Below are 263,526 nucleotides of genomic sequence, written 5' to 3' on the forward strand. Positions count from 1 at the left end.
TTTCTGGGGATGGCACCCTGCTTATCCCTTCTTCCCCAGAGAAGGACCTAGCTAGGTGGAGAAGGGGGAAGCTTGGACCAGGGGGCTCCTCCACTTGGCTACTGATTACCCTGTATCTACCCCAGCGCTTAGAACAGTGCTCTGCACATAGTAAGCACTTAAATACCAACATTATTATTACTATGTGACCTTACTTAAATACCAACATTATTATTACTATGTGACCTTAAGGCAACTCACTTAACTTCTCCGTTCCTAATTCATCTGTAAAATGGGGGTTAAGATTGTGAGCTCCATGTGGGACATGAACTCTGTCCAGCCTCATTAGCTCATTTAATCATTTATCGAGTGCTTACTGTGTGCAAAATGCTGTACAGACGCTTGGGAGAGTACAATACAACAATAAACGGTCGCAGTCCCTGCCCGCAGTGGGCTTACGGTCTCGGGGAGGCAGACATTAATACAGATAAATAAAATTACAGATAAGTTCATAAGTGCCGTGGGGAAGAGCAAAGGGGGCAAGTCAGGCTGACAGTCTATCTCAGTGCTTAGAAAAGTGCCTAGCACATAGTAAGCACTTCAAAAATACCATTAAAAAAAACCCCAAAACACTGGAAGATGGGGATTAAAGACTGGGACAGGGACTGTCCAATTCAGTGATCTTGCACCTATCCCAGCACTTAGTACGGTGTTTGGCACATAGTAAGGGCTTAAATAATACCACAATTATTAATTCCTCTAGTCTGCTGCCAGCAAGCAGTACTGAACTTTTAAATACAAAAGGATCCGATGCCCAGAGCTGCAAATTCAAGTGAAATCCTTATAAACTGCAAGTGTGCAGTGTAGATGGCAAAGGTAAGAGATATCACTTCCCCGTCCTAGGGAAAAGCGGGGAGGAGAGGAACATCTTGGCAAGCAGGAGAGTGAGGTAACTGGTCCTCGTGGGTTCTCTTGCCCTCCGTCACAATTATTTTGTCGTTTTCTTCGGTTTGAAGACGTATGGGTAGCCGATTGGGAGCTGCTTGTGGGCTGGCACTATATAGGTTTCATTGCTCTGGCGCTGGGAGACAAGTCAAAAATGTCCACCAAAATGCACCGAAGTCGTGATGGAGAAAACAGTAGAGGTGGTCAAGGGCTGGAAGTTGGAGGAGGTTTAGAGTCCTCCTTGTCCTCAAGGGCAGAGCCAGGGGAGCGAGGTTGTGTGGCTTAGGGGAAAGAGCTCGGGTCTGGGAGCCAGAGGACCTGGGTTCTAATCCCAGGTCCTCCACTTGTCTGCTGTGTGGCCTAGGCTTAACTTCTTTAGGCCTCTGTCATGAGATGTTTATCCCCTTGATTCTATTTATTGCTATTGTTTTTGTCTGTCTCCCCCGATTAGACTGTGCGCCCGTCAATGGGCGGGGACTGTCGCTATCTGTTGCCCAATTGTACATTCCAAGCGCTTAGTACAGTGCTCTGCACATAGTAAGCGCTCAATAAATACTATTGAATGAAAATACTATTGAATGAATCTATGGGGGTTTAGACCGTGAACCCCATGTGGGACATGGACTGGCCAACCTTGTACTTATCCAGTACTTAATGGTAGTCATAACAACAGTTTTAAGCGCTTACTATGTGCCAGGCACTGTTCTAAGAACCGGGATGGGTCCAAGCAAATCGGGTTGGACTCGGTCCCTGTCCCACGTGGGGCTTGTAGTCTCAATCCCTGTTTTCCAGAGGAGGTCACTGAGGCCCATTCATTCAACAGTATTTATTGAGCGCTTACTATGTGCAGAGCACTGGACTAAGCACTTGGAATGTACAGTTGGGCAACAGATACAGTCCCTGCCCATTGACGGGCGCACAGTCTAATCGGGGTAGACAGACGAAAACAATAGCAATGAATAGAATCAAGGGGATGAACATCTCATTATGAGAGGCCTAAAAAAGTTAAGCCTAGGCCACACAGCAGACAAGTGGCAGACCTGACCCAGAGAAGTGTCTTGCCCAGAGAAGCAGCATGGCTTAGTGGAAAGAGCCCGGGCTTTGGAGTCCGAGGTAACGAGTTCGAATCCCTACTCTGCTACTTGTCAGCTGTGTGACTGTGGGCAAGTCACTTAACTTCCCCGGTGCCTCAGTTCCCTCATTTGCAAAATGGGGATTAAGGCTGCGAACCCAGGTGGGACATGGACTGTGTCCAACTTTGGCATGGGTTCGAATCTTGCTCTGCCACTTGTCAGCTGTGTGACTGTGGGCAAGACACTTTACTTCTCTGTGCCTCAGTTACCTCAACTGTAAAATGGGGATGAAGACTGTGAGCCTCATGTGGGACAACCTGATTATCTCCCCCAGTGCTTAGAACAGTGCTCTGCACGTAGTAAGCGCTTATCAAATACCAACATTAACATTATTATCTGACGAGTGGCAGGGTGAAGATTAGAACCCACGCCCTCTGACTCCCAAGCCCGGGCTCTTTCCATTATGTGACGACCTCTTCTACTTTCTCAAGCTTGGAACAGTGCTCGGCACATAATAATAATAATGTTGGTATTTGTTAAGCGCTTACTATGTGCAGAGCACTGTTCTGAGCACTGGGGTAAACACAGGGGAATCATGTTGTCCCACGTGGGGCTCACAGTCTTAATCCCCATTTTACAGATGAGGAAACTGAGGCACAGAGAAGTTAAGTGACTTGCCCACAGTCACACAGCTGACAAGTGGCAGAGCTGGGATTCGAACTCATGAGCCCTGACTCCAAAGCATACATAGTAAGCGCTTAACAAATACCAACATGAATTAACATGAATTAAGCTTTTAGCGCAGTGCTCTGCACACAGTAAGTGCCCAGGAAGGAAGCCATGACCTGCAGGGGGCGGGGCTTCGGGTGGAGGGCTGCCAATCAAATGTTCTCACCTGCCTTTAGCGGGGCGGTCCTGCTGGTGCGCATGCGCGTGAGCACTTCCACCCCCCTCCTGGGGGGCGGCGAGGGGGACGCATGCGCGCGAGCGCAACCCCGTGCAGGGAGGCGGCGGAGTGCGCACGCGCGTATCAAACGGGCGGCGAGCGGGGGCTTCAGGCGCACGCGCACACCGCCGGGCGGCGAGGCGGACGCATGCGCACATCCGCCGGGCCGCGGCTGGAGGGGGGGGGAAGGTCTGGGCACGTCGGCGTTATGACGTCACGCGGCGTCGCCGCCGCACGTGGGGCCTACTTTGGTTCGCCCAGAAGCCCAACCGTCGTCTTGAGCAGCAGTAACATCTTTTCCCGCGCCATAATAATGGCTTTTAAGACTCTTCCTAATAATGGCGATATTTGGTAAGCTATAACTATGCGCCTACCACTGTGCCAAGCGCTGGGGTGGAGAGACAGCCCTGGCTCGGTGGACAGAGGTCAGAGGTCATGGGTTCAAATCCCCACCCAGCCACCTAGCAGCAGTGTCACTTTGGGCCTCAGTGACCCCCATCTGTCAAATGGGGATGAAGCCTGGGAGCCCCACGTGGCCTCATCACCTGGCAGCCTCCCAACGCTTAGAGCAGTGCTGGGCACCTAGGCAGCACTTAAATGCCATCTGTATGGGGCAGAGCACTGTACTAAGCGCTTGGGAGAGTGCAGTGTGACAGGTAATAATAATGTTGGTATTTGTTAAGCGCTTCCTATGTGCAAAGCACTGTTCCAAGCGCTGGGGGAGATCCAGGGTCATCAGGTCGGCCCACGTGGGGCTGACATTTTTTAATCCCCGTTTTTACAGAAGAGGTCACTGAGGCACAGAGAAGTGACTTAATAAATAATCATGTCGGTGTTGGTTAAGCGCTGGCTATGTGCAGAGCACTGTTCTGAGCGCTAGGGGAGAGACAGGGTCATCAGGTGGCCCCACGTGAGGCTCCCAGGCTTCATCCCCATTTTACAGATGAGGGAGCTGAGGCCAGGAGAAGTGACTTGCCCAGGGTCACCCAGCAGACCCGTGGCAGAGCCGGAATTAGAACCCAGGTCCTTCTGAGTCCCAGGCCCACGCTCCTTCCACTAGGCCACACGGCTTCAGGTAAACTTAATGAGGTTATGTGCTGAAAAATGTGCAGCAATCAAAGCTGACCATAATCCAGTGGTCACATTAATATCTGGAAAGTTATAATTTAAATTAAGTGAATTGACTTTTTGATTATTTCAGTCATTTAAAGCTGTCAGCCTATAGGCACCTGATGGAGTCTGAATCCCCCTTGTAATTAATCGATATCTAGAAGGTTGTAATAAGGTTTACTTTAAGTGAATCGACTCTATACTATATTACTGTATAATATATAATATGAAGCAGCGTGGCTCGGTGGAGAGAGCACGGGCTTTGGAGTCAGAGGTCATGGGTTCAAATCCCGGCTCGGCCACTTGTCAGATGTGTGACTTTGGGCAAGTCACTTCACTTCTCGGTGCCTCAGTGACCTCATCTGTAAAATGGGGATGAAGACTGGGAGCCCCACGTGGGACAACCCGATTCCCCTGTGTCTACCCCAGCGTTTAGAATAGTGCTTGGCACATAGTAAGTGCTTAACAAATAGCAACGTTATTATTATTACTATATACTATATTACTATGTAGTAATATATAGTATACTATACTACTATATATAATATTATATTACTATTCATTACTATTATATTGGTATTACACTATACTACTATATATTACTGTATATATTACTATAGTACTATACTATATATAGTATTACTACATATAATATACTATATTACTATATATATAGTACTATATTTATTTCAGTCATTTAAAAGTGTCAGTCTAAAGAAACCTGACAGAATCTGAATCCACCACGTAATTAGCCGATATCCGGAAAGTTACAGTCAGGTTTACATTAAGTGAGTTGACTCTCTGGGTGCTCTGGTCATTTCTGTCATTTAAAAGTGTCAGTCTAAAGAAACCCGGCTGAATGATGTTCAGAGAAGTGGCGTGGCTCAGTGGAAAAAGCCCGGGCTTGGGAGTCAGAGGTCTTGGGTTCGAATCCCGGCCCCCGCCACCTATCAGCTGTGTGACTTTGGACAAGTCGCTTCACTTCTCTGGGCCTCAGTGACCTCATTTGTCAAATGGTGATTAAGACTGTGAGCCTCACGAGGGACAACCTGATTACCCCGTATCTACCCCAGCGCTTAGAACAGTGCTCTGCACATAGTAAGCGCTTAAGAAATACCAACGTTATTGTTCTTATTCCCTTTTAAATTTGTTATGTTTGCAATCTGGGAGAGAATCTTGTCTCCCTAATGGGTCTAGCGATCACTTGGAGAGCAAGCATGGATGACAAGTCTGTGAAGAAAGACTCCAGCCGTGGGTTTAAATTGTCAGCGCTCAACAAATACCGTAAAAAAAAATAAATTATTGGGTCGGTACTAGAGTACATTGCAGTAGTATCTATTGCTTTTAACTTTTTTTCTTGGACTGCCTAGAGGTAGTGTTTGCATACCATTTCTTCTGACTGTTCTCCGGGGGGCGACTTTCAACATGTTCCCTTTTCAGGGAATCGGAAACCACCCTCAAAACGACGCTCCACGAGATGGTGCTCCAGGCGGCCGTACCGCATTCAGACCGGACAGCCGTCTGTTTCGACCAGTGCGACGATCGTCTTCCCGTGTATTTCACCTACAAGACCGTCGTCGAAATGGCCGCGGAACTGACCAGGTTTCTGCAGACGCACTGTGACCCTCAAGAGACGCGTGAAATCGGCCTCTGTTGCTACCCTGGAATAAGGCTGCCTTCTTGGATTTTGGGGTGGGTCGTGTAAACCGGGATTTTTACACGTAGCCTCTCCGGGAGACGCGTGTGCTTTCTCCTCTGAGGAGTCTCAACTGGGAGGCGAAGAACGGGTCACAAATGAGTACCTCTCCTGAAACTCTCAACCCGGGATTGCTTAATCCGTCCTGGGAAGGGGGAGGGAAAGCACATTATCCCTAACGAAACCTCTTTAATCTCTTGGGCAAAATTCCAACCCGAATTTACACGTATTTGCTTTCAGTGTGCTAGAAATCGTGGATGTTCAATCCGTCATATTTATTGAGCGCTTACCGTGTGCAGAGCTAAGCCTTTCTGGGTGGCATTGGCCTAGTAGAAAAGACCTTGGTCAAGTCACTTCACTTCTCTGAACTTCAGTTCCCTCATCTGTAAAATGGGGATTAAGACTGTGAGCCCCCCGTGGGACAGGGACTGTGTCCAACTGGATGAATTTATATCTCCCCGAGCACTTAGTACAGTGTCTGGCACATACTAATCGGTCACTGATATTTATTGAGTGCTTACTATGTGCAGAGCGTTGGCCTAAGCCCTCAGGAGAGTGCAAAATTAGCAGAAATCCTCCAAGTCCATAACGAGTTTACAGTCTAGAGGGGGAGGCAGACATTAATTTGAATATATAATGAATTTATAATATTTAAAGGTAGGTACATAATTTAAAGATAGTAAGTGCTTAACAAATACCATAAAAGAAATAAGCTCCATCCTGAAGATATCAATTTCTACTTCGGTTAGTTTGGTCCAGCCAAATCATATAGTTGGATGAGTAAAAAAAAGAACCCTCAAGAAAATTAAGAATTTTCTTACCATTAAGCCACCAGTGGGAACCAAGGCGTAAGGCCCTTCCTTGCACCAGATTTCTTAGCTAGGATTTCGTCTGTAAATTAAAGAGAATAATTCTTGCCCCCTTCTCCTTGACACAGGAGGAGAAAGCGTATCAAAACTGAAAGTAGGAACCTGGGGGGGGAAAAATTCCTGTTCTAAGGATTGTCATAGTAACAATAATATTGACTAGGGTACAGTGGTGCTTAGCCCAGATCAGGTGCTTAAAAATGCAGACCGCGGTGGCTACATTTGTGCAAGGTGAGATTACACAATATCTTCTAGGTTTTCCCTCAATCCAATGTAGTGCAGTTTCTCTAACCAGTTTCACCCGCTCTGTGGGTACGGGAAAGATAAATTATGGCAAGTGTGTGTCAAGCTAGGAAATCTGGGGGCGACGGGAAATGTATATCGTTCAGAACTAATGATGACTGTGCTTACTAAGTGCCAGGTACTGTAGTAAGCGCTGGTCAGTATCCTTTATAATAAGAACTCAGTGTCTTAGGCTTCATTGTGCCCTTTAAAAACAACCCCCCCCCCCCAATTGAAATTGGTAGCGAAGAAAACTATCCCCTGAAAGTCCTGATAATTTATAAATGTAGTCTGGGTAGAGTATTGAAGCCTCTTTTTTCTTTAATGGTATTTGTTAAACACTTATTACGGGCTAGGCCCTGTACTAAGCTCTGGGGTGGATACAAGCTAATTGGGTTGGACAGCATCCATGTCCCACATTTTTACAGATGAGGTTACTGAGGCACAGAGAAGTGAAGTGTCTTCTCCAAGGTCACACAGCAACAAGGGGAAGAATGGAGATTAGGACCCAGGTCCTTCCGGCTCCCAGGCCCGTGCTCTATCCAGTAGGCCAAGCAGCTTCTCTTTAAAATGTTTTTAAAATAAGTATATATTGCTTTTAAAAAAAACAAGCAGGGAGTCCTGAATTGACCCACATTTTTGTCTCCCTAGAATTCTCCAAGTCCCCGCTGCTTACTGTCCGATTGACCCGGATGCCCCAACAGTGTATTCTGCCTATTTTATGAGGAAATGTAACCTGAAGTACGTCCTCGTGGAAGCCAGTCAAGTGGATGTAAGTGCGGATCCCGGACGTTGTTGTCTTTTGCACATTTGACCGCGTGTTCTCGGTTCAAAGGGCTTTTCATCAGAAACCAGAATTCACCCAATTGTCTTTGTTTGCCAAGAGCTTCCGGCGCTTTAAGTCATTGGGAAGTTGTAGTAAAGGTGCGGTTTCCTCTTCCTCCCCCTTCCGAGTGCCCAGGGTCATGCACAGGTGACGGAGCCGGCATTCGAACCCAGGTCCTTCTGGCTCCCAGGCCCGTGCCATATCCATTAGGCCATGCCGATTGCCTGTCTCCCCCGCTACGCTGTAAACGCTTTGAGGGCAGGGCTCACAGTCTGCCAACTCTTTTGTACTGTATTCTCCCAAAGTGCTTAATACAGTGCTCTGCGCCCAGCAAGCGCTCCATAAATAATAATGATGGCGTTTGTTAAACGCTTACTATTTGCCCAGCACTGTTCTAGGTGCTGGGGGTGGGGGATGCAGGGTGATCAGGTTGTCCCACATGGAGCTCACAATCTTAATCCCCACTTTACCGATGAGGGATCTGAAGCCCAGAGAAGTGAAGCGACTTGCCCGAAGTCACACAGCAGCGACGTGGCGGAGCCCGGGATTAGAACCCGCGACCTCTGACTCCCAAGCCCGTGATCTTTCCACTGAGCCCCGCTGCTTCTCTGAATCCCACCGGCCGACTGACTGTCGAACCCGGCCCCGGGTACGGGCCGTGGTGGCCGCCTTACAGAGGACTGGGTGGACGGTCATGTCGCCCTCACTTTGGCCTGAGGTTTCCGGGCGCCTGGTTTCCGTCTGTTCACAGAAGTTCCAGTCCTCCTACGCATCCCAGTGGAGCCAACATTCGATACCGGGGAGCCACCTCGGCCTGACGCTCTTCAAACTCCACTGGAATGGCGTCGACGGGCACCTCCCGGCCAGAGAGGGCAAAGAGGAATGCGCGGAGGAGAAAACGAGGGACGCGGGGAGTTTTCCGAACGGGTCCGGAGGAGATCCGGGAGCAAGCGTGGATGCCGGGGCGCCTGGCCGCCTGGCTTACGTTCTGCATACATCCGGGACGACGGGGGTCCCCAAGATAGTCCGAGTGCCCCACCGCTGCATAACGCCGAACATCCAGCACTTCCGGTGAGCGGGTTATCCCACGGCCCTGTGGAAAGCGGCGTCCAACTCTTTTTCGGGCGGACGGGAGGTGGAGTTTGGGTTGGGGCATCTGTTAAGCGCTTACTATGTTCTGAGTACTGGGATAGGGACAGGACAGTTCAATCGGTCGGCAGTCCCTATCCCACCTGAGGCTCACAGGCTGAATCCCCGTTTTACAGATGTGGAAAACTGAGGCGCAGAGAAGTTCGCCGACTTTCCCGAGGTCACCCAGTAGGCAGGTGGTAGAGCCGGGCTGAGGACTCGGGTCCCCTGCCTCCCGGCCCTGTGCTTTTCCCACCCGGCCCCATCGCTCCTCCAAGTGACCTCCTTCCCTGTGCTCGGCAGGCCTCCTTTAACCGGTGCATCAAACAGAAATTCGTCCAGCCGTATTTATTGAGTGCTTACTGTGTGCAGAGCACCATTCTAAGCGTGTGGGAGAGTCCAGCAGAGCAGTAAGCAGACACATTCCCTGCCCACAATGAGCTTACGGTCTAGCGGACAGAAATCCCTAACCGTCAGCTTTAAGGCGTCCGGTCAGCTCTCCCCGCCCCTGCCGCACCCGTCTGATCTCTCACCCCGAGCCAGCCCGCACACTTCACTCCTCTAATGCCAGCCTTCTCCCCGGATCTCCATCTCTTCTTTCTCACCCCCAAACCCACGGGCCTGGATGTCCCCCCGTCCTTCCCCCCGTCCTTCGTATCCTGCAGTCTGCCTCTTCCCCCACCTTCAAAACCCTCCTAAAATCCCATCTCCTCCAAAAAGTCTTCCCTAGCTAAACCCTCCTCCCCCCCGTCCGCCCTCTCCTCCGACTCTGCGTGTGGCCGTGCGTCTCTTAAGTACTTTGACCCTCACCTCAGCCTCGCAACGCTTATGTCCTCATACTCTATTCCCTCCATCCGTACTCTCCTTTAGTTTCTTTCTCATAGACCGTAAGCTCCTTGTGGGCAGGGACTGCGTCTAAGAGCTCTACTCTCCCAAGAACCTCCATACGGTGCTCTGCACACAGTAAGCGCGCAATCCGTCCCCTTGATCGGAAGGGGTGGTGTGCCCATTGGGAAGAGCAACCTCTATTTGAGGCTTGGGCAGGGAACGTGCCCACTAATTCTTTCGGGTGGAACTCTCCTCAGTGCTCGGGACCACGCTCTGCACATAGTAAGCACTCGATAAACACCACTGATTTATTGATCGCCAGCCAGCATGCTGGTTGGATCACCCACCGACTGCCTAATAACAACAAGAAAAATAAAAATTATAATGATTGTGGTATTTGTTAAGCACTCGCTGTGCTGGGGTCGATACGAGGTAATTAGGTTGGACACAGTGTCTCTCCTACACAGGGCTCACGGACTTAATCCCCATTTTACAGATGAGGGAATTGAGGCACAGAGAAGTGAAGTGACTTTCCCAGGGTCACCCAGCCAACACGTGGCAGAGGGAGGATTAAAACTCAGGTCCTCCTGACTGCCAGGCCCATGCTCTATCCATTAGGCCACGCTGCCCCGGTCTAGTCCCGCGCCGGGGAGCTCTGGAGAACGAGGGCTGTTAATCTGGGGTACTCTTGGGGAGGGGTCCGCGTCCCGACCGAGATCTCACGGTCAGCTGTGTGACGTTGGGTAGGTCACTTCACTTCTCTGGGCCTCAGTTCCCTCATCTGTCAAATGGGGATGAAGACTGTGAGCCCCACGTGGGTCAACCTGATCACCTTGCACCTCCCCCAGCGCTTAGGAGAGTGCTTTGCACATAGCACTTAACAAATACCATCATTATTATTATTATTCAGTGCTGTAAGGCCTTGGCATTCCCGGCATACTGTCCGAAACATGTCTGTCGAAGCGTCGGCTCTTTTTTGGGTGTGTTTTTTTTCCCGACGGTATTTGATAAACACTTACTGTGTGCCAAGCACTGTCCTAAGAGCTGGGATGGCCACCGGCCAGTCGTGTTGGACACAATCCCTAACTCCCCTCGGCCTCACAGAACGAATCCCCATTTTACAGCTGAGTTTACTGAGCTACCGAGAAGCGAAGTGACTTGCCCAGGGTCACACGGCAGGTACGTGGAGGAGCCGGGATTGGAACCCAGGTCCTCTGGTTCCCAGGCCCGTGCTCTTTCCACTGTGCCGTGCTGCTTTTCTTGTCAGCCAAGAATCTCGTTTCAATCGGGTTGGCTCTTTCCCGTCTTTTAAAGTAGTGGTTCTGACCCCTTTGAAGTCGCGAACGCCCCTCGGATCTTTATGAGACTCCTGGGAGCCTTCCATTCATTCATTCAAATATATTATTGAGCCCTTACTGTGTGCGGAGCACTGTGGTAAGCTCTTGGGAGAGGACAATATAATAATAGACACGTTCCTTGCCCACAGCGAGCCTACGGTCCATTCCTTTTACACTAAATATCACAATTATCATCAGGATTATAATTATTACAGCCTGCATCTTCAGCCCGTAGAATTAGCCGCCCCGATCAGGTCAATCTAAGGACCGTTTGGCCCCCTTTCACCGCCCACATTTCCGTCGGATCTGCCGCTTCTTAGCCGAGGCGGGGTGGATTCTCACGGTGGTGCGACGTTCTCCCCCAGAGCCATTTTCCGAGTGAGGCCGGACGACGTTCTGTTCATGGCGTCTCCCCTGACCTTTGACCCGTCGGTCGTGGATCTCTTCGTCGCCCTGACCAGCGGCGCGTCCCTGCTGATGGTCCCCGACGCCGTGAAAATGGTCCCGTCCCAGCTGGCCGCCGCCCTCTTTCATCGACACGGGGTCACGGTCCTCCAGGTATCAGTCATTCAGTCAGCGGTATTTATTGGGTGCTGGCCACGCGCAGAGCACTGGGCGACGCGCTTGGGAGGGTACAACAGGACGGAGTTGGTAGGCACGCCCCCGGTCCACAACGACCTTCTAGAGGGAGAAAGATAGAATCCCAAAAGTTGGCAGCTTGGATGTAGAATAAAAATGATTTCAGGATTTGTTAAGTGCTTATTATGTGCCTGGCACTGTTCTAATAATAGTAATTACGGTATTTGATATACGCTTACTATGTACTAGGCACTGTTCTTAGCACCGGGGTGGAAACAAGCCAGTCGGGTGGGACACGGTCCCCGTCCCACGTGGAGTTCGCAGTCGCGATCCCCATTTTACAGATAAGGGAACTGAGGCTCAGAGAAGTGAAGTGACTTGCCCAAGGTCAGGCAGCCGACAAGTGGCGGGGCCGGGATTAGAACCCATGACCTTCTGATTCCCAGGCCCGTACCCTAGCCACCAAGCCATGCTGCTTCTCAGCCGATGGTTGATCGTTGAAAGCCCGCCCCTTTCAAGAATGAAACATTCTCCATCATCAGTGGTGTTTATTGAGCGCTTATTGTGCGCAGAGCACTGGGCTCGAGAGTTGGTAGAGACATTCCCTGCCTGCAGCGAGCTTCCAGTCCGGAAGGCATGGCTCGGAAATCTGGCTTAGCAGCAGACCGGTGCGATAGGCATGTTAAGCAGCGTGGCTCAGTGGAAAGAGCCCGGGTTTGGGAGTCAGCGATCATGGGTTCGAATCCCGGCTCCGCCGCTTGCCAGCTGTGTGACTTCGGGCAAGTCACTTAACCTCTCTGTGCCTCAGTTCCCTCATCTGTCAAATGAGGATTAAAACTGCGAGCCCCACGTGGGCCAACCTGATCACCTTGTATCCCCCAGCCCTTAGAAGAGTGCTTTGCACTTAGTAAGCGCTTAACAAATAGCACCGTTATCATTATTATTATTATGTTTTCCCCGGCACCCGTTTTTGAGCTTTCAGAGAGAAGCCTGGGATGGCTTCCCAGGCTCTGTTGGTGTCCTTCTCTCTGGACCGTTGCCCTTCCGGCTGCTTTCCGCCCCCACTCAGGATAAGAACTCAGAGCCTGCCGTAATGGATGTCTTTAGGAAGGGAGCAAGAGGGCCCGTGGCCGATAATCCTGGCGCGCGCGCGCGTGGGTGTGTTCGTGGGCGTGCAGGCCACCCCAACGTTGCTGAGGAGATTCGGGGCTCGGCTTCTGAAATCGACGGCGCTTTCGGCTGGCAGTCCCCTCCGGGTCCTGGCCCTGGGCGGAGAACCCTTCCCCGCCCTGGCCACCTTCCGGTCCTGGCGAGCCGAGGGCAACGGGACACAAGTGTTCAATGTCTACGGCGTCACCGAAGTGTCCAGCTGGGCCACGTGCTACAGGATCCCGGCGGCCGACCTGGACCCCTCTTCGAGGTGAGGGACGCGGCGTTCTCCTGCCTCCGGAGGGGACGCCGGGGCCTGAGAGACGCACTCGGGTCCCAGTGATCCTTCGACACCCCCGTTTGACTTCCCGGTGACGTAGAGACCGAGCGGGAGGGGTTGGGGAGAGGCCCGCCGCGTGGCCTGGCTTGTCATCCCGGCTCCGCCGCTTGCAAGTCTCTTGACTTCTTGGGGTCTCGGTTCCTTCATCTGCAAAATGGGGATTCAACTCCCTCTTCTCCCTACTTGGGCTGGGATAATCAAGTCCTCCAATCAATCATATTTATTGAGGGCTTACCGTGTGCAGAGCACTGTATTAAGGGCTTGGGAGAGTACACTACAACAGACACCTTCTCTGCCCACAAGGAACGTACAGATTATCCTGCGTCTACTCCAGCGCTTAGTATGGTGCTTGGTACATAGTAAGCACTCAACAGCCATAATCATTATTATTTTTGCATTATTACGTCTTAGATCGTTTTCCTCCTTGACCCCGTTGGGCCCATTAAGGGAATGACGGGAACATGCTAATAATAATAATAATAGAAGCCCTCCTGTTGAAGATACCCATTTGATGCGCGGGTCACGTGTTCCGTGGTGGGTCTTGGGTGTCTTCCGCACAGCTCGGAGAGTCCCGTGCCCCTTGGAGCCCCGCTGCTTGGGACGATCGTCGAAGTCAGGGACCCAGACGGATGTCGAATCGAAGATGGCGACGGCCAAGTCTTTATAGGTCTGTTTTTGGCGGGGGCACGGCCGCCCCCCTAGCCGCTCCTCGGGTCCGACTCCTCGGGCCTTGCTACGGTGGAAGGGTTCGGATCGCCGTCCCGGTTGGGGTTTTTTTTTTCTTTTTAGATGGTATTTATTATGCCAGGCGCTGTACTAAGCGCCGGGGTAGATATAACCGGATTGGACACAGTCCCTCTGGGGCTAACCGTCCTAATCCCCGTTTTAGAGATGAGGTAACTGAGTCCCAGAGAAGTTAAAGTGACTTGCCCAGGGTCACGTAGCAGTCGAGCGGCGGAGCCGAAATTCGACCCCAGGTCCTTCTGACTGCAAGGCCCGGGCTCTCTCCCCTAGGCCACGCTTCTTCTCGTTGACCGTCAAAGGTTTTGAGAGGATCGCTCAGGCGGGCAGCCGAAGGCCGACCAGCTTCTTTGGAGGGCTAGAGGAGGGGGGCGGCAGGCGGGGCGGTGCCTCTCTTGTCCAGGATCCCCGACCGGGGGTGGCCAGCGTGTGTGTCTGGACCGTGGCGGAGGCCTGCCCCACAGTCGTCCTCCACGGCATAGGTTGGCTCGCGCCCAGGCCTGCATTTCTGGCCTCTGGGACAGAGGCGTTCTTTGTGCCGTCCGCTTGCCCGACTGACACGAGTCTGAAAGCCGCCTTCGCTGGCTGGAGGATCATTCACACTCCGCTAAAGTGGGAGATTTGATGGCCCTCCTGCACATCTCTTCCCAATGCAGTTAGTGCCTTCGGGACACCCCCAGTCTGGTGCTCAGAGAGCAGGCCCCATGGGTCCCCTTTCTTTCCTCCACAACCCAACCCACACCCACCTCCTTCCCTCGGGTGGCCATCGAGACGGCAGGGATGGGGCAGGGGGCGTCCTGCCACGGCCTGCCCACCCCAGGTTCAGAGGAAGCCCATCCTCTCCCCTCTCGACTGGCAGAAGTCGGACGACCCCGAGCCGACGGGACACTGGGCCTCCGGGCCCTCGCGGGACGTCGGGCTGTCGGACGGGGGCCGCGGCCTGAGGGGAGGTCTGGGATGCTTTGTGGGAGTGGGCGGCGCTGCCCGTCGGGTGTCCAGAGCCCTGGAGGAAGGAACCGGAGGCCCGCTGTCCATTCCTCTATGGGGCCACAACGAGGGGACCCCAGGAGCAGGGTGCTGGGGGCGGGGCGGTGGCCCCACCTCGACCCGTGGACAGCGTGACCTGGTGGATAGGGCGCGGGCCTGGGAGTCAGAAGAAGCTGGATTCTGATCCCGGCTCCTCCACTCGTCTGCTGTGTGACCTTAGGCGAGTCACTTCACTTCTCTGGGCCTCAGTTCCTTCATCTATAGAATGGGGACTGCGACTGGGAGCCCCACGGGGGCTGGGGAATGTGGCCAACCTGATAGGCTCACATCTACCCCAGGGCTTCGAACGGGGCTTGACACATAGTGACCGTTTAAGGCGCACCGTCGTCGTCATTATTAGGTGGTGAAGAGCGGGTGTGCTTCCTCGACGACGAAACCACAGTGCCCTCGGGCACCATGCGAGCCACGGGGGACCTCGTGACCGTGAAGGGGGAGGACTTGTTTTTCTTGGGCCGGAAGGACGGTCAGATTAAACGTCACGGCAAGCGCCTCAACCTCGAGGGAGTGCAGCAGGTACCTTTTCTTTTTGTCCGTCGAGCATCTGGGGGTGAAAAGAGGCAGAGGCCATTGGCTTTCTTGTTTCGGGTGCTCGTCGGGGTGGTGGTCTTTGTCAAGCGCCTGCTCTGTGCGGAGCACTGTATTAAGCGCTGGGAAAGAGTACACCGGCGGGAATTAGACACGGTTCCCGTCCTTAGGGGGGCTCACGGTCTAAGAGGGGGTGGGTGGATCAGCTGCCTGACTCTCCCACGCTGCTGTGAGGTGTCTGGACTCCGGGAGATGAGCGAAAACGGTTCTTTCCCGCCTTGTCAGCGCATACGCTACTGACCAATTGGGCCCCGGGAACTCGGCTATCTGCTAGGGTGGTGGCGTCATCTAAAGAATCCACACGTGCTACCCCTGCCCAAGAATAATAATCGTCATCGTAATAAGGCAGAGCGTATGTCTCCCAACTCTGATGTATCGGACTCTCCCGAGCGCTTAGTATAGTGCTCTGCACACAGCGAGCCCTCAGAAAATACGACCAGTCGATTATTAAGCGTTCACTTTGGGCCGAGAACAGTTCTGAACACGGAAGTACATACAAAATAATGGGTCCAGACACAATTCCCGTCCCCTGTGAGGCCTGCAGTCAAAGAGGGAGGGAGGGTTACCGATGAGGAAACTGAGGCACGGAAGGGAAGCGACGTGCCGAAGGTCACGCAACAGGCGGGGGCGGGCCAGGGACAAGAACCCAGGTACTAAAATAATTGTGATCTGTAAGTGCTTGCTAGGTGCCGAACACTGTACATAATGCGGGGTAGGAGCAAGTTAATTAGGTCGGGGCAGTCCTTGCCCTGTGTGGGACTCGTAGTCTCAGCGGTGGGGAGTACGGGTATTGACTCCCCATTTTACAGATGAGGAAAGTGAGGCCCCAAAGAAGCTAAGTGACCTGCCCCACGGCAGACAAGTGGCAAAGCCAGGATTAACACCCGGGTCTTCTGACTACCCGGTCCCACGCTCTTTCCGCTGCACGGGGTTTTTATTTCCTCCCATCCGTTCATTATTCTTATGTCCGTCTTCCTTGCTAGATTGTAAGTTCTTTGAGGACGGACTGGGTCTCTGGAGTACTTTTCCAACAGGGGATGGGGACGGGGGTGAGCACTCTGCGGCCCCACCTCCTAGCCTTGGTCCGGCCATCTGTCCGGCCCAGGCCATCCTCACCCGGCCCCGGTCTCAGAGCGGGTGTCGGTGCCGTGATCCGAAAGTCCCAAAGCCTGATCTCGGAGCGGCGGCTCCTGGTTTTAACGGCGAATTCCGAAAAGTCCGGTTTTCTTCCCGCTTTCTTCCCAGGGCTCCTCGGGAGGTTATTCCCCCGCTGACGTGCCGCCCCGTTGCGTTGCAGGCCGCCGAGCGCCTCTGTGGAGCGGAAGCCTGCGCGGTGACTTGGGGACCCCGAGAAGGGCTGCTTCTCTTCGTGGTGCCCTCGGGCCGTCTGGCCAAGGAGCAGCTCCTGGGGGAACTGGAGAGACGCCTTCCGAGGCACGCGCTCCCCGACGACCTGGTGTTCGTCGAGGCCCTGCCGTTCACCTCCCACGGTAACCGCCCCCGCTGCGGCCGCTCGGCCTGCCCGCGGGCATCCCGGAGGGCGGTCGGGCCCGGGACCACGGCCGTCTCCCCGCCGAGCGGCTCGCTTCTCTGCGTTGTGGGGTCCCCGGAGTCAGACGACACCAGTGTGATCTGTCGCTTCTCGCGCTCCTTGGTGGTCTGTGCCCGTGGGCGGTGCCCCGGCGGAGGACCCTGGTCCGTTACCTGTTCTGGCGAGGAGGTGGTGACACACGCATAACACTCTTCTCCCTCACACACTCCTCTCTTACACACTCTGCTTTCACACTTCTCTCGCACACACTTCTCTCCCACAGTCTTTTCTCACTCCTCACATACTCTTCTCTCTCCCATACTCTTCTTTCTCACACTTCTGTCACATAATCATCTCTCACGCATTTTTCTCTCGCACCCTTCGTTCACACACTCTTCCCTCCGCACACTCTGCGCGCATATTTTTCTCACACGTCTCGAACTGTCTTTCCTCAACTCTTCTCACAACATTCTTCTCTCACACGTACCCTTCTATTACATACGCAGTTGTCTCTGTCTTCTCGCACACTTCTCTCTCACAGTCTTTTCTCACTCTTTTCTCCCACACTCTGCTTTCACACATTTCTTTCACATACTCTTCTCTCTCACACTCTTCTCTCTCTCACTCCTCTCACACCCTTCGTTCACACGCTCTTCACTCACAATACTCTTCGCACATATTTTTCTCACACGTCTCGAGCCCTCTTTCCTCATTCTTCTCACACATTTTTCTATCACACATACCCTTCTATTACGTACGCAGTTGTCTCTGTCTTCTCGCACACTTTTCTTTCATACACTTCTCTCACACACTCAGTCACCCGCACTCTTCTAACACACTTCTGTCACACTTCTCCCACACTTCCTCCCGTGTCTACGTCACACATACTGCTCTCACAACACTCCTCCCACTCTTCTCACACACACTCGTGTCTCACACACACACTTCTATCTCTCACACATGCCCATTAGACACTGACCTGTCTTCATGTTGGCTCTCATCCTCCCTTGGCTTGGACTTCCTGTTGCTTCCTGAAGTTTCCAGGCACAGCCCGAGTAGCCGGAGTGACAGGGAGGAACCGGCGTTTGCGGGGGGATCATGGAGTGGGGGAGCAGTCTGGAGGATTGTGGCAGGAGGAGGAAAAGGAGGGAGGAGAAACCCTTTGAGCGAGTTGTGCCGGGGAAAGCAGCTCGAGTAGGCCGAGACAGCTTCTGGGGAGCTGCCGGAAGGCCAGGGAAGATTCCCGGTCCAAACTGGGGGAGATGTGATCCAGGAAGTGATCGGCTCCAACCCCGTTCCCCGCTGGGCCGGAAGGGATCGGAACCGGCATCTGGCTGCTCTTCCCGTCGTAACGGAACAAATGACGGCGTGTGTGCGCGCCTCTGAGGAGGTATGGGGGACCTGAAATTGAAGCTGGTCTTCTCCCATTTTGACGTTAAGGCAAAATCGACAGGCCCGCATTGACCAAGATGTACTGGAGCCACCGAAAACTGAATGGGGCCTGCAAGCTCCGGGGAGAAGAGCAACTCTGGGAACGATTGCAGGATATATGGACGGTAGTGGAATTTTTGCTTTTTAAGTTCTTTCATGTATTGCACTGCAAGGGGGTCATTATCCCCAGGGCAAGAATTAAGCTTTCTTAATGAAGCTGAACTGATCGTTATTCCCACGTGCATAATACAATAGTCTCCACACAGTAGGTGCTCAAAAAATGCCACTGATGATGACGATCACGGTATTTGATGAGCACTTACTGTGTGTCAAGCACTGTTCTAAGCGCTGGGGTAGATACAAGTTAAATAGGACACAGTCCATGCCCCTCATGAGGCCCACAGTCTGAGTAGGGGGAGAACAGGTATCCCCATTTTACAGTTGAGGAAACTGAGCGGCAGAGAAGTGAATTGCCCCAGGTCAAAAAGCAAGAAATTGGCAGAGCTGGGATTAGAACCCAGAACCCCTGACTCCCAGGCCTGGGATTTTTCCACTAGATCATGCTGCTTTTCTGATGCTTCGCAAGCACAATTGCTGCCCAGTCTTCCTGTCCCAGACCCCTCAGTCTGAATAAACCTAAACAATACTCTCTTGTGTCTCTTACACATGCTCATTAGACACTGACCAGGCTTCCTCATGGCTCTAATTCTCTCTTGGATTTGGTCTTCCTGGTGCTTCCTGAAGTTTCCAGGCACAGCCCGAGGAGCTGGAGCGACAGGGAGGAGCCAGTGGTAGCGGGGTGGGGATCATGGAGTTGGGGAGCAGTGTGGAGGATTGTGGCGGGAGGAGAAGGTGGAGGAAAAGGAAGTAGGAGAAACTCTCTAAGCAAGGTGTATTGTTGGTATTTGTTAAGTGCTCACTATGTGCCAGGCACTCTGCTAAGCACCGTGGCAGATAACCAGATGCTGGACTAGTCTGCTCTGTGACCTGGGGCAAGTCGCCTCACTTCTCTGGGCCTCAGTTCCCTCGTCTGTAAAATGGAGGGCACATGGGACGGGGACTGTTCCAACCCGATCTGCTTGTCTCCACCTCAGCACCTAGTATAGTTCTTGACACTTAAGCGCTTTACAAATGCCACCAGTATTATTATTAGCGGGAAGCAGGTGGAGGAGTGGGATTAGAACCCAGGTCCCCCTTTTTTGATTCATTGACCTACCCACCTTGCTGTTTGCTTTCTTCCTCCTAACTGTAAATCATTTCGCATCTAGCTCTCGGCTTAGAGCGGAAGCCCCTCGAGAGCAGGAACAGGTCTTTTTCCTCTAACGGGTTCTCCCCGGTGCTCGGGCAAGTGCTCCGCAGCCCCGGGTGCTCGGGAAAATCGCTGCTCGACTGATTGCGGCCCAAGGGGGCCCGTCCCCCCCATCACTCACCGGAGCCCACCCTCCCCTCTGTCCTCCTTGTGTCCCGCAGTCTGTCCTGAGACCTGGAGGAGACCCTCGAGGAGTTCCCAAGGACTCGCTGTTCCTCAGCAGCGGGGGAGACTCCCTCAAGTGTCTGCGGTTCCTGGAGGAGGTGGAAGGCCTGGTGGGCACGGCAGTTCCCGGACTGCTGGAAGTGATCCTCAGCCGCCCCATCTCGGAAATCCACAGCCACGTCCTCCGGGCGGCGTTCCCCAGTGACACGGCCACGAGGAAGCGCCGGCGAGGGGAACGCGTGGACCCGGAGCCCGGGAAGCCCGGCGGCGCCGACCCGGGGCCGGAGCCCGGGAGGCCCGGCGGCGCCGACCCGGGGCCGGAGCCCGGGGGGCCCGGCGGTACCGACCCGGAGCCGGCCACCTTCGTGGCCGTGAGCCGCGGGAGCCAGGTCTCGGAGCTCAGCGCGCCCAGCCGGGGACCCGCGGGCCGGCGGGCCGGGCCGGGGGCCCTGACGCTGCGGGTCCGGTGGCGGTCGGACACCGGGCGGTGCGTGGACGCCTCCCCGCTGGTGGCGGTGGGAACGGCCGCCGGGGATTCTTCGGCCACCGTGTACGTGGGCTCCCACTCGGGCCGGCTGCAGGCCCTCGACCTCCGTTCCGGCCGGCTTAAGTGGGAGCGGGTCCTCGGTGACCGGGTCGAGTCCTCCGCCTGCCTGTCCCGCTGCGGACGCCTCGTCGCTGTCGGTAAGCGGGGGCCGGGGCGGCGGGGGCGACCGGGGGAGGGGCCTGGGAGGCGGGGCGGGGGCCGGCGCAGGCCGGTGTCACCCCGAAAGGTGGGGACCCGGACGGCTCAGCCCGCAGGGCCCCGGCCGGGGTCCTCCTGCCCGACCAGGCTGCTACGACGGCTTCGTCTACGTGCTCCGGAGCGCCACTGGGGAAACGCACTGGCGGTTCGCCACGCGGGACGCCGTGAAGAGCTCTGCGGCTCTGGATCCTTCCACGGGGCTCCTCTACGTGGGCTCTCACGACCAGCACGTGTACGCGCTGGACGTCTACGTGAGCATTCTCTTATCGTATCTCCCCTCCCCGTCCCCCAGCCCGGCGGAGGAGCCGGTAGCCTACCGGGTTCCGTCTTTCAGGCGGAGGAAGAGGCCGACGAGGGGCGGCTGCCGATTTGCTTAGTAACTTGGCGGCTGCTCCCCCCAGCTTCGAGCCGCTTCACCGTGCGAGGCCGAGCAGGCCTGGTAGGGGGAGAGCGCCAGGAGTCTTTACTTGGGGTCTTACGGAGGCATCAGCCGCGTTTCAGTCGTATCACGCTGTCGTATTTATCGAGCGCTTACCGTGCGCCGGGCGCTCTACCGAGCACTTGGGAAAGTCCAATGTACCGATAGGACACATTCCCTGCCCACGACGAGCGTACGGTCTAGAGGTGTCGGCGACTCGGGGGCCACTCGGGGGGTTTGGTCTCGGCCGGGCAGGAGCGGAAGCGTGTCTGGGAGCTGCACTGCGGAGGAGGAGCCGTGTTTGCGTCCCCGTGCCTGAGCCTGGCTCCGCACCGCCTCTACGTCGCTACGCTGGGAGGACTCTTGGTGGCCGTCAATCCGGTAGGTGGCCGGCGGACGGGTGGGCAGACTGGCGGCCTCAGCTTTTCGCCCCCGTGGCCCGCTTGGCGGCCAAGGCCGCAGAGGGAGATTGGGATCGGGCCCTGGTCAAGAGGGGAGTCTGGGGGCACCTCTGGCTTAGGAAACGGGTGACAGGTGCCCTGTCAGAGGCTGCTGCGGTCCAATTCTTGTATTGATTTCACTCAGTAGTATTTATTGAGCGCTTACTGTGTGCAGAGCACTGTACTAAGCGCTTAGTACAATTCAGCAACAGAGAGAGACGATCCCTGCCCACAACGGGCTCAGAGTCTAGAAGGGGGCTCACGGCGTAAACGCTCCCGGAATAGGACAGCCCCGGCTGACAGAGGGGTCGGGCCCGGGCCTGACCTTCCCTAGCCTGGGAGTGCAGGGTCCCCACCCCGCCTCCCGACCCTTCCCGGGGCGGGAGGGAGAGGGGCCCGGCCCCACCGACCCAAGCTGGCTGGGGAGGCCGAGCCAGAGCCCGTCTCTGTGGGCCTCCCTCCGGTTTTTACAACCGGTGGCACCGCCGTCCCGGGGGCCGTGGTCTGCAGGCGGTCGGGGTGGGGCAGGGCCCGGGGCTGGACCTGGCGGACCGACGTTGAGCGGTTGCCCTGGCCATGACCAGGCGAGCGGGCATGGCGTTTGGAAGCACTCGTGCGGAAAGCCCCTCTTCTCTTCGCCCCGGTGCTGCCCGCCGGGGGTCTGCGTCGGCTGCGTGGACGGGAATCTCTACTGTTTCAACCACGCAGGAGAACAGGTGAACGGGCCCCCCGCCGGGCAGATCCGTCGCTCCTTTGTGGGGAGGGGCGGGCCGGCCACTCTTTCAACACGGCCCGATTTCCGGGCTCTTCGCTCCCCCCGTAGCCCCGGGTCAAGGTTCGTAGTTATCACCCCCACACCCCCCTTTTCTTTAATGGTATTTGTTGAGCGCTTACCATGTGCCAGGCACCGTTCTAAGCGCTGGGGTAGATAGAAGCTAATTAGGTCGGACACGGTCCTTGGCCCCTCGTGGGGCTCACAGGCTTGATCCTCGAGAGGGAACTGAGGCCCACGGGAAATGAAGTAATAATAATAATTGTGGTGTTTGTTTACGTGCCAAGTCCTGCCTTAATTGTGGGGGTAGATACAAGGTGATCTCGCCCAAGTGACTTGCCCAAGGCCACCCAGCAGACAGTCGGGAGAGCCAGGACTAGAACCCAGGTCTTTCTGACTCCCAGGCCCAGCCTCTATCCACTAGACCACAGTCTGCCACCCTGGGGACTTTGAAACAGCATTTCTGGGCACACCCGTGCACGCGCTCCCGATCGGTGTGTCCGGCGAGCACATCTTCGCCGTGGCCATCGACCGGTCAGTTGGCCCCGGGCCTTCGGCTGGACCCCACGGGCTTTGTTCTCACCCTTCCAGGTGTGGCAGCTGTCCACGGGCGGGCCCGTCTTCTCGTCCCCCTGCATCTGGGCAGCGGACGACCGGAACCTCTTCCTCGGCTCCCACGACGGCTGCGTCTACTGCTGCGACGCGGAAGGCCGTCAGCGGTGGAAGTTCGCAGCCTCGGCCCCGGTGTACGCCACCCCGTTCGCCTTCCGGAGCCCCCGCCCGGCCGGCGAGACCTTGGTGGCCGCGGCCTCCACGGATGGGCGGCTGTGGGTGCTGGACGCCGAGAGCGGACAGGCGCGGGCCACGGCGGAGCTGCCTGGGCAGGTCTTCTCTTCTCCCGTGGTCTGGGGTGCGCTGCTTGTCGTCGGCTGCAGGGACGACGGCGTGTACGGGCTCGAGCTGGCACCGGCCGCCCCCGCCCCTTGACCGGAACAGCCGCCGGAGCCGTCGGCCCGCCGCCTGGGCCCCGTCCGGTCAGCCTGCACGCCGAGGGAAGCTGGGAATCGGAGGTGCAGGTGAATCCCTTTTGTTCACCGTGTCGGGCCGTCTCGGGGAGACGTGGGTGGGGAGTCCAAGGCGACGGGGGCTTTTCAGGGTACGCCCTCTCCAGCCAGATGGGACGTGACCCAGAATCTCTGGGTCCGATAGAAATTCCCCGACTCCGTGTCCCTTTTCCTGGCGGGTCTCGTGAGCGTGTTCTGTTGGGGTCCGCGACACGGCAGGCCCCCTCCGCTCCGACGCCTCTCTCATCGGAGACGGCGAAATGCGCCCTGCCGTCAACTGCGGCCCCGGACGGGCTTCCCCTTGAGTGGCAGGTAGCGACAGTGCGATGAGAGTAGGCCCCGCCCGGGAAAAATCCACCCACCGTTACACCCAGGCCTCTAGGTTTGCACATAGCAATTGGGACAGACAGAGGGCTTGTCATCGGGGATTCACCTTGCCCGGAGGTGAGAACCCAGGGAGAGACAGAAAGTGAGAGTGTGAGAGAGAGAATTTGTTACGGTGAGCGACCCAAAAGACTGAGCCAGGCAATCATTGGATTTTCAAAGGTTTTTACTGTCTCGAATAAGTTAATCAGTAGCTCGTTTGCCATCATTCCAGCAGGGTGTTGGTTGGTCAGAAAAGACTGCAGCACAGCTCGAGACCAGTAACACTTCATTGGTATTTAGTGCAAATCTCGGAGGATGTTTGAACATGAATCATTTCGACGTGTACGCGTTAAAAACCGTTCCAAGCAAGTCAAGGGTGGGACACGGCCCCCCCGGCCCTCTCCAAAGGATGCAAACGGGGGAGCGACTCGGTTCCGAGCTCAGTTCTCGGGGCCCGGTGCCCCGCGGTCCCCAGCCTCGTCCACAGTTCCCTTCCCCCTCCCGGCCCAAGCGTCCCCCGGCCCCCATCTTCAGAGTCCACGCGTGACAGTCACCCCCAGGGCCGTCCAAAGCACCTACCAGCCGGGCTCGTCCAGTTGGCCGCTTCTCACCCCGTCGAAATCTCCGGCCGACGTCGCCAACCCTGCAAGGCCCCGGGAGCCCAGCCGGCCCCGGGACCCGCCGTGGACCTCGGGGCGACCTCGGCGCCGTCCGGGAGAAACCGGAGCTGAGCTCGTCGAGAGGTAAGGAGCCCTAGGGGAACACCCGTCTCCCTGGCTGCTAATATCCCGTGGCTCCTTCTTGGGTCGGCGCGTTTCAAGGGTGAGAGACGAGAACTCGGGGCGTTGGATGGGCTCTCCCGTTTCCCTCTTCAGTCCCGGCCCCGACTAAGGCGGGACTCCGGGTCCCAACCGGGTAGAGGGAGGGAGGGGGGCTGACCGAGACCCCCCCCCCAGCTTGGTGGTGGGAAGACGGGTGATTCCTTGAGAGTAGAGCTGACACTTTCAGCTGGTGGTGGGCAGGCGGAAGCCCCGTGGTGAGCAGCAGAGCTGACCCCTCCCCCGCCCCCCCAGGCGGGCGAAGCGGGTGGGAGGACTCGGCCGGCCTCTCGGGGGCGGCCGGTTGCTCGGGACCCGGAAAAACGGCGGGTTCCCGAATGGCGGCTCGTGGGCGCTTTGTGTTCCCAGGGGTTCTTACCAAGAGAAGCCCCGGGCGCCTCCGCTGAAGAGCACGGGCTGACCCGCGGCCGACGTCGCCCCGCGGTCTGCCCGCCCGGCCCGGGGCTCCGCGTGCGCCCGGAGGAGCTGCGAGGCGGCGGCGGGCCGGGCAACCACGCCGCGCCGGCCGACCGTTCTCTGGATCCAGTAGGACATGCTTCTTCCCCTTCCCTCCCCACCCGCCACCCCCTTTTCTTTACCTTATGGGAAAATGAGAAATAAATAACAAGGGTAGAGGGGGAATGTGTGTGTGTGTGTGTGTGTGTGTGTGTCCACTCGCCCAGGCGTCGGGAGGTGGTTCTACTTAATGATCTGGGGACAGTCGCTCCAGGCCTTGGCCTTCCTCTTGGCCAGGGCCAGCCAGGCTGGTTCGGTCGCCACGGGCGCCGCGTCCGGGGTGGAGAACCTCTTGGCGACCTCTTTGAGCAGCGGGGCCGGCGGAACGGAGTCCGAGATCTCCACTGGCGCAGGGGGAGAGAGGAGTGTTAGCGAGGTGGGCCGTCTCTGAGCCCTGTCCACCCGAGGGAGGGGAGGGGCCCACGGGACCCTGAGCGGCAGGGGTGGGGTGGGGATGAAACGAGGGTGCGGGAGGCCGGAAGGCCCCCGGGTCCCCCTCGGGGTGAGCGGTCCCAGTGCCCAGCAGAGGAAGCCCGGTCACCGTGACAGCCAGCAGAAGTGAAGCCCGGTCGCACCCCACGGCCCAGACCGGGGCTGCAGCAAGCATCCCGGGGGGCCGGTGATGCCCCCGGCTGATGCCCGCCAGGCTGGCAGGCAGCACCTGGCCCGGGTAATTCAGTGTCCTCCTTGGCCCCCCCCCCCCTCGTCCCTTAGTGTGGGGGAAGCAAGGTGGCCTAATGGGAAGAGCACAGACCTGGGCGTCAGAGGACCTGGGTCCTAATCCTGGCTCCGCCACTCACCTGCTGTGTGAGCATGGGCAAGTCACTTAACTTCTCTGGGCCTCAGTTCCCTCATCTGCAAAATGGGGATCGAATACTTGTTTCTCCCTCCTACTTAGCACGTGTGCCCCGTGAGAGGCCCGATGATCTCGGATCCACCCCGGCGCTCGGCCCAGCGCTCGGCACACGGTAAGCGCTTAACGGACACCACGATTATCACTGTCGAGTGTCCCCCCGCCCCCAGTGTGGAATGCGAGTTCTCTCCCCAGGCTGAGGGCCCACGGGGCTTCGGGGGTGAAGGCGGGGAGCCCCCGAGCTACTTGATCCTTGCTTTGCCGTTCAGGGGTAGCCACTGCTCGGGGGGGAGCTCCCCTTCGTTTGGGGGTCCCCCGCCCTACCTGTCAGAGAGGTGGGAAGCGTGTTGGACTTCTGCAGCAGCTCACGGCGTTGGAGCCCGGTCACCACCGTCTCGTCCGCTTTCCTCTTCTCCGGAGCTGTGGCTCGGTCCTGGGAACCGCCGGCGCTGCCGCCCTCGGGCTCCTCGCGGGCTCCGGCCTGGGCAGGAAAGCGGGGAGGGATGAGATTATAGGCCCCTGCCCCGATCCTGGCATCCCCCGCCTACCCGCCCCTGGTTGTAGCGTCGGCCTCCTGCTCTAGTCCTTGGCCCCAGGCCCGGGGTGGGGGGGGGTCTCCTCCTGGCTACTGGGCAGAGGAGGGGGCCACCCTGAGGGCCCACGATTGACCGCAACAGGGCGGTGGCTGGGCCCGGCCTGCTGCCCCGAGTCCAGCGGCGGGGTGGGTGAGGGGCGAGACCCAGAGGCAGCCCGGGCCGGGAGCGGGGGCCGGGGCACGGCTAGCCACCCGGACTTTCAGATAGCTGGGACACACTTTGGACCAGTGCGCAGTGAGGGCCCAGGCCGTAATTCGCACTAAACCCCACCGGTCAGGTGAGGACCAGGGAACACCTACCAGGCACGTCAGTCGGGCATTAGCCACGTTCTCTGGAGCCGGGCTGCTTGCTCGACGAATCTCTCCCAGCCCCTCCCGTTAGATGGGGTGGTGAGCCAGAGTGGCGTTGGATCCCAACCCTGCCTCTTGGGTCTTCCCTCCGCCACCCAGAGGCCCACCGGGGACAGCAGAGCCCAGTGTGGCCCTTCGGAGGGTCCCACGAGCCACGCCGGCGAGCCCTCCCTGCTCCGAGAGCCGCCCGCCGGGCCGAGGGCAACCCCGGGAGGCTTGCCTGCTGGCCGGGCCGCCTGCCGGGCTGTTTGGCCTCCCGAACTTGCTTCCTCCGCTCCTCCCGGGAGGCCTGCTGCTCCCGGAATCCCCTCTGCTTTTCGAGCGCCACGTTGATCCACGTCGGCAGGGCCGCGTGGCCCTCGTCCGTCCGTCCGGAGGCGTCCAGAGAGTGGCGAGTCTGAAGCCCCGGCTTCTCTGCGGGGAGAGCGGGGTCGGGGGAGAGGTGTCGGACCACGGCCTCGGACGGGTCCGGACGTCCCCGGCCCGCGTTAATCCGTCGGGGAACGCTTCCCCGGGCTCATCTGACGGTGTGTGCCTCCCCCGAGCGGCAGTGGGTTTGTTTCCTTAATGATCTGGGGGAGCGGGGAAGTGGCTCCAGGCTTTGGCCTTCCACTTGGCCAGGGCCAGCCACCCTGGTTTAGTTGCCCCAGGCACTGCATGCGGCCACTCTTCCCCTCAGCGGGAGTGGGAGGAGGCCAGGTCAAGGACTGCCCCCTCAGTCTAGGGAAGACAGAGGAGCCGTTAAGGCTGCTCTCCCCGGACGTCGGCCCCGGGTTGGAACTTGGCCCCCAACGTATTAACTGAGCGCTTACCGTGAGCAGACCATTGGATTAAGCGCCTGGGAGAGTATGATACGACAGCAGATGCTCCCTGCCCAGGACGAGCTCAGAGCCCGGTCACCTCGCCAACCCTCCCTTAGTGACCCGGATGGGCAGTGCGGCCAGGTGAGGAAGAGGAGGGCGCTTACCTTTCTTGATGGTCTCTGGCCCGAGGAGCGAGGCTTTCCCCGTCGCTCCTTCCTCTCCGGCCCCGGGCCGGTCGCGAGGGGACCGTGGGCCCCGGTCCTCAGACTCCGCTCCGGGGCGTGCCGCCCTCGGAGCCGGCGGCCCGGCCCAGAACGCCCCGCTCCCTCTGGACAGGGGGGACGGCGGCGGGGTCCGGTGGGCGGGTTTGGGGGCCAGGGCCGGCCTCTGGGGCGGAGGCCACCTGAGCCCCACGGGGGCGGGGAGGCGGCCCGACGGGTCCTTCCGTGGCCCCGCGGCGGCCGGGGCCGCCTCCGCGTCCGTCTCTCCGTCCGCGGGCACCGGGGGAGTCGGGGTCCCGCCGGAGCCGGCCCCGGGGCCGCTGCCGCTCAGCCGCTTCTTCTTCTTCTGTTCCGCCTGCTGATCGTATTGGAAGCGGAGCGAGTAGTTGGTGCGCCTCAGCTTGATGCCGAAAGGGGGGAGGCCGTCGTCCGCGCCCGGCGGGGGCGCCTCGGCCTCCCCGGTCCCGTCCGGGGGCGGCCCGCGGGGCGGAGACGGGGGGAGGCCGGGGACCAGGAACGACGGGAGGTCTTTGGCAAACTTACAGCCGTCGGCGTCGCCGGCCGGGCCTCCGGGCGGCCGGGCCGGTCCGTCCGCCGGGCCCGGCTTGGGTCCGGACCCCTCGACCCGGGCCTCCCGTCCGGTGTCGTCCGCGCCCCCGCCGGGCCTGGCCGGGTCTGGGAACTTCTGCCAGGCGGGCGTGATGGAGAACTTGGGGGCGACCGGCTGGGTCTTGTTGATGCTCCCCCGGGGTCCGCCCCAGACGGCCGGCGACCAGCCGGCCCAGTTGGCGTTCTTCAGGATCTTGGACCGGATGGACGCCCACTCGGCCAGCGCGGCCTCGTTCCGGGCCGACTCTGGGCCATCGCGGGCCTTCCCGTCGCCCGCCCGCCGGGCGGGGGCTTCCCGGGAGGCGGACCTCCTCTCTTCCGACCGCCCCAGCAGCGACCGGCAGGCGCTGTCCTTGATCTGGCTCAGGTCGACGGCCGGTCCGCAGAGCTGGGTGCCGGTGACCAGGATGGCCGTGTGCGGGATGCCCAGCGAGGCCGGCAGCGGGTGGGCGCCGGGGGGCTCGTGGCCGGAGGGAGGCGGCGGCGGCGGGGCCACGGGGCTCAGGTTGACCTTAGGAAAGAGGATCTGCCTCCCTCCCGACGACACTTGGAAGGTGTACGGTCGGGGCGTGCTCTGCCTCTCGTCCACTTCCCGCCACCTCAGCTCCTCCTCTTCTCCGCCGTGGTCCCGCTCCTGGGCCCCTGCCCCTTTCGGCTGAGGCGGGGCCGACTCTCCGGGCCGGCCTACGTCTCCTCCTCGTCCTCCCCGGCTCCCGGGGTCCCGCTCGCTCTCCCCGTCGCCCGGCGGCTCCAGTTTGGCCTGTCCTCTGAGGTTTTGGCCACCAGCGGCATCTCCTCCTTGCCTCTTCTTCCCTGGGCCTTCCTGAGGTGGATTCCCTTTGGTCCCCAAGCGTTTTCCATCTTCACCGTCCAGGGGTCGCCGACGCCCCTCTAGCCTCCACTCCGCTCCTCCCTCTTCCTCCTCCTGCTTCTCTGCCTCGGGCCTTTTGGGGGTCTCGGCGGGGGTCTCCTGTCTCTTCAGCTCCCGTAGAGGCTTGGCCACCTCTGCAGGAAGCTGCTGCCCTTCCAGCTCCAAGGAAGCTAATTCTTGGCGTTGCTCCTCCTCCAGCCTCCGTCTCTCTTCTTCCTCCAGTTTCCGTCTCTCTTCTTCCTGGCATCTCTGTTCCTCCTGTCTCTGTCTCTCCTCCTCCAGCCTCTGTCTCTCCTCATCCCGACGCCTCCGTCTCTCTTCTTCCTCCAGCCTCTGCCTCTCCTCATCCCGACGCCTCCGTCTCTCTTCTTCCTCCAGCCTCTGCCTCTCCTCATCCCGACGCCTCCGTCTCTCTTCTTCCTCCAGCCTCTGCCTCTCCTCATCCCGACGCCTCCGTCTCTCTTCTTCCTCCAGCCTCTGTCTCTCCTCATCCCGACGCCTCCGTCTCTCTTCTTCCTCCAGCCTCTGTCTCTCCTCATCCCGACGCCTCCGTCTCTCTTCTTCCTCCAGCCTCTGCCTCTCCTCATCCCGACGCCTCCGCCTCTCTTCTTCCTCCAGCCTCTGCCTCTCCTCATCCCGACGCCTCTGTCTCTCTTCTTCCTCCAGCTTCTGCCTCTCTTCTTCCTCCAGCCTCTGCCTCTCCTCATCCCGACGCCTCTGTCTCTCTTCTTCCTCCAGCTTCCGCCTCTCTTCTTCCTCCAGTCTCCGTCTCTCTTCCTCCAGTCGCTGTCCCTCCTCTTCCCGGTGTGTCTGCCCTTCCAATTTCTGTCTCTCTCCTTCCTGACACTCCTTCACCTCCAGCTCTGACCACTGCTCCTCCATTTCCTCCCCTCGGCCCCCTTCCGGGAGAGACTGTTTTCTCTTGTCCCCCAAGAGGCTCCTCCTGCTCGTCTCTTGCTGCTCTTCCTCCTCCATCTCCTCGCTCTGGCTGTCCAGTCTCCAGAGGCTTTGCTCTTCCAGACGTTTCTTTTCAGCCGCCTCCGCCTCGTGTCCCCGACCTTCAGCCTGGCTACGCTTCCCGTGCTCTTCTCCCTGCCTTTCCCGGACCTCCCCGGACCAGGTGGGCATCTCCCCGGCGCAGTGTCCGTTCTGTGTTTCCAGCTGCGTTTCCAGGCTTCCCCGTTGGCTCTGTGGGTCCTGAGATGGAGGAGGAAAACAGGATTAGGTCTCGGCCCAGTGGCTTTGCAGCTCGGAGCCCTGGTCTCTGGGAAGAGGGCTGCAGGGTGGTTATTCCCTCTCCCTTGGGGCGTGAGGGGGTGGCAGGCAGTTATGCCCCCCAAATCGCTACCTCGGCCTCCCCTCCTTGTTCCAATACTTTCCATCCGGCCGCGTACCCTGTCCCTGCCCCTGCGGAAACGGCCGGAATCCCATGTCCAGGAGCGACTGTCCCTCCCCTCCGCCCCCCCGCGTCCCGCTGCCGCCCAGGGCCAGCCCTGAAAGGTGAGAACTCCTCCCCCAGGCCGGAGCCAGGGCCGCGCCGGGCCTCCCGCCGGCCACTCACCCGCCCGAGCCTGTGGTGCTTCTTGGACACGCGCTGGTTCCGCGGCTTGACGGACAGCCTGTGCTTGGCGGCACTGTTGTCCAGGTGGGTGAGGGCCAGCGGGATGGCGTCCAGGTTGACGCTCTCGATGGTGCCCGCTGTGGAGAAGTGCCTTTTGGGCCGAGATGGCCGGACTGGAGGAACCTGACGGGTGAGAGCGAAGAGAGGCCGGGGTCAGGCCAGGGACTGGAAAAAAAACAAACCACGGCAGTGGTGCCAGGGGCCCTCCCTTTTGAGTGATGCCATGTCTGCCCTGGTCTTGTTGGTTTATTAAGGGTATTGGTTAAGCGCTGTATCACGACCCACCCCGCACACCTCGCTCCTCTAATGCCGACTTTTTCACCGGCCCTCTATCTCGCCTATCTTGTCACCAACCTTCGCCCACTTCCTGCCTCTGTCCTGGAACGCCTTCCCTCCTCAAATCCGACAGACCCTTGCCCACTTCAAAGCTTTATTGAGGGCGCGTCTCCTCCGAGAGGTCTTCCCAGACTAAGCCCCTCCTTTCCTCTTCTCTCACTCCCTTCTACGTCGCCCTGACTTGTTCCCTTTGTTCTTCCCCCTTTCCAGCTCCACACCACTTAGGTCCATATCTGTCATTTATTTATTTGCATCGATGTCTATCTCCCCTCCTCTGGACTGTAAACTCGTTGTGGGCAGGGAGCATTTACTAAGCGCTTAGTACAGTGCTCTGCACACAGTAAGTGCTCCATGAATATGATTGAATGAATGAAAGTGTCTGTTCACTATTGTATTCTCCCAAGTCCTGGGTACAGGGCTCTGCACACAGTAAGCGCTCAATAAATGCGATTGAATGAATGAATGCAAGTGTTTATCGTTGCACTGTACTCTCCCCAGCCCTTAGTCCAGTGCTCCGCACAGATTTAAGCACTCAGAAAAATGCGATTGAATGAATGGGACAGAGTAAGTGCTGAACAAATACCATGAGAAAGGGAGAGGGAGAGGGAGGGAGAGGAGAGGGTGGGTTATGGGAGTCCCGCAGTCCAGCTGCAGGGCCAGCCAGGTGGCCTGGGCGCGGTCTGGGGATCATTCATTCAATAGTATTTATTGAGCGCTTACTATGTGCACTGTACTAAGCTATTGGAATGTACAAATCGGCAACAGATAGAGACAATCCCTGCCCACTGACGGGCTCACAGTCAGTGAGTGCGAGCAGAGGGGGAGGGAGGGTCCTGTCCATACTCTGTCCCCAGCCACATTTCCTTCCCCAAAGGGCGGGCTGAAGTTGGGCAGATTGCCCGGCCCCTCATCCCCTCCCTGCGGGGCCGGCACAGACCCTCGAGAAAGACGATTAAAAGCTACCGTCCCGGTCCAAAGTGGGGAGGGGGGGTCCCTGTTGCCAGGGTAACAGCCTCCGGACCCGCCCATTTACCAGCCCTTCCCCTGTGCGGCCTTGAAGGGGGAGCAGCCCTGGAGCCTGCACAGAGGCGAGGCGATAATAATAATATTTGTTGAGCACTTGCTGTGTGTCAAGCACTGTTCTAAGCGCTGGGGTAGATACAGGCTAATCAGGTTGGACCCAGTCCCTGTCCCACATGGGGCTCACGGTCTTAATCCCCATTTTAGAGATGAGGGCACTGAGGCCCAGAGAAGCAAAGTGACTTGCCCAAGGTCACACAGCAGATAAGTGGCGGAGCCGGGGTTAGAACCCAGGCCTTCCTGACACCCACCCCGGGCTCTATCCGCTAGGCCACGTGCAGCGCCCGGCTCCTCAGGCCCAGAGAGAGAGAAGCCCCCACGGCCAGGGGCGGTTGGTACCTTGTCTTCCATGGTGCTGGCGGGGCCTGGTGCTGGGGTTGGGGGGTCAGGAACGTCACGGGACTGTGGAGAGACGACAGCCTATTAGACGACCCCGCTGCGAGAAGCCGGGTCCGGAATCTCACCCGCTGCTCCGCTGCCCACTGGGCTTGGGGTCGCTGACCTGCTCTGCCCAAGTCCCACACACACCCAGATCCTGGGGAACCTCCCGCCACCAGTGCCCCCCATCCTCTCCCCCAAAACAGAGGGCACGAAGCCCACCCGCAGCAGAATCCACAAGCTCCCACAACCCCTAAAGCCGCCCTCATGGGGAAGGAGGGGGCAAGGAAGCACACATCTGTCTGTGTGTGTATGCACACGTGTGGGCATGTGTGTGAGAGAGCCTCTGCTACAGACAGACCCGCACCTGTGCCCCCCAACCCCACCACCTGCATCCCACGTGTGTATGTTTCTTTGGATGCATCAGGCTCGGTTACAACCCCCGGTTGAGCCTCAATCCACACCAGTGCAGCCCCCCAGCCCCACACCTGCGCTCAATCTGTGCCCCACATGCGTGTAGATGCGTGCCCCAGAGTGGCAGAGCCCCGCCCCCGTGTCCCCCGATGCACACAGAGCCCCTCCGGCCCTAGGCCCCGTCCACGCACCCAGACCCCGGAGGAGAGAAAGAGCAGGCTCCGGCTGGCGTCCCAGGAGCAGGTCTCGGGGAGCGATCTCAGGTCCGGCTCCCACTCCCCCGCGGCCTCCGCTCTGCCTGGGAAGCTGCTCTCTTCGCCCAAAGCTGGGGAGCCAGGAGCACCCTCCTGGGGACAGAGACTGGGGCTCAGCTCTCCCCTTTTCACCCCGGGTGCCCTCCTCTCCACCCCGGGACCCCTCTGCACCCAGAGAGTGAGGGAAGGACCCCAGTCCCCACCCCCGCAGAGCCCACGCGTTCAGGTGACAGTGGGCAGAAGCTCCCGGGCAAGGGAAGGGCACGGGGCCCAGCGCGGGCCTTACTCGATCGTCGCGGTCCGGGAGCCCGAGGGTCGGCCCGGCCTCTGTCTCCTCGAGGCTGCCCCGAAGCCCTCCCGGTTCTCCTCCGGCCCCTGTGGTGGTCGACGGCGGGCACTGCCCGGGCACCAGGTCCTGCCCCGGCTGCTGCTGGAGGAGAGACAAAGCGGGGAGGTCAGGGGTGCGGGCGGAGAGGGGAATCGGATATGGCCGCGCCCCTGCTGGACCCAACTCGGGAGTGTGATGGGGCTGGGCTCTGGGGCCCGGCCCGGCCCTGTCAGTCAATCGTATTTATTGAGTGCTTACTGTGTGCAGAGCACCGTACTGAGCGCTTGGGCGAGTCCTTTAGAACACTAAGGCTGCAAGTGGGGGGAAAAACTAATACTAATAATTATGGTATTTATTAAGTGCTTATTTTGTACTAAGCATAAGGTAATCAGGTTGTCCCACGTGGTGCTCACAGTCTTAATCCCTATTTTACAGCTGAGGGAACTGAGGCACAGAGAAGTTAAGTGGCTTGCCCAAAGTCACCCAGCTGACAGGTGGCGGAACCGGGATTAGAACCCACATCCTCTAACCTCCAAACCCGGGCTCTTTCCACTGAGCCACTCTGCTTCTCTCGTCAGATGAGGAACCTGCCATCCGCTACTCGGTGCCACCTGGTCCTCCGGTTTCCCCCATCTCTTCCTTGACTTTCCTTGCCAGGGGTGACCGGACCAGCGGTCCCGGCGGGCCGTCCTCCCCGCAACCGACCGCCCCTGCCCGGCCCCCTCCTCACCGAGCCCCCCATCGCCCGGTGCCCGGTGCCAGCCCGACGGCCCGTTCGGGGGCGACATCGGTGGCCGGCTGCGGCACAGCTGAGGCCGCGATGGGCACGACGTGGGATGCCCGGCTGGCATCACATTAGGTGGTAGTCTTCCCTGTGGTGCCCCCACGGGATCCTGGCTTCCTGGGAGGGGGCCGCCTGTTTCGGGGGGGCACGGTTCCCCGCAGATGCCAGGAGGCTGCTTGCAACTTGCACGGCCTTTTCGATCGATCCATCCATCAACCAATGGAATTTACTGACTAATTCCCCGACTAATCCCTCTTTTCCTTTCCTTCAACTCCCTTCTGCGTCGCCCCGACTCGCTCCCTTTACTCATCCCCCTTCCGTCCCCGTGGCACTTGAGTCCTTATCTGCCAATTTACTTATTTAGATTAATGTCCATCTCCCCCTCTTTAAAGTTTAACCTCGTCGTGGGCAGGGAACGAGTCTGTTTATTGTTGTGCTGTACTCTCCCAAACGCTCAGTGCACACCGTAAACGCCCGATAAGTACGATTGAATGAGTAAATGCTGGCCGTGCCCCTCTTTATGCCCGAGCTGAAGTTCCCACGGGGCCAGCTGTCGTTACCTTCTCCCTAAGATGGCTTCACGCTGGGAGCCGAGCCCGGCCCGTGCCAGGGACTCCCCACAGATACCCCCCCCCCCGGCACCCCTCTACTGGACCCCGTGTCGGCCCCCGGCCCCCTCCGCTTACCTGGAGAGTTCCCGCTTGGCTCTCGGCTGGTCCCTCGGGGAGGAAAATGCTGTCGTGGGAGAAGGCCCGGCCTCCCATAGCAGAGCCGCAGGACCTGCGAGGCAAAGCCCGAGCTCCGTTAGGGTCCGGAGATGTGCCCGACCACCGGCCGCCCCCGCCCCCCCCGCCCCTCGTCCCACCCGAACTCGCAGCCCGGTGCTCAAGGCCCAGTGTTTCCGGTGAGACAGATCGACACGGCATCCTGAAGCCGAGAAGGGAGCAGCTCTTTTTGAGCAAAAGCTTCGTGAAAAAGGAGGCAAAAGAGTGCCGGGCGCTGCGAAAGTTCAGCCTGACGACACGACAAGGGACAGGCTTTTTGTGTACCCTACTCAAAAGGGGCTGTGGGTCCACGTTGATTTTTTTTCAGCCCCACATATCCAGAAGTGAGCTCCGCCCTCTGGAATCTCCAAGCATAAACAACAGCTATATATACACACAAACACACACACACACACACAATATTAATAATAATAGTGTTATCTGTTAAGCCGCTACTATGTGCCAAGCACTAAGGTAGATGCAAGATAATCAGGTCCCACATGGAGCTCACAGTCTAAGTAGGAGGGAGAACAGGTGTGGAATCCCTATTTTACAGATAAGGAAACTGACGCCGGGAGAAGCGAAGGTCACCCAGCAGACAAGCGGAGGAGCCGGGATGAGAACGCAGATCCTCCGACTCCCAGGCCCGGCCTCTTTCCACTAGGCCACACTGCTTCCCCTATAGCTCACATCCCCCCCGAGGACTGTATATATTTTCATTACCCTATTTATTTTGTTAATGAAATGTACATCGCCTTGACTCTATTTATTTGCTATTGTTTTAATGAGATGTTCATCCCCTCGATTCTATTTATTGCTATTGTTCTCGTCTGTCCGTCTCCCCCGTTTAGACCGTAAGCCCGTCAAAGGGCAGGGACTGTATCTGTTACCGCTTTGTACATTCCAAGTGCTTAGTACAGTGGTCTGCACATAGTAAGCGCTCAATAAATACTACTGAATGAACGAATGAATGAAAGGAGTGGCTCCTGGGCCGCTTCTGAGCTGAGCCCAGCCCAGGAACCGAGGGGCTACATATTCCCACCCGGTCAGACCTAAAAGACCCCTTCTCCGTCACCCCCTGAAAGGAGGTGATCCGCCTCATCCCCCTGCATCAGGGCGCAGCCAACGTCCCCAGTCTTGGGAAAGACACAAAGCAAGAAAGCCATCATCACCACGCCTGGCCCAAGCGACTCATTTCCCGATGGGGACGTGCGAACACGACTCCTGACTCCCTGTGAAGACCTCTGACCCCCCCCGAGCCCCACAGGCCCTTTGACCCCTGCAGCGTCAACGTCCCCAAATCCTGGCTCCGTGGGTCTACTCGGCCCCGGGGACCACCCCCCGCTGGGTAGCCACCGTCCCCAGCCCTTCTCTCCCAGCTCTCTTGCCGGCTCCAGCTCTGGGTTCAAGCTCAGACATTAGGGAAGCAGCGTGGCTCACTGGAAAGAGCACGGGCTTTGGAGTCAGAGGTCATGGGTTCGAACCCCGGCTCTGCCACTTGTCGGCTGTGTGACTTTGGGCGAGTCACTTCACTTCTCGGTGCCTCAGTTACCTCATCTGTAAAATGGGGATGAAGACTGTGAGCCCCACGTGGGACAACCTGATTCCCCTATGTCTACCCCAGCGCTTAGAACAGTGCTTGGCACATAGTAAGCGCTTAACAAATACCAACATTATTATTATTATTATTATTACATTTCCCTCCTCCACCCCAAAAAAAATCCAGCGCCTTGGTTCTGACACTTGCCTTATCCCAGCTAAACTAATTCCTCAGCCTCCTCGCTGACCTCCCTGCCTCCATCCTCTGCCCTTTCCATTCCAGAGTCCGGATCATTCCAGGGGATCCATGGGAACGGCCCATCGGAGGGGAGCCGGAGGATCCGGGGAGGACAGAGTTGGACCTAAGCTCCTTGTGGGCGGGGAACAGATGGAGTGGCTCGGTGGAAAGAGCACGGGCTTGGAAGTCAGAGGTCATGGGTTCGAGTCCTGGCTATGCCACTTGTCAGCTGTGTGACTGTGGGCAAGTCACTTAACTTCTCTGTGCCTCAGTTACCTTATATGGAAAATGGGGATTAAGCCCGTGAGCCTCACGTAGGGCAACCTGATGGCCCTGTATCTCCCCCAGCGCTTAGAACAGTGCTCTGCACATAGTAAGCGCTTAACAAATACCAACATTATTATTACCAACTCTTTCGTATCGTACTCTCCCAAGAGCTTATTACAGTGCTCTGCACACAGAGAATGCTCAGTGAATATCACTGATTGACTGTTTGACCATAGCGAGGGGGTGTAGAGGCCGGGCCTGGGAGTCAGAAGGACTTGGGTTCTAATCCCGGCTCTGCCACTTATCAGTCACATAAGTGACTGTGAGCAAGTCACTTCACTTCTCTGGGCCTCAGTTCCCTCATCTGTAAAATGGGGATTAAGACTGTGAGCCCCATGTGGGACAGGGACTGTGCCCAATGTGATCAGTTTGTATCTTTAGCATTTAGTACAGCGCCTGGCACCTAGTAAGCCCTTAGCAAATACCAAGGAAAAAAAAATGATGAATGCTCTCCTTCCCCCGTGGTTCTTGGTGAGGGGAGGACAGAGCCCCCAGAGGCCGAGTACAGTGTGAAGAGAGGGGTCCGCCAACCTCAACGCCCGTCTCTCGACTCCCACGGAAGGCTCAGGGTTAGGTGGGGCTGCACGCTGGGGCCTGCCCAGATCCACCCACGGTCCAGTCCCCCCCAGACAAGGGCCCGGCAATTTGGGGGCACTGGACTCTGGGCATTGGAAAATGCCAGTTCGTCTGCCTCTCCGCCGCCAAGCCACGCGACCTCGCCCACAAATCTCCTCCTCCCCACGCCGGGGGCACGGGCCCTGCCTCCACCTGTTCCTCTGGGGGAGGCTGGGCAGGCCGGGCCCTGAGGTTCTTGGAATGGCCAAGCCTGCCGGGGCAAAGGCCCGGCTCATAAAAACTGCCGGGCACCGCCCACCAGCGCCCGCCCACCAAGGACACCGCTGTTTTCGGATGACTCAGCGGTGGGGCTCCGGTTCGTGCCCCGAAAACCCCCCGCTCAGAGGGCAGACCCTCCCCCTTGCCCACCGGGGCCGGGGCGGCAGGAGGCCCAACTTCTCCCGGGCCCCAGGTGGGTGAGCCAGGGCTGCCCACCACCGCAGCAGGGATTCCCCCATCCTAGCGAGGACCACCTCCGCCATTCAGCCATTCATTCATTCAGTAGTATTTATTGAGCGTTTACTAGAGTGCAGAGCACTGGACTAAGCACTTGGAATGGACAATTCGGCAACAGATAGAGACAATCCCTGCCCAATGACGGGCTCTGTCGCCTCCTGCTCTCACAGGGATTTGGTTCCCATTCCACAGATGAGGAAGATGAGGCTCAGGGACGTCCAGGAAACCCGGCCCTGACCTCCCCAGGCCCCCACCCCCAGGCTCGGCCCCTGCGGCCGTCCCGGGCAGACCGGGCATGGGTTCTCACCTCAGGTGGTCTTGGAGGGTCTCCTCGTCCGACGAGACGACGCCATCGCAGCGTCTCCTGAAGGAGCGTCTCTTCCTCGGGGCGGACGCTCCCCGGGCCTGGGGGCTCTCCTTCTTCTCCCTCTTGCCGAACAGCCTCTGGAAGGGCCGGAACCTGCCGGCTCTCTTCTTGCCTGCGGATGCCACGACAGACGCGGGCACCGCGGGCTGGAGCGGCTCCTCCGCTGCACCCTCCGCTGCGCCCTTGGCCGCCCCGGCGAATCGCGGCCCAGCCCCGCGGGCGGAGCGAGGAGGGACCACGGGTCAAAGAGCGGCCACCGGCCTTGGCGGGGCCCGGCCCGGGACACAGGGCCGGGAACCGCCACCTCCGGCAGGGAACGGGCTTTTTTATTGTTCCACTAAATTCTCCCAAGCGCTTTCTACACTGCCCTGCACATAGTAAGCGCTCAATAGATACTGTCGACTGACTGGCAGCCACCCTTGCACCCCCAGGCCCCGGGGTAGGGGGGAGGCTGAGTGTTTTGTGACCTCACATTCCCAATCAATGGTACTTACTGAGCGCTTTCTATGTGCAGAGCACTTGGGAAAGTAGGATAGAGCGAGTAGACACGAGTGAGTAGTCTTCTGTATGCAGAGCACTGTACTGAGCATCTGGGAGAGACAACGCAGTCGCTAGATACGATCCCTGCCCACCAGGAGTGTCCAGTCTACTGTATGAAGAGCACTGAACTGAGCACCTAGGAGAGGACAACGCAGTCACTAGACACGATCCCTGCCCTCCAGGAGTTTCCAGGCCAGCGGTCACAGACAGCGGGGGCACGTTCCTTACACGGGCCTGCCCCGTTCTCACGAGCTGACTGGGAAAAGCTGGGGTTCGCCGCCAACCCCTCGCCCTCATCCTGCCTCTGGCCTGGAACGCCTTTCCTCTTCATATCCCACAATCTCTCCCCCCCACTTCAAAGCCTGATTGAAGGCCCATCTCCTCCAAGAGGCCTTCCATGACTAAAAACCCTCCTTCCCTCTCCCTTCTATGTCACCCTAACTTGCCCCCTTCATTCATCAACCCCTCCCAACCCCATAGTACTTATGTCCATATCTGTCATTTATTTCTCTTAATGTCAGTCTCCCCCTTTAGACTATAAGCTCGTTGTGGGCAGGGAACGTGTCAGTTTATTCTTACATTGTACTCTCCCAAGCGCTTAGTACAGTGCTCTGCACAGACTAAGCGCTCAATAAAGACGATCGACTGAGTCCCGACCCGGAGAGCCCCCCACCGGGATCACGGCCCCTCCCCGACGTTCGGGGTGAGATGTGTGGGACTCCCTAGATCCCCTGCCTGACTCTGGGCCAACCGGACAGCTGAAGATGCCAGCAGTTCTGGTGCTGAGCACGCCTCTCCTTCCCTGGGGAGGACAGGGAGGAAACAAGAGCCCGGCTCCGGGGGCAGACCAGGGGCCGGGGGCCTGGTTCAGGCCGAGGAAACGGGAGGCGGCGTGGCCTGATGGTGAGAGCACGGGGCGCTGGGAGGCGGGAGACCCCCCCCGTCTGGTCCCAGTTCTGCCCCCGGGCTGCTGGGTGACCTCGGGCAAAGGTGCACGGCCTCTCTGAACCTGCTTCCTCCTCCTCCTCAAAATCGGCGATAAGATACCTCTCCCTTTCTCTTTTAATCTCCGCGGGGCTGGGGCTATCCACCAGCTGACCCTTTTTTTTTATGGCATTTATAAAGCGCTTGTTGTGTGTGCGAGGCACTGTTCTAAGCACTGAGGTAGATACAAGCTAATCAGGTTGACACAGTTCTTTTCCCACATAGGGCTCACAGTCTTACTCCCCATTTTACAGCTTGAAGCCCAGAGAAATGAAGTGACTTGCCTAAGGTTAAACAGCAGAGAAGAGGCAGAGCCAGGGATTAGAACCCAGGTCCTTCTGAATCCCAGGCCCGTGTTCTATCCGCTAGGCCACGCTGGGTAGACCGACCTGGATTTACCTCAGGGCTTTGCATATATTAAGCGCTCACTAGATACCATGAGGAGGAGAAAAATCGGGCCTGACTTCAGGGGATGCAGAAGGGAGTGGGAAAACCGGAGAGGAGGGCTTAGTCAGGGAAGGCCTCTTGGAGGAGATGGACCTTCAATAAGGCTTTGAAGCGGGGAGACTAAGAGGAGGGAGGGTGTTGAAGGCCAGAGGAAAGATGTGGGCGAGAGGTCAGCGGCGAGATAGATGGGATTGAGGTAGAGTAGGTCGGCATTAGGGGAGCACAGTGTGCGGGCTGAGTTGTAGGAGCGCAGTGAGGCGAGGTAGGAGGGGGCAAGGTGATTGGGAGCTCTAGAGCCGGTACTGAGGACTCTCTGATGCAGAAGTGGATGGGCAACCACTGGAGATTCTTGAGGGGTGGGGAAAGGTGGCCTGTAGAAAACGTTTTTGCAGAAAAACGATCCGGAAAGCAGAGTAAAGTCTGGACTGGAGTGGGGAGAGACAGGAGGCTGATACAGCAATCAAGGAGAAATAGGATAAGTGGTTGGTTTTCCTCCCCGGCCCCGGCCCCAGGTGCCGGACGATGCGGGGCGGACTCTGGCCGCAGGGCTCTCTGAGGCCGAGCTGGGCCCAAAGACCCCCAGGGAGACTTCTCTCCTCATTACTGCACCCCCACTCTGTCCCCTCCCCTCCCCTCTGGAAGCCCACCTCTCCCCAGCTCCCTCCCTCCCCGCCGGGCTCATCCGCTTTTCTACCTTTCCCAGCCGTACCTCATGAGGAAATCTCCCGCCTGCTCAACCCTCTACTGGTTGTAGTTAGATCTGCCCTCCTGCCCATTTATCCTCTGGAATATAAACTCCTGGAGGGCAGCGACCATTAAACTTCTTTTCCTTCATCCATTCGATTGTATTTACTGAGGGCTTACTGTGTGCAAAGCACTGTACAAAGCCCTTGGAAGAGCGCTCCCCCGTTTAGACTGTGAGCCCGTTGTCGGGCAGGGACTGCCTCTAACTGTTGCCGAATTGTCCATTCCAAGCCCTTAGTACAGTGCTCTGCACACAGTAAGGGCTCAATCAATACAACTGAATGAATGACGAGAATAATAAAGCAATATAAGAGTTACATTCCTGGCCCGCAACGAGCTGACGGTCTAGGGGTGGGGGGAGACAGACATTAAATAGAAATAAATAAATGGCATAACGGGCATAAACGCTGTGGGGCTGGGAGAGGGGAAGAACAAAGGGAGCAAGTCGGGGAGTCGCAGAAAGGAGTGGGAGAAGAGGAGAGCGGGGGCTCAGTCAGGGAAGGACTCTTGGAGGAGATGGGCCTTCAATGAGGCTTTGAAAAGATTCTTCCTTAAGCACCCAATCCGGTTCCCTGCCCACGATAGGTGCCCAGCCCAGAGCCTTGCCCCCAAGGCCTTGCCCAGCTCCCCTAGACTGTAAACTCATCGTGGACTGGGCTGCGTCTGTTATATTGTCCTCTCCCAAGCGCTTAGTACAGTGCTCTGCACCCAGTAAGCGCTCAATAAATGCGATTGACTAACAGGCACTCCAACATCACCTTGCCCCTTACAGGTAGGTGCCTAACACAGCATCCCACCCACGGTAGGCGCCCAGCACGGCCCCCCGACCACTATTAGAGTTCAATAAATACTCCTGAACGAATGAGTGCTTTGTCTGCGTCTCCATATCTTTTCCCCGGCGCGGTGAGTCCCTGATGGAAATTGGACCCGACGTGGTAGAAATTAGATCTCCTGCCTAGAATGTCCTCTGAGGATTGTCCCCGGAAGCGGAATTTCATAAACCGAGCGGCTCTCGGAGGCCTCAACCCACAGCCGCCACCTCACGGGCGGAGGGCCGTGATGGCCGTTTTAGACAGAGCCGCAGTGATTCCTGGGAAGCGACCAATCGACGGAGGGGCCGCTGTGTGTAGAGTTCGAGTCCTGCTAAACCCTCGGTCAATTCCTGAGAATGAAGAGTGAGATGGGAGATAAAACATTTTCCCTGACTCTTTTCAGTAGCTGGAAGAAATTCTCTCCCCCTACCCTCTTTCTTTTCACCCCATCCCTGTCCTTCTTTTTCTCTTTCTTTTCCTTCCTTCCCTTCTTTCTCTCTCTCTCACACACACACTGTGTCCTTCACCTTGTTGCTAGCACCATGAGAGGACAGTGCTCTGCACATAGTAAGTGCTCCATAAATACTCTTGAACCAACAGGGGAGAGTTTCCACAATGTCGGTGGTTACAAGGCAAACAGAGAGGGCAGATTGTGTGAACTCCCACAGTCAGGGCAGCCCGAATCGAGGGTTTTGGTGTTCATGGCACCGTATACGGTAAACGGCGTGGCCTAGTGGAAAGATCCTGGGCCTGGAAGTCAGAAGGCCTGGGTTCTAATCCCGGGTCCGCCACTTGCTTGCTGGGCGACCTAGGGCAAGACGCTTCACTTCTCGGTACCTCAACGACCTCATCTGTAAAATAGGGATTCATTACCCGTTCTTCCTCCTCTTTAGACCGCGATGCCCTTGTGGAACAGGGACTGTGGCCAATGTGATTAACGTGTATCTACCCCGGCGCTTAGAACGGTGCTTGGCACATAGTAAGCACCGAACAAAAACCATTGTTCTGGCTGAGGGAAGTGATTTTATATTAATGTGGTAGCAGTTTGGGATGGAGCGGAAAGGGCAGATTTTAGCGACGTGAAGGTGGGACTGACAGGATTTAGTGATGGATTCAATAAGTGGGTTCAGTGACAGAGAGGAGTCAAGGATAATACCAAGGTTACGGGCTTATAATAATAATAATTATGGCATTTGTTAAGCACTTACTATGTGCAGAGCACTGTTCTCTGACGATGGTGGTGTTCCCTTGAGTCTGCCCAGGGGCTAGATGCCATACAAAACAAATAAAGGAGACACAGTCCCTGTCCTTCATTCGAATATTCACTCAGTCATATTTCTTGAGCTCTTACTGTGTGCAAAGCACTGTACTGAGCACTTGGGAGAGTTCAATTGAGCACAGGCCTGGGGGTCAGAAGGTCAGGGGTTCCAATCCCAACTCCACCGCTTGTCTGCTTTGCGACCTGTCCTCCCACTGACTTTCCCCTCACTGTAGACGGCACCACCATCCTTCCTGTCTCATGGACAGGCATTAAATAGAAATAAATAAATGGCATAATGGGCATATTTAGAGAAGCAGCATGGCTTAGGGGAAAGAGCAGGGGCTTGGGAGTCAGAGGTCGTGGATTCTAATCCCGGCTCCACCACTTGTCTGCTCTGTGACCTTGGGAAAGTCACTTAACTTCTCTTTGCCTCGGTTACCTCATCTGTAAAAATGGGGATGAAAAAATGTGAGCCCCACGTGGGACAATCTGATTACCCTGTATCTTCCCCAGCGCTTAGAACAGTGCTCTGCACATAGTAAGCGCTTAACAAATGCCATAATTATTATTATTATAAACCCATAACCTTGGTATTATCTTTGACTCCTCCCTGTCACTGAACCCACATATTGAATCCATCACTAAATCCTGTCAGTCCCACCTTCACGTCGCTAAAATCTGCCCTTTCTGCTCCATCCCAAACTGCTGCCACATTAATATAAAATCACTCGTCCTTTCCTGCCTGGATGACGGCATCGGCCTCCTCGCTGACCTCCCCACCTCCTGTCTCTCCCTACTCCAGTCCACATTTCACTCTGCTGCCTGGATCATTCTTCTCCGAAAACACTCAGGACGTATCATGCCGCTCCTCAAAAAACTCCAGCGGTTGCCCGGCCACCAGCGCGTCCATCAAAAACTCCTTACCGTTGGCTTTAAACACTTTGCCCTCTCCTGCCTCACCTGGTTTCTCTTCTTCTACAACCCAGCCCACACCCTTCGCTCCTCTATTGCCGTTAACCTTCACACGCGTCTCTATCTCGCCCGCCTCGCCGCTGACCTCCTGCCCACGCCCCGCCCCTGACCTGGAACACCCTCCCTCCTCAAATCTGACAGACAATTCATCTCCCCTGGCTTCAAAGCCTTATTGAAGGCCCACCTCCTCCAAGAGGCCTTCCCTGACTAAGGCCCACTTTTCCTCATCTCCCACTCCCTTCTGCGTCGCCCCGATTCGCTCCCTTTGCTCTTCCCCCTTCCCGGCCCCACCGCACTTATGTACGTATCTGTCATTTTATTTTATTTATTTGTATCGATGTCTGTCTCCTCCACACTAGACTGTAAGCTTGTTATAGGTGGGGAATGTCACTTATTGTTGTGATGTACTCTCCCAAGCGCTTAGCACAGTGCCCTGCGCACAGTAAGCACTCAATAAATACAACTGAGTGAATGAATGACCTAGGGCAAGTCACCTCACTTCTCTGTGCCTCAGTTACATCATCTGTAAAACAGGGATTGAGACTGTGAGCCCCACCTGGGACATGGACTATATCCAATCTGATTTGCTTGTATCCACCCCAGCACTTAGTACAGTATCTGGCACATAGTAAGAACTTAAATACCACTACTATTAGTAATAATAACGATGATCATAATAAGCAGATATATTCCCCGTCCACAGGGGTTTATCATTTCACCCCGATGGAAGTGATAACAAGTCCTGGATTTAACATCTCTGTCAGAGAGGTGATGGTGTTCTCCCCCAGAGTTGGGTTTCTCATTCCCAATTCTCCTCCCTGGAATTCCCCTTTCAAATCCCCAGCACTCCCCGTCTTCAAAGGCCTCCTCAAGCCCCACCTCCTCCAGGAGGCCTTCCGCGATAAACTCCCCATATTCCCCTCGCGTCAGCCCCGAACCCATCCCTAGCACCTATGAACTTTATTCCTCTCCTCGGCCCTCGCGGAGATAAGGATTCTGTTATCTCTCTGCTTCTCTGTACACCCCATGATTAGCGCAGCTGTTCGGACCCGAGGAGGTCGGGCCGCTGCTCGCTGCTTTAGTCCTGTTGGGAAAAACAGGTCTGTCTGCCTCCCCGTCTTACACCGTGGGTAGCAAGAGAGACAGACACACAGAGACAGAAAGAGAGACAGAGAGAGTGCGTGTGTTGCCTTCGGCACTCTTCCAAAGGCTGAGTAGAGTGCCTTGTCCTCTAGACTGTAAGTTCATTGTAGGCAGGGAACAACGTGCCCTGTTGTTGCACTGTACTCTCCCAAGCGCTCAGTGCTCTGCACACAGTAAGCACTTAATAAATACCATTGTTGGGATTGATTGATCCCCAAGAACTCAGAGGATCCCTTCAGAGCATCCCCTCATCTGCAGATCTGGGAGTCCCCCCTTCAGATCCTAGGAGCTCTTCTCCTTTAACGTTCCGTTACCAAGACCTGCCGGTTTCACCTCTACAATATCGCCAAGATCCGCCCTTTCCTCTCCACCCAAACGGCTACCTTACTATTACGGGCTCTCGTTATATCCCGGCTAGACTACCGTGTCGGCCTTCTCTCCGACCTCCCTTCCTCCTCTCTCGCCCCGCTCCGGTCTATTCTTCACTCCGCTGCCCGGCTCATCTTCCTGCAGAAACGATCCGGGCATGTCACTCCCCTTCTTAAACAACTCCAGTGGTTGCTTATCGACCTCCGCTCCAAACAAAAACTCCTCACTCTAGGCTTCAAGGCTCTCCATCACCTTGCCCCTTCCTACCTCTCCTCCCTTCTCTCTTTCTACCGCCCACCCCGCACGCTCCGCTCCTCCGCCGCCCACCTCCTCGCCGTCCCTCGGTCTCGCCTATCCCGCCGTCGACCCCCGGGTCACGTCCTCCCGCGGTCCCGGAACGCCCTCCCTCCTCACCTCCGCCAAACTGATTCTCTTTCCCTCTTCAAAACCTTACTTAAAAATCACCTCCTCCAAGAGGCCTTCCCAGACTGAGCTCCTCTTCCCCCTCTACTCCCTCTGCCATCCCCCCTTTACCTCTCCGCAGCTAAAGCCTCATTTTCCCCTTTTCCCTCTGCTCCTCCACCTCTCCCTTCCCATCCCCACGGCACCGTACTCGTCCGCTCGACTGTATATATTTTCGTTACCCTATTTATTTTGTTAATGAATTGTACATCGCCTTGATTCTATTTAGTCGCCATCGGTTTTTACGAGATGTTCTTCCCCTTGACGCTGTTTAGTGCCATCGTTCTTGTCTGTCCGTCTCCCCCGATTAGACTGTAAGCCCGTCAAACAGCAGGGACTGTCTCTATCTGTTGCCGACTTGTTCATCCCAAGCACTTAGTACAGTGCTCTGCACATAGTAAGCGCTCAATAAATACTATTGAATGAATGAATGAATACCAATCAGTGGGAGATATTGAGCGCTTACTCTGTGCAGAGCACTGTGCTACGGACCGTGCTGGAGGGCGACGGCCCTGCCCATCCGACTGTATTTACTGAGCACTTCCTGTGTGCGGAGCACTGTACTAAGCACTTGGGAAAGTACAACAATAAATGGACACATTCCCTGCCCACAACAAGCTTACAGTCTAGCGGCCCTGAGCTCAACAGAACTGAGCGCTTAGTGTTTGCAGAGCACTGTACTAAGTGGTTGAAAGAATCCCATAAAAATCAGTAGACATGATCCCTGCCCTAGAGGAGCATAGGATCTAGTGGGGGAGGCAGACACTAAAATAAACTTAAAATAAATGTAGAATTTATAGATTTATAAATCTATAAAGCAGCGTGGCTTAGTGGAAAGAGCACGGGCTTGGGAGTCCGAGGTCATGGCTCTGCCACTTGTCTGCCGTGTGATCTTGGGCAAGTCACTTCACTTCTCAGTTCCCTCATCTGTAAAATGGGGATTAAGACTGTGAGCCCCACAGGGGACAACCTGATTACCCTGTATCTACCCCAGCGCTTAGAACAGTGCTTGGCACATAGTAAGCGCTTAACAAATACCATCATTATTATTATTAAATGCAGGCTAGGGAAGCTACCTAGTAAAAAGTTCTGTTCCCTGGCTACAGAACTCCAGCTGAAGCCCTAGAAGGAAATAGAAGGCAGGATTTTACAGATAAAGAATGCTTAAGCCACCTTTGACGAACCCATTGAACTCTGCACACAGGAGGCGTTTAATACACACCACTGACTGAGAGCTGAGACCAGGCCTGTTATTCTTTCAGTCATTCATTCAATCGTATTTCCTGAGCACTTACCATGTGCAGAGCACTAGGCTAAGCACTTGGGAGAGTACAATACAATAAACAGACATATTCCCTGCCCCCCAGTGAGCTTAAGGACTAGAGGGGAGGAGACAGATATCAGTACAAATCAGGACACAGGACATCAGGACACAGACGCTGTGGGGCTGGGAGAAGAGCAAAGGGCGACGAAGAAGAGAGTGGGAGAAGAGGAAAGGGGATGCTTAAGAAAACCTGTGGAGTAGATAGAATAGATACCAGTGGAGAGTATAGCGTATTCAATCGTATTTGTTGAGCGCTTACTGTACTAAGTGCTTGGCAGAGCACCGTACTAAGCGCTTGGCAGAGTAAAATATAGTAATAAACACATTCCCTTCCCATAAAGAGCTTACAGCCTAGAGAAGGGGGAGAGAGACATCAACATAAATCATAAATTACAGGTATGTACATAAGCTCTGTGGGGCTCTGAGCAGGGAAGAACAAAGGGAGCAAGTCGGATGATGCCGAAGGGAGTGGGATCAGAGGAAAGGGGAGGCCTCCAGGAGGAGACGTGCCTTCAATAAGGCTTTGAAGGGACAGTAATTGTCTTTAACCCTAACTCTAACCCTCACTCGGTAGGAACCCAGAGATCTGACTGATGGAAATAAAGCTGGAACTGGAGTCTCCACCCTTCCTTGGCTGCCATTGCCGGATCCTTAGACCTCACGTTTGATTTCTCCTTTCCTTTGGCGCCTCACCTGCCATTAAATGGCTCCTCCGGTTTCCTCCCCAGACTGTCGGTGTTCTTCCTGGTGTATTGTTCTCCAGTTTGAGTGGGTATCCCCAAGCGAGGCTCTCCCTCACCCTTCTACTGCCTCCTCTAATTTCACCAGCCATATCCCCATTCAGCCTGCCACAAGTGGCCCTGACTTTCTTCCCCCGCCCTTTAAATCCTTTATCGAGCTCGGGCTTAAGCAAGCCTTACCCACCACCTGGTGGGTGACATCATGGCGTGACCTGGCTGCACCCTGGAAGCCGAAGGTGGTCGTCTCCTCTGCTAAAGTGTTTCCGTGTCTTCCCACTCTTCAAGAACCTCCAGTGGTTGCCCATGTACCTTCGCATCAAACAAAAACTCTTCACCATCGGCTTTAAAGCCCTCAATCCCTCTGCCCCCTCCTACCTCACCTCGCTACTCTCCAACTACAACCCAACCCGCATACTTGGCTCCCCTAATGCCAACCTACTCATTGAGCCTCGATGTCGTCTCTCTCGCCTCCGACCTCTCACCCACGGCCTGTCTCTGGCCTGGAATGCCCTCTCTCTTCACATCATCCAGACAATTCCTCTCCCAACTTTCAAAGCCTTATTGAAGGCCCATCTCCTCCAAGAGGTCTTCCCTGACCTCCTGACTTTCCCTCCTTTCCTCTTTTCCCACTCCCTTCTGTATTGCCCTGACTTACTCCCTTTACTCATCCCCCTTCCCAGTCCCACAGCACTTATGTACATACCTGTCATTTATTTATTTATATTGTCTGTCTCCCCCACCTCTGGGCTCTAAGCTTGTGGGCAGGGAATGTCTCTTTTTATTGTTATATTTTACTCTCCCAAGCACTTTGTGCAGTGCTCTGCACACAGTAAGCACTCAGTAAATATGATTGACTGACTGTCGGTTTCCCCCACTAGACTGCCAGCTCCTTGAAGGCTGAGATCGGGTTTATTAACTCTCCTGTACTCTCCCAAATGTTCAGTACAGTTCTCTGCACATGGCAGGTGCTCAGCAAATGCTACTTACTGATTGATTGATTGATTGAGGAGGGGAGGAAATGATGGGGGTGGTAGGTGACAAGCTCAGACTGTGGTGCTATTAATGGGCAGGGAAAGTGTCTGCTAATTCTGTAGTACCGTTTTTCCAAGCGCTTAGTACAGTGTTCCGCACACAGTGAAGGCTCAATAACGACCACTGATTGATTGATTTTCATTCAATCGTATTTATCGAGCACTTACTGTATGCAGAACACTATACTAAGCGCCTGGGAAGTGCAATTCAGTAACAAATAGAGACAATCCCTGCCCACAATGGGAAAACAACAAGGAAAAATGGAAATCTGTTCCACCAGGAAGCTTCACAGCTGGAAACGCCAGTGGGTCTCTGAGGGGTTTGGAGTGATCCAGAGATGAAGGGCAGGGGGAGGGGGGTCTGTGCTGGGCAAATCATAAAAAAGTCAGGGATGGCGAGGGGAGAGTCAGGGGTGTGGGATGGTCCGGGCTGGGTCACTGTGTGGGGAGAGTCAGGAATATTGAATGGTCAGTGCTGGGTCACTCTCCCTCCCCTTTCTTCTCAACAGGCTCCTGGGCTGGGGGGCTCTCACCCTCCCACAGCTGCAGACTCCAGCCCCCTGCTCACGCGATCTCACAAACAAACAAACGTTCACACAGGAATCTGTGAAGGGCAGAGCTCTCGATGCCAACACGAGGCACCGGGGCGAGGGGCCGGGGGGGTGGGGTTCCCTCCACACCCTGGCACACGACCCTCCAAGTTATTCTCGTCTCTCGAATAACTTTGCGGGCTGGCCCTGCACGCATACACACACACAGCAGCAGCAATAACAACAGCACCACACGGCAAACCACCAGCCGTCTTAAAGACACAGAACCATTTCGAGCCCCACCACCCCAGGCCACCCCCACCGTGGTAGCCCTTCGCCTTCGGACCTCGGGGCCTAAATAGGATTGTCGGAGGCCGGCGGAGAGTAGAAAGGACGGTCACGGAAATAGTGTGGTCTGGTGGATAGAGTAGGGGTCTGGGAGTCAGAAGGACCTGGGTTCTCATTCTGGCTCCGCCACTTGCCGGCCATGTGGCCTTGAGCAAGTCACTTCACTTCTTTGGGCCTGTTACCTCATCTGTAAAATGAGGATGAAGACTGTGAGCCTCATGTGGCACATGGACTGTGTCCAAACCAAGTGGACTTTCTCCAACGTGATTAGCTGGTATCTATCCCAGAGTTTAGACCAGTGTTTGACACATAGTAAGTGCTTAACAAATACTATCATCGTTATTATTATTACTGCTCCTACGGGGCAGGGAGCACATCTACCAACTCTGGTTTATTGTGCTGTCCCAAGCACTTAGTACAGTGCTCTGCACACAGTAAGCACTCAATAAATACCATTGATCGATTGACAGCAGAACCCGCGGGGAGGAGGAGAGTGCCGAGACACTGCTAGAAGCCCATGAGATCTCTCTTCCGCATGACCACCATCTCTCCCCCAAGCTCTCCCTGGTGATTAATGAAAACATCATTGCGAGAAGCAGCATGGCCTAATGGCTAGAGCCCAGGCCTGGAAGTCAGAGGATCTGGGTTCTAGTCCCAGCTCTGCCACTCGTCCATAGAATATGACCTTGGACAAATCACTTCATTTCTCTGTGCCTCAGTTCCCTCATCTGGAAAATGGGGATAAAGACTGTGAACCCCATGTGGGACAGGGACTGTGTCCAATCTGATTAGCGTGTATCTACCCCAGCACTTAGTACAGTGCCTGGTACATAGAAGGCGCTTAACAACTACCATTAAAAAAGCAAAAGTCACGGTGACAGACTGTTTTGAGTTAAAGAGGGCTGTTCCTGCCATGTCCACTGAAGAGTCAAAGAGAAAGAAGGGTCTGTAGTTCACTAGTTCCTGGAAGAGAGAAGCTACTTCTGTGCTTCCACTGCTCCAGAGGGGACGAGAAGCCATTTGCCAATAAGAGCAAAACGTTCTGCCCTTCTCTCTCTGCTCCCCCGGCCTCGGCCCCTCCAGATCCTAGACTGAGAACCACCAAACCAATCCTCTACATTGTAAACTCTTGGTGGGCAGGGAACGTGTCTGTTCTATTGTTAGACTGTCCTCCCCCAAGTGCTGAGCACAGTGCTCTGCACACAGTAAGCACTCGATTAATACAGTTGACCGATCGCGCTCGGCCTCCCACTCTTCCGAACAGAATACGGCCCAGTATCGCAAAACCGGGGAGTGGGTGGCTATGGCCTGGAAGTGGGGATGGGGACGAGGGGGGAGAAATGGCTTCCGTGTCTTTAAGCGGCCCCTCCAAGCAGCAATGCGGAGTTCGGTACCTTCAGGATCCGCACCCGGGACCTCAGCCTGAGCTGGCCGCGGGAGGTCCCGGTCTCTCCCCGGGGCGGCCGAGGCCATGGCCGGGCCCGACGCGACTGCAACGAGAAGGCGGGCGGGCGGAGCTGTGAGCGGGATGGCACGGGCAGCCCCTCGGAGACTTCACTCCGGGGCCCCCCGTGGGTCAGGGGACCGGCCTGGGGAGGGGAGCCAACAGGACCAGACCGGACAGGGTTTCCTGAAGTTGGGCATCGGAAGCCTGTCCGCTCACTGAAGGCCGCACGTGCCCCCTTTTAGACCGCCAGTCCCCGTCCAGGGTCGGGGGTGCCTGGAGAGAGAGATGTCCCTGTCCGCAATGAGCTAAATCTGCACGGAGGCAGTGTGGTCCGGTGGGTAGAGCTCCGGGCTCCTCCTGGCAGACGTCACCTCACCTCTCCAGACCTCTGTTTCCTCACCTGTACAGTGGGGAGACTAGTCTCTGCCTCTCCCTACCTCCCAGGGCTAGAAGGACGATACAATGAGAGGAGGAGTGTAAAAGCCCCCTGGAAAAATAAAAACGCTCGACAAATTCAAGGTGCTATTAGTTTCGGATAACCGATCAAAAGGGAGAGGTCATACCCTGATGGCAATGTCGTAGGCTTCCAAGCCGAGAGGCTTAGCTTGGCCTGAATCAAAGAAAAAAAAAAGACGGCCAGCGAGAGCGACACTGAGATTTAATGTCTGTCTCCCCCTCTAGACTGTACTCTACTCTCCCAAGCACTTAGTACAGTGCTCTTTACATAGTTAAACACTCAATAAAATATAATTGATTGATTGGTATTACTCAAACCAATAAATAAGCCTCACTTAAGAGGAAAGAATGCTACACCTCGTTGAAACATCCCTGAAGAAGGAACCTGCTGTCTCATAAAAAGCAGGCTGATGCCCTATGAATCACAGGCCAGGTCCCAAGGATCGTATATTATGTATCCCTACCGAAGATAGACTACTGTTATTAATACTTTGCATTCTATAGCTTGTAAGCTCATTATGGACAGGGATCGTGTCTGCCAACCCGACTGTACTGTGCTTTCCGAGGGTTTAATACAGTGTTCCGGACACATTAAGCGCTCCATAAGTACCACCGACTGACTGACTGATTTTAAGACCAGTGTTTTCTTGAAGGCAGCATTACAAGGCGATTTTCCTCCCTCTCGCTCTCCTGAGCAGTGGACTCTTTACTAGTAGGATTAATATTGACCAAGTGCCTATGGGATGCGTTGTAATCAATCAAACAATGGTAATTATGGAGCACTTACTGTGTGCAGAGCACTGGCCTCAGCATTTGGGAAACTACAAGAAAACAGAGTTGGTAGCCACACTCCCGGCCCTCAGGGAGCTGACGATTTAAATTTACAATCCCATTGCACCGATCTAGACCTGTGGAAAAGGGCCCCAGACACATCAGAACAGTGCTTCGCACATAGTAAGAGCTCAGAAAATACCAATAGTTGATTGATTGCAGGGCGCTTCCGCTGTACGGCACCAGCACGGTGTGGCGCGAAAGGAAGGCTCTGTCCCTCCTCTCTTACGGGCGACGTCTGAACCTGAGCCCCCAAAGCAGACCACCAGCCCCTCCCCACTCAATCCCAGCCTCCCCACAACTCCCAGCGGTCAGGCGGTCCGCGGCTGTCTTGGATCGCTGGCCAGGCCTCGGACGTTTGCTAGCCTTATCTTCTCCCGGTTGCCCGGATCACACCACCCTCCACCTCGGGGCTCGGATTTCAGCGCTCTCTGGTCAGGTGAGAAAGAAGCAGACTTTTCCGCCTCTCCGGAGGAGGAGGAGGCTGAGAGGGAGCATCTCCCACCAGGCCCGCTCCGACCCTCAGAGCGGAACATCCCTCCCCTCGGGGCAGCAGGCCTCAGGGGGCCGTGATACTGGACGTCACGGTCGGTGCCCTGTACCTCCCAGGGGCCCGGGCCGGGCCTGACCTGAAGGAACAAAACCCCAAGGCAGAACTCGATCCGCCGTTAATCCGGTCCGGGGCCGCTGCTGCCCCCTCCTTTTTCTCTCTTTTTCCAGTGGCATATGTGAAGTGCTGACTGTGTGCCAGGCACTGTACTAAGCACTGGTGTAGTTCTATCAATCAATCAATGGTATTTATTTATTTATCAAAGCACTTGCTTCTTCTTTCTCTGCCATCCTCACTGTTGGCTCGCCGATGGCTTCTTTCAAACATTCTATGTCTCCCCTAGCCTAACCACAGCTCCCTCAAGTTATTGCCCCATTTCCCGAGGTCTAGTGGGAAGGGCCAGAAGGTCCCAGGTTCTAATACTGACTCTGCCACTGGTCTTCTGTGTGACCTTGGACAAGTCACTTCTCTTCTCTGGGCCTTCAGTTACCTCATCTGTAAAAAGGGAATTAAGATGGCGAGTCCCGCATGGGACGGGGACTGTGTCCAACCTGATTACCATGTATCTACCCCAGTGCTTAGAACAGCGTCTGGCACATAGTAAGCGTTCAAAAGTTAGGGTGAGAGGAATCCGCAGCCCAGGGACCCATGTCCTCGGGGACCACCCTCCTGGAGTCCGTAGCCGGGCTGGGGGAGTCTCCCCGAGCGGGTCAGAGGTCAGGGATCTGGATCCATCGGGCGGAGGGCAGGGAGGAGGACCGCCAGGCTCTGGCCATCAGGGAAGAGGGGATGACAGAAAGTAGAAGGAGGGCAAGATGGAGAGGGAGGAGGGAGGCCCTAACCCCCAAATCCACCCAGTGTCTGGGCTCCTGGGAAGAAATAACTCCATCCTGCCCCCGTTTTCTAATTTTTCCTGCCAACATCCTCTCCCTGATCCACTTAGCCGGAGGGGGAGACGGGGATCCTATTTCCATTCTCCTTTCAGATGCATGAATTGGAGTGGGAGGGAGTAGAAGGAGGGAAGGGAAGCAAAGGGAGGGAGGGAGAGCGGGTGGGGAGTTGCGGGGGGTGAGGAGCGGGAGCGGGCCACCTCAGAACAAGACAATTGAGAAAAAATTTCCTCAGCCAGCATCATTTCTGATTCCACTAGGAAAGGTCAGGCTTTGTTTCTACGACTGCAATATAATCTTCGGTCAGGGCAGAGCCAAAATATCAATTACAAGTTCATCTGGATGATGGAATATATTGCGCAGAAAAGCATTAGAGCGTGAGCGAGGCGGGGAGCACCGAGTTGGGTGTGGGGTAAAGGGAAGAACAAAATGGGTCAGGAAGGTGAGAAGGCTGGCTTTTCGCCCTTTTGGGACCCAGAAGGCCAAGCTTCTCCGTTCTGAACGGTTCTTCCGACTATCTGAGAGCCGGGCAGCCTTCCGGGGTTGCTCCAGTCAGGAGCCGCTGTCGGCTCCTTGTTAAACAACCAGAAACCAGGAGGGTTGGCCCACCTCTGCATGGAGAGGGCAGGAGATGGCCCATTAAAAAAAAAAAGAAGCACATAATCATTCTGTCAATAAATCCTGCCAATTCTACTTTCCCAACATCATTAAAATTCACCCTTTCTTCTCCACCCAAGCTGCTGCCTTGCTGATCCAAGCTCATATCCTATCCTGCTTGATTACTGCATCAGCCTCCTTGCTAACCTCCCTGACTCCCACCTCTCCCCTCTCCAGGAGACACTTGTTATATTGTACGCTCCCAAGCACTTAGTAGAGAAAGCAGCGTGGCCTAGGGGATTGCATATGGGCCTGGGAGTCAGAAGGACCTGGGTTCTAATCCCAGCTCTGCCACTTATCTGCTGTGTGACCTTGGGCAAGTCGCCTCACTTCTCTGTGCCTCAGTTCCCTCACCTGCAAAATGAGGATTAAGGCTGTGAGCCTTAAATTTTAGGAACCGCACAGGGGGCTGGTAGGGGAGAGACCATTTGTCCATTTTTTATCAGCTGCAATAAAAGCCAGGGAGCTTCTCGGATAAGATGAAACGCAGTCATGGTCATTCGATTACTCATCGATATCAACCCGAGTCGCAATTCTGACAGATTTTGGTCTAAACAGGGTGTCCGGCCTTGGTTCCAGAGCCAAAATCTCCCATCCACTCTGACATTTCCATGGGAAAATCAGTTCTGACGGAAGGCAGTGGACTCAAGATGCCTTCTCGGGAACCAACCGGGACCGTCAATCGGAGAATAGCCCAGATCTTCCTCTCCCTCCCTTAACCAGTCGCTCTCTCACCTTGCTCACCCGTCTGTCAATCCCCTGCGGTCGGGCCCCTTGCTCAGAAGTGCTTTCTGGAAAGGTTGGCGCCTCAGTCTCGGGGTGAGGAGACGGGGCGATGGGTCACGAGGGGAGGTGCATGTCTGGGGCACCAGGAGATCACTGCTCCTCACCACCACTACCTAGGAGAGAAAGGACAGAGAGATCCCCCGCGTCATTTCCTCGGTCTCCCCTCGAGAGAGAGACCTTTTTGCCCTCCCCAAAAGGGCCTGAATATGACCTTTGCCCTTCGGGGCAGGGTGCCTGGGGGCCTTTACCCCTATGCTCTTCCCTGATGCCGATGGACAGGGATCAAACCTGACATGGGCCCTGTCCCATGTGGGGCTCACGGTCTAAGGGGGAGCAGTTACAGGTATTTAATCCCTATTTTACAGATGGTGGAACTGAGGCCTTGAGAAGTAAAGTTCATTCATTCGTTCATTCATTCCATCGTATTTATTGAGCGCTTACTGGGTGCGACGCACTGTACTAAGTCCTTAGGAGAGGACGATAGAACAATAAACAGGCACATTCCCTGCCCACAATGAGCTTACGGTCTAGAGGGGGAGACAGTCATTAATATAGATAAATTACAGATGATAATAACAACTATGGTATTTATGAAGCGCTTACTATTTGCTAAGCACTGTTAAAGGGCTGCGGTAAATACAAGGTAATCAGGTTCTCCCACGTGGGACTCACAGTCTTAATCCCCATTTTACAGGTGAGGTAACTGTGGCACAGAGAAGTGAAGTGGATGCCCAAAGCCACACAGCAGACAAGTGGCGGAGCCAGGATTAGAACCCACGCCCTCTGACTCCCAAGCCCGTGTTCTTTCCACTAAGCCACGCTGCTTCTTCTTATTAAATGTTTGTTGTAGTTTTTCTGCTTTCCAGGTTCATTCACTCTAGACTGTGAGCCCGTGGTAGTCAGGGATTGTCTCTCTTTATTACTGTATTGTACTTTCCAAGCACTTAGCACACTGTTCTGTGCACGGTAAGCGTTCGATAAATACTACTGAATGAATGAATTCAGTATATAAGCCCAATATAAGCACTGTGCTGAACCCTGGGCTAGACCCAAGATACAAAGCCGTCTCTTTTCGGGACTTTTCTGTTCTTTGGCTTTGCTGGACTCCAATGGTGTTAGCAATTTATCACCTGTGGTGTTCGCAATTTGTTAAAAGACTACAGACACAGCTAGAAATGCAAATGGAGTTTTGGGACCCTTGGGAGGGCAGCATCCCCTTCTGCTGATTGCCCACGTCCAGATGCTCGAGGAAAGAGAAGATATGCTCTTTCCCAGCCCCGGGGAATCTCAGGGACTAAATATGGACATTGATGCCGGAGCCAAAATGCAATTTTAGATGTCTCTGGGAGGACAGCGTCTGTCAGGAGATCCTGCTTGCACAAACATCTCCCGTTGAGGCCTTAGGACTTCAAAGGCGGAGACGCAGCAATCGAGGCTGAGAGGAGCAAGGAAAACATGCAGAGGTCCCCCCCACTCCACCTTTCGCACCTCACCAACCCTATCCTCTTAAGCTTTTTATTTTTTTTTTTAAAGTGTTTCATTCTTTCAATCCTATTTATTGAACGCTTACTGTGTGTGCAGACCACTGTACTAAGTGCTGAGGAGAGCACAACAATAAACAGACAGATTTTCCTGCCTACAACGAGCTGACAGTTTAGAGGGGGAGCTAGACGTCAGTAGAAATAAATCAATTACCAGCTGGGAGCGGGGAAGAACAAAGGAAGCAAGTCAGGATGATGTAAAAGGGCGTGGGCGAGAAGCAGCGTGGCTCAGTGGAAAGAGCATGGGCTTTGGAGGCAGAGGTCATGAGTTCGAATCCCAGCTCTGCCACCTGTCAGCTGTGTGACCATGGGCAAGTCACTTAACTTCTCTGTGCCTCAGTTACCTCATCTGTAAAATGGGGATTAAGACTGTGAGCCCCACGTGGGACATCCTGATTCCCCTGTGTCTACCCCAGCGCTTAGAACAGTGCTCGGCACATAGTAAGCGTTTAACAAATACCAACATTATTATTATTAAGAAAGAGGGGCTTAGTCAGGGCTAGGCGCTCAGTACGTGCCGGACACTGTTCTAAGCGCTGGGGTGGATGAAAGCTCAACAAGTTGGACACAGTCCTTGCCCCACGTGGGGCTCACAGTCTCATCTCCATTTTACAGATGAGGGACCTGGAGCCCAGGGAAGTGACTTGACCAAGGTCACGCAGCTAACGAGTGGCAGAGCTGGGATTAGAACCCAGGTCCTCTGACTCCCAGACCCGAGGTCTATCAGCTGCTTCTCAGGAGGGAGACCAGCACTGGGCCCTGAAGACAGCAAACACACCAGTGCGACAAAGAACCATCCTTGCGCGTGGACAGTGCGGTGGGGATTAAGACCGTGAGCCCCATGTGGGACCGGGACTGTGTCCAACCAATCAATCGTATTTACTGTGTGCAAAGCACTGCTAGCATCAGCGCTCGGGAGAGTTCAGGGCACTACTCAAACAGATACATTCCCTTCCCATGAGTTTACAGAGCAGCCTGATTTGTTTGTATCCATCCCCGGTGCTTAGTACAGTGCCTGGCACATAGTAAGCACTTAACAAATACTATCTTTATGACTATTATCACAGTCTAATGGGGGAGTGGGACAGAACATAGATGGCCAAATACGAGGTAAGAGGACCAGTAAAATGAAGCCACGCACAAATCAGCAATTCAACAGATGAGTAGAAAGAACACACGGGAGCTCATGGCCTCTAAAGGTGGGAACGGTGGGAGGTCTCCCTGAAGGCCCCCCGGAGGAGGTGACCACCAAGACCAGGGCAAGCCAGGTCTTAACCCTTAACCCTCCCCCGGCACAAGCACCCGAGGTCTGCAGGGCCCCGCGCCTTTTTCTGCCCCTGGAGATCGCAATCCCCTCTCAGCCGCCCCATTTCTGTCGGTTGCAACCGGCACCTGCTTTCTCCCACTGCGATCAGCCTCCAGTCCTTTCCTGGAGTCACCAAACCATTCATTCATTCATTCGACCATATTTATTGAGCACCTACTCTGTGCAGAGCATTGGACTCTACTAACCGAAGGGCCGAGGGGCATCTCCCCCATCCCAGATTCGGCCGGTGTTCATCCAAGGGAGCTCATTCCACAGTCCCTCCGGTCCCAGGCCGGGACCAGCCCCCTACTCTCATTCATTCAGGCCAATCGTATTTATTGAGCACTCACTGTGTGCAGAGCACTCTATTAAGCATTTAGAAGACTACATTTCAGTCAATCATATTTATTGAGAGCTTACTGTGCACACTGAGAGAGTACCATGCAACAATAAACATATTTCCTGCCCACGACGAGCTCACATTGGGAGGGGGATTGCTGGCAGCTGGACCCTCGCCGGACCCCAAGTCCACCCCTGAGGAGACCGGCCCCCCGAAACTCTGCTGTCTGGATGCCACCTGAGGTGCCCGGACCTAAGCCGGCCTCGCAGGGGTAGGGGGTCAGGGGTCACTCACTCATTCACTGGCCCAGTCCGGCTCCTCATCCCTCCCTCTCACCCACCAGGGCAGCCGCTGCGGAGGGGCCAGAGAACGAGGACACGGAGGGTAGCCGATGATGATGACGATAATGGTGTTTGTTATGCGCTTACTATGTGCCAGGCCCAGTACTAAGCGCTGGGGTGGATACGAGCAAATCAGATTAGACCTAGTCCCTGTCCCAGCTGGGGCTCACAGTCTTAATCCCCATTTTACAGATGAGGGAACTGAGGCACAGAGAAGTGAAGTGACTTACCCAAGGTCACAAACAAGTGGCAGAGCCAGGAATAGAACCCATGACCTTCTGCCTTCCAGGCCCTTGCTCTATCCACTAAGGAAAGCCTCCTTTGGCCTCATACTAGGCCTCCCAGTTTTTAGAACAGCGCTTGACACATGATAAGCGCTCAAGGAATACCACTGTCTCCATTTGGGGTTACTCAGCCTCTTGGTGCTTAGGATAAACAACTTGCTTACGAGCCTAAGGCATGGCAGAGTGGCAAATGGGCTGGGGTGTTTTCTGGAAAATGGAGTCCCCGGGGTTTGGATAGCAGTGGAGGCACCAGCAGCGGCCCCAGGAGCGGGAAACAAGTCAATATTAAGACACGAGCAATTCCACCGCGTGTCAGATGCTGAACTGAACTTTAATTACCGAGAAGCCGTATTTTGCCCCCGGTCTTTAAGAAGAATTTTAATTGTCAGCGATGCGCTGCGGTTTCACGCTTTTGGTTTTTAATAACTCGGCGCTAATCAACGCTCCCGTCGACTCTTGAGGTGTCAACAGACTAGCTTCCGGACGGCTTTCCCTGTCTGAACTCCCCCACTTTCTTCGGGATCTTTCCGGAGCTTAACTACCTGCCCAACCCCGGGGAGGGTTGCGAAGGAAGGAGGGGCCGCTCAGCTAACTCCGCCTGGGGAAGGGTCACACCTGGTCCCGGCATGGCCAGAGGGGCACGGTGGGGGAGTGGGCACAAGTGGCACAAGTGGGCACAAGTGGTACAACTCGGCTCTGCCCACGTCTTCAACCGCCGCGGGGACCACTCGATCCGGGCGATGTGGAGCCGCCGTCTTCCCAACTCGGGACGATCCCGCCTCCCTCTCCTGAAGGGGTTTGGGTTCCAGCCCCCAAACTGCCTTTAAACAATCAATCCTTGGGATTTATTGAGCATTTCCTATATGCACAGCACTGTGCTAAGTGCTAGGGAGAGCACATAATTATATCATCTGGTTTTTTGTATAGAGTGGCCTAGTAGAAAGAGCATGGGAGACTGCATAAGGCCGATTCTTGATCCAACACAACAATCTTCTCATTTAGACTGTGAGCCTCATGTGGGACATTGCCTCTGTCCAACCTGATTATCTTCAATCTACCCCAGCACTTAAAACAGTGCCTGGCACCTAATCAATCAAGGGTATTTACTGAGCGTTAACTGTATGCGGAGCAGTGTACTAAGTGCTTGAGAGAGTACAATACAGTTGATAGACCGTTCCCTGCCTTCCTGAAGGCACTTCTCCAAGAGGTCATCCCTAAGCCCTCATTTCCTCTTCTCCCACTCCCTTCTGCATCACACTTGCACTTGCTCCCTTTATTCCCGCTCCAGCCCCCCAGCACTTATGTAGATGTCCATAATTTATGTATATTGTTTATCTCCCCCCTCTAGATTCTAAGCTCGTGGTGGACAGGGAATGTTTCTACCGACTCTGTTACATTGTAATAATAATAATAATGTTGGTATTTGTTAAGCGCTTAGTATGTACCCTCCCAAGTTTTTAGTCCAATGCTCTGCACTCAGTTAAGAGCTAAATAAATATGACCGATTGCCAACGGGGAGCCTAAAGTCGACAGAGGGAGAGTAAGCACATAGTAAGCCCTTAATAAATACCGTTATAATAATGTTGGTATTTGGTAAGCGCTTACTATGGGCCGAGCACTGTTCTAAGCGCTGGAAAAAGGCCGCCTCCCCCCGACCCCCGCCGACTCAGACTGGGGGAGATGAGACCCCCTTGCCTACACTGGTTGACATTCGGGGGAAAAGCAGTAGGGAGGGTCAGGAAAACATGGGTGAGGGGAACCCTCATTGTTATTAATATTATTATTATTATTTAGGCTATCCATTGTATTTATTGAGTGCCAACTGTGGTCAGAGGAAAAAACATCTCTGAGCTGGAGAGACAGAGAGACAGACACAACAACAGTGTTTATAGCTTGACGAGGGGAGAGACGGAAGCCCGATTCAGCCAGCGATTGACATGAAGCTTTGGCTCGAGGAGGATGCCCCCCAAAATAATGGTGGCAGCACCTTGGTTTCAGAGTGCTAGCAATAATGGTATTTATTGAGAACACCCCAGGGGGCAGAACCCTGTACCAAATGCTTTGTAGGGTGCTTTTGGGTTTTCCAAAGCACTTTCCTTTGACATGTAAGGTCTTTGTTGGTAAGAAATGGGTTCTGTAAAATAGAGTTGGTAGTTCAGTGGCTCACGGTCTTAATTCCCATTTTACAGATGGGGGAACTGAGGTACAGAGAAGTGAAGGGACTTGCTCAAAGTCCATAGATAGATGGATTACCTTCTCCCTCCACGATCTCATTTTCTCTTCCTTTGAGGCAGGGATTATTGGCCCGTTTTACAGATGACAAAATGGAGGCCGGAGAGGTTAAGTGGCCTTCTACAGCCAGACCATTCAATTGTTCAATCGTTTTTAATCGAGCGCTTACTTTGTGCAGAGCGCTGTACTAAGTGCTTGGGAGAGTACAAGATAGAAATACAACTGAATGAATGGAATGAATAAACAGACACATTCCCTGCCCACAGTGAACTTAGAATCTAGAGGAGGAGCAGGACATGAATATAAATAAATTCCAGATATGGACATAAGTGCCTTGGGGCTGGGAGGGACCTCCCATTTATTCATTCAATCATACTTATTTAGCGCTTACTGTGTGCAGAGCACTGTACTAAGCGCTTGGGAAAGTACAATACGATAAACAGCCTTCCCACTACCAGACTTCCAGACTCTGCACTCTTTCCACGAGACCACCCTGTCCCTTACTTCTCTTCCTTTTGTGAGTCCTCCCACCACCCAAATGGGTTTCTCTTTCCTCCCTCCCACATCCTTCTCAAGACCTGCCCTCTCCCTAAGAGACCCTCCGCTCTAATAATAACAATAATAATAACGTTGGTATTTGTTAAGCGCTTACTATGTGCAGAGCACCGTTCTAAGCGCTGGGGTAGATATAGAGTCATCGGGTTGTCCCACGTGAAGCTCACAGTTTTCATCCCCATTTTACAGATGAGGTCACTGAGGCCCAGAGAAGTGAAGTGACTCGCTCACAGTCACACAGCTGACAAGTAGCGGAGCCGGAATTTGAACCCATGAACTCTGACTCCCAAGCCCAGGCTCTTTCCACTCTCCTCCAGTGCCCTCAGCTGCCCTTTGGGCTGGGCACCAAACCATTTCCTTTGTGTGGACTGCATCTCCCGGGTGGTCCTGGTCCCTCTCCCAGGTCAGAGGCCCAGAGAAGCAGCGTGGCTCAGTGGAAAGAGCCCGGGCTTGGGAGTCAGAGGTCATGGGTTCGAATCCCCGCTCTGCCACTGGTCAGCTGTGTGACTGTGGGCGAGTCACTCACTTCTCTGTGCCTCAGTTACCTCATCTGTAAAATGGGGATTAACTGTGAGCCTCACATGGGACAACCTGATGACCCTGTATCTACCCCAGTGCTTAGAACAGTGCTCTGCACATAGTAAGCGCTTAACAAATACCAACATTATTATTATTATTTGTTCCGTCTCCACGGACTTGGGGTGGCGGCAAAATCCTTGTGGGAAGGGAATGTGTCTTTCTTGTTATGATGTACTCTCCCGAGCGCCTAGTACAGTGCTCTGCACGCGGTAAGCGCTCAATAAATACGACAACGAATGAATCGGTGTCCAAGTCAACCCGGTGCCCACTGCTGTCCCCCTGCTCTGCCACTGCGACTGCCCCCCCTCCTCAAGAGGAAATGCCAATCATCTTCCAGGGTGGCGGGAGAGTAATTGTACTAAAGAGTCAAATCGATTTTAAAGCTGGCAAAGTTGCAGACCCGGTTCCGGGGCTAAGCGGCAGAGAAATTCTTCCTTTCATCATCCGTCTAAGAGCCATTTGGGGATCCGCTGCTTCTCCGCCACAGTCATACTAATTGTGGTGTCTGTTAAGCGCTTACTCCGTGCTAAGCGCTGGGGTGGATAGGAGATTGTCAGGTCGGACAGAGCCCCTGTCTCACGTGGGGCTCGCGGTCTACGTAGGAGGAAGAAGAGGGATTGAATCCCCATTTTACAGATGAGGAAACTGAGGCACGGAGGGTCAGGCGTGGAGCAGAGTGTCTACTGCGTGCAGGGAGAAGCAGTGCGGCCTAGTGGAAAGAGCGGCCCTGGGAGTCAGAGGACCTGGGTTCTAAACCCAACTCTGCCAATTGCTTGCTGGGTGACCTTGGGCAAGTCTCTTTTCGCTTCTCTGTGCCTCAGTTTCCTCAACTGTAAAATGGGGATTCAATACCTGTTCTCCCTCCTACTTAAGGCCGTGAGCCCCGTGTGGGACAGGGACTGTGTCCGACCTGACTCATACCTGACCCAGCGGTGTTTGACATGTAGTAAGCGCTTAACAAGTATCAAAAGACAAAGAACAAACAGGGCACTGTACTGGCCATCTAATTTCATTCATTCATTCAATTTTATTTATTGAGCGCTTACTGTGTGCAGCGCCCCATACTAAGCGCTTGGAAAGTACAATTCGGCAACAGATAGAGATAATCCCTACCCACCAATGGGCTCACAGTCTAGATGGGGGGAGACGGACAACAAAACCAAACAAATAGACATTAACAGCATCAAAATAAAGAGAATTATAGATATATACATTAATAAAATAAATAGAATAATAAATCGGTACAAATATACACAAGTGCTGTGGGGCGGGTACAGCAAAGGGAGAGAGTTGGGGCGATATAGGGGGAGGTGAGGAAAATGGGGGCTCAGTCTGGGAAGGCCTCCTGGAGGAGGTGAGCTCTCAGGAGGGCTTTGAGGAGGGGAAGAGAGTTAGTTTGGCGGAGGTGAGGAGGGAGGGCGTTCCGGGACAGCGGGAGGGCGTGGGCCGGGGGTCGACGGCGGGATAGGAAAGAACGGGGGACGGTGAGGAGGTGAGCGGCAGAGGAGCGGAGTGTGCGGGGTGGGCAGGAGAAAAAGAGAAGGGAGGTGAGGGAGGAGGGGGCAAGGTGATGGAGAGCTTTGAAGCCAAGAGCGAGGAGTTTTTGTTTCATGCAAAGGTTGATAGGCAACCACTGGAGGTTTTTGAAGAGGGGGATGACATGCCCAGAGCCTCTCTGTAGAAAGATAATCCAGGCAGCCGAGAGAAGTATAGACTGAAGCGGGGAGAGACAGGAAGCTGGGAGATCACAAAGGAGAGGGTGTCGGGGCCAGTCCAGCCGTGGCCCACACGAGACCCAATGTGGCTCAGTGGTTAGAGCCTGGGCTTGGGAGTCAGAAGGACCTGGGTTCTAATCCCAGCTCCTCCACGTCTCTGCTGTGCGACCTTAGGCAAATCACTTAGCCTCTCTGTGCCTCAGTCTCCTCGATTATAAAGAGGAGAGAAGAGTGTGAGCCCCACGTGGGACAGGGACTGTGTCCAACACGATTAACCTGTATCCACCCCAGCGCCTAGAATAGTGCCTGGTGCGGAGTAAGCGCTTAACAAGTACCATAATTATTATTATTATTATCTGCCATCAACATGGAGGGCACCTTTGGGACGGGCTGGAGCCATTTCCCCTGAGAAGCTCCAAGCAGAATTCCCTTCCCAGAAAGAAGGGCTTTTGGGAAAGCAGCTGGGATTTCTGCCTGAACTCACCCTGTCGGATGGCCCAACGCTGGCCCGGCCCGGGCCCGAGACCTCGGCCCTGGGGGCGTTGGGAGATTCCTCTCCACATTCCTGGGAATTGAGCCTCAGAGCCCGGCCCCAAACGCTAGTGTCCTGGGAAGGAATCTAAGAATACTAGTAGTTGTAATAATCACAATGGCACCTGTTAAGAACCTACAGAAGCAGCGTGATTTAGTGGAAAGAACCCGGGCTTGGGAGTCAGAGGTCGTGGGTTCTAATCCCGGCTCCGCCACTTGTCTGCTGTGTGACCTTGGGCAATTCACTTAGCTTCTCTGTGCCTCAGTTCCCTCAGCTGTAAAAATGGGGATTAAAAAATGTGAACCCCATGTGGGACAATCTGATGACCCTCTATCTACCCCAGCGCTTAGAACGGTGCTCTGCACATAGTAAGCGCTTAACAAATACCATTATTATTAATATGTGCCAAGTACCGTACTAAGCGGTGGAGAAGATACAAGAACATCAGGACAGACTCAATCCCTGTGTCACAGGGCTCACAATCTAAAGGGGAGGGAGATCTGGTATTTTATCTCCAGTTATCCCCATTTTATCACCTAACCCGCTCCTCTCTCACCTCCTTACTCTCCCACTCCAACCCAGCCCGCACACTTTGTTCCTCTAGTGCCAACCTTCTCACCGTCCCTCCGTCTCGTCTATCTCACCGCCGACCTCTCGCCCACATCCTGTCACTGGGACGCCCTCCCTCCTCATATCCGACAGAGAATTGCTCTCCCCCACTTCAAACCCTGATTGAAGGCCCATCTCCTCCAAGAAGCCTTCTCTGACTAAGCCCTCCTCTCCCCTTCTCCCACGTGCATCACCCTGAATTGCTCCCCTCCTTCAACCTCCCAGCCCCACAGCACGTAAGTTTAAATCTGTAATCTGTATCTAATGTGTGCAGAGCTCTGTCCTAGATGCCTACCATGTGCAGGGCACTGAACTGAGTGCCTACTGCGTGCATGGCGCTGTACCGGGCACTCACTGATGTGTACCAGGCCTGTACCGGGAGTCTATCGGGTGCATTTTACCGATGAGGAGCTGGGGTCCAACAGGTTAAGACTGGCACTTAGTACAGTGCCTGGTTCATAGTAAACACTTAAATACCATAATTATTATTATTACTATTCTTATTAAGAGTCTTGCCCCCACCCATCAGCTGGCACATGGCAGAGCCGGCTGAGACGAGAAGCGGCTCTCCTGACGCCCAGAGACTCACGCCCTTTCATTCATTCATTCAATCGCATTTATTGAGCGCTTACTGTGTGTAAAGCACTGAACTAAGCGCTTGCGATAGTGCAATATAACAATAGACATGTTCCCTTTCCTCTAGGAGACGTTAGCACGGCGACGAACTTTTCAAATGCTGCTCATGGCTCTCCCTTAAGAAGCGGTTAAAGCAATCCAGAAACCACATGCAATCCCCGGACAATCGGGACGACGGAACGAGGAGGCCGAAGCCGGGAAGGAGGGTTGGGAGGCTGTGAATCCTGGCCCCCCGGATGGCTGGCCGAGGCTCTGGGCGAAATCCCTCTAAGCTGGCAAAGCCCCATCACATGATTTAAATCCCAAAGATATCCTGACATCCCCCATTAGCGAGTGTAAGCTCCCTGTGGGAAGGGGACGTGTCCGATATCAATCCATCAATGGTGAAGCAGCTCGGCCACGTGGCCGGAGCAAGGGCCTGAGAGTCGGAAGGACCTGGGTTCTAATCCCGGCTCCGCCGCTTGTCTTCTGTGTGCCTCGGGGCTAGTCACTGTACTTCTCTGTGCCCGGGTACCTCAATCCGCCAAAAGGGGATGAGAACTGTGAGCCCCACATTGACTTGGGTTGTGACTAAACTGATCGGCTTTTATCTAGCCCAGTACTTAGTATAGTACCTGGCACATAGTAAGCGTTTGACAGATACCATTAAAAATTTAAATGGTACTTACTGAGTGCTTAGTGGGTGCAGGGAAAGTGCAATACAACAGAACCGGTTGACACGTTTCCTGCCCACGATAAGCTTACAGTCGAAAGGGTCCAAGGGCCTGGTAGAGTGTCCCATATCAAGTGGGTATTTTGTATGGGATGTGTCTATTTATATATTGTACTAACTCAAGCGCCCAGTACAGTGCCCTCTGCGCAGTAAGCGCTCAGTACATACGATCGAATAAATAAATTCTCCCGCTGCTCCTCTCCACTACCTTCAAGAGGGGTTTAAGTGGCACGGTGGAAAATTTCAAAACGAGTCAATCGATCTGTGACGTGTACTGAGCACCAGGCATTTTACTAAGCGGTCGGGAGAGTTCAGGAGGCGAGTACTCCACGGACCGGTGAACCGTTGGCTGGACGGCCTGATCTTTGAAAGCCCCGGCGGCTAAAAGCCGGTCGGAGGACCCTCCTCGGGCCAGGCGGCCCTAGGCAACGCCGCGGGAGGCGGGCGGTGAATTGGCAGATCCTGTGCCAAGAAACGCAGCCGTTGGTGAGTCACCCACCTACCTGGTGCCAGCGCCCAGCTGGGATTTGGGGAGGGTCCCTCCTCATACCCTCCTCCCGGGGGGCGGGGGAAGGTTCTGGACGCACTGGAGCCCAGGGTGACAAAAGGGGACACAAAACCAGGCCGCCCAGCGCTTATGAACATATCCGTAATTTATAGATTTCTCCTGTCTCCCCCTCTAGACTGTGAGCTCGCTGTGGGCAGGGAATGTGTCATCCAACTCTGTGGTATTGTACTCTCCCAAGCGCTTAGTACAGTGCTCAGTAAGCACACATTCAAAACCAATGATTGATCGATTGCCCAAAACACACCTATGCGCCCAAAGGAGAATCCAGGGGGGGCAGGTGGTTTGAATGCTGGTGGGCTGGGGTTTTGAAAAGCAGATGGCGAGGGAAGTATTCTCACGCCTGAGGCGTGGAGCTACTGGCAAGAGCCCGGGCCTGCGAGTCAGAAGGTCATGGGTTCTAATCTCAGCTCCATCACTTCTCTGTTGTGTGACCTGAGGCAAGTCACGTCAGTCAGTCCATCGTATTTATCGAGCGCTTACTGTGCGCGGAGCACTGTACTAAGTGCTTAGGAGAGTACAAGCCAACAAAGTAACAGACATTCCCTGCCCGCAACGTGCTTAGAGTCTAGACACCAGAAAGGGAAACCTGGGCTTCCAAGTTCCTCTGAGAGGTTTGGTTCACGGCCCCTTTTTAGAGCCCACCATGTTAGATTTCACTGAAGCTTCTCTGCTTTAAAACCCAACTTCTGGTGGGGGAGATCGGTTCTGTTGGCCATTTATTTTTCCTCGGTTTTTTTGTTTCCCTGCTCACTAGATTTGGGGATGGTCGCTTCTGAATTTCCAATAATTACTCCCTTGAGGAACTGATGTCATTTCCTATGAAGAAAGAGAAAAAAATTCTCACTTCTCTGGGCCTCGTTTAACTCATCTGTGAGACTGTGAGCCCCACAAGGGACTGTTTCCAACCTGGTTTGCTTGTAACCACCTCAGCACTTAGTACAGTGCCTGGCATGTAGTAAGTGCTTCAATACCACAATTATTACGATCATTTTATTATTCCTTGGGTAAGACAGACTGAGAGATGAGCCAAACTCTGCCGCTATGGAGGGAAGGTATATTTCACGACCACCTGGAGATAGACTTCATAATAATAATGACGGTATGTGTTAAGCACTTACTATGTGCCAAGCACTGTTCTGAGCGCTGATGGTCTCCAGACCCAAAGCGGGGGTGAGATGGGGGAGCAGGAGGAAGAGGGACGTGACAGGTAAGCTAGGGGAGGCTTTCCGTCTCTCCGGTTGGTTTCAGGCTACCCGCCACGCTACATTTCACAGAAACTGCCAGAGAGATCTGAACCTGAAAAAGGCCGAGGTTAATCAATCAATCAGTGGTATTTACTGAATGCCTACTAGGTGCAGAACACTGTACTACAGGTTTGGGAAGAGTACTACAGAACAAGCGGAGACATTCCCCGCCCATAACGAGCTCGGACGTTTCCTTCTCGAGAAGCAGCACGGCCAAGTAGAGAGAACACGGGCCTGGGAGCCGGGAGGTCATGGGTTCTAATCCCGGCTCGGCCACTTGTCTGCCGTGTGACCTTTGGAGAGTCGACCCACTTCTCTGGGGCTCAGTTCCCCCAGGTGGAAAATGAGGATGGAGACTGGGAGCTCCACGTGGGACAGGGATTGTATCCAACCCGATCTGCTTGTATCCACCCCGTGCTTAGAACAGCGCCTGGCACACAGTAAATGCTTTACAAATACCATTATTATTATTATTCTTGTCCTCTTAACACAGGCCACGCCTTAAAGGGTCTGCCGACTCCTAAAACCTTAAACTGGGTCAGTGTTTACTATGTGCAGAGCACTATACTCAGGGCATGGGAGACTACAACAGAAATACCTTTCAGAACAGAGCTTGGCACATAATGAGCGCTTAATACCGTCATTATTAGCATTAAATAGCGGACACACTCCCCGCCCACAATGAGCTCGGTCGTTCCCTTCTTTCCCTCTTAACACGGGCCATGTCTTAATGGGTCTCCCGACCCCTCAGCCTTTAACCTGGGGTGGGGAGGGGGCTTCCCTTTATTATAATAAAGGTAAAATTCCCCCAGCCTCCAAACGGAATAAACGCCCCCCCAGAATTAGGAAAAGGACGGATTTGGGGGGGACCGACCCCTCAAACCCTCAATCGGGGTGGGGGGCCTTCTCTTTATGAGGCTAAAGGTAAAATTCCTCCTGCGGCGCCCCCCCACCCCGCCCCCAAACCTCCCCCCATCATTAGGAAAAGGACCGGCTTGGGGAGGAGAGAGCCGATGGGCGCTCAGTAGACTGCTCTGCGCCCCGTAGGCGCTCAGCAAGTGCGCCTACCGGATCGACGGCCGGAATCTCCCACCCCCCACCCCCATCTTCGCCCAACGCGACGCGGCACAACGCGCCCCGACTTGGAGGGCCTTTTGGCCGTCGGCTTAACGCCGCTGCGGGCGTTGGGAGGCTGGGGTGGGAGGGCCTAGGGGGGGGGGGGGCTTTTTTCGGAGGGTCCCCAGCCGGGGGGGGGGGCTCGTGTCCGGGGCCGTCATTGTCCCCGGATTGAGGGGGACCCCCGGGTCTGGGGGGGATGGGGAAAGGATGGGGAGGGGGGCTCTGTCTCCGGCCCTGCTGGGTGGGCAGAGGGAACAAAGCCCCCCAGCCCATCTTGCAACAGGGAGGGGGGTCCTCCAGGCCCCCGCCCTCATCCTGCCCATCCCTGCAGGCCGGGCGGCGGGGGTGGCGCTTACCTGGGTCTCCCGGGGCGGAGGGCGGCCCGGTGGTGTCCAGTAGGGTCCGTCCGGGGATGTCCGGCGGGTCTGGGCTGGCCCCGGGCCGCTCTCCCCTCGGCCGCGGCCCGGCAGGGCGGCCGCTCAGCTCAGCCCCGGACCCCAACGTCACGTGCTCCCCAGCCCTGCCCCCGCCCCCCTCCCCCAACCCTCATCACGATCATGCGGCTATTTGTTAAACGCTCACTATGTGCCAAGCACCGTGCTAGAGAGCGGCTAACCAAGTGGTCCCACGTGGGGCTCGCCCTCAATCCCCATTTGACAGATGAGGGAACCGAGGCCCAGACAAGTTGATTGAGCCCCTCCCTGTCCGCCGAGCTGTGTACTGAGCACCCCCGGGAGGGGATGACCCCGCTACGATCAACAGACACATCTCCTGCCCTCCCTAAGCTTGCAGTCTGGAGCTCCTTCGCAGCGCTTAGGTCAGGGCCTGGCGCGTAGTAAGCGCTTAAGTACCATTAAAAAAAATCCAAAAGCTGGGATTTTTGGGAGATTGGAGCAGGTGGGATAAATTTAAAGGGAGGGGAAGGGGTGGGATGGGAGAGGAGCCACCTGATCAGCTGGTGGAATCACGGGGGGAGGAGAATTGCCACGTTTATTTTACTTCCAACCAAGGAAAGGCTGGAAAAGGGGCCCCGGGGGGAGACGCAGCTGGGTCTGGGCGTCAGACCTGGGTTCTAATCCTGCCTCGGCCACTTGTCTGCCCCGTGCCCTTGGGCAAATTCATTCAGTCGTATTTCTTGAGCCCTTACTGGGGGCAGAGCGCTGTTCTAAGTGCTTGGAAAGTACAGTTCGGCAACAGATGGAGACGGAAAAGGGGTCTGGAAGGGGGGAGGCAGACAACAAAAGAAGTAGACAGGCATCAAATGCCATCAAAATTGATCAAAAGAATTGCAGATATATACACATCATTAATAAATAGAGAAATAATATATACAAATACACACAAGTCTTGTGGGGTGGGGAAAGGGGTAGAGCACTTCCCTGCCCGACTGCGGGCTCACGGTCTAGAAGAGGGGAGGCAGACAACAACAGAAGGAGGTGGGCATCAATACCATCAAGATAAATAGAATTACAGACAAAATTAATAGAGTGATAAATTTGTACAAATATACACAAGTGCCATGGGGAGGGGAAGGGGGTAGAGCAGAGGGAGTACTTCGCTGTGCCTCAATTGGCTGGTGTAAAATGGAGATTGAACCCTCCTCTTTCTGACTTGGACGGTTAGTACAGTGCTCTGCACATAGTAAGCGCTCAATAAATACTATTGAATGAATGAAGCCCACATCCCAACCCAATTATCTTGTCTGTACCCCAGCTCTTAGTATCGTGCCGGGCACATGGTGAGCACTTAGTACCATTAAAAAATAAAGTTTATCGTGGATATGATATATGGAGAGAGAGAGTGGCCTACGGGAAGGAGCACGGGATGGAGAGTCGGGAGACCACGGTTCTAATCCTACCCTGCTCCTGCCTTGTGACCTTGGGCAGATCTCTCTGGGCTTCAGTTCCCTAATCGGCAAACTGGTGCGATGATCTCTGCCCTCCTTCTTAGTCTGCGAGCCCCCAGTTGGCCCAGGATTGGGCCCCATCTCATCAGCTGTACCTACTCTAGCCCGTGACCCACGGTAAGCGCTTAATAAATACCATAAAAAACCCACAGACGTTAATGTAGCTGTATCGCTCATCTATAATCAACGAGGGAGGTCACAATTCTGGATCATTTTGGTAAAAAAAAAAGGGTGTCTGGCTTCGATTCGGGAACCGATTCGTCATTTATACCATCGTTCCTATGGGGAAATGGGTTCCAACCGACCGCCTCGCTTGAGCCGAAGGAGCCGACCTCCCAGTCCGCTGACAACAAGGCCCCGACCAAATTTAATCTACACACAGGGTTTGTGCTGTTTGGCGGAAACCAGAAAGCTGGTCGGGTCTGCGCTGCCTGATTCCAGGTTCCCCATTACCTGAAAACCTGCCCGATCTGTCCTTTAAGATGAAGGATGCGTTTAAATCATGGTTGGAAGGACCTGGGTTCTAATGGTGGCTCCGCCACCTGTCTGCCATGTGACCTCGGGCAAGTCACTCCACTTCTCTGGGCCTCAGTTACCTCATCTGTAAAATGGGGATTGAGACCGGGAGCTCCTTTTGGGACAGGGACTGTGTCCGACCCGATTTGCCAGTATTCACCCTGGTGTTTAGAACAGTGGCCGACACATAGTAAGCGCTTAACAAATTCCGCAATTGTTATTCTTTATTATCATTTAAAATGTGGCAGGAATTGTACTTCTGTGAAGGTGAGGGTGCATTTTTTAAGCTTGTCGGGGCCAGTAGAAATTAAGACTCTTTAATGCTCCTCTTCTACTATGGTAATGAGCTCTCTGGAGACAAATCACAGCAAAAGGAGCTGGAGAAATCCGCCACTCCACAACCACACCGAGCGGTTTCTGCCACGGACTACAGATGAAAGAAACATCGAACGTCAGGCTTAAATAAAACACAAAAGGGAAAAGCTTAACCAACTGAAGACATTCGGGGAAAATAAAAAAAAGCATTTTCGTTTTCGAAGCCACAGACCGTACTTGGCAAATTGTCCTCCCCATGAGCTGAGGAGGAAGTTTACTGACTTGTTATTTTAAAGTGCTTTCCGCCAAGATCTCCATCACGACCATCGTCACCGGTGGCATTTACTGAGCGCTTACTATGTGCAGAGCACTGTACTAAGCACTTGAGAGAGTACAACAGAGTTAGCAGACGTAGTCAATGATCAAAAGTCTTCCCATTCATTTTCGAAAAATTTGCACTGAGAGAACAAAGGCTCATGGATTTTCAATGAGTGAAAATATTGAATATCTTTTACAGAGTGCTCTTACAGTACTCATCAGAAATATCAAAATAGTTGAAAATGCAAAAGACCACATACTCAAAAACCGTGGCTAATGTATAAGACTAGAATGAACAAATCTACCTGCCCCCCCCCGCCAATAAATAGTAAATTAGTGAAGACAATTGTTAATTTCACAGAGTTTATTTAGAAAAAAAAAATAAGGATGATGGCATAGCATCAAACTCAGCCATTCTTCACGAATGTGTTAAAGTTCTGGGTAATAAACACACGCATGTAAACTGGAAATGCACTTTAAAACAAAAGCATAGTGAGTATATTGTGGCTCAAAGAAATGTAGGTTAAGGTGAAATGGGATATTTGCTATCCTACATGTTCACAGTTTAAAAACAGAATTTGGAGAGCCATCGCCGATTAAGGGGACAGAGAAAACACCACACAGACGTTAATTGAACCTTTTCAAATCAGTTATTCTCACCTAGCACACATTCTGTTTAGAGCATTCATAGATATGAAACAACTTACACATGCATATACGAGTTTTGAAAAGTAAACAGCACACAGTCACTGATTTGAGGAAAACTTAGACAAGAGGTAGAATTCGTGTCAACCTTCATGATTTTCAGAAATAAGTACTTCCCAATCAGTTCATTCTTTGTCATATCAAAGATCCAGCTTCCCTGTTCCTTGAAGACCCCATCTCTGTGAGTGATAAAAGCATTGGAAAACACAATTATTCAATGGAGGTTTGGGCAGAGAATCAAAAGTCTGAATTTTCTGGGCTGTATCATACTTTTTCTCCTCCTCTGAGTGCCTCAAGAGCCTTTCCCTGGCCCTTATAGAAATGTGGGAGATAAGGGTTTGCTTTATTTTTAGGCTTAGAAAACAGCTAAGAAGTGCCTGGATGTGCTTTGGGGCCAAAGTGAGCCCCACGTGGGACAGGAACTGTATCCAACCTGATTAGCTTGTATCTACCCCAGTGTTTAGAAGAGTGCCTGACACATAATAAGCGCTTAACAAATACCATAATTACTTATTCTATTATTACTAAAGGCACACAGGTCCTTTGAGGGTGCCTTGGGACTCCGAGTAGGGGCCACTGCCAGCTCTCTGATTGGCAGGGGCCTGGTACACTGCATATACTTCACACGACCATAGCCAGAATGGTATTCATCATGGCTCAATTTACTTGAATATGGTTGTGTACACTGTGAACCCCTCCTGTGGTCTGGAAGCTCTTGGGGGGCAGGGATCACGCCTACCAACACTTTCATTCTTTCAAATGTATTTACTGAGCGCTTACTGTATGCAGAGCACTGCACTAAGCATTGGAAAGTACAAATTCAGCAGTAAAGAAAGAATCCCTGCCCACACCGGGCCTACAGCCTAGAAGACTTGCTGTAGTGTGCTTTCCCAGGTATTTAGGAGGGTGCCCTGCACTCAGGAAGTGCTCAACAAATACCACTGATTGACCGAGTACTTTGCCAGGGGACGCAATTATAAATTGGGTTCTTACTTTTTATTCGGAGGAATTTCCAAGCCGGGGCCACGGGTGAGGTAGTCAGACCCCAAGGGGATGATGTGGGTGTTTCACCACGGGATATCTCGAGGTGTGTTAAAAGGGGGTCAGGGAGGGACCCGCCTCTCCCTCCACCCTCACTGATGATGGGCGCTGGGCTCGACCTGAAATTTCCATTCAGCTTAATCAATCAATCCAACAACCATATTTATTGAGCTCTTACTGTGTGCAGAGCACTGTACTGAGCACTTGGGACCTTACGATATTACAGAGTGGGTAGCGACATTTCCTGCCCACAGTGAATTTAGGGTCTAGAGTGGAGAGACAGGTGTTAATATAAATAAGTTACAGTTGGGGCATAAGCGCTGTGAGTCTGAGGGAGGGATTAGAAAGAGGTTAGAATTGAAAGGATATGGTGGGGTTTCCCCAGTAAGAGATTTCTTAGAGAAGCAGCGTGGACTAGTGGATAGAGCCCCGGGCCTGGAAGTCAGAAGGTCAAGACTTCTAATCCCAGCTCTGCCATTTGCTTGCTCTGCGGCCTTGGGCAAATCATTTCACTTCCCTGTGCCTCAGTTCCCTCATTTGGAAAATGGGGATTAAGACCATGAGCCTTATGAGGGACAGGGACTAGACCTAACCCGATCTGCTTGGATACGGCCCAGCGCTTCTTACGGTGTCTGGTACATAATAAGCACTTAATAAATACCACAATTATTATTATTATTATTATACTGCACCCCCAGACTGGACCAGGGACCCCTCCCCTTCAGCCGGGGTGAGGACTCAAGGCCTGAAAACTCAAACCTCCTTAACAATTAACCATAATAAATAGGATAATGGTATTTGTTAAGCGCTTACTATGTGCCAAGCACTGTTCTAAGCGCTGGGGTAGATACAGGTTAATCAGGTCGGACACATCCCCCATCCCACAGGGAGCCCAGGATCTTAATCCCCGTTTTACAGATGAGGTCACTGAGGCGCTGAGGCCAGGCGTCCGATGGCTCTTAAGACCCGGCGGAGAGGGTTGTTAGACGGAACCCCCCAGGGGCTCCTGGATTCCCTCGGCGGGCCCGGGCGACGTCCTCGGACACCGTTAGAGGTCACGTACTTCTCGGCGGGAGATGCCGCTGGTCAAGACCGGCGTTCTGGAGACCTCGGGGTGGAGCTCAGAGGAGACGAGGAGCGCAGGGAAGACGTGGGGAGACCGTGCCGCCGCATCTCCTGGATTGCGCGTTCGCTGTCAAGATCGGAATATGGTGACCCTTGAGGAACTTGAGATTATATATATTTTCTTTTTGGCGTGCGCGAGCGTTCAAATTCTAGAGGAGCGGCGTGGCCTAGTGGAAAAAGCCCGGACTGGGGAGTCAGAGGACCTGGCTCTGCCACTTGCCTGCCTTGTGACCCTGGACAAGTCACTTCACTTCTCTGGCCCTCAGTTCCCTTATCTGCAAAATGGGGATTCAATCCCTGTTTTCCCTCCTACTTAAGACCGTGAGCCCCAGTTGGGACCTGATGCTCTTCTATCTCCCCCAACGCTCAGGAGGCCACTTGGTGCATGGTAAGTGCTTAACAAACACCACTGTTATTATTACAACATAACTACATGGCATAATTACATAATAATAATAATAATAGTATTTGCCTGTGGTGTTTGCCACTGGTCTGCTGTGTGACCTTAGGTGAGTCACTTCACTTCTCTGTGTCCCAATAACCTCACCTGAAAAATAGGATTAAGACTGTGAGCCCCATGTGGAAGCAGCGTGGCTCAGTGGAAAGAGCACGGGCTTTGGAGTCAGGGCTCATGAGTTCGAATCCCAGCTCTGCCACTTGTCGGCTGTGTGACTGTGGGCAAGTCACTTAACTTCTCTGTGCCTCAGTTCCCTCATCTGTAAAATGGGGATTAAGACTGTGAGCCCCACGTGGGACAACCCGATTCCCCTATGTCTACCCCAGCACTTAGAACAGTGCTCGGCACATAGTAAGCGCTTAACAAATACCAACATTATTATTATTATTAACACGGACTGTGTCCAACCTGATTAGCTTGTATCTAGTCCAGCGTTTAGTACAGTGCCTGGCACACGGTAGAGGCTTTAACAAATACCATTAAGAAAAAAACCCCTACATACATACATTTTTGAGGGGTTGACACATTAGCAGATACCAGTGTTAATTTATAAGCATTACAGTCTGGGGTTTTAATGCTCCCACCACAGCAATAGCTATGTTGTGGCATAACGTAAGGACCTGGGTTTTAATCCTGGTCCCATCACTTGTCTGCAGTGTGACCATAAGCAAGTCACTTCCCTTCTCTGTGCCTCAGTTCCCTCATCTGATAAATGGAGATTAAGGCTGTGAGCCCCATATGGGGCAACTACTCCAGAAATTAGAAAATTACTTAGAAAAGTACCTGGAGAATAGTAAGCACTTAATAAATAGAATGTGTCTCTTCGTTGTTGTACTGTACTCTCCCAAGCTCTGAGTACAGCGATTTGCACACAGTAAGGGCTCAATAAATACGATTGAATGAATGAATGAAATACCATTAAAAAAAGAGACGAAGCAGACTTCCTTACCGTTCAAACCTTTCAGTTGTCAGTTGCCTTTTCAAAACATCATAGTCAGTTTGCAGCTGGGCAACTTTAGTTCGGAGCATGGCGGTCTCTCGATTATGACTGGTTCTGAACACACACACACAGAGAAGTCGCGGAAAGCAGTGAAAAAGAGTCTTGGGAGAGTTGGCATTTTCAAGAGAGAGACACTTCTGGAAGGACACTGAAGAGCTGCGAAGCAGCATGGCCTCGTGGAAAGGGCATGGACCTGAGAGTCAGGAGAACTGGGCTCTTATCCAGTTCTGTCGCTTGCTTGCTGCCTGACTTTGGGCAAGTCTCTTAACTTCGCTGGGCCTCAGTTTCCTCATTCACAAAATAGGGATGAAACATCTGTGGCATTTCCCTCAGACTGTGATCTCCATGCAGGAGAGGGACTGTGTCTGATCTGCTTATATTTTATCTACACTGGCACTTAATGCAATGTTTGGCATCAAAACACACAAACCCCCAGTCCAGTTCTGGAACCAGAGAAAGAGGGGACACCTAGGGATTTTCTGGGTCCAAAATACAGAAAACATTTCCGTTTTACTAGGTGTCAAAGAGCACTGTCCGATGGATATCCCACACTCAATACTAGGAGACAAAGTGAATCCCTTTTCAGTTTCACTAGGTGTCAAAGAGCTCTGTCTGATGGATATCCCAGGCTAAATACTAGGAGACAAAGTGGATCCCTTTTCAGTTTTACTAGGTGTAAAAGAGCACTGTCCGATGGATATCCCTCGCTAAATACTAGGAGACAGAGTGGATCCCTTCAAAACGTTCTTAGGACCACGTGAACTTCCAATTCGAAGTCACCAGAATAAGAATGGTCCAGAATAAAGAATAATGGTCTAGACCAATGGCGATAATGAAGGAAAATGGACGAGCCTAAACTGATCTGGTGCAAGGTTAGTGGCTAGTTATCTGTAAAATGAAATAATGCCTATTTTCCCAGATTGCCAGTTAACCCGGCGCACATTATTTTATGTGGGCTTGGGCTCCTTTGGCGACATTTCCAATTTCAACTACACAGGTCCTTGGTCGGTGAAGGGCGCAGACCCTGGAAAGCTCAGTGTTTACCAGGGAGAGACACAACAGCCTTGAGATACAAATCTTCAAGAGAGACAGTTCCTTCTAGCTCCATGAGAACTCGGGCGGCAGTTCAGCGGCGCTCCGGACGCTGGCCCTGATCTGCCTGACATTTGAGTAGGTGGTCTGGCATTCTGTGGGCTGCCCCGAACCAAAAGACTGGCGTTCCTCGGAGAGTGTAGTCACCGAATGAGGGACCCCGCTCAGATGGGGGAAAAGAAAAAAAAAATCAGGAAGCAGCATGAAGACCTTAATTATTTTGAAACGTCTATTCCCAAATCATCCTAGCTAATGAAGGGAGTATTTCAATTTATTTCTATTAATGTCTGTCTTCCCCTCTAGACCGTAAGCTCCTTGAGGACAGGGAATGTGCTTACCAACTCTGTTCTACACTCTCCCAAGTGCTTAGGACAGTGCTCTGGACATAATAAGTGCTCAATAAATACAACTGATTGATTCAAAATGAGGACAATCGCCCCAGCCCCACCAGAATATAATAATAATGCTGGTATTTCATTCAATCACATTTACTGAGTGCTTACTGTGTGCAGAGCACTAAGAGCATGGGAGAGTACAATACAGCAATAAACAGACATACTGCTTGCCCGCAGTGAGAAGCACTTACTATGTGTCAAGCACTTATCTAAGCGCTAGGGTAAATACAAGCTAATCAGGTTGGACACAGTCCCTGTCCCGCATGGGGCTCGCGGTCTTCATCTCCATTTTACAGATGAGGGAAGTGAGGCCCAGAGAAGTGAAGTGATTCGCTCAAGGTCACCCAGCAGATGAGTGGCAGAGTCGGTATCGGAACCCAGGTCCTTCGAACTCGCAGGCCCAAGCTCTTTCCATTTCCATTTCGTGTGTACGAGACCAACAAGAGAAAGGCATTGGCCTCACACCCTACTATGAACGGGGGCGCTTTCAGAAACTCACAGTTTGCTCTCTGAAAGTGTCAACTTGTCTTTAAGAAGCTGAATTTCGGAATCCTTCTCATGGGAGGTTAAGTGGTTATGGAACTCTTTGTCTCTGTTGGTAGCTAACAAGGTTTCGAGGTTTTTAACCGAAAGCCTCTCGCTGGATAATTGCTTCTTCAGCAGCTCTGACTCCGTCCTCGCATCGTCTAGTTCTGCCAGGACCTATCGAGAAACAAAATAGGAACGACTTCGATGCGATGGTAGCCGGCTTTACAGCCGAGATCCATAAAGGGTTATAAAGTGTTGGCTGGATGCTAAGGATTTATCGCCTCCTTCAACAACGTTGCAAAGCCAAACGCCCCTTGAATTAAGGGGTGCAGTCACCAGGAGGAGGGTGTCAACCTAAAGGTGGGATGAGGAGGTCAGCGCTTTGGGCCGGGGGGTGGCCGAAATAGCAGTCAGACAGTCGGGCCCAAGGGATCAATCAATCAGTGGGATCTGTGGAACGCTTACAAGGCGCGGAGCATTCGGCCCTCGGGAGAATTCGACACAACAGCACGAACAAATTCATTCCCTGCCCACAGTGAGCTTACAGGCTATGGCGGGGGAAAGACATTACTATAAACGCAGAATTTATAACATACGATTTAAAGAGGTGCACATAAATGCTGTGGGGGTGAGGGTGGGCGAATATCAAATGCCCAAAGGTCATAGATGCAAGTGCCAATCCAAAGGATCTTAGGAAGGACGGGAGTGAGGGGGATGGGAAGAGGGTCAGAGGTGGGTGGCCCTAGAACTCTTTCCAGTCCCCTCTCCTCTTTCTCCACAAATTCTCCTGGTCCTCCTGGCTAATAATAATAGTAATAATAATAATAATCGGGGTATTTGTTAAGCGCTTACTGTACGACAAGCACTTTATTAAGCGCTGGGGTAGGTACAAGATAATCAGGTCCCACGTGGACCTCACAGTCTAAGTAGGAGGGAGACAGGTATTGAACCCCCATTTCGCAGATGAGGAAACTGAGGCACAGAGAAATTAAGTGTCTTGCCCTAGGTCACACAGCAGGAATGTGGCAGAGCCAGGTTTAGAATCCAGGGCCTCTGACTCTCAGGCCCATGCTCTTCCCCTAGGCCATGCTGATTCTCTACAGAAGGCTAACTGTGATTTTAATAACCAATATCTGATAACCAATGTTTTTTAAGGATATCTTTCAAATAGGACCAAAAAAAAAAAGACTTCACAAAGAGGTGTGCCAAGAGGCATTTCAAGACAATAAATCAAACGGCTGGCCAGTCATTTAAAACATGTAAAAAATTTTTTAAAATGTCACTTATGAAGTGGGCTAGATTTCTTGTAACAAGGACAATTGATCCAAATTAAGTAGCTATTTAAGTTCGAACTAAAGTTCTAGTATATGTCCCAGTATTGAATAAAACAATTCGCACACCATGAGAAAATTTGAAATCCATGTTCTATTGATAGACATAATTCCAAGGTTTTGGAAAACTTCAATTTGACAAGGCCCAGTGTAAAAATAAACGTAATGTTTTATACATATTTTTCCATTTGAAATGAATAACGATTTAGAACTAATTGTCAAGCTGTGGTCTGCTCAACACACATTCTGAGCCATTATTTGAGATGACTAGATTTCAGAAAACCCAGAAGCAGTGTGGTCTAGTGGACACAGCACAGGCCTGGGAACTACAGGACCTGAGTTCTAATCCCAGCTCTATCACTTGGTGGCTGTGTGAACCTGGGCAAGCCCCTTAACTTCTCTGTGCCTTTGGCATTTTCCCCAACCACAAGGAGCTTACGCTCTAACGGAGGAGGCAACATAAAACTATTTACAGGAGCCGTCCAAAGAAATCATCAAACGTACAATGGAATCAAACCCCTCGTCTACCTGCCGACCTCTCACCCACATCCTACTTCTGGCCTGGAACACCCTCCCTCCTCCTATCAGATAACTGCTCTTCCCCACTTCAAAGCCTTATCGAAGGCCCATCTCCTCCAAGAAGCCTTCCCTGACTAAACCCTCCACTCTCTTCTCCAACTCCCTTTTGTGTCGCTCTCACTTGCTCCTTCATTCATCCTCCCTCCCGTCCCCACAGGACATATATATACAAACAGGTATATATAGATACGAATAGACTAGATAAATTGCTATATATAAATCTGTAACCTATTTATTTATTTATATTAATGTCTGTCTCCCCCTCTAGACTGTGAGCTCGGTGTGGGCAGGAATGGATCTGTTTGTTGTTATACTGTCCTCTCCCAAGCACTCATCACTACAGCGCTTTGCACACAGTAAGCACTCGAGAAATATGAGCAAATGAACAAATGAAGAAATTCCGGCGCCCGAGGACAGCTGAATGGACTTTTGCATCTTACCCTTTCGAACTCGATGTTTTTGGAGGCGAACTGCCGCGCAACGACCTCTTTGCTGGAATCAAGTTTAATGCAGAGTTCTCGGACCGACGACAGGTCGGCCAGCGCGGACGACTTCTCGTCTTTCTCTCGCCGGAGTTCTTCCTCCAGCCTGGCTTTGGCTTTGGCCGCGGAGGAGATCTGAGACTCATACGCTTGATGAGCACTCATGTGCTGGCAAAGGGAAGACCGAGACGTGCCATCAGCCAAGGGGTTCTACTTCCACGTTCCATCAGTGGGGGTTCTTTCTCTCCCGTTAGAAATTCCCAAAGCCCTGGGGCGGGCGGGGGGACGAGACCCTGGCTGCGACTGAACGAGGTCGTACAATGGGGCTCCCCCAGGCTGGACCCAGGACACCCCTAGAAATGGCGGGCTTTCTCCTCGAGGGCAGGAATGGGATGCTCTCTCTCGCACCTTCCCAGGCGCCTCTTACAGTGCTCTGCACAGCGTAGGTGTTCTCTGCTGTGCCACTGATGGATCGCTTGATTGATCAGAGGCTCATAATCCGAACTTCTCCGCGGAAAAGACCTCTCGCCTCCGTACACTCCTGCCAATGGAAGCGGGGTAGCTTCAACCCCTCGGATCGGAACTCCTCCAAATGGGAGATGGAGCAGAAGTCTTCAGACCAATCATTTAAAAGCTTCCACGCCCGATGCTAAAATGGAGGTTTCTCCATTTACGGAGTCTATGATCTCTCTGCCCCCGCACCCCGTGGCAAGGAATGGCCCAAACTGGTGCAGGCCTGGGCCACCTTTAACCTCCTGTAAGAGTCAGTCAGTCAGTCAGTTGTTTTTATTGAGCACTTACTCTATGCAGAGCACTCAACTATGGGCTTGGGAAAGTCCAATATAACAATAAACAGACACATTCCCTGCCCACGACGAGTTTACAGTCTAGATGGGGAGGGTGGATCCACCGTGGGCTAGTAGGCAGAGCCTGCACCTGGGAGTCGAAAGGACCTTGGTTCTAACCCCGGCTCTGCCACTTGTCTGCTGTGTGACTTTGGGTAAGTCACTTCACTTCTCTGTGCCTCAGTTGCTTTGTCTGTAAAATGGGGATGAAGACTTTGAGCCCCATGTGGGACAGGGACTGTGTTCAACCTGATGAGCTTGTAACTACCCCAGTTTTTAGTATACTGCCTGGCACCTAATAAGTGCTTAACAAATACAATTTTATTTTTATTTTTAAAGGATTCACACAGTTTTGGGCCCCTAAAGACCTACTGGCTGGCTGGCTGGCTGGAGCATTACCTCACCTTGTTCAGACCTCTAAGGTGTGCTGACCCAGCCCCAGGATTCTCTTCTGAGCCCCAGGGTCCAGCAACTACCCCGTCAGTGATTCCCGGGCCCAAGATAAATCAAAAGAGAAATAGTGTGGCCTAGTGGAAAGAGCACAGGCCTGGGGGTCTCTGACCCTGGGTTCTAATTCTGGCTCTGTCAGTTGTCTTCTGGGTGACTTTGGACAAGTCACTTCAATTCTTGGCACCTCAGTTTCCTCATCTATAAAATGGGGATTTAAATCCTACCTAGACAAGGAGCTTCATGCGGATTAGGGAGTGTGTCCAACCCGACCACCCTGTCTCCCCCTCCCCCTTCACCTCCCCTCAGCTAAGCCCCCTTCACCTCTGTTCCCCCCCCCTTCCTTCCCCTCCCCTCAGCACTGCGCTCATTTGTATATATTTTTATTACCCTATTTATTTTGTTAATGAGATGTACATCCCCTTGATTCTATTTATCGTGATTATGTTGTCTTGATTCTGTCCGTCTGTCTCCCCGATTAGACTCTGAGCCCGTCATTGGGCAGGGATTGTCTCTATCTGTTGCCGAATTGTCCATTCCAAGAGCTTAGTATGGTGCTCGGCACATAGTAAGCGCTCAATAAATATTATTGAATGAATGAATGAACCCCAGTGCTGAGCATAGGGATGGCCACGTAGTAAGTGCTTAATGCCTTTTTTTTCTTAAAAAGGCGGGGAATGGCTATTTTTTAAGCCACCTTACTGGCCCTGGATCGACTTTAATAGAGGAAGTTAGCTGCTACCTCCTGAATCTCCTTCTCCAGGAACTCCACTCTCTCTCTCAGGTGCCTCCTATCCGTGTCGACGGAGAGGAGTTCAAGTCGGATTGAACTGCTTTCTCCCTCGGCGTGATGGGCCTTGACCTCCCAGTCTTCAGCTTGGCTGTGAAGCATCTGAAATTTATCTAGCAGGTCCCGGTTTTCTTGCTCCTAATTGAAAGCAAAATCACTTTGAAGATGACTCCGGTATGAAAAAGGAGGGAATGAGGTTGGCCACCCGAGACATAGGACCCGCTCCAAGCTGTCCCTTAGACGGCAATCTCCTCCAGGGCAGGAATGGGATTCTCTACCTCTATCGTACCCTCCCAGGTTCCTCTTACCGTGCTCTGCACACAATAGGCGTTCTCCATCAAGCCACTTATGGATCGCTTGATTGATCCGGAAGCCCGCAATCTGAATTTCTCCGCGGGGAAAAGGCCCCTCGTCTCCGTACTCTCAAACCAACGGAAGTGGGGAAACGCCAGCCTTTCGAAGGGGAACCGCTCAAAATGGAAGGTGGCGGAAGTCTTCAGACCGATCATTTAAAAGCTTCACGATCCGGTACTAAAAGAGTAAACGACTCCACCGGGGGTGGGGGGTGTCTATGATCTCTCTCTCTGCGTTGGGGCCAGGTTCCCACCTTTGGAAGGGAGCAGGAAGACTTCGGCATCCCCTTTAGTGCGGTCCTCAGCAGCAGTAAGCGATTGCGGAGGTGGGGGTGGGGGCAGACCCGGATTTTATTGTGGAAATCAACCGCACCTTGAAGGCCCAGTGACGTGACCCACTCCCCTCAACAAAAGCCCCCCAGAAGTCATCCTAAACAGCCCCGCCCGGGTCCAACCGAAAAGGGAATTTTCTCACCTTCGTAGCTATTAGGCTTTCGAATCTGGACACTTCCGTTATGTAATTATGAACTCTGCTTTTCATTTCTTCTTTTTCCCGCACTGCTGCTTCCAGTTCAGCTGTGATGGCCTGCAAAATGGCCACCAGTAAAGACAAAGTAATAAGATGACGGTACCACACTTAAGCGCCTTGCACATCGATGGATCTGTCTCCTGTTGACTGGGAATCTTGATTTAACCTCTGGTTAAGAGGTAATCAAATCCTGCATTTTAACAAATCTTCTGAGAGACTTAACTGGTGGAAGAATGTTGATAATCACAATAATAATAATAATAAAAAAGGTTTTTCTTAAGCACTTTTAAGTGCCAAGCACTGTACTGAGGGCTGGAGGAGATATAAGATACGTAGGGGGCTCACAATCTAAGTAGGGGGGAGAACAGGTATCGAATCCCCATTCAGCAGAAGAGGAAACTGAGGCACAGATAGGTTAAATGACCACCAAGATCACACAGCAGGTAAGTGGCAGAGATGGGATTAGAACCTAGACCCCCTGACTCCCGGGCCCATGTTTCTTCTCCGCTGATTCTCTATAACAATCACGGCAACGATGATGACATTTATTTAATAAATACCAAACAACGTTTTAGGCTCTGGAGTAGAGACAACAGACACAATCCCTTTGCCAGCCACAAAAAAGTTTCCGCTACTTTTTCAAATCTATCTTGGAACGCCATTCAGATTAAGCTCATAATTTAAGAGTTACTTTTTCCTCACAAATATAAAGGCTTTTGCCAACCACAAAAGGTAGCGGTCGAAGGTTAACGTCCAAAGAATAAGATCAGTCCTTCACTATGAGAGGCTCAGAAACATAAGTACACGTTGGGCGAAGCCGCTTCCACTCTGTGCTTAGCGAGTACTTAAAGGGCATAAAACACAGCGTTTAATAAATACCGTTAATATTGATATTTGTATTCCGCTGTTTGTCCATTATTTGTTCTGATTAGCCTATCTGTAAATATTTTCCTGTCTGCCTTCCCTGACACAATGTAAGAACCCCTGACTGCTTGATCGATTGTGGGCAGGGAATGTGTCTTGGGCTTCTGTTGTGCTTGGCAGACCATACTCAACCCCAAGAAGAACCGCACCCCCTTTTCCTCCCTCCCTCCTGAGGACGAAAGAAGCAGGGTGGTCTAGCGGCTAGAGCACAGGCCTGGGAGTAAGAAGGACCTGGATTCTAATCCCGGCTCTGCCGCTTGTCTGCTTTGTAACCTTGGGCATGTCACCCCTTCTCTGTGCCTCAGTTCTCTTACCTGTAAAATAGGGATTAATATTGTTAGACCCACCTGGGATAGGGATTGGGTCTAACCCGATTAATCTGTATCTATCTCAGTGCTCAGTTCGGTGCCGGTCACAGTAAGCGCTTAACAAATACCATGGCCGGGAGGAGAAAAAGTGGCCAGGTATCGTTCAGCCTCCTGCTTCGGGCTTCCGACTGGGTGTCGAACTCTGGCCAATTGGGTCAGTGTGTTACTCGACGCGTCTTTACCGAGATACCGCAACCGATCTGCGGGAAAGGAAGCCTCCCGATCACAACCCACAGGAGGCTTGCTTGGCTGGAAGTGACTTCCCCTTCTTTCCATACCTGGTTTTCTCTGGTCATGGTGGCCAGATCGTCCTGCAATCTCCTGATTTCCTTAACAGCCACCTCCTTGGATCGCTCTTGCTCTCCGAGCTCCAGGTGGACGGTGTCAAGCTGGCGGTGAAGGGAGGCCACTTCCCGGTCCCGGTTACTCAAGGTGTCCTTCAGGCGGCTGTCAAGGGGGCAGTTTGGAAAACCTTAATTAAAATTTCTTTTAAAACGCGACGTGCTGGAGGCTCGAAAGCTTTTAAATATTTACCAAATCAATAACGCACTAAATAATGGCTGCTATACGAGGAAATGGCCGCCCTGTCCGATAATGGCATTTTTAATGAGCTTATCACCTAGGGTTCTCAATTCCGAACAGAACCGAGCAAAGAAGTAAATAATCTGGGCAGATGCTGGTTGTTATGGGAGGAAATAATGGGTCCTGAATGGATCATTCCAAAACTGACAAGAAATTAAGGGATTCTCAGAAGATGTAAAAGAGAATGCCACTGTCTTCTGGACTGGGTCCAACCTGATTATCTCGTATCTGTCTCGGTGCTTAGAACACAGTGCTTGACAAATAATAATAGTGGTGGTACTTGTTAAGTACTTACTATGTGCCTAGCATGAACTACATTCTGGGGCGGACACAAGATAATTCTCAATTTGCTTATGAGGAAACTAAGGCCCAGAGAAGTGACTTGCCTAAGGTCACGCAAGTAGGTAAATGGCAGAGGCAGGATTAGAACCCAGGTCCTCTGATTCCCAGGCCTGTGCTTTTTCCACTGGACACAATCTACCTAGTTTAACCCACAGTCTGCAACTCTTTCTCAACAAATCCCCCTCCCCCACCAAAGTACATTCTGAGAGCGATTATTATCCTTGTTGCCTTTTAATAATAGTGATAATAATGGTATTTGTTAAGCGCTTACTATGTGTCAAGCACTGTTCTAAGCATTGGGGTAGATACAGGGTAATGAGGTTGTCCCACGTGGGGCTCTGGTCTTCATCCCCATTTTACAGATGAGGTAACTGAGGCCCAGAGAAGTTAAATGACTTGCCAAAAGTCACATAGCTGATAAGTGGCGAAGCTGGGATTAGAACCCACGACCTCTGACTCCCAAGCCCGGCCTCTTTCCACTATGCCACTTTTAGACTAAAGCGCCTCAGTCGGGGAGAACAACCCCAGGTGTTAAAGACGGGGCTTCTCTAGGTCCAGTTGTTGCTCAAGTACGGCCGTCACTGGAAATGCAGGCCTTCCCAAATGCTCCCTTTTCCCCACGCAACTTTTCCCTGAAGTATTTTAGTTTAGAATTTGGTTTGGAACCCGCTTCTGGCCATCTTCACGCTCTCCCAGTGCCCAAGAGCAATGAAGCCAAGGAGCAGGGCCCTCTAAGCCCCACCTCCAGCCTGGCAGACAGCCTGCCGTCCCCCGACCCTCCACGCTCGGTCTGACAAGGGGCTGCCAGGGCCGGTGGGATCCAGACTCCAGCCGGCGGGAGCTCTGATCCGCGCCATCTGTTTAAGCGGGAAACATCCACAGGCTGGTGCCTCTTCTTGAAAATGTACAACGTGGAAGCCAGAACGGGCCTGTTTCGATCATGACTTACTCTGCGGCCGACTCCAGCTCCGTCAGGGTCAGTTTGAGGTGGGCGATGGCTTTTTCCTAAGGAAATTACAAATATTTTAGCATAAAAAGCCCCATGACTCCATCGGGGAAACTGACACTTGAATATTGCCCGTGTAATCACATACCGGCACGCCCCCAGATTGGTTTTGAACACGTTCCTTGAAAATGGGCCAAATGATCCCGAGATTCACTTGAACATATTTATTGAGCGCCTACTGTATGCAGGGCACTGTACTAAGCGCTTGGGAGAGTTGCTGCCCGCTTGCTATTTTTATCAACCCGCTGCATTTATTGAGCACTCACTAAGCGCAGAGAACTGTACTAAGCGCTTGGGAGAGTACGATAAAACAATATAACAGAGTCGGTAGACACGTTTCCTTCCCACAATGAGCTTACACTCGAATTGGCCCGAGGGTGCTCGAGAGGACTGGAGCGTTTAAGGTCCCAGGCCCCTGAACCTCAATATAACCCCCCTTCTACCTGCAATCAATCAATGCAATAATGACATTTATTGAACGCTACATGCAGAGCGCTGTACTGAGCACTTGGGAGAGTACAATACAATAGAGTTGGTAGACACGATCCCTGCCCGCAAGGAGTTTTCAGTCTAGAGAAGAGCAACTGAGGGGGTGGAGGGATGGGACCAATGACTAGTCATCTCCCCTCCTATCTGGCAAGGTTCTCCCATTTTTCTGCCAAGAAAAAAAGACAGAAACACATAAGAGTCGATGGGGAGGAAGAGAGGATGTGATCGTCAGGGGAGGGAATCAGGGAGAGGGAGAAAGAGAGTGTGTTAGGGAGACAATGAGAAGTAGAAAAGACACACCCACCCGTGGGGAGACAGAAATAGAAGAGTAGTTGAAAAATGGAGAGAAGAAAAAAATTAAAAGGCCAGAAAAACGGCCGGAGAATGTAGCTTGCCCTGACTGAATTGAGCAAGTCCCATGAAAAGCTATTCTATAATCTGCCCGGAACCCAGTTCAAGGTCAAAAGAACGGGATTTGGGGGGACTCTTGCGGGGAGGAATGAGACTTTGGAGTTTTGGAGTCGGTGCAGATGACAATTAATGCAACTAGTTCCAAGTGTCGGTCACTGCTCAGGTTATGGTTTTAAAGGGGCTCTGTTTTTGTTTGGGTACAATATAGTAGCCCCGCCTTGTCCGTAGGGGTACATTCATGTCTCAGTGGCCGGGACCAACGGCTTCTCTCCTTCCCGCTCTCTGAATTGGACGGAGATGTGACATCCTGGGCCGCCCGCATACCTTGTTGGCTAAGTTATCATCTAAACACGCGAGCCTCTCGGTCTTCTCATCCACCGTCTCCTGCAGATGATCCTTTTCCCTGTCCAGGACACAGACGGCCCTCTTGAGCGTATTCACTTCCTCGTCTTGGCAGGTGATCTTTCGGTTGAACGTATCTAGATCCCGGGGGGAATCCGGAGAGGAGCGAGGGAGATGGTAAATGACCGTTTCGCCCGACCGCCCTCTGTTGCTGTACACGCGCACGCGCTCAGTACTCAGTAAGCGTTCAATAAATACGACTGAATGAATGAAATGAATGAAGGAATGAGCCCGCTCACCTATTCTGTCTTCCAGGGCGGCGATCTGGGCCTGGGCCGACTGGAGCTTGTCCCTCTTCACGGACAGGCGGTGCTGGAAGTCATCAAGGGAGCGCTGGAGCTGGTCATTGAGGAGCCTGCGGAGCCCGCCCCAAAATGACGGAAGGGCACGTTGAGGGCTGAGGTGGGGGCACCAGGCGACCTCTTTTATTCATCCTGCCCGCTTCAACTGGACAAGGCCCGGAGGCAATGGCCCTGTGATGCCCTCGGCTTCAAAGACTAGGGCTTCGTCATGCCCTCTTGAACACTGCTCCGCTTTACCCGGCATAACCAGGGTTACTTATTAAGAGCTGATGGTGGGGACCAAGGAAGGCAGTACAAGGGCAGTCCCCATCCCACGCAACCTGCCGATAAGTGTTCCCACCGTCAGCACGGCAGCGTGGCCTGGATGGAGCCCAGGCCTGGGAGTTAGCAGGACCTGGGTTCCAATGCCCTGTTACCTCATCTGCAAAATGGGGATTAAAACTGTGACCCACTGTGGGAGATGTGGAGTGTGTCCAACCTGATTACCTTGTATCTACCCCAACGCTTAGTATAGGGCATGACACGTAGTAAGCACTTAGCAAATACCACTACCAAAAAAAAAGGCCAGCCCAATGGTCAGTGTGCCGGCCCTTGCTTTTGGGTCCATCAGTGACCGTTAGGTGTGGGTTGGCCACTTGCCTCACCTGTCGTCTGTCAAGCCCTGAGTGAAGCTGGGAGTCCCAGTTCCACCCTACAAAGCCCGGAACTGACGTTATGTGGAGGGAGGGGATTCCCTCAAGCCGACCGTCTCCTCTGCGTTGTTCTTCTCATAGGGAAGACGGGGAGAGAAGAATATAAGCTTCCTGAGGGATGGGATCGGGTCTACCATCTCTACTGTACTCACCCAAGCGCTATTTTTTTTTTTGTAACGGTATCTGTTCTGAGCCTACAATGTCCCTGGAACTGAACTAAGCGCTCAAGTAGATACAAGCTAATCCAGTTAGATGCAGGCCCACATGGGGCTCATGGCCTTAATCTCCATTTTTACAGATGAGGTAACTGAGGCCCTGAGAAGTGACGTCACTTGTCCAAAGTCACAGAGCAGTAGACAAGTGGCGGAGTCGGGATTAGAGCCCAGGTTCTCGCACTCCCAGGCCCTTGCTCTATCCACTAGGTCATGGTGCTTCTCAAGCGCTTACAGGGACAGGGCTCTGCATACAGAAAACACTCAATAAATACTATCGACTGACTGGGCAGTTGGCAGTGAGGACTGTGGGAACACTGGGATTTGAGTGCAGAGAGTGGCACTGTCCCACTCCTTTGGTAAAGGGGTTTGGGGTTGAAACCCACTGAGGGTCTGGCTCGCCTTCTACAACCACGGGGGGGGGCGTCCCCCCCCAATCAGAAGGCTCGACTGACCTCGAACTCTGCCCAGTATCGAGGTAGGTGCTCAACTATCTTAACGTCAGAGCTTACCGAAGTGAGTTCAGCTCCGTCTGCTGTTGAGACGAGTCTTCGGAAGCTTGGGCGCGTTTCTGTGACTGGACCTTTAGTTCGCCTTCCAATGATGCTATCGTCTCTCTCATCTGGGAGACTTTAGACTTCAAATCAAACCTTTCCGTTTCAAGCTGGAGTTACAACAGGAGAAGAGTCTCTAATTAGGAAAGATGCATCTTCAACACAGACATTCGTTTTTCTTTCAACCGAAAAGCCATCGGGTAAAAGCCAAGTTTAATTTCACCTCATAATTGGTGTTTTTCAGCTCTTCAATCTTGTATTCCAATTCTGATTTCCCCAGAATGGTCAAGTCCTGTTGGTTCTGAGGTAAGACAACTTGAATGAAAAATCACAGGCGGTGCTGAAAACCTTTGAACTCACAGAAACTCCATATGAGCTCGGTTTACTCTCGGCTGGGAGTTCGTTGTGGGCAGGGTACGTGCCTACCGACTCTCTTATACTGTCCTCTCCCAAGCACTTAGTACAGTGCTCTGCACATAGTAAGCGCTCAATGAATACTATTGATCAACTAATTGACTGGTTGCCTTACCGAGAAAGACAGGTTAGGTCAAGGACATGGGTCCAAGTGTCACAAAACTAGCTGCTTGGGTCAAATCACACTCCTGCCTAGCTTCCATTTTAGCACTCTCCCTTCGAATTCAGCCCCAAGTAATAATAATAATAATGTTGGTATTTGTTAAGCGCTTACTATGTGCCGAGCACTGTTCAAAGTGCTGGGATAGACACAGGGGAATCAGGGGAATCCCACGTGGGGCTCACAGTCTTAATCCCTATTTTACAGATGAGGTAACTGAGGCACCGAGAAGTTAAGTGACTTGCCCAAAGTAACACAGCTGACAAGTGGCCGAGCCAGGATTTGAACCCATGACCTCTGACTCCAAAGCGCGTGCTCTTTCCACTGAGCCACGCTGCTTCTCACATTGCATTTAATTGCAAAGTAATTGCATTTGGCTCTCTCCATAGGTGCGATATGTTCAGTTATCCCCTATTATTTATTCATTTATTTTAATTTTCTATACCCAACTGTAATACAGATAACTAGGAGCCTGGAATAACCAATGTGCACATTAAAAAAAAAATAAACGCAAAACATTCACCTTTAACTTTTCTCTTAAACATTCCTTTTCCTTGATCAGTCTTCTTAAATCAGTTAATGCATTTTCCTTCTCCTCTTCCAGTCGGCAAAGGACATCTTGAGACACTGCATCCCTTCGGAGCACGCTTAATTCATCCTGTGCCTTAAAGAACGGAAAATTACAAATTAATTGTTGCAGTGTAAAATTTGTTACCATTTTAGAGGCCTGCCCTAATCACAGTTAATGAATGAAAGAATCAATAAATCGATGGTATTTACTAAACGTTTACTGTGTGTAGAACACTGTACTACGTGCTTGGGAAAGTACATTATAACAGAATTGGTAGGAGGAATTAATTCATTCCATCCTTAAAGGAAGCTGAAGAGAATTCTACATGCAGGATCTAAAGCAACATAACATCCTTTTCTTCAGGACAAATGAACAGCACACCACACTAACATTCTCAGTGGCAGCGAGACACAATGCAAGTTTCCAAAATTCAGATTCTACCTTCTATTTCAGGCCCAAGAAAGTCCCTAAATGTGAAAATTCAAAATACAAATGGATGCCAATTAGAAGGAAGGCACGGAGGCAAAAAAAAGAAAAGAAAAAAAGAGGTTTTTGGAAACATCTATATCAACTATTACGAAGATCTAACTGCTCTTTTCCACAACTATCTGCAATTGTATGCATCACAACTTGCATTTGTAGGCTTTAAAAAAAAAAGATGGCAAAATTTTTTCTCTTTCCTCAAAAGTGCCCTCAACCTCCATGAGAAAGTGCCTGAATGTGAAAATTCAAAATACAAATGGAGGCCAATTAGGAGGAAGAGGCAAAGGGAAAAAAAAAAGATTTTTTTGGAAATATCTCTATCAACTATTACTAAGATTTATCTGGTCTTTTCCACAACTATTTGCAATTGTATGCATCACAACCTGTATTGGGAAGCTTAAAAAAAAAAAGAGAAGACAAAATTTCTTCTCTTTCCTCAAAAGCGCTCTCCACCTCCACAAAGATGGAAGAATAAAGAAGAACATTAAGAAGTTTCTTTAGAACAGAATCTCATCTAAACCTGTCGGGGTTTTCTGCCCGCCAGTTCTTGGTTGCACCCATCTTTCCTCTCCGCCCCCACTGCTATCAGTGTTCTGGTCTTGCCTTGGCTAGGTCACTGCATCAGTCTCCTCACTGGTCCCCAGCCTCCAGCCTCTTCCCCCTCCAATCTACACTCCCGTTCATCCATTCATTTATTCAGTTGCATTTATTGAGCGCTTACTGCGTGCAAAGCACATTACTAAGCACTTGGGAGAGTACAATACAGGAAGACACATCCCCTGCCCCCTATGAGCTGTTTAGAGGGACAACCTCACGGTCTAGTCTAGCTATTACGGGGGTCATCTCCCCAAAGCGTCGCTCAGCCCACATCTCTCCTCTCCTCAACACCCTCCGCTGGCTCCCTGGGTCTCTTGGCATCAATTGCCTTCTTTGCCGTCAACTTCAAGGCTCTTCACGGTCAGGGCCCGCCTCACCTCTCAGCTCTTTCACCTGCTATCTCTCTCCACACAAGCTAACCATCTACCTGTAACTACTGGAAAGGGCCTGGGTCTGGGAGTCATTCTAATCCCAGCTCCGCCACCTGTCTGCTGCGTGACCTCAGGCAATTCACAACTTCTCCGGGCCTCAATTACCTCACCTGTACAATGGGGATTAAGACTGTGAGCCCTGTGTGGGACAGGGACTTTGTCCAACCTGATAAGCTTGTAACAACCCAAGGGTTCAGAACAGTGCTTGGCGCATAGTAAGCGCCTAACAAATACCATTAAAAAAAACTCCCCAGAAACTTTCTCAACTTTCACGCCTTCTTCCCCTACTCATGTTGTTTCCCCTGGTTTGGAATTCCCTTCCTCCCATCAAAAGGACCCCAGCTCTCCCCACATTCAAAGTTCTCCTACAATCCCGCTTTCGCCGATAATCCTGCCCTGATTAATTTCCCAGAACTCTAAGCCATATTGACCGTTCGGCCAGCTCTAGCACCGCTGGACTTATAATTGCACCCTCCCTAGCACTCCTATAAAATACAGGATGCTGTTTATGTATTCTGATAGCATTATAAATATTTTTATACTTATCTGCCCCGTTAGGGCAGCTCTTTGTGGGCAAGGTACCTGCCCCTTACTTATTCTGTAATTCTGAGCACAGTGAGTTGCACTAAAAAGCTCCTATTGTTCATTCATTCACATTTATTGAGCGCTTACTACGTGCAGAGCGCTGTACTAAGCGCTTGGAATGTACAATTCAGCAACAGATAGAGACAATCCCTGCCCAACAATGTGTGACTACTGGACACGTCTTTTTAGTGGAAATGGTCATTACGAACACATTTGTTCAATACGGTACTATCCCAGAAGAACCCTAAACAATTTCCAAGCTAAATAATATCATTTCCATCTATTATCTGCTTTTCTATAAAGGAATGTTTGGGTTTTGCTTTGCCAAGAGACAGATGAAGCTCAAGGTTGTTAAGTATTTCAGGAGAGAATTTCCAATTAGCTGAAAAGTCTGTTGGCTGGAGTCTGTGATGTTGATGAGCTGTGTTCCTGTCAAAAAAAGAGCTGATAGAGAATTTTGCATCTCCTCACTGACAGAAGAAGTCCTGCTCTGAAGTAATAATTAAAAAAAGGATCTCGGGAAACCCAGATCACATTCAGGTCTGCCCTAATGCAAATGTGCATTAAGCATCTTGGTTAGAATGCTGTCAGGGAGTTAGGAGGCAGTACTCCGATAACAAAAGTCTGTTTAGAAAATACAAAATCACGGTGTTGGCGAGTACAGTGTGAGTTATTCCTTAACACGAGAAGCTACAGTGGCTAGAGCATGGGCCCGGGAGTCAGAAGGACCTGGGTTCTAATCCCAGTTCTGTCACTTGTCTGACGGGTGACCATGGATAAGTCACTTTAACTTCTCAGGGCCTCAGTTGCCTCAATTGGACAAAGGGGATTAAGACTGTGAGCGCAAAGTGTGCCATGGTATCTACCCCAGTGCTTAGCAAAGTGCCTGGCACGTAGTAAGACCTTACATACAATTACAAAAAATAGAAAAAAAACCCAAAATGTGGTTTTTTGAAAAGACATAATTTTGTAAAAACGCCACCCTCGCCTCTTAGGAGAAGTGCGGCAGTCTGGCTCAGGGTCTCCAAGCCTTCTGTTTGGGGGCAGTCAGTCAGGCAGGCAATCGTATTTATTGAGCGCTTACTGTGTGCAGGGCACTGTACTGAGAGTTTGGGAGAGGACAATATAACAATATAACCGACACATTCTCTATCCACACCGAGCTTACAGTCTAGATACGAGGTGGGAAACCTTCCACAGGACGAGGTGAACGGCCAATAGGACCTTGGTGAGAGGGCTGGGGGTGGGGAGAGGAGGCAGAACGTGCCAAGGAGGACAAAGGTGAAGGAGCGGCTTCCTCCCACTTGCTTCCGGTTGACTACAACCAGAGCCCCGGTAGTGAGGCTCGTGTCTGCACCCCAGATATGGAGCATCGAAGCAGAGCTCGGCCACTCTGTAGGGAGCCCCAAAAAGCAGACTGCTGCAAACCCTGAAAACCTCCACCCCCGACACGTCCAGAAACTTAAACCTTTCTTCAGAATACTAAATGAATGAGTCAAAGATCTCAAGGATCCCAATAAAACTGTTGTTGCACTCTCATGATCTGCTTTTTATGGCTGTATCTCTCTCATCTTTTTTTAATGGTATTTGTTAAGCGCTTACTATGTGTCACACCCTACACTAAGTCCTGGGGTAGATACAAGATAATCAGGTTGGACACAGTCCAAGTCCTTCATGGGGCTCCCAGGATTAATCCCCATTTTAGAGATGAGGGAACTGAGGCACAGAGAACTGAAGTGATTTGACCAAGGCCACACACCGCAGCCAAGTGGAGGAAGTGGGATTAGAACCCAAGATGTTATCAAATATCATTTAGTTACATTAAAGTAGCTTCAACATGATATAACTTGGAGGTGCTCCACTTTTTTTTAATAGCTCTGCAGTCTATTTGTTCTTTCAAGTCACTCAGTTTCTTACTTGCTCATATAAATCATTCAGCTTGTCTCTCTCCGCTGTCAACAATTTGACGTTGGACTGAATTTCCACCACATGCTTTTCAAATCTGTCCATCATGGCCTGAAGTTCATCTCTTTCCCTTGTGACCAGCCTGAGTTCTGAGTTGTAATCACTCTGCAGGTTGAAAAACAGCATAGTTTATTTCAGTGTTTGTCCCTGAAGAGACCCACAATACACTCCAGTAAGTCAGTCAATCAATCAATCAATCAATCAGTGATATTTATTGAGCACTTACTATGTACAGAGCACTGGACTAAGTCCTCTAGACTGTAAGCTCGTCTGTAGGCAGGGAACATGTCTACCATGTTCTATACCTCTGCTGCATTGTCCTCTCCCAAGCGCTTTTAAATAAAGTGCACACAGTAAGCACTCAATAAATACCACTGATTGGTCAACTGACATTATAAGAGACTTGGTAGACACGTTCCCTGCACACGAGTTTATAGTCTAGAGTTACATACTCACACCCCCAAAGCCACATGTGCAATTTTAAATCGGGAGTGTGCCGAATGCCCTGCAAACACAGGCTGAGGAATTCCCTAACTCCAGACCACCTCCAGCTATAAAAGCAGCACAAAAAACCGTCTTTCAAATTATTTTCATAACAATCGGTGATATTTATTGAGCGCTTACTGCCGGCAGGGCACTGTACCTAAACACCTGGGAGAGGACAACGGACTTTCGGCTCGCTGGGGGCAAGGAAGGTGTCTTCCAACTCTGTTGGACTGTACTCTACCAAATGCTTAGTAGGTGTGCTTTGCACATAGTCTGCGCTCAATAAACAACACTGATGCTACCAACTGCTATACTGGACTCTCCCCAGCACTGAATACGATGCTCTCTGCACACAGTAAGTGCTCAATAAATACCCGACTGACCAAGGGGGAGACAGACACTGAAATTCATTCATTCATTCAATAGTATTTATTGAGCGCTTACTATGTGCAGAGCACTGTACTAAGCGTTTGGAATGTACAAATCGGTAACAGAGACAGTCCCTGCCCTTTGTCGGGCTTACAGTCTAATCGGGGGAGACAGGCAGACAAGAACAATGGCAATAAATAGAGTCGAGGGGAAGAACATCTCATAAGAACAATGGCAAATAAATAGAATCAGTGTGATGTACATCTGATTAAACAAAATAAATAGGGTGATGAAGATATATACAGTTGAGCGGACGAGTACAGTGCTGAGGGGGTGGGACGGGAGAGGGGGAGGAGGAGAGGGAAAGGGGGGAGAAGAGGGTTTAGCTGCGGAGAGGTGAAGGCGGGGGTAGAGGGAGCAGAGGGAAAAAGGGGGGAGCTCAGGCTGGGAAGGTCTCTTGGAGGAGGTGAGCTTTAAATGCAATAAGGGAAAGGGGAAATGGCGGGGTGTAAGACTACATTGGTAAGCGCTGCGGGGGTCTCATCTGGCCTCCCGACACACCGGTATCCTCGGGCGGAAAATCCAGGCAAGGCAGAGGGAGGTTGGTCATCCCCATCTTTGTCCCCACTGAAACCACGAGCAGGAGGTGGAGGGGAGGACAATCCCGTTCGTCTCCCAGACCCTCCTGTTCATCCAATCCCTTACCTTTTCTGGACTTTTTCGGAATGGGCTCCTCTCCCGAACGGCTCTCCGCCTGACGGTCTTCTGGAGGTGCTCTAGCTCCATTTTGTAATGATCCCGATCCTCTTCTAGACTCTTTACAAATGAATCCAAGCGCGACGGTGTCTTGTTGGCATGCAGGACACCATATTCCAGCCTCATTTTCTCTAATTCTAAGACGATTTCTCCTTCTGGGGGCAAGACACCAAAGAGAGTCACCCAATGACTACTTGAATGCTTAAGACTAGCGAGGGCCCGCCCCTTCAAAAATTTTGCCAAGAGCTTTCAAAGGAAAGGGGCCCTGTCTTCTGGGGATTTGGGACTGCACAGCTGCAAGTCGGAGTATTGAAAGATAATAACAGTAAAAACTAAAATTTAAAGGGGAACTTCTCCCGGGGGGTCTTGATTTCAGCTCTCATGGGTTCTATTTATACTTGGAAGTTACCATTCAGTACTCTTTTGTCACAAAGAATTAGCATGGCCTAGCGGATAGAGCACGGGCCTCGGAGCCGGAAGGAACTGGGTTCGAATCCCAGTTCCCCCACTTATCTGGGTGATCTTGGGAAAGTCACTTCTCCGGGGCCCTTTGGAGTCAAAGACTAAAGCACAGGACAGTGTCCAGAAAATAGCCCACCTGCAAAATCCGGAGCCCGAATTTGGGCACCAGGAGCTAGGCTGACTGTACTTATCATGAGGATCAAGGGAGAAGAAACCTTGGTAGTGATGACATTAGCCGATATAATCAGTTACCTCATCTGTAAAATGGGGATTAAGACTGTGAGGCCCAAATGGGACAGGGACCACGTCTAACACGATTTGCTTGTATTCACCCCAGCGCCCTGGACAGTGCCTGGCACCTGGTAAGAGTTTAACAGATCCCACGATTATTATTAGATCCCAGGTGCCAAATACACAATATGGAAATAATCCAAGAGGTTTATGGGCTCAATATTTCTTGTTTTAAAATTTCTCAGTTCGGTATGACCGGTCAGTTTAGAAAGGCCTTGCTATTGGAGGACATTTTATGCCAACATTAAATACCTTTCCAATCATATCTGCAGCATCTTTGGACAATGGCTAGCCAAACCTGCTAGCCAAATTTGAGATGCCCTCTCTCCCGTTTTACGAGCTGCTGGGCTCTGCCCTGCTACCTCATGAGAGTATTCAGGGGAAAAATAAAAAGAGGTCCTCTCCTCAAACTGAAATTAGCCAGTGACAATGAGCTATTAACAGACAGGGACAATAGAGACTAAAATTAGATTCTCTGCTGACCCTGTAAAAAAAAAAAATTCAAAATCATTTTGCCAATTTATCTTTCATGCCTTACCCGTAATCATCAGCTTTTCAACTTTTTCCGAAAGTCTGTGCTTTTCGTCTTCGATCTGATTGAGAACCGATTCGAGATTGGATTTCTCATCTGTTACGATGAGGAGCTCGTCAGCCAATCTCTCTTGCTCTCTCTGACACGAGCACAACTCCTGCGAAAGAGTGAAATGCAGTAGTTCAAATCCTGGAAGCAAGGCTGAGAGACAAGCATAAGAAAACAAATGGGTTCTCAATCATCCAAGACCGTCGGACTTCTTGGACTGTTTCCAAGAAGCTGTGTGGCCTCGTGAATAAAGCACAGACTGGCAGTCGGAAGGATCTGGGTTCTCATCCTGCCTCCACTACTTGTCTGCTGTGTGACCTTGGACAAGTCAGTTCTACTTCTCTGCACCTCAGTTCCCTCAACAGTAAAATCCCCAGTTCCCTCAATTGTAAAATGGGGATCAAACCTGTGAGCCCCATGTGGGACAAGGGCTGTGTCCAACTTGGATTTACCTCAGAGCTTAATACAGTACTGGGTAACATGATGAGTGCTTAACAAATATCATTAAAAAAAAAGAACCAAGAAAGAGTTTATTTCAGCACGGCATTTTCTAAGCCCAATGGAATCCTCTCCTGCACGTGGGCACGGATGTTAGCCCAACGAATTAGCTTTTGCGCTGAGCCTGGGCGGCTGAACTCTGCGCTCTCCATTTCACCGCTTACAAATAGGGGAGGAAATTTGCAAGGCCCGAAATCAGTCGCTGCAGAGCTCCACGGGGGCAAGGAGGGCGTATGAGGGCAGAGAACGGGCACGGACAGTGATTGGGACTGTACGATGTGGGGCGTGGCTGCTGCCTGGCTCACAGCCCTGAGAACTCTGACCAGGGATGAGCTTTGTGTGTAGGAGCGTGTGCGCGTGCGGCTTCTCAAACTGCAGGAGGCCGGATCTCTCGGGAATCGCTGTCGTCCACACCCAAATATGAGACTGCGGGCAACGTTATCACCTGAAAAGGCTGGTGGATGACCTAATCTCTTCCTCCCTGGGGGCCCAAAGGGACCGTCCCCAGGCTCATCCCCATTGTTGCACTTTAGATCTTCTTCCTGACGGTATGAGCGGGACGAGCCCTTCGCCCAGAAAGGTCACCTCCATGAGACCCTCGGGGGTCGGGCTCCGGGAGTCCCCCTCCCGCCGTCTGCCCCATTTGCAGATGCCTCGTTCCCACCCACCCCTCCGGCCCTACCCGGCCTCTCTGTGTTGGCCGATCTTCACTGACCCTCGATGGATTTCTCATCTGTTACGAGTGCTATGTTGGCCCCGGGTGGCCGTGGGCAAAGAAAAACCATTTCCCTGCCTAGTGACCCCCGCCCTAAAATGCCACGCGGGAGCGAAACGTCACAGACGTGCCTTCATCCCTAAGGGCCCTGCATGCACTTAAAAGTCATGTTAACTCACAGATTTAAGCCTTGCCACTGCTTCTTCAAGGTCTTGTATTTCACTGTGTTTTCTCTTAATCTCTTTCTAGGATTAAAAAAGAAATAAAACTGCTGTGAAAATACTGAAAGGCCAAATATTTTAAAACAGTTAAATGATAATAACCCATCATTTTCCTGAAAGTGTAAAACATGAATTCGACCTGTGGATTTTTATTAGATTCCCGCAAAGAATAATAATGATAATAATGGACTTGTTAAGCGCTTACTATGTGCCAGGCACTGTTCTAAATGCTGCAGGAGATACAAGTAAATCACATTGGACACAGACCCTGTCCCACAAAGGGCACACACTCTTAATCCCCCTTTCTCTGAGGCCCAGAGAAATGAAGTGGCTTAACCAAGGGCCCCCAGTAGACATGTAGCGGAGCCAGGATTAGAACCCAGGTCCTTCTGACTCCCTGGCCCCTGCTCTCTCCACTAGGCCATCCTGCTTCTCGATCGAGATTACCCTACTGCAGCTTGGCCCTTTAACAGGCCGCAATGGCTGGGAAGGCCCTTTAAGTCTTTAAAGCCAGTGGTCGAGAAGGTGAAAGCTCATTAGGTGGCTAAAAGGTGACCTGGGTTCTCTGAGGGCTGCCTAATTTTTGCCCTGTTGCCCATTACAGCGTGACCAATATTTATTTTTAAAAGCCTCTCTAGATGTGTTCTATCCAGGAGTCCCCTGGGTCTGATGCTGACACCTCTCAGGGAGAGATTTCTTGCTGGGTGTCGGTGTCGCCAAAGGCAAGAACCAAGAGACCACCTGAGCTCGAGATGGGAACTGTTACACGGGAAGAGTGGCGTAGGTTTGCAGGCTGCGGGCTGCAGACCACTCCCGAATGCCGGCCTCGACGTTTCCACCCGGATCTGCGGCAGCTACTCTGCGAGTCAGAAGGACCTGGGTTCTAAGCCCGGCTCTGCCACGTCTGCTGGGTGACCATGGGCAAGTCACTTCACTGGACCTCAGTTAACCTCATCTGTAAAATTCATTCAGTAGTATTTATTGAGTGCTTACTATGTGCAGAGCACTGTATTAAGCGCTTGGAATTACAATTCGGCAATAGATAGAGACCATCCCTGCCCAATGACAGGCTCACAGTCTGGGGATTGAGACTGCGAGTCCCATGTGGGACAGGGATTGTGTCCAACCTGATTTGCTTGTACCCACCCCAGCGCTTAGTACAGTGCCTTAATTATTATTACTTCTATGGGTCTCAGTTACTTCATCTGGAAAATGGGGATTGAGTGTGTGAGCCCCATGTGGGATAGGGACCATATCCAACCCGATTGACTTAGACCTACCCCAGGGCACAGAACAGTGCTTGGCAAATAGTAAGCACTTAACAAGTATCGTAATTATTATTCACTCGATGGGACCTCGGGCCTCAGGGGTTCGAACACTGTCAGGGTTGACTTCTGGACTCAGATTTTGATTTTCCAGTTGGAACCTGGCCCATTTCAGAGGGAGAACTGATGAATGTTAAACGGCTTTAAAAAAAAATCATCGAGCCTCTTCGTCACCTTGGCTTCCCCGAGTTCTTTATCGGCCGTTTCCAGGGCAATTTCTTTGTGCCTCTCCATCTGCTGGGCGAGGTGATCTATCTCGGACAACTCCTGGCAGAGCTCTTCATTTTTATTACTTAAACTGACCACTTCGTTAGTCACGGTATGCTTGGAGTCCAACAGGTCTTGGATACGATCCTCCAGGTCGCGGTTAGTTTGCTGAAGAAAGTCAACCTGAAAAGAGAGTTCATGAATGAGACGGAAGAGTAATTGCCAAATGTTCATTAAAGCAACATGGTAGCCGCCGCCTTCCCTCTCGCCACTGAGGGCCTCCGTTCCGGCTTGCTCCTGTGCCATCTCAGACTCTTCCGTCACGGCCGAGAGTTGAGCTTATTTGGTGTATTTGTGCTGTTTGAAGGTTTCTCCACTCCCGACGGGTCTGTTTCCAATCCTTCCTCCCCATTCAGATTGCGAGCGCCCCAAAGGACAGGAAGCAGCGTCGTCTAAAGCACGGGCCTGGGAATCCGAAGGACTTGGGTTCTAGTCAAGAACTGTGGCACAGTGAAGTGACTTACCCAAGGTCAAACAGCAGGCAGGTGGCGGAGCCAGGATTAGAACCCATGACCTTCGGACTCCCAAGCCCTTGCTCTATCCACTAGGCTACACTGCTTCTTAACTGAAGTGACTTGCCCAAAGTCACACAGCAGGCAAGGGGCAGAACCTCTGCCTCCTAAGCCTGGGCTCTTTCCACTGGGCCATGCTGTTTCCCCCTGCACCTTTGTGTCCTGAAATCTTATATGTCTAACTCCAGTGTAAACTATTAAACATTTTTAATCTCATAGATAGACCGTGTCTAAAACGTGGCAATCCGTTACTTGATGATTTAAGTGGGCGATGAGCTTCTCGTTGCTTTTATTCCTCGATTCCAGAGACAGCACATCATGGGAACGACCCCCATCCAAGGCCGTGGCCAGACGCTCTATCTCCCGCTCTCTCAGCTCGATCTGCAAGAGGGAAATGTTTCTGTTACTTTGAGGGTTTACTCCGCCACAGATAACAACGAACATTTGTAAATGACTTACTCAATCATTCAATGGCATTTATTGAGCGTTCACTATGTGCAAAGCACTATACTAAGTGCTTGGGAGAGGACAATATAACAACAGACACATTCCTGCCCACCACGAGGGGGAGACAGACATTAATATAAATAGATAAATAAATAGATGAAATACAGATCCATACATATGTGCTCTGTGGAGCAAGTCAGAGCGGCGCAGAAGGGAGTAGGAGAATAGGAGAGGTGGGCTTAGTCAGACTTGTTCCAGCGAGTGCCTGCTTTGGGATAGGCTGACCAAGGAATTGAGCCGTTGCTATTTGTCATTTGTTCATTCAATCATATTTATTGAGCACTTACTGTGTGCAGAACACTGAACTACGTGCTTGGAAAGTACGATTCAGCAACAAAGAGAGACAATCCCTGCCCACAATGGGCTTCACAGTGTAGAAAGGGGGAGACAGATATCAAAACCAGTCAACAGGCATCAACAGAATCAATATGAATAAATAGAATTAGAGATATGTACATATATACACAAGTGCTACAGGGCAGGGGGTGGGTAGAGCAAAGGGAGTCAGGGTGGTGCTGGGGGAGGGTGAGCTGAGGAAAAAGGGGGCTTAGTCTGGGAAGGCCTGACATGGAAGAAGGGAAGGCTCCTCTGGACCACATATCCCACCCGGAAAACCACGTTGACCCAACAGTTCCAAAAGCAGTTTCAAGCAAAGCACATTTCCCGGTAGTTTCAATCATCTTTTCTGGACAAATGGGGATTCTCATTCCAAGTGGATTTCAATCAATCAACCAATCCATCAATGGCACTTACTGAGCACTTACTAGGTGCACAGCACTGTACTAAGTGTTTGGGAGAGTATCATTTCTATTCATATTATTTATATTAATGTCTGTCTACTTCACTAGACTGTAACTTTGTTGTGGGCAGGGAATGTGTCTGTTATATTGTACTCTCCCAAGCACTTAGTACAGTGCTCTGCACACAGTAAGTGCTCAGTAAATACGACTGACTGACTACAGTACTACGGAATTAGCAGAAACGTTCCCTGCCCAAAGCAAGCTTAGAGTCTAGAGGGGGAGACAGTCATTAATGGGAATAAAAAAGTAATCTATAATATACAATTTAAAGATATGCACCTAAGTGCCTTAGGGTTGGGGCAAATGTCAAAGGGACCTATCCCGGGAGCCGTGGTGCAAATTGGAGGTGTAAAATAGTAGGAAACACTGTAGAGTCAAAGTGATGGATGAATCAGTCTCCGTATGAAAATGAAAATAGGGTTTTCAAAGTAAAGGATGCAGAGAGGAGTGAGAGTTCGGGGAGGAGATAGCCCCTGGGAGGTGATGACAGCTTTTATGATTTAATTCCTGACGAATGATGGGTCCCTAAATGCTTGGAGTTGTGGAGATGCTCCAGCGCAGATTTCTATTCCTTGCACCGTTCCCAACTACGTACCTGGTAAACCAACAGTTTCTCTAGACCTATAACTTTCTCTAGACCTATAATTTCTCTTCCAAAAAAAAGGAGATTCAAATGGAAATAGTAAGAAGTAGACATCTTATGCTTTAAAAGTATTTTCTATAGAAAAAGGAATGTATGAACTAATGATGATGATGATAATCAAAATTGTGGTATTTGTTAAGCACTTACTACGTGCCAGGCAAGCAAAATGGGTTGGAGAGAGTCCCTGTCCCACTTGGGGCTCATAGTCTTAATCCCCATTTTACAGGTGAGGTCACTGAGGCCTAGAGAAGTGAAGCGACTTGCCCAAGGCCACCCAGCAGACAAGTGGTGGAACTGGGATTAAAATGTAGGTCCTTGCGACTCCCAGGCCCTTGTTCAATCCACTAGGCCACACTGCGGAACAGAAACTTATCGAAGTTTTTACTTCATTGGCGTGGTTTACTGTTTCACTAGAACAGGATCATAAAACCCCGTGCAGATTTCTGAGAGATGTGGTCGAGCACCCATCACTGGATAATTTTGCAGATAAAATAAATAAATCCTTAAAAACTCCCAGGCCAGGGATGGTTTTTGTCCTTCACCTGTCCGGAGGCGGAGGGCTCTAGACAGCGACCTCTTTGTCCCCTTCTGGCTCCAGGATTTTACAGCTTGCCAGAAGGCTCGGGGTTATAAATTTTGTTATTGGTGACCACGCTGTCGGTGTTTCTTATTAATCCCGCCAAATACAAAAAAAGCACCCAGCAGGACTTCAACCGCTTAAAATAGATACATGCGCCCACAAATCACACTTAACGTCTACCTGTAGATGTAAAAACCACTTAGCTCAAAGGGATGCAATCATGAGGCTTAGGAGAGCAACCCTTTAATAATAGACGGGCAATTCTCCAAACGACCTTTGGCTGGAAATGGATGTAAACAGTTGTAACAACGAGATGAGCATTATAAGGCAATAATTACCAAAGGGCAGATTTTAGGCCAAGAGTGAAGCGTGCCAAGGCCCCCGTGAATGGGCTTGGCTTTGGACCTTTGCTTCCCTGGAAATGGTGTTTTATTTGTACCCATTCATTCAGTCAGTGGTATTTATTGAGCACTTACTGTGTGCACAGCACCATAATAAAAGCTTGGGAAAGTACAATTTAACAATAAACAGCCACATTCCCTGCCCAAGGAAAGCTTAGACTAGAGCTTATAGTCTTCAAAGTGCTTAGTACAGTACTCTGCACATAGTAAATGCTCAATAAATACCACCGATTGATTGACTGATTAGAACACCCGAAGTCCCCAGAGGAATCTGGGCGGGTCCCGGCCCAAAGCCGGGACCCAACTGCCGCAGACGGACCAGCCTGGCCTACGGCCCTGTTGGAGTCGAAACATCCTAAGAATGGTGGAGATGAGGAGGTAGAATAATAACAGCTGTCGCATTTGCTAAGCCCTTACTATGTGCCAAGCACCGTTCTAAGCACTGAGGTAGATACAAGTTAATCAGGTTGGACACAGTCCCTGTCCCACATGGGGCTCACAGTCTTAATCTCCATTTTACAGTTGAGGGAACTGAGGCCCAGAGAGCGAAGAGACTCGCCCAGGGTCACACGGACGGCAAGTGGCGGAACCGGGATTAGAACCCATGTCCTCGGGCTCCCAAGCTCGTGTTCTCGCCACTATGCCACACTGCTTCTCAGGAGCGAGAACGGCATCGTGCCCTGTAGATGGCAACACGCTGGTACAGCAAAGAACGATCTTTGCACGTGGACAATGAGGTCGGAATAATGGTCCCGCAATGGCTTGTCAGTCACCCACCCCGCCGCAGGTGATTCTTAACGTCACTCATGTCTCCTTTGAGGATGAAGGGAAGCTTTTCTATACACATGTAGGTGAAACTCTCGAAGAATAAAAAAACACCACAGAGAGAAGAGATGAGCAGTGATGTAAAACGAGAACCACTTCAGAATTTTAAAAGGTCTTTATGGTTCAGAACCTCACCATTCACCATCAAGAGTAACAGCTTTCAAAAAACTCTCAGCCCAAGAGAGATCTTTTGTCAACGGGAGATGTACCCCACTGATTCTTCGGTTCGGCTTGGGCATAGAGGAAATACTCAAAGAGGGGAAAATTCAAGCACTAAAATAATGCCGGGATCCCGGGTGGTAACCACTACCCCAGTAAACAACAACTCACAGTTAGACCATTTCGATCACTATTTAAAATACAGTCCTACCTGCTTTTCATAATGCTTGGCGCCATTTTCAGATGCAGCCAATTTTTCCTGCAATTGAGACACTTCCTGTTGAAGTTCATGAATTCTGAAACACATTTACAAATTGACCGTTGGATCAGTTTAGCTCAGGGTAGCAGAACGATGCAGTAAATTGCTCACGCCCTCTTCCGCCCTGTTCCCCCACCTCTTCCCCGGCCACTGGCTCATCGTCTAAATCCCCATTTTACAGACGAGGGAACTGAGGGACAGAGAAATGAAGTGACCTGTCCAAGTCATTTGCGCACACTCTTCTACCGTTAGGGTTTTTCAGCACTTCAACATTTCAGCTGGGAAGCAAAAATCGTGGGCATTTTCAAAGTCTCCCCTGGTGCAGAATAATAATGATGGTATTTGTTAAGCGCTTACTATGTGCAGAGCACTGTTCTAAGCGCTGGGGTAGACACAGGGGAATCAGGTTGTCCCACGTGGGGCTCACAGACTTCATCCCCATTTTACAGATGAGGTAACTGAGGCACAGAGAAGTGAAGCGACTTGCCTACAGTCACACAGCTGGCAAGTGGCAGAGCCGGGATTTGAACTCATGACCTCTGACTCCAAAGCCTTTCCACTGAGCCACGCTGCTTCTCTGACACTGACCCAGTGAAAGATACTCTCATTATGTTCCTTAGTCATAAATTCACTTAAAAGGCAACCAAACACCCATCATCACCGAAGAAATTCACACGATCCGTGTTAATTTTGCACCCAGTCCCGCCATGAGGAATACTCTTTGAGGAGAGATCAATAATCTTCTTCAAAGGAAGCTCACCAGCTGGGCAGGGACATTATTAGGGAAGCAGCATGGCCTAGTGGAGAGAACACGGGCCTGGGAGTCAGGAAGCTTCTAATCCCGGCTCTGCCACTTGTCTGCTGTGTGATCCTGGACAAGTCACTTCACTTCTCTGGGCCTCAGTTACCTCACCTCAAAAATGGGGATTAAGACTGTGAGCCCCGTCTGGGACAGGGACTGTGTCCCACCTGATTAGCTTGTATCTACCCCAGTACTTAGAAGAGTGCTTAACACAGAGTAAGCGCTTAACAGGTACCATTATTATAATTATTACTATTGTTGGGCAACCTAATTTGGCCTTATGGAATATCGGGGCACTCCCCCCGGGCCTAATCTCCTGTCAAAATGAAGTTTCCTCACACTAACTACTTCAGGCCTTAAAGACCGGTTCCTCGTTCCCTAATCTGTTCTGATAAAGGAATCTGCATCTCCGATTCTAAGAATGACGATTCTTCTAGCAACTGACGCCTCACTAGCGGAGAAGGAACTCCAAAGAAAACTGAGGATGGACACGTCGACTGAATCGGGAGCAGAGCCGTCCCCGAAGGTGCCTCCGATTAAGCTGGATGAGGGGAAAAAGAAAGGAGAACTTCTGAACGGGCCGAGAAAGACCTCTGTCTCGCTTGGCTGGGGCATCCCCGATTTCCTCAGAGTCACCTGTTGTCGGCCACTTGCAGGAGGTCCGCAACGTAAGGGTCGCTTGGCTGAGGGATGGGGTAAGCGCTGAGTCCCGAGGGAGGGACGGGCTGGTCGATGTGCATTCGCTGGCGCCGGAAAGCGATGGGTCTCTTCTTACCACCTAAAAAGGCAAAGGCCCATTACTCCAAGTTCGAGGGGAAACTGAGTCACCCGTTGCCATTTCCACGCCCTGGCTACCCCACACGTAATTACCGGAGGACTCTACCCCGTCCATGGATGGGGCAGCGATCGGCGTGGGCACAGTCGGACGTGGTAGGAGCTCTTCCCACACCCTTGGCAGGGGAGGCGGGCGGACACCGGAGGAGCACCGTAAAAAAGAACAAACCGTTGCCCCGGGCCACCGAGAGACAGAGTGAGAGGGAGGGAGGGAGGAGTGCTGGCTTTTTGGTTGAAAATCGTTAAGGTGGACCCTTTAAGGAAGTACCTGGCACTCAGGAGGAGATGAAAAGAGTCGCGCAGGGCCAGTCAAGGAAGAGGAGGGCACACAAAGTCGCTCCCACAGAGAGATGGGGGGCAGGGACAGAGAGGGGCAGGGAGAGGGAAGGGAACAGGGATATGGGGGGGACGGGGGAAGGAGGGGGGACTGGAGAGAGGGAGAGACAGAGAGAGAGAGGGGGCAATCCAGCACATAAGGCTCACTTATGTCTGTATCTGTCACTTATTAATATCTGTCTTCCACTCTAAGCTCACTGTGAGCAGGGAATGTGCCTGCTACATTACTCTCCCGAGCACTTAGTACGGTGCTCTGCACAAAGTAAGCGCTCAGTGATGATGAAAACATCACTATGGCAGAACTGTGAGGGCCGATCCCATCCAGACTGCGGCAGTTGAGAGGTCAAATTTCCATCAGGGGACTGCTTTCTCGGTTAAAGACTCTAGGCTGGGAATCTCCGGTCTCCAAGATTTCGCTCGGCCGTTCATTCAGTCGTATTTATTGAGCGCTTACTGAGTGCAGAGCAGTGTACTAAGTGCTTGGGAGAGTACAATGTAGCAGACACATTCCATGCTCACAGCAAGCTCAGATTAGGAGACAGACATTAATTGAGAGAAATAAATGACAGATATGGACATAATTGAGCCATATGTGCTATGTTGCCCCCCTTCCTCCCTCCCCAATCCCTCCCCTTTCTCCCTAATCCCCAAGGTCTCGATGAGACGTTTTTCTGCAACGGATGGGGAGACCTCCGCTGTCCCTCAGAGTCATGAGACACACTGAATCAAAGATCCTGTTTCCTCCTCACACCCGCCCAACCGCTCTTTTACAGACCCAAGGACTGACACGATCACCTCTCTTTCACACCTATCGTGGATTTTTCAAAGGGACCTGCCGAGGTTCCCGCTTAAGAGATAAAGGCAACCGTGGGGCTTCATGTGCCGGACGGAGACACGTTCCTACCTGGGGTTTGTACGACCGCATGCAGATTCTTTTCTTGGAGCTGCTGGATCTTTTCTGTCTTAGCTTTGCTGTCCTTCTCCAACTGCTTAACTTTGTGGATGTACTGGTTGTTCAGAAACTTCAAATCAGCCGTCTCATGCTCGATCTTCCTTAAGGTGATCTTCAGATCTTTAAGTCAAAAAGAAGGCAAAAGGGGTCCTTGTGGCGTATATTCTATTAGTTAAAATAGGTTGATGGTACATTGAAGACATCACTCTGCTGATTTTGTTAGTTTTAAAAAGTATTTGTGCTTACTCTATACCAGGCGCTGGGGTAGGTTTAAGCTAATCATGTGGGACAGAATTCATGTGCTACGAGGGGCTCACAGTCTCAATCCCCAATTTATAGAGAGGTAACTGAGGCACAGAGAAGTTAAGTTGACTTGCCCAGAGTCACCCAGCAGGCTGAGTCAGGATTAGAACTCAGGTCCTCTGACTCCCTGGCCCAGGGCTCTTTTCACTAGGCCACGTCGCTACTCTAGTTCTCTTGTTGTCTAGTCGTCTCATCTCGGGCCTCAGATGCTTGAAAAGACGAGGCTTTTCCCTTCCAATGCATCCGGGACTTTTCAACTGCAGTTACTAGGTCAAGAGGACAGGGATCAGGGAGGCCAGACTCTACTAGGAGCTTAGTACAGTACTCTCTGAGTACTAGAGTCGAAAAATACTCCTGTTTAGGATGATTAGGTTTCTCGGCATAGTCTCAAGAAGGGAGAAGGATGTTATGGGGCGTTTGGGGTTCAGGACCCTCGAGAAGGACAGGGGAGGGTACTCGCAAGCTCTAAAGTACTAGGATAGATACAGGGTAATCAGGTTGACATGGTCTATGTCTCACATGGGGCTCACGGACTTAACCCCCATTTTACAGATGAGGGAACGGAGGCCCGGAGAAGTGAAGTGACTTGCCTAAGGTCACAGCAGACAAGTGGCAGAGACGGGGTTAGAATCCAGGTCCTTCCGACTCCCAGGCCCGGGCTCTATCCACTGAACCATGCTGCTTCTCCCAAGTGGTTGGGACAGCACTGTATTAACAGCGTTGGTAGACATTTTCCCTGCCCACAAGGAGAATACAGTTTAGAGGATTCCCCATACCCTTAGATTTGAACCCTTCAAGCACTGGATATTCGGGCTTCCCTCAGACTCACAGCACTTCCGTATGCATCCGTAATTTATCCGTGTCTGTCTCCCCCCACTAGACAAGATCCATGTCTACCGACTCTACTGTTCTGTATTCTCCCAAGAGCTTAATACAGTGCTCTGCAGACAGTAAGCACTCAATAACAGCTACTGATTGACTAAAAAAAAAACAACAAGTGAGAAAGCTGATGCACTCTCCTCTCCCACTCCACCCCAGCTCACCTGTTTCGCTCCACTCAGGCCCCCTGGGCCCCATCCCTATCTCACCTGCCACGAACCTCTTACTCCTTTTACTCATGTATGAGTGAAGTTCATACATGAAAGACATCAAACTCTTACTTTGTCACTTACCTTTAACGTGTTGGTCTGATTTTTCTTTCAGTTTCAATAATTCCAAGTGTAGGTCATTATTTTCCCTGACGAGCCTAGCGTTTTCGGTCTTATATGGTTCCAAAATGAAATCACAATTGGCATTCTCTTTTTCTGCCTTGCTGGCAGACAATTTTGTGCTCCGCAGACTCTCGGTTGTATGGACAAGGTCGCTGAAATGAAAAGACATCAGAGGATGTGAATACAGATGAAAACCAACGCTAAATACTTATCTCTTCGGCATGTTGCCCCTAATCAAAGCTGGTTTTATATTTTTAAAAAAAAATCGATGATGACCCTCATTTCGTTAAAATCCAAATTTTTAATCTTGCTATGGGAAGGGATCGTGCCTGCTAATTCTGCTATATTCTACTCTCCCAAGTGCTTAGTACAGTGCTCTGAACTTAGCTAGTCATCAATAAATGCCATTGATTGATTAAACCAAGAGATATACGCAGAACGATTTTGATTAATGACAACAATTCCATGATACTTCCAGGTCTCGGTTTCCTCATCTGTAAAATGGGGATCCAATACCTGTTCTCACTATTATTTAGACAGCAAACCCCACGTGGGACAGACTGTGTCCAACCTATCTTCTATCTACCCTGGCAAAGAGTAAACACTTAACAAATACCACTAATGATTATGATTAGAATTTTGTTCACCTACAAGAGTAGTAAAAGATCTCACTCATAGATATTGCATTGATTTCCCTGCCTGTAAATATTCCTGTTTCAGTCTTTCCCATTAGGGTGTAGCTCACTGTGGCCAGCGAAGGTCCTTGTGTTTCTGTTGTACTTCCAAGGAGCTTAGTACTCAATGGTATTTATTGAGCGTATACTGTGTGCAAAGCACTGTACTAAGCGCTCAGGAGAGTACAATACGACAGATTTAGTAGTCACATTCCCTGCCCATAAGGCCCAGTGCAATGGTACTTGGTTCTCACTCAAGAGACAGCGCTATAAAATCATTACTTCTCTACAGAGAGAAGGATCAAAATTTGATACATCCAGAGCTCTGAACTACACACTCATCCCAAAAGTGGACTATGGATCCTATGGACTGCGGAAGCAGCGTGGCCTAATGGAAAAAGCACGGACCCAGAGTCAGAGGACCTGGGTTCTAATCCCAGTTCCGCTACTGTCTGCTGTGTGACCTTGGGCAAGTAACTTAACTTATCTGAGCCTGAGCTGCCTCACCTGTAAAATACTTGCTCTCCCTCCTACTTAGACTGTGAGCCCATGTGGGGCAGCGACTGTGTCTGACTTGAATGATTTGTATCTACCGCAGCGCTTGGAACGGTGCTTGACATATAGTAAGCGCCTAACGAATTCCATTTAAAAAATTACTGTTTTAATTCAAAAACACTACAAAATGAAATGCATCAACAAAAATGAGACCCACTTGACTCTATTTTCAGGGTTGATAGTCAACTTGAAGGCATCTTCTGCAGCCAAAGAATCAATAACTTTTATCTCTTCTAAAGTCACCATTGAGTCCTACCCTCTAAAAAACGGGTATTCCGGAAACATGGATCAAAAATAACAGAAACTACGGGGAGCACTCATCATGAAAAACAGGGAATCGCCTACACAGCTACTCTACAACGATGACGTCAACGGGAATATTATTTTTAAGGACCAAGATATTGCCTCTGACTGCAGTCAACAATACTATTTGTCCTAATGAAACAATAGCCATAAATGGAATTGGTCAAGGTGCTTTCCCCTTCTCGATTATAAGTTCGATGTGGTCAGGGAACATGCCTGCCGACTCAGTCGTGCTGTCCTCTCCCGAGTGTTTAGTACAGTGCTCTGTGCATATTAAGGGCTCAATAAATACCATTCACTGATTTCTATCACATGAGTTCTTCTTAACGTGGGGTTTGTCAATAACACCACCCTGGCGGAATAATAGAGGTGAGTGCGTTTCGTCTTTTGGGTTTTAACTGGTTGAAAAGATTTTCGCCCAGGTGATGCAATCCCCATGTGATCATTCCTCCATGCAAAAGGTTTCCTTAATTAGAGAATCATTCCTGCTGTCGTAAGACTTGGGAATTTGGGCACCAGATTGTCTGGTTCGTTTTTATTCAGCCAAGATGAGAAAAAGCAACTGAAGATAATTACTCAGGGCAGAAAATCATCAGAAACGAGAAAGCAGGGCTTATATTTCAACCTTGTGCAAGACATTTTCCTTTATTTAGATGATTCTTGGAAAAAGAAAATAAAGAACTTCTCTTGGGCTCTTTCTAGCTGAGCATAACCAATCAATCAATGGATTGACTAATCTGTGCAGAGCACTGTACTAAGCGTGTGGGAGAGTACAACATAGACACATTCCCTGCCCACAACAAGCTTACAGTCTAGAGGGGGAAACAGACATTAATGTAAATTATGGATATGTAATAAGTGCTGTGGGGGTGAATAAAGCAAGCAAATCAGGGCAATGCAGAAAGGAGTGGGAGAAAAGGAAATGAGGACTTAGCTAGGGAAGGCCTGTGGGAGATGTGCCTTCAATAAGGCTCTGAAGGTGGGAAGAATAATTTTCTGTTAAATCCGAAGAGGGAGGGCATTCCAGGCCAGAGGCAGGGTGTGGGCAAGAGGTCGGCGGTGAGATGGACAAGACGTACGTACAGTAAGTAGTTGGTATTAGAGGAGCGAAGTGTGCAGGTTGGGTTGGAGTAGGATGATCTTAGCGTTACCCTTGACTCCTCTCTCCCATTCAACCCACATACTCGATCTATCACTAAATCCTGTCGGTTCCACCTCCACAACATCGCTAAAATCCACCCTTTCCTCTCCAGCCGAACTACCACAGACTTGTGAATTACGCAAAATAAAAGACTGATATGACATAAATCAACTATAGACCAAAGCTCAGAGAGAAAGAAAAGATCACCGGACAATTAAGAGAACCAAATGGTGACAAGCTTCAAATGCCAACTGTGTCAAAACAACCTAAGAAATGGCGCGCCTTGGTTTTGCAGAAGTGTAAGCAAGCAGATATCAGCGCCGGGCGGCTCATAGCTGTCTGGTGATCTTTTTCTTCTCTCTGAGCCTGGGACTAAAGTTGGCTTTTATCATCTTAGTCTTTTATTTTGTATAATTCACAAGTTGTGGTTCATAACACCGAGCAATGCCAGTGCATAGAGATGATCACTTTTTTAAAGGTATTTGTTAAGCGCTTACTATGTCTCAGGCACTCTGCCTAGTAATGGGGTAGATACAAGGTAATCAGGTTGAATACAATGTCCCATACGGGGCTCACAGTCTGACGCCAGTTTTACAGATGAGATTGCAGAGTTACAGAGAAGTGAAGTGATTGGCTCCAAGTCAGGGGTCAGAAGGATCTGGGTACTAAATCCCGGCTCCGCCACTTATCTGATTTGTGACCTTGAGCAAGTCACTTCTCTTCTTTATGACTCAGTTACCTCATCTGTAAAATGGGGATTAAGACTGTGAGCCAGCAGGCGAGTGGCAAAGCTGAGATTAGAATCCGTGTCCTTCTGACTCCCAGCCCTTTGCTCTCTCCACTAGGCCACACTTTTTCTCCATCCGATCTTATCCCGTTTCGGAAAACAAGACTGATGGCAATTCCGGGTAGCCGCTGGACCGAATTAAAACCTGTGCTTTCCAACGCAACGCTCCTTTCCTTGGTACCTGAAAAGCTTTTCCACCAGAGGCAAACACTCCACGCTCAGGGGCTGCCGATACCCGAGTTGATCCAGTCGCTTCCGGATGTTAATGAACTTTCTCTCGGCAGCGGAACTCATCGTGTCTCTGGAAAGCGACTTCAATCGCACCCACGGTCCGGTGCCCTGCAAAACGGTAGAAAAGGATGACTCCATTTTGTTTCTGATACTCTGTGACAAACTGTGGTTTTGGAAGGTCTGGGTTGGGGCTCAGAGCCAAGTGCATCCTAACTCTCCAAGACCTGAGGGCTTCCAAGTGGGACTGAACAATGTTGAGAGTTTCCATGCCGCTTTCATGGCCCAGTGGAAAGCACTGACTCCTCCAAGTCTCCTCCAGGAGGCCTTCCCTGACTAAGCCCTCCTTTCCTCTTCTCCCAATCCCTTCTGCGCCGCCTTGACTTGCTCCCTTCATTCATCCTCCCTCCCAAACCCACAGCACTTACGTACATAGCTGTAATTTTAGTTATTTATATTAATGTCTCCCCCTCCAGACTGTACGCTCGCTGTGGGCAGGGTTCTATTGTACTCTCCCAAGCACTGAGCACAAGGCTCTGCACAAAGTAAGCACTCAAAAAATACCACTGACTGACTGGAAAGACAACAGGCCTAAGAGGCAGTGGACCGGTTTCTAATCCCAGCTCTGCCACTTGTCTGTTGTGTGGCCTTAGACAAGTCACTTCACTTTTCTGGGCCACAATCAATTGGATTTCTTAATTATCATTTACTGGGCAGTTTCCTCATTTGTAAAATGGGGCTTCAAAACACCTGTTCTCCCTCCCCCATTGCCTGCGAAGCCCAGTGTGGGATGGGGATTGGATCTGACCTGCTGATCTTGTACTCACCCTGGTGCTTAGCACATAGTAGTGCCAAACGAAGACCACAGTTATTATTACCCCTTCAGTGTTCCCTTCCCACTTGCTCTCCCCTTTACTCCCTACAGTGAACTTGGTCTCCAGGAGGTCACGAGGAAGAGAGTCAAATGAGGGGGATGATTTTTTTGGAGGGGTTGAGGGAGGAGAAAAAAAGGGGGAAATGGAGGCAAGTGATAGGTGGGAAAGTGAAGAAAAGAAGGAATTGGGGGAAAGAACTGTGAGCTACTTGGGGGAAGAAATCAAGCATTTAGTACAGTGCTCTGCACGCAGAAAATGCTCAGTAAATTTCATTGATTGTTTAAGGGACTGAGGAAGAGGAAGATGGGACAGAAGGGGAAATCCCGGGGTTGGGTCTTTGCCCTTGGAATGGCTTCAATGGCATTTAACGGGTCCATATTTATTAAGTGCTTAGTATGGGCACTTAATATGTGCTAAATGCTGGGGTAGAGATCGGGCAATCAGATTGGACATGGTCTCTGAGTCACGTGAGGATCACAGACTAACATAGAGGCAGTGCAGGAATTTGATCCCCTTTTTAAAGATGAGAAAACTGAGGCCTGGAGAGGCTAGGAGACTTGCCCATTGTCACATACCAGACTTTAACATAATAGCAGCAATAATAATGTTTTTATGGGCTTACTATGTGCCACGTACTGTGGTAATAATAATAATAATTATGGTCCTTGTTAAGCACTATGTGCCAAGCACTGTTCTAAGCGCTGGGGTAGATACAAACTAATCAGGTCGGACACAGTACTTGTCCCACATGGGGCTCACACTCTTATCCCCACTTTACACATGAGGCCCAGAAAAGTAAAGTGACTTGCCCAAGGTCACAGAGCAGACACGTGGCAGAGCCGGGATTAGAACCCAGGTCCTTCTGACTCCCAGATCATCATGACACGCATGGGCCTGACAACCTAAGGAGGAGGGAGAGCGGGGCCTGAATCCCCATTTTACAGGTGAGGCAACTGAGACCCTCCTCAAATCCAACATGGACTCTCCTCTGCTTCAAAGCCTTATTGAAGAGAAGCAGCGTGGCTCGGTGGAAAGAGCCGGGCTTGGGAGTCAGAGGTCGTGGGTTCTAATCCTGGCTCCGCCGCTTGCCAGCTGTGTGACTTTGGGAAAGTCACTTCGCTTCTCTGTGCCTTATGTGCTTCATCTGTAAAATGAGAATTAAAACTATTAACCCCCGAAAGGTTGACTTGATCTCCTCGTATTCCCTCCCCAGCGCTTAGAACAGTGCTTTGCACATAGTAAGAGCTTAACAAATACCACCATTAATTAATTATTGAAGGCCCACCTCCTCCAGGAGGCCTTCCCAGATTAGGCCCCACTTTTCCTCTTCTCCCCCCACTCATCCCCTGCTCCCAGCCCTTCTGTCCATCACTGCAATAATGACAATGGTATTTATGAAGCGTTTACCATGTGCAAAGCACTGTGCTAAGTGCTGGGGGGAAGGGGGATACAAGGTCATCAGGTTGTCCCACGTGGGGCTCACCGTCCTCATCCCCATTTTCCAGATGAGGTCACTGAGGCCCAGAAAAGTGAAGCAACTGGCCCCAAGTCACTTTTATTAGCTTGGGCCGGCGGCTGGCCCACAAGTACCATCTTCATTATTATTATTATTAGTAGTAGTAGTAGTAATAATAATAATGGTATTTGTTAAGCGCTTCCTATGTTCCAAGCACTGTTCTAAACACTGGAGGAGCTACAGGGTCATCAGGTGGTCCCACGTGAGGCTCACACTTCTCATCCCCAAATTGCCCATTTCAAGCATTTAGTACAGTGCTCTGCACATAGTAAGCGCTCAATAAATACAATTGAATGAATGAATCCCCATTTTCCAGAGGAGGTCACTGAGGCCCAGAGAAGTGACTTAATAATACTGTTGGTATTTGTTAAGCACTTACTATGTGCAGAGCACTGTTCTAAGCGCTGGGGTTGTCCCCCGTGAGGCTCACAGTCTTCACCCCCATTTTCCAGAGGTCACTGAGGCCCAGAGAAGTGAAGTGACTTAATAATAATAATGTTGGTATCTGTTAAGCGCTTACTATGTGCAGAGCACTGTCCTAAGCGCTGAGGTGAGGCTCACAGTCTTCATCCCCATTTTCCAGAGGAGGTCACTGAGGCCCAGGGAAGTGAAGTGACTTAATAATAATAATGTTGGTATCTGTTAATAATAATAACGTTGGTATTTGTTAAGCGCTTACTATGTGCAGAGTACTGTTCTAAGCGCTGGGGTAGACACAGGGGAATCAGGTTGTCCCACGTGGGGCTCACGGTCTTAAGCCCCATTTTACAGATGAGGGAACTGAGGCCCAGAGAAGTGAAGTGACTTGCCCACAGTCACACAGCTGACAAGTGGCAGCGCTAGGATTCGAACTCATGACCTCTGACTCCAAAGCCTGGGCTCTTTCCACTGAGCCACACTGCTTCTCTATTAAGTGCTTACTATGTGCAGAGCACTGTTCTAAGCGCTGGGGTGAGGCTCACAGTCTTCATCCCCATTTTCAGGAGGTCACTGAGGCCCAGAGAAATGAAGTGACTTAATAATAATAATGTTGGTATCTGTTAAGCACTTACTATGTGCAGAGCACTGTTCTAAGCGCTGGGGTGAGGCTCACAGTCTTCATCTCCATTTTCCAGAGGAGGTCACTGAGGCCCAGAGAAGTGAAGTGACTTAATAATAATGTTATTTGTTAAGCGCTTACTATGTGCAGAGCACTGTTCTAAGCGCTGGGGTGAGGCTCACAGTCTTCATCATCCCCATTTTCCAGAGGAGGGCACTGAGGCCCAGAGAAGTGAAGTGACAGTAATAATAATGTTGGTATCTGTTAAGCGCTTACTATGTGCAGAGCACTGTTCTAAGCGCTGGGGTGAAGCTCAGTCTTCATCCCCATTTTCCAGAGGAGGTCACTGAGGCCCAGGGAAATGGAGTGACTTAATAATAATGTTATTTGTTAAGCGCTTACTACGTGCAGAGCACTGTTCTAAGCGCTGGGGTGAGGCTCACAGTCTTCATCATCCCCATTTTCCAGAGGAGGTCACTGAGGCCCAGAGCAGTGGCTTGCCCACAGTCCCCCCAGCTGACAAGGGGGCAGAGCGGGGATTGGAACCCACGACCTCTGGCTCCCAAGGCCACGCGGATGGCCGGCCTCTCCGGGGGCCTGCGTAGAGCGCTGTGCGGAGAGTAGGCGCCGAAGGGATGGGTGAAGGGCAGGGTTGGGTGGGCAGCCTTCCGCCATGTTTCCCGGCATCCCCCGCGGCCTGTCATGTCAGGACTGGCCCCCCTCAGGACCGGCCCGTCCTTCCTGAGGGAAGGGGCTCCCCGAGCAGGAGGAGGAAGACCCGCCGCCGCCCGGGCCTCACCTGCCGCTCGGCCCTCCGCCCTCCGCCCGCATCCCGACGCGGCGCCCGCTCCCCTCGGGCCTGGCGGCGGGCGGCCCCTCGGGCGTTTGAAAATGGCGCCGGGCGAAGAAGGAGGCCCAAGCCGAGGGGCGGGAAGGGCCGCGCCCGTTGCCGTGGTAACCGCGGGCGCGCGCCCCTCTCAGGGGAGCCCACAGCGCCCCCCGGCGGCCCGGAGGCCCCAACGGTCACTCATTCTTCATTCTGTCGCAGTTATGATAATAATGATTGGTCAATCATGATGTTGGTGTTGGTTAACAATAATGTTGGTATTGGTTAATAATACTGTTGGTATTGGGAGTCAGAGGTCATGGGTTCGAATCCCGGCTCTGCCACCTGTCAGCTGTGTGACTGTGGGCAAGTCACTTCACTTCTCTGGGCCTCAGTTCCCTCCTCTGGAAAATGAGAATTAAGTCTGTGAGTCTCATGTGGGACAATCCGATGACCCTGTATCTACCCCAGTGCTTAGAACAGTGCTCTGCACATAGTAAGCGCTTAACAAATACCAACATTATTATTATTATTGACTAACAATAATGTTGGTATTGGTTAATAATACTGTTGGTATTGGTTAATAATAATGTTGGTATTGGTTAACAGTGATGTTGGTATTGGTTAATAATGATGTTGGTATTTAATAATAATGTTGGTATCGGTTAGCAATAATGTTGGTATCGGTTAACAATAATGTTGGTATTGGTTAACAGTAATGTTGGTATTGGTTAGTAATAATGTTGCTATCGGTTAACAATAATCTTGGTATCGGTTAATAATAATGTTGGTATTGGTTAACAATAATATTGGTATTGGTTAAGCGCTTACTATGTGCAGAGCACTGTTCTAAGTGCTGGGGGGAGAGACAGGGTCATCAGGTTGTCCTCCTTGGGGCTCCCAGTCTTCATCCCCATTTGGCAGATGAGGGAACTGAGGGCCAGAGAATAATAATGTTAATAGTAATAATGTTGGTATTTGTTAATTACCTGATATCTCCTCCATCGCTAAGTGCAGTGCCTGGCACATAATAAGCGCTTAACAAATACCTTTTTTTTAAAAAAGTGATTTGATGGTTCCTAAGCTACCGCCCCGTTCCCTCCCGATTGACAGCTCGTTGTGGACAGGGAATGGGTCCGTTATATTGGACTCTCCCAAGGGTTTAGTACAGTGCTCTGCACACAGTGAGTGCTCAATAAATAGGATTGACTGACTCGTCCTGGGCATTTCAGAGAGGACGTCTCCCCCTAGCGGCCAATCTGCGGGACTGCCGACAAGACCTTTTCCTGCAAGAAAGTTCATTCCAAAATAATAATAATAATAATAATAATAAAGATGGTATTTGTTAAGCGCTTACTATGTGCCAACAACTGTTCTAAGCACTAGGGTAGATACAAGCTAATCAGGCTGTCCCACGTGGGGCTCACAGCAAGTCACTTCACTTCTCTGGGCCTCAGTTCCCTCATCTGCAAAATGGGGATGGAGACTGTGAGCCTCACGTGGGACAACCTGATTATCCCGTACCTACCCCAGCGCTTAGAACAGTGCTCTGCACACAGTAAGCGCTTAACAAATACCAACATTAATATTATTATTATTGAGGAGCATGGCCTAGTGGCAAGAGCAGGGGCTGGGGAGTCAGAGGTCATTCATTTATTCATTCAATAGTATTTATTGAGCGCTTACTATGTGCAGAACACTGTACTAAGCGCTTGGAATGTACAGTTCTGCAATTCGTGGGTTCCAACCCCAGTTTCTCCCCTTGTCTGCTGTATGACCCTGGGCAAGTCACTTAGTTTCTCTGTGCCTCGGTTACCTCATCTGAAAAATGGGGATTGAGACTGTGAGCCCCACGTGGGACAAACTGATCACCTTGGATTTACCCCAGCACTTAGAACAGCGCTTGGCACATAGTAAGAGCTTAACAAATACTATTATTATTATTATTATTATTATTATTAATAATCACCATTGTGGTAACTGAGGCCCAGAGAAGCAAAGTGACTTGCCCAAAGTCACACAACTGACAAGTGGAGGAGCCGGGATTAGAACCCACGACCTCTGCCTCCCAAGCCCGGGCTCTTGCCACTAAATCACGCTGCTTCTGCTCCTTAGCCACCACCTCCTTTGAAGGCGGGAACTCAAAAGTTGCAACCCTCTCATCCCAGCTGCGAATTTACGAGGGCTCGCACCTGCCTGAGCGAGAGGCCATTTCCTGTCACCCGGGAGGGCTAGAGGACCAAAAATCAAGTGAAATTAAATATAAAAAAATTCCAGCCCTATCACCACAGGTGTGTGGTTTGGCCGACCCGCTCCATCCGCTCCTGGCCCTGTGGCTACGGTCCCGTCCGTCCGGAGCCACGCCGACTCGGCCACGGAGGAGCTGAAGTCGTGCAAGCGATCGAGTGCTGGAAGAAGCCATTTCTCTTGCAAATATGTTTAGTTGAAGGATCATCATTCGGGATACTGGAAAACCTTTCCCCAAAAGATCACTTAAAGGTAGAAAACAAAGCAGGTTTCCCTGGTTACTGGGCTCTCAAAGTCCTGGTAATTGATCTCAAGGCCAATGGGAGCCCCCACGCTGTCTCTTTTCTTGATGCTTGCTTCTATCAGGGCTCGCGTTTTAAAATTCGTATTGCTTCCCAAAACACCTTTACTCGGAAGGCTCCGAGTTTTATAGATCTTCTCCGGTTGAGCATTCTCAACCCTCTTTTACAGATTGAGAAATGGAGATGCAGAGGGAAGGAGGGAGGGGTGGGGGGTAGAGAGAGAAGAGAAGCAGCACAACAGTGATTAGAACACCGGCCTGGCGGTCAGAATCAATCAGTGGTATTTATTGAGCGCTCCGTGCAGAGCACTGGACTGAGCTCCTGGGTTCTAATTCCGGCTCCGCCACTTGTCCGCTGGGTGGTCATTTCACTTCACTTCTCAGTGACCTCATCTGTAAAATGAGATCGAGACTGTGAGCGCCATGTGGGACAGGGACCGTGTCCAACCTGATTTGCTTGTATCCGCCCCCTTGTTTAGTACAGCACCCGACGCATAATAAGCACTTAACGAACACCACAATTATTATTATACTCTTCTCCCTATACGTAATTCATTTTAACGTCTGTCTCCCCCTGTAGACTTTAAGTTCCTTGTGAGCAGGGATGGAGTCTACCAACTCTATTATATTGTACTCTCCCAAGCGCTTAGTACAGTGCTCCATAAATACACTTATTTGATTGATTAAATAGGTAACCCCGCCCAGAACAGCAGCAAGGCATCCCCCCAAGGAGGGTCATCTGGTTCAGACCCTATGACACTCTGCTGCTTTCCTCCTTCACCTCCTTCTTTAGAAACGGCATAACGTGGCGGATAATGCCTTGGTCTGGGAGTCAGAGGACGTGGGTTCTCATCCCGGATCTGCCACTGTGTGACCTCGGGCGAGTCACTTCCTCTGCGCCTCAGTTCTTTCGCCTGCAAAATGAGGATTCGAAACCACTTCTCCATCTTCCTCACTACTGACCTCTTTCCCACGTCCCGCCCCCGGCCTGAAATGTCCTCCACCTTCATGTTCAACAGACAGTGATTCTCCAGCCCGTTTCCACCTCCACCGAGACACCTTTCCCGGCTAGGCCCTCGTTTCTCCTTGTCCCACCCCCTTCTGCGTCGCCCTTGCGCTTGAATTTCTACCCTCTATTCACCCCTTCCTCAGTCCCACAGCCTTTACGTCAGTCAGTCAACCATATTTATTGAGCGCTTGCTGTGTGCAGAGCCCTGTCAGAGGAAGCAGGGAGGCAGCCGGGGGCTGGAGCTTCCACGAGGCTCCGGGAGAGTCCCTGGGGATGAATTTGCCGGTAGTGGTGGCGGTCCTAGGGGACCCAAGTTCAGCCTGGTGCTCGGCGCAGGGCTGAGAGCCAGGGTCTCCGGGAAGACGCGAAAGAACCGAAGCCGGCAGGCGGAAGGGTCCGGGGGATGAGGGAGGGAAGAGAGAGTGTCTGTGTGTAGGCCGAGAAGGGGGTGGTGGATACAAGCAAATTGAGTTGGACACAGTCCCTTTCCCACACGGGGCTCACACTCTTAATCCCCATTTGACAGAAGAGGCAACTGAGGCCCAGAGAAGTGACTCGCCCAAGGTCACACAGCAGACAAGGACGACTCCCTCTGACAGCTTCACATACTGTCTCCACCCGTCTCCCCACCTCTAGACTGTAAACCCGTTGTTGGGTGGGGATCGTCTCTGTTGCCGAATTGTACTCTCCAAGCGCTTAGTACAGTGCTCGGCACACGGTAAATGCTCAATAAATACAATCGAATGAAAGCGCTGGCGCCGGGATTAGAACCCATGACCTTCCGACTCCCAGGCCCGTGGTTCTACGGCCACGGCTGCTTCTCTTCACCGTTTCCCTTTCTCCACACTGGATCTCTCACCCCTGGCGAACAGAGTGTCCCGAGAGGTGATTCCGTACTAAGTTCCGGCACTGAATCAAACTCGTTGCTGTGTCGTCTTTATTTCTTTTAACTCAGAGCTCGAAGGCCTGCAAAGTTTCCTGTGAATGCCGCCTGGAGTTTTTATTAAATGCTGTATTAGCTCACTACTTAGAAAGCCTTTTAGAAAACCCTCTCCCCTGTAAGTGCTACGCTATCGAGTCCTCACCCTTGGCTTCCGAGTCATTTCGCCCTGATCGATATTCGCTTAGTTACGACTTGGCAGAAGTCAAAGAAAGGCAGAATAAATATAATCGGTGGGCTCACTGGGGCATTGGTTCCGAAGAGCTGCTCGAGGGCGGCGGGTTTTTGGTTTTTAAAATATAACCAATGGATATTGTAAAACGTTCTCAAGTTTACGTTGGGATCCAAGAATCCCGTTTTGCTGTTTCGCTGAGCTTACTGAGAACAGCATTTAACTTTACACGCCGGTCGCCTCCCGGAGAAATGGCAACGTTATTCATCGTCACTGTCACCTACGTCAACCTGCCCTGTGTGTGTGCAGAACACTGTGCTAAACACCCGGGATACAATACAATATTCAATCGCATTTATTGAATGCTTACTATGCTCAGAGTAAGCGCTTACTATGTTCAGAGCACTGTACTAAGCGCTTGGAATGTACAATTCGGCAACAGATAGTAGCCTGCCTTCAAGGGGTTTGGATTTTAAAGGGGGAGTCGGACAGACGCGAACTATTTAGAGATAGTGAAGCAGCACGGCCTTGCAAGGCCCTGAGAGTCAGAGGAGCTGGGTTCTAATCCAGCTCCTCCACGCGCCTGCTGGGTGACCTAGGGTTAGTCACTTCACTTCACTCAGTTGTATTTATTGTGCCTTTTGGGTGCAACAGACTTGGGAGATCTGACGCCTGTAGACAAGGAGCTTACAGTCTAACCGAGGGCCGAGACACAAAATTATTTATAGATAAGAGGAATAGGTGTTTCAATACAGAGTGAAAACTGACACATACAAAATCGCGTACTCTCCCACGTGTGGGTAAGCATTCTCTTGGCATAATATTTTAGAAGACGGTGAGGATTTTGTCAGCAATGTAACCCACTTCCCATGTATAAAAACTGTTAGCCTGCTGATTTCAAATCTGGGATTTTAGCAAGGAAGGGAGCAGTTTGTGTCCGATACACCAGGGAGCTCAGGGGATTCTAGACTGTAAGCTCCTTTACGGCGGGGAGCGTGTCTACCAACTCTGTTGTACGGTTCTCTCCCAAGCGCTTAGTTTGGCGCTCTGCAACCAGTAAGCGCTCAGTAAGCGCTCAGTAAATACGACTCTACCCAGCAGATTGCAGTGGGAAAGCAGGTCGCAGAGGATAGTGAGGGGTGGGGGTGGGGAGGGACCCAAAACGGAGGAGGGGAGGCCACACGGCTTCGGAGACAACAGAGGATGGTCAGGAGGGAGCTGACCTCCATCCCTAGGGAATGAAGGGAGATGTCACCACATATTTGAATTGAGGAGTTTGCGCTTTTTGATGTTCTCTGTGAAACACGCACCGATAGAGGGGATTCTAGAGTGGGCAAGGCTGGGGGCCATGAAGACGAAGGGAGAGAGAAGATGAGAACTACAGGTAAATGCCAACGCGGACCACGCGAGTCAATCCTGCCCCATCTCCTAACCCGCTGCAAACCTTCATTCTGAAACCGACTCACAGAATGGCCTCCCGGGAATGGGTTTTTCTAAACGAAGAGATCGCTTTGCGAGCAGCAGCGTGACCCAGTGGATGGAGCAGGGGCCTGGGAGTCAGAGAACCTAAGTTCTCGTCCCAACTTCACCACCTGCCTGCCAGGTCGCCTTGGGCAGGTCACTTGACTTCTCTGAGCCTCGGTTCCCTCACCTGCAAAATGGGGATGAAGACTGTGAACCCCACAGGGGACAAAGCCTACGTCCAACGTGATTAACTTCTACCTATGCCGGAGCTTACTACATACAGGCTGTGGCATGTAGTAAGTGCTTAACAATTACCATAAAAGGCCACCCCACCCCCCCAAAATAAAAGGACGGACTAGAGTTACCCAATAAATAACCTTTAATCGAATTCTGCAAGAACCCAACCGTCGGGCTTTTGAAAATTCCACGACTTCTGATTAGCACGTTTTCCCGGTTTCGGTCCCAGAATTCTCCAACCCCCGCCCAAGGCGAGGACATTTCTCCCGCCCAACGCCCGGTTCGGGATCTTGCAGCTGGACGCGGCTGAGGGGAAAGAAAACCTGGCCCGTGATCTTTAAAGTTTACATGATTTCCAAGAAGCTGGGGGGAGAGGGGGAAGGGGAGAGACAGAGGGGGTTAGTGTAGGCAGAAGAGCAGGATCACAACTCGGAAGAGTCCGGAAGGGAGTCCGAGCGCATCTCTTGCCCGTCGAGTGTTCCCGAGAGTGGCAGAGGGTTAATGCTTTAAGTCGGCGGGTAGCCCGGGAGGGCGGTAACGTTCCCCGGGCGAGGAGGAGGCCGAGGGTGACCCTCGGGGACGCCCACCCTCCACGTTGGCCGAAGCGAGTCACAGGGTCCGTGTGGGCTGGTGTTCCCGGAAGGCCCTCCCCGGCCCGCCGCCCCGCCCCCGGCCCCGGTAGCTTATCTTCTTCCCCTTCGGAGCGTTTAGTGAGACTGGGCGATGCTGGAGCAGTAGTCTAAGATGTCCTGGATGGTGAACTCCATCGTGACCCCGGAGCCGGGGTAGCAACGGCCTATCAACCCCTCGAAGTGCTTGTACTGGCGGATGAACTCGTCCTGCATGGAGTGCCACACCACCTGTCAGGCCAAGGGAAGGCGATCAATCCATCCAGCAGTCAATCGGTGGGATTTATCGAGCGTTTACTGTGTGCACAGCGCTGGACTAAGCGCCTGGGAGAGCACGATACAGCACGCTTGGCATTATTCAGGGAAGCAGCAGGGCGTAGCGGATAGAGCACGGGCCTGGGAGTCGTGGGTTCTAGGCCTGGCTCCGCCACTTGTCTTCTGTGTGACCTTGGGCAAATCGCTTCACTTCTCCGGGCCTCAGTTCCCTCATCTGTAAAATGGGGATTGAGACCGCGAGCCCCACGTGGGACAGGGACTGTGTCCAACTCGATTTGCTTGGATCCACCCCAGAAGTTAGTACAGTGCCTGGTATAGAGCACTTATCAAATACCACTATTATTATTATTACTCAGGATTATTTATTCTGGTATTTGTTAAGTGATGACTGTGGGTCAAGTGCTCTTCAAAGCGCTGGGTTAATCGGGTTGGAGACGGTCCCTATCCCACACGGGGCTCATGGTCTAATCACTCCATCAGTGGTATTTATTGGGAGCCTGCTATGGGCAGGGTACTGTTCTAAGCGCTTGGGAGAGGACAACACAACAGAATCTGCCCATAATGAGCTTACCGTCTAAGAAGGAGGGAGAACAGATAATAATGTTGGTATCTGTTAAGCGCTTACTATGTGCAGAGCACTGTTCTAAGCGCCGGGGGAGATACAGGGTAATCCGGCTGTCCCACGCGAGGCTCACAATCTTAATCCCCATTTTACAGATGAGGTAACTAGGGCACAGAGAAGTGAAGTGACCTGCCCACAGTCACCCAGCTGACAAATGACAGAGCCGGGATTCGAACCCGTGATCTCTGACTCCCAAGCCCAGGCTCTTTCCACTGAGCCACGCTGCTTTTCTTTAGTGAATAGCGAATCCCCTTTTACAGTTGAGTAAACTGAGGACCAGCAAAGTGAGGTGACTTGGTGCCCACGGTCACGCAGCAGACTGTCAATCGTATTTATTGAGCGCTCACTGTGTGCAGAGCACTGTACTAAGCACTTGGGAGAGTGCGCTACAACAATAAAGAGACGCATTCCCTGCCCACAGTGAGCTTACAGAGGAGTGAGGAAGTCGACCTTAGAACCAAGAGGACGGGATGCCGTGGTGACCTTACCTGAAGCAAATTCTCCTCTTCGCAAAGATGCTTATCCACCTTCTTGTAGAGATTATCCAGGCCCTTCTTCACTTCTTTGCCAGGGTACTCTTTAATAACTTTACGGAGTTCTTGTTTATTAAAGGCAAGTTGATAACTTACTTCCTCTTCCCTTATGCCTTGGGCCACCCGGGCCTCGACTCCCTCGAAGAAATGCTACGGTGACATTCAACCAAGGACATAGTGAATCGACTCATCAATTAATGGCATTTATTGAGCACTTGCTGTGGGCGGAGCACTGTACTGAGCGCTTGGGAGAGGATAGTGCAACAGAGTTGGCAGCCACGTTCCCGGTCCAGAAGGACCTTACAGTTTAATAATGTTGATATTTGTTAAGTGCTTACTATGTGCAGAGCACTGTTCTAAGCGCTGGGGTAGATACAGGGTAATCACATTGTCCCAGATGAGGCAGATGAAGTCACTGGGGCATAGAGAAGTGAAGTGACTTGCCCACAGTCACCCAGCTGACAAGTGACAGAGCGGGGATTCGAACCCATGACCTCTGACTCCCAAGCCTGTGCTCTTTCCACTGAACCACACTGCTTCTCTAGAGGGGGAGATGGTGGTCACAGTAAGCGTCTCTCACTGTATGTGCATGGCATTAATAATAATAATGGCATTTTTTAAGCACTTACTGTGTGTCACGCACTGTTCTAAGAGCTGGGGTAGAACCAAGCTAATCAGGTTGGAGAGGGTTCCTGTCCCACTTGGGGCTCACAGTCTTAATCCCCATGTTACAGATGAGGAAACTGAGGCCCAGAGAAGTGAAGTGACTTGCCCAAATTCACCCAGCAGACAAGTGGTGGAGCCGGGATTAGAATCCAGGTCTTTCTGACTCCCAGGCCCGAGCTCTACCCGCTAGGCAGCACTGTTTCTATGGCACTGTGACAATGGAGGATGTATTCGACGTTTGACCTGGGTTCTAATTCTGACTCCGCCGCTTGCTTGCGGTGTGACCTCGGGCAAATTGCTTACCTTCTCTGGGCCTACGTTTCCTCAACTGCACAATGGTGATTGAGTACTCGTTCTCCCTCCGACTTGGACCGTGAGCCCCATGTGGGACAGGAACTGTGCCGACCCGATTAGCTTGTTTCTACTCCAGCATTCAAAACTGCTTGGCATACAGTCAGCATTTAACAAATACCACAAAAAAGTCCCTAAATTCGTGCTGGGTAATAGTGGGGCTTTTCAGGCTGCTCCAGATGGTTGATTGGGCTGGGAGAATGGACATGGAAGGATCTGACCTCTTATCGTGCTCCAAAACAGCCTGGAATCAACATTTCCTTATTTGTTCAGAGTTGGTTTTGCACCGAAAACCCACATATCCTCCCTTCTACATTAACGTACGCGACTGATACTGCGAGTGACCTCATTTTCAGAGAAGAGGAGGCCGGAGGTGATTCGAGAAGAATAATAATGATGTTGGTATTTGTTAACCGCTTACTATGTGCCAAGCACTGTTCTAAGCGCTGGGGTAGACACAGGGGAATCAGGATGTCCCACGTGGGGCTCACAGTCTTAGTCCCCATTTTACAGATGAGGTAACTGAGGCACAGAGAAGTTAAGTGACTTGCCCACAGTCACACAGCTGACAAGTAGCAGAGCTGGGATTCGAACGCATGACCTCTGACTCCAAAGTCCGTGCTTTTTCCACTGAGCCACGCTGCTTCTCTAACATTCAGTGAGAAGAACATGAGAAGAACATTCAGTGTGGCCCAAAGGTCACTGGATGGTACAATTTCTCTGCTCTTCAGGGCCTGGGAGTCAGAGGACTTGGGTTCTAATCCCGGCTCTGCACTGGTCCGCTGTGTGACCAGTTACCCTGGGCCTCAGTTTCCTTATTTGTAAGATGGGGATTAAATAGCTGTTCCCCCTTGCACTGAAACTGCGAGCCCCATGGGAGACAAGGACGGGGGATGACCACCTCGTATCTATCTACTCCAGCGCTCGGCTCATAGTACGTGCTTCAAACACCACAGTTATGAGACCAAAACGTCTTTTCTGGCATTTTCCATATTATTGGTATTTGCCCGAGAAATGAAACTTCCCGAGAGGATACTTACATTGAGTTTCTCCAGGGGCTGCCCTAGAGAATAAATGACGTAAGACTGAAGGTGGTCTGTGTATTTCTGCTTGGCTTCTCTCTTCTCGGCCTCCAAGCACGAGATTTTCAGACGAGAGAGGGTGGCGAAAATATGGTGAAAGTTCTCCATCATCACCACGTCCCGGGGGGTCTTCTGGCTCTCGTTGGCCACCTTCTCCACTAAAACCAAGAGAGCGAGGCGGTATTAAAATCAAAGGTCCCAAGCGTCCTGAATTTTTCCAAACCACAGTGGAAACACCCAAGTTTGTGGATGCTGAATATCCCAGGACACAAACACTTTGGGAAAACAGTCATCCGTCCAAACCCCGTCAAGAGGAAACCTTCCAAAAGTCAGTTCTTGACTCTTCTGGGGTCATAATCCAGTTTTTAGGGGACCTAGCTAGTTGGGCAAGTGATTATTTCACCATCTTTGATACTCGGTAGCTCATTCCCAGAGCATGGGATTAATCGCCTTTGTGGGCTTTGCTCCCAGAGCGACGATCTTGCTCGTGCTTGTGAAATGACTTACCTAGAGTCTGAATCTAGCTACGGTGGAAACAGCCTGGGGGGCTGGGAGACCAGAGACCTGGGTTCTAGTCCCAAGTCTGCCACTGGCCTGGTGCGGGGTCTTATGCTTAGTACAGTGCTCTGCACATGGTAAGCGCTCAATAAATACTACTGAATCAATCAATTTCATCGCTCTGGGCCTCAGTCTTCTCATCTACTAACTGGGGAAACGACACCTGGTCTTTCTGCCTCTTGGACTGTGGGCCCTTGATGGGACAGGGCCAGTGGTCTGATGATCTTGTATCTACTCCAGAGATCAGCAGTGTTTGGCACATAGTTGGCACTTCATAAATACAGTAACTAGTTAACAGCGGGGAAGAGAATTTCCAGGAGTTCTGGTTCACACAGAGCAGAGCATGGATAAGGCAGAGCAATTGTTCCTACTGAAAATGAACATTAGAGCAGTATTGAACTTTTGAAAAGCAATCCCCTCATTATAGATTTTAGCCTCCCCCTTGAGACAAGAAAGAAATAATCCCTCAGGGCTCAAACCTTACCCTTAGAAAAATCTCTCTCCCCCTCCCTCTCTAAATTAGAATGATTCCTTTTCCAACCAAAAACTTGCAAGCTAGGTCCTAGCTCCTCCACTTGTCTGCTGTGTGACCTTGGATAACTCACAACTTCGCCGGGCCTCAGTTCCTTCGCCTGTAAAATGGGGATTACGACAGTGAGCTCCATGTTGGACAAGTCCTGCATCCATCCTGACTGGCTTGTATCGACCCTGGCACTTAGTACAGTTCCTGGCTTATCTAAGTGCGTAGCGGGTGCCATAAAAAAAAGAAAAAAGAATGAGACCAGAACCTTCATGCAGAATGGGATTCTTGGACGAGGACGGCGTCCAACCGGATTGGCTTCTATCGACCCCAGTGCTTAGTACAGTGCCTGGCACATAGTAAAAAATAGAAGAATGAGACCAGAACCTTCCGTGAGAATGGGATTCCTGCCATCTTTGAGTAGGCGTAAAGCGGTCTTGGTAGCATTAACTCACTTTGGAGATTTGGTTGGAACGCTGCAAACTGCCCCGTTGATTGATATTGGAAATCTACGGCCTCCGCACGACAGAAGCGGCCAAAGTTCCCTGAAGCTTCCACCACTTCACGGAGCTGCCTCCACCTAGGTTCAGGACGATCGTTAAGGTGAGGGAGAGTAATTCGACATCTCCTGCTCTGGAGGCGGCGGGAGGGGAAATGTTTCCCCCAGTTTAAACTTGTAAAATGCAACTGATAAAACCCTTCTCCTGGCGGAGAGATCGTGTCACAGTTAACAATAATAATTGTGGTTTTTGTCAAGCTCTTACTCCTAAGAGCTGGGGTGGGCACAAGATAATTGGGTGGCACACAGTCCCTGTCCCCCAGAGGCCTCACAGTCTTAATCAGCATGGCCTAATGGATATAAACTGGCTGGGCCTTGGAGTCAGAAGGACCTGGGTTCTAATCCCGGCTCCACCACTTGTCTGCTGTTTGACCCCGGGCAAGTCGCTTTGCTTCTCTATGCCTCAGTTCCCTCATTTGTAAGATGGGGATTAAGACTGTGAGCCCCATGTGCTACAGGGACTGTGTCCAACCTAATTAGTGTGTTTCTACCCCAGTGCTTACAACAGTGTGTGACAGAGAGTAGGTGCTCAACAAATACTACTATTATTATTAGTACCTGTTTTACAGATGAGGGCACTGAGGCCCAGAGAAGTGAAATGTCTTGCCCAAGATCACGCAGCCGACAAGCGGCAAAGCCAGGATTAGAACCCAGGTCCTTCTCACTTCCAGGACTGGACTCTATCCACTAGGCCACGCTGCCTCCCCCAAATCCCCCTGGCCTAAGCACTGGACTAAGCGCTTGGAAGAGTACACGATGATAATAATGATGATGATGATGGTATTTGTTAAGCACTTACTGTGTGCAGAGTTCTGTACTAAGCGCTTGGGAGAGCACACGATAATGATATTAATAATGATGATGAAGGTATTTGGTATTTGCCAGAAAGGTATCCATCCGGGGTCCGTGGGCTACCGGCTGATAATGGTGCCGTTGGGCAGCGCTGGCTGAGTTACCCTAGGAAGCGCCGGGAGAGGCGCTCGTCTCTTCAATGTATGTTCGTGGCAGGCATGGAATGTGTCTGTTTATTGTGATACTGTCCTCTCCCAAGTGTGACCTTATGCAGTGTGGCTCAGTGGAAAGAGCACGGGCTTGGGCGTCAGAGGTCATGAGTTCGAATGGGCAAGTCACTTAACTTCTCTGTGCCTCAGTTACCTCATCTTTAAAATGGGGATTAACTGTGAACCTCACGTGGGACAACCTGATGACCCCGTATCTACCCCAGTGCTTAGAACAGTGCTCGGCACCTAGTAAGCGCTTAACAAATACCAACATTATTATTATGCCCGATTTACCAATGAGAAAATTGAGGCCGAGAGACTTGTAATGACTCGCCCCACATCACACAGCTGGCCAAGACCGGGACCTGAACCTGGGTCTCTTGACTGAAGAGTCCCAAGCTCTTACTCCTGAATTCTGTAAAAGGAGCAGGAACAGGGAAGTTTCCTACCGAAAGAAAAAACTGACAAGCAATATACATGCCAAAACACAGGTCCAGATCCCCGGCGGAGGGGGGAGGTTCTCTAGCGGTTAATGAAGCATCGCTAAAGACTCTCCGGGGCGACAGGGCGTCTATAATAAGCAAGCCAGCTGGAACCTTGAAGAGAAGCCACTCCCAACAGAGAGGTTACCAAATAAAGGCTCCTCGTGGCCAATGTTGGGGATTCTAACCGGACAAGTCTTCCCGGGACGGGGCGGATGGCTAAACTTTAAATTAGACACCCGACAGCTGGCCCGGGATCGATGGGAGCGATTTATAAGCCCTCGGGCACCACGGCCACCGTCAAACGCAAGCCCGATGAAGAGGGTCTCCGGGCCCAACCGGTCAGTCCGTCGATCGTATTTATTGAGCGCTTCCTGTGTGTAGAGCACTGGACTAAGCGCTTGGAAGAGTACACGATGACAATAATAATGATGATGATGGTATTTGTTAAGCGCTGTGTGCAGAGTTCTGTACTAAGCGCTTGGGAGAGTACACGATAATGATATTAATAATGATGATGAAGGTATTTGTTAAGCGCTGACTGTGTGCAGAGCTCTGTACTAAGTGCTTGGGAGAGTACATGATAAGGATAATAATAATGATGAAGGTATCTGTTAAGCGCTTACTGTGTGCAGAGTTCTGTACTAAGCGCTTGGGAGAGTACATGATAATGATAATATTAATGATGATGATGAAGGTATTTGTTAAGCACTTACTGTGTGCAGAGTTCTGTACTAAGCGCTTGGGAGAGTACACGATAATGATAATAATAATAATGATGATGAAGGTATTTGTTAAGCGCTTACTGTGTGCAGAGCTCTGTACTAAGCGCTTGGCAGAGTACACTATAATGATAATAATAATGATGATGATGAAGGTATTTGTTAAGCGCTTACTGTGTGTCAAGCACTATTCTAAGTGCTGGGGTAGATCCAAGCTAATCAGGGTGGACACAGTGTCCGTTCCACTTGGGACTCACAAGACTTAATCCCCATTTTACAGATGAGGTAACTGAGGCCCCAAGACAACTGACTTGCCCAAGGTCACACAGAAGAACAAGCGGCAGAGCCAGGATTAGAACCTAGGTTCTTCTGACTCTCAGGCCAAATGTTCTATCCCCTAGGCCGTGAACTATAAACAGACCCATTCCCTGCCCACGATGAGCTTGCAGTCTAGATGGGGAGACAATAATATAAATAAAATTATCGATACGTACATAAGCGCCGTGGGGATGAATAAAGGGAGAAATGGCACCGCAGAGGGAGAGGGAGAAGAGGAAAGCAGAGCTTAGCCAGGGAGGCCCAGTGGCCCTCACCGTTGTTAAAGACTCCTCTGATGAGCTTTATGTAGGCTTTGTCCAGGTCTCCCCGGCGCTCCGCATTTCTGAAGATGGACTCGGCGAGCCCCGCGAACTCCTCGAATTCGGCCACGAACAGGAGGATTCCCACCTTGCTCTTCTTCGAGATCTTGACTTCCTCCATCTGTTTGATTTGGTTGCTCTAGCGTTCAAACAAATCACCGAAGTTAGGCCCACAAGCTCAACGGGGAGGGGGGTGGGAAGCGGTGGGGTCTATTGGAAGGAGCCTGGGCCTGGGAGTCCAGGAGACCTGGGTTCTAACCCTGGTTCGGCCATTTGCCCGCTGTGCATCCTAGGGCCGGTCGCTTCACTTCTTCGTGTCTCTGTTTCCTCAGCCATAAAATGGGGACGCACTAGCTGTTCTCCCTCCCTCTTCGATCGTGAGGCCCACGTGGGACAGGGGAACCGGGCTTGGGCTAGTGGCTAGAGCCCGGGCCTGGGAGTCAGAAGGATGTGGGTTCTAATCCCGGCTCCGCAACTTCTTCACTGCGTGACCTCGGCCAAGTCACTACACTTCTCTGAGACAGACACGCAGTCACCTCAGAGACTCTTTAGTGACGCTTCATTAACCTGTAGGAAACCTTCTCCCGCCAGGATCTGAACCTGTGTTTTGGGCATTTAGCCACCCCAGGGGTTAGAAAAGTGTCTGGCACAAAGTAAGCACTTAACCAATATCCCAATTATCATTATTATTACTAATATTATCATTAGTAATAGTAGTATCTGACTATCCCTTATCTAACCCCATGCCGAGCACGGGGCTTGGTCCGTAGTGAGAGGTGAACGAGTGGTTATTCGGCTGTCGGCGAGGGTAACGGCCGGGGGAGAGACGTACGATACACTTGTCGAAGTTCCTTTTGACGGTCACCAGCACGTTCCCCAGGGTGGTGCTGAGGAAGGAGGCGGGGTCCACGTTCTGAGCCGTCCACACGTGGTGACTTATCTTCACCAGCATGTACAGCGAGTTGAAGCTGTCGATCTTGTCCCCCAGGGCGATCAGGTTGTTCAGCTCGGGTTCGATGCAGCGGAAGATCTTGATCATCATCATGCGGATCATGTCTTTCCTGTCGGGGACACGTCAACCCCCGGGACACGGACGGTGAGGGCAAGGTGAAGTTGAACTCGTCCCCGACTACAGAAGCAGTATGGCTTAGTGGATAGAGACCGGGCCTGGGAGTCAGAAGGACCTGGGTTCTAATTCCAGCTCGGCCACTTGTCTGCTGGGTGAACCAGGGTAAGTCACTTCACTTCTCTGGGCCTCAGTTACCTCCTCGGTAAAATGGGGGTTAAGACTGTGAGCCCCACGGGGGACCGGGATCGTGTCCAACCCGATTAATTTGTATCTACCCCAGCGCTTACAACAGTGTCTGGCACATAGTAAGCCCTTAACACATCATATTAGCAAACTGTTCTCCCCTTCTAGATTAGAAGCTCGATGTGGGCAGGGAACGTATCTGTCAACTGTTGCTGAACTGTACTCTCCCAAGCTCTTAGTACAGTGCTCTGCCCCCAGTAAGCGCTCAATAAATACCATTTAACCATTGCTCTGGAAGAAGGACGGGGTGAGCTATCTCGGAGGGTGCTTCCTATTTGATCCATGAACGTTTACACCTTTTGCCATTTACTGATTGCTCAATCCTGCACTCAATTCTTCCCTCTTGCCACCGTACTTACTGAGCGCTTAATATGAGGGAGACTCCGTAAACTATATAGCCCCTACCTTCAAGGAGCTGAAAATCAAATCCTTATTCCCTCAAAAGGACTTTCCCTCATGATTTAAACGGCAGGGGGGAGGGACACGGTCCGCAAATTTGACTCCCCGGAGAAGTGGACCAATACCCTTCCCTAATATGGTATGTGCAGGAGTCCAGAGGGCTACAGTTTTATGAAACGCTCACAGCAGAGCTAGGGGTTTTTTCGTTTTAATGATATTTGCGAAGTGCTTACTCTATGCCAGGGACTGCTCTAAGCACTGGGGTAGGTACAAGCTAATTAGGTTGGACACAGTCCCTGTCCCGCATGGGGCTCCCCATTTTGCAGAGGAGGATGCCGAGGCACACAGAAGTGAAGTGACTTGCCTAAGTGGCAGAGCAGGGATTGGAACCCAGGTCCTCCTGACTCCCGGGCCACTAGGCCCCGCTGCTCCTCGGTTCCAGGGCAGGGGGGGCTGTTAGGGATATATGCCCCTCAACCACCATAAAGACCCAGCTGCACGCTGAGGGCTGTCCTCAATCTTTCTGCTGCTTCTCCCAAGCACTTAGTACAGTACCTTGCAATCATTCATTCATATTTATCAAGCGCTTACTGTGTGCAGAGCACTGTACTAAGCGCTTGGAAAGTACACTCAGAAGGCGCTCCTTAAAGTCCTTTGACTGATGAACTGATAAGATTGGTTTTGAGGCTACTTGTTGCTATATGATGATTCCGAAGAATTAGGGCGCTCGCTAACTTTTGGTTTTGCTTTACCAGGGAAATGACGTAGTGTGGCCTTGTGGATGGAGCCCGGGCCAGGAGTCAGAAGGACCTGGATTCTAATTCTGGCTCTGCCTCCTGTCTGCTGTGTGACCCTGGGCAAGTCACTTCATTTCTCTGGGCCTCAGTTACCTTATCTATATAATGGGGATTGAGAACGTGAGCCCCAGGTTGGACATCGACTATGTCCAACCTGATCGGCTTGTATCTACCCCAGCGCTTAGTACACTGCCTGGTACATAGTAAATGCTTAACAGATACATTAAAATAAAAATTAGGAGCTTGGCTTCCTAGTAGGAAAATGGCAAATAAATAGACGTACTCGGACGACACAGTCTGCAGGGCGCTTGGATTGTGTGAGCGAGAGAATACTCCTCCATCAATTTCTTCTGCATCTACCTGAAAAGCGAAGTGGGTTTTTAACAAAGTCAAAAGGCAAGTTCATCGAGGGTCATTCAAATGCAGCTGTTAATCCTTAAAACGCTCTCTAAAATCACTACCCGGAACTGTCCCTGAAAATTCATCATGAGGGTGCTTACAATTTAAGCTTCCCGTTCTATTAGGGCATCTAGATGTTCTCTGCTAAAATATTTCACTTGAAGGTGAACGGCTAATACGTTCACGGGTTCTTGCATTTTCATACCTTGAAATCAACCCAGGTGTCTGCTAACTCTCTTGTGTTGTCCTCTCCCAAGGGCTTATTACAGTGCTCTGCATAGAGGAAGCGCTTGATAGATACCATTGTCTGATTGGTTTTCCCCTCTAGACTAAAAAACTCCTTGTGGGCAGGAACGTGTCTACCAATTCTGTTTTACTGTACTCTCCCAAGTGCTTAGTACAGTGCCCTGCACATGGTAAACACTCAACAAATACACTTGATTGACTGACTGAATCACTAGCAGGACGATTTATTTTCAGAGGGCACTTCTCCCACTTTCTCCATCGTTTTACTTGGGCTTTTCCCAGCTTGACCTTTCACAAAACCTAGTTTTCCACAAGGATTTAAATCCCTTTTCTTCTCTGAAAAACCGTTTCTTCCTGCTAGGAGCTGCTCTAGCACTTCACCAATTCAGACCCCTCTCTTTCAGAACTGGCCTGCGTTCAGACCAAGGTTTTATTTACCACACAGCGCTATGCCCCAGGGCCTGTACTGCCAGCGGAGAACTCCGGAAAAGCCCCCACTGCTCCCGGGAAGAGAGACAAGGGAGCAAGGGGAGGGTGGGTGGAGGAAGGGGTGGAATCCCATGGACAGAAAGACAAGGGAAGTGACCAGTGAGAGAGCGGAGCTGACGCCCCCTCAACTCCCCTCCCACCCCATATTAACAAGGTTTGACCGTATTGATAAATGCAGTTGACACTTTCTCCTTTTCTGCTTCAAAAAAAGAAAGAAAAGCAGTCTGTCCACTTTTCAGCGCACCATTCCAACAAACCTCTGTAAATGCAATTCAGGAAATATCTCTCTATTCTGTCAGGAGAAAGACCCGAGAAAAATACAGGGGATTTTCCAACTCTGTCATCTTGCAAAACTCCCAAAGCGCCTAATTGCCGGGGATGGGGTGGAGCGGGCCCTGGGTTAAACGTCAGAATCGTTCAGAGCTCAGTGGGCCCAGGTGATGGGAAACCTTACCGCTGCCGGGCCCGGCATGCTCTGGTGCTGCTGCAGTTTGAAAAATTTACTGATGAAGTCTTGCTCGGCCAGACACAAGGGCTCCAGTTCACTTAGGACCTGTTCAAATATCTAAAGGGAACAAAGAGCACCGGGCAATGAAACGCGAGACTCACACTGAGATTGCCACTTATTTTTTTATTTCTTTGGCTAAGGGCGCCTGCTTTCTCTCTGCAGCCTTAGCTGAGTCCCCATAATGACTGAAAGATGGGGAGCGTTCACACAGCACCCCTGAGACAGCACGGGACTTAAGGGGTAGGTGTAGGCTGCACGGGATATTAACTGGGCAAGGCTGGAGGGGGGTGGGTTACTGGATATTCCTGTGGAGGCCAAGGCAGCTGGGGGGGAAGCTTTGGGGAGAAGGAGCAGGGGGGCCTCGGAAAAGACCCCTTTGCGGAGGAGTATCCATAAATTATATATTATAAATTATTTAATTATATTCACGTCTGTCTCCGCGTCTAGACTGCAAGCCCATTGTGAGCAGGAAATGTGTCTACTGACTCTGTTGGATTGTATTCTCCCAAACGCTCAGTACAGTGCCCTGCACACAGTGAGCACTCGATAAATACCATTGATGAGGAGGAGAGGAAGAGGAGGAGGGGGAGGAGGAAGATAATTTCCTTCTTCTCTTCTTTCCCCGAATGGCTCAGTCCGGCCACTTTTGAAGAACTACTCTTTCCCGATTTCAGAGTCTCAATTTAGTGGGGTGTTTATTGCAGAGATAAGACAGAGGAAGAGAAGAGGACATTCATTTGGAGATGTGTTTTTTTCCTTGGAAATCACCTTCTTCATGCCTCAACATTGTTAAATATCCCGAAAGTCTAAGCGGTTTTGACCATTTGGGACAGATGTCCAAGGTAGCTGCAAGCCCTTATTCATGAGCGTCCTAGGGCAACTCGTTACTATAAATCAGTAACGAGCTCATGTCTGGGAAAAAAACATGGAGAGGATTTTATTTTCAAGTGGGGCCTCTGTAGCAAAAGGAGTGAAAAGGCTCTCCTTTTGGAGTAACTAAAAATATCAAGTACCTGCCTCTTTGGCTGGTATACCTAGTCCCTTAAATAATCCCCCCTGCACTCTGGGTGACTTCATGAAGTTTAGAGCTATACCTTGCTCAAAACAATAGTCCAAGGTTCTCATTTTAGAGAAACGGCTTGGCAGCAGTGGAAAGAACCCGGGCCTACGAGTCAGAGGACCGGGGTTCTAATCCTGACTGGGGGAACCTGGGCAAGTCACTTCACTCCTCTGTGCCTCTGCAAAATGGGGAGGCAATACCTGTTCTCCCTCCTGCTTAGAGTGGGACCCCTCCCCCACCCCCATGTGGGACCTGATGATCTCGTATCTATCTCAGCACTTAGTTCAGTGCTTGGCGCACAGTAAGTGCTTAACCCATGTCACAATTATCACTATTCTTATAACTATTATTATTAATATGAACAAGCACATTTACCTTTGACCAGGGATTCCATGGCAGTAGAAAACCTTCCCGGACCACCGGAGGTTCTCGCCCTCCTCCAAGACAATCGGGATTGTGTCTCTTTCTGCCCAGCTTGGCAGAAGCCGTGGCCACCTAATCCCTTGTTGCTACCGAAACCCTGGTCGGGGGGTGCGTGCGTGTGTGCAGGCGGAGGGGATGGCCTGAAGGCTTTTCCGGCTTAAGTCCAGACTCCTTGTCCAGTTTTCTTCACGGGACCACCGCCAGGGACCCTCCCTGGAAGCAATTTTATGTGGGTAGAAAGTCGAATCGTGACCCCGACCAAGGCCACCTTCCCCGACAACCACAAAATACAGACTGTGTGGGCCACTCTCCACACCCGCCATTCCAAAAGGGAATGCATTTCCATGAGTGGCTTCAAGATTCTCCAGCGCCATTTGGATCATTAAAAATAACTGTTCAATTAGGTATGTTTAAGTTGCAAAAAAACTAGGTAAATCCTCAAAGTGCCTGCACTCAATAAAACGGAGATCACATGCCCTCAGGGGCCCCCAGAAAATCTATTCCAGGGCTCTCCTGGAAAGCCTTTGAACTACATCCCTCCTGAGGAGCTGGGTTCTAATCCCGGTGCTGCTCCTTGTCTGCTGGGTGACCTTGGGCAAGTCACTTCACTTCTCTGGGCCTCAGTTACTTCATCTGCAAAATGGGGATGAAGACTGTGAGCTCCCCATGTGACTTGGACTGTGGCCAACCTGATTATCCTGTATCTACCCCACAGCTTAGTACAGTGCCTGGCACACAGTAAGCACATAACAAATACCATAAAAAAATTAAAAAGGGATTGTGAGATAGAAGTGAGTCCTCTGGCTCTTCTTCTTCCACATACTCCCACCACTCAGAGTTTAGACTGTCCAAAGTTATCAAATTCATGTCTAAAGACAGACATAAATTTGATAGCTTTGGACAGTCTAAACCCTAGTTTTACTCACAAACACACACACAAACACTCCTCTCCCTCACCCCCCCAACAAACACACACTCTCTCTCTCTCACACATACCCACACAAATTCACTCCCTCCACTTCTCTGTCCAACACCCTCCTTGCCCAGTGGCATTCCACATTCCCAGATACCCGCCTCCTGAAGTGATTCACCACAGAACGTGCAGCGTTATAAATCACACAGCTCTTTTCGGGGGCCAACGCGAGGCTCGTTTTACCTTATCGAATTTGGTCCTGTCGGCGACGTCGAGATCGGAGGCAGACATGTTTCCCATATCCAACAGGGAGGAGGACTGAGATCGGCGGTTCCCGGAACTCTGCACCGACAGTTTATTGAGGCTGGAAGTGGATCCGGTCAACTTCCCAGAGCTTCCGTGGAGACCTACGGAATAACCCGATGCTGCAAGATGGCCACTTGGTCTTGCGGGGGGGGGAGCAAAGATGGCATCCGGCATACAAGAATTCCCCCCCGCTTCTTCTTCTTCTCCACTCCCGAGTTGGAAGAGGGACCATTTTGCACTTTCTAAATGAGGTGCCTATTCCATAACCCAACAGCCTTATAAAGCCAACATCATCTAAAAGACAGTCTCAGAACGGATACAATAGCCAACGAGGGCGGCTCGGGTTCCGGAGAGACCGGAGACGTCGGCACGCCCGGCTCTCAGAACCCCGGGAGCTTTCTCCAGGCTGGCCCGGGTCCGGACCGGAGCACGCGGCTCAACGGACGTCTTCCGGTCGCTCCCGGGCCGAGACCTAAACGCGGTTAGGTGAGAGCGGACGGCAGAGGAAGAGAGGCCGAAAGTGACCGGAAATGGGTACGCCGTGGCCGGGGGTGGAGGGGGACGGGGAATGCTACCCACGCTTTGTGCTGTTTTTCTCAGTTCACCGGCTCCGCTTAGTTCAAGCGTCTTGCCTGATTTGAGACGTGGAGGGAGAAAACCATCGCTCTGATGAGGTGCCCGGCTCTAACCACAAACCTTTAACCAAACCCCGCTCACTGCAGCTTGAGCGCCAAAGTGTCACGGTCATTTGGGTCAGAGATCGCTGCCTCAGATCCGTCCTCTCTACTGCCCGGACGAGTACCGAAACTGGGCCCGGCCCGTGTTGCTCAACTGCAGCCTTACCGTTCGCCGAAGGATTTTTTTGCTCTCCCCCTCCAAATACCTCCAAATCGGGGTGGGCTCGACAAATTCTGCTGTTAATGTGTTCTCGTGACACGTAACTGATTTCTACACATAGAACAAACATGCATTGAGAATTTCCACTAGCCCACCGGTCATACTCACTCTCTGTTTCTTGTTTGACAGCACTTTCTTTTCGAGGCAGGGTGGCTGGGATGGATTAGGTTGTGAGCATCAAAGACAAAGACAAGTTAATAAACGGCATCTGGCACAAACCATGCACCGGACGGAGTTAAGCTCTAGTTCGAGAGACACATGCAGAGAACAGTGAGCGGCAAGGAAATACAGTCGCAAACATGGGTTTAGTCAGGCAAACTGACGATCGAGAAAGCCCTCCGGGGAAACTGTTCCCCTCCCCGACCCCCATCAATATTGGATCTACATCTTTCCATTGATTAAGCAATCGCTTTTTCAGAATCAAAATCTTGAAAGAAGCTTTACGATGGTGGTCTCAATCGGGAGACGGTTGGGAGGAGGTGGGTCTTTGGAAGAAATGCCAAGCGCTTAATCAAAATTACATTTGATCGAGAATCCAGTGGGGATTGTCTCTCTCCTACTGGACAGAGGGGCCTGCCTCCCTGAGAGAGAACCCTAGTCAGTGAAGGCAGTTGGAGAGCCCACAGGCAGCACCGGTAGTCCCAAGCGCTTAGTACAGTGCTCTGCAAATAGTAAGCGCTCAATTAATGCAGCCATGCAGAGCAGCATGGCTCAGTGGAAAGAGCACGGGCTTTGGAGTCAGAGGTCATGAGTTCGAATCCCAGCTCTGCCACTTGTCAGCTGACTGTGGGCAAGTCACTTCACTTCTCTGTGCCTCAGTTACCTCATCTGTAAAATGGGGATTAAGACTGTGAGCCCCACGTGGGACATCCTGATTCCTCTGTGTCTACCCCAGCGCTTAGAACAGTGCGCGGCACATAGTAAGCGCTTAACAAATACCAACATTATTATTATTATTATTAATTAATACGACTAACTGACCGACTGAGACCTGAAACCACTCTACGAAGCGCTCAGTACAGTGCACCGGACCCGGTGACTGGTCAACAGATATCACTGCTACTATCATTGAGGTGCAATATGGCTTATTGGGAAGAGCCCGGGCCTGGGCATCAGAAGACCTGGGTTCTAATTCCGCCTCCGCCTGCAGTGAGACCCTAGGCAGTCCATTCCTCTTCTCCCACTCCCTTCTGCATCGGCCTGACTTGCTCCCTTTATTCATCCCCGCTCCCAGCCCCTCAGCATTTCTGTCCATATATCTCTAATTTTGTTTCTATTCATGTCTGTCTTCCCCTCTAGACTGAAAGCTCATTGTGGGCAGGGAATCTGTCAATTCCTTGTTATACTGTAGTCTCTCAATCGCTCAGTACAGTGCTCTGCATACAGTAAGCGCTCAATAAATTCGATTGACTGACTGAACTTCTCTGTTTCTCAGTTTCCTCATCTGTAAACGGAGATGAAATCCCTGCTCTCCCTCCTCCTTAGACCTTGAGCCCCATGTGGGGTGGAGATTTCGACTGATCTTATTAACTTGAAGCTCTCCCTGCCCGGCATGCCTGACATGTCATAACTGCTTAACAAGAACCGGCACCATTATTATTTACTGACCCCAAACGTTCCTTCTCTGGGCCCAAAATACAACTGAACATACGAGGCTTCAATAATGGGACAAAAAGCTAGTTGCCGGCCAAGCGCTTGCCAGGCAGGTAGGTGAAAAAAAGTCATTACTAGAAAGAAATGTTCTCCTTCCCCGCATTATCTTCAGAGAGGTGACTAGATGGGGGGCCCAGAGAAAGGAGGCATGACTCATTAACTTGGGCTACCGAGGACTGGGGTGCGGGCTTCTGGTTCAGAGGCGGTGCCAACTGCTGCCGAATCCTGAAATTCCAGGACAATAATAATAATAATGAGAGTAATGGTCTTTGCTAAGTGCTTCCTCTGTGCCGGGCACTGAAATAACAATAATAATAATGATGGTGTTTTGTTAAGTGCTTACTACATATCAAGAGCTGTTCTAAGTGCTGGGGTAGATACAAGCTAATCAGGTTGGACAGTCCCTGTCCCCCAGGGGGTTCACAGTCTTCATCCCCATTTTACAGATGAGGGAATTGAGGCATAGAGAAGTTACATGACTTGCCCAAGGTCACACAGCAGTCAAACGGCGGAGCCGGGATTAGAACCCATGACCTGTTGACTCCCAGGCCCATGCTCTTGCCACTAGGCCACGTTGCTTCTGTTATATTCTCTCAAGTGCTTAGTTCAGTGCTCTGCCCACAGGAAGCGCTCAATAAATACGACTGACTCTGGGTCCAGGTGGTTCTTTGCAATAAGCGGGCGCTCCCTATCCTGAGGAGACAGGTGGGAGGAGAAGGAGGAGATGTGCAGGCCCGATATTTTCCGTTGTGGGGCATGTTATATTAAGAGCCCCTACTTTTTATTTATAAGGGCCGTTTGGAATGGCCAACTTAGCTTCACCCGGGGCCTTATAAACTCTTATGCAGCCCCGCATTTTTGGGCTGTGGGATAGACAGACTAGCCCCGGAGATCATCCTGGACATGAATGAACAGAAAACACAATGTTGAGGATGCCAAAGAATGGTTACCGTTCAGATATGAGGGACCAGATACACAGATCAGGGGTTGGGGGAGGGGGGAAAACGGGGACACGTACAGAAATACCATATGGCTAGTTTCTCTCCACTCAGCCCTCCCTTATTTAGCGATATTTAAATTCTAAGGAGATATCTATGAGAGCGTTTCAGAGAAAAGTTTCTTGGCCACATAGGGATCCTTCACTGAATCCCCATGGAAGGAAAACAGGATTTTACCTTCTGGAAGGGGTCCACGAATACACCTGGAAAATGGAACTCTGGCACCCAGGCGACTGATTCATCAAACGGGCGGACTGTGTGTGAAGCTTTTCTGGCTAACTCGGTTCATGCAACCATGATTTCTTTGCACCTTACGAGGTTCGGGCTAGCTGAACCCCGTTTAGGAAATGGGAATTCAAGTATCTTGAGGTGCTCGTGTTTCGGACTCCTCAGGCTGCAGCATCTGGACGTTCTGAACCCGAGCTTGGGTGTGCTGAAAAGTTAACTTTCCTTGCCAAAGATGATGAATGCGACAGCTTTTCAGCGGTCAAATTCCATGCTCAGAATCCAGTTCCTTATCTCCTCCGGTTAGTGACGCAGGAGGAGGGGGAGGAGTGGGTTTTATGCAGTTTTAAAAGGAAGGTCCATGCTCCTGTGTTGACCATTTGGCATCCATTTTAAAAAGAGCATTTATGTGGGCTCCTTCAGAACAGTCGACTATAAGACTTCTACTAGACTTAAATAATACTGTATTTTTTGATTTAGGCATTTACTCATCCACACGCCCACCTTCCCATGCTCTTTTTTCTTCTATCTGTATGGTATTTTATGTCTGTCACCCTGCCAAACTATATGCTCTTTGAGGGCAGTCAGTCAGTGGTATTTATTAAGCGCTTACTATATGCAGAGCACTGTACTAAGTGCTTGGGAGAGTACCTTAAAACAATGAACAGACATATTCCCTGCCCACAACCAACTTAATAATAATAATAATAATAATGATTATGGTATTTGTTAAATGCTAACTATGTGCAGAACACTGTTCTAAGTGCTGGGATAGATACAGAGTAATCGGATTGTCCCACGTGGGGCTCACATATTTTAATCCCCATTTTTACAGATGAGGTAACTGAGGCACAGAGAAGTTAAGTGACTTGCCCAAGGTCACACAGCAGACAAGTGGCGGAGCCAGGATTAGAACCCACGACCTCTGATTCCCAAGCCCGTGCTCTTTCCACTAAGCCATGCTGCTTCTTAGAGTCCAGGGGCAGGAATCAGGTCTTTTAATGCTCTGGGTATTCTCCCAAATGCTAAGTACACTGCTCTGCTTACAGCAGGAGTTCAGTAAATACTAGAGAATGACTGATTGCCTAGGGTTCCTATAGGTCAAGAGGGTTTTATCATTTCAAGAAGTGCTCTACGAGCCATAATAACTTGACCTCTGATGCTCACCAGTATTTTCTTCCGGGGATTCACTTCCCTCAGTGTGAATCTTAGCCTCGAAAGACCGTGTTGCAAGATTTAAAAGGCTGCTCAAAAGACACTTGGAAGAGACCTCTTCTTTGACGCCAAAGGGTTTTCCCCTCCAAACAATCAAGCCACTAACGAGAGGTGACAAACACACTTGCGGCGAACATCCAACACAGAGCGGCTCTGGGAACGGATGGTCAACTCAGAAGAAGCGTTACAAGTCAACGGAGGTGAAGGGAAGAAGAGAACGAGAAAAACACACACCTCTTTGGGAGCCGCTCACTTTTAGGATGAGCAAGCAGGACCCCAAATTCCCCTTAAGATTCCATGACAATCCTTAGGGCCCATCACGTGGAGGTCCGGAGCCGAACAAACGGAAACTTTCGGATGGGCAGATACGATTCCTCATCACAGAACACTGGCAATTTGGCTTTTCCTTTTATAACAGCGTCTGAATACTAAACTGCAAGGGGCAGGGAACACGTTTTCTAATTCTGTTGTACTGTACTCTCCCCGAGCGCTTAGTACAGTGCTCTGCACAGGATAGGCGCTCAATAAATACCATTGATTGAAACAAAACAAGCAAAAGGCTGGTCCTCAGAGACCAGCTTGCTAGCTAAAACCTTAGGCAGGGTGCTATCCTTTAAAGACAAAGTCACTGACTCTTCCTTTGCTTTTCAGATTTTTTCCTAAAGAGAGTCCCCACATTCTCCTCTAGACTGTAAGCTCCTCTCTAGACCACGAGCTCATTGTGGCGAGGGAACGTGTCTACGAACTCTCATGCTGTACTCTCCCAAGCGCTTAGTACAGTGCTCTGCACACAGAAAGCACTCAATAAATACGATTGATGGACTGATTGATCACTGCCCAAGTAGATCAGGGACAGGGCTTCCCTCTGCAAAGCAAATGCTAAGTTCTTTCCTCTAAAGGGTGGCTCTGCAGACACACTGAAGAGAGCAGGCTTGGAGTGGCCTAAAGCCAAATTCTGACCTTGGGGAGGACGCCTCACCTCCTCAGGGAATGAGGGGAGAAAACCCCGCAAGAGCAGAATGTGGCCTTGGTAGAGACGACCTTCCTCCTCACTGCCTGGTTAGGTACAGCTAGGTTGGGAGGCCTGAATTCCGGGTTTTAACTTCACCAGAGAAAAAGGAACAAATATCCTGCAGTCGCGGTGGAGAAAACCGCCTCGACCGAGGCTCGTTTCCGATTTCCGTCAGAGAACGTGGCCCATGTTCGCTGACCCTCGGGGTGTCACGAGGGGCAAGGAGGCGGGAGAGTTTTCTGCCGCCAGAGGGCTGGTGGCCGGGGCAGAACTCTGGCTTTCGTCCGTCGGCCTGCGTTGTTTCCTCTGGGGTCCGTCTTTTGCTCTTTGAGCCAAGCTTCTTCTTCATGAAACCGCACGGCAGGTTTGAGCTACCACCTCCGACTTCCAGCCGATAAGCGAACATTTCTATTCAAGCGCAGGGTACCCTTTTAGGTTGCAACTAATGGCTTTCCCTTATGGTCTTGTCTATAAATCAGTCTTGCTGGTTTTTGGGTACCCCGAGTCCAGTGGAATCATCTGACCTTGGACTTTGTTCACGTGCCTCAGAAGACTCAATGAAGGAAGCGCCTGGTGGGTGGAGTCTGTGCCTTTGACTCCCCTTGTACTTTCCCAGGCGCTTAATAAGGTGCACGGCGTGCGGTAGGAGTTCAATAAATACTACTGGTTGGTTGACTGACCGATTGAAAAGCGAGAAAAACACATACAAGAAACCCTGGGGAGGCAGTGGGGGAAGGGAATTAGAGTACGAGAACTGGCCTGGCTTACCAAACTTCTTGCTTTCTTTGGTGGTGCCAGTCATCTTGATCTTCGCCACCTCAAAGAAATCTTTGATTTCTCTTTCGTACAGCCGGGACAAATAATCCATGTAATTCTTTAAAAGTAATTTTTAAGAAAAGAACATTCAGAATGTATCTTGTGACTGATTTTGAAATCATGAAAGGCAGGGAAATCTTCTCAGGATAACCTGAATATAACTGTAGGTTAAAAGTGTATATGTAACAGAAACATTTTCCCCTGCACTGGGGGCTATCATGTCTACCAAATGTATTCTCCCAAGCTCTCAGGACAGTGCTATGCACAAAATAAGTGTCCCATAAATAGCAAGTGATGGATTAACCACCCAGAGAGGTGACCTGAAATCCCTCCACTCATCATTTTTCAGGCTCCCGGAACTGAGAGTGACCTATCTAAATTACAGGAAAGGAAATACCACACTAAATTTATATTAATGCAGGAAGATTTGTAAGCTCGTTGTGGGCAGTGGAAGGGTCTACCAACTCTGTTGTACTGTACTCTCCTAAGCGCTCAGTATGGTGCTCTGCAGACGGTAAGCGTTCAAATACTACTGATGGATTGATTTTTAGCTTTTTATGTCTTAATGGGATAGCTCCCCATCTCTTATTTTACATAAATGAATACCTTGTCCATTTATAGTAATTTTTTATGGTAATTGAGCTCTTACTTTGTGCCAGTCACTTTTCTAAGCACTGGGGTAGAGAAGTAGCATGGCGTGATGGCTAGAGCATGGGCACGGGCCTGCAAGTCAGAGAGTCAAGGGTTCTAATCCCCGCTCCACTACCTGTCTGCTGGGTGACCTTTGGCAAGTCATTTCATGTCTCTGGGCTTCAGTTACCTCATCTGTAAAATGGGGATCGAGACTGTGAACCCCATGTGGGACAGGGACTGTGTCCAATCCCATTTGCTTGTATCCACCCCAGTGTTTAGTACGGTACCTGGCAAGGTGGAACATGTGGTTTGTCGAGAGGTCAAACCTGCGATCAAATGACATTCCTGGGAGAAGTCCATTATATAATTATTACATTAGTACAGGCCATTCGTCCACTCAAGGACTGACAGGGATTGGGATTCGGCAGGAAACTTGTCTTCCAATTCTGTTGTATTGAACAGTCCCAAGCACTTAAAACAGTGCTCCGCCCACAGGAAGCGCTCAATAAATATCACTGGTTGATGGACTCAGAGTGTGCAATATTCTCAAACTGGACAAGGGGACTGAGATGTGGTCATTAGCTTTGTGGGCGACCCTTCCAATGGGCGCAGCCGCTGACCCTTCGGCCTGGTGACTTAGAAAAATGGTGCTACCAAAACAGGCCAGAATTCAACAGGGACAAGGACCAAATCCACAAAACCGGGACAGAATAAAGGGGAAACTGACCTGGGGAAGCAATGTTGACCCCATATTGCGTGTGAGTTCGTAATATGATGTCACGAATAAAACAGTCCTCATCGTTGTGGATTGGATTAAGAAAGGTTTGGCTTACGATATCCGAGTCAGAGGGCAGATGCTCTGAATTGCTAGTGTCAGACCTCAGGAATTTGTCCAGTTTTGCTACCCACACTTGAAGAAGCAATAAAAAGGATTATTGCATTGGGAAATGGGGCACGTGCCACCTGGAATTTCCCTAGCACTTTCATATTCTACAAATGCTTCCACTTCTTTGGCCCTGTATTACCACTATCATGACCACCTTGCGAGGTAGGGACAGGCAAGTACTGATATTCCCCAATCTATCAATCGCATTTATTGAACGCAAACTGTGTGCAGAACACTGGACTAAGTGCTTGGAGAATGGCTCCCCCACTTTACAGATGAGGAAATTGAGGCTTAGAGAGGTTAAAGGGTTGGCCTGAGGCTACCCAATAGGTCTATGGCAGTCGCAATGAATATCCAAGTCTCTTGTGCTCTTTCGCCTAAGCCAGGCTGCCTAGGGGAAAACTGAAAGAAACTGAAGCTGTTTCATCAGGAGAAGAGTTGGCTGAAGTGCCGATATGACAAATGTTTTTGCACAGGAAAGGTTCATTTAAAGCACGGGGAAGAATTTCCCGTCAACTCAATCAATTAATCATATTCACTGGGTGCTCACTGTTTGCAGGACACTGTATTTAGCGCTTGGGAGAGTATAGCATAATAGAGTTAGCAGACATGTTCCCTGCCCAAAATGAGCTTACAGTCTAGAAGGGGAGACAGATATTAATAGAAATAAATTGTGGCTATGGACTGAAGTGCTATGGGGGCTGGGCGATGTACAAGGGAATGGGAAAAAGTGGAAATGAGGACTTAGTCAGGGAAGGCCTCTTGGAGGAGATCCGCCTTTGTTAAGGCTTTGAAGAGGGGGAGAGTGCTGGTGTGTAGGATGTGAAGAGGGAGGGCGTTCCAGGCCAGAAGCTGGACACGGGCGAGAGGTCAGCAGCGAGATAGATTCCTTTCCACGGGCTTTAAAGCAGTCGATCACCTTGATCTATCCTACCTTATCTCCCCAATTTCCTATTACAACCCAGCCTGCAAGCTTCATTCCTCTAACTCCAACCTACTCACTGTACCTCCATCTCGTTATTTCGTCACCTATCCCTCCCCTCCATGTCCTCATAACTGACAGACCATTACTCTCCCCATCTTCAGAACCTTATTAAAGAAACATCTCCTCCAAGAGGCCTTCCCCGATTAAGCTCTCATTTCCTCTTCTCCCGCTCCCTTCTGGGTTGGATTCGCACCCTTTATTCACCCCTCCCTCAGCCTCATAGCATTTTTGTACATATCCATCACTTATTTATATTAATGTCTTTCTCCCGTTGTGAGCAGGGAACGTTTTTACAAACTCTGTTACACTGTCCTCTCCCAGATGCTTAGTCCAATGCTCTGCACACAGCAAATGCTCAATAAATACAATTGATTGATAAAAAGATAAAAGCCTTTCCTTCCAGGTCCTTTAAGTTTCCACCCTGCAGCAGGGCTTAGTGGAAAGAGAATGGAACCGGAATCAGCAGATCTGGGTTCCAGTGCCAGCTCTGTCTTTGGCTCATTGTATGTCCTTGGGTCAGTCACTTAACCCCTCTAAGTCTTAGTTCTTCCTTGAATTTCCCATCTGTCAAGATGATGAAATAGATTTCTGAGAGGGGTTTTTTGGTGTTGATTTTTTCAATCGCATTTGTTAAGTGCTACGTGCCAGGGACTGCACTAAGAGCCGGGGGTAGACACAAGCTTAATAAGGTCGGACACGGTCTCTGTCCCACACGAGGCACACAGACTTAATTCCCATTTTACAGATGAGGTAACTGAGGCCCAGGGAAGTTATGTGACTTGCCCAAGATCACGCAGGCAGCTGATAAGTGGTGGAGCCGGGCATGATGTTGGTGGATCTCCTCCCCTAGAGAATTCTCCACCAAAGGAAAAGATGACAATTTGGGCAGCCCCCTGCCTGGAGCCAGGGAGATGGATCAGTTAGTTGACCTCAAGGCTCCCTGGCAGTTCTATGTCATCTTAAGCATCAAAGGAGTCCAAAAGCCTTTGGGGTTGACAAAATATTTGACTCCGTGCTAAAAATTACATTCATAAATATTGCATGACCTATGAAGATAGAGTAGTAACATTCACTGACAACACAATTAAGCAAAAAGCTTTATTGATTAACTTGCTTATTTGAATATTCACTAGGGGGAAACAAAACCACTTGTTGCCACAAACCTCCTCCAGAGTTAGGGTCTATATTTAATTATTTAAACCCTGGATCCTCTTCTAAAGCTCCAAGAGGCCAAGAATTCCAGTAATAAAAAAGTTTTCCTCAGGCTGAGTCCCAACTCGGAGCTGAGTTGAGCCAAAGACAAACTCAGAGGGGACCCCTCCCCCCCACATTTAAGGGGGCTGCTCTAATGGGAAAAAGAAACTTAGTAAGGGCAACAGATCTGAGGAATTGTGCTACTGAACTTTAGAAAATCGTGGGGAGATCTGTTCTAAAAAAAAAAAAGTAGGGACTCCCACCCATTACAAGCTTCTTAAAAATGAATTTGCCTGCAGGGGAAGGATCTTACCTTACCTAGAGCAGCATCCTACTGGCTAAAGAGAATGTAAGAATTTTCTCCCTGAAGGCTGTGACTCCAAAGCCCAGAAAGAATCATCTCCATTTAAAAGAATGCCTTGAAAGAGATCATCCTCTCTCCCTCTATCTAGTGGCAGTAGGTTCTGTGACTCATTTTTAGATCCCAGATCCAACAACCAAAATGTTTTTGAGGAGAGTTGGTCCCGGAGACTGGAATTAGCGGCAGGGGCAATTTATTTGTCGTTTCCAGAGACATGTGATTTTAACAATTCCATCACTTCTGCTTCGACTGAGTTTCTCAGCTTAGATCATGGCTCATCGCGATCTTCATAGCTCATGCAAAACTGGATTTTCTTTTGTCTTCAAAAATATAGGTGAGTTTATACATTTTTTTGAATGTATAGTCGGGCCCTAAAACCTTTTAGGTTTCATCATGCAGTTGAGAATTCTAACGGCTAAATAAATTGCTCTTTCATTCCGGGAAGGGCAAACTTCCCAGAGCGCGAAATCAGGGTTCATTAAAGTGAGTTATGTATGGAAAAAAACGGTAGTCCCAATTTAGAGTCAAAGAAAATGAAGAGCCCAGATAACTGAAAGGAGTCGACTGCACTGTAGTCACCTTAACCTACCAGGCAAGAGAAGCAGTGTGGGCTGGTGGACAGAGCACAGGCTTGGGAGTAAGAAGGATCTGGGTTCCAGTCCTGGCTCACACCACTTCTCTGCTGTGTGACGTTGGGCAAGTCACTTCACTTCTCTGGGTCTCAGCTCCTCATCTATAAAATGGGGACTGAGACCGTGAGCTCCGTGTCAAACATGGATTGTGTCCAACCTGATTACCGTGTATTTACAAGATATTTACAATCCGACAAACTGTAAGCTCGTTGTGGGCAGGGAACGTGTCTGTTCTGTTGTTATATTATACTCCTCCATGCATTTAGTACAGTGGTCTGCACACAGTCAGCACTCAATAAATACGACTTACTGACTGACTCCTCATGGGTCCGTCGCCCCTCATGGACAACCACTCCCTCGGACCCCATGGTCCGCCATAACCAAACAGGCTCACGTTGCTGGATAGACGTTCCCCGATCCCCATTTGAGCCAAAACACACAGCGAAAACACGCCTTTTGGCCCTACGGGGCTCCCTTAGCCCCCAGCAAGACAACAGGCTGGAAGCCTCCGAATGGATACCGACCTTGGTGAGGCCTTCGTATTTCCCGAAATCGGTACTCTTCAGCCACTCCATCAGCTTGGAGTAGCGCAGCAGGTCTCTGTGGAAGGGGTGGTGATTGGGTAAGGTCAGGTCGATGGAGTGCTGGGCCAGAGTGGAGCTCTGGTCGTGGCCCTGGGGAGGAAAGGCAAGGGATCGATATCAATCCTGGCTGTGGGCGATGGCAAAAAAAAAAAAAAAAAAGGAAAAAAACATCCCTGCTGATCGGCGACGGCAACCCCGGGTCACTTCGTGCCGAGCCAACATAAAGGGATGCAGAAAACCAGATTAGATGCCCTTGCTTTTGAAGCAGTTGTCACCTGGGAAGGGTGGCACTTGACAAAAACACTTCTTTTTAATAAGGTGAGAAAGGAGGAAGCAGGATTAGTTGGCTTGACAAAGCAATCATCTATGCCCTTCACGATCCACCCAGAATCACTTTGAATAAATAATAATAATAATAAAAATACTCTTCACTCTGACAGCTGGGAGGAATCCTGGGGTGGGCCTCTATACACTTGGAAATTTTCTAGGTGATTCTTCATCTTAAATGGCTGCCCACCTCCGTCACAGAGCACAGACACACTTTGCAAAAAAAAAAAAAAAAGAAAAAGGGGTTATAAAATGTAACTTCGAATTCAAAGAGTCCAAGCTGGGGAAAGTTAAAGAGTAGCTTGCAGGTTGTCTCATTCTCCAGCAGCATTCTAGATTATAATGGAAACCACTCCACATAGCTTAATGCAATTTTTTTTTAAATGACACCACTGCAGCTATAGTTTATATTAATAATTCAATGCAAATACTCCAAAGAATAAAATGTTATATTCATCTAACCTTTTCCAATTCCTCTTCTGCTACCTGCGTTAGACTGACAAACATTAACGGAAGATATGTGCTCGTGGGCAAGGGTCGACTAATTCAGTATTTTGAAATACATATTTCCTTATTTCTGCTCTTTGATGTACTCAGATCCAGCTTAAACAACGGGGAAAGTCACTTTAAACAACAAATACGCCGCTGAACAAGATGTTAAAAACAGAAGACAAAGATGTGCCAATGTCAAATCAATGCTTTCTACTGTAAACTAATAAATCCCTCTGACCATGAGTTTACAGGAATGTATTAAAAGAAAGGCTCTGCTATCAAAGCACATCAAAATGCCATCTCATTTTATCCCTCTGGGAACTAAGTAAGGGTTCAAAAGTTGACCATTTCTTTTTCCTTCTTGTTCTTAGAATGGGGTCACACTTCAGACACTGACATCAAATTAATTTCCATCCAGTGTCCTGCTGTAGCTGGTATAGGATCATAACTCTCATGGAAGATTCAGCAAAAATATAAAACTTCATGAAATATCGCCCATTCTACCAAGAGAGGTGATTTCAAATGCCGGCAAAGGCAGTGCTAACTATGGCGTTTTCTGGGAAAAAGCTTGTCGGAATGGTTCTCTAGCTCTAAAAGTCCTCTTTAGCTTAGTAGCAAAAGAAAAATTCAGGTCGAATTGGTCAGATTCTTCCATTCAGAAATCTTCCTGATGGCAAGAAAGCCCAAGAAAGGTTACCGATGACCGATAACTGCTAACTGTAAAAGTTCTGCCGATGAATCCTGTGTCCAGGAGAATGCCACACACATACACGGCTTTTTCTTCCAATGTCACACCACGTTCTGGTCTAATGGATGCAATTTCCCAATGGTGTCCACCCAAAACACGCAGGGGAAACGTATTATTATTATTACTTTAATGGTATTTAAGCGCTTTCTATGTGTCACACTATTCTAAAAGTGCTGGGATAGATACAAATTAATCAACTGATCTATAGTATTGAGTATTTTCTATGCACAAAGCACCGTACTAAGCGCTTGGGAGAGTATAGTAGAACAATATGACAGACATATTCCCTGCCCACAGTGAGTTTAAAGTCTCTGATTGGACACAGTCCCTGTCCTACTTGGGGCTCACGGTCAAAGTAGGAGGGAGAACAGGCGTTGAATCCCCATTCTGCAGATGAGGGAACTGAGGCATGGAGGAGTTAAGCGACTTGCCCAAGGCCACAAAGTAATTGGTGTAACCTGGATTCGAACCTAGGTCCTCTGACTCCCAGACCTGTGCTGTTTCCACTAGGCTATGCTCCTTCTGGAAGAACAGACCTGGTGTGCTGAAACATCTAGTCAATAGACCCTATCTCCATTCTGACTTAATAAACTGCTGTATAACTCAGGCTGTAAGTTCCATGTGGGAAAGGGATTATATCCTACCTAACCTGTATCTACCCCAGTGCTTAGAACAGTGTTTAATGCATAGACAGTGCTTCAACAAATCCCACGATTATTATTAGTAGTAAATATTAACTAGAGTCACAATAAAAATTTCCCATCCAATTAAAGTAATGCCTTTCATGAAAACTAAAATGCGAGTTACATAATTAAAAAGCAGACTGAAAGAGTATTGCCTATAAACTCGAGATACTTTGCACCCACCAAATTATTTATTTCAATTAAATTTTTATCTTCAAATTCATGACCATTCACTGAGACCAATCTGATTAAAGAAAACTATACAGAGAAGATGGTTTCTGTTTAAATGATGGATGAGAAAAAGAGGGTCAGAAATTAACCAGAAAGAAAGGAATGTTAACCTAGCAGACCTACTTCACAGACTCACCCAAAGAGAAGGGTGGAATAAATTTATGAAAACTCAACGGGATTATGCTGTTTGAAAAGTGACTGTTCTAACACCGGGGGAGTTCCCCCTTCAGCAATTTCCCAATTTTGAATTTTAACTGCCTGGGGAGAACGCAACAAAGTTCCTCTTGGCTTAGAAGTTTTCCTTCACTTCCTTTTGAGCTATTTGGACTGTCCTGAAAAGGAAAATTAAAGGCTATTTCAATTTATCCCAACCAGAGATCTAATGCTAATGAAGCTCTGGTGTGTTAGCACAAGGAGCCTTTTTGTTGAATATGATGTGACCTAGCAGAAGGAGCATGGAACTGGGAGTCAGAAGACCTGAGTTCTAACCCTGACTCTGCCACTTGCTTGCACTGTGACCTTGGGCAAGTTACTTGGTTTCTCAGGACCTCGGTTTCCTCATCTCTAAAATGGGGATTAAATACCTTTTCTCCCTCCTCCTCAGAGGTGGGCCATGTCCAAGCTGATTGTATCAGCTCTCAGCACGGTGCTTGGCCCTCGCCACAAATACTATTATTAATTTGCACATGTCCCAAGGAAATCCCATTCAAAATCTCATTATCAGAGCATATTTACATTATTTATGGATCAGTAAACTATATTCTTTATGTTCCTTCATGTAGCTACCCAGCACTCAGTACAGTGCCTGGCACAGATTAGGCGCTTAACAAATACCATTAAAAAAGTCCTCAAATGGGCACGTTGCTCTATTGGGATTCTTTGGGGATCTGCATATCAAAGGCAAGTTTTGAGTCTAGGGATAAGGGCAGGCCGTTTGGCAGATGACATAATAATAATGATGATGGTACTTAAGTGCTTACTATGTGCCAAGCACTGTTCTAAAAGCTGGGGTAGATACCAGTTAACTGAGTTGGACACAGTCCCTGTCCCACATGGGGCTCACACTCTTAATCCCCATTTTACAGATGAGGGAACTGAGACCTAGAGAAGTGAAGTGACTTGGCCAAGGTCCCACAGCAGACAAGTGGCAGAGCCGGGATTAGAACCCAGGTCCTTCTGACTCTCAGGCACAGGCTCTCTCCTCTAAGTCACACTGCTTCTCCTACCAACAGGCCCTGCTTGCTGGAGCAGCAGCAGCCACAGCCCTGACCCGGAAACACCTTTCACCAAACGCGGAGAGGGCTTAGCCACGCGGCCCAGAGAGCCACGACCGACAGACACGCCCTGTGCCCAACGGAACTGGGCATTTAAGACATGCCTGGAGACCCACAATCGCCCCTTCTCTTTGGCTCTGTATGTCACCCTGAAGGGTTTACCGCTTTCACCCCCACGGAAAAGAAAGAAAGAAAGAGAGAGAGAGAGAGAGAGAGAGAGAGAGAGAGAGAGAGAGAGAAAGAGAGAAAGAGAGAAAGAGAGAAAGAGAGAAAGAAAGAAAGGAAGAAAGGAAGAAAGAAAGAAAGAAAGGAAGAAAGGAAGAAAGGAAGAAAGGAAGAAAGGAAGGAGAGAAAAGAAGTCCAGCTAGATTATTCCAGGCCTCAGATCCCAACCGTCTCCCGGCAAAGTCACCAGGCCGGGCAGAAGCCGGAAGCCGCCACGTGGGTAATTATTTGGTAGTCACCGCTGGGCTCTGCTGGGGTTATGTATTGGTAAAAGCTGCCCGGCTTCTCGGCGGGAGGGTGAGAAAGCTTTAGGAAATCACGTGGGGCGAATTAGAGAAAACTGAGCCAAGCCTGGAGTACTCACAGAAACCGCAAGAGAGTAGGACTTGTTATAGAGCTGGAGGAGAGCTTGGGTAAACTAGGTGGAGAGAAAAGAGCAGAAGGCAACGGTTTTAGAATGCCGACAAACTACCCGGGGAAGAAGGCCAACCACCCGGAGGGCTTTTCGATGGCAAAGAGGGGAGGAGAGACATCGCTGTGTCCAAGGAACTAAAGTAAGACGAGATGCTTTTTTCCCCCCTAAAAGTTAGAAAAATGTTTCGGACGGGGTCCCCTACTTCCGTAACAGCTTGAGACCTTTGCGAAAACCATCTTGCAGATCGTCACCCCGGCCCCTTCCCCGACTAACACCTCAGCCTGTTCTGTTCATTCGGTGCGTCTAATTTGACTTCTATCAGGCCTTTAGAGGGACTCCAATAGGCTCTGACCCCATCTAGTGCTTAGAAAAGTGCTTGGCACATAGTACGCGCTTAACAAAAACCGTCGTCATTATCACTGGCCAATCGGTTGTGTGAGATTGGGTTAACTGGCCTTTCAGCTACTCCATACTGGCCCCGGGCGAACTGCCTTCACTGACCCCCTCCTCCCGGTCCCTCACGATCAGCAGGCCCCCCGGGTTACCTGTTGGACGAAAACGTTGTTCAGGTGGCTGGCCAGTCTCCGGGAGAACTGTTCCCGCAGGTCGCCGAACCGCTGCTGTTGCTGTTTGACGGCGTGGAGCATATTGTGACCTGAAAGTGGAACACATTTCCGTTGGGCCTCTACCGGAGGGGGGACCCCCTCTCGGCGGGAGAAGGTGCGGACGTCCGATTTAAAAGGAGCAACCCCTTACCTAACTGGGGGAAGTAGAAATGCAGTAGACCCAGTTTGTAAGAGATGAAAATTTCATCCGCTCATCTGCTTATTTGATTCAGGTAGCTAGCTAGCCCCGCGGCCCGCTGGCACTTACCTTTCTACTTTGCTATTTCCCCGACCTATAATATGCTTGAACGTCTGCCCCTCACCAGCCTGTAAAGTTCTTGACGGCAGGGATCACATCTACCACCTCCCTGAACTGTACTCTCCCAAGACCTTAGTACAGGGTTCTGCATAAAGCGAGTGCTCCATGAATATCGTTTTTAAACAAGCAGAAAGACTAAGGGGGACACAGATGCTAACATATCCCTCTTTCTATCTGACAGACGATCACTCTTCCCGCCTTCAAAGCCTTATTGAAGGAACATCTCCTCCAAGAGGCTTTTCCTAAGACTCAATTTCTTCTTCTTCCACTCCCGTCTGCATTGCCCCCAAGACCGAAAGCACTTCTGTTCATATCCATTATTTACTTCTATTAGTGTTTGTCCCCGCTTCTAGACTGTAAGCTCGTAGTGGGCAGGGAATGTGTCTACTATTATTTTGTACTCTCACCCAAGAGCTCAGTACCCCGCACACAATAAGCGCCTAATAAACACGACGATCAACGCAAACGTTTCAGTGGCCCATCTCCCACTCCTGCCCGCGCCTCAGCTTTGCCCTCTCTCTCTCTGAAGACTTTCCTTCGAAGGGGAAACGCTCCCGAACCTCACTAACGGGGAGACAAAACTCAGGGGTGAGAGAGAGGGCGGGGGAGAAGGCCCGTGGGTGTGGCAGAGTCAGCCTTACCTGGTCGAAGGGCCACGTTCATACACTGCAGGAGGGCGTCGGCTGCATTGGTGCAGGCCTCGATGCCCCTGGACGAGGCGAGGTCTCCCTCTTGCAGGGCTTTTATATGACCTCTGGCCAAATCCATATGGTTCTGGAATGCGAAGTACGCACGCATTTCAGAGCGAATCTTAAGGCGCTCCCCGCCCGCTGAGCTTCTGAGATCATCTCACTCCATCACCAGGACCTGATGGCTTTTCTTTCAATCCCTCTCAGATTCTGAGACGAAGACTGGATAATACAGGGAAGCAGCATGGTGTAGTGGATAGGGCACGGGCCTGGGAGTCAGAAGGTCATGGGTTCTAGGCCCGGCTCCACCACACGTCTGCTGGATGACCCTGGGCCAGTCACTTCGCTGCCCTGTGCCTCAGTTGCCTCATCTGCAAAATGGGGATCGAGAATGTGAGCCCTATGGGGGCCAGGGATTGTGTCTAACCCTATTTGCTTTTATCTACCCCAACACTTAGTACACTGCCTGGCACTTAGTAATAATGATTATTATTAATACAATAATACAAATACCACAATAATTCTTATTACCATAATAATAATAATAATGACAATAGTAATAACTCTGGCATCTGTTAAGCGCTTACTCCACGCAATGATGATCATAATAATAACCATTATGATATTTGTTAAGTGCTTACTCTGTGCCAAGCACTGTACTAAGCGCTGGGGCAGATTATAAGATGATCAAGTCCCACGTGGGGCTTACAGTTTAAGTAGGAGAACACTTTGCAGATGAGGGAACTGAGGCACGGAGAAGTGTAAGCTCACTGTGGGCAGGGAATGTGTCCGTTTATTGTTGCATTATACTCTCCCAAGTGCTTAGTACAGTGCTCTGCACATAGTAAGCTCTCAATGAATACGACCGACTGACTGAATGATTAGAACCCAGGTCCTCGGACTCCCGGGCCCGTGCTCTCTCTGCTAGCATCTACCGTGGCGTCTGAGGGGTGGGAAGGAGCGGGACACACACTTACCACGAGGAACTCGATCTCGGATAAGAGCTTCACATTATTAGTGTTGCTGAGGTGAATTAAGTGGTTGCTTTGGGAGATCTGGTCCATCTGCTCTTTGACACTCTGAAGCATCTCCTCGTAGCTGCTGAGCTTCAGTTCGATCTGGTCCACTTCCTTCAGCGCCTCATCCAGGAGCTTCATCAGGATGTTCACCTGCTTCTCGGAGGCCATGATGGACTGGATGTTTGCCTACGGGAAGACGATCCCCGCCGAACCCCATGAGAACGCGGCACGGGTACACCGCCCAAGTGGACCGGGTGGAGCCGATACCGTCTCCATCATCGGATCGTCTCCTAAAGTCGCCCCTCCTCCAAGGGGTCTTCCCGGCCAACGCCCTCATTTCCCCTCTTTGCCACTTAAGCACCCACACAACACTTACATCTAGTCTAGACGAGTCCTCTACACTACAAGCAGCAGCATGGCTCAGTGGAAAGAGCACGGGCTCTGGAGTCAGAGGTCATGAGTTCAAATCCCGGCTCTGCCACTTGTCAGCTGTGTGACTGTGGGCAAGTCACTTAACTTCTCTGTGCCTCAGTTACCTCATCTTTAAAATGGGGACTAAGACTGTGAGCCCCACGTGGGACAACCTGATTCCCCTGTGTCTACCCCAGTGCTTAGAACAGTGCTCTGCACATAGTAAGCGCTTAACAAATACCAACATTATTATTATTATTGTTACAAGCTCCTTGTGGCCAGGGAACATGTCTACCAACTCTGTTATACTGTTGTATTACGCTCTCCCAAGCGCTCAGTACTGTGATCTCTGCACACCAGTAAGGGCTCAATAGGTACGACTGATTGACTGACGTACGCATCCTTCTACTCTACCATTTTGCCTTTCTGTATACATCCCTATACTCTTCTATTTCCCCTTTTTCTGTAATTTATTGTAAAGCTTGCCTCCCCCGTAGACTTATCGCTCCTTGTAGGCAGGGATCGTTTCTACCAACTCCACTGCACTATACTCTCTCAACCACTTAGTATAGCGTTCCGCCCACGGGAAGTGTTTAATAAATACCACTTATGGATTGATCGATCAACCTGCTTATACATATATATTTAACCCTAATCTGTATTTTGACCCAGGAGCCTCAATATTGTTAACGCTTCTTAGCTCCATTCCTATGCTTTCAGATTCCGGTAAACTGTTTTTGTTCCCTTCCTAGTTGCTACGCTCTAGAAGAACCTTGCAATCCGGAAAAATCACGACTTGACCGACACCATGTGTGGGTACAAACTTGCTTCCTCCTACCCCGCATCCGCTCGCACCGACTTATCCAGCAATCCATCAATGGTATTTATTGAGCATTTACTTTGTGCAGAGCACTGTACAGAATTAGCAGACACGTTCCTGATCCATAAAGAGCTTAATCTAGAGACGAGACTCATGGATGGTGTTCTAGCCAGACAGACGTGTCTTCGGGGAAGCACGTTCCCCTAATTCCAACGGCGTTCTACCCAAATCGTGCAATGAAGTACAGTGCTTTGCACACAGTAAGTGCTCAAGAAATACGATTGAATGAATGAATGAAAGCACGCGCTGTAGTAGAACACGGACCAAAAGCAGAAGCAAACAAAATCGCTTTACTTATTTATGGGAAAATCGTTCATATCTGTTCTCGTTAAATTTCCCTGGGCACAGACGGCATTAAATTTGTAGCGCAGGAGACTCTATCCTGCGCATAACCAGTTGTCTGAGCCAAGAAGATTTTCAAAGGGTGCATTCAAATAGTCCCTGGAAACCACCTCCCCGTCAGGTCCAAAAGGGGAAAAATGACCCTTGACTCTTTCCTCTAGCTATCTCAGACTTTCAAGTGCCCTAACTGGCTTTTGGTCTCCGTCACTCTATGGCTTCTAGAGAGTATAATTCACTTTTCCAAAACTTCATATCTTACTCTGGCCCGGGGGCAGACTCCCGATTCACCCAATCTGGACCTGGGGGTTGGTCAGCTTTCCTTTCTGAGTAAAATGAGACTCCGAAAGGCTGGGAAGGCAGGGGGAAAGTGGGTGTTTTGAGGAAACTCCGCCCCAAAGCCTCCTTAATGTCGGAGGGTACCGAGAGCTCATTCAGCTTGCTAACTCTGAAACAGTTGACCGTGTCGAGAGAGAGAGGGTCAGGGACAGTCAGGCACAGCCGGGGTCCCAGTCCAGTCCATTTCATGCCGGTCATTCATATTTCCCAAAGCGTCCTTACCCCGTCGAGCACCTGCAGCTCCCTAGATAACTTCTCTGCGAAAGCTTCGGCGTTGGAGATGGCGCACTCGCATCCTTCCATCATGATTTCGATGTCTTGCTCTTCCCTGGCATTCAGCTCCTGGTACTCGTCGACCGCTTCTTCATCGCCTCCGGCCACACTCTGATTCTCGCCGCTGGGAACGGATTCTTGGAGTGGGAGGTGGGGGGAAGGGGAAAATTTAACCAAGGTCACCGAGAAGCAAGGGAAGCCGGCACTACCTTTTGACCCCTCAGACCTCTAAGATTGGCTGAAACCCCCCCAGTTCAGGTGTGGCCTAGGGAAGCACCCGGCGTAGTGGATACAGCACGGGCCTGGGAGGCAGAACGTCATGGGTTCTAATCCCAGCCCTGCCACTTGTCTTCTGCGTGACCTTTCACTTCTTTGGGGCCCAGTTACCTAATCTGTAAAATGGGGATTGAGACCGTGAGCCCCACGTGGGACAGGGGCTGTGCCCAACCCGACTTGCTTGTATTCACCCGAGTGCTTAGTACAGTGCCTGGAACCTATTAAGTGGTGAACAGATAAGACGATTATCGTTAGTGGTGGCGGAATGGGAGAGGTGGGCTTCGCGGTGTACCGCAACGAGGTCAACACAAAAGAGCTACGTGAAGACTTCGCTTTCACAAAGCACTCTGAAGAGCTCGTTGTGAGCAGGGAAGGTTTATTGTTGTACTGTACTCTCCCAAGCGCTCAGTACAGTGCTCTGCACACAGTAGTTACGACTGAATGAACGAATGAAGATGGGAGAGACGGGTGAAGCGGGATTCGGCCACGGCTACACCTTTTCTCAAGGTGCGGTAAATGAACCCCACCGTTTTCCTGCCTTCTTGGTTTATAACACAACAACAATAATCACGATAATGGTATTTGTCGAGCGCTATGTGCCAAACACTGCTCTAAGCACTGAGGTAAATACAAGATAATCAGGTCCATTGGAGAAAAGACTTATGGGTAAAATCCCAAGTGTTAGAAAAGTACCCTGCTGCTCTGATTTTTTTGTTTGTTTTTTTAAAAGGTATTTGTTAAATGCTTGCTACGTGTCAGGCACTGTTCTAAGCACTGGGGAAGATACAATACGAGCCGGTTGGGCATAATCCCCGTTCTACATGGGGGCTCACAGTCGTAATCCCCATTTTACAGATGAGGTGACTGAGGCCCAGAGAAGTGAAGTGACTTGTGCGAGGTCACACAGCAGACAAGTAGCAGAGCCAGGATTAGAACTCAAGCCAGGGCTCTATCCGTTAGGTCACGCTGCTTCTAGAGTCAACCTCTAGGTGATTCCCAAAGGTGTGTTGTCCACATCTCTGAGGTTACATTGTGTATTTGGGCTCTCAGACTGGTCAGATCCATTTTCCTTTATGAACGTACCAATGACTTTAAGACTTCTGGGAACATAATAATAATGTTGGTATGTGTTAAGCGCTTACTATGTGCACAGCACTAAGTGCTGGGGAAGATACAAGGTAATCAGGTTGTCCCATGTGAGGCTCACAGTCAATCTCCATTGTACAGATGAGGGAACTGAGGCACAGAGAAGTGACTTGCCCACAGTCACACAGCTGACAAGTGGCAGATCCGGGATTCGAACCCATGACCTCTGACTCCCAAGCCCGGGCTCTTTCCACTGAACCACGCTGCATGTGTACCTATTCTGTTGTTCTTTCCCAAGAGCTTAGCACAAGGGTCTCCACCCAGTGAGCACTCAGGAAATACCACTGGTTGATCGATTCCTTCTTCCCGGTTTCTACAGCAAGGGGCTGGAGAGGAGAAATGATGTCATTTGAAATGTGGGACAGGAAATGTGCCTGATCGGATTGCCTGTATTTTCCCCAGGCTTAGTATACAGGGTTTTGGCCCAAAGGAAAGGCTTAATAAATACCACAATGAGAATAATGAAAATCTCCGCAGGTTACATGATACTTCAGGCCACTAGTTTGGAACAGACTGAAAATTTCAATTCTTTGGGAAAGGCGGGAGGGGAGGAGAATGATTGCTGAACAGTGCTCAAAGGTTCTCGGAATCGAGAAAACGGTCAACGATGCTCCCTTTGGGAAAGCAATTTACCCCCAGAGAAACCATCTTTTTGGGCTACTACGAGGCCTCCGCTGTCCGTTATAAAAAAACAGTCCCGAATCATCTGGTGCCTCTGATGGCGTTCTCGGGAATCCCCAGTCAGGGAGACAATATTTAGGTCAGGGTCAGGTTCCGTGAGGGTGTTTAGCACCATGAAAAATCAGGAGTCACTGCCTGCATTTGACCAGAACCTCAGCGGAGAAGTGACAGATGATTTGCCTCGGCCTTTTATTATCATTAACAGTAATAACGATAAGGACTACGGTATTTGTTAAGCCCTCCTATGTGTCAAGCACTGTTCTAAGCGCTGGGGTAGATACATACCGATCGGGTTGGAAATCCCCATTTGAGGATTTGACAGATGAGGGAACTGAGGCCCTGAGAAGTGAAGTGACTTGACCAACGTCACATGACAGACAAGTGGCAGAGCGGGGCTTAGACCCCAGAAACATCGCTTTCCAAGGAGGATACGAACACATCACCCGGCCCCTTTCCCTCAGGCCCACCAGACGCACCCAGCTGGGTTTGGGAAAGGAGCCGGCATGAAAACCTCCGTCCGATTCGAGAGCGGGCGCGGACGAGGCCGATTCTGAACGGCTTTTCCCGGCGGAGAAGGAATGGAAGGAAAGTGGGCTGTAGCAGGAGAGGATGATAAATGGGATCTCCGGCGACACAGGCACCGCTGAACCGGTAAACGTATCGCTGAGTTCATTCTTATTTTATAAAGGGAAATCAAACCGTCACGTAGGACTGTTAAGGCAGTAATTTCTTCCGAGAGAAACGACCCTTCGGAGGCTAATAATGGAAATACCGTCAGACTTGATCCTGCACCGGGCACTCTGATTATCGAACGGGTCCCCCCGCACGCAGCCTCATAAAATATGTAACCGACAATACAGAGACCAACGAATGATCGACGCCCACGTTGACAGAGGAGGAGGAAAATTAAAAAAGAAAAGGTGTTACGCACCTTCTGTAACTTTAGGCAGTTCTGCAGAGTTAAAAGGTACGAGAAAAGCATAGGAAAGGAAGCAGAGGATATTAGCTGAGCAGAGAACAAACAGGCTTAATGCTTAAACTGTTTAATGCTTAAAAAGACTTATTAAAGAACCGTCGCTGTGGGCAGGGAAAGTGTTGACCAACTCTGTTGTTCTGCCCTCTCCCAAGCGCAGTACAGTGCTCTGCACGCAGTAAGTGCTCCATAAACATCACCGATTGATCGAAGATTGCCGTCGGAATTGCGCGGCAGTGCCATGTTTAAAGACAACATTAGATTGAACCGTAATGTGCAGTTCCGCAGAGTAAAATGGGTTCCAAAATACACTTTTCTCCTAAAGGATTTTTCTGATGTTGACTGCAAAATGATTTCACTCGTACTTTCCCCTTTTCTTTTGTTCCCTATCAGAATTTTCGGTACAAAGTTTGTGGCTCCCCGAGGAACAATCTCGCACCCAGTCAACACTACGGGGGTCTTACTATTATTCGACCATCTGTGACTTTTCCCAAGGTTAGTTCTGGTCTCCTGGCATGAAGAGCATGTGCTTTAGACGGTGATTTCTTGACGATGGATCGCTCTCCCAAAGCTCCACTGGGGAGCATGGGCAATTATGGGGGTGCATTAGAGGTAGACGCGAGTAAAGGCGTCAGGAGCCGGTTATGTTTTTGGGGTGGAAACAACAAGCCTCAGATTAGATTCTAAAAAGAGGAGCACGCAAGTACCCAAGTCAGAGGAACAATGGGAAAGCTCCAGATGACGACTTCTCCTCTTAAGTGCACTATTCTCTCCACTTTGCATTTCTGGGAATACCTCACAAACCCCACATGCTGTTTCTGCAGGAGGATTGGGGGTGGGAGAAAGTGATTACGACCAGGGACGTGGAATCAATTTCACGTTTCCCAACTCTAAGGGGGAACACGGGATTGTTTCGCTGACCACCTGGCCCCAGGCTGACCACTGGAGTCCCCCCCAACTACTGACCGAAGCAAATATCCTGTGTATCTGGGGACTTGGGATGCGAAGTGATGGAGATGAGTCTTTAAAATAAAAGGTAAGGACAGCGCACGTGAGATCGACTGGCTCTGGGGCGGCTGCTTCTCTCCCCGGAATCTGCGGTCTACTGACACAGACCAGGTTGTTCATTGTGGGCAGGGAATGTGTCTGTTATATTGGACTCTCTCAAGCACTTAGTACAGTGCTCCGCACACAGTAAGCGCTCAACAAATACGATTGACTGTTGAGAGTTGGGCTAAGGGGCACCACGCCTGATGGTGGGAGTGTTCAAAAACGGGCAAGGAAAAGATTTACACTAAAGAGATGTTTAAGATGGCCTTCCCGAGGACAGAAAAAGTCATCTGGGGCAAAGAAAACCTACTGGCATCCCAACAGCATGGACAGCTTCATTTACATGGGACCTCAGTGTGACGGCGAAAAAACCCCAATTCACCCCAGAATCCCTGCCATTTTTGGTCGGGTGAAAACTCCATCCTGGAATCCCGCAGTGGACTGAGAGGCTCCGTGAACAAAAGCTGAAATCCTATTAAAACCATTTCCCCCACCTTTCTTCTGCCCATTAAAAAGTTTGTTTGGGCAGGGAATGTGTCTGTCTAGTGTTATATTGGCCTCAGCCAAGTGCTTAGTTCAGTGCTCTGCACACAGTAAGTGCTCAATGAATTCGACTGACCGATTTAAAGGGTGACACCGGGCCACACGTATTCACGATGCGAATCCCTTCTGGGGCCGGGACTGAATTGTTCACCTTATTGACCCCAGAGCTTAGCGAATGCTCAGCTCACGGTAAGCACGTAGTCGAGATATCATTAGTGTCACTATTGAGCTGGACAACCTGGGGGGGCCAGAGGTAGATGGCGACTGCAGGCCAAAAGAGGAGCCACCACCAAGGGCTAATTCTGAGGAATCTCCAGTTCTCCATCACGGCTTGAGGAGGGAGATGAGAATAGTTCTTTTTTCCCACCCATTTTGACCAAAATAAGCCACAGGATTCAAACTCAACTGGTGTTAATTTGGACTGATTTTCTCCCTCAGTTGACTGCCTTAAATCTGGGGACTAATAAAAGAAATAAATAAACCTGGCCTCGTTTCTATTCTTGAAATCGGCTGCATTAAAGCCTGTTTAGTCAGACCTACCCTGCTCAAAAGATGCGTTCCTAGGAGGCACTATCCTAAATGCACCGACTGCCCTGGGCTAAAATGTCCTGATAGATTCCACGTCCTACTTGATCGGGATAATCGAGATCAAATCTTAAGGACGGCTTCAGGATATCTTCCGGCACACGGGGCTTTTTTTCAGAGGTCCATGTCCCTCAGTTTTTACCTTCCAAGAGCTGGGAGCTGACACTGACAAAGTCGATTTTCTTCCGGAGATATCGCTGGTTCAGTTTCCAGATGCACGAAATGAAGGTGTTCTTTTCGGCGGTGCTGCTGGCCACCCACCTGTAGACTTTTTCAAAATGTAAATCAAACTCGGGGTTCTCCTGCAGAAAAACACACACACACACAAAACACCAACACAGGACCATATGCTTTTGCATTAACACGGCAGAGCCCGAAATACCCCGACCGCTTGGCTCATACCCTTCCCCCCACCTGGGGACTCCCTCTAGTCCATAAGCTTGTGGTGGGCAGGGGATATGCTTGTTTTATTGCTATACTGGTCTCTCCCAAGCACGATCCACTCTCCGCTAGACCACTCCGCTTATCGTCCCCGAAGTCCAACCGTGCACGGGCTGGACTCGCGTTTGCGGAGGCAAAGGGCTCGCCTCGCTGCCAACGCGAACTCTGAGAAAACCAGTTGGCAGCGGCCGCCAAATCTGCTGGGAAATCGGCTCGGAGTTGGGAACTCTTCCCATAATGCCATAAAACGAAGTCGAGTGCTCCAGTGGCAGGGTTCGCACAGATCAATGTGTGATACAAATGGCTGTTAGGTTCGGTATGAAAATTTCATCCTCTCCTCCGCATATATATTTAGCACCCGAATCTCCGAGAGGCCTGCGGAGGAAGAACGGGAAAAAAACCCCCATTACGGCGGGTATCGGGGAGGCGGCAGGAGGAGATGGGGTTCCCCAGGCAGCACCCCAAAGCCCAGGCCTGGCAAAGTCACTGAGGTGACTTAAACCCCTGAAGACTCTGCCACTTGTCTGCTGTGTGACCTTGGGAAAGTCACTTCACTTCTCTGGGTCTCAGTTCCCCCAACTGTGAAATGGGGATTAAGACTGTGAACAACCCGATTAGCTTGCATCTAATACAGCTAATGCATCTGATAACTATAATTTACCTCTTTATATATATTTATTAAATTTACATTCATGTCTGTGTCCCCCTCTAGACCATGAGCTCGTTGTGGGCAGGAATGGGTCTGTGTGTTGTTATGCTGTATTCTCCCAAGCGCTTAAGTCCAGTGGTTTGCACACAGTAAGTGCTCAATAAATACAACTGAATGAATGAATATCAATCCCAGGGCTGAGTACAGGGCCTGGCCCATAGTAAACACTTAAGAAATCCAAGCGCTCAGTACAGTGCTCTGCACACAGTAAGCGCTCAAAAACTATGATTAAATGAACAAAACTATAAAAAAAATTTTTTTTTTAAAAAAAGGTACCCATTCCAAAATGGAAATTAGGAATCTAAGGCTGGGGGGCACACTATCTAAACCTTGGCAGTGGCAGACCTGTTTATTTTGAATTTAACTGGTCAAACATGCTGCTGGCATTCCCTTGTTTTAGTGGGTTGGGGTTGGTTGGTGGTTGTTACTTTTTCTTTTGAAACTTCAACACCGTTCCCGAACTTTTGTCAAAACGGCAGGTCTCTTGACAGCTCCACCGCAACCCATCTCAGCCGACTGGGACCAAGGGGATCTGCTCCCAGCCCCTACCGCGGCTCCGCAGCCCGGAAGACCAGGAGGGTGCAAATTACACTGAGGCTCTGAGGGCTGCCTTTTCTCCCCAAAGGACGACATTCTCCCACCACTTCCTGACTGGCCCAGGAGTCTACCCAGTGGCAGCCACTCCAGCCCCAGGATGTATTATTGCTTTATTGTACTCCCCCAAACCCTTAGTACAATGCTTTGCTCAAGAAATACGGCTTGAATGAACCAACTTGGACTCCGGGCAGAGACCTGAAGGAGGCCGACGGCTCATCTGAGGCGGAAGGGTGGGACATTCTACATCTGAGGATCCCCTCCCTCACCCCGTTCGGATGCATCCCCCGCTGCGCCCACAGCTGCATTAGTGCCGGTGGGCCACCAGACAGAGAGGCTGCTGTGTGACCTTGGATGAGTCACTTCTCTGTGCCTCGGTTACCTCATCTGTGAAGTGGGGATTGAGACTGGGAGAGTGGGAGTCCAACACGTTTACCTTTTATCTCCCCCACCGCCAGGCACATAGTAAGCTCTTAAAAACACAATTATCATTAGGAGAATCAGACTTGGGCAGGGATGTGGCCTGGAGTCCAGGAATCTTCTTTCTAGAATGGGTGACGCTCGCTGAACACGGGCCCGACAGCCCGCTCGCCCCGCCCCAACAATTCAAACCTACTTTGACAGCATCTTTGGCATCCACCACAGCCAGGTCCCTGAGGGCCCACGCGATCTGCCTCTTGTAGAAATCGCCCTTGTCCGATTTCTTCACCTTCACCACGTTCACCTGCACTGGACGCTCGGTCGTCACTGTTGAGGAAGAGGCAGAATCTGTTTCAGCGGGTTCTCTGTTCCCGTTCCCTCGGGAGAGCGGGGCCCAGGCCCTGCCCCGGCCCTTATTCCTCCAAGGACCCTTTTTTTTAAATAATGGTATTTGTTAAGCATTTACTATGTGCCAGGCACTGCTGGGGTGGATACAAAGTCAGGTTGGACAAAGTCCCTGTCCCACATGGGGTTGCCAGTCTAAGTTTTTCCCTCTGCCCTTCCCGTGTCTCCTCGGCCAGATGCCACCTGTCAGCCCATCCCAACCTCCGGCCTCGGCCTCTACCCCGGCCTCCCTGGTACCTTTGGGCTTTCCCAGCTTAGTCTGGGACCGTGAGGCTCAACGACTGCAGTTTCTAAGCCCTTGTGGAACGAAACAATCTAAACCAACCCAAAATTTACAGCGCCGGGGATGGACATCACTATCGAAGTCACTAAAATTTCTCTGGATCAGCCCAAGCCAGGAGGAGAGAGTAATAAAATTATTCTACCTGATCCACCTCGAGAATGAAGAGACTTAAAAGGAAGACTAATCCCCTAAAATACCCACCACCCACCAGCCCCTCCATCCTATTCCAAAAGAATATTTTCCCTCACCCAGCTTACCCACCTGTTGCACATAAAAAGCAGTTTTTCTTCTTCTTGCCAGCTTTGCAGACATTCACGATGCTCAGTAAACGTTCATCATTTGGGGTAAAAATATCCCTTTGTAAGGCGTGCTTGATGGCGGTCATTTTTTCTCAACTGAAAAATGCAAGGATTCGGCAGAATTCAGTAAGCAATCTCCAGTCTAGGGTTGGGAAGAAAGTAAACAGTAGATGATTCCTCCATTACCATTTTGTTTCTGAGGACTTTTTAGTTTTAAAACGATGCTTTAAAGCCTTAGTCTAATCTCTAGATTAGAGGAGCAAATTTGGGAAGCATCATGGCGAATGGATAAAGCACAGGGCTGGGAGTCGGAAGGACCCGGTTTCTAATCCCGGATCCACCACTTGTCTGCTGTGTGGCCTTGGGCAAGTCCCTTCATTTCCCTGGGCCTCAATTCCCTCATCTGTAAAATGGGGATTAAGACTGTGAGCCCCATGTGGGACAGAGATTGTGGCCAACCTGATTAGCATGTCTCCACCCCAGCGCCTAGAACAGTGCTTGACACCTAGTAAGCGCTTAACAAATATGATTATTATTATTATGATTAAATTAGCACTTTCAGTTTAGTAATATAGTAGAGCTTGTCCTTAATTTACTTGAATGACTTAAACCCAAGAGTTTAGTAGAGTGCTTTGCCCACATTCAGTGCTTAATAAATGTCACTGATCAACTCACTGATTAATATAAGCAGGTACTCAATAAATGCCACTGACTGCCTGGTATTTAAGACTTTTTTTTAATTATAACTTGCACCCCTGCCCTTCTTACTATCCCGACTGCCCTCCGCAAAGCAGGGCAGATAATATCCGATGCTTTGGATCTTTTAAATTGAACTACAATTTCAATTTAAGGTCTTGTCCTGCAACCTCTGTAGTAATAAGAATGGCATTTATTAAGCACTTACTATGGGCCAAGCACTATGCTAAATGCTAACTAAAACTGTAGTACAATTGGACCTAGAGATGTCTGAAGAGAAATTACAAGAAACAATGAAACCATTTTATTAAGAGTTACAGAGGTTGGGGACTGGAGAAAAACAGGCAACAATACGGATGCTTCTCGTGTGAAATAAGTTGTTTATTATTCAAAAAGCCGGTTGTTTTTGGTGAGGATTATTTTCTTCCTCCATAAAAAAGCCAAGTATCCCTCAAGTGGCTGTAATGAATCTGGTTAACTGAAATGCTCCCTTTGCAATAAATTCAGAGGTAGGTTTCAATTGAAGAGTGATAATAGAAATGATAATAATAGCAACTGAGGGCTTACTAAGTGCCAAGCACTGTACTAAGCACTGGGATGGACACAATACATCCAGGTCATACACGGTCCCTGTCCCACGTGGGATCACTGTATACGGTGGGGAGAGAGGAGGCATTTAAACCACACTTTACTGATGACTAAACTGAAGCCTAGAGAAATTAAGTGACTTGTCCAAGGTCCCACAGCAAACAGGCGGCAGAGCCGTGATTAAAACCCAGGACTCCAGACTCCTAGTTCTGTGCTCTTGCCACCAAGCCATGCCGCTTCTTGTAAACAGAGCAAATAAATGATGATTCAAGTGGCCACAGAATTCACCGAGAGAACACACCAAAACGTAGGGCCCCTTTAAAATCTATACTGTGCACCGTCCAAAAACAAAAACACGGAATAGAGTTCGATCGAGCGACAGGACAGTGCTCTCGGTAGAGAAGAGCGATGGCATTGGGGCTGACCAGAGATTTAAACCATTTCATTTTCATCAAAGCCACCCAGCCTCAAACATAGCCCAAAGGCTGGGCACCATTCCATACTGCGTACGTACCAGGTACACCATGTGTACGACGGCGCACCCGTAACGTACCACGGTGATAACCATCAGTGGTTTTTACAGAGTGTTTACTGGGTGCACAGCACTGTACTAAGCACTTGGGAGAGTATAATACAATTAACAGTGACATTCCCAGTCCACAGTGAGCTTACAGTCCGGAGACAGGCCACATAGGGCAGTAGGTTCAAAAGTAATTTACCAGCAAGACTGCAAAACAGGAATTGGGAGTGACTTGGCCTCTGAGGGTTAAGCTTTTGTTTTATGGTATTTGTTCAGCGCTTACTAAAATGATTATGGAATTTGTTAAGCGCTTACTACGTGCCAGGCTGGGGTGGATACGAACAAATCAGGTTGGACACAGTCCCTATCCCAAGTGGAGCTCACAGTCTCGATCTCCATCTTACAGATGAGGGAACTGAGGCCCAGGGAAGTGAAGTGACCCATCCAGGGTGACACAGCGGTCAAGTGGCAGAACCGGGATTAGAACCCATGGCCTCGTGACGCCCGCTGTTCTCAATCTATGTCAAGCACTGTTCTAGCGCTGGGGTTGGTACAGGTTCATCAGGTCGGACATATCCCTGCCCCTCCTAGTCTAAACAGGAGGGAGAATGAGTATTAACACCCTGCTTTACAGTTGAGGAAAGTGAGGCACAGAGAAGTGACTTACAAGGCAGGCAAGTGGCAGAGCGGGGATTAGAACCCAGGTCCTCTGACTCCCAGGCCCAGGAGCTTTCCACTAGGCCACGCTGCTTCCAAATAACTTCCAATCAGGCCTACACTAATCAACTTGCAAAAGCGGTCAGCTGTCCCCAGCCCAAGTCCCCAAGCACGCAGCGCTGGCTCAGAAAACATGGATCTCACAGGAACAAAAGCATTTCACTTTCACAAGCTAATTTCTGAATGTCTCTCTGTGCTAGGGTGGAGAGGAAAAGAAGGGTGAAAGAGCAGAAAATAAATCCTCACAGCTGGACCCAGATTCTGAGATTCAATTGTCTCCGCAAATGAATTTCCCAAGAATGCTAGGAAAGGTTAGGACTCCTTTTCTTTTTTTCTCTCTCCCCACTGTAATAATCAAAAACAGTTCACGAATGAGCCAACTGAATTCCCTTTTTTCAAATGGCATTCATTTAGCACTTACTAAGTGCCAGCTATGTACTAAACGCTGGGGTAGAAACAAGCAAATCAGGTTGGACATAGTCCATGTCGCACGTGGGGCTCACAGTCCTAATTTCCAATTTTACAGATGAGGTGACTGAGGCCCAGAGACTTTAAGTGACTTGCCTGAGGTGACCCAGCACAAGAGAGGCAGAGCTGGGATTAGAACCCAACTCCTTCTGACTCCCAAGCCTGTGCTCTTTCTACTAGGCCCATGCTGCTTCCCATTTGGAAATTTACGCAAAACCAGACAAAGGGTACTTCTATAATAAAGTGCTTTTCTATGTCTACAATTTTTCTTAACACTTACGTGCCGCAGGCCAGCAATGACAGGAGGTGGGGAGCAAGGCTTTCTAAAACCCAGGGGCCACTGTTACTGACTCACCATCATTAGATCCAAACACAGAGTTCACCCTGAGAGTTTGGGCGGAAACCTCATCACGAAAGGGGTAGTTGTGGACATACATGTGGTCGAGCTCTGCTTCAAGAGGCAGATGCTTTCAAAAGGTCAGCAATTCCATTCTCGGAATGATTAGCCAAATGACACAGCCACACTTCTGACCCAATAGCTTCCCCTAACTGTAATTTCTTTTAACTTGTGCCTCCCCAACAAAATTCTAGGTTCGTCGTGAAGAGGGAACAGGGGAGAGGAAAAGGAGGGGAGGAGAAAAAGGAGAGGAGAAGGAGGGGAAGGAAGAGGGGAGGAGAAAGAGGGAAAGCAAGAGGGGAAGAGAAAGAGGAGGGAAAAAGGAGGGGAAGGAAGAAGGCAGGAGAAAGAGGAGAGAAAAGGAGGAGAGAAGGAAGGGAAAGGAAGAGGGGAGGATAAAGAGGAGAGGAAAAAGAGGGGAGAAGGAGGGGAAGGAAGAGGGGAGGAGAAAGAGGAGAAGAAAAGGAGGGGAGAAGGAAGAGGGGAGGGGAAAGAGGAGAGAAAAAGGAGGGGAAGGAAGAGGGGAGGAGAAAGAGGAGAGAAAAGGAGGGGAGAAGGAGGGGAAGGTAGGGGGAGGAGAAAGAGGAGAGGAAAAGGAGGGGAGAAGGAGGGGAAAGAAGAGGGGAGGAGAAAGAGAAGAGGAAAAGGAGGGGAGAAAGAGGGGAGGAGGAGGAGGGGAAAAGGAGGGGAAGGAAGAGGGGAGGAGAAAGAGAGGAAAAGGAGGGAAAGGAAGAGGGGAGGAGAAAGAGGAGAGGAAAAGGAGGGGAGAGTTATGTTGGACTCTCCCGAGTGCTCAGTTCAGTGCTCAGCTGACAATAAGTGTCCAAGAAATGATACATTAATTTTGTTTATGGAATCTGTGAAGCGCTTACGGTGGATGAGGCACTGTACTAAACTCTGGGGGAGACACCAGCTTATCAAGTGGGACAAAGTCCCTGTCCCACATGGGACTCACAGACTTAATCCCCATTTTACAGAAGTGGCTTGCCCGAGGTTACCAGCAGACAATAATAATAATAATGGTATTGGTTAAGCGCTTACTGTGTGCCCAGCACTGTTCTAAGCACTAGGGTGGAGAGATTAATTCAATAGCATTTATTGAGCGATTACTATGTGCAGAGCACTGTACTAAGCGCTTGGAATGTACAGCGCAAGAGAAGCAGTGTGGCTCAGTGGAAAGAGCCCGGGCTTGGGAGTCAGAGGTCATGGGTTCGAATCCCCGCTCTGCCACTTCTCAGCCGTGTGATTCCGGGCAAGTCACTTCTTGGTGCCTCAGTGACCTCATCTGTAAAATGGGGATGAAGACGGTGAGCCTCACGGGGGACAACCTGATGACCCTGTCTCTCCCCCAGCGCTTGGAACAGTGCTCTGCACATAGTAAGCGCTTAACAAATACCAACGTTATTATTATCATTACCAAAATAGGGTAATAAATAACATATAGAAATGAGCACAGTGCGGAGGGGAAGGGGGAGCAGAGGGATGAATCTGGGAAGGCCTCCAGGAGGAGGCGAGCTCCCCCGTCCCCTTCCATCCCCATGTACAACATTAGAAAAGCAGCGTGGCTCAGTGGCAAGAGAACGGGCTTTGGAGTCAGAGGTCATGGGTTCGAATCCCGGCTCTGCCACTTGTCAGCTGGGTGACTGTGGGCAAGTCACTTCACTTCTCTGTGCCTCAGTTCCCTCATCTGTCAAATGGGGCTGAAGACGGTGAGCCTCACGGGGGACAACCTGACGACCCTGTATCTCTCCCAGCGCTTAGAACAGTGCTCTGCACATAATAAGCGCTTAAGAAATACCAATATCATTATTATTATTATCATCCCCATTTTCCGGTGGAGGTAGGTTGAGGCCCAGGGGAGGGAAGTGGCTTGGCCCAGATCGGTCTCTCTCGGCCGTCCGTTCCTAGCGCTTAGGCCAGGGCTCCGCACCCGGGAAGCGCTCCAGAAATGCCATCGAAGGAATGAATGAGTGAGTGAGTGAATGAATGAATGAATGAAGGGGGATGGGGAGGGAAAAGGAGGGGTCCGGGCGGGAAGGCCTCCTGGAGGAGGTGTGGGGGGGGGGGTGATGATCGGGGCGGCCTCCTTACCGCGGGGTCAGGGGTCAAGGGCCTGGGCCGGGATCTGGGCCGCCGAGGAGGCTTCTGGGAGCGGCCGGAGCAGGAGCCGGGCAAGAAGCCGGGCAAGAAGCCGGGCAAGAAGCCGGGCGGCCCGCCGGAAGCCGCCCGACGTGACCACGGACGCCCGCCCCCCCGCCCGCACATACGTCACCGGAAGTCCCCCGCCCGGGGGGAAGGGGGCGGGGGGAAGAGAGCAGGGAGGGGGGAGAGGGGGAGGGAAGAGAATGAGGAGAGGGAAAGGGGGGAGCAAGAGGGGAGGAGGAAGAGGAGAGGAGAAGGAGGGGAGGAAGAGGGGAGGGGGAAAGGAGGGGAGGGGAAAGAGGAGAGGAAAAGGAGGGGAAGGAAGAGGGGAGGGGGGAAAGGAGAGGAAAAGGAGGGGAAGGAAGAGGGGAGGAGAAAGAGGAGAGGAAAAGGAGGGGAAGGAAGAGGGGAGGAGAAAAAGAAGGGGAAGGAAGGGGGAGAAAAGGGGGAAGGAAGAGGGGAGGGGGGAAAGGAAAGGAAAAAGAGGGGAAGGAAGTGGGGAGGAGAAAAAGGAGGGGAAGGAAGGGGGAGGAGAAAGAGGAGAGGAAAAGGAGGGGAGGAGAAAGAGGAGAGGAAAAGGAGGGCAAGGAAGAGGGAGGAGAAAAGGAGGTGAAAAGGAGGGGAAGGAAGAGGGGAGGAGAAAGAGGAGAGAAAAGGGGGAGAAGAATAAGGAGGGCAAGGAAGAGGGGAGGAGAAAAAGGAGGGGAAAAGGAGGGGAAGGAAGAGGGGAGGAGAAAGGAAAAGAAAAAGGAGGGGAGAAGAAAAAGGGGAAGGGAGAGGGGAGGAGAAAAAGGAGGGGAAGGAAGAGGGGAGGAAAGTAGGGGAAGAGAAAAAGGAGGGGAAGAGGGGAGGGGAGGAGGAAGGGAAAAGGAGGGAGGAGGAAGAGGAGGGAGAAGGATGAGGGGATTTGCTCCCCTGACTTGCCCTGACTAGCTCCCATTGCTCTTTCTCGCACCCCCAGCACTTATGTCGGTATCTGTCATTTTATTTATTTGTATTGATGTCTGATCTCCCCCCCACCCCCCAACTCTGGACTGTGAGCTCGTTGTGGGCAGGGATTGTCATGGCCTAATAGAGAAGCGGCATGGCCTAGTGGCAAGAGCCCGGGCTCGGGAGTCAGAGCCCCTGGTTCTAATCCCGGCTCCGCCACTTGTCTGCCGTGTGACCTTGGACTTCTCTGTGCCTCAGTTACCTCATCTGTAAAATGAGGATTAAGCCTGTGAGTCCCATCTGGAACAACCTGATTAGCATATATCTACCCCAGTGCTTAGAACAGTGCTTGGCACATAGTAAGTGCTTAACAAATACCATAATTCTTATTGATTTTTATTTTCATGATCATTATTCCCTCATCAGTACAGTGAGGATTAAGATTGTGAGCTCCATGTGGGACAGGGACTGCGTCCAACCTGATTAGCTTGTATCTACCCCAGCGCTTAGAACAGTGCTCGACACATAGTAAGAGCTTAAAAAATACCAACAGCATTATCCTTACAGTTTACATCATCCCGCTCCCAAACTGGCCCAGGCAACTAGATGAAGTTTCCCCAATTCCCAATCAGCATTCTATCAAATGTGTGTAGTGTGAACGTGTGCCCTGGCAGGACAGAGTGTAGCTTTATTGTCCCACATTCTGCTTTTATTGTCCAAGAAGACCTTCTTCAGTCCTTCAGTTCTTGCTTATACTTCCAATTCTTAGCATTGTTTCCCTCAAATATTCCCCGTTTCCTTTCCTCTCTTTCTGTGTTTGTTTCAGGAAAGGAAGAAAAGCATTTCCAGAGATGCCAGACTCTTTCAAGTCACTTAGTAAGACAGGGTGACTTCTCTGAATAAATGCAAAGTGGGAGGGAGACGGGGGAAAGAGAGAGGCAGAGGGAGAAACAGAGAAAAATAATTAGTTTTCTCTCAACAAAAGAGAGAGACAAATGGAACTTTGGGTCGGAGTATTTGCTACTTGTGAGGTTGTCGGGAAAGCAATTAAAACATAGTGAATTTGGTAGGTAATATTTACCTTGGGTTTTGAACGCTGCAGTATTTTCCAACTTCTCCAAAATAAAAAAGAATCAATAGATATTCGACATCCGTATTTGATATAATGGCATTTATTGAGAGCTTATCGTGCGCAGTGCTCTGTATTAAACATTTAGGAGAGTACAGTAGGGTAGAGTTGGTAGACGCCATCCCAGCCCTCAAGGAGCTTACAATCTAGTGGAAAGCCACGGGAGTGGATTATCCGTAAGAGAGAGCGGGAGTAGAGAGGAGAATGGAGGGCCAACAGGAGGTGAGGGACGGTGGGTGTCTGAAGGCCAGAGATGCCCCTGTCAGCCAACGAGAAGATTATGGGGGTTCGCTCATCTAGGTCTGCCTCTAAATCAATCAACCGTGTTTCTTGAGCACTTAGTGTGTGCAGAACACTGTATTAAGCGATTGGAAGAGCATGGTATAACAGGGTGGGCACGTTCCCTGCCCACAGCGAGCTTACAGTCTAGAGGGGGAGACGGATATTAATATCAATCAATCAGTGGTATCTCTTGAGTGCTTACTATGTGAGGAGCACTGTACTAAGCAGTTGGGAGAGTACAGCAGAATTAGCAGACACGCCCCCCCTGCCCATAGAGAGCTTACAGTGTAGAGGGCTGTAATTAACCCTGTAAATAAACCAACACTCCCACACTTTCCCTGGCAGGGAACTTCCCCAACCTCCATCAAACTCGTCAGGCCACAACTTTCCCCATCTTCAAAGTCCTCCTTAAAAAAAAAAGATCCACCCTCTCCTGGAAGCCTTCCCTGATTCACCCACACCACCTTAGGCACCCTTTAGCATGTTTATATTTATTTGTATATTCACTTATGTATTGGGTTATTCCATCCAGATCTACCTACACTCCTACCCGTAAGATCTCGGTTCTTCCTCCTGTCACTAGCATGTATATGTTTATATTTATTTAATAATAATAATAATGTTGATATTTGTTAAGCGCTTACTATGTGCCGAGCACTGTTCTAAGCGCTGGGGTAGACACAGGGGAATCAGACTGTCCCACATGGGGCTCACAATCTTAATCCCCATTTTACAGATGAGGTAACTGAGGCACAGAGAAGTTAAGTGACTTGCCTTATCTGGTTCATCCATCCAGAGCTACCTGCACTCCCACCTGTCAGTCCTTGGTTCTTTTCCCTCCAACTAGCACTTACATGTTTTTTATTTATTTGTAAATTTAATTATCCGGTTATTCCATCCAGCTCTACTTATACTTCTGCCTGGAAGACCTTAGTTCTTCTTCCTCTCGCTATTTCTAAATCATCATTTTAATCTGCCTGTCTCCCCTAGTAGATGATGTGCTCCTTGAGGGTAGGGACTGTGTTTTTAAAAATAAAAATAGGTTAATTTTTTTTAAAAAAACAAACCTCCAAAGACTTTAGTCCAATGTTCTGCACTCAGGAGCCCCTCAATAAATACTACTGATTGATTGATTCGATTGGGTCCTTCACCCAGATACTAGTAGTCTGTGCTGGGCACCATCCTTCCACCAAATGATAGTGATTAAAGAATAATAATAATAATGATGGCATTTGTTAAGCACTTACTATGTGCAAAGCACTGTTCTAAGTGCTGGGGAGGATGCAAGGAGATCAGGTTGTCCTACGTGGGGTGCACAGTCTTCATCCCCATTTTACAGTTGAGGGAACTGAGGCACAGAGAAGTGAAGTGACTTGCCCAAAGTCACAGAGCTGACAAACGGCGGAGCTGGGATTTGAACCCATGACCTCAAGCAACGTGATCATTACGTCCCTCCAGGGGTCCAGCAGGCCAGGATTCTGTTTCGGAGAGTGGCTTGAAGGAACAGCGATGCTAATAAATAATTCATAATTCTGGTATTTAGTTGCTTGCTATGTGTTAAGCGCCGTTTTAAGCCCTGGGGTGGATTCAAGTTAGGTGGGGCCCAGTCCCCGTCCCATGTGGGGCTCATAGACTAAGTAGGAGAGAGGATTTAAGTCTATTCTTCCCCAGCTATCATTTTTGCCTAATTATCCACCCTAATTATGGGCGCTGGTCCGTGAATGCATCCAAACCCCTCTTGTCCCTACTGGTTGTGAGCTCGTTGTGGGCCGGGAATGTCACCCTTTATTGTTCTACTTTTCTAAGTGCTTAATACAGTGCTCTGCCCACAGAAAGTGCTCAAATATGATTGAATGAATGATCAAATGATACTTCTGGTGGCTCAACTTCCTATAGTTGGCAAAATCCCATGCTTGTCACCTCCTTCCTTACCTTCCACCATGCCCCATGGCTTCAAATTTCCGCGAGGCGTCCTTCATCGCAACGGTGGGGAAATATGGTGAATAACACTTCCACCTTTGGCCTGTCCACACCTTTCATGGTTTTGTAAGTTTCAATCGTACCCACCGCAGGACACCCAGTGGCTCCCTCTACTGCTTGCTCTGTGACCCTGAAGTAAGTCGCTTAACCTCTCAGGTCCTGGTCTGGTCCTGAGTTTCCTCCTCTTTAAAATGGGATGAGACCTACATTTTTTAAAATGATCCTTTTCCTTCTCTGGATCAAGGAAATTGGTAACTAGCTCCAGTAAAGACATGACTCTTTGGTTTGGATCTCCCTTTTTTTTATGGTATTTGTAAGCTCTGTACCAGGCGCTGTACTAAGCACTGGGATAGTTACAAACTAAACAGGTTGGACACAGTCCCTGTCCTGCTTGGAGCTCACAGTCTTAATCCCTATAAGGTAACTGAGGCCCAGAGAAGGGAAATGACTTCCCCAAGGTCACACAGACAGGTGGTGAGGCCGGGATTAGAACCCAGGTCCTTCTGCCTCCCAGGCCCCGTGCTCTAGCACTAAAAATAATAATAATGATTGGCATTTGTTAAACGCTTACTATGTGCAAAGCACCGTTCTAAGCGCTGGCAGGCCACGCTGCTTCCCTTTCTCACTGAAAAAGGGAGAAGGGGAGTTAGATAAATAATCTTTTTACAGTCCACAATGGGGATAACTATCAAAGGGGAAGGAAAAGGTTTTCAAGCCCAGGTTCTCCTGGAACAGTTGTGATTTTATAATCTGACTGAAGAGGAGATAATAATGATAATAATCATAGTAATCACAATAATCGTAATAATGGTAGACCATAAACTCAATGTGGGCAGGGAATGTGTTTACCAACTCTTGTCGTATTGCCACTACGTTCCAAGAGCTTAATATGGTGCTCTGAACAAAGTAAAGCATTCAATATGTACCACTGATGATTAATTGATTGATTGGTATTTGTAAAGTGCTGACTATGTGCCTAGCATTATACTAAGCTGGGGGAGGTATACAATAATAATACGTGTGGTATTTGTGAGGTGCAAACTATACGTCAAGCACTGTTCTAAGCACCGGCGTAGATACAAGTTAATCAGGTCGGACACGGTCCCTGTCCCAAATTGAGCCTGCATTCTGGGGTGGGGAAATGGGCACTTGGTCTCCATTTACAGATGAGGAAACTGAGGCCCAGAGAAGTGAAGTGGCTTGCCCGAGGTCACAAGGCAGGGAAGTAGCAGACCGGGGATGAGAACCTAGGACCTCTGGCTCCTAGGCCCTGGCTCTGTCCACTAGGCAACCCTGCTTCCCTCGTCTCTCCACAAAAAAATCAATATGGCAGAGGGCAGAAGTGACAAGCACAGGAGATTGGAGCATAGAAGCAGACCCTCATAAGGACCAGGCAGTCCTTGTTATTGGACGACCAGATGGAGTCGTCGTTTATGTAGGTGACGTCAAAGTTAACAATTTGTAGGTCCTTTTTCAGGTAGGCGTGGTTCAGTTTGTTCACAGTCCGAGCAAAGGAATATTTAGAAGCACAGCTGTAGGCTTCTAGACTGTAGACTTTCTTAAAGTGCAGATCAAAAAATGGATTGTCCTAAAAGAAAGAGAGAGAGGAGGGAAAAAGAGGCATCGGTACAGCGTGGTCACTAGGTTATTGTTATTAATAAATAATGAGCCCTGGGAGATTATTAATAAATTAATAAATCATTAGCATCAGGAGAAAAAGACCAGAGTCCAATAGTGGTTGTGGGCATGGGTCTCTTTCTTTAAAAAAAAAAATCCACCAAAACCCACAAAATTTCACTGAATCAATCAATCAATCAGTGGTGTTTATGGAGAACTTACTATGTGCAGACCACTCTACTAAGTATTTGGGGGAGCACAATCCAAACACATCGAGCTTCCGGTCTGGAGAGACCAAATTCCACTGGAAAAAAGTTTTTGGGGACTGAAAAAGTTCCCTTCCTCCTCTCCCTCAATGCATAATTAAATTCAGATCATTGAAAATTAGATGCTAAGATATTTGAGGACAGAAATCTGTCCTCTAATTTTATTTTACCCTCCCTTCTAACTGTGTTATACTCTCAAAAGTGCTTTAGGACAGTGCTCTGTACCCCCATAAGTGTTAAATAAATACTATTCATTGGCAGTGTTAGTTCTTGTCTGACTCCGGAGGACAGGGATTGTGCAAGATTTAGCAGCAGAACTGTTAGGACTATATCCCAGTTAATTTACATTTTGGAAATGTCTGCAGTTCATTAAAATGGTTCAAATTTTGATACTAATGACAAAGTGCTGCTGTTGAAAGTGGATTAATTTTTAAAAAAAATTTATTAAATGGGAAAATGCATTCCCGCTTTTGAGGATGTGCCAGCTTTCTAATCCCCAGGCATTTTATGATTTTAAATCATCTCTGTTCTCCATTAGGTGTTGCCAGTTGTTGTTTTTTTTCCTGTCACAACTACACTTACGTAGCCAAAAAAATGGGCAACTTTACTAGGCCTCCCTTCAGATTCTGTTCCTCGTGACAGACTTTTTCCGGGGTCTCTGCAGTGGATTCCTGCCTCCCTGGGACTCCCTCTCCCTTCCCAACCACCCAGCTTCGAAGCCCTCCTGAAGTCCCACCTCCTCCAGGAGGCCTCCCTGCTTAATCTCCTTCTTCCCAAGTTCCACCCTCCCAACCCCTTCCTCCCTCAGCACCTATGGACTCACACCCACCCATGGTTATTATGAACAAGTGAAAAAAGCCCCGGAGCCTGAGAGTCAGAGGACCTGGGTTCTAATTCCAGCTCTTTCTGGAATTACTTGCCTGCTGTGTGACGTTGGGTAAGCCACTTCACTGGGCCTCAGTTTCCTCATCTATAAAATGGGGGCTCAATACCTGTTCTCCCTCCTACTTAGACTGGGAAGGGTCTATGTCTGACCTGATTATCTCATATATGCCCCAGTGCTTGGTATATAGGAAGCACTTAAAGCAGGGAAGCAGAGTGGTCTAGTGGATGGAGTATGGACCTAGGAGGCAGAAGAACCTGGGTTCTAATCCTGGCTCCCCATCGTATCTGCTGTGTGACCTTGGGCAAATCACTTCACTTCTCTGTGCCTCAGTAGCCTCATCTGTAAAATGGGGATTAAGACTGTGAACCCGGTGTGGGACAGGGAGTGTGTCCAACCTCATTAGCCTCTATTTACCCCAGCTTTACTATAGTGCCTGGCACATAGTATGTGCTTAACAAATATTTAAAAAAAAAAAGTCATTACATATCGATTTATCAGTCAGTCATATTTACTGAGTGCTTACTGTGTGCAGAGCACTGTACTAAGCGCCTAGGAGTGCATGACAATAAGCAGACACATTCCCTTCCCAAAACGGGTTCTCAACACTTATCTTTTCTCTTGCCATTCACTTTTTCTCCTTTCTATAAATCCTTTGGGGAGCAGTCATCTCTTTAAAAACTGCTTGATGAGCACATAGACTCCAAGAGTCTAAATGGAAGCCTGAATCTGGACTCTTGGGAGCCATTCATTCATTCAATCATATTTATTGAGCACTTACTGTGTGCAGAGCACTGTACTAAGGGATTGGGAGAGTACAATATAATAATAAACAGACACATTCCCTGCCTACAGTGAGCTTACAGTCTAGAGGGGGTGACAGACATTAATAGAAATAAATAAATGACAGATATGGACATAAGTGCTAAGGAGCTGGGAGGGGGCTGTGAACAGAGGGAGCAAGTCAGGGCAGGGGGTGTGGGAGGAGAGGAAAGGAGGGCTTAGTCAGGGAAGGCTTCTTGGAGGAGATGGGCCTTCAGTAGAGCTTTTGGGGTGGAGAGTCATCGTCTGTCCGATATGAGGAGGGAAGGGCGTTCCACACCAGATGCAGGACGTGAGCAAGAGGTCGGCGGCGAGATAGTTGAGATCGAGGTAGCCAGGAGATCACAAGGAGGGACCTTGGGCTCTCCTAAAATCACGGATGTAGATCTTCCCTGGCCTGAGGCGGGGTGGGGAAGAGGGTCCCTGAAGCTAGTGGGCCCCACCAGACCTAGGAAAAAATAGCCCCTTCCTTCTGAGTCTCTTAGCCAACATGTAAATCCCTCCGCTCTTTCCGTGCCTGTCCCTTTCACCGAATCCTGTACAGGTCCAGTGGTTTTATTTGTTTGTACGCCAAATCAATCCTCAGGCCCCAGTCATCTTGATGGCCTTTCCATAAATTGCCTTCAATTTCCATTTCAGTCCGGTCGAGGGATGACAGATTTCTGTCTCCAAGCTCCTCCCCGACGGAGAGAGTCTGAGAGCCCGGTTTGCTGACTCCAGGAGGTTACATTTCCAAGAGCGGAGAGTAGCAGGCAATCTCAGGAGGACCCGGAGATGTATCGGGGAAGCCAAGCCTTTAAACTATCCCCTTGGGGTCTAACAGCTTGCCTCCCTGCAATTCAGGAATTCCGTACCTCTGACCCACCCGTGAGAGGAAGAAAAGAAGTCGGCCTGGAGTCCTTCGTAGGGCGTTGTTGCTGTGAGTCCCCTGTGGGACAGGGACTGTGTCCAACCTGATTTGCTTGTATCTACCCCAACACTTAGAACAGTGCCTAGCACAAAGCGAGCGTTTAACAAATACCATAAAGAGGCACTTAACTTCTCCGTGCCTCAGTTACCTCATCTGTAAGTGCTTAACAAATACCATTCAAAATAAAATAAGTGCTCAATAAGTACCACTGCTGGATTGATCAATTGATTGAACGTGGGAAACAAAACCCAGAGAAAAATCAAACACCCTTTGTTTAAAATCGCCCGCACAGCATTACCTCGTCTGAAAATGGGGATTAAGAGTGTGAGTCCCATGTGGGAAAGGGACTAAATCCAATCCGATTTGCTTGCATCCACCCCACCGCTTAGTACAGTGCCCTGCACATAGTAAGCGCTTAACCACTACCACCACCATCCTTATCACCACCACCACTGGGCACTCACTGCATCGGCTTCTTTTCCATCGATCATCTCCAGATCGTTCAGGGACCAGTTCTTGGCGATTTCGTATTTTTCATCGAGACCCAGTCTCCAGTGTTTCACCATAATTATTTTCACTTCATTGCTTTTGGTCACTGCGAGACAAAAAGGTTCTGAGTTTCCACAAGAACTCCTGAGGCCTCCACATCCCTTTAGCAGATTATCGTTAAAGTAGAAATTCATGCAGTCATTTCTTCCAAGTCACTTTTATGTTTATAGGCCCCAGGAGAGGGGTGATGTCATCTTTATAAATAGCTTTACATCTTCCTATTTGGTTGGAAGCTCCCTGTGGGCAGGGAACTTGTCTCCTCTCTCGGTTATACTTTCCCAAGTATAGAGCTTAGTACAGTGGATGCTCAGTGAATATCACTATTACTACAGGATCTCGTTAGCTCCCATGGCTTCAACTACCATCTCTCTGCAGATGACTCCCAGATCTACATTTCCTGCCCTGCCCTCTCTCCTCGGCAGTGTTGCATTTCCTCCAGCCTCCAGGACATCTCTACCGGCTATCCTGCCAACAACTCCAACTAAACGTATCCAAAACTGAACTCTTTATCTTCCCACCCAAAGCTGGTCCTCCCCCTTTCTTTCCCATCACTGTAGACACTGGCACCGTCCTCCTTATCTCACCTTGGCATTGTCCTCGGCTCATCTCCGTCCACATATTCAATCTGTCACCAAATCCTGTCAGTTCTACCTTCATGACGTTGGTAAAATCTGCCCTTTCATCTCCATCCAGACTTCTACCACGTTGATCCAAGCACTTATCCTCTCCTGCCTGGATTATTGCATCTGCCTCCTCGCTGACCTCCCAGCCTCCTCTCTCCCCAGCACAGTCCGTACTTCACTCTGCCATCCAGATCATTTTTCTGAAAATCGTTCAGTCCATGTCTCCCCACTCCATCCACCTTCCCAACATTCAGAAACTCCTTACCTTTGGCTTTATAGCACTCAACCCTATTACAGCCCAGCCTGCACCTTTCACTCCTCTAGAGCCATTTTACTCACTGTGCCCTGATCTAATCCCTCTCGCCGCCGAACCCTTTCTCATGTCCTCCCCCTACCCCGGACCACACCTCTCACCATCTCCAAAGCCTTATTAAGGTCACATCTCCTCCAAGAGGTCTTCCCCGATTAAGCCCTCTGTTCCCCAGCTTAATCTGCGTCATCTATACACTTGGATCTGTGACCTTTGGGCATTTGATATTTCACCCCATCCTCAACCCCACAGCACTTATGTACAGATCTTTAAATTATATACTGTAAATTACTTTGTTATATTAATGTCTCTCTCCCCCTCTAGACTGAAAGCTCATTGTGGGCAGGGAACGTCTACTAATTCTGTTGTACTCGCCCAAGCGCTTAAAGCAGAACACTGTATTAAGCACCTGGGAGAGTACAATACTGCAGAATTAGTAGAAGGTACAACAGAGAGTACATCACTATTCTCCCAAGTGCTTAATACAGTGCTCAGCACATAGTAAGCTCTCAATAAACACCCCTGATTGATTACTACTACTAATTCTATTAAGACCCCTACCTCTACTATTCTGATTTTAGTTGTTATTTTGAGGCCTAGAGGCTTGGAAACCTTACTAAGGTTTCGTACTTCTATACTAGCCCATTCTAGGTGGGAATCTAGAAACATAATCGATCACTGGTATTTATTGAGAATTTCCTGCGTGCAGACCTCTGGACTAACAACCTTGGAGAGCATATTACAACAGAGCTGGCAGATACGTCCCCTGCCCACAGTGAGCTCACAGTCTTGCAAGGAGCTGGCAGATGACTGATTCGGCTTCCTTTTGTAGTAATAATAGCACTTATTGGACACCCACTTGGTGCAGTGCATTATACCAAGCATTTGGGAAGTATGGAATAATGATGCATCACGTTCCCTGCCCACAGAGAGTTTATTTAGAAGAGTTTTGATTATTTGCAAATTTAGGGTGATGGAGAAATTGTATTGCAAGCATCCAAAAAGGAGGACAGAACAAACTAAGCTAGCGACAAATAGGATGAACAGAGCCCCGTTAAAAGAATTTTGGAGAATTCTGGGGTCCAAAGGCAGAATGAGTTGCTCACCTTGGCAACAGAGCAACTTCGGGGCCCAAGGGACGTCAAAGACTCCCCTTAGCCAAGAGCCGTGGCAGGGCATTTAACCTGAACTGTGTCCAAAATGTAATTTCCCTTCAAGCCGCTCACTGCCAACACAAATAAAATTGCCAAATACTTTAGAAATGCAAAAGTCGAAATAGGAGAAGAGGGCTGGCCAGGAGAAAGGGGCACGAGCTGGGTTCCAATCCCGGCTCGACCACTTGCCTGCTGTGTGGTGACCTTTGGCTGGCACTTTGCTTCTCTGTACCTCAGTTTCCTCATCTGTAAAATGGGGATTCCACACCCCTTCTTCTTCCTACTTAGACTGGGAGACTCACGTGGGATAGGGACTATGTCTGACCTGATTAATTTGTATCTACTCCAGTGATAAGACAGAATCTGACACATAGTAACTGCTTAATAAATACTATTATTATCATTTTATTAGTTTTAGTATTATGCACAATGAAAGTGGCACCACCTTATCTTAAAAACACTGCACTATGTTAGTATTTATTTGGGTACCTATATCAGAGGGGATGTCACTAAATAATCAGTCTTGTAGTCTCTCAAGCGTTTAGTACAGTGCTCTGCATGCAGTAAGCGCTCAATAAATGCAGTTGAATGAATGAATCAATCCCAGTATTTCTTACGGCTCATTATGTGGTTCATGGAGGCTGAAGCTCTTGGAGGAGGGAAGCTGTTGCCTGAGCCATGGGCATTAAGCCTGGCTGTCTAGATGAGACTTCACTGCCTATTGCTCTCAACTGTTTCTGGGTTAATAGAAGGAAGAAGAAAGAAGAAAGAAAGAAGAAGGAAGGCTACTTACTATGTGCCGAATCCTGGGGTAGATACAATATATAAAGACTGGAGATTGTCCCTATCCCACCCGGGGTTCGAGTCCAAGGTGGAAGGAGAAGCATTGTGGCCTAGTGCACAAGCATGAGCCTGGAAGTCAGAGGAACTGGGTTCTGATCCTGGCTCCATAACTTGCCTGCTGCATGTCCTTGGACAAATTCACTTCTCTGAGCCTCAGTTTCCTCATCTGTAAAATAGGGACATGACTCCTGTTCTTCCTTCTACTTAGACTGTGAGCCTCACATGGGACAAGGGCTATGTCCAACCTGATTAAACTGGTATCTACCCCAGCGCTTAGAACACTGCTCAACACATACTAAGTGCTTAACGAATACTCAAATAATAATAATAATAATAATGTTGGTCTTTGTTAAGCGCTTACTAGGTGCCGAGCACTGTTCTAAGCGCTGGGGGAGATACAGGGTAATCAGGTTGTCCCACGTGGGGCTCACACACTTTTAATCCCTATTTTACAGATGAGGGAACTGAGGCACAGAGAAGTTAAGTGACTTGCCCACAGTCACACAGCTGACAAGTGAATTAATTAGACTGTGAGCCGCATATGGGACAAGGACTCTGTCCAACCTAGTGACTTCATATCTACCTCAGTGGCTTAGTACAGTGCCTGGCACATAGCAAGCACTTCACAAGTACCATTAAAAAAAAAAGGTAGGTATTTAATCTCTACTTTACAGATAAGGAAATTGAGGCAAAGAGAAATAAGCTGCAGTGACTGGATTCAGTGGATTTGCTTAATTCATTCTGCTGCCTTGCACACATTCATTCTTTCATTCATTCATATTTATTGAGTGCTTACTCTGTACAGAGCACTGTACTAAGCATTTGGAAAGTACAATTCACACACACACACACACCCATCCCCTCTGTCACCATCCCCACCCCGACCCCGTCCCCAGACAACCTTTATTGAAAAACATTCTGAGAATGGATTAGCCATTAAGATATGCAGTTTCCATCAACTCCGCAAATGGACTTGCTTGGGATAGGAGCTGATAACAGCACACCTTGAATGTGTGGTGTGCTTTTTATTATCTTCCCGAAGCACTTTCACATCCATCATCTCATTCTGTCCTCAAAACATCCCCGCGGTAGGGAGGGGCAGGCATTTCTCTCCCCGTTTTGCAGTGGAGGAAAAGGAGGCTCAGAGAGGTAGAGTGACTTATTTGGAGTAAAACGGGACACTAGCAGAAGGCACCACGCTTCTGTCACCCTAAAGATCACTGCCAGAGACGGGCAGGTGGGAAGCAGGCCTGGAGGCAGTATGGCCTAGTGGAGAGAGCCTGGACCTGGAGTAAGAAGGACCTAGAGCCCAATCCCGTTCCCACTCCTTATCTGCTGGTCAAGTCACTGCACTTCTCTGGGTCTCAGTGCCCTCATCTGTCAAATGGGGATAAAGACTGTGAGCCCCACCGGGGACTTAACCTCATTAGCTTGGATCTACCCCAGGGCTTAGTACAATGTCTGGAACATGGTAAGTGCTTAACAAAGACCATAAAAAAGATAGTGAACAATGCAGCAAATTCAAGGCACACAACCTCTCTCCTCTTTGCCTTATTCAGAACAGGGCCTTTACAAACACTGATTTGGGGAAGCAACTCAGTGCCTCAAGAGCAAGATGGTGGAGGACAACTGTCCCCTTCCCCCTTAAAGAAGCATTTATATTATTATAGTCACAATAATGGTATGTGTTAAGCACTTACTATATGTCAAAGCACTGTTCTAAGCACTAGGTAGACACAGGATAATCAGGTTTGACAAAATCCCTGTTACCAGAGAAAAGAATTCAGCATGGGGCAGTGATATCATACAGAGAGGGAAGGGAGATGGATTTTTCCCTGCCTCAGGGCAGCCAAATGTCTTAAATTGGACCCTCTAGGGAAGGAAGAAGCTTCTGGATCAAGAACAGTTTAATTAAAGGGGCAAAGCACACCAGTATCCACCTCCTCTTTGCGAAGTTTATCATCTTAAACAAAAAACTACCCCATTTCTCAGTGTAATACCTCTTAACACTAATGAGAAGCAGCATGGTATAGTGCACAGCCCTGGGAGTCAGGAGATCATGGGTTCTAATCCGGATCTGCCACTTGTCAGCTTTGTGACCTTGGGCAAGGCACTTCACTTCTTTGTGCCTCAGTTCCCTCATCTGTAAAATGGGGATGAAGACTGTGAGCCCCACATGGGACAACCTGATGACCCTGTATCTCCCCCAGCCCTTAGAACAGTGCTTGGTACATAGTAAGCGCTTGACAAATTCCATCATTATTATTATTAGCTCTCAGAGGTGGCATGGCTTATGGGAGGAGCATAGGAGCAGTCTGAGGCCCAATCAATCAATCAGTATTTATTGAGCGCTTACTGAGGGCAGAACACTGTACTAAGTGCTTGGGAGAGGACAGTATAACCGAGTTGGTGGACACTTCCCCTGTCCTCTACAGTTTAGAGGAGAAGACAGACGTTTATATAGATATATAAACTACGGATACGGATGTATGGATGAGCTATGGGGCTGAGGGTGGGGTGAATAAAGGGTGCCCCCTCCCAGCCCCTCAGCACTTACGTACATATCTATTATTTTATTTATTTGTATTGATGTCTGCCTCCCCCACTTTAGACTGTAAGCCCACTGTGGGCAGGGAATGTGACTGTTTATTGCTGTACTGTACTCTCCCAAGCACTTAAATATGATTGAATAGAATGAATGAATGAATGAATGAATGAATGAATGAATAAGGGTTTGGGAGAAGAGGAAATGAGAGTTTAGTCAGGGAAGGCCTCTCGTTCAGTCCCAGCTCTGCCACGGACCTGCTGGGTGACATGGGGTAAGTCGCTTAACCTCTCCGAGCCTCGGTTTCTTCATCTGTGAAATGGGTAGAAGATACCTGCTCTTCCTACATCTTAGACTGGAAAGTTCACGTGGACTAGGATATTTGTTGCCAAAATATATATTCCAAGCGCTTAGTACAGTGCTCTGCACATAGTAAGGGCTCAATAAGTACTATTGAACGAATGAATATTTGTCCTATTTAACAATTTTTCATCTACCCCGGGGTTTAGAACATAATACCGCAAATATTACTGTGAGAGCATTTTAGTTTAGCCAGAGGAAGTGAGTGTGAACAAATACAGTTTGGAAACCTTCTGAAGGGGAAATGTGTTGCAATATGCAAATCTACTTCGATATTAAAGGCTTTCTAAAGCTTTCTTCCCCTTTAAACAAATGGAAAGTCTTGGTTGAAAGAAAGCTTTGTGGTAGCATTTATGCCACTTTTCTCCTTTTATTAATGGTGTCCAGTCTTGGTGCTTGAAGAACTTTCTCATACAATACCTTCAAACTAATAACAGTAATAAGAATAATAATAGTGGAATTTGTTAAGTGCTTATTATGTGCCAAGCTCTGAACTAAGCTCTGGGGTAGATACCCGATAATCTGGTTCCATAATCTGGTTCCTGAGACTTAAAGTCAGGACATCTGGGTTCTAGACTCAGCTCTGCCAGTAACCTGCTGTGTGATCTTAAGTAGGTCACTGAGCCTCAGTTTCCTCATCTGTTAAATGTGGAAAAAATATCTCTGATGGTGAGTCCTGTGTGAACTTAAAAGATAAAGCAAATTTCCCAGGGCCCTAAAGAAGGAAATTAGAGCAGTTTTTTTGAAGGAAAAAAGTACATATACAGTTTGAAAATGTCTCCTTACACATGAAAAGAAGAGACAGAATACAGGCAGGAGTCATAAATGCAATTTATCAATATTTTAAAGGTGTTTAAATGCCTCTCAGTTTTGGGTGACGGTTCATTATAGTTCTGAGGGATAGAATGGAGCAGAAGAATTGGATACTCACCCCTCCTGAATCCTTCCCTATACACATTTCAACAGACATTTCAACTCTAGAACACCCCAAAATTCCCAAAAGGAAATGTTCACTCTTTTCAAAATATGGGTATGTAGTTCAGTGTTTACCAAGCCAGTCAATTCAACTAGTTTGAAATGTAAAGATTGAAGAAAAAGAAAAACAGCAAATCACTAAGAGATTTACACTGTTCTATCGATCGGAAATGTCGGAGAGCTATTAGCTTTAATTTGTGAAATGTTGCACTATAGCTGTAAGTCTTTTGTAAAAATTCAGTGGGCTCTAGTTTTGAGAGACAAAGACTACGTCAAACTGCCTCCAAGATCTCATTTTAGGATTTCCCTGCTATATTGCCTAAAATGGGGTTAAATCAACCATATCAGACCTTCAATTGTTCATTGCAAAATATATTTATTGTATATCTAAATTCTTATCTTTACCACTTGGCTTAATTTAAATTATCATTATCAGCAGCATTTTCTGAGCACTTATTTATTCTACAGCACAGTATGAAACACTTGGGAATATAAAAGTAACCCCCCCATTCTTCCCCCCAGGTCATTAAATTCATCAAAATTTTCACTCTAAAATGCTTTGCATTTCAATAATTGACATGATTTCAAAATGGTCCTAATAATACCTACTAGTTATTGTTTCTTTTCAACTGTTTGGATAACAGCCTTCACTAAACTCTAACAGGAAGCATTTCCAGAAATAATAGTAGTCTGTGCCCAGATGCTAACATTCACATACATAATCTTAAGGATATTGCTCATCCTTAGGCTCATTTCTCAACTGTGAGTTTTTCCCAGTGCTTATGACAGTGTTTTGCACACAGTAAGTGCTTAATAAATTCTATTATTTCTACTAATACTATTGGGTCTAATCTGATTACCTTGTATCCCACCCAGCACTTAGTCCAGGGCTTGGCACCTAATAAGAACCTCATAAATACCATCTCTAACTCACTACTACAAACTGATAAATCAGAATCAAAGTAAGAATCAAAGCTCTCTGTTCCTGAAGTCAAAACTTTGCTGAAAATTCCACATAGGGGGAGAGAGGAGGCAGTCTGCTTTCCGCATTTGGACTTGTCTCTTTATCGGTATGCCAATCCAACGTCTGGGTTTGGATATGGCACCCTTTGCAAATGCCCTCTGAAATGGTTTGTTTATCTTTTCGATGGGCTCTGACCTCCTGGAAGGACAGCGGCCTCCCTGTGATGGTTCGGTCATCACAGTGGCCATCATCGCTGTTAATAATTGGGTACATCTTTCTCCTCCGCATGTGAGGTTCCCTTGGAAATCTGTTGGGGAGAAGGGAGCTCAAAACAGTGATTCTGATGTTGAGTGACTCATTGCTAAGGCCCAATCTGCCATTCGCCGGCCTTACGGGAGAAGCGAGAAGCAGCCTGGCCTAGCGGAGAGAGCACGGGAGGGAAGTCAGAAGGATCTGGGTTCTAATCTTGGCTCTGCCACTCATCTGCTGTGTGATCTTGGCCAAGTCATTTCACTTCTCTGTGCCTAAATTACCTCATCTATAAAAATGGGGACTAAGACTGTGAGCCCCATGCGGGACAGGGACTGTGTCCAACATGACAATCTTGTATCTACACCCATGGTTAATACAGTGCCTAGTACAAAGTGCTGAACAAATATCATTTAAAAAGTGTCTGGATCTATAAATACAGATCTGCCGCTTGCCTGTTAGTCATCCTAGGATGAATCACTTAACTTTGAGTCTCAGTTTCTTCATCTGAGAAATGGGGATAAGATATCTGCTCTTCCTTCCACTAAAACTATGAGTCCCACGGGGGGCAGGAACTGTATCCCACCAGATTATCTCGAGTCTAACCCAGTACTTTAGTCGCAGTGCGCAGCTTACCTTGTGCAACATACTGTTCTAGGCAGTGGGAAAGAATACTCTGGTAGGAATTAGACACGGTTCCTCTCCCTTCAGAACAATGACCGTAATCAACAGCTTCTTGCCTCCTCAGCCCAGATTCCACACAAAAGCATAATGCCAGTAACCTTTTTTTTTTTTCTGAGATGACAGACCATATGTAAATTTATGCACATTTAAGCATGTATATATATATATATATATATATACAGTTCTTTTTGGCAAATTAATCTGCCACATAATACAGTACATACGCTCAAACCACTGACTGATTCACAGGTTCCGTTCCCTCCCTCTCTCCTTCACAGAAGTTCGAAAATGCCCAAGGCTTATTTCCAATTCAGACAGAGAAGACAGCATGTTCCCCCCAAAAGCAGCAATACAAAAGGACAGTCTCCCTACTCCAGCCACTGACAACAAATTGTCCTGGGAGAGTTTCAAGGGGACTCACCCTCAATGAAGGAGCATATAAGGAAAACACACTGAAAACATTTAGAGTCTCCAAAGAGACAACATCCAGGTGCATTTCTGAGCATTTTTAAAACAGTGGATGGGCTATCGGATTTTTGAGAGCGAGATCTACTTTGGAGGGTTGCAACCCAAAGACGAGCCCTTGTGCTAGAGGAGAGATCCCACAGCTGTAAGGAATAAATACAATATTTTCTAAATCATCCACTGTGGATGACCAGAGGCCTTTTGAGAGTTTCCTTTAGTTTTGTTTGCTGGTTTAAACGGCACTACAGCAAGCAATTAAAGAATACGAAAAGCGAGTTACCTGAAACACAAAGGTAATACCTGTCCTGGGTAGAGAACTCTATTTCAATAAACTCGTACAGGCGCTGGGACAGTGGTTTAAACAACTTCTTCTTCAGATCCTCCTTGACTAATGATGACATTTCCAGCCTTCCAGCTGAAACTGGTATCTTGGGTTAAATGTGCACGCTGTCTCTCTCTTTCTGTCTCTTGGGCTCTCTCCCTCTCTCTTTTGGTCTTTTTTTCTTGCAAGCTCTCTCTTGCTGTCTGTCTTGTGCTCTCTCCTCTCTCTTTTGGTCTCTTCTCTTGCACTCTCTCTCTTCTGCTCTCTGCCTCTCTCTCTCTCTCACTCTTTCTCTCTAAATTCTGTCCCCTTCAACCCTCACCAATCCTGGTCTCTCCAGCTTCCTCCCTCAGCTCCCCCTCGATAGCCAGAACAACGTCAAACTTCACCTGGCTGCAAAGACCCCAGTAGTCGACATGTTCCCTCAACCCAATCTTCAGGTCCGAGCAAGTTTGTCTGTGTTTGCAGCTGGAGAGGCATTTATACACATCTGCAGGTTTGCCTGTGGAATCCCCCCGGTTATTCCAATCCGGGAGTTGTCTTTCCTCTCCTCATTTCATAGTGATGTTCAAAGAGCGACCACTGCCTCGTTTGGATTCCATTATACGAATCAGCTGTCTGGCTGTATTGATTCGGAATCATCTTCCATTAAGAACTTTACTCTCACTGGCAGGAGAAAGCCTGGAGCGGTGTTTGTTTCCACCACTCCCAAAAAGTCTCCCTCCTTCCCTCCCTCCTCCCCGGTCTTCAAACACTTATTCTCTCCCCACAACCTGCCCAATATTTCCTTCAGGGAAACAAGCCCACTTCCAAAGTAGTGTTCAAAGGGAAACTCCAGTCAGTAGGAAATCCTGGGGAGAGCCCCTGGGAAGCAACGTGACCTAGTGGAAAAAAGATAGGGCTGGGAGACAGGGACCTGGGTTCTAATCCCGGCTCTGCCTCTTGCCCGAAGTGTTTCAGTGGGAAAGTCACTTAACCACTCTGCACCTCAATTTCCTCATCTGTAAAATGAGAATTCAGTATCTGTTCTACCTCCTACTTTGACTGCAAGGGGCTGTGTCTAACCCGATTACTTTGTATCTGCCCCAGTGCTTAGCACAGTGCCTGGCCCAAGGTAAGTATTTTAACAAATACCACAGCTATTATTATTCTGCACTGAGACAGGAGTCAGTAGTGGATGAGGGTGTTTTTTTGTTTTTCTTGAAGACTATAGAACAGCAAATGTAGTTGGACTACAGTGGGAAGGTTTGGGGTTACACAGTGGGAGAAATTTCATGATTTAGAAAGGGAAAGAGATGCCAGAAAGTATCCCTGAAGGACAGGGATATTGTGGAATCTTTGGAATTTTTCGACTGTCCAAAGCTTGCTGTGGGCAGGGAACGTGTCTACCAACTCTGTTATGCTGCCCTCTCCCAAGCACTTAGCTCAGTGCTCTGCACAGAGTAAGTACTCAACAAATACCACTGGCTGATTGATTGATAGGAGGAAGAAGGTGCTCTCCCCCGTGCCAATCCTGCCGTCTCCAGCCAAAATGGCCACCACTTCAGTTTCCCCAACTTCCAACTTCTCCACCCCAATTTAATTTGCAACTGATAGAACTTGTGAATGCCAGGCACCCAGACACTCATGACATCGTCTGCATAAGTCTGAGCACACAGCACCACAAAATGATGTCACCTAACCTACAGTGCTTCTTGGAGGTCCTCTGACCTCCTGGCTCGCTCCAAGGTCATTTTGTAGCCCTTCCAGGCTTCCACCAGCCCAAGCCCCGAGTCTGAATCAGGGAACTCAGAGCCAAGAGCCCTAAGCTGGGCACTGAAATTAAAAATATCAGGCATAGAGGTGTCTGATGCCCTAACTGTACCACCTGAAAAAAAAAAATCAAATACATCACAAACACTTGAAGGCTTTGAAAAAAAATCCCAGTGATTTAAAACCAAACCAATGCTATTATCATTTCTGAAGATAATGGTATTTTTTTTTTAAATTTGGTGTGTGAGCTGATTAACTACATTTCTTTCCTCTTTTAGAAGCAAGATTAATCAAAAGATTTGATCCATACAGCGTAGGGAAGTTAACAGGCCATTCATTAAAATCAGAAAGGAGATCGCAGAACAATGAGTTTTCTGAAATCTAATGACTTTATTCCAATCTAAAAAGGGAAGAAAAACACTCACAAAAAGCTTTAGATCTTTTTAAGATATGAAAAAATGTTTAGAATAATGCTAAATTTGGAATTGCATTGATTGACAGGTGAACATTTTCAGTCTTGATTTAATGGGACATTTAATTTTAAGTTCATAAAGCCCGTTTCTGTGTATCAGATAACAAGGATGATTTTATACATCTAGACTTCTGTACTCTTTATCATGAGCCCTGAAATAAGACAATGTATACAGAACCACGGACAGTATTTGCAGATGAGTTCAATGTGTTTTCTTTTGATTTTCAAAACATTTCCTTGCTGTGGGCAATGCTGCTGTTCTCTAATCTTTGTGGCTCGCATAATAATTATGGTATTTATTCATCCTTTATCATATCCCAAGCACTGGGCTAATGCTGGATTAGATACAGGATAGTCAGGTTGTTACTGTCCCTATCCCCCATGGAACTAACAGACTAAGAGGGAGGGAGAACAGATATCTCTGTTTTACAGCTAAGGAAACTGAGGCAGAAAGAAATTAATTGACTCTTTTCTGGTCACACAGCAGGCAAGTGGCAGAGCGGACATTAGAACTCAGGGCCTCTGACTCCTAGGGCCAAACTTCTTCCAGAAAAGCAGCCTGGCCTAGTGGATAAAGCATGGGCCTGGGTGTTAGAAGGTTATGGGTTCTAATCCCAGGTCCACCATTTGTCAGCTGTGTGACTTTGGACAAATCACTTCATTCTCTGGGCCTCAGTTACCTCATCTGTCAAATGGGGATGAAGACTGTGGGCCTGATGTGGGGCAGGGATTATATTGTATTCCCCCTCAGAGTTTAGTATGGTACCTGGCATATAGTAAGCACTTAACAAATATCACAATTGTGATGATTATTATTTCCACCAGACCAAGCTGCTGCATAGAGGCTGATGATATTCCACATTTCATTTCGATTTCTAAGAGAAGGGACTCATTTTGTGGGAATGAGGGGAGTGTTTCCCCACTATAGCTGCAAGTGAGCCTGGCTCACCCCAGATCTTGTCAGGTGACCCAGAGGTTCGAATCGGGGCCGAAAATATCCAAAATGATGACTTTCTGGCTCTCCTGAGTCCATCTCTTCATCCCCAAGGCCTTCCTCCTTTTCCGCTCCCAGCTCTCAAAATGCCAGCTCACACCTATGGCTCCAATCTCTATGGCCTCTCAGACACATTAGTCCGGGAATAAGTTCAAGCATCCCAGAGAAGATGGCTAAGACCCTCCCCTGGCAGCTTCTGTTTTCTACAGATGCCCATTAGTACATACATTCAACGGATAATTAATGGATCCGTGAGGCTTAGAAATATTTCAACTGGCCTCTGGAGTACAGTGCGTTACATAATGCACAGTGCGGTAACTACTCTTTTTAAACTTATTGAAATCCCGACAGCTCAAGACAAGACTCATGTAGATATTGGATTGCCCTGATCGTTTTTCTAAAATATCATTTTACACACACTCTCCCTGGCCACTCCTCAAAAATAAGAATAATTAGGGTATTTGTTGAGTGCTTAATGTGTGCCCAACACTGCACTAAACTCTGGGGGAGGAATGAATTCGTCAGGTTGGACACAGTCCCTGTCCCACATGGGGCTCCCAGTACAGCGTCTCCATTTTACAGATAAGGAAACAGAGGCACAGAGAAGTTAAGTGAGTTGTCCAAAGTCACACAGAAGCCAGGCGGCAGAGCGGGGATTAGAACCCAGGTCTCTGACTCCCAGGCCTGTGTTCTTTCCACCAGCCTCCACTGCTTCTCTAGTAGAAGTAAGAGTATTTATTAAGCACTTACTGGATGCAGAGCACTGTACTAAGGTCTGGGAAAAAGTATACACGTGGGAATAAGATGCAGATCTTGTCACTTGAGGGGTTCCCAACCTATGAATATATCAATCAGTCAATCAATCAGTGGTATTTATTGAGTGTTTATTGTGTGTAGAGCACTGTACTAAGCACTTGGGAGAGTACATCATAGGTAGGAAAGAGAACTTGAGATGGATGCATCAGGAGCAAGAGTGGCTACTTAACCTTGCCCCCTCTCCTAGCTAGCAAACTTCGCAGCTTCTAAATTCTCGAGGACCCAATGCCAGCATTTTACAAAATGAAAACAGATAAGACGGTCCCATCCAATTTGATCCCACTTCTCAACTTGTACACCTACTTGGTGAGAAGTTTAAAATTCACGTGAAAAATTTTGACTACTTAGGTCCGCTGCATGGGATCTGGTAGCTGCATTTATTTCCTATTAGAGTTAAGGTTAATTTCAGAGGTCTGTCCCATAATGTGTCGAGGTGTTAACATGTGGGGATTTTATTAAAATGCACTCAGTGCCAATTTGCTGTCATGTTCTGCTTTGAGTGAATTCTCTGTTTGAGAAAAACACTCTGAGTTGTTTTTATCTTTAGCTTCACGGGGTCAGGGGATTGTGTCTTCTAAGGTTACTGAACTCTCCCATGTGCTTAACACACTGCTTAGTGCAAGGAAAATGTTCAAGGAATTAAAAAAATAAGGAATACTGTTTTTTTTTTAAAAATGGTATTTGTTAGTCACTTTCTTTATGCCAAGCATTGTACTAAGCTCTGGAGGTAGATACAAGCTAATCAGGTTGGACAAAGTCCCTTTCTCACATGGGGCTCACAGTCTTAATCTACATTTTGCAGCTGAGGTCACGGAGGCCCAGGAAAATCGAGTGACTTGCTCAAGGTCACAGGGCAGACAAGAGGCGGAGCCGGAATTAGAACCCAGGTCCTTCTGACTCCCAGGCCCGTGCTCTATCCACTAGGCCACGCAGCTTTGTGATTGATTGATTCAATATTTATTTCATTCATTCGTTCATATTTATTGAGTGCTTACTGCACTAGGCACTGTACTTAGCACTTATTTCATTAGGTTGGGTGTAACCTAGCTGAAGTTTTCTCTGGACTGTTCAAAGAACTATACTGATAATAGAAATGGAAAAAAATAGAAGTCTCATATTTAGTGTCATGCTCATTGTGTCTCACTGCGCAATTGTGCAAGAGATCTTCAGTGTGATCCTCACACTAACAAATTCAGCTTCACCATCAATAAGAGCATTTTCCAACCAAGGGATAAATGGCATGGGCTGCAGGAAAGAGCATGGAACTAGGCTTTGAAGGATCCGGATTCTAATTCCAGCTCCAACACTGGGCTGCACTGTTATCTTGGCCAAGTTGCTTAACCTCTCTGGCTCAGCAACCTATCTCCTTATCTTTTAGTATGTGCCCCTTGAGGGAAAGGGACACTGTCTGTTTTGACTAACTTGCATCCACCGGAGCTCATAACACAGTGCTTTTTTTTTTTAAAGCATTTGCTGAGTGCTTACTGAGCACTGAGGACTATACTAAGCGCTTGGAAGAGTACAATACTACAGAGTTGGTAGACACCGTCCCTGCCCACAGTGAGCTTACAGTCTAGAAAGGAAGACAAACAATAATATACAAAAAAAAATTACAGATATTTACGTGATATTTGCTTTGGGGCTGAGGCTGGTGTGCTTGACACAAAATAAATGCTTTATAAATACAATAATCATTATTATTTTTATTTTCAATAAAGGCTCATAATTGCCTACATTTCTCACAAAGGAAATATTGACTAATGAATGGAATCACAAATTCACCTTTATGCTACCTGAATTCTTTGCAAAATGTCTTTGAGCATGCCTATAACGATGGATGGCTGTTTTTATAGAGCGGGGCTTCATATGCTGCACTTCAACCTTATCTACTTCTAAAATCAGCCACTGATTGAAGCTTCACCATCTACGTTTCTGAAAACAATTTACCATATCTCTCTTAATGTACCTTAAGTACCTTAAAATTGAGTTTCCCAGTTAATGAAATCAGCTGTCAACCCATGCCTTTGGAACCTGAAGTAATAAGGATATCTTTCACCCTAAAATGGCCCAAGGGTCAATAGGATTATCACTCAGTTTGTTTTTTGAAATGTTCAAATGGAAGCAAGTTGGTAGAAGGTCAGAAAATGCAAAAGAAATGATGACTGTTAAGCTGTTACAGGGTATGGGATATTCCCCAAATGCTTTTGCAATTAGTATTTGCCATTTGCCTCAACTTGGGCATATTCTTGGAATCTATTCTCCTCCCCGGTAACTAATCAAATGACTACAGAGCACATGGAAAATAAAAAGTGCCCCATAAACACTAAATAATAATAACATTGATTGTATATTTTAGATCTATCACTGGGTGCTTTTAACAGGATAATTAGAAAAACCAGTAGAAAGACAAAGGAATTTAGGGTGTTTCCACAGGAGGAAAATCTTTAAAGGAGTGGTGACTTTTGATTGGAGGATGTCATCCTGATTAAAAAAAAAAAATCATTCAGTATGTCCTATTTTGTCACTGACACAACAGCCAGGACACCACACGCTTGAGAATAGAGGGGTTAAGTTCTCGGAACTGTAACCTGGGCAACCGTTCAACATTTACACAATGTTCCATTTTGCGGACTCTCACTTCACTTCCAAAAAGAATTGCTTTTTTGTTTATTTGATGCCCAGAGTGCTCATGACATATCGACCTGGTCTGCAAAGGACTAAATGAATGTTTCTCTTAAAAAGAAATAAACAGACCCGGATGTTCCATCGATTGGCCGATAGTATTGATCGAGCATCTATTATGTACAGACCACTGTACTGGCCTCCGCTGGGTGAATGATGCCGAACTGCATTTCTACTCTGTGCTGCGGAGCACTGTACTAAGCCCTTGAGAGAACACAAAAGAGGCAAAAGACACAGTCACTGACTTCAAAGAGCTTCCAATCTAGCGGAATCTTGTAGTTTCAATCCACAAGTCAACAGTCTACAAGCTAATGTTTCATGATGATTCAGGACTCAGCTTTATTTGCGATCCAGTGAAAGAGGACTTGAAATTAGTTTTGAGAAGGGCATTTTATATATTCTGCACTCCATTTGTTTGAAGATCTATACCCTTTAAAGCACCAGATATCCACCCCCAGCCTCTCAGCCCCACAACAGTACACTTATTTTAAGGTCTGCCTTCTCCTCTAGACTGTAAGATCCTCGTAGGCATGGAACTTGTTTACTGACTCTATTGTATCGTACTCACATCAGGGGTCAGTAAGGTTTAAAGAAGCAGTGTGGTTTAGTGGAAAGGACATGGGGCTGGGAATCAGAGGACCTGAGTTCCAATCCTGACCCCACCACTTTCCCATCACTGTAGACGTCACCACCATCCTTCCTGTCTCACAAGCCTTGGCATTATCCTTGACTCCTCTCACATAACCCACGTAGAAAATCCATACTTGTTCCTCCTCTACAACATCACTAAAATCCATCCTTTCCTCTCCAACCAAAGTGCTACCACATGAATCCAATCACTTATCCTCTCCCGCCTTGATGACTGTATCAGCCTCCTCGATGACCTCCAAGCCTCTTGTCTCTCCCCACTCCAGTTCATACTTCACTCTGTTACCCAGATCATTTTTCTTCAAAAATGTTCAGGCCATGGTTTCCCTCCCCTCCAGAACCTCTAGTATTGCCCAACCATCTGCATCAAACAGAAACTCCTCACCATTGGCTTTAAAGCAGTCAATCACCTTGCCCCCTTCTACCTCACTTTGTTCCACTCCTACTACAATCCAGCCCACACATTTTCTTCCTCTAATGCCAACCTTCTCACTGTACCTCCGTCTCCTCTATCTCACCTCCAACCTCTCACCCACCTCCTGCCTCTGGCCTGGAACCCCCTCCCTCCTCAGAGCTGACAGACAATTACTCTCCCTGCCTTCAAAGCCTTATTATTGGGACATCTCCTCCAAGAGGCCTTCCCTGACTACCCTCCTTTCCTCTTCTCCGCCTCCCTTCTGCGTGGCTCTGACTTGCTCCCTTGATTCATCCCCCCTCCCAGCTCCACAGCACTCATGTCCATATCTGTAATTTATTTTTTTATATCAATGTCTGTCTACCTCTCTAGACTGTAAGTTCATTGTGGGGAGGGAATCCTTCCTGGTGGTCCCAGCCTCACGTCTAGTGACAGGAGCAGAGACAGAGGACTGGCTGCATTGCTCGTGGTGAACCCATTGTAGGAGGATGGAGGTTTTTTGGTTTGTCGTAATGCAAGGGCCTTGGAAGTAAAAGGCATCTGGAAGACTCTGTGAAACCTGTGGCCATTTGGGGAAATTGATGGGTCTTGATACTGACAGTGCAATCTCCAATCGGTCACATTTTAATGCTGTGGTCCTTGTGGTGCATCAGCCAAGGGAAGATAATGCAAAAAGAATTCAAAATCCACCTTTCCTCTAGCAGGGAGACTGTCCTGTGGGATTGTGCTCTCTCACTGGGAACATCCCTCCGACTCCTTTACAAAATAGTATTTTGCCTGGATCATCAATGGTATTTATTAGTAATAACCGTGGTCATTGTTAAGAGCTTTGTTAAACGTACAGTACCAGGCACTGTACTAAGTCCCGGGGTCGAAACAAATGATTTGGGTTGGACAGTGAGGCCCAGAGAAGTGAAATGACTTGTCTAAGGTTATGCAGCGCGGACAAAGTGGTGGAGCTGGAATTAGAACCCAGGTCCTTCCGACTTCCAGGTCTGTGTTCTATCCACTAGGTCACCCTGCTTCTCATTTGATTTATTGATTTTTATTATTATTATTGTTACTATTATGCTATTTGTTAAGCATTTACTACATCCCAGGCACGGTACTAAGGACTGGGGTGGATACCAGTATATCAGATTGGACACAGACTGTGGGCTCACAGTCTCAATCCCCATTTTACAGATTAAGCGACTGAGGCACAGAAAAGTGAAGTGACCTGCCCAGGGTCACACAATAGACAAGTGGCAGAGCTGGGATTAAAAGCAATGAAGAGCTGGGATTAAAAGCAATGACCTTCTAACTCCCAGACTCCACTACACCATTCTGCTTCCCTAATTCATTTATTCAGCTTTCCATCCTTTCTCTACCTATATGTAAACTCCCGGTAAATCCCGTTGTCAGCTGCGATTGTAACCCATGACAAATGGCTTTCTTGGAGCTATTTAGGCCTCGGATTCCTGCACCGGTGATGACTGGAGGGTTATGAGCCTTGATGTGCCAGAGATTGGAGCGATTGATTAGCCAGTCCCTTGGGAAGGCTGAAGTGAGAACATCGATCCATCTCTCTCCTGGGCTGTCCGGAGCGACCGCGGGCCTTCTGACAGGGAATGGGAATCTCCTGGGATGGGACTCTCGGGACTCACCGTGGTCAGAAGCAGTGTGACCTAGTGGAAAGAGCACAGGCCTGGAAGTCAGAGGACCTGGGTTCTAATCCTGCATCTGCCAATTTTTTTTAATGTTATTTGTTAAGGGCTTACTATGTCTCAGGCATCATACAAAGCTAGACAGGTTAGGCGAAGTCCATGTCCCACATAAAGCTCACAGTGTTAATCTCCATTTTACTAATGAGGTAACTGAGGCACAGAGAAGTTAAGAGCCTTGCCCAAGATCACACAATAGCCAAGCGGTGGAGCAGGGATTAGAACCTGCAACCTTCTGACTCCCAGCCCCAAGCTCTACCCATTAGGACGTGCTGCTTCCCTATGTTTGCTGTATGATCTTGGACAAGTCAACTCACTAATCTATGCCTCAGTTCTCCTGTTTTCTCTCTTACTTAGACTGTGAGCCCCAAAAGGGACAGGGACTGTGTCCAAACTAATTCACTTGTACCTACCCCAGCACTTAGAACTGTGTTTGACACACAGAAAGAGCTTAACAAATACTACTAAAGGGGGAAAAAAAAGAAAAAAAGCCAGAAGTGAACAGCCAGCCAGTAAACGGAAGCTGCCTACTCGCCAGTCGGTGTCCTGGGAGGAAAGAAAGGCATAGGAGCATTTATGTTTTTTTCAATGTTGTTGTTGTTCAATGTTTTTTAACTGTTTTTTTAGGGGCATATTTGCCAAGGCTCATCAACTCTGGACAGGAAAAGTGATGCATATTTGCTGAGATAAATGATCCTGGGAGGCAGTGTGGCCTGGTGGAAAGAGCCTGCCTGTGAGATTTAGGAAATCCCAGTTCAAGTCCCTGTCCTGGGTAATCTGCTGTGTGATCTTAGGGAAGCAAAAATAATAACTGTAATTTTTGTTAAACCCTTATAGTGAACCAAGGAGTGTACTAAATATTTGGGTAGATGCTTGGAGATTGGACCCAGTATCACCTGAGAGGAAGTGAAAAACTCACTTAATCCCCATTTTACAGATGAGGGAGCTAAGGCCCAGAAAAGTAAAGTGACTTGCCCCAGGTCATACTGCAGAAAAATGGCAGAGCCAGGATTAGAACCCAGGTTCCCAGCCTCCCAGGCCCAAGCTCTTTCCATTAGACCCCACTCTGTTAAGTCACAACCTCTCTGGGCCTCAGTTTTCTCATCTGTAAAATGGAGAGAGTTACCCGGTCTCTCTCCTTCACGCCCTCCTTCTTAGATTATGAACCCCCTGGGGGATGGGCCCTGTCTGAACTGATTAGCTTGAATCTACCCCAGTACTCAGCATATAGAAAAGACCATAATGTAGTAAGTACCACATACCTAACCAGCCAACTTCTCTGCCTCCCTTCTCCGCGAGAACAGGCTTGTAGTGTAATTTGCCTTTTAATCTCATAAGAATATGTCTTCCCCATTAGATGGTAAAATCCTTTGGGCAAGGAATGTGTCACTATCTTATTTTGTATTTTTTTAATGGTATTTGTTAAGCGCTTATTATGTGCCAGGCATTGTACTGAGCCCTGAGGTAGATATAAGCTAATCAGGTTGGACACAGACCCTTCCCACATGGGGCTTACAGTTTTAATCCCCATTTTACAGATGAGGGAACTGAGGCACAGGGAAGTGACTTGCCCAGGGTCACACAAGCACCTAGTAAAACAGCCCGGCACCAAGTGGGCGCTCAATAGATGCTATCACTATGCTCAGTAAATACAATTAATTGATTATTACTACGATCTGAATGCTTTGGTATCGATGTCATACTAAGTACATAGTCCAGGGCCCAGTAGACACCCAAATAAATGCCATCAATTTATTGATTGATGACTCATTAACGATCAGTGACTTTCAGTGCCCAGCGCTTAGAACAGTGCTTGGCATATAGTAAGCGTTAAACAAACACCATCATCGTTATGATTATTTTTTCCTCTTTGTGAGCCCCATGTGGGACAGGGTCTGTGTTCAATCTAATAATAATAATTATGGCGTTTGTTAAGCGCTTACTATGTGCCAGGCACTGTACTAAGTGCTGGCTACCTTGTCACTACCCCAGCCCTTTTGGCATAGTGCCTGGCACATGGTAAGGGCTTAACAAGTACCGTAGGAAACAGTGTTACCAGAGCAGGCTGAACTTTTCCTGCAACGCCTTCGATTCAGGGCGGCAGCCGACGCCCCCTAATTTCATATCCATGGAAAAGGCAGAAATAAGTCATCTGCAGGATGTGGCTTTCTTTTTGACTATAATCTTTGATTTATTATTTATGGGATAAGAAAGGGAGGTTTGCTACATTAACCCAGTGACCTTTATCCCCCCCTGAAGCCGCATTAGTGTATCCAAATGGAGGCAGGAGGCCTGATGGTAATGGTGTAAAAATAAGACTCTAGACCAGCGTGGGGAATGTGGGCTATCTCATGGGGGGCTCTCTCAGCCGGTTGGAGCCAAAGCGTAAAGAGGCAGTCAACCCGTAGTTATTATTATTGTATTATTATTATTATTATTGTATTGCACTTGCCCAAGTGCTTAAAACAGTGCTCTACACACAGAAAGCGCTCAATAAATACGATCGAATGAATGAACGACAGCTCACTGTACATCGATGGCCAGTTATTCTTGTACCTTATCTCATTTTCTCTGGCTTCATTTCCTATTAGCAGAGAGAATGGTCACCAGACAATGGAAATAGCATTCTACAGATACAGAGCAGAGGGGGGTAGCCGTGGCTTCCTTTCTTGGTGGAGAATCTGGATCCGATGATAGGAAATGCTCTGTCACCTAGTAGGATTAGCGTTGCTATTTGTCGGGAAGCGAGTTGCGGTTCTTTGATGATTCAAGGCCTACGGGACCCCATCCGCTTTCTTCTTGGCAACAGTCAGGACGGAAGGAGGAAGAAGGAGGGGGTAAGTTCCCCTAGAATTTGGGCCGCCTGCGTTACGAGTCCCAGAATGTTTTGGGGGTCTAAACTGAACGTGGACTGAGCATGCTTCCAGCCCTGATACTACCAACTGAGTAATCTGTTAAGCGTTCGCTATATGTCATATATTATACCAAATTCTGAGGTAGATAGGAGATCATCAGATCCCACACGGGGCTCGCAGTCTAAGAAGGAGGGAGAACGGGGATCGAGTCTCCATTCTGCAGATGAGGACCCTGAGAAAGAAGTGACTTGCCCAAGGTCACTCAGCAGTAAGCGGCGGAACTGGGAGTAGAACTCAGGTCCCCTGACTTCCAGGGACGTGCTCTTTCCACGAGGCCATGCTGTTTCTCTGATGCCAAAGGCCATGCCCAGCTCATTCTACTATAAACCAAAGTAGGAGCAGAGGGTTTGGAAGGAGTTAAAGCCTTGAACCAAATGAAAGGAAGGAGCTATCTTGAATCCGTGCTCAGTAAATACAATTGAATGAATGAATCTTAGGCAAGTCACTTTATTTCTCTGTGCCTCGGTTCCCTTAACTGTCAAATGGGGATTAAGACTGTGAGCCCCATGTGGGACAGGGACTGTGTCCAACCCGATTAGCTGGTATCTACCCTAGTGGTTAGTAAAGTATTCATTCATTCAATAGTATTTATTGAGCGCTTACTATGTGCAGAGCACTGTACTAAGCACTTGGAATGAACAAGTCGGCAACAGATAGAGACGGTCCCTGCCGTTTGACGGGCTTACGGTCTAATCGGGGGAGACGGACAGACGAGAACGATGGCAATGAATAGAGTCGAGGGGAAGAACATCTCGTAAAAACAATGGCAACTAAATAGAATCGAGGCGATGTACATTTCATTACCAAAATAAATAGGGTGATGAAAATATATACAGTCGAGCAGACGAGTACAGTGCTGAGGGGATGGGAAGGGAGAGGGGGAGGAGCAGAGTGAAATGGGGGGAAAAGAGGGTTAAGCCGCGGAGAGGTGAAGGGGGGTGGTAGAGGGAGTAGAGGGAGAAGGGGAGCTCAGTCTGGGAAGGCCTCTTGGAGGAGGTGGGTTTTAAGTAAGGTTTTGAAGAGGGGAAGAGAATTAGTTTGGTGGAGGTGAGGCACGAAGTATACATTTAACAAATACCACAATTACTATTATTGTTATTATTATTAATAGAGGGCCACACACCAGTAAGCACTTAACGAGTAATTGTGGTCTTTGTTAAGTCCTTACAATAATGGTGGTATTTGTTAAGCCCTTACTATGTGCCGAGCACTGTTCTAAGTGCTGGGGTAGATACAAGGTTATCAGGTTGTCCCACATGGGGCTCACGGTCTTAATCCCCACTTTACGTTGAGGTAACTGAGGCACAGAGAAGTTAAGTGACTTGCCCAAAGTCACACAGCTGACAAGTGGCAGAGCCAGGATTAGCACCCAAGTCCTTCTGACTCCCAGGCCCGCGCTCCACCCACTGGGCCACACTGCTTCTCAAATGCCATCATATGACAACTGGAGAGCTCACAGAGCCTTTGGAGACAAACCGGAGCAGGCAGTGTAGGGAAGGCCTTGGTGTCTTGGAAAGGGAAAGGCTCTTCCAAATGGATTTTAAGTTAGGAATTTGTCCTGGGCTGATATAGAGGGGGCTGAGGGGTACTTGCGGAGAAAGGCGGGGATCCAAGGGTCGATATTGCCCCTACGGCTGGGGCAGAACCAACATCTCTCGCTGTCATGTATTAATACCTAAAAAGAATGCCTCCATGCATTTTTCATTCTTTCCAGCTCTCGCAGCTGGATTTAATGAACGTCACCTCGGCGGGCTGAGTCAGCTTTCTGAGGGCTGGGGCCGCTCTCCAGACAACGGGTTTCCATTATTCATAGGCTTTCTAACAGAGCTCATGGCCCTTTCTTTAAACGAAAGGCTCCATCCTAGGAAAGCCATGAATTCATCTGGGCTGTAGACTGTAAGTTCCCTGTAGGCCGGGACTCTGTTATATTGTACTCTCCCAACTGTTTAGTACACTACTCTGCACACAGTGAGCACGCATGACTAAATGACTGAACAGAGGAGCCCACAACCTTGGTGTTATCTTTCCATTCCTACATGCATTCATTTATTCAAACCTATTTACCGAGCACTTATTATGTGCAGAACACCACACCAAGTGCTTGGGAGAGTACAATACGACAACAAACGGACACATTCCCGGCACACAGCGAGCTCAATCCATCACTAAATCCCGTCAGTCCCACCTTCACAACGTCTCTAAAATCCCCTCTTTCCTCTCCATCCAAACTGCTAACAGGTGAATACAATCACTCATCCTATCCCAGCCTGCATCACCCTCCTTGCTGACCTCCCAGCCTCCCGTCTCTCCCCACTCCAATCCATACTTCTCTCTGCTTGCCCAGATCATTTTTCTACAAAAACGTTCAGCATGTGTCATCACGCTCCTTAAAAACCTCCAGTGGTTGCCCATCCACCTCCACATCAAAAAACAACTCCTCACCATTGTTTTTAAAGCAATGCCCCCTCCTACCTCAGCTTGCTACTCTCCTACTCCAACCCAGCCTGTGCACTCTGCTCCTCTAATGCCAACCTTCTCTGTGTGACTCCAACTCTTCTATCGCACCGCTGACCCCTGGCCCACGTCCTACCTCTGGCCTGGAACGCCCTCCCTGTTCAGATCTGACAGACAATTACTTTCCCCCCCTTCAAAGCCTTCCTGAAGGCCCATCTCCTCCAAGAAGCCTTCCCAGACTAGGCTCCCCTTTCCTCTTCTACCCCTCCCTTCCGCGACACCCTGACTTGCTCCCTTCGCTCATCCCACCCCCCCACCCCCAGCCCCACAACACTTATGTCCAGATCTGTAATTTTATTTGTTTATATTAACGCCTGTCTCCCCCACACCCCAGTCTGTAAGCACGCTGTGGGCTGGGAATGTGTGTGTCTATTGTTGTACTGGACTCTCCCAAGCGCTTAGCACAGTGCTCTGCCCACAGTAAGGTCTCAGTAAATATGACTGTTTCCCCACCAGTAGCCTCTTGGCCTCCGCTGAGTAAAGGGGGCTCAGTCTTTCTTCAGACATTCTCTGCCACTTGTCTGCAAAGTGGCCTTGGGCAAATCATTTCACTTCTCTGTGCCTCAGGTCCCTCATCTGTAAAAGGTGGATTAAGATTGTGAGGCCTATGTGGGACAGGGACTGCATCCAACCCAATTATCTTGTGCCTATCCCAGCGCTAAGAACAGTGCATGATACATAGTAAGCACTTAACAAATATATTTATTATTGTATATGGTGATAATGTTGTCTTGTTTTGTTTCGCTCTGTTTTGCTCTGCCATCCGTCTCCCCCGATTAGACCGTGAGCCCGTCATTGGGCAGGGATTGTCTCTGCTGTCGAATTGCCCATTCCAAGCGCTTAGTACAGTGCTCTGCACATCGTAAGCGCTCAAGAAATACTACTGAATGAATGAATATATTATGTAATCATGTATAATAATAAAATGGGGATTGAGACTGTGAGTCCCACATGGGAAAGGGACTGGGTCTAACCTGATTTGCTCGTATTCACCCCAGCCCTCAGGACAGTGCCTGGGACGTAGCAAGTAATTACGAAATACCACAATTATTACTATAAATCGAGAAATTGTGATTCTCCCTCTGCCCCCAATGAGGTCACCCGTGGACCTTAAAGCTCCGTGCTTGCTATTAAGGAAATGACCACCAGGTGGTGCCCCATGATTCCGAATGAACTGGTATTTATTGAGCGCTTACTATGTGCGAAGCACTGTTCTAAGCGCTCGGGGGGGATACAAGGGAGCTCGTCCAGGCTCAAATCGCTCAATCAATCAATCAATCGAACGTTTACTGTGCGCAGACCACTCTACTAAGCACTTAGGGGGGAAGCAACGTGGCTGAGTGGAAAGAGCCCGGGCTTGGGAGTCAGAGGTCATGAGTTCGAATCTCGCTCTGCCATTTGTCAGCTGTGTGACTGTGGGCAAGTCACTTCTCTGTGCCTCAGTTCCCTCATCTGTAAAATGGGGATTAACTGTGAGCCTCTCGTGGGACAACCTGATTACCCTGTATCTATTATGTTGTAATAATAATGTTGGTATTTGTTAAGCGCTTACTATGTGCCGAGCACTGTTCTCAGCGCTGGGGAGAGTCATTCAATCAATAGTATTTATTGAGCGCTTACTATGTGCAGAGCACTGTACTAAGCGCTTGGAATGTACAATTCAGCAACAGAGAGACAGTCTAGTCCGGGGATACAAGGTGATCAGGTTGTCCCACGTGGGGCTGACAGTTTTTAAGCCCCGTTTTACAGATGAGGTGTAGAGAGATGAAGTGACTTGCCCAAAGTCACACAGCTGGCAGGCGGCGGAGCCGGGACTAGAACCCACGATCTCTGACTTCCAAGCCCGGGCTCTTTCCATTGAGCCACACTACTTCTCAATATAACACCAATATAACACCATTCCAGAGCTGGTTGACACAGTCCCTTTTAGACCAAGCCACTTTACAAAAAATAGTCCTCGTTACGTACGCTTACTCTGTGGCAGGCAGTGTACCAAGCGCTGGAGTAGATACAAGGTTGGACACAGTCCCTGTGCCACGTGGGACTCTCAGTCTTAATACCCATTTTACAGATGAGGTAACTGAGACACAGGGAAGTGAAATGACTTGCCCAAGGCCATGCCACAGACAAGTGGCAGAGTCTGAATTAGAACTCAGGTCCTCTGACTCGCAGGCCAGTGGTCTCTCCACCAGGCCACACCGAGTCCCTAATTGGATTTCCTTGCGATCACGGTGCGGTCTTTCAACAAGGGACATCCATCAATCAATCAGTATCGTATTTATTGAGCGCTTACTGTGTGCAGAGCGTTCTACTTAGTGGTTAGGAGAGTACAGTACAGCAGATTTGATAGAGATGTTCCCTGCCCACAACAACGATCAGGTATTTATGGAGTACTTACTGTGTGCAGAGCACTGTACTAAGTACTTGGGAGATGGCAGTACAGGCAGGCGAGGGGTTCTCAGAGCCAAGAATCCCTGCAGAATTTTTTATGGTACTTTTTAAGCACTTACTGTGCGCCAGACACTGTAGTAGGCACTGGGGAAGATCATCAGATGAGACACGGTTCCGATCCCACATGGGACTCACAGCCTAGGTAGCGTGGTTCAGTGGAAAGAGCCCGGGTTTGGGAGTCAGAGGTCGTGGGTTTGAATCCCGGGTCTGCCACTTGTCAGCTGTGTGACTGTGGGCAAGTCATTTAACTTCTCTGTGCCTCAGTTACCTCATCTGTAAAATGGAGATTACTGTGAGCCTCACGTGGGACAACCTCATTACCCTGTATCTACCTACCCCAGCGCTTAGAACAGTGCTCTGCACATAGTGAGCACTTAACAAATGCCGACATTATTAAGTAGGAGGGGGTAGGATTTAGTCCCCGTTTTACAGAGGGGGTCACGGAGCCACAGAGAAGTGAAGTCATTTGCTCAAGTTCACACAGCAGACAAGTGTCAGAGCTGGGATTAGGATCCAGGTCCTCTGACTCCAAGGCCCGGGCTCTACCCAGAAGCAGCGTGGCTCAGTGGAAAGAGGCCGGGCTTGGGAGTCAGAAGTCATGGGTTCGAATCCCAGCTCTGCATCTTGGCAGTTGTGTGACTGTGGGCAAGTCACTTCTCTGGGCCTCAGTGACCTCATCTGGAAAATAGGGATTCCGACTGTGAGCCTCACGTGAGACAACCGGATTACCCTGTATCTACCCAAGTGCTTAGAACAGTGCTCTGCACATAGTAAGCGCTTAACAAATTCCAACATTATTACTTGGTATTCACCCCACCCTCAGCAGCCCCACAGAACTTACGTCCATATCCGTAATTAATTTTAATGTCTCTCTCCCCCTGTAGAATGTCAGCTCCTTGAGGGCAGGAAACGTGTCTAAAAACTCATTTGTACCGCACTCTACCAAGCGCTCTGCCTGTTCTTAGTATAGCACTCAACACACAGTAGACACTCAATAAATAGGTTTGATTAATTGATTGATAACAACAGTGGTTGAAAAGGCAATAAAAATAACAGCTTCTGCTCTTAGTCTTGGTCCTGCTGCCTGGGTGCTGGAGAAGCAACGTGGCTTAGTGGAAAGAGCCCGGGCTTGGGAGTCAGAGGACGTGGGTTCTAATCCTGCCTCTGCCACTTGTTGTCTGTGTGACCTTGGTCAAGCCACTTCTCTTCTCTGTGCTTCAGGTACCTCATGTGTAAAATGGGGATTAAGACTGTGAGCCCCACGTGGGACCACCTGATTACCTTATATTACCCCAGTGCTTAGAACAGTGCTTGGCACATAGTAAGGGCTTAACAAATACTAGAATTATTATTATGACAAACAGGCAAAGTTGTGGAGACTTATGTCTTTCTATTAATCTATAATCTAAACGTAGATTGAGCTATAAAACATACGTATACACACACTCAACACCTTTATATATATAGAATACAGGAGAGTACAATACAATTGAGTTTTAAGATATATTTCCTGCCCACGAGGAGCTGATGTTCTCCAGGGGGAGACAGATAATAAAATAAACTCTGGACATGGAGATAAGTGCTGTGGGCCTGCTGAGAATGGGGTAGCTATCAAGTGCTTTTAGGATAGAGATCTAATATATATATTCTATGTATGTAAGGGTTGAATGTGTGTGACATATTTAAATCTGGTCAATTATGGTATTTATTAAGTAGAACGTGTCCACCAACTCCTTTGTTGTATTGTACTCCCATGTGTTTAGTATATGCTCACATGGTAAGCATTCAATAAATACCACTGATCAATTGCTTTCTATGTGCCAAGCCCCATGCTAAGCTTTGGGGTCCCTGTCCCACCTGGAGCTGGAAATCTGGAGATCCTGATTCCAGTCCCAGGTCTGCCACTGACCTACTGGATGTGACACTGGGCAGATCACTCCCTCTGGGCCTCAGTATCCTCATTTTTTATGTGTGGCATTTAAGCACTTACTATGTGCCAGGAACTACTCTAAGCACTGGGGTAGATACAAGATAACCGGGTTGGACCCAGTTCATGCCAACACGTGGGGCTCACACTTTTAATCCACAGAGGAGGTAACTGAAGCACAGAGAAGTTAAGTGACTTGTCCAAAGTCACATAGCAGACAGTTGGCAGAGCTGGGATTAGAACCCAGGTCTTCCTGATTCCCAGGCCCATGCTCCATCCATTAGGCCACACTCCTTCTCCTCTATAAAATGGGGAGACATTATCTGCTCTCCCCGCTTCATAGACTGTCAGTGGGAGTGGGATTCTGCCCAATCTGATTGAATATTCCAAAACTGCTTGGCGTCACTGTCACAGAAAACCACCAATTTTCCCTCCTATTTAGACTGTGAGCCCCATGAGGGAGGGAGACTGTATCCAACCTAATTAACTTGTACCTACCCCAGCGCTTAGAACAGTATTTGACACTGAGTAAGCGCTTCGCAGATACCACAAAAAATAGGTCCCATTTCCTTCCAAACTCTATGCAAAACCAGCAGGAATTCCAAACATAGGTATTATGAACATAGAACACTTGAATTTTCTACTTCTGCCTTCTTAACTCTCCAGTCTTCAAGGATGTGAATTTTAGAGCTTAGCTAACTCCCTCCCCATCACCAGTAAATCTGGCTTGTTAAAATTCAGGTGTAGCCTCATTATAACATGAGATCATAAAATTCTGAAAAATATTTGCTTTAAAGTGTGCAAATTATATCCACAGATAGTTGATTCAACAGTTTGCTTTTCCTCATACTCCCATGAAGCTTTCAGACTTGTTCTATTGAAGAGGCCCCCGGACTTACATAGCTTGGAAGTTGCCAATTTTAATTTATGAAATTCATAGACAGTCATAGAAATGGACATTTCCAAATACCAACTCGAAATTGTTCAGCTACTGAAACCAAAAGTTCACGCTGGTGGGCGAGGTTATTAGAATTGGACAGTGGATTCTCGGAAAGAAACACGAGCCCAGGAAATCTGTTCACGCGGAAGCCGTGTAGCTGAAAACAGAGTCCAGAGTGGTTTGGACAGATCGATGGATGTATGCATCGTGTCAAGACACTGAGGGAGAGTCAACGATGGAGAGAAGAGAGTCCGGGGTAGGATGGTCTGTGGTGGGTCACTTGGGGAGAGCCAGGGATGGAGAGGGGAGAGTCAGAAGCGTCGATGACCACGCTGAATCAATGGGGGAGAGTTAGGGATGGAGAGGGGAGAGTCAAGGGTGATGGATGGTCTATCCTTGGCCTTTGGGGGAGAGTCAGGGATGGAGAATAAATAAGATTGAATGAATCAATGAATGAGAAGGGAGAATAGGGGGCATTGACGATCTGTGCTGGGTCAGTGGAGGGAAAGTCAGGGATGGCCACAGAGTTAGAGGCATTGGATGGTCCAACCTTAACCATGAGGATGGCAGTGCAGGAGGACAACCAGCCCACAGTTTTTCCAAGAGCCCTGACGCTCTTGTTGGAGGGAGAGTCTTCTGGGCCTGAAGAGCCCTGATGCTCTTGGTGGAGCCAAGCCAGAAATGGTCATCCCTGAGCCTCGCTGGCTTCTTTGAACGGGGGCAGACGAGGAGCTAGAAATGGGGCCTCAAATATCCGGGTCCCTGGCAGCGTGAGGCGGGAATGATAGAGGGCCCGTTTTCCCTCACCAACCACACCCCCGCCTGGGGGCTTCTGCAGAGACCCGCCAGGCTGTCTCCTGGCACGTGGGCAGCTGGCTTTGTCGAAGAGCAGAGGCACTATGGGAGCAGGCTCCCCGGACCATTCACCGGACTCCATATAATAGCGTTCCAGGTCAGCAATGGCCTCTCCCCATCTCCCCAGCCCTAATTTAATTGGCACTGAAGTATTCATCCCACTTCCCCAGGCGTGAGGCCTGAAAAAAAGGACGTTAGTAGCTTCCAGCTCCGTTTGTAATGGGTCCAGTCCCCGGAGGGAATCTTCCTGGCTCCTCTCCCTGATCTCCGCCCTCGATTCGTGCTCTGGAAGCCCTGGGCCGGGCAGACTCAGTGCTGACCGGAGGTCATGGTAGTAATTCCGGTATTTGTTTAGCGCTTACTATTTGCCAGGCCCTGTACTAAGCACTGGATGGATACAAGCAAATCGGGTTGGACACAGTCCCTGTCCCATATGGGACTCACAGTCTCAATCCTAATTTTGTAGATGAGGTAACTGAGGCATAGAGAAGTGAAGTGACTTGCCAAGGTCACACAGCAGACAGGCGACAGAGCTGGGATTGGAACCCATGACTTTCTGACTCCCAGGTCCGTGTTCTACCCACTACGCCATACTGCTTTTCTACCGAGGAGGGTGCTGGCTAGGAAGGGCAAGTGCAGGGTGTGGGGCAGGGTAGATGGCATCACTCTAGATGTAAGAGGACCCATCCCTCTGTCGCCTCCACTGACCCCTGGATCCAGTCTCGGTGCCCTATAGTCAGAAAGTCATAGTCTCCTGGGTTGTGGCAGGTGGACACCTGGCTTAGTGGATAGAACACGGGCCTGGGAGTCAGAGGGTCGTGGGTTCTAGTTCCTGCTCTGCCACTTGTCTTCTGAGTCACCTTGGGTAAGTCACTTCACTTCTCTGGGCCTCAGTTACTCATCTGGAAAATGGGGATCGAGACTGTGAGTCCCACATGGGGCAGGGACTGGGTCCAACCCAGTGTGCTTATATCCAACCCAGTGCTTAGTACAGTGCCTAACACATACTAAAGCAGGAGCAGTATTTCTTCCTGGGAGGGTTTTCCCGGTTTACTCAGAGATGCACATGCTTTTATTCATTCAATCGTATTTATTGAGCGCTTACTATGTGCAGAGCACTGTACTAAGTGCTTGGAATGTACAATTCGGCAACAGATAGAGACCATCCCTGCCCAATGACAGGCTCACGGTCTAATCGGGGAAGGATTAGACATACCTGCTCTTGAGACTGTAAACTCATTGTGGGCAGGGAAAGTGTCTACCAACTCTGTAGTACTGTAGTCTCCCAAGTGTTTAGTCCAGTGGTCTGCACCCAGTAAGTGCTCATTAAATACCATTAACTGATGGATTGATTGATTGTTTTGCGAGAGCTACTCCCTTTCCCCTGCTAGGATTTCAGCAGGATGAGCAGTTGGTTCAGGCTGAGGGAGGGAAGAATGTGATCCTGCAAAGGTACAAACTATTCAATTTCCTGAGGCTTTTTCCGTTTTTCCTGCTGGGAATGTCCAGCAGAGCTTTCGTAGAGAAAAATGGGGAATCTTAGGCATCGCCCAAGGTTAGTTAGAGCTAAAGATTTTTTCACTTGGTTTTAGTCTTAATGCTGAGTAATGAGGGTATTGTGCTGGGTTGGATGGATTTCACAAGCATATTAGAAATGACCTTAAATCTTGCCTTGTTCCCAACCCTAATCAATCAGTCAGCCAGTCAGTTAACCACGTTTACTGAGCGCTTACTGTGTTCAGAAAGGCTTGAAAGAGTTCAGTAGAACAATAGAACAGGCACATTCCCTGCCCATAAAATAGCATTTCATGGATACCTTCTGAATGCCAAGCTCTTGGGTACCACAGAAGCAAGACCCAGGCTCCTTGCCCTCCAGGATCTACCCATCTAATGGAGAGACAGAAAAGCAGACAGATAAAAATGATTTACACACAGGCTGGAGAAGAAGAAAAACAAAGAGATAACAGGAAGCAGCAAGACTCTATCAGAATGACATTAAATGTATACTTATGTACTTAAGCGCTGGAGGTTAATTGATCACGCCCAGGTTTCCGTTAAATTTCCTGGAGAGCGACCCGTGGAATAATAATTATAATGATAATAATTGGGTTAGTTGTTAAAAGCTTACTCTGTGCCAAGTCCTGGGGAAGATGAAATAATCAGGTCACACACAATCCCGGCTCCAAAAGGTGTGACCTTGGGCAAGACACTTCACTTCTCTGTACCTCAGTTACCTCATCTGTAAAATGGGAAATAAGACCGTGAGCCCCACCTGAGACAATCTGATTACCTTGTATCTATCCCAGATCTTAGCACAGTGCTTGGCACATAGTATTCACTTAACAAATACCATTTTTATTACTATTATTATTATTAAGCACTTACTGAGTGCAGAGCACTGTACTAAACACTTGAAAGAGTAAAACAGATTGGTCGACTTGTTCCCTGCCCTCAACCTGTATACAGTCTAGAGAGGGAGACATTAATATAAATACATCATTTTTAGATATGTATGTAAGTGCTGTGGGGCTAAGGGTGGGGTGAATAATTTTTTTAAATGGCATTTGTTAAATGCTTACTATGTGCCAGGCACTGTATTAAGCACTGGGGAGATATAAGACGACCAGGTTGGACACAGTCCATGTCCCACATGCAGCTCACATCTTAATCTCCATTTCACAGACGAGGCAACTGAGGCACAGAGAAGTTAAGTGACTTACCCAAGGTCACGCAGCAGACAAGTGGCGGAGCCGGGATTAACAAAGGCCCAAAGGTTACAGATCCAAGTGCAAAGATGATGCAGAAGGAAGAGCGAGTTGGGGAAAATGGGGCTTAATCGGATCCAGATGGGAAGCTCAGTATGATTACGGAGTATACCTAGATGGAGTGATTTTGGCTACAACAAACCTCTGGAAATCTCCTCAGGTGAAGGAATTTTGTTATTACCAACTGTAGCTTTCATCTTCCTCTTCTTTCCCCTTCTTGTCACCCCCAGGAAGCGTCCAATAAATACCAGTGATGATAAGTACCACACTAAGCACTGAGAAGGTGCGTAGCCCAGTGGAAAGAGTGCAGGACTGGGAATCCGAAGACCTGGGCTCTGATCCCGGCACCACGACTGCGTGCTGTATGACCTTCGGCAAGTCACTTCATTGCTCTGTGCCTCAGTTTTATCATCGATAAAATGGGGATTAAATTGTCTCTCCTCCTTAGATGGTGAGCCCTGTGTGGGACAGGGACTGTGTCCAACCTAATTAAGTTGTAACTCCCTAGCACTTAGAATAGGGTTTGGCACATATTAAGCACTTAATGAATGCCATAATAAAAAAAAAGAAAGGCCATTCTTGAAGCAGCATGGCTCAGTGGAAAGAGCCCGGACTTGGGAGTCAGAGGTCATGGGTTCGAATCCTGGCTCTGCCACTTGTCAGCTGTGTGACTGTGGGCAAGTCACTTAACATCTCTGTGCCTCAGTGACCTCATCTGTAAAATGGAGATGAAGACTGTGAGCCTCACGTGGGACAACCTGATGACCCTGTATCTACCCCGGCGCTTAGAACAGTGCTCTGCACATAGTAAACACTTAACACATACCAACATTATTATTATTATTATTCATAACAGGTTGAGATGAGCCATCTCAGCCCCATCCGGCTTTCATAGGACACAGCTTTTCCCATCAAGTCGGGATGGGGGATTTATTTTAGCCCAAGGAGGGTCACGACTTCCTCACTGGAGAATTCGACTCGGGCCTGATGGAAAGCCACTGAGAAACCCAAAATAAAAAAGCCGGGAAATCAGATTGGACTTGGAGAGCAGGCCCTCGGGAGGCAGAATTAAATAAAGCCCTATTGCGCTCGTCCCATTGAGAATTGCTAAAGATCCCTCGCGTTTGGAGAAAGCATCCGGAAGGGTCTGATGGTTTATCTAATGCGCTCTCAAGAATAGTAGGTGCCTCTTGAGGCTGCCGGCATGTGAAAAATTAATCTCGCTCTTCTAAAAACGGCGGCGGCGGCAGCCCGGAATACAATCAGGCTCGAGGATTCATCGCGTGGGACTCCGAGTTTTTGACTGATGTAATTACAGATTACATAGAGATATGACTCTGCTTCTGGCCTTCATCTCTCCGTGGGTGTCCTCTTTGGAAGTTTACCTCACTCAATCTGCCAGGGTTGCCTCACTGGGCTTTTAAACCATTTTTAATAATATGCGGGGTGGGGCATTTCGCTTCACTTTTTGATAATAATAATAATAACTGTGGTACTTGTTAAGCGCTTACTATGTGCCAGGCACTGTACTATGCACTGGGGTGGATATAAGCAAATCGGGTTGGATACAGTCCCTGTCCCACATGGGGCTCACAGTCTTAACCCCCATTTTACAGATGAGGCAACTGAGGCACAGAGAAGTAAAGTGACTTGCCATGGTCACACAGCATCAGAGGCGGGATTAGAACCCAGGTCCTTCTGACTCCCAGGCCCGGGCTTTATTCAGAGCTTGTACCCTTGGTGCTGCCCAGGAAAGCTGTAGTGAACTTTGCCTTGATGCTGCAGGGTGTTGTTTTTATTACTAATAATAACAATTGTGGTTTTGCTTAATCACTTAAATGTGCCAAGGCCTGGGGTAAGGCAATACAATCAGGGTAGAGAGGCAGCATGGCCAATAGTTAGAGCACGAGCCTGGTAGGCAGAAAAATCCGGGTTCTCACCCCAGCTCTGCCACTTGTCTGCTGTGTGACCTTGGGCAATCACTTCACTTCTTTGTACCTCAGTTATCTCATCTGTAAAATGCGGATTAAGAGTGCGAGCCGCATGTGGGACAGGGATTGTGCCCTACCTGATTAATGTGTATCTACTTCGGAATTTAGTACAGTGCCTGGCACAAAGTAAAGGCTTAGTAAATACTATTTTAAAAAATTAGAGAGTCCCTGTACCACATGGGGTTCACCATCTAAAAGGGAGAGACAATTTAATCCCCATTTTAACTGATGATAAAACCAACATACAGAGAAGTTAAATAAGTTTTCCAAGGTCACGCAGCGGGCAAGTGGCAGTACCAGGATCAGAACCCAGGTCTTCGGATTCCCAGTCCTGGGCTCTTTCCATTAGTCTATGTTCCTTCTCAGGTCTTAGTGTGGGTCTTCTCTCAATGGTATTTATTGGGTGTTTACTGTGTGCCTAGCACTGTACTAAGCACGTACAATATGACGGAGTTGGTAGACATGTTCTCTGCCCTCAAGGGGCTTTACAGATGAAGGAACTGAGGAATATAGAAGTGACTTAACTCCTCTGTGCTTCAGTTACCTCATCTGTAAAATGGGGATTTAAGACTGAGGGCCCCATGGAGGACCGGGACTGTGTCCAACATGATTAACTGGTACCCGCCCCAGCACTTAGAACAGTGCTTGACACATAGCAGGAGCTTAACAAATACCAACATTGACTCGCCTAAGGTCACACAGCAGACGAGTGGCAAAGCCAGTAAGAACCCAGGTCGTATGACAACAAGGCCTGAGCTCTATCAACTAGGCACACCGCTTCGCTGCCTTAGGAGTTTCCACGTACTCGAAAAAGGACATGGTGCCAGGATATTTTCATTCACTTGGCCAACCAATTAAGCATTAAGGTGACGAGGAGGAGGGAGGGAGATCGAGAGCCACATCATAATTACAATCTCATTACAATTTAAGTACCCCGGTGGCATTCTCATGATATTGCCATTGAAACTCTCAGATTTCTTCAGCTAAAAAGCATTTCTGGTTTGGCACGAAGGAAACCTTTGTTCCGGCTTCCTCACTAAACTGTCAGTAATCCCACAAGTCTCGTTGGAGGCTCGTGGGAGGTTGGAATGTCGTCGTGTCCAAAGAAGAACCGCAGAGGACCCCTCTGAAAGTTGCCATGGAGAAGCAGTGTGGTCTAATGGGATGAGGATGGGAATCTGAGGACCTGGATTCTAATCCTGACTCTTCCACTGGCCTGCGGTGCGACCGTGAGCAAGTCACTTCACTTCTCTGTGCTTCAGTTTCCCCATCTGTAAAATGGAGATTCAATACCTTTTCTCCCTCCTACTTAGACTGTGAGCTCCATGAGAGGCAGAAACTGCGGCCAACCTGATTATCTTCTACCTACCCCAGTGCTTGGCACATAGTAAGCGATTAAGAGATACCATTACCATCTTAAAAATAATAATAAGAGTATTTGTTAAGCACTTACTCTGTGCCAGGCACTGTTCTAAGCGCTGGAGTAGATACAAGATAATTGGGTTGAACACAGTTCCTGTCCCACATAAGGCTCACAGTCTTAATTCCCATTTTAGAGATGAGGGAACTGGGGCTCAGAGAAGTTAAGTGATTTGCCCAAGGTTACAGAGCAGACAAGTACCGGAGCCAGGATTAGAACCCAGGACTTTCTGACTCCCAGGACTATGCTCTATTCACTAGGCCATGATTGCATCCAGTCAGAGCCAGCTGCTAGAGTTCCTTGGAAAGCCTCCACTGGCATGAGGGGTGATTATTCTGGTTTTCTGCTTCGGTGACAACGTGGTTTTCAGATGGCCTTGTCCCTTGACCAGTGAATAGATGGAATTTGATTAGTGCTTATTATGTGTCAAACACTGTTCTAAGCACTGGGGTAGCTACAAGTTACTTTTTTTGGACACAGTTCCTGGCCTGCAAGCATTTCAAAGTCTAAGTAGGAGGGAGAGGAGGGGAACTGAGGCATGGAGAAACTAAGTGAATTGCCCAAGGTCACACAGCAAGCATTCAGCAGAGCCCGGATTAGAACCCAGGTCCTCTCTGACTCCCAGGCCTGTGACCTTTCCGCTCGGCCACATTGCTTCTCCAGGGGAATGATGTGTATTGGGGGAAGGGTGCAGCCTCGGTGGAACAAAAGATGAAGTGAGAGAGGTACAAGCCATAGTAGTACAAGCTTCAGTTACCTCAACTGTAAATGGGAATGAAGACTGTGAGCCCAAATGAGACGTAGACTGTGACCAACCTGATTATTTTGGATCTACTCCACCTGCTTAGTACAGTGCCTGGCTCTTAGTATAAGTGCTTAATTAATACCACACTTATTAGCTTTTATTGTCCATTTAAACGAGGCCTTTTAGACTTCCCCCGGGGAGACTCAGTCCTGGTGGGCAGCCATCCCTGCAACTTCTCATAATGCACCTTTTGGGGAGCCATCAGGAGCTCAGTATAGAGGGGATCAAAGAAATAGGAGCTTTGCTTTTCTGCCTGGATCATTTTTCTAAAACACCATTCTGTGCTAATCTCCCCACTTGTCAAAAGCCTCCAGCGGTTGCTCGCCCGTTCCTTTCTGAGCCAGCCGGGCCATTACTCAGCAGCAGCATGGCCTAGAGGAAAGAGTGCAAGGCCTGAGAGTCAGAGGACCTGGGTTCTAATCCGGGTTCCACCACTTGGCTGCTGTGTGTGTGTGACCTTGGGCAAGTCGCTTCACTTCTCTGTGCTTCAGTTACCTCATCTGTACAATGGGGATAAAGACTGGGAGACCCAAGTGGGACATGAAGCGTCCAAAATGACTAGCTCATATCTACCTGAGTGCTTAGTACAGGGCCTGGCACATAGTAACCCCTTCACAAATACCATAAACAACAAATACCTTTTCTCTCACCATCCGCAAAGACATCTGTATATATTTTTATTACCCTATTTATTGTGTTAATGAGGTGGCCAGCCCCTTGATTCTATTCATTGTGATTATGTTGTCTTGTTTTTGTCCGTGTCTCTCCCCCGATTAGACTGTGAGCCCGTCACTGGGCAGGGATTGTCTCTATCTGTTGCTGAATTATACGTTCCAAGTGCTTAGTCCAGTGCTCTGCACATAGTAAGCGCTCAATAAATACGATTGAATGAATTGAATGAATGAAATCACATCTCTCCTAGGAATCCTTTCTCAAGTAACTGGGAACCTCCCCGCAACCGACACTTCTACGTTACCTAAGCACTTGTGTATTCGACCCAGCATCCAGCACCTATGCCAAATCCTTAGACTCTCTCACTTCATTCCCTCACTTGTAATATATTTTAGAGTCTGTCTCCCCTAGCTAGAATGTAAGCTCCCCTAGCTAAAATGTAAGCTCCTTGAGGGTAATAATAATAATGATAATTATGGTATTTATTAAGCACTTACCACTCGCCAGGCACTGTTCTAAGCACTGGGGTAGATACAAGATAATTAGGTTGGACACAGTCCCTGTCCCACATAGGGCTCACAGAGTTAATCCTCATTTGACAGATGAGGAAACTGAGGCACAGAGAAGTGAAGCGATTTACCCAAGGTCACCCAGCAGGCAAGTGAGGGAGCTGGGATTAGAACCCATGAGTTACTGACTCTCAAGCCCGTGCTCTACCCACTCGACTTCGTGTCTACAACTTCGATTGAATGAATGAATGAATACTAACTCCTGAATTCTCCCAGCTCTGCACACAATAGGTTCTCAATGAATACTTTTGATCGACTGGAGTTTAGTGGGGAGGCCTCCTGACCTCTTGGAAATATGAGGTGGGAGGAAATGGAATCCGTCTGTCTGCCCTTCCCAAAGCCTCTTTCCTGTCCTTCTGCCAAGTAGAAAATTGGGCCCAGTGAGCGGCAAAATTTCCAGAGGCAAAACAGGACCCATGTTCCCACACAATAATGATGTAATTTTTGTTAGCTCGTTTCGAGCCCAGTTTTGAATTTTTAAAACATCCCTGCTTAATGCCCTCTCGGAGAGCAATAATGACACCTCGAATCGGTACTGGGCTTTAACATCAGTTTTATCCTCACACGATTCTCTGCGGCAGGTAATATTTCCCCCTTTTTTATAAATGAGAAGGCAGGTCCAGAGAAGTTAAGTGATTTGCCCAAAGTCACACAGAGCTGAGACTAGAACCCGGGACTCCTGACATTCCAGTCCCACGAGCTTCCCACTACACCGCAACTCTGAAACCCCTCGGTTTTACCGTATCCTGTGTAGAAAGTGCCCAGAGAAACCCGCACTGTGGGACTCTCCAGGGCGAAATTGACTTCTGGATAATTCTGAATGAAAAACGTTTTGGCAAGAATGGTGTGACTCAAATCTAGCTCTCACCTAGCAAAGCCATTTCATTTTTACTGCCACTTTAGCTTCTGAAACCATTTCCTCTAACTGCCCATGAGGGGATCTCCAGACCAGAGGCACGGATGGGACTGGATAACAACCCAGTCTTCTGATGTACTTTCTGTTTCTTGTTGTGGGAAGGCTCCATCATTTTTTTTCCAATGGCATTTATTAAGCACTTACTATGTGTCAAGCGTTGTCCTAAGCACTAGGGTGGATACGAGTTAATCGGGTTAAGGACAGTTCCTGTTCCACTTGGAGCTCACAATCTAAGTCAGTCAATCATATTTATTGAGCACTTACTGTGTGCGGAGCACTGTATTAAGCGCTTGGGAGAGTACAATATAACAATATAAAATACACATTCCCTGCCCACAACGAGTTTACAGTCCAGAGGAAGTAGGAGGGAGAAGAGATATTTAATCTCCATTTTACAAGTGAGGAAACTGAGGCCCAGGGAAGTGAAGGGACTTGCCCAAGGTCACACAGCAGGTAAATGGCGGAGTTGGGATTAGAACCCAGGTCTTCCGACTCCCAGGTCTTCTTACTGCCAAGCCCATTCTCTTTCCACTAGACTACACTGTTTCTCATACAGATGAATCCCCAATCCAAGAGGGTGGTAATGTAGGTAACGTGGACCACTCACTTCCTCTTCCTCTCCACCCCGCTCTCCATACCTGCCCAAAAACCTTGTCAAGAGAAGAATCTGGGGAAAACAGAACAATTTCTTCTCCCTTCCACCCGTGAGGATGATCAAGTTCTCTGGTCTGGAAGGGAGAGTAAGAAAAACGTAAGATCCAAAACACTGTCAACCTATCAATCGGTGGTATTTACCGAGTGCTTACTGAGTGCAGAGCACTGGACTAAACACTTGGGAGTCCATCCAGTCCAAGATTCTGCATCCTAGAGTAACCCTGGCACGCATGGAGGTACGACAAAAAGGCTATTTTTCTGGACATCCACCCTCATGGTTACAGATGAACCCCGTCCTGAATCTATCCTCTGGTAGCCCATTTTGGGCTTCTCATCCACAAATTCCTGAATCTAGCCCACTGTATAACTTCTATGTTTAATCTACGTGAAGGGGAATGTGAGAGAAGCCATGCATTCCTACAGTCCAAAAAATCTAATTAATTGTAATTGGCCCCATCTGCTGCTCATTAGCCATCCCATTACAAGCAGAGAGGCCAAGCCAGAAAAACACAGGATCGTATAAGGGAAAGATCATAGCAGTCAGAATCATCAGAGTGAGAATAACCTCTGGTTAACCATGTGCAGTGCATCTCTGTGATAAAATATGAAATATTAAAAATATACAAGGCTTAGGAAAGTTCTAAGGAAACCTCCCCCCAAACTCTACAAAGTCAGAAATGGTTGTGCATTCCATTTCCACTTATTTTAGCTTTTCTAAATCCTTCAAGCAACCATAAAGGGGCTGATCCAGTGTTTCTGGATCACGAAGTCCAATAGCAAAATCTCCTGATTAGCCGCAGGCGGGCGATGATGATTTTGTATTTCCGATCCCTCCACTGCCTCCAAAACTTAGGGGAAATAACCCACGGACCCAAGGAAACTCCTTCGAGCAGAAATGCCTGTTTTTTAACTGCTCTCCACCCACACAGGTGGCTGGATTCACCTCCTTCCCATCCCCGTCTGGAGGGCAGAGCAGCGATAGGACATTGACAAGCAGTGTGGAGGCCCTTGTTCGCGGAGAGCCAAGAAGAGAACCGCTGGGAATGGTGGCGATACGGGACCAAAAATCTGGAAATTGGAAAAATGCTCTTTTAATTTAGAATGAAGACCTAATTTACATAAAACATACTATGTGGACGATGGATTCTGGGAGCGTGGGAAGGAGCGAGCAGGGGAGAGAGCCCTTTCTGGTCGGCACCGAAGCCGTGAACAGTAATAATAATGACAATTATTACTACTAATAATTGGGGTATTTGTTAAGCACCCTTCTAGGTGCTGGGGTAGATGCAAGGTAATCAGGTTGGACACAGTCTCTGTCCCACATAGGGCTCACAGTCACACAACTGACAAGTGGCAGATCCTGGATTCGAACCCATGACCTCAGGCTCCCAAGTTCTTTCCACTGAGCCACGCTGCTTCCCATAATCCCCATTTATTTTACAGAAGAGGTCACTGAGGCACAGAGAAGTGAAGTGACTTGACTGCAGACAAGTAGCAGCAGAGTAAGGATTAGAACCCAAGTTCTTCTGACTACCAGGCCTGTGCTCTGGCCCCTAGGCCATGGTGTTTCTCCAATCAATCGATTATATTTACTGAGGGCTGTTTGCAGAGCACTGCGCTAAATGTTGAGCTCCCCTGTAGCTTTTCCAAGGGATAGAGGCGGGAGATGAAGCGGTAGAGACGGCATCTGCCCGGTGCAAGGAGCCTTTGGGGTAAAACATCACACGAGTCCACCCCCAAATGCCCCCAGCCCTGATTAGAAGCCTCCATTACTAGATGTGAACCGATCTCTCATAAATATTCCCATCGAGGCGATTTTTTCTGGAGGCTCAGGACCCCCGTCGACTCACACCAAACTTCCCAGTTGCTTGGCAAAAGGATGCCCCGAAGTTGAAGAGTGCTTGGTTTGGGGAGAGGCAAACTTTGGACAGAGAGCGTGTTCATTTCCCAGAATTAATTAGCCTCTGAACCGGGTGATTATATGGGAGCAGTTGGCGAATCCAGATGGGCTTGGGGGCTGAAGCGTTGGGAGCCTGGTTGGGTAAAATTAGGAAGCGAATGATGTTGTTCGAGTCTTGAGAGCATCTAAAAATTGACAGCTGAAAAAGTAACACTTCACGCCCTAAATAAGCTGGAAGAATAAAAGTGACTCTTAGGAAATTAGCCCCTCGAAAACTAAGACGGCACACGTCCCGGAGATCAATCAGATCATGAGAATCTCGAGACTTGAAAGTCGGATGGGTAAGTTTTCAATCAACTCAGTATGCACTGAAATCAGTTGGGGATAAAAGTAGGGGTGGGAAAGTCAACAGGAAGGGAGCTAGGCCCTGAAAGGAGCTGGTCAAAGAGGGAATCGTTCCCTCTCTGGAAACAGAGCAGCCCTTCCCCGCTGGATGATGCCTGCTTTAATCAATCACTTGTATTTATTGAGCTCTTACTGTGGGCAGAACCCTAAACTAAGCACTGGGGAGAGCACGCTGTAACAATATATAAGAGTTGGTAGACACATTCCCTGCCCAGAATGAGTTTACAGACTACAGGGGGAGAGTACAGAGCCTGCTTGAAAAAGTTTCCCTCCAACAGTGGTGTTGGCAAAGGGGAAATATGTGCCCTGACTCTATTGTTAATTATTATTATTTGAAGGTGCATATATTTCCCTGACAAATAAGAAAATTGGGATCTAATAAGAGAAGGAAGCAGAGAGAGAAGCAGCATGAGCTAGTGAGTGGATCGAACAAAGGCCTAGGAGTCAGAAGGACCTGTTTTCTAATCCCGTCTCCTCCACTTGTCTGCTGGGTCACTTCACTACTCTGTGTCTCAGTTCCCCATCTGTAAAATGAGGATTAAGACTGGGAACCCCATGTGAGACACGGACTGTGTCCAACCTGATTAGCTTGTATCTCTCCCAGCACTAGTAAGCACTTAACAAATACCTTTATTTGAAAAAAAATAATAAAAACAACAGTTCAGTGGTCTAATTGCTGTCCCAAGGGTCTCAGGTCCCCCAAGAATTATCCATTTCCCACTTTCATTCCTTTGAGATTATGGTGAGGTTCGTGAGAAGCAGCGTGGCTTAGTGGAAAAAACATGGGCTTGGGAGTCAGAAGTCATGGGTTCTAATCCTGGTTCTGCCACTTGTCTACTGTGACGTTGAGCAAGTCACTTAACTTCTCTGTGCCTTGATTCCCTCATCTGTAAAATGGAGATTAAGACTGTGAGCTCCACGTGGGACAACCTGCTTACCTTGTACCTACCCCAGCGCTTAGAACAGTGCTTGGCACATAGTAAGTGCTCAACAAATATCATTGTTATTATTATTATGGTTGTTCACATCCTTTTCAAGTAATCATATCTATTCAGTGCTACCGTGTGCAGAGGCCAAAGGAGGTGATCCCTGGCCTCGAGGGGTTTACAGACTTCAGGTTCCCTTAAGAATACTAAAAATCCAGAAATATGAGCCAAACCTAGGGCCCTAGGCAGGCATCTTGCCACTTGTTTCACTCACTAACTAACTTGAGAAGCAGTGTGGCTCAGTGGAAAGAGCACGGGCTTTGGAGTCAGAGGTAATGGGTTCAAATCCCGGCTCTGCCACCTGTCAGCTGTGTGACTGTGGGCAAGTCACTTAACTTCTCTGTGCCTCAGTTATCTCATCTGTAAAATGGGGATTAAGACTTTGAGTGCTACGTGGGACAACCTGATTCCCCTGTGTCTACCCCAGCGCTTAGAACAGTGCTTGGCACATAGTAAGTGCTTAACAAATACCAACATTATTATTATTATTATTATCTAACGTTCTGTAGGGGTGGGCTGGAGGGAAGTGGAAAGAACCCGGGCGTCAGAGTCAGAGGACCTGGATTTTAATCCCGATTCTGTCCCATGCCTGCTGTGTCACCTTGGGCAAGTCATTTCACTTCTCTGGGGCTCAGTTCCCTCATTTTGGAAATGGGGATTGAGATTGTGAGCCCTGTGAAGAACAGAGACTGTGTTCAATCTGATTAACTTGTATCTACCCCTGCACTTAATACAGTGCCTGGCACATAGTAATCTCTTAAAAAATACCACTGTTATTATTATTACTCTCTCCTACTTGGACTGTGAACCCCATGTGGGAGAGGGACTGTGTCCTCCCTGAATAACTTGTATCTACTCTAGTGCTTAGAACAGTGCTTGGCACATAGTAAGCACTTTAAAATTAGCTAGTAATTATAATAATTATTCTTGGGTGAGATTTTAAGTTCTTTGAGAGCCAAGATCTTATTTAGTAGACTCTTTTGTACCCAAAGGTACAGTGCATTGCACACAGCGGATTGCAACTCGTGCCTATCTATTGACCCCTCCCACTTAGTACAGAGCCCTACACATAATAAGTGTTGACTAAATGTTATTGATTGTTTAGAGCACTCTTATTTTTCCAAAGCACCATCCAAAGAGGATCTCACTGTACCCTTACAAGAGAGAAGCAGTTTTTATTATCCCCATTTTCCAGATGAGGAAACTGAAAAGCCCAGAAAGGTTAAACGATTTGCCTAAAGTCACCCAGCAGGCCGGGGCAGGCCTGAGATATTACTATTAGTAATAACTGTGGTATCTCTTAGAAGCAGCATGGCTCAGTGGAAAGAGCCCGGGCTTGGGAGTCAGAGGTCATGGGTTCTAATCCTGGCTCCGTCACTTGTCAGCTGTGCAACTTTGGGCAAGTTGCTTAACTTCTCTGTGCCTGAGTTACCTCATCTGTAAAATGAGGATTAAGACTGTAAGCCCCACGTGGGACAGCCTGATCACCTTGTATTCCCCACCGCCCAGCACTTAGAACGGTGCTTTGCGTATAGTAAGTGCTTAATACCATCATCATCATTATTATTATTATTATTGTTAAGGGCTCACTATGTGCCAAGCAATGTGTTAAGCACTGGGGTAGATACAAGATTATCCAGTTCGGACATGGTCCTTGTCCCACATGGGGCTCGTGGTCTAAGGGGGATGGAGAACAGGGATTGAATGCCCATTTTACAAATGAGGCAACCAAGGCCCAGGGAAGTTGAGAGACTTGCACAAGGTCACACAGCAGACCAGCAGCGGAGCCAGGATTACAACTCGGGTCCTCTGACTCCGGGGCCTGTACTCTTTCCATTAGCTTGCACTGCCTCTCCTCCTGCTCCCCACTGACGAGGAAGATGAGACGGTGTCTTCATCCTGGAACCAATGAACATCTCATCATCCTCTCTGTCATCCAAATATTCTGGCCGCCGTCCTCCTATGTCATCCTCCAGCACAATCCAACTCTTAGGTTCTTTACATCCGCCTCTTGCTGTGCTTTTCTGAGGTCTCATATTTTCTTTAGGAAATCCGGGACCTATTATCCCTTCCTCACTATGCAGCGAAGGCCCCGTCTGTTACAAGCCCATTGGGGTCAGATCTATCTCGAATCACAAATTTTCATTAAAGTTTTCTTCCGGCCCGCTGTACTCCAGTCAGCATGGAGTGGACCCATTAAGTTCTTTCTCAGAAGACCAGCCGGGCACACGGTTCAGGTGTGTAACTGCCGGCTACCTGCACCGAGAGAGGTTTATTTCTTCAGGGCCACTTAGAGGCTCATTCCGTATCTTGTCCAGGTCTCGGCGTGGCGAGTGGGGAGAAAGCAAATATGCAATTCCCCTCAGCTCCGCTCTCCGACTTTGCCTCCTCATTTGTTGTCAGGTGGAAGGGCGGCGAAGGGTAGAACACTCGTTCCCCTTGGCATTTTCAAGTGCCTGGCCGGGCGCGTGTTCTCGAGATAAGTGGTGTCTCAGCCTGTGTTTTGCCCATAACCGATTGTAAATCGAGCTGGCCGGGAAGAGCAGCGGGTAGGGACGACCGTTCCTTCCAGGCGTTGATTTTTCCTCAGGTCTGTCAAGTCCCATGTAAATGCCATGTTCTGAGGGAAGAGAGGGGCTGCGGCTGGGCCAGATGCAGCTTGTCTTTTGGGTTGGAAAAGGTCGTGACATTTCGGAGCGGTCACTCTCCCTGAGGCCCTTCCAACGGCAGGGGAGAGATGAGGTGCGATGGAGCTGACATGGAGGTGGGGGAAGAAGAGCAGAGCCCGCGGTTAGTCTCTGTGGATGGCGTTCCTGGTGGATCTGGCCGGGTGACCTGTATCTCATCTATCTCGCCGCCTACCTCTCGCCCGCGTACTGCCTCTGGCCTGGAACGCCCTCCCTCTTCAAATCCGACAGACAATGACTCTCCCCTCCTTCAAAGCCTTAATGAAGGCCCATCTCCTCCAAGAAGCTTTTCCTAAGTCCTCCTTTCCTCTTCTCGCATTCCCTTCTGCATCGCCCTGACTTGCTCCTTTTATTCATTCATTCAATCGTATTTATTGATTTAATAAATCCTATTTATATTTAGTAACTTACTTAAGACTGACTGACATGTGCCCGCTGAGGAAAAAGAGCTTCAAAAGATAATCAATCTGTCACTCAATCAAGAGTAATGAGACGCAGCGGTGCCTAGTGGATAGTGCACGGGCTTGCGAGTCAGAAGGACCTGGGTTCTAATCCCAGCTCTGCCACTTGTCTGCTGGATGATTTTGGGCAGGTCACTTCACTTCTCGGGCCTCAGTTTCCTTCTCTGGAAAATGGAGATTAAGACTGTAAAACCGTGGGACATGGACTGTTTTCAACCTCATTAGTTTGTATCTAATCCAGTGCTTAGTACAGTGCCTGGCACATAGTAGGTGCTCAACAAATGTCCACCCCCCAGCCCTCCCAATAAAAAAAAGTAAGTGCTTAACAAATACCATTAAAAAAAAAAGCAGCATGGTTTAGGGAAAAGAACATGAGCCTGGGAGTCAGAGAACCTAGGTTCTAATCCTGGCTCTGCCACTTGCCAACTGTGGGATTTTAACTTCTCTGAGTCTCAATTTCTTCAGTTTTACAATGGGGATTCATTACCTGTTCTTCCTTCTACCTAGACTGTGAGTCCGTTTAGGGGTAGGTACAAGATAATCATGTCAGGATACATTATCTTGTACCTATCCCAGCTCTTAGCAAAATGCTTTGCATACAAAGTGCTTAACAAATACCAATATTATTATCATTAATATTTATTGAGCATGTACCGTGTGCAAACTGAGTATTAAGCACATGGGAGAGTACCGCAGACTTGGTAGACACACCTCCCGCCTTCAAAGAGCTTACAGTGAGTCCCTGTAAGCTTTGCTTTGCCCTTTGATTCTCTCCTCCTCCTCCTCCACTACTTCCACCTTCTCATCTTACTATTCAGAAGGACCATGAATAAACGTGGTTCACTGTACCATTTCTGTAGTGGGAAGCAGCCCGGCCAAGCGGAAAGAGCAGAAGACCCACCGTCCAGTCTCACCTCTACCACTGGGCTGCTCTGCCACCTTGAGCAAGTCACTTAACCTCTCTGCCTCTCAGTTTTCTCATCTTTAAAATGAGGATAAGGTACCTACTTATTCATTCATTCGGTCGTATTTATTGAGCGCTTACGGCGTGCAGAAGACTGTACTAAGCTTTTGAGATGGGGAGCCCCATTTAGAGCAGGGGCCGTGACCAATTTGATTGAATCTAACCCAATGTGTAGCACGGTGTTTGGGGATATAGGAAATATTAAGTAACTGTTATTATTCTTACTAGTGCTGGGGAATTACTTGTAACAAGACTTTACCCTTTACAGATGTTCTACTGTAACGTGTTTCCATTACAATAACAATAATTGTGATATTTGTTAAGCACGTACTATCTGCCAAGCACTGTTCTAAGTGCTGGCTAATCAAGTTGGACATAGTCCCTGTCCCCTATGGGACTCACAGTCTCAATCCCCGTTTTACAGATAAAGTCATTGAGGCCCAGAGAAGTGAAGTGACTTGTCAAGGTCATGCTGCAGACAAGATTAGAGCTCATGTCCTGTGACTCCCAGGCTGGGCTCTTTCCGGGCTGGGAGAATTAGGGAACATGGAATATGCTCCCCACAATACCAGTATGTTCTGGTCGTATACGATCCACACGGTCGGCTCTAGTACGGTCAACACTTGAGGAAGCAGTTGTGCACACGTAACGATGATAATGATAATTATGGTATTTCTTAAGCGCTTACTATGTGTCAGGCACTGTATTAAGCACTGAGGTGGATATAAGCAAATTGGGCTGGACACAGTTCCTGCCCCATGTGGGGCTCACTGACTCATTCCCCACTTTTCAGATGAAGTAACAAGCACAGAGAAGCCAAGTGATTTCATTCATTCAATTATATTTATTGAGTACTTACTGTGTGCAGAGCACTGTACTAAGCCCTTGGGAGAGTACAATATAATAATAATAATGACGATGGTATTTGTTAAGCGCTTACTATATGAGAAACACTGTTCTAAGCACCGTTGTGGATACGAGCAAATCGGGTTGGACACGGTCCCTGTTCCACATGGGGCTCACAGTCTCAATCCCCATTTTACAGATGAAGAAACTGAGGCTCAGTGAATTGAAGTGATTTGCCCAAGGTCAACCAGCAGACAAGTGGTGGAGATGGGATTAAAATTTATTACCTTCGGATTCCCAGACCTTTGCTCTATCCACTGTCCATGCTGCTTCTCATGTAAACAAAAAAACAATAAACAGACACGTTCCTTGCCCACAAAGTCACACAGCAGACAAGTGGCCGAGCCACGTGCTTAACACTGATCCAGGTATGAAGTTGCTGCACTTCTGAGCACCTACCTCGGCTTGGACAAGCCTGAGACTCTCCTTATGTTTTTGCCGCTTCACGGTATTTAGAAAGTGAAATAGCCGTGAGTGGCGAGGGTGTAAAACGTTTACCCTGGTGGCAGACAAAACAATAATGCACGAATTTTTAATGAAAAATGTCAGTCACGGCGATGTCTTCGAACCACCCACCCCCTGACTCAACCATTCCCTTTGATTCGGTGGCTACCAGAACACAATCTTCCCCAAACACCAACTTCATTAGCAACGCAGCCCCAGGATTATAGAAGAAATGAGTGTACATCTCTGATTCTTTCCCTCCAATTCTGCCAACACCAAATAGTCACAGGTTGGGACCTGTTGCTCGTTCTCTAAGCTCGTTGTGGATAGGGAATGTGCCTGTTTATCGTTGTACTGTCCTCTCCCAAGTGCTTAGTACAGTGCTCTGCACACAGTAAGCGCTCAGTAAATACAATTGACTGAATGACTGACCTACTTGTTGGACTGGTCCGTGCATAAGGGGGAATAAGGGCTCTCTGTCAGATCCCCACCTATTACATAATAATTTTTTATGGTATTCATCAAGCGCTTGCTACGTGCCAGGCACTGTTCTAAGTGCTGGGTGGATACAAGATAATCAGATTGGACACAGTTCATGTCCCACAAGGGGCTCACAGTCTTAAACCCCATTTTACAGATGACAAAACTGAGGCATAGAGAAGTGGAACGACTTGCCTAAGGTCACAGAGCAGACAGTTGGTGGAGTCGGGTTTAGAACCCAGGTCCTTCTGACTCCCAGGCCTGTGCTTTATCCATTTAGCTATGCTGCTTTTTGATAATAATGGTTATAATAATAAAATATGATAATATTTATTAAGCATTTACTGTATATCAAGCAGCGGGGGAATTAGCATGTCTTAGTGGAAACATCACAGACCTGGAGGTCAGATGACCTGGGTTCTCATCCAGACTCTGCCAGTTGTCTGCTGTGCGATTTAGGTAAAGTTACTTCACTTCTCCGTGCCTCAGTTTCCTAAACTGTAAACTGGAGATTCGCAACCAGTTATCCCTCCTACTTAGACTATGAGCCCCTTGAGGGACGGGGACTGTGTCTGACCTGATTAACTTGTATCTACCCCAGTGCTTAGAACGGCCCTTGTTGAGAAGCAGCGTGGCTCAGTGGAAAGAGCATGGGCTTTGGAGTCAGAGGTCATGAGCTCGAAGCCCAGCTCTGCCACTTGTCAGCTGTGTGACTGTGGGCAAGTCACTTCACTTCTCTGTGCCTCAGTTACCTCATCTGTAAAATGGGGATCAAGACTGTGAGCCCCATGTGGGACATCCTGATTCCCCTGTGTCTACCCCAGCGCTTAGAACAGTGCTCGGCACATGGTAAGCGCTTAACAAATACCAACATTATTATTATTATTATTATTGTTATCATAGAAAGTGGTTAACAAATACCCTTAAAAAAATTGCTGGGGTAAAAACAGGAGAATCAGATTGGAACGGTCCCTGTCCCACACTGTGAGCCCAGTCTAAAAGGGAAAGAGCAGGTAGTGATCCCAGAACAGCTAAATGTTTAAGGTCATTTTGGTGATTTTTGCAGGTCAGGCCTCTTCAGGCTCATGAAGATGGTTCAGATTCCTTAGAGAGGAGAAATGAGAGCATAGAACAACTTGATTACGCCGCCTGACTTTTTTCCATAATCTTTACTGCTTCAACGGAGAGTCATTCTGAACTGCAGGGAGAACGGGAGAAGCCCAGAGGCGGTCAAGCTGAATTCCTATTTTTTTGCTGTTTTTTTTTTCCGGGGCCGGAGATTCTCCTCCAAAGTCAAACTTGGTGGGATCTGATCATCTTGTATCCACCCCAGTGCTTGGCACACTGGAAGTGCTTAACGAATCCCGCGCTTATTATATTACTGGCCGATCTAGAGGGAAATTATTTATGTACCCTTTGAATCAACCTTAGGACAATTGCTTATTTCCTTAGGCCTAGAGGAAATGTTAAGGAGATAAAGAGCTCAGATATGGCTCAATCAATGGTATTTACTGAGCACTTTCTGGGTGCAGAGCACTTTACTAACCACTTGGGAGAGAATAATATAATACTATGGCACATTCCCTGCCCAAAATGAGCTTACAGCCTAGAGGGAGAAAGACATGAATATAAATAAATTGTGAAGCTGTACATTGGAGAAGCAGCGTGGCTCAGTGGAAAGAGCACGGGCTTTGGAGTCAGGGCTCATGAGTTCGAATCCCAGCTCTGCCACTTGTCGGCTGTGTGACTGTGGGCAAGTCACTTAACTTCTCTGTGCCTCAGTTCCCTCATCTGTAAAATGGGGATTAAGACTGTGAGCCCCACGTGGGACAACCTGATTCCCCTTTGTCTACCCCAGCGCTTAGAACAGTGCTCGGCACATAGTAAGCGCTTAACAAATACCAACATTATTATTACTATTATAAGTGTACCTAAGTGTATACATTCACATATATAATTAATAATAATAATAATGTCGTTATTTGTTAAGCACTTACTATGTGCAGAGCGCTGTTCTAAGCGCTGGGGTAGATACAGGGTCATCAGGTTGTCCCATGTGAGGCTCACAGTCTTAATCCCCATTTTACAGATGAGGTAACTGAGGTACGGAGAAGTGAAGTGACTTGCCCACAGTCACACAGCTAAGTGGCAGAGCTGGAACTCGAACCCATGACCTCTGACTCCCACACTGAGCCATGCTGCTTAGTACATATCCCAGTGTGTTATTATTATTAGTAACAAGTATTACTATTACTACTATGGTATTTGTTCAGCACTTACTAGGTGCCAAGCACTGTTCGAAGCACTGGGGTAGATAGGAGGTAATCAGGTTGCCCCACGTGGGGCTCACAGTCTTAATCCCCATTTCACAGATGAGGGAGCTGAGAAGTGAAGTGACCTGCCTAAGGTCACACGGCAGACAAGTGGCGGAGCTGGGATTAGAACCCACGTCCTCTGCCTCCCAAGCCCGGGCTCTTGCCACTTAAGCCGCAGAGTTTGATGCCAGTCGATTTTTAAGGGGTCAGGCTGAACCTTTGGTGGGAACCAGATGGGCGGGGTTGGATTAGACCGTGCTCCCGTCACTGGGCAGGGATGGTCTCTATCTGTTGCCGAATTGTCCATTCCAAGCGCTTAGTACAGCGCTCTGCACACAGTAAGCAGAAGCGGCGTGGCTCAGCGGAAAGAGCCCGGGCTTGGGAGTCAGAGGTCATGGGTTCGAATCCCACCCCTGACACTTCTCAGCGGTGTGACTGTGGGCAAGTCACTTCACTTCTCTGTGCCTAAATTACCTCATCTGTAAAATGGGGATGAAGACTGGGAGCCTCAGGAGGGACAACCTGATGACCCTGTATCTACCCCAGCGCTTAGAACGGTGCTCTACACATAGTAAGCGCTTAACAAATACCGACATTATTCCGATTAGACTGTGCGCCCGTCAGTGGGCAGGGACTGTCTCTATCTGCTGCCGAATTGTCCATTCCAAGCGCTTAGTACAGTGCTCCGCACATAATAAGCGCTCAGTAAATACGATTGAATGAATCCGTGGGATTGAAAATGCTCTTCTTTTCCATGAACCGCGATGGGAAATGAGCATTCGTGCCGTCGGCTCTCACTCCTGCAAACCGATTGGGAAAATGGGATTGGGAGGGCCAGGGGAGAGGGAGGGAGGGGGACCAGGGGGCGGAGATGGGCAGGACGCGCCCCCGGCCCACGTGGCCGAGGGATTTAAAAGTTTGGGGAGGGAAAGAGATGGCAAGAGGAGGTCGCTTCGAGTTGGCAAAGGGGACGGAGAGAGGAGAGGGCGAGGAGCAGTGCCAGTCCAGGAGCCAGGCAGGAGGGTCTTCCCCCCTGGCCCAGAGGGGACCCCTGGAGATGCTGCGGGACCGGACCATCTGCCCACCGTCTCCAGCTGCGCCCTGTGCCAAACTCTCCGTCCGGCCCGGGGACCCCCTCCTCCTCCTCCTCCTCCTCCTGCTCGCCTCCCCCTCGCCCACCTGCCAAGGTAAGGCAGCCCCCTGCCTCCCCCAAGTCGTCGTGTGCGGGTCTGCCCCTGTCTATTATGTTGTACCCTCTCTCTCGAGCGTTTAGCACAGTGCTCTGCACACCGCAGGCGCTCAATAAACAGGACTGAGTGAATCATTCATCCATTCATTCAGGAGGATTTATTGAGCGCTTACTATGTGCAGAGAACTGGACTAAGCGCTTGGGATGAACAAGTCGGCCACAGATAGAGACAGTCCCTGCCGTTTGACGGGCTTACGGTCTAATCGGGGGAGACGGACAGACGAGAACGATGGCGATAAATAGAGTCGAGGGGAAGAACATCTCGTATTTATTGAGCGCTTACTATGTGCAGAGCACTGGACTAAGCGCTTGGAATGGGCGAATCGGTAACAGATGGAGACCATCCCCGCCCAATGACGGCCTCACGGTCTAATCGGGGGAGACGGACAAGAACAATAGCAATAAATAGGATCGAGGGGAAGAACATCTCATTAAAATAATAGCAAATAAATAGAACCTCCCCCTTCCCCCCCAGGACCCTCCTTCCTCCCTCCCAGGGACTGCTCATTCATTCAATCGTATTTACCGAGCGCTTCCTATGTGCAGAGCACTGTACGAAGCGCTTGGGCGGTACAACACAGCAATAAAGAGAGACGATTCATTCAATCTTATTTATTGAGCGCTTACTGTGTGCGGAGCACTGTACTGAGCGCTTGGAATGGACAATTCGGCAACAGAGGGAGACGATCCCTGCCCACACCGGGCTTACGGTCCAGAGATGGGGGGAGGGGTGGGAATAATGTTGGTATTTGTTAAGCGCTTACTATGTGCAGAGCACTGTTCTAAGCGCTGGGGTAGATACAGGGTCATCAGGTTGTCCCACGTGAGGCTCACGGTCTTCATCCCCATTTTACAGATGAGGGAACTGAGGCACAGAGAAGTGAAGTGACTTGCCCACAGCCACACAGCTGACAAGTGGGAAGGCCAAAGGTCAGCTCGTTGTGGGCAAGGAAGGGGTCCCCAGCGCTTAGAACAGTGCTTGGCACATAGTCAGCGCTTCACAGCATCATTATTATTGTTACAACCATGTCACTGGGTTCTCAATTTTCTAAAGTGCTCGGTAAATCCTTCTAAGCTGTAAGGCCGTGGTGGGCAGGCAATATGCCTCTTTATTGTGGTGGTGTCCCCTCCCCGGCGCTCAGTACGGTGCTCTGCCCACAGTAAGCGCTCAGTAAATAGGATTGAATGACTGGAATCTGATTGATTGGGGAGGGCAGGGTGGAGCATAAACCACCTGCAACAGGGCGGTCCAGGCCGGGGAAGGGTGGTAGTTTGCGGGGAGGGAGGGGACAACACCCTCTCCTTAATTCCCACCTCGTTCCCCAGTCTCAGGAATCGTCCGAAGCGCTTAGTCCAGTGCTTAACTCGTTGTGGGCAAGGCACGAATCTACCGACTCCGTTGTTTTGCACTCTCCAAAGCGCTTAGTACAGTGTTTTCCTTTCCTCTTCTCCCACTGACTTGCTCCCTTTGTTCTCCCCCCTCTTGCCCGCCCCACAGCACTTCTGTCCAAATCTGTCATTTATTTATTTCTACTCATGCCTATGTCCCCCCTTCTAGACTGTGAACTCGTTGTGGGCATGAATTGCCTCCGTCTATTGCTGTATTGCACGCTCCCGAGCGCTCAGTACAGTGTTCTGCACACAGTAAGCCCTCAATTTATAGGACTGAACGCTCTGCACCCGATAGGCACTCAATAAATGCGGCTGTTAGATTCATTCATTCAATCGCATTTATTGAGCACTCACTGTGTGCAATGCACTCTGCTAAACACTTGGGAGAGTACATTGGTGGGCAGGGAACAGGTCTGCCAATTCTGTTATACTCTCATTCATTCAGTCGTATTTATTGAGCCCTTACTGTGTGCAGAGCACTGCGCTGAGCACTTGGGAGAGTACACTACAACATTCATTCATTCGATCGTATTCATTGACCATTACTGTGTGCAGAGCACTGTACTAAGCGCTTGGAAAGTGCAATTCGGCCACAGATAGAGACAATCCCTACCCAACAAGGGGCTTGTTTACCAACCCTGTTGTATTATGCTTTCCCAAGCACTTAGTCCAGGGTTCTGCACACAGAGCTCAGTACAGTAATATAGGTCTGTTATTATCTGTATATAATAATATACATAATAATATACATAATATACATAATAATAATATATAATATAGGTCTGTTATATTGTCTGTAATATAGAACTGATCTGTTATTGGGAAACACTTGCCCAGGGAAACTCCTTGTGTTTTTAATGGGGAGGGAGGGTGTCTAGGTCTCCCAGAATTGGTATTAGGGCTCCATCCTACTTTCTGGCAGTTCTTCCTCCTGCAGCCAATCTTTTGGTAAATCATTTTGAGTGTTCTGCACTCATTAAATACTACTGATGGATTGATTCAACTTCATAGCACAGCCGCCCTCCTCGGGGCCACCGGGACGTTTTCCAGGAGTTTTCAGGCATGTGCAAGGTGGGGAAGGGGGTGGGAGAAAATGTGATGTCCCCCAAAGGAGTAATTAGACATGGCAGGACTTCCTATAACTGTTTATTGATCCGGGGAGCTGGGCTGGAGAAGGGACCGCGGTTAGAGGAGAGACAGCGGCTTGGCCTGGGTTGGCATCTGTGCCCGGGTCTGGGCTGGACGGGCACCTCAGAAAGGTGTGAGTCCGGACAACTGTATCCAAGGTGTACCCAAGAGCTGATGGGATTTGGCTCCTCATCCTTCACTTTTTTGGGGTTTTTTTTTCCCCCTCATGGCACTCGTCAAGTGCTTATTACATGCTAGGTACTGTACTAAGCACTGAGATACACTTCTTCTTTAAGGACCTGACTCCCCTCAGAGGATTGGAGAGGTAGAAGTGAGAATTCCCCTCTCTCTCTCTCAATAGTATTTGTTATGTGGTTATTCTTCACTTAGGCACTGTACTAAGCGCTGGGGTAGAAAGAAGATAATTAGATTGGGCACAGTCACTGTCCCACACTCATCTCACAGTCTTAATCCCCATTTTTTTCAATGAGGGAACTGAGACACAGCGGAGTGACTTGCCCAAGGTCACACAGCAGACAGGTGGGAGAGCCAGGACTTGAACCCAGGTACTTCTGACTCCCAAGCCTGTGCTCTCTCCACTAGACCACACCGCTTTCTCCCTTCTGCATCATCTACGCACTTGGATTTCTACCCTTTAAGCACTCGATCTTCACCCTCCCCTCAGCCCCACAGCCCTTACAGACATATTCATAATTTATTTTAATTCTGTCTCCTCCTCTAGATCATCAGCTCCGTGTTAGCAGGGAACATGTCTACCAGCTCCTTTGTGTTGTACACTCTCATAATTAATCCAGTGCTCTGCACACAGTAAGCACTCCAATAAATACCACTGATTTGGTGGACAGGCAACATGTTTACCAGGTCTGTTCAACTCTCCCAAGCAATTAGACCAGTGTTTTTCACGTAGTCAGTGCTCAGTAAATACCATATATTAATTGATTGATCTTCTAATTGGTGGCATTTGCCAAGGGAAAATCCTTGTGTTTTTAATGATTGGGGAGGGTCCAGGTACCACAGAATTAGTGTTTAGGCTGCTTCCTGCTTTCTATCAATTCTTCCTCCTGCTCCTACTCCTTGAAAATCATTTTTGTCTTTCTGATCATATTATAAACCACTTGCGGGTGGTCATTTGTGACTTTTCCTTCTGCTGTTCTTCCCCGAGCACTTAGTACAGTGCACAGCACCCAGTAAATGATAGAGCTTTATTGTTTGGCTTCTACTTGGGTTTAGAAAGGCAGATATTTTTACTTTTAACTGAATTTCTTCTCTAATGTTGTCCGATATTGGCCCAAAATATATGGGTGTGTTTGTGTTTTCCCCACACAGCTGGCCTTGGTTTAATCAGCCCATCAATCAATAGTATTTATTGAATACCTTCTCATTGCTAAACCCAGATTTCCCAGGTAGTGAGGGAGAGTGGTGGGAAAAGGGTGAGGGGGGCTGCAGAGAGCATCTGCCTCAGGAAACTGAAAATATATTTGATTGACTGAAAAGATCCAAACAACCCAAGGCAGGACACAGGTCCTCTGCAGACGACTGCAAATTTACGTCAAAGATGAATATTAAAGCTTGCAAGAGAACACTCGTTTGGATGGCTTTTATGAGCCAGTTTGTGAAAAAAAGTGGTGGTATTTGTTAAGTACATCCTATGTGCAAAGCACTGTTCTAAGAGCTGGGGGATGCGAGGTGATCAGGTTGTCCTTCGTGGGGCTCACAGTTTTAATCCCCACTTTATAGTTGAGGTAGCTGAGGCACCGAGAAGTTAAGTGACTTGCCCACAGCCACACAGCTGACACGTGGCAGAGTTGGGATACGAACCCATGACTTCTGACTCCCAAGCCCGTGCTCTTTCCACTGAGCCATGCTGCTTCTCAAAACTGAGAGCTCTGAAGAGAGAAAGGTCTTCGAAATCCATCACTTCTGGTGGATTTCAGCAGCAGGTTTTCCATCCTTCTTCGAATTCTTCTGGTGGATGGAAGGCAACTATGTGCAGCTGTAGTGTTAGTGAATGTGACTTGTGAAACAACAATGACTGCAAGCATATTTCATTCAATAGGATTTATTGAGCGCTTACTATGTGCAGAGCACTGTACTAGGCACTTGGAATGGATAATTCAAAAAGTGGACAATTCACAATTGTACAAAATGGACAATTCAAAATGTACAATTCAAAAGCATATTTGAAATAGCAATACAATAAAACTCTCCGTTATCCAGTTCGACTGACTGTTAGCTTGCTGTGGGTAGGGAACATGTCTACTAACTCTGTTATATTGGACTCTCCCAAGTACTTTGTAGTGTGCTCTGCCCCATCGCTCAATAAATACAAATGATGGTCCTTGTCCGACCAGTCATGCACACGTGTATATATCTTCCAATATTGTGCTGTGCTCTACCCAGACAGAATGTGTTGCCAAATCTCCTCCAAGAGGCCTTCCCTGACTAAGCCCTCCTTTCCTCTTCTCTCACTCCCTTCTGCATCACCCTGACTTGCTCCCTTTCTTCATTGCCCACTCCCAACCCCACAGCACTAATGTGCATATCTGTAATTTATTTATTTTTATGTCTGTCTCCCCATCTAGACTGAAAGCTTGTTGTGGGCAGGGAATGTGCCCATTTATGGTTACATTGTACTCTCCTAAGTGCTTAGTACAGTGCTCTGCACATAGTAAGCACTCAATAAATACAATGGAAGGAATGAATGAATGCTGTGCACACAGTAAGCGCTCAATAAATACGACTGAATGAAATGAATCTTCCCCAGTTCCCCAGCAGCATCCCTGCTCTTCCCAGCTCCCAGCCCCAAAGCACTTATGTAATTTTATCTGTACTTATCTGTAATTTTATTTATTTGTACTGATGTCTGTCTCCCCCTCATCTAGACTGTGAGCTCATTGTGGGCAGGGAATGTCACTGTTTATTGTTGTATAGTACTTTCCCAAGTGCTTAGTACAGTGCTCTGCACACAGTAAGCGCTCGATAAATACGACAATGAATGAATAAATGAACATGTCATGAAGCCATGTGTTGGGACATAACTGAGTGCGCTTCAGTAGTAGCTTGTGTTTGATGGTCTCAACAAGCGCTTAGTACAGTGCTCTGCACATAGTAAGCGCTCAATAAATACGATTGAATGAATGAATGAACAATGCCTGAACCGAACCAATATGTGGTCTTTGATTCCAGGGGCTCCAGTTTCGTATCAGTCTTCACAAGGAGAACAAGAGATGCAGCTGTGGAACGAGGTAAAAGATTTCTTCTTCAAAATTGGGTGAAACAGAAATGCATTTTCATCTAGGGAAAATGAAAAATGCTCTTAGATGTAAATATTCTGTGTGTGTCGGTCTTCTCCATTTGATCGTAAGCTCCTTGTAGGAGGAGTATGTTATCTTTAGTTTCTGTCGTATTTTCCCAAGTGCTTAGTACGGTGCACTGCCCTAAGTAGATTAATACCTAGTTACTATTATTACTGCTGCTAATAATAGTAATTGTAGTTGTCACGCACTTACTCTGTGTCAAGCACTGTACTAAGAACTAAGGTACAAACGAGATTATCAGGTCCCACAAGGCGCTCACATTCTAAGTAGGAGGGAGCACAGGTATTGAATCCCCCTTTTACAGATGAGGGAACTGAGGTACAGAGAAGGTAAGTGACTTGACCAAGTAGTAAGTGGTAAGTGGCCAAGTCAGGATGAGAACACAGATTCTCCGATTCCGTGGCCCGTGCTCTTTCCACTGGGCCACGCTACCACGACGACGACGTCTACAACAACCGAGCATTTGGGTTAACGAGGTATTTGGCTTGCAAATTCCCTCTTGGTCATCCTTGGCCACTCAGACGCCATGCCCACGTTTCTTCTGGCCTCACAAGCGTGCTGGATCCAAAAAGGGGTTCCCTAAAGGAAGCAGTGTGGAGTAATAGAAAGAGCACAGGCCCGGAAGTCAGGATCTGGGTTCTAATCCCAGCCCCTCCATATGTCTTCTGGGTGACCTCGGGCAAATCACTTCACTTCTCAGTGCTTCAGTTTCCTCATCTGCAAAATGAGGATTTATTTCCTGTTCTCCTTCCTACTTAGATTGTGAGCCCCATGTGGGATAGGGTTTTTTTCCAACCCAATTTTCTTGTATGTACCCCCACACTTATATTGCTTGGCACACTGTAAGTGCATAATAAACAGCATAATTATTACTATTAATTAATATCTCTACCTGTAGTTTTAGTGTCTACCTCCCCTGTCAGAATGTAAGTTCTTGAGAGCTTAGAATTGTATCTACTAACTCTGTTGTTCTCTCCCAAGCGCTTAGTACAGTGATCTGCACACAGCTAATGCTCAGTAAATACTACTGATTGGGTTTTTTTTCCCTCTAGTTTTGAGCTTTAAAAGCTCATCGAATTCATGCTTTGCATTTCCTGAATTTAAAGTTAACAAAAAAGGTGATAAATACTAAATCCAACTCTGTGAATTGTCTATCCACTAAGCCATGCTGCTTGTCTGGAAGTGGCTAGAGCACAGGCCTGGGAGTCAGAAAGACCTGGGTTCTAATCCCCGCTCTGCCATTTGTCTGTTGTGTGATCTTGGGGAAGTCACTTTGCTTCTCTGGGCCTCAGTTACCTCTTCTGTAAAATGGGGATTAAGACTGTGAGCCCCTTGTGGGACAGGGACTATGCCCAACACGATTTGCTTGTATTCACCCCAGCGCTTAGTGCAGTGACTGGCACATAGTAAGCACTTAAATACCACAAGGATTATTATTATTATCAAAAGGCAAAGGTTAAAGGAGGAAGTAACAAGAAAAGAAATGAGCGAAAGGGGAAGTAACAAGAAAATAGTTCAAAAAGCTTCCTTTATAGTTTGGATTAGAGAAATGGATTACTGTATTAGAAAATTGAATCCACATGGAATTATCAATATACTAAGCATGTAGCGTCTGCAGAGCGATAGGGATAGTACAATAGAACAGAGTTGGCAGACACATTCCCTGCCCACAGTCAATCAATCAATCAGTGGTATTTTATTGAGCGCTTACTATTTGCAGAGCACTGTACTAAGCGCTTGGGAGAGTACAGTCTAGAAAAATTTAAAGTTTATATTATGAGTTGCATTTAAATACAATTTCCACTCCTCTCAGTTTAGTCAAGATGAATGACCCCAAAAAAGTACGGTTTTGCTTGTGATCTGATATTCTTCTGTAACGAATGTCATCCTGGATCAACCGTCTGGTCTACCCAGCCCAGGACTCTTCTCTTTGACGGGGGAATCAAAACAATTGGAGAAACAGTATTCTGGTTGCCATTTTGGACTCCTACCCTCATGGTCATAGATAAACTATCCGTCAACCATAATTCTCCCCTCTCTATCCCTGACTCTCCCCCCCCGACCCAGCTCATTCCATCCAACACCCCTGGCTCTCCCATCTCTATCGCCGACTCTTCTCCGGGACCCAGCCCAGACCATCCAACACTTAATTCTCCCCTCTAGTAGCCTAACGTGGATCGTTTCTCTCCTGCATCAGTAAGCTGTGACAAGAGTTTGTCTATCTATTTTCTGCCATTTGATGGGTGGTGACTCGTGTGCTTCTTCTTGCAGTTAGAGGAAACTTGCTCGACTTTCTTGACCGTGGGCTCTCAGTCTCAGGTGAGTTTTGCAAAAAGTGGCTCCAGCTTCCACATTGCTCAAGGGCCGGAAAATGGGACATTTCTCTAGGGAATCTGAGGTTGCCACATGATCTCTCCAGAGAATTGCTAGATTCCTGGCCTGCCCTTTGTGGGTGGGAATCAGAGCTACAGGCTTATTTTTCAAGTGCCCCAAAGGATAGGCTGATTTGCTTTTTCCACACGAGGGAAGCAATGTGGTCTAGTGGAAAGAGCTGGGACCTGGAAGCCAGGAGGTGGTGGATCTAGTCTGGCCTCTGCTATGAGCCTGCTGTGTGGCTTTGGGCAACTCACCTACCCTTTCTGGGCCTCAGTTTTTACATCTGTAAACTGGGGATCATAATATCTGTCTTTACCTCACAGAGACGTTAGAGAGAAATGGCACAAAAACACTCTAAGAACTAACACTGCTATGAGAATAATCATTCATTTGTATTTAATGAGTGCTTACTTTGTGCCCAGTCCTGTACTAAGCACTTGGGAGGGTACGAAATAATATAACAGACACATACCTTGCCCACAACGAGCTTACAGTCTAGAGTGAATAGAGAATAGAAGGAAGGTTTAATAATTTTCATTATTTGGTATGAACGAACTTACAGTCTAGAGTGAATAAAGAGTAGAAGGAAGGTTTAATAATTTTCATTATTTGATATTCAGCCCAGACCCACAGCATTTGTGTACATATCTTTAAATTGCCCACAACCAACTTACATTCTAGAATGAATAGAGAATAGAAGGAAGGTTTAATAATTTTCACTATTTGATATTTACCCCAGACCCACAGTATTTGTATACATATCTTTAAAATATGTATTATAAATTACTTATATTAATGCCTGTCTCCCCCTCTAGACTGTAAGCTCAATTAGGCAGGGAATGTTTCTGCTAATTGGGCTAATACTGATGATAATAATAGGGGTATTTGTTAAGCCTTGCTATGTGTCCGGCACTGTACTAAGCGCTGAGGTGGATACAGGCAAATCTGATTGGACGCAAACTGCCTGGAGGCAGTGTCCTTGAAGGGCTTGCTTCGGTTTTGAGGCATTCGATCATCTTGCCCCCTCCTACTTCACCTCGCTATTCTCTTACTACAACTCAGCCCACACACTTCACTCCTCTAATGCCAACCTTCTCACTCTATCTCGATCTTGTCTATCTTGCTGCCCAACCCCTGGCCCAAGTCCTGCCTCTGGCCTGGAATGCCCTCCCTCCTCAAATCAGACAGACAATGGCTCTCCCCCACTTCAAAGACTTTGAAGGCACATCTCCTCCAAGTGGTCTTCCCTGACTAAGCCCTCCTTTCCTCTTTTCCCTCTCTCTTCTGCATCTCCCTGACTTGTTCCTTTTATTCATCATCCCCGGCTCTTAGCTTCACAGCAGTTATGTTCCCATCTATAATTCTATTTATTTATATTAATGTCTTTCTCCCTCTCTAGACTGTAAGCTCACTGTGGGCAGGGAATGTGTCTGTTATTTTGTTATATCGTACTCTCCCAAGTGCTTAGTACAGTGCTCTGCACACAGTAAGCGTTCAATAAATGCAATTGAGTGAAGTAAGCACTTAATACCACAACTAATCTAGTCCCTGGGACTAGACGGATTTGAATGGGAGGATTACCTTACACAGAAAAACTATTATATTTATAGTTGTGCTGCAGATGGCTCTGAGCTACAAACTAAGTTCCTGAAGGTGTATTTTTTTTTATCTTACTTAGGCATCCAGTGCCCTGAAAGAACTTTGCTTTATGGTTATGGGAATCCAACAGAAGCCTCAGGTAATTAGTAATAGTAATTATGGTATTTGTAAAGCATTTACTATGTGCCGGGCACTGTACTGAGCGCTAGGGTGGATAGCCGCAAATTGGGTTGGACAGAATCCCTGTCTCACATGGGGTTTTTTTTGGTTAATTGAGAAAAATAAAGTGTTCTTTTTGAGAAATGTCATAACCAACTCAAAGCACTGGACCCCCAATAAGAATTTCTTCAAAAGGAGAATTTGTGATATTAATAAACTGCCACTGAAATATTCTATGGGCAAGCACCGTGTGAGCAGGGAACATGTTGACCAACTCTACTGTACTCTCCCGAAGGACTCTGCACACAATATGTGCTCTATAAATATTACTGACTGATTGATTTTGACTCTTTCAAAAGGCAAAGTGAGCTACCAGTAGTTTTGCTGATGGATTATTTCATGTTAATTGTCTAAAGGATGAAGAATGTTCCATTAGATAATGGATTAGTAAAACTGATTAAATATTAGGATGAAAGAAGACTGAGGAAAAATATGTTTTGTTAGAACAAGCATATTTGGATTCTGTTCTCCATTAATTGTCACTATTATTACTATTATTAGTTAAGCACCTACTATTTGTCAAGTACTGTTCTATGCGCTGGGATAGTTACAGGCTAATGAGGTAGGACACAGTCCCTGTCCACCATGGGACTCACAGTCTAAATAGGGGGAAACAGGTATTTGATCTCCATTTTACAGTTGAGCAAACTGAGGAACAGAGAAGCTAAGTGACTTACAAAGTCACACAGCAGGCAATTGGCAGAACCAGGATTAGAACTCCAGACCCTTGACTCCCAGGTCTATGTTCTTTCCACTAATGCTGCCAGGCTGCTTCTCCTTGCTTTCTAAAAGCCACATGGTTTGAATTTCAAGAGTCAGCATGATGGGTGAGAAAATCTGCTCAAGAAGAGCCAGGTTTATTTTATAAATGGAAAAACTATATCCATCTCCTTTCCTCAGGAAACAGGTGAAAAAGACGACAACAAGAGGGTAAGATGATTTCTTTAAAAATCTCATCAAATAAGGATTTCTGAATAGAGTCAACACATGAATCTGTGAGTAAAATCCCACTTTTTTAATCTCTTTGAACAGTTCTTATTTCATTATTCCAAGATCCATGATTCAGGCAACTCGGATGTCGTGGTAAGTAGCCACTAAGAGCAATACTTTGTGAGTACTTTGTGAGTGCTCTCTTATGCTGATTAAACAAAATCTGTGTGATTGTAGTCCATCCTCTGTAGATTCAAATGAAACAGGCGCTTAGTTCGTAGTCTTTCCAGTAACCAGAGTGCCCAGTAAACTAAACTAAAATGTCTCAGGCTTTAAACTGAAGGCACACAGGAACCAGTGAATGTGCATTATAATTTGTCCCCTAGGCTGTAAATTTGTTATGGGCAGGGAAGGTTGTGTGTTAATGCTGTTGTATTGTACTCTCCCAAGTGCTCAGTACAGTGCCCTGCACAAAGTAAGTGCTCAATAAACACCACTGATTCACTGATTTTTGTGCTTCTTGGATGAGAACTGGCAACTGTGAAACTCACGATATTCCTAGAGGAGATTATCGGTTGCATTAGGGTATAAAGTTCTGAGGAATCACATTTCTCTAGACTGTATGCTCCTTGTGGGCAGGGAACATGCCTACCAACTCTGATAACTGTCTCACAGCGCTTAGTACAGTGCTCTGCACCCACTAGGCGCTCAATAAATATGAATGACTGATTGAAAGAGGAGAAATAATACTTTGTATTGGTAGAGGATATTCATTTTAAGTGACTTGCCTGAGGTCATAGAGCAGGCCAGGGGTAGATCTGGGACTTTACTCTCAGCCCCACAGCACTCACGTACATATCTGTAATTTATTTTAATGACTATCCCCCACTCCAGGTTGTAAACTCCTGGAAGGCAGGGAGAGTGTCAACCAGCTCTGTTATACTGTACTTTCCGAAGAACCTAGTAGAGTGTTCAGCACACAGTATGTTCTCGATAAATATGACCTATCTATTGAACTCAGGCCTCCTAATTCCCAGCCTCATGCCTATTCCACTAGACCTCACTGTCTTTACATCCTTCTAGAGTTCCATTAACAGACATTTGGGACACCCAAAAAGTGTGTGTGTGTCTTCTCCTATTGCGTGAGAGTCAGACTTATCAAACAGGGACCATTTCTCATCTTGCTTGGGTTCATTCATTCGTTAACTCATATTTATTGAGCACTTACTGTGTGCAGAGCACTGTATTAAGCAGGTGGGAGAGTACAATGTAACAATGAACAGACACATTCCCTGCCCACAGCTTACAGTCTAGAGGGGGAGACAGAAAATGAATAGAAATAAATAAATGCAGATACATACTTAAGTGCTGTGGGACTGAGACAGGGACGCGGAAGGGAGTGGGAGAAGAGGAAAAGGGGGGGGGGGGGGCTTAATCAGGGAAGGCCTCTTGGAGGAGGGTTCTCTGAGCAATTAGCAGCTGGTCTGTGCAATAATCTCCCCTTAAGCAGACCCCTAAGCCCTAACAATGAGGGGTCCAGTGACTATCTGGCAACGATGTCTTCTAGTTTCAGTTTTAGTAGGCGCCTCATTTCAATACTAGCTTCCAAACTGGGACCTCACGCTGATTGCCCTAGCTGGGAGGTAGCTTGGGGCACTCCCTGCTGTGCGAATGCTTTATAAATTAAACAGCAGTGGATGTGTTTGTGCATGTGGGTGTGTTGGGGTCAGGGTGTGTTTCATTCATTCAATAGTATTTACTGAGTGCTTACTATGTGCAGAACACTGTACTAAGCTCTTGGAATGTACAATTTGGCAACAGATAGAGACAATCCCTGCCCAATGACGGGCTTACAGTCTAATAGGGGGAGATAGACGGACAAAAACAAGACAATATAATCATGACAAATACAATCAAGGGGATGTACACCTCATTAACAAAATAAATTCTCTCAGTCTGAACCTCTCAGTCTCCCCCTCTCATAAATAAGGAGGTGAGGAGGGAGAGTGGGAACACCTAGAGAGACAGGGATATTGGCAGGGGAGGGAATCTGGAACACATGGCTATTGAGTATTAATAATAAAAGTAATTGTGTATTAAGTGCTTACTATGTTCCAGCTACTGTACTAAGCGCTGGGGAGGATGCAAGCAAATCCAATTGGACACGGTCCCTTCTCCAGGTGGGGCTCACACTTTAAGTCCCCGATTTACAGATGTGGCCACTGAGGCACGAAGTTAATAATAATTGTGCTATTTGCGAAGTGCTTACTATGTGCCAGACACTGTACTAAGCGCTGAAGTGACTTCCATTCTTTCATTCAGTAGTATTTATTGAGTGCTTACTATGAGCAGAGCACCGTACTAAACGCCTGGAATGTACAGTTCGGCAACAGATAGAGACAATCCCCGCCCAGTGACAGGCTCACAGTCTAAACGACGTCCCCAAGGTCCGGAAGCTACGAAAGCAGGTCCCAAGCATCCTTTGGCAGATCCCAAATGTAATCAAAGGAGGGAACTGACAGAAATAGTTTGAGAAGCTGCGCCTCCCGTGTTTTATTTCTCATTTTCTGCTGGCATCATGGGCCCAGGACTTGATCGTTGCTCATGTGTGTGTTGTGTTCATGTCCTCCCAGGCGTCTATCGTCCATCCTCTGCTGCAGCTGATTCCCCAGCTGTATGAGAGGAGAATGAAGAGAAGAATGAGAAAGCATGAAGTGGACGTATGTAACATAAACCGCGTGCATGCATGCGTTTGCCCTGCGTGATCCCCTTCTGTCCCTAAAAGTGATGATATTTGTTAAGCGCTTACTACGTGCGTGCACTCTTCAAAGCTCCGGGGTAGATACAAACCTCTATGGTTGGGCACAGTCCTCGTTCCATGTGGGGCTCCCAGTCTTGTTCCCCATTTTAAAGATGTAACTGAGGCACGGAGAAATGAAGTACCTTGTCCAAGGTCACAGAGCAGACGAGTGGCGGAGGCAGAATTAGAACCTGTGGCCTTATGGCTCTCAGGCCCATCCTCTATCCACTAGGCCACTCTGCTTCTTGCTTATAGAGGGGCACTGGGAGACATCGCCACAGGATCCCAGTTTTGGGGTGATGGGGGGATTGGGGGAAAGTGGGGCCACTACCCTTCAGCTTTCCAGCTGTGGGGACAAAACCACTGTGCCTCAGCAGCTTTTTTTATATATATTAAAAAAAGGTATTTAGATGCATACTAGGTGCCGAGCTGTTCCAAGCAGTTGGGCAGGTACAAGATTTTCAGATCAGACACAGTCCATGTCCCACCTGGGGCTCACAGTCTTAATCCCCATTTTACAGAGGAGGGAACTGAGGTCCAGAGAAACAAAAGGATTGGCCCGAGGTCACCCAGCAGACAAGTGGAGGAGCCAGGATTCAAACCCAGGCTCTCTAACTCCCAGGCCGTTGCTCTTTCCACTAGACCGTGCTGCTACTCAGATGTTTGTACTTCCAGGTTCCCTTATCCTGGTGTCTTTAACATTAGCTGAGAGCTTTTGAGTGAGGCTGGAAGACCCTCAAATGGGAATTTATCAACTCTCTGAGACTTGTCTCCCCGACCATGACCCTCTTGCTCCTCATTGAAATCCACCCCCTTTCCACCTCACATTCATAAACAATATCAAGCAGAGACAATTACCGGCATTTTTGGTCTCTAAAAAAGTAAGTGAATGTGTTCGGGACTAATACGTAATAAGTAGCAATCCAGAATAGTCTCATCAAGGAAAGGTAATAGAGCAGTAATTTCCTAATAACTGATATGAAAAAAACTACTCCATGCAAGTATTATGAATAGTATCCCTTCTTTTTCTTTACAGATTCAGAAATATTTTTCCTTATTAAAATTCCTTTCCTTGTGACTTTAATTGCTTCTGGGTGACAAGGACAGTTTAGTAACTGCAGATTCATTTAATAATTGGAGTTAAATTGGGGTTTTAATTGAACTCAGATCATATGTTCCCTTTTAATTTTAAATGTCTTACCTAAATCCAAAAATGTTGGATTTCCCAACAGTCTAGAAACTATACCTGGGGTGCAATCATTCGATCCCTAGTCTTCTAAGGGTCTGTTTTAAATAATCCTTATTTAAAAGTAGATATATTTACTAAAACAGCTTCTAGCTTCTATTACTTTGTTTTTGCAATAAAAACACACTCATCATCCACCACTATCTCCAGCAATGACATCATGATGCATGGAAGATCTGTGTATTGAGATGGACTCCTGGACAGTCCACATATACAGTTAGGGATGAGAGGGCCAACACCCCTGACTCTCCCCTCTCCATCCCTGACTCTCTCCCCTCTCAATCCTGACTCCCTCCCCTTCCCATCCCTGACTCTCTCCTTCTGTGACCCGGGATGACCATCCAACCCCCCAAACTTTCAGCTTTAACTTTTTATTTATGAATGTTGGGGTGCGACACTTCTCCCAGACATTCTGGCCCCTTCCTCATCCTGCCTGCTGCAGCTCAATCAGCTAAAGGAGTGACCAGAGGAATCTGGACAGAACTGTATGTCATGGCTCCTACCCCTCTCTCTTCCTGAATCCAGTCCCCAAATGATTTGGTTCCTATCCACTTCATAGAAGATGGATTTTGCACCTAATTCACTTTTTTCTCCTACTTCTGCCAAAATCCTTCCTTTGTTATTATTATTAGTGTTATCATTATTGTATTTGTTGTACATGTACTATGTGTCGAGCACTGTTCTAAGAACTGGGGTAAATACAAGTTAATCAGGTCAGATAGAGTCCCTGTCCCGCATGGGGCTCATGGTGTAAGTAGGAGGGGGAACAGGTATTGAATTCCCATTTTACAGATGAAGAAACTGTGGCACGGAGAAGCCATATGACTTGCCGGAGATCACACAGCAGGCAAGTGGAGAAGGCAGGATCAGAACCCAGATTCTCTGTCTCCCAGGCTCCTGCTTTTTCCACTAGGCCATTCTGCTCCTTTACTCTCAAGAGCTTGAGAACTTACTCTGAAAAACTGCAGTGTGCCACAAATGTCATAATACTTTGTTAGTTTTCTGCTAGCAAAAACATACCTTTCCTCTCACCTCCCCACTAAACGGCACCACAGAATGGAATGGGACGAGGGAAATCTAACTTAATAGCTTGGAAGGCTTTCAGTAAAATGAGCAGTTTTTAAGAGGTCCCAAGAGAGAAAAACATTGGCATCAGTGAAGTTTTTTTCTCCCCAAGGGATTGTAATCCTATTTGGTGTCTATTCAGCCCTGTCCAAGAGAACTGACACTGCAGAATCGTGGATAGAGCCCAGACCTGGAAGTCGGAGGGACCTGAGTTCTAATCCCAGCTCTGCCACGTGTCTGCTGGGTGACCTTGGGGAAGTCATTTCACTTCTCTGGGCTTCAGTTCCCTCATCTGGAAAATGGGGATGCCAATGGGGATGGGGATGTCCATCTGGGACAGGGACTGTGTCCAACCTGGTTAATTTGTTATCTACCCCAGTGCTTAGAACGGTACTTGGCACATAGTAAGCACCTAATAAGTACCACAATTATTATGATTATTATATTCAACTGAAGAAATATCCAGAGTCCTGCCCACTCTTAACCAAAGAGTATGTATCTCTACCAGTTTATAAACAGAGTTCAGTCTGCTGGCAATTCAACTTCTATCCCTGAAAGTAAGGGAAAGGCTTTCAACCCCCCTAAATTCCATATTCAGGAATATGACAGAAAGAAAGATTGAATTAAGCATTTTTTAAAATGTTACTTGTTTAGCACTTACTATGTGGAAGGCACTGTACTAAGCACTGGGGTAGATACAAGCTAATCAGGTTAAACAGTCCATGTCCCACATGGAGCTCACAATCAATCCCCATTTTACAGACGAGGCAACTGAGGCACAGAGAAGTTAACCAACTTGCCCAGGGTCACACAACAGACAAGGGGCAGAGCCAGGTCCTTCTGACTCCCTGGCCTGTGCTCTATCTACCAGATCACACTGCTTCTCTGTTATTCATCCACCAACTGAATTATCCCTGGTTCAGAAAGAGGGGAGAGATCTGGGTTAGGAGCAGTGCCCTTCTGGGAAGTGGTGATCGGCAGCTTCTCAAGCTGCCGGTCAGTCAGACCCTCTATGAAGCCCAAGTCACTCCTTCAGCCGGGAGTTAATTTCGACCTTCATTAAATTGGCTGGGTTAATCGCAAGTGAAACTTCAACTGTGCCTCCAGGTGGACCGCCCGCCTCCGATTCTGATTCCCAGTGGCGCCTCTCCATTATTCCATGGCTCCTTTCCACTCCACTCTCTCCCTCCTCCCCCACAGATCCTCTACTCAGGCTATCATACTCTTCCTTTGGACTAATTTCGATAGAGAGTGATGCTTCAGTCCTCCTTCAGTCTTCCTCATGGCCGACAGACTGTTACTTTCCCCGCTTCAAAGCCTTACAGAAGGCCCATCTCCTCCGAGAAGCCTTCCCTGACTAAGCCCTCCTTTCCTCTCCTCCCACTCCTTTTGCCCTGACTTGCTTTCTTTATTCATCCCTGCTCCCAGCCCCATAGAACTTAGGTACGTAGCTAACATTTATTTATATTAATGTCTGTCTCCCCCTCTAGACTGTAAGCTTGTCATGGATGGGGAATGTGTCCATTTATCATTACACTGTACTCTCCCAAGAGTTTAGTACAGAGCTCTGCACACAGTAAGCACTCAAAAACTATGACTGACTGACTTCGGAGAGTCTTCCCCTGAATTATCGCTTCTCCAAAAATACTAATCCGTTCACGGCAACTCTACGAGGGGCAGTGATGACTTATCACACTGTGGGTAATTGCTCTTGTGTGTCACTCTGGAAACTGAGATCTTTGGCGTGGCATCAGAGGGAAAGAGGTTAGTTTAAATGGAGTCAATTCTCCAAGCACGCTGGGGTCTGTGTTCCAGAAGAATCCCTTGTTAGGGAAGACCTGTATTGTCGTACTTGCCCTGTGTCTGCTGTCCCGTGCATGTGTCCAGTTCTTGCTTCCAGGTATCCAGAAAAGCAAGCATTGCCTGAAAGAACATGCCCTAATTCGGCCGTGGCAATCTGGCCAAAATGCGCCCTGAAAATTTGCCCTCTGGCAGAACTGAGTAGAGTCTTGGAGAGTTTAATTGTATGCCCATCTAAGCGAGGCCAGGAGATTGAGAAGAAACTCAAGTGAAGATTCTCTCTCCAGGATGGAAACTCCGATGCATAAAATAGCATGGGATAGCATTCTCTTCTTGGTACCTTTTGGTACTGTTTGGATTCTGTTTGGATTTAGCTGTAGCAAGCTTTGTACAGTGATTCCTCATGGCAGTTTTGATGGATTTAAAACAATTTTCTGTCTTTGCAGGAACAATTCCCAGGCCCAGGAGGAATTCAAAGTCGAGGCTTCTTTCTCTTCAGGGTATGATCGCTGTGTTTATCATCATAATAATTTATTATTATAATTGTGGTATTTGTGAGGTGCTTACTATGTGCCCAGCACTGTACTAAGTACCGGAATGGCTATAAGAAAACCAGGTCAAACACATCCCCAGTCTCACAGGGAGCTCACACTCTAAGTAGGAGGGAGGATGCGCTATAACAATCCATCTATCAATGTTATTTATTGAGAGCTTACTGGGGGCAGAGCACTGTATTAAGCACTTGGGAGAGTCTAATACAATAGAATTGGTAGACACAATCCCTGCTCACCAGGAATTTACAATCCCCTCCTCCCCAGACTGTATCGTCGTTGTGGTCAGAGAACATAACTACCAATTCTATACTCTCCCAAGTGCTCAGTACAGTGCTCTGCACACAATAAACACAACTTAAATCATTAAATGTCTATCTCCCCCTCTGCAGTGTAAGCTCCTTGTGGGCAGAGAATGTCTGTTTATTATTGTACTCTCCCAAGCGTTTAGTACAGTGCTCCACCCACAGTAAGTGCTCAATAAATATGACTGACTGACTGAATCATTAAACTACCCACTGAGTTGCACACTGAGATAATCTGTACTTACAAACAAATGAGAGAGGATGGCATTGTCTCTGCAACCCTGAAAATGGAAAAATATGCTTCAGCATAAATCAATCCAGCACTTCTTCCCTCTGGTATCTTTCTTTTGTATTATAACCAGTGCCTAAATGACAGCCCAGGGTGGTGGTAAGTGTTTGCTACTTGCTAGAGGCTGGGGTAAAGACAAGCTAAGCGAATCAGACACAGTCCCTGCCCCACACAGGGCTCACTCACAGTCCAAGTGGGAGGGATAACAGGTTTTATCTCCCCATTTTGCAGATGAGGTTAAATGACTTGCATTAGTAATAATAGTATTTATTAAGTGCTTAATAATAATAATGCTTGTTAAGCACTTACTATGTGCCAAGCACTCTTCTAAGCACCAGGGTAGATAACAAGCTAATCAGGTTGGACACAGTCCCTGTCCCACATGGGGCTCACACTCTTAATCCCCCTTTTACGGATGAGGGAACTGAGGGTCAGAGAAGTGAAGTGATTTGCCCAAGGTCATATAGCAGATATGTGGCAGAGCTGAGATTAGAACCCAAGTCCCTCTGACTCCCAGATCCATGCTCTATCCACTAAGCCACACTGCTTCTCAAGTGCTTACTGTCTGCAGAGCACTGTATTTTCTTCTTTTTCCACTCTCTTACACATTGTTCTTGCACTTAGATCGGCACCTTTTAGTAATAATGATAATAATGATGGTATTTGTTAAGTGCTTACTGTGTGCAGAACACTGTTCTAAGCGCTGGGGGGGCACAAGGTGGTCAGGTTGACCCTGTGGGGCTCACAGCCTTAATCCCCATTTTACAAATGAGGGAACTGAGGCCCAGGGAAGCTAAGTGACTTTCCCAAAGTCACACAGCTGACATGCGGCGGAGATGGGATTAGAACCCATGACCTCTGACTCCCATACCAGGGCTCTTTCCTCTGAATCGCCTTTCCTTAACCCTCCCTCCCTCCCTCCGCCCCGCAGCATTTACGCACATTCCTGCAATTTATTTATTTATATAAACGTCCGTCTCCCCCTCTGGGCTGGGAGCACGTCATGGACAGGGAACGTGTCCAACAACTCTGTTGTCGTGCAGTCTCCCAAGCATGTAGTATATTGCTCTGTACATATTAAATGCTCAATAAATACAATCTATTGATTGATGGGGAGAGAAAGCACAGTTGGGAATTGGCCTTGTCCATGATCGCTCAGCCGGTAATAGCAGGGCAGGAGTTAAGGAGTCATTCTTCAGTTGTATTTGTTCTTTTCCAGCCACGCAATGGAAGGAGGTCAACAACAAGTTTCCCCTGAAAAGGTATTTGCTTTCCATTTTTGCCTAATACTAAGATATCTGAAGGGTATCCTATATGTTCTTGGACAGAAATTCAACTGAATTTGTTTTCATCATTTGTCTATATTAAGCTCTTTGGCAATGTGATTTAGTGGGTAGAGCCGGGCCTACCAGTCAGAAGGACCTGGATTCTAATCCTGGCCCTGCCACTTGTCTGCTGTGAGACACTGGGCAAGTCACTTAACTTCTCTGTGCCTCAGTTACCTCATCTGAAAAATGGGGATGAAGACTGTGAGCCCCTTGTGGGACCTGATCACCTTGTATCCTCCCCAGTGCTTAGAACAGTGCTTTGCACATAGTAAGCGCTTAACAAATGCCATGTTAATATCTCTCTCCCCCCTAGACTCCTTGTGGGCAGGGAGTGGGTCTACCAACTCTGTTGTATTGTACTCTCCCAAGTGCATAGTACAGTGCTCTGCACACAGTAAGCGTTCAATCAGTCAGTCACATTTAATGAGCGCTTACTAGGGGGGTGGGGCAAATATTAAGTGTCCAAAGATCACAGACCGAAATGTATAGACATCGGAGAGGGAATCAGGGAAAAGAGGGCTTAATTAGGGAAGGCCTCTTGGAGGAAATGTGACCTTAATAATGCTTTGAAGATGGAGAGAATGGTGGTTCGGCAGATATGGAGGGAGAGAGAGTTCCAGACTAGGGGGAGGACGGGGGAAAGGGGTCAGCGGTGAGATAGACAAGATTGGGGCACAGTGAGTGAGCTGGCATTAGAAGAGCAGAGTGTGCATACATTCATTCATTCAGTCGTTCATTCATTGATCACTTACTGTGTGCAGAGCACTGTACTAAAGGGTGGAATGTACAATTCGGCACAGATAGAGACAATCCCTGCCCAACAATGGGCTCGCAGTCTAAAAGTCTGTAGTAGGTGAAGTAGGATGGGGCGAGCCGACTGAGTGATTTAAAGTCAATGGTAAGGAGTCTCTGTTGGATGTGGAGGTGGATGGGCAGCCATTAGAGGTTCTTGAGGAGTGGGGAGACTTGGATTGAACGTTTCTGTAGAAAAATGACCCAGCAGCAGAATGAAGTATGGACTGGAGTGGGGAGAGACAGGAGGTCGGGAGGTCGGTGAGGAGGGAGATGCAGAAGTCAAGCGGGGATAGGGTAAGTCCTGGGATCAGCATGGTAGAAGTTTGGATGGAGAGGAAAGGGAGGATTTTAGCAATGTTCTGAAGGTAGAACTGACAGGATTTGGTGACAGAATACGTGGGTGGAAAGAGAGAGAGGAGTGGAGGACAGCACCAAGGTTCTGGGCTTGTGAGACAGGGCGGGTAGTAGTGTTGTCTAAAATGATGGGAAAGACATGAGGAGGACAGGGATTTGGTAGGAAGATAAGGAGTTCATTATGGATATGTTTAATTTGAGGTGTTGGTGGGACATCCAAGTGGACAGGTCTAGAAGCAGGAGGAAATATGAGATTGCAGGGAAAGAGAGAAGTCAGTAAATACCATAAATACCATTGATGGATGATATTAGACAAGGAGGCAGAAGAGAAAATAGCAGCAGGCGCTGCAGACATGAAGTACAACACCACCACACGGGACAGCCTTTTGGTGTGCACGGTGTGGCCGAGACTGTAGATCCCTTACTGGCTTTTCTCACACACAGACACACACATGCACATGAAAATTCACCATCAGTGGTGTCATTATCTCTCATTTCTCGGAAGGATTGAGGATTGCCCATCGTTCCTGATGGGCTACCTTCACGGCTACCATCTAGATAACTCAAACTCCCTCCTTCCCTCTATGCCGTAAAGCTCTTTGTGAGCAGGGAATGTGACTACCGACTCTTTTAGATTGTTCTCTCCCAAACTCTTAGTACAGTGCTCTACACACAATAAGCGCTCAATAAATAACAGTGATCCTTCCAGGCCCTACAAATTTGCTCATCACTTCTACATAGGCACTTCATGCTCTGGTTTCTTATTTGTTGACATTAGATTCATGGCCGGCGCTTAGTACAATACTTTGCACAGATGGAGTGCTCGATAACTATCATTGATTGATTGACTGACCCTTGATAGATTGACTGACTTTCTTCTCAGAAAGCAGGTCCAATTCAAAAGGCAGGGGCAGAAATGGGAGTGTGGACAAGGGCTTTTTCTCAAAAAAAAAGGGAACAATCCCTCGGTATGACTATTACTTGGGATTCTCAAAAAGAAAAGCATTTTGAAATTGTGACTGCAACTTACTACAAAAATGCAGAGACCCAAGATAGAGTCAGGGCAGGTGATTGGAAAACGTTAAATTTCTGGATCCCTAAAGTAGGAAATGGCTCCAATTCAATAATAAAAATGTTTTCATGTTGCAAATGTTTTCTTTATATTTATTTTTAGATCAGCCTCTAATTCCCATTTCCTTATTTCTGCAGATCATCTATTTGTTGAAGCAATCATACAAGAATGCAGAGAACATGACCATGTTATTTTCCTCTCAAAAAATTCCTCGTGACTTTTATAACTCTTGAATGAAATGTTAAATGTTCTACAATTAGGTTTGGTTAAGGCTGCAAATGTTTCTTTCGTTTCTTAAACACATTAAGTGCATCTTAAATATTCAGCTGTTTCCTACTTGTCTATGTTTGCAATTGTGAGTAATAAAATTGTAAATCATTTCATTATAAGATCCCTGCCTTCCAGAGACAGACTTTTGCTAGTCGTCCTCTTCATAATTTTGTTATAAATGAAGGCACTCAGTGCAGAGGGTAGTTGTTTTTGGTGGGGGGAGGGTTTTTTGTTTTTGTTTTTTGCTTAATGAGTTACTTGTTTTGTTTGTTTGTTTTTCCTCAGTGGACATTTGTATTAGAGTTATTTGGATTTCTCTCACCTGGGAAAATGTGGAGTGTTTCTGTCAGTAAAAAATAAAACCATTCTAAGGAGAGAAGTTACCTGTTACAACTGTTCTTTTGTGTCTACGAAAACCAATCACTAGTATCATGTCACAGTTAAAACTCAAAGGGTTTGATTTTTGTAAACACAGCCTGGAACAGCTTGGACTAATAATTTAGCGGGCTTCAAAGTCTGACTCACTCCTCACTGCAAGGTAAAAGGGGTTAGAAGCAACCAGAAATAAGGCAATGCACTGGGAAGCAGTGTGGGCTAGTGGAAAGAGCTCTGACCTGGGAGTCAGAGGATCTAGGTTCTAATCCTGGCTCTGCCACTTACCTGCTGTGAGACCTTGGGCAAGTCACTTAACTTCTCAGTGCCTCCATTTCCTCAACTGTAAAATGGGGATTCAAAACCTGTTCCCCCTCCTACTTAGATTGTGAGGCCCGTGTGGGACAGGGACTGTGTCTGACCACATTAACTTGTATCTATCCCAGTGTTTAACAAATACCATACACACACACAAAAAAAAACCCAACCTGCTGTGGCTGTGCCATCAGGAGTAGAGGTTTTTGACTGAAAAGCCACCTGAAAATAGGTGGCCGATGTGAGCAGTGAGGATTGTAGCAGCTACCAAGTCGCCTGCTGGTCACTTTGGCAGTTAATGGGTTTTCGTTCTTAAAATTCACATGTGCCATTCGCAATGCTCTAGATCCCTGGCCTAGCAAGAACAAGACTGTCAAGGGATGAGACATGGCAAGTGACATTCTGCAAGCCTCTAGCACCACACCCTGATCAATTCCTTCATGGGGGTTCTCGTCCAGAAGTCTTTCTTTAAGCCTACCTGTCATTTACATCATGAACTTGGCATTACTCTGTGCCAAGCAACTGGGAAGGTACCAGA

The 263,526-nt window shown here is 49.1% G+C and overlaps 6 protein-coding genes across 25 annotated transcripts; 2 read left to right on the plus strand and 4 right to left on the minus strand.

The window, feature by feature from the left end:
* The first annotated feature begins 3,154 nt into the window (after positions 1–3,154).
* AASDH (aminoadipate-semialdehyde dehydrogenase) lies at positions 3,155–25,158 on the plus strand. 9 transcript variants are annotated; one of them, XM_029076662.1, is made up of 17 exons: positions 3,155–3,294; positions 5,494–5,745; positions 7,549–7,669; positions 8,475–8,794; positions 11,382–11,574; positions 12,774–13,015; positions 13,645–13,751; positions 15,213–15,385; positions 16,755–16,947; positions 18,429–18,544; positions 19,890–20,577; positions 20,695–20,889; positions 21,312–21,437; positions 22,081–22,212; positions 22,860–23,344; positions 24,233–24,441; positions 24,886–25,158. In XM_029076662.1, exons 1-17 carry the CDS (start codon positions 3,257–3,259, stop codon positions 24,935–24,937), a joined length of 3,642 nt encoding a protein of 1,213 aa, XP_028932495.1. In that variant the 5' UTR covers positions 3,155–3,256; the 3' UTR covers positions 24,938–25,158. The 9 variants fall into 9 exon arrangements, with proteins under 9 accessions (XP_028932495.1, XP_028932496.1, XP_028932498.1 ...); XM_029076663.1 differs by having other exon boundaries at positions 24,249–24,441; XM_029076665.1 differs by having other exon boundaries at positions 20,726–20,889; positions 22,205–22,212.
* A 38-nt stretch (positions 25,159–25,196) lies between these two features.
* Positions 25,197–70,979, minus strand: CRACD (capping protein inhibiting regulator of actin dynamics). 2 transcript variants are annotated; one of them, XM_039913677.1, is made up of 12 exons: positions 70,830–70,979; positions 56,110–56,273; positions 38,777–38,948; positions 35,217–35,310; positions 33,705–33,845; positions 33,356–33,511; positions 32,712–32,774; positions 30,897–31,079; positions 27,799–30,532; positions 27,052–27,245; positions 26,210–26,366; positions 25,197–25,376 (listed from the first exon to the last, which is right to left on the minus strand). In XM_039913677.1, exons 4-12 carry the CDS (start codon positions 35,292–35,294, stop codon positions 25,216–25,218), a joined length of 3,867 nt encoding a protein of 1,288 aa, XP_039769611.1. In that variant the 5' UTR covers positions 35,295–35,310; positions 38,777–38,948; positions 56,110–56,273; positions 70,830–70,979; the 3' UTR covers positions 25,197–25,215. The 2 variants fall into 2 exon arrangements, with proteins under 2 accessions (XP_039769611.1, XP_039769610.1); XM_039913676.1 differs by having other exon boundaries at positions 33,705–33,848.
* Positions 70,980–73,101: 2,122 nt separating this feature from the next.
* CEP135 (centrosomal protein 135) lies at positions 73,102–119,824 on the minus strand. 3 transcript variants are annotated; one of them, XM_029077014.2, is made up of 26 exons: positions 119,729–119,824; positions 115,453–115,610; positions 111,773–111,963; positions 110,250–110,417; positions 108,812–108,953; positions 107,326–107,410; positions 103,452–103,580; positions 102,595–102,810; positions 101,054–101,119; positions 99,620–99,770; positions 98,278–98,483; positions 96,670–96,822; positions 92,609–92,749; positions 91,735–91,812; positions 91,470–91,621; positions 89,991–90,106; positions 89,674–89,828; positions 88,393–88,448; positions 86,798–86,966; positions 85,174–85,284; positions 84,298–84,483; positions 82,222–82,431; positions 79,843–80,045; positions 77,806–77,910; positions 74,236–74,412; positions 73,102–73,322 (listed from the first exon to the last, which is right to left on the minus strand). In XM_029077014.2, the coding sequence occupies exons 2-26, from the start codon at positions 115,563–115,565 to the stop codon at positions 73,178–73,180; spliced, it is 3,624 nt and encodes a 1,207-aa protein (XP_028932847.1). In that variant the 5' UTR covers positions 115,566–115,610; positions 119,729–119,824; the 3' UTR covers positions 73,102–73,177. The 3 variants fall into 3 exon arrangements, with proteins under 3 accessions (XP_028932847.1, XP_028932846.1, XP_028932848.1); XM_029077013.2 differs by having other exon boundaries at positions 73,102–73,352; XM_029077015.2 differs by lacking the exon at positions 73,102–73,322 and adding an exon at positions 76,338–76,466 and having other exon boundaries at positions 74,160–74,412; positions 119,729–119,823.
* Positions 119,825–126,249: 6,425 nt separating this feature from the next.
* On the minus strand, positions 126,250–176,962 carry EXOC1 (exocyst complex component 1). 9 transcript variants are annotated; one of them, XM_029076619.1, is made up of 21 exons: positions 176,859–176,962; positions 171,344–171,477; positions 170,591–170,721; positions 168,373–168,532; positions 166,011–166,031; positions 162,926–163,113; positions 160,693–160,920; positions 159,668–159,800; positions 158,648–158,757; positions 158,052–158,105; positions 153,648–153,797; positions 148,385–148,490; positions 142,622–142,666; positions 141,554–141,717; positions 138,861–138,971; positions 137,556–137,632; positions 135,597–135,825; positions 134,720–134,903; positions 130,243–130,442; positions 128,141–128,335; positions 126,250–126,985 (listed from the first exon to the last, which is right to left on the minus strand). In XM_029076619.1, exons 2-21 carry the CDS (start codon positions 171,465–171,467, stop codon positions 126,833–126,835), a joined length of 2,763 nt encoding a protein of 920 aa, XP_028932452.1. In that variant the 5' UTR covers positions 171,468–171,477; positions 176,859–176,962; the 3' UTR covers positions 126,250–126,832. The 9 variants fall into 9 exon arrangements, with proteins under 9 accessions (XP_028932452.1, XP_028932453.1, XP_007666103.2 ...); XM_029076620.1 differs by having other exon boundaries at positions 171,344–171,523; positions 176,859–176,950; XM_007667913.4 differs by lacking the exon at positions 176,859–176,962 and adding an exon at positions 174,726–175,028.
* Positions 176,963–182,551: 5,589 nt separating this feature from the next.
* Positions 182,552–195,850, minus strand: EXOC1L (exocyst complex component 1 like). Its single transcript, XM_029076551.1, has 3 exons — positions 195,730–195,850; positions 186,193–186,323; positions 182,552–182,818 (listed from the first exon to the last, which is right to left on the minus strand). Exons 1-3 carry the CDS (start codon positions 195,848–195,850, stop codon positions 182,552–182,554), a joined length of 519 nt encoding a protein of 172 aa, XP_028932384.1.
* A 43,279-nt stretch (positions 195,851–239,129) lies between these two features.
* On the plus strand, positions 239,130–262,680 carry NMU (neuromedin U). The gene is made up of 10 exons (XM_029076552.1): positions 239,130–239,382; positions 245,172–245,230; positions 247,574–247,621; positions 249,357–249,416; positions 250,397–250,426; positions 250,529–250,579; positions 253,060–253,146; positions 257,784–257,837; positions 259,702–259,744; positions 262,169–262,680. The coding sequence occupies exons 1-9, from the start codon at positions 239,130–239,132 to the stop codon at positions 259,738–259,740; spliced, it is 681 nt and encodes a 226-aa protein (XP_028932385.1). The 3' UTR covers positions 259,741–259,744; positions 262,169–262,680.
* The last annotated feature ends 846 nt before the right edge of the window (positions 262,681–263,526 follow it).

The sequence above is a fragment of the Ornithorhynchus anatinus genome, chromosome 12 (assembly GCF_004115215.2).
Source record: "Ornithorhynchus anatinus isolate Pmale09 chromosome 12, mOrnAna1.pri.v4, whole genome shotgun sequence".
In the NCBI taxonomy this organism is placed as follows: Eukaryota; Metazoa; Chordata; class Mammalia; order Monotremata; family Ornithorhynchidae; genus Ornithorhynchus; species Ornithorhynchus anatinus.

Coding starts and splice junctions, on each gene's coding strand:
- CEP135 (XM_029077013.2), bottom strand. CDS start 115,565: ATGAGTTCCGCTGCCGAGAGAAAGTTCATTAACATCCGGAAGCGACTG. Junction 111,964..115,452: donor CTGGTGGAAAAGCTTTTCAG/GTACCAAGGAAA, acceptor TTTTCATTTCAG/CGACCTTGTCCATACAACCG. Junction 108,954..110,249: donor TGCGGTCGTACAAACCCCAG/GTAGGAACGTGT, acceptor TTGCCTTTTTAG/GTGGTAAGAAGAGACCCATC.
- EXOC1L (XM_029076551.1), bottom strand. CDS start 195,850: ATGTCATCATTAGTCAAGGAGGATCTGAAGAAGAAGTTGTTTAAACCA. Junction 186,324..195,729: donor GTATTACCTTTGTGTTTCAG/GTAACTCGCTTT, acceptor TTTGTCTCGCAG/TGACCAAAAGCAATGAAGTG. Junction 182,819..186,192: donor ATGGAAAAGAAGCCGATGCA/GTGAGTGCCCAG, acceptor TCTTTCTTTTAG/GACAATCCATTTTTTGATCT.
- AASDH (XM_029076661.1), top strand. CDS start 3,257: ATGGCTTTTAAGACTCTTCCTAATAATGGCGATATTTG. Junction 3,295..5,493: donor CCTAATAATGGCGATATTTG/GTAAGCTATAAC, acceptor TTCCCTTTTCAG/GGAATCGGAAACCACCCTCA. Junction 8,795..11,381: donor CCGAACATCCAGCACTTCCG/GTGAGCGGGTTA, acceptor GTTCTCCCCCAG/AGCCATTTTCCGAGTGAGGC.
- CRACD (XM_039913676.1), bottom strand. CDS start 35,294: ATGGGAGGCCGGGCCTTCTCCCACGACAGCATTTTCCTCCCCGAGGGA. Junction 33,849..35,216: donor GCCAAGCGGGAACTCTCCAG/GTAAGCGGAGGG, acceptor TCTCTCCTCCAG/CAGCAGCCGGGGCAGGACCT. Junction 32,775..33,355: donor TTCTCTCCTCCGGGGTCTGG/GTGCGTGGACGG, acceptor GTCTCTCCACAG/TCCCGTGACGTTCCTGACCC.
- NMU (XM_029076552.1), top strand. CDS start 239,130: ATGGCAAGAGGAGGTCGCTTCGAGTTGGCAAAGGGGACGGAGAGAGGA. Junction 249,417..250,396: donor GAATCCAACAGAAGCCTCAG/GTAATTAGTAAT, acceptor TCCTTTCCTCAG/GAAACAGGTGAAAAAGACGA. Junction 253,147..257,783: donor TGAGAAAGCATGAAGTGGAC/GTATGTAACATA, acceptor CTGTCTTTGCAG/GAACAATTCCCAGGCCCAGG.
- EXOC1 (XM_029076619.1), bottom strand. CDS start 171,467: ATGACCGCCATCAAGCACGCCTTACAAAGGGATATTTTTACCCCAAAT. Junction 158,758..159,667: donor GAACGTGGCCCTTCGACCAG/GTAAGGCTGACT, acceptor TTCCACTTTCAG/GTCACAATATGCTCCACGCC. Junction 134,904..135,596: donor GGAACTTCGACAAGTGTATC/GTACGTCTCTCC, acceptor TTTGAACGCTAG/AGCAACCAAATCAAACAGAT.